Source organism: Marmota monax, unplaced genomic scaffold (assembly GCF_021218885.2).
Source record: "Marmota monax isolate L192 unplaced genomic scaffold, Marmota_monax_Labrador192_F-V1.1 WCK01_AAM20220418_F8-fsc00011, whole genome shotgun sequence".
In the NCBI taxonomy this organism is placed as follows: Eukaryota; Metazoa; Chordata; class Mammalia; order Rodentia; family Sciuridae; genus Marmota; species Marmota monax.
In genome coordinates, this window is record NW_026693082.1 from 11,300,062 (window position 1) to 11,544,137 (window position 244,076).

Consider the following 244,076-nt stretch of genomic DNA (forward strand, 5'->3'; position numbering starts at 1 on the left):
ATTTATATGTACCTAACAACATGGTCTCAAATATATAAAAGCTAAAATTACAAGATTTTCTACAAAAAAAAATGGTGGAGAGTTTTAAGACTTCCCTCTAAAAAAAATAGTTGAGGCACCAAATTCATGAGTATAGATTTAGTATGAAAATACATTTTAAAATTGATCTCATAGACATCTTACTAATGAAAATCACATTCTTCTTAAGTATCCGAGATGAAACATTTCCAGAATTAGTCAATTATTAGACCACAAAACAACACAACATATTCAAAGAAACAGGATCAGAAAGAACATTTCTCTCTTAACAAAGTGCAACTAATTTGGAAATAATAAAGTAACTTTTTAGGACCTATTTATCTGGAAATTTTTCAATTTTTCTTCTAAAATATTAGCCATTTTATTAAATATTTTAACAGTTGGAAGTATATGATAATAAGAATTAAATGGGGATAATATAGACTCCTGCTTCCAGGAGAGTGGAGGAGATGTGCTTTGCCTATTTCTCCTACTAAGCACAGTACAGTTAAGACTCCCTGGGCATCATACATAAAATGATAAATATAAGAAGAGAGAAGAAAGTAGACCAGCTCCTGAGCTCAGGACTCCAGGAAAGATTTTCTTTCACTTCATAAACCTAAAAATCCCAAACCAGGTATTAGAGATGTACTACCAGGAAATGCTAAGGGAACAGAAACAAATGGACACAGAGACAAGAAAAGTCTGTGTTATTTAACCACAGGACCAGGCAAAGAGGAAACCAACCAAGCAAGACAGAAAAGTTTTCAATGATTTCCATTCTACTCCACTCAAACACCATGAGAAAATCTTTCTGTCTGATCTCTGCAACTTTCTATGAATCTATAATCATTTCAAAATAAATACTTTCTTAAAAAGAGGAAAAGATGGTGATATAACAAGGAGTAACTGAGTAGCTAATTTATTTTAGAGGTCAAAGATGGACTTTCTGAGAAGATAACAGTTTGGTTGAGACCCACATAAGAAGCAGCTAGCCGTGCTGTGGAGATAAAGAACTAACAACCGAGGCTGAGGAAACATCTAGAGAAAAGCCCAAGGTGGAAATGATTTTGGTGTGTTCTCAGGAAAGAAGAAAGTTCAAGATGAAGGGTACAGGGACAGGTGGAAAGTAGCACAAGATGAGTAATGTTAAAAGAAAAAAGATAGACAAATTTTGCGGGGTTTAATAGAGCAAAAAAGAATTGATGAATCAGGCAACCCTCAAAAACAAAACAGGCTCCAAGAACTCCAGTTGGAACGTAGTCAGGCAACATTTATGGACAAGAAATGGAAGTGAGGAACAGAGAGAACTAGACAGGTTACAGCTCAGTGTTTGCTTAATTTGGACATGATCTGATTTCTGTCTGATCTCTGCAACTTTCTATGAATCTATAATCATTTCAGCCAACTGATTAGTTGGCTGCCAGCTATTAACTGATGGTTAGCTGCTGTCATTGGCTGACACTCAGCTATTTGTCATAAAAGTATACATATAAACTAGATTTTCAGTCAATTTACCTAGTTTTTTATTGGATAAAATATAAAGGTCTCCTTAAGTCAAATTTAGTTTAACCTAACAGTAGGAATATCAAGGGGACAGGATATAGGAATTTGTATGTGTAAGAATTGTAATGCAAAAGTAAATAAATAAATAAATAAGCAAATAAATGCTAAGAGATTCTAAATTTTAAAAAAAAATTAAGCAGCTGAATGAGATAGTCTCATTTATTAAAAGTTTTCTTTAATCACTCAAGTTTCTGAGTGGAAAAGGATTACTGTCCAAAGTGCAAGACCAACAACTCATTGTAGGATCTCATAAAGTGGTAAGAGATGGTAAAATTATCTTTTATATTTTCAAAGCTGCCACACACTGTGGGCAACTTTGAAAATATAAAAGATAATTTTTAATGTATTAAATGTGAGAATCAAGGGTAACTGCTTAGTTTTGGCTAAAAACTGGGTGGATATTCATGCCTTTAACTGGGACTATAAATACAAGACAAAATTGAGGTATGGGAACAGAAATCCAGAGTTCTATGATAAGCAAATGGATTAAAGATTGTATAGATATGAATGAGGATTCCAAGGAGGCCCTTCTGGGGAGAAGTCAAGTTTGGTATACAGATTAGAAAGTCAATACCATAATAAAAATGAAATTTCAACCCCAGGATAAAACCATCCAATGAAGGTATCTACTACTGGTAGAAAAGAGAAACTAAAACTAAGCCAGAGAGAACTCCAAATTTATAGGTCAAGTTGAATGGAAGAATGGTGCAGGGGATTGAGAAGGAACAGCCAGTGAGGTAGGAGGAAAACCAAGATATCATAATGCCACAGAGACCAAGATTTGCTTTTCTAGGAGCAGCTGAGCAAGTCCTGGCATATAGAGAATTATGAGTGATGATATAGGTGAAAGGGTATAAATAACGTCATGAAGCTGGGAGAGAATGGAACCCCCAGCACAAGAGGAAGCATTGGGCTCCCAGAGGAATGATGTCCACCCTGGTAAAGGGAGGGAAGGCAGAGTTTGGGAAGCGGTGCAGGCATGCTGAGAAAGTTCTTATTTTATTTCAACAGCTTTCTCAAGGAAGTATGAGGGTAGAGTTTTAAGCTGCAAGTTGAGATGTGGAAGAAGTAGTATAGGATTTTTGAGGAGAGAAAACAAGGTGTGAAATAGTTGTTTGGAGGTGAGAGCTTGAATTTGTCAGGGAGGACCGGAGGATTGCTAGGCAGCATGGCATGCCTTCTGCATGTTGTGATCATGGCTAGAACATGAAATCCATCAGTCTGGTGTCACTCCAGCAACCTTGAACTGCTGGGCGCAGGCATGGGGTCAGGGAATATTTTGATTTAACCAAGTTGGGTTGCTGAGTTGATTGTCTGATGAACACAAGGACAGGACAGAGGAACAAAAGACTTCAAGGTGTTTGGAAAGAAGTGACTACCATGTCTTCAAACTCTTTTGCTGGCATAGCCCCTAAAAATAGTTTTGAAAAACTGTGTGCCCTCCACACATTTTTAAGGTAACATCTACACTTTTCATTGTAAATTTAAATGTGGTAGACTTTTTGACATATAGTGTACTTTTATGTGTCACTTTGTAAGAAATGTAACCAATGAATTTAAATACCATATAATTTTGGTACCCACCATCATCCATTTAAAAATACATCTCAAAGAGCTTCTTAAATTGAAATTTTACATCTTTTTCTTTCTATTTGAGCCTGTACTTTCAGTCCACTCCCTTCACACCCACCCCCTCAACTGAATTTTATAATATATTTTTGTACTCATAAGATTTTTATTTATCACCCTCACACATTCCTCTGCAACAAAAATATGTATATAAACTAAAGTTGAATGTGATTTTTATATTTGCCATGAGCATAAGATTCTAAGTCCTAGAAATTTTCTTCTAGACCAAGTTACTATTACAATTATTATTAAGTGCTGATGACGTTGTTTACACATCTGAACCTTTTGTCAAAACATTAAAATAATAAATTTTAATAAGTAGCTGTCAAACATAAAAACTAAGATTTTATTTAAAGTTCTTTTAACAAGAACTAGGATAGTTAAGATTAGTGAGGATACTTTTTGCCAATTATTTCATCCATGGGTAATGCTACACTTTTTGGATTAAATTACAGAAAATATAAACTAGTAACAATATTTTTACATTGTATTTACACATATGTGCTGAGAAACCACTTTCTCATACCTAAGTGGATAGGAATGGAAGATGCTTCATAGTAATGCCACCTGCATATCAAAGCAAGAAGTGAAAATGTCATTATCACTGGGTCTACTTTTATTGCATCACTTCCCCAAACATTTTAATCACATGCACTTTGCACAGAAAGACCTCCTTGAACATTTCTAAGAACATTTTTAACATGTGAAAAATATAGTCCAATATGCAACCATAAATCTCTGAGGTATACAGCTCCCTCCTTCCCCTCCCCTGCAGTGTTTGTGAAAACGGCATGCTCTCTTATTCTGCACACACAATACACTGCTAATATTTACCGACTGAAAGAGCTAGTGTCCAATTCTGTTTTCTTCTTTCCTAGAGGTTGAGCACATTGGCTCAACATGCATATTTTCCCAGGCTACTGATAATTCATTCATTTTTACCTCTGCGTCCAGGAGGAGCTACCTGTACACCAGCTCTCCAGTTGAAAGTCAATGCCATTTAAATACGCACTTCTGGTGAGAATCCCTTCATGAAAAGCTACAAAATAAGGCAAAGAATAGAGCAGAGATGATGAACATTTTTTCATATATTTGTTGATTGATTTTATATCCTCTTCTGAGAAGTGTCTGTTCAGGTCCTTGGCCCATTTGTTGATTTGTTTTAGTGGTGCTTAGCTTTTTGAGTTCTTTATATAACCTAGAGATTAGTGCTCTATCTGATGTGTGAGGAATAAAAATTTGCTCCCAAGATGTAGGCTCTCTATTCACCTCACAGATTGTTTCTTTTGCTGAGAAGAAACTTTTTAGTTTGAGTCCATCCCATTTATTGATTCTTGGTTTTAATTCTTGCACTATAGGAGTCTTATTAAGGAAGTTGGGGCCTAATCCCACATGATGAAGATTAGGGCCTACTTTTCTTCTAATAGATACAGTGTCTCTGGTTTAATTCCTAGGTCCTTGATCTACTTTGAGTTGAGTTTTGTGCATGGTGAGAGATAGGGGTTTAATTTCATTTTGTTGCATATGGATTTCCAGTTTTCCCAGCACCATTTGTTGAAGAGGCTATCTTTTCTCCAATGCATGTTTTTGGCACCTTTGTCTAATATGATACTTGTAATTTTGTGGGTTAGTCTCTGTGTCCTCTAAGATATCATCTCACTCCAGTCAGAATGGCAGCTATCATGAAGACAAACAACAATAAGTGTTGGCGAGGATGTGGGGGAACAGGCACACTCATACATTACTGGTGGGACTGCAAATTAGTGCAGCCAATATGGAAAGCAGTATGGAGGTTCCTTGGAAAACTGGGAATGAAATCACCTTTGACACAGCTATCCCCACTCCTAGGTCTGTACTCAAAGGACTTACAAACAGCATACTACAGGGACACAACCACATCAATGTTTATAACAGCACAATTCACAATATCTAAACTGTGGAACCAACCTAGATGCCCTTCAGTAGATGAATGTATTAAAAAATGTGGCATATAAACACAATGGAATATTACTCAGCAATAAAAGAAAAATAAAACCATAGCATTTGCAGGTAAGCGGGTGGTGTTGGAGAAGATAATGCTAAGTGAAGTTAGCCAATCCCCTCAAAAAACAAATGCTGAATATTTTCTCTGATATAAGAAGTCTGACTTACAGTGGGGTATTAAGGGCGAGCATGGGAGGAATAGATGAACTCTGGATAGGGTAGAGGGGTGGGAGGGGAAGGGAATGGGCAAGGGTTTAGCAATGATGGTGGAATGTGACGGACATCATTATCCAAAGTACATGTATGAAGACATGAATTGGTGTGAACATACTTTATATACAAACAGAGATATAAAAAATTGTGCTCTATATGTGTAATAAGAATTGTAATGCATTTCACTGTCATGTATTTAAAAATAAAGTCAATTAAAAAAATAGAGCAGATGTGCTCAGCTCCTAACCATCTCACTGACACTCTTCCATTTTCATATAGATCAACTCTACTATCATTAAACTTTTGGGTTTTTAACATCTTTCCACAAGAGAATACATTTTTGTCACACTGAAGGCTCTAAGTACATTTCTCAGTAGTATTTGAGGGTTAAACGGAGGAATCCATAGCAAAGCTATTGTCAAACGATGGAAATTCTGAGTACACACATTTTGGAGAATTCAGCTTGAAGATCTCAACCCCTTTAGCTTTCACTTTTTCACTTGACCCCCATATTTCCTGCTAATTCTTTCAAAGTTGTTTTTTTCTATCCCAACACCCCAAGTTGCCCTTTTGCTTTATGAAATTGTAAACCACATCAAAGAAAACCTATCTTTGAGAAGTACCTAAGTGGCACATTATGAACTGCAAAGCTCCCACAGAGCAATTTAAAATGATGAATATCCTTTTCAAACATCCTTTTCAAAATTGCACATGGACTTCAGCCAGTCACAAGACAGTGATGTGGAGGATGCATTAAAGTCCCCATCTGCTCTTCACATTGCTCATCATTGATTTATAATCCACAGTAAGTCATCTGGCCACACAGGCATTGCGGAGACTGTTACCTTTGAGAAGATTTGTCCATGCCTTAGTAATTTTCTCCTACCTGCACCCTGATGTGACTCATTGCTATTCCAGGAGCAGTTCTTCCCACTATTCTCAAAGAAGAAGAAGAAGGGGGGAAAAAACCTGTGGTACATTTTAAACTTTGAGAAAGTAAATAAAGCTCTTTAGGGATAACTTCAGACTACTGCTTTCATTAAAGGAGCTTCGACTCATCTTCACTCCTTTCAAAAGCAGCAGTCCCTTCCTGCTTGAATTCTCATTAACAAAATCACCAATATTTTTCCTGGATCAGCTATCATTTGCTCACTGGGCGACATATATATATATTTCCTTTTTCACAAGCCACAAGAGAATACACTGTTGCAGGAGATAAAAATAAAGATTAGAGTTTCAAGTCAGTGACCCCAAGCCACAACTCCTGCTGTATAATTCCGAGCAGAATCTCAAAGTGGACAGATGTGATGTCCACAGGGACAGCTGTAAGAGCTGAAGGGTAAAGGGAATTCATGCAAGTTCATGCTCTGAAGCTGGTACAAGGCAGGTTGAAAGGTAAGACTGTCTGGCATCAGTGTCCATCATGTTACAGCCACCATCTTGGCCATGTGGACCCTAGCACTCTTCATACTGGGATGACCACCCATATACCTTACGGGAATATTCCATAAGATTCTCTTAGAATGTCCCAAAGACCTCTCATTGGCATTTTCTTTTATCTACTCTATACCCTCACCTGCCCTGTGCCCAATTTTCCTGCTTAGATGCTAATGATCGGTACAGAGAGAAATATCTTTGACTCTTCATCCCTTTCAGGAATGCACTTTAAATAGAGCTCTCTTACAAAACATTAACTTTTCAGCTTAGATGAGGGGTCCCTCCTGCTGGGAATTGGAAGAGAAGTAATATCTTGGGAAAGGCAGGCCAGTGATTCCCGAGTTACACTATTTGATGGTCATTTACTAGTTCCCAGTAATGACTGTAATCTTTGGGATCATATAGAATAAATCTTTGGGTCATATAGAATAAAGTTTTAGCTGGTTGCCTCAAAAAAAAAAAAAAAGAAAGCAGTATGAAAAAGACATATCCAAATAAGAGCCACGGGAATTTCCAAGGAACCTATGAATAGCTAAGATCACTTAACTTCATAGAAATGGAAATATGGTTTGGATATATGAAAACAGTTGAGTCTTCAAGGCAGAGCTAGTGAGTGTGTTGGCTTTGTGTTCCTGAAGAGCATGAATTCATTGCCTCTCCTGCCATGATGTTCCTCTTGGTTTCTATTTGCCTGATGTTATTGGCCAATCACCATGCCCTCTCTCTGCTCTGCATGGACTCTGATTTCTGCTTACTTATAATTTCAGCCTTTGCACAGCTCCCAAGGTCTCTGTTTTTAGCTTTTTGTTTTCAACATTTGTTCTGGATTCTAATTGTTCCACTCTAGTATTTCTAAAGCAAATGTCCCTAAAAGAGAAGTTACTTATCTGTTAATTAGCCATCTTCTTGTTGGGGAAGAAACATTTCCAGGCTTCAGCCAAAGTATTCTTCATTGCCAGCAACAGAAATCAATTTGGCTGGATTAAGCAAAAAATAAATTTATTGAAATGATTAGAGAGATACTCAGAAAATGAATGTAAACAAATGGAGGCAGAGAAGCCAAACCACACCACTAAATCGGCTGAGGGAGAACTCTTTGCCATCAGCCAACTGTAGGAGTTGTGACTTGTAACTTACACCTGAACACTGGAAACCAGTGTCACTGCTTGTCCCCCTGACCATGCTTAGCCCTGGAAATTGAACATTGCTGCAATTACCACCGCAAAGACCTCTCCCCATCTGAGCTTCCCTGTATCACCAATCACCTCCCAACTCCAGGGCCAGACTTGATTGCCAAGTCTGTATTACAAGCTAAGGTGAGAGGTAAAGAGTATATGGCCTTTGGAATTTCATCAGCAGGAAATAGACTCTGCCTGCCTCTGAGTTTTAAACGGTAGGGAATATGGTAAGAGGGCTAGTTGATAGAAAATCAAGAAGAAAATGCAGGAAATGATTGCACTAACTCATGATCAGCTGCCCTCCCATTACAAATCCATCTGAGCCAATACTCCCTGCTTAGGAAGTCAGGATGTGGCTGCTCACTTAGAAGGACCATGGGAAGGGTGGTGATCTTGACTGGCCAGTGCAAAACTACAACATAACCAAAAAAGTGTGGGAATTTCTTTCATGTGCACTATTGATTTCAAGGCTTAATTTTTCAAAATATGAATTTATGTATATGTCAGTTTTCTTTATTGGACTGTACATATTTTAGGGCAGGGACTTTGTCTTATTTGTTTTTATATCCCCAGTGCCTAAGACACTGCCCAGCATATAGCAGATACCTATTAAATAAGATTTGTGGCTGAGAAATTTTTCTGTACCATTGGATAACATAAATTTCTCCAAGCTTTTTGAAGGATCATAATTAAACAAACAAAAACTTATTATCAACACAGCAAGAAAGAGCTAAAGAAGCAAAAATGTTTTGATTTATACTCTTACAGAGTAATTTTCTTGGAGTTCCTCTTCAGAGCACAGATCTTTGAAATTGTGGCTGATAGAATGAGGGAATTGCTTGATATGAAGAAGAAGCGAGAAGGTAGATATTGAAAAGGGAACATCAAAAGGAGGACAGAGATGAAGGAATAAAGAAAATGAGAGAAGAGTTAGTCCAAGGAGTATTAGCAACAGAAGTTTCCTGATAATCTAGAAGAAAATTAATAAATGCAAAAAGGATTCTGAATACTGCTTTGAGAGCAGCGAAGTGACACTAATATTTTAAAGTATATACTACATGCAAACATTTACTAGAAACTGGATGGTGTGTGTGTGTGTGTTTAACATTTCTGGCAACCACTAATATATATGGTGGACAAAATCATTTATACTTTGTAAATGAGGAGAATGAGGCTCAGAAATATTACATGATGGGTTTCAGGAACACAGATATTAAGCATCAGAATTTATTGATTCTATATATGAATCCAAATTTCACACTTTTTTCAACAACCTATTTCTCCCTGAGTAAGACTGAAGGTGGGTGAGGAGGAATAATCCTGCTCAATAGAAACTCTGAATTCAAATTCCCCAGCCTTTAAATGGTGTCTGAGCTGCCTTTATACATTCTATAAAAGAAAATCTGACATTTAAAAATATTTAGATGTTTGGATATGAAATTTTTAAAGGTAACAGGAACTTTGTTTCTGATATCAGCCTAACTGACCTCAATTCCTCATTGTTCTTGGAAGCAATAAAGAAATTTTATATAGTCTCAAATAGAAGATGACATTATTATTCCACTCTTAAAAATAAGAGGAGTTTAATTTAATCTCTGAATTTACCAAGATCTCAAAACACATTTACATGCTTTCCCTATGCCACATCTGAGTGATCAATTTTTTAATTTTTTTAATAGTTGCAGAATGACACTGCTGACTTTGATACTACCCAAAAGCCTAATATCACTAAAGTTTATCAGTGGTCATGCTGGGGAGGTAGAATACCCTGACTCAAAAGCAGAAGGATTGCACAAATGCTAACACTACATCAGGTTGAATGGTCCAAAATGCATGTGAACGTAGAACCTATTAATGTGGACTTGGTGGGGAGAGAGGTCTTTGAAGATATAATTAAGAATCTCAAAATGAGATCATGTTGGATTAGGGTGCACCTTAACTCTATGAAAGTGTCCTTAAAAGAAAAGGGAAGAAGAAACACATCACGTGATGATTTGAAGACAGAGGAAGGACCTGGGCAATGCATCTATCTATAGCCAAAGGGCACCAATAACTGCTAAAATCTACGGAAAGGTATAAATGGAATCTCTCAGAGTCTCCAAAAGGAACCAAGTGATGTTTTGATTTCTGCTCTAAGTCACCTAGTAACGGTTTAAATGGTCATTTGTTAGAGAAGCCCTAGGAAACTAATACACTAACAGAGTTCAGGAAAATGTCAAGAAAATTCTTGCAGAACAGATATCAAAGACAAGGAAAAGAAAACTCACTTACCTTGTCTCCAAAGGTAAGACAAGGAAAATGAAACTGCTTTATATTAATCTGAATGAAAAGTCTTGCCAGGCAATGAATAGTTCTCTTTCCCTCTCTGAAACTTGCAAGACATCTGCAGGGTTTCTCTATAGACAAAATGCATTAGCATTACGTAGAGTGTGAATGAACCAGACCTTGGGGCTGCGGCTAGGAATTTTTTTTTTGGGGGGGGTACCAGGGAGGGATTGAACTCAGGGGCACTTAAACACGGAGCCACATACCCAAGCCCTTTTTGTATTTTATTTAAAGACAGGGTTTCATTGAGTTGCTTAGGGCCTCACTAAGTTCCTGAGGCTGGCTTTGAACTCTCGATCCTCCTGCCTCAGCCGCCTGAGCCACTGGGATTACAGGCATGTGCCACTGTGCCTGGCTTGAGGCTAGGAATCTTAAGCAAAAAAAAGTTTGAGGGGCTGAATTGTGGCTCAGTGGCAGAACATTGCCTTGCATGTGTGAGGCACTGGGTTTGATCCTTAGCACCACATGAAAGAATAAATAAATAAATTGAAGTTATATAAAAAAAGTTCCAATTCATTAAAAAATTAAAAAAGAAGTTTGAGGACCACTGTCTTCAAGGTCAACAGGTCTAACTGTCCTTTCATATTTCCCAGGGTTTCTCAGGCGAGGTGTGACAACAACCAGTACTCTACATGATTTGGGGTTGCATAGAGGACTTACGATTTTATTGTAGGTTGAAATACAACTGGTATCTAAAACACCAATGATTTCATGGGTATTGCTTACAAAGAGGATAAGTAAAAGTTCAAGGTAAATTTTATTAAGTATGTAACAGAGCAGGAGGTAGTTGGATGTAACAAACCTCATGGGAACAGCACAGGTGGGGCTTAGGGTGCAAATGCAAGGGTGTTGGGAGAGAAGCAGCTCTCTGAATCTAGACTTCTTGATGATATAGCTCATTCCACCCTCCTGCATTTTAGATCAGGCACAGAAAGTTACACATAGAAATGATACATACACACACACACACACACACACACACACACACATACACACACATGCCCGCCTGTCTCTACCAGGAAAACAATTGATGGGCCCAAGTAACAGGAGTGGATAATGGTGAATGGCAGTCTGTGTGCAAGTGTAAATGGTCACTGAGATTTGGGCAGCATGGGTCTATATTGATTTGCTTTCCTGCCACAGGTAGATAGGTCTTAGGATGAAGACAGCAGAGGAAGGTAAACCAGAGGATCAAGGAAAAGAAAACCACACTAATATTTCCCAGGGGCTCAGGTCACTTAGGCCACAGAACCAACAGGATTATGGAATTTCAGAGAGAAAGAGACTTCAGACATCAAATGAGCCAAAGAGACTTCAGACATCAAATGAGCCAAGACTTAACACTTAAGATTAAAAAAAAAAATAAACAGTAATAGAGAGACATAGAGTGTCGGGTGAAAGAGGTGATAGTCACCAAAGTGAGGCACAGTAGTTAAGGGCTTCTTTTCCAAAGGTTCCTTTATGATATGAGATTCTCTATGCCAGTTACTCATAGGGACTTTTATCACTGGCAGCCATAGAAACTGCAATCCTATTCATTCATTTGACGTTTTGGTCGAGGAATCAGAGGGTAGCAAGGAGGGGCACTGAATGAGGGAGGACTCAGATGAAGCTCATCATGGGATAAGGTGATGCCCCCACGCTGCACAGTCAGAGCTGGGCTTGTGATGATGCACTATCGTTGTTTGAGGGTGGGGGCTGCGCAGGACTCATAAAAGATGCAAGAGAAGAAACTTGGCAAGAAGTGAATGTTTTCGCCCGCAGAGAAGCCCCTGAATCCCCAAGAAGCTGCACCCCCACCCCATAAACCCCCACAAAAGTTCAGCGCAGCACACCTGTCCTCCCCAGATGGGGTTCCCTGCGCAAAAGCCTCCTCGCCCTCCGGGATTTTCCAGCCGTGGCGCGAGCTCCTCCCTCGCCAGAGCGGGGTGCTGTCCTAGCGCCAAGCGCCCGCCAGAGCAGCGGCTGGGGGGCGGCGGGAGTGGGCCTCGCTCACAGCCATTGGTCTAGGGGCCGGGAGGGGCGGAGGGACACGGTGAGGGCAGTGCAGAGCTAGCAGCCCCGGGCCCACTCGCGCTGCGCCCGCTGCCCGTGCGCTCCGGCCGCGCTGTGTGTCCCTGCGCTCAGCATTCCCGGGGACGGCTTTACGGGCGCGAATCTCTGAGACAGGGGCGCCGCCCCACCCGAAGCAACAAAGCCCGGCGCAGGTGGGCTCGCGTCGCGACCAGCAGGTCAGTGAGAGCCTCCCGACCCGGCCAGTGAGCTCAGGCAGAGTGGGGAATCCGAGACGCACTGGGTGCCAGAGCACGAGGGGCTCCGGACTCCTCACCTTAGGGCGGCCTTGAGTCCATTGGCCTCCGGAGACTCCTCCCAGACTCTCTCCAGGCTCCTTGAGATTTTGCACCTTTCTGGGAAACACCTCCCGAATCTGTCCTTTCCGTAGCAGACTGCGTTCTTAGGGTTCCGGAGCAGCCTCTGCAGCCCAACTCTACGGGTCTCTGGGAGACTCCTTACAGCCAGAGCCTCGAGGGGGGCCGGCACGCAGTGTCCTTGGCCCCGGGATGACCCACCTCCTTCTCAGACACAGGGATCAGGAAGGTCTGCTCTCGAGTCTGCCGCTACAAAAGGTTGATTTCTGTGTGCAAGTGTAGTTTTACACTTTGCGCAGTGTATTTCTAGCTGCATTTTGTTTGGCCTTTGTGATATGTGTGGTCATTATTTTTGTGTTTGTTTTACGCTTATATGAATTTTTAGGGTCTTCTGTCCCTTCCCTGAGAATCGCCACACTCACCACTGGCTGCTGACTTTGCGCTTTACGGGTTGGTGTAAGGATTTTCACCAGTCTTCCAAGTGGCTCCAGATTCAGAGAAGTTTTTCCCAGCTTTCGTTCCCCAGCTGTGGTTTCCCCGAGTTCCCGTGAAAACCCAGCAAGTAATTGCACCAGCTATCTATCCCCTTTTCCGGGTCTGATGAGACGCTGAAATCCTGCGTTTCCCCGCCAAGGTGCGCGGATTATGGGCAATTGTTAAATTCTTATTAAGACTGGGTATATTATGTGCTCTCCGCCAAGGAGCACAAAGACCCATTCATTCACAGAAACATCTTGTTGAGTACCAGGTTTGAGGACTGTGCCTGTGCGTTTTGCACAGCCAGATGCCCCAAGAGCTCGGGTTTGGTGTCAGATTCCAGATACGGGGTCTGTTTCTTAATGCCCTTCATTTCCTCTGCCGGTTAATTTTCCTTCGGAAAATTTTCTGCTAAAGTAAGTACTCCGTTGGTTCTTTGTGCTGGGTCATGAGATCCGATGGATAGAGGACATCTCAAAGCCTTCCTATTTTTTTTTATGGCCACACTACAGGTGAAGAGCATGGGGAAATGGGCAATGGTTACTGTCCCGCGACTGACCAGAGGACCACTCCCCAAGATGTTTCTCCTAGGGTGCTCTGCACTTCAGATTTCCCAGATTCATTGTTCAGACAACAGCCTGTCCACAGGAAAAGAAGCATGTTAAGAGATTGGCTTTTCGTAAAAGATTTGCCTCTTAATGCAGTTTTGCTGCTCAATGCATCCTCCTTAAAAAAAAAAAATTAAAAGATAATATTTTAAGTTGCTTAATTATGTAGCTAGTCTGGGTGTTTTGCATTATTTATGATCTGGCCCATAGTGGTTCTTAAATACCTTTTTGCGATTAAATATGCTTCATTTGGCTAAACAGAGTATCATCATGACCTGTATCCCCACCATATGCAGGGTAGGACAGCACCTTTTATAATCAGCAATTGTTGATCAGTAGTGCAAGTGACTTACTTTTTGTAAAGTGCGTGTGAATGAAGCTGCTTTGTCACAGGCAGCATTGACAGCACGCCCTCAGGGCATGCCCTAGTCACCTTCAAAGGGTGTACATGGTGGAGATAGCAACCCATCTGCCAACCAAAGAAATGATCTGGAAATCCTGAGTTCCAGAAAGTGGGTGGATTATTGTGTTTGTGTGTTTTAAGTATGGATATCTTACTTATTATTCCTCTAAATCAGACAAGTGCTTTAAGAAGCTCAATGCACATTCTTGGTTGTCATTAAAGAAACCTGATGTAAGGTGAGGTCCATTCTCTTCACCTTGCTTCTGGTTAGTTCAGTTCACCAGATTTTACTAGATGTTTATGATATGAACACGCATATCAGGAGTTGAGAGACAAATGATGTGTGAACGCGTGTGGCAGTAAATCCACCAGAGATTTATTTGCAGGTTTCTTGAATTTCTTTTTCTCTCTTTTTTTTTTCTTTTTTAATGAGGGCAGTTGAGGGATGGCAGAGATGATTGGTAAGAATGATTAAGCATACTCGTCATTAAGTAATCCTGGAGTTATACATTCATTATAACAATGAAAAATTAACCCATCACAGGCAAAATTCTCTGATTCAGCCTGTGTTCTAAGTCAAGTCTGAGCTCATTTAATGATAACTCTTCTCTCTGGGATTACTTTTCTCCCACACTTGTATTTTAATACTCTTTTTATTTAATGATTTTATGTTTAATTCATTATTAGGGAGAAGAGACAAATGTGGAATATATTGTATTATTATATTACTATATAAATATAAATTATCACAAGCCTGATTTTCATACACTTTTATTACTGTTCATAATGACAGCTAAAAGAAAAAAATAATAAAGCCTTTAATGGAATGGGCAATCCAACAAAGAATTAGCTCAAACCGTAAGTGCATGAGTTTGCAGGATTCCTTTTAGCCAATGTATGTACCTAGAAGATTGATTCAAGGCAGAGGTTTAAATGAAGAAGTCCTTGGTATGCATTTGTGGCTTAGCCTTTAATTTGGTTTCAGAAAATTTATCTGTGCATCCACTAGCCATTTCAGGTGTAGGATATAGGAGACTGAGCCAAATTCCATGATCCCTTCACCTCTGATTCTGATTTTTGAGATGTGTCTGCAGAATATAGTATTCTCAAAGGCTCAGTCTCCTGACACAGACTGCCTCATTCAGGAGTTTCTTAGGTATATGGCCACACTATGTTCACACTCAGAATCAGGATATAGCCATTATTTATCCTTTGCTAAGTTTGGAAATTAAAGGGAGAGAGAGAAATTCTGAGCATTCAAGTAGCCATATACACTTTAACACCAATCTCTGAGCATGAAATGGCACAATTCAGCCAAAACAGTGCCAATGTTTCAAAGCTGTCAGTTCATATCAGTAACGGTATATGTCATTAATATTTCCTGAGTTCCTAACTCTTAAATTCCCACCTATTAGTTTATATTTAGATAGAAAAGTAGTCAGTCCAGGTTTACTATTTGTCTTATGGGTTTGATTGTTGATGCTGATATCGTTATAGACAATAGTGAAAGGATCTGAAAAACGCAAGCCTGGAATAGTTGTTAAATGAGTCACTTAGGAAGGTAACAGACCTGAATCCAACCTCTGATGGGGAACAAAAAGAGGAGTGGTTGAAAGAACTGGCTCCAAATTCAGAAACATAGGAAGATGACTTACTTACCCATAGTTAAAACATTAACTCCTAAATATGATATGTCAAGAGCTTTATAATGTTTTGAACAACCAATAAAAAAAATTTAAAAAAAAAAAAAAAGCATTAACTCCTGTCATGCTGGGAGCTCCCAAGGGAAGCCAAATTAGCAGCTTTCCTGATTAATTTGCTACAGTAGTCAGTATGGATTAGAAGTGTCTGGTAATTTATCAACTGCTACCCATTAAACTGGTTTTGGTTCTTACTTACTTTCAGTTTACCAGAGATCAGGATTGTAGCACCCAGATATACTCTTCTTGTCTTTTAAATCGAATGTTCAAAGTCCCCTATAAAATGTAGCTTTAACTCAAAGCACAATAAGTTCTATTGGAAAAACTTTCTGGCCTTAGACTGAGAGTCTTCAACTTTGAAAGAAATGGTGCAAATGAGCCATTTCAAAGGTTTGTGTTAAGTATTGACAGTATAGAAGGAGAAGCAAGTGGAAGAGGAAGAGGAGGAGGAGGAGGATCACAGAGAAGGAGAGGAAAGAGTTCTGGGCTTAAAAAACAGGAGCATTTCACTGTGTATGCTATAATTAAATTTTATTTCTATTAATGAAAATACCTTTATTATTTTTCTGATTATAAAACAGTACATGTTCTTTGTATCAAAATATAAGTACAGAAACACACAAAACAGAATATTGACATATCCATAATACTAGCTTCCAACAAAAACATACGTTAATTAAAGTTTAGTGCATAGCCTCTTATTTTGTTTTTACATCCACAATTGTGCATGTATATGTAGTAGGAGCTATAGTAGTCTTACAAAAGTATAATTCTACTATGCAATATTCTAAAACTTACATTGTTTACCTAGCCACAAGACAACAATATGTGTTAGGCATCTTTCCATAATATAAAAATATAATCCTTTGATGCTAGTATCAGAATACTCCATTGTATGATTCTTCCAGCATTTATTTAACCAATTCACCTTCAGTATTTAGTTGCAAATATGTTGTATTTTTTACCTGTAAAAAACTTTTATTGCCGATTAACATTCATGTATAAAAGTATACAAATCATAAGGACATAAGCAGTGATTTTTATGTTCAATTTGAACACATCCAAGTCATTAGGATCCAGCTAAAAACAGAAAATATTTACCAATACCTCTGTCTTGCCCTTCATATGCCTTGGTCACCTGTCATTTCTAATAATCCTTTATGAGCTTTTTGACTTTGGTGTCCATGCTACAGGTGCTAAGTTAAGGGCACTAACTTAACATATTGACTTGGAAAGGGTTCTCAGACTTTGGGAAAAACTCCTTGCCAGCAAAGATGGTCTAGTACAACTAGTTGGTCAAAGTTGTTCTAGTCCAAGATATTTCATTTTTTCGCCCTTATTGCTTTATTATCCTTGTCAGATTTGATCTTAAATTAGTCCCTTGGGCCCTGATTTGCATATATTTTAATTGTACTAATCATCCAAATAGAGGAAAAATTCCTGGATAACAGAAGAAACTGAATAACTTGGTTTTCATCTACTTTCCTCTTGTTGGCTATCCAATTTGCCTATGAGTATAGAGTGGATTTGAGTTTGGAAAAGGGTTATTTGGCTTCCATTTTATAAGTTTCTGATCATCTGAAGTCTTCTGCAAATCTTTTTCAAAAGCAGACAAGGCATAAACAGTGATCTTCAAAATACACTAAACTTTTTTGGCCCCTATGTCCTGCTTTTGGGATGGATACTGGGGCTGAAAATCAGGGGATTCCACGTGCTAGACAAGCAGTGAGCTTCATTCTCAGCCTTTATTTTGACTCAGGGCCTCACCAAGTTGCCCAGGCTGTCCTTGAACTTGTGATCCTTCTGCCTTGGCCTCCTCAGTAACTGGGCTTACAGGTGTGTACCACCACATCCAGCTACAGTTTCCTGAATTTTAAGGATTTCTAGCTCTCTGATTTCATGAAAACTTTTTTCCTTTTGTTACTATTTTTGTTTAGTTTCCTTTTTGTTTTGTTTAAGTAGAGGAAAGTTAAGATTGAGAAAGACTATAAAGAAAAAAAGAGTAAATTAGATATACAACAAATGTTTGATGTTAGCAACACCATAAATGATAAGAGAAAAATACTTCTTTTGTACTCATCTGTCTTAATGTGTATTACTCTTTTTCTAAGAAGCTGAGATTTTTGTATGCATTCCCTAGCACAGAACTGCTAAGTATTCCTGTTTATACCACTGTGGCTATGATCTTCCTGTAGTGCTACTCAAAGCATGGTCAATACCCAGTGCTCATGATAAGATGCTGAATTTGTGTCAGAATTGAAATCAAATAAGTCAGTGAGCACACTTTAGTTAATTTTATTTTTGGTAGTGAGATTTTTAAAATTTTTATTGGTGTCTATCAATTACACAGAATAGTGGGTTTCATTGTGAGATATTCATACATATATAAAACATAATTGATTCTTTTTTTTAGAGAGAGAGAGAAAGAGAGAGAGAATTTTAATATTTATTTTTTTAGTTTTTGGCGGACACAACATCTTTTTTGTATGTGGTGCTGAGGGTCGAACCGGGCCGCACGCATGCCAGGCAAGTGTGCTACCGTTTGAGCCACATCCCCAGTCCATAATTGATTCTTGATGCAGGAAACAGTGTGTGCATTGCAAGTTACTGGACTCACAAGGACTTATGACCAACATGTCACTGAGGGAGCCAAGTGGCTACTTCTGGTGGCATTAATCTCTGAAGTGACAATTTGTAGTCAAATTGAAAAAATGTACAAAAATGCAAACATTTTTTTTTTCTGTGCTGAATTTCTGTTGAATATTTCAGTTGTTTCTGGTTGGGTTAGTCTTAAGATAGAGTGGCTGACAGTACTGTGGCTTATGATATTCCTCAGTGTAGTGAATTACAGTGAACCTCCCCTACAGTGATTGTGAAGTAGGTATTTTTTTTTATCTACACAGATAAGCATAGTGCCATGGGTTGTGATTATAAATGATTTGTAATTTTCAAAGGATGGGATTATAATAGAGCTTAACTTAAAGAATATTTTTCAATGCATTTCATTGCATACCCAGTCAGAGCTTCACTGATTCACTATGGTAAACTCTTAATATTTATTATGCTCTTCAAAATACATTTTTTACAATCCTCTAGCCATGTTCACAAGAATGTATTTCAAATTGACAGCTTACTCCTGCATGTCTTCCTCAAGTGTCCTGAATGCTTGTCCTAATAAAATCCCAGCTTTGTTATATTGTTAAAAGACACAACTGGTTGATAAGAAAGTATGAGCAGACCTTTCTCTGGAAGCTATTAATTTTATTTCTATAGATAAAATATTTAAAATTTATGGAAGGTCCATTAATATTTTCTTATTGAATATTTATCCTTATGATTAATTTCCATGATTTTATGCAAGATCATTCATTCATTCATTCACTCAATGAATATTCTTTTACTTATCAAAACAGACCAAATACGGGATTTCTCTCCAAGAAGCTTCAAGTTTCTTCATTCTTTTATTCTTTCACTCATGCAACCATCCAACAAATGCTCATTGCCCATCCTTATGCTGTACTCTGTTCCGGTTTATGGATAGAATCGTAAGTAAAATGTTAGTCCCCTTTTCTAGGAGTTCAGTCTATCGAAGTAGACAGACAGGTAAATACATATAATAAGTATAATGAAATGCAAGAAATGCTAATGTTGAAAGGTATGGAGTCCTGAGAATTCAGAAGAGGGAGCTAACAATTTGCATGGAGAAAATAGGTGAAGATTATAAGATTAAATGTAAGTATTTAAAAATGATTAGGATATTAAACTTTTAACAGCTTAATATGCCTGGAACATCATTCTTAAATGCAATGATAAAAATGAGATTGGAAAAGGAGTCTATAACCAGATAATAAAAGACACATAACAGAGGTCATATAGTGCAGGAGAAGTCTTCTAGATTTCTTACTCAATAATGGTAACTGTAAAACTTACATGTATAGACTTATGCATATAATGACAATATTTTACTCCTCTGGGTGGTACATAGTTAACAAGTATTTATTGAATGCATGAATGCATGCATCAAAGAACATAGCTTTTCTTAACCAAAGGCAATAGCATTGCCCCTTAATTTCAATGAGCTGTTTTTTCCACTGGGTTCATGAGGTAGTATCTTTATTGTTGGTAACCTATTTCCACTTGAAAGCATTATGTGCATGTTTAAGTGACATTTGGTCAAGATTATCCTTATACAGTAGCAGCTCATCATATTCCAGTTTATCAGGGAATATTTTTTGTTCCATCAGTAGCTTTATCTCTTTAACCTAATTCTCATATAAGTGAAAATTAACCAAACATTATTTCAAACCTTCTTTCTCACCAGTGTCATAAGACATTTTATATACAATTTATGCAGCTCTCAGCTTTTCAGAATTTGACTTCTTTACAAATACTTGAAGACTCAACAAAAATTCTGCTGTCTCAGTACAGTGATATTTTATGTTAGTCAGTAGAAGGTAGATTATGCTACAATAACAAATAAGCCAGAACATTGGTGGCTTAAAACAACAAAAATCTATTCAATGTTGACATTAAGTGTCAGTGGAGTCAGCAAGGGGTAAAGGCACTCACTGTGATCATTCAAGGATGCAAAAGAAGATGGGCAGGTAATTTCACAATTACTGCAGCAGAAGGAAGGGATATGCAAATCTCATATCAGCTCTTACATTTCCTATCTAGAGGTGATAAATGCCATTTTTCCTACATTTCATTAGCCACCCACCCTAAATTCAGAGAGAGTAGGAATATATGATCCTACAACATGTCTAGAAGGAGGACCCTCAGAAACATTTCATGAACTGCTTTAAGGACTACAAAGGCATCCTCTTCAATTCTAGACCCCCAGAGAGAAGAAATAAAATGAATATAGAATATGGAAATACATATTTAAATTTCATCCTTGTCTCTAAGTGGCTGAGTAACGTTGGGCAGGCCTTTGTATTTGCTGAACTTTAATTTTCCCATCTTTTAAAAAAGATTGAGAGGCTGAGGCAGGAGGATCACGAGTTCAAAGCAAGCCTCAGCAAAGTGAGGTATTAAGCAACTCAGTGAGACTTTGTCTCTAAATAAAATACAAAATATGGCTGTGGATGTGGCTCAGTGGTCCAGTGCCCCTGAGTTCAATCCCTGGTACAAAAAAAAAAAGTGGGAGATAAGAATAAATAAGAGTTGCAAAGTTTAGAAAGAATGTGCATGCACACACACACACACACACACACACATCCAGAACTGGAATATGCTTTCTATTTAATAAGTGTTGGCAGCTATCACTTATGTTGTGATTGTGGTGGTGATTGTGATTTTCTTAAACTGGTTTGTCTGGACATTTTTTCTCCTATAATGGCATCCTGTATTTGCTTTCTTCCTATCATGCCCTGAAGATAGAGTGCCATTCCACAATGACTTGGGGATGCCCACCCCCCCAACACACACCCACTTTTTTCTACTTCCCCCCAATTTTTTTGCCTGATGGGTCCTCACATCCCAGACCATACCATGGAAATCTACCAGTGAAGAGCAGATGTAAAAACAGTGAATGAAAAGTGAATGTGTTCTGAGCAAGGCTACTTCTACAATTGAAGAAAAATGACACACAACTTTGAGTGTTAAGGTGAAGAGCTCAACCTTGGTCAAAGAGAAAGTCAAAGTCAGTTATCTTGTATAAAAGATTGCTCATGATTTCCTGAGCAAAACCATACTTATCTACATTTTTAGGCAAATGTGTGACTGTTTTTCTATAGGTCACCAGTGCAGTAGTCTGTTTACTACAAATAATTCTAAACTATTTTTCAATTTCACTTACTTACATTTCTAAGTTGAAATACATCCTGGGAGAATTGAGCCCACACTTGCTTATTGCTTCCATATTGTCTTTGACAGAGTCTGGTCTTGAGTTGTTGTCTAAAATGACAACAGGCTGCCGGGGGTTTGCATTCCTCCCACACTCGATAGCCTGCCATAGTGTTTTGTTCTGTGTTAGGAGGAACATGCAGACATTTTCTTTGTTAGCCAGACTTTGGAGTTTGCTGCATCTCCTACGGGAGAAAGAGAGCATTTAGGCCAGCTATGCTGCTTTGCTCACAGCAAGAATTAGCAGGACCTCGAGAAACCCCACATGCGGGAACATGCTTTTCTGATGGACACAGCATCCTCTGTTTCCTGCCTTTCCTCATCTACCTAGAAACCCAGTACTTTTATCACCTAGAGAGAGCATTTTGTCTCCTAATAGAGATGGCATTTCCTAAAACTTCATTCTAAAGTCTGACTCATCTAGTACTCATCATTTCAGGGTACCTACCTTTAAACTCCATTGTATGATTGAGGAAAAACACTACTAAAATCAATGCTCCCGGTTTTTGTTTTTTTTTCAATAATATCTGCATTTTGCAGTGAATGGGTCCAATTTTGAAATGATTTGTTGTTTCTATTTCAAAATATTCTGACTCTGAACTGTGTATTCATGAGTTCGAGTTTAGCCTCTTGCCATGTCAGAGAACTCACCTAAACCAGGATGAACCAGGATGTGGTTGTTAGCTATGAGTTGTAAAAAGTGAGAGGTCTTCACTATTTGCAGACTCTTTACTTTGGTTGCCTAGATCAAGTCTCCTATTTGTATTTAATTTCAGTTGCTGTCATATCCTAGGTCTTTGCTTTGAACCTAGACCTTGTTGGCTATCGTGGGCTTTCCATGAATTTTACTCCTTAGTTCTCTCCTTAGTACTTAGTACTTAGTTCTCTCCTTAGTTTTACTCCTTAGTACTCTCTGGACTGACAGTACTGCCAAAGCCCCTACCTTTGGTTATTTAAGCTGCAAAGGGATAGCCTTGGATGCTTCTCAAGCTGATTAAGAGGAACATAACTGGGTCCCTGGGTCCAGGAGTCCAGTGGGAGGCGGCAGGATTGTAGTTATGAATAAGGATGACTGGTGAGTCACTGTGCCTGTCTTCAGACAGCATCTCTCATTGCCGTGGATCCAGTTTCCGGGTCATAGGAAACTTCTTCTAACTCATCCTGCAATGCTTTACCTGTGGGTTAGTGAGCATCCTGAGCTAATCAGCAAGTATTTGTACTTTTCTGGTATTACTGAAGAGTCCTGCTTTCATTCTTGTATTTCTTCAGAAGCTTCTTACATTTTGTCTGGCTTAGTGCACATTATCCAAGCATGTTTTCTTGAAATCTTTGGGGATAAATCATTTTCTCCACTTGTATGTTGAAAAATTTCAAACATACTGAAAGGTGGCAAGAATATGAACAGTGAACGCCTCTGTAGCCTTTGATTACATTACCAGCTGTTAACAATTCGACACTTTTGTTCTTTCCTTTTTCTTGCTGTGCCTGGATGAATGTGGATGTGTATATTTTTCGTTTTGTTTCATTAGACTGAACCATCGAGAGCTAGTTGCTTATTTTATGGCACTTTATAGTTAGCTATTTCAGTATATTTGATGTTCAAAAGCAAGAACATTTTCCTATATCACATTTAGGAAATTTAATACTGATTTAATACAGCTATCTAATGTGTAGTCTATTTTCAAATTTTGACCTTTATAACAAAACTGTTTTTTCTTTTAACCAATCCAAGATCCACAAAGACTTTTTGCATTGCATTTAGGGGATAAATCTTGAAATCTACATCTTACTTTTTTTCCCTCTGTGTATTCAGCTGACTACTAAATAATGTCCTGTGTCCAAAAGTGGATGTATCTGAAACTTAGCTTGCCTAAGCCAGCAATTACTAAGCATTATTCTTTTTAAATATCTATTTTGCTGTGAAAGTGTCATCATACTTTGAATGTCATCCATAGAAGACTAGAAGAATGAGAAAATATATTTGGCAAAATTCATATGTATATGTTATGCTAAACACTCAACTAATATTCATATGAGATGGGCAATTTACAGACCCTGTAATCAACTCGGATTCTATTTGTAGTTGCATTATGAGCGATAATGGTTCATTAATTCAAATAAACGGTATGCTAGATTTAAAATGTTACTAAGTGAAAGACTCTATAAGCTTGAGTCCCTGTTAGGAAATACAGAGATATATTTGTGATATTCCAGTCCATTTTTAGGGAATAGACTCTAAAGTACCCGACTTCAAGCAAACCCATGAGTATAGTTGTCAATGGATATAAACATAAATAGTGGCCTTCTTATTGGTGTGCTAATACTGAAGTTTTTTTCAGGCCACCAATATCATGACTTCTCTCTTCAAATTGTACCTATACACTTGATTTTATAGAGATGTAATAGTTTTTAGAATCTGGTGTATTCTTATGTACAAAGATAATAGACCATGAACTGAGGCATGTGTGTATTTATAGAAGGAGGAAGCAGTAGAAATAAAGAAGAAAGGAAAGAGTGATGTTGGTAGAGAGGAAGTAACACCATCTCCTATTTTCCCCTTGTTCTGAATGGCTCAATGAGTGGTGGCTGCTTAGATTTAGGGTGGACTTCATCAGTGGTTATAGCACAACCAAATTTCCAAGATATTCTTTGTTCCCTTAGAACAGTTTTGGAGGTACTCAAAGAAAGCCTAAGGATAGCTAGTAGTTTCCATGTAAAGGATTGGATTTTTTTTTTTTTTTTTTTTTTTTTTTGCTTTCAGGGATTTATGACAATCACAAGTAATTTGCAAGAACAAAACCTTTCCAAATATCACACTATATCAGGAAACTGTTACAAGCATATCTTGACTGGACAGAAATATTTGTAGCAGACAGATAATTTTAACTATAGAGACAAAATAAGATACAATAGAAAAGGAACAAACATCATTCCATTGTCCCACAACAACATGGTTTAATGTGAATTTTTAAAAACATACTTAGTATTGCCTAAAACCAAGCAAGTCTTTTTGAATGCTATGATTCTATATGAAAGTTATGAATTAACTAATTCAAGCTGCTCTGAGAATAAAAAAAATGTTTGGTGAATATACATCCCAAATATCAGCAATGATCAAAGCTGGGTGTAGGGAGAGAATGGAGCTTGAAATCCCTCATTAAATATGCCATAACATCTTGAAAGGCCAGTCTTGTTTTTTACCTTCTTTATTCCCACTGATTCATCACGACCTTCCCTGAGATTGTGAAATCATTATTTCTCTGGCTATTTGCTTTTCTGTAAATGAAGCATTTAGCCAATGACCTTTTCTTCTGCTCCCTAAAAATGACTTTTATCATTCCAATACTTTTTAACCAATTATATTCACGTCCCATTCAGAGCTTCCTTTCAACCTTGAAGATGCTGCTTTTCTCATTTTGATTTAGACTAATTATGTTAGCCAAGATGGGCCCAGTCTCTCCCAAAGTGCAGGAAGTCTCCTTCTTGGTCATTTCTAAATATCATAAAAGAAAATAAAAATGCAGACTGGTGGGTGTAGCTCCATGATAGAGTGCTTGCAACATGTTTAAGGCCCTGAGTTTGGTCCCCAGCACAAGAAAGAAAGAATTATAAATTGCTATGCCTGCAACTGGCTCTGTAATTGCTTTCTTTGTATCTGGGAAATAACCTGCTTAAATTACCTATCTTATTCTAAAATCTTATTAGTTTAAAATTCCAAGATCATATGTTTTAAAAATGATTATTCTTGCTAAGGTAGTGATTTGGACATGAAACCTTCTCATGGAATATAAGTATACTACAAATTTATTAAGAATAATAGTTTTGTGCTAAGATGTGGCTCAATGGTAGAGCACTTGCCGAGCATGTGTGAGGCACTGGGTTGGATCCTCAGCACTACATAAAAAATTAATAAAATAAAGGTATTGTGTCCATCTACAACTAAAAAAATATTTTTAAAAAAGGAATCATAGTTTGATTTCATTTCTGAAAAACAGCATTATAAATGCAAGTCCTCATACCTTTTGAGACTGAACAAGCAAAAGCCAAACCAGTTATATTCACATCCCCTTTCTCAATGATTTCTTGTGTTTTTTTAAACTATTCTCAATTTACTGTTTTATGTATTGAGCAAAGTATATCTGAACATTCTGTAAATTATACCTTAGTAGGTAATTAATCATTAAATAATTTGGACAAAATAAGTTGTCTGACATAAAAATATTGAGAATAAGTGGGTTTTTTTCCCTGTTATTGCTGTTTTGCTGAAAAATTATTTTGCAAAGCTTGAGGTTATACCAGGTCATCAGAAGTCATCACCAAGAGACAGAAGATTAGATTAAATCCAAAGCAACTTAATGACCTGCTTTTAAATTTATTTTGAAAATAAGTCACTGATACCAAGCTATTGCTTTGTCATCTCTCTAATTTTCACCAAAATACAATGAAAAAGTTTAGATAATATTTTCTGATCATTCATTTGAACTGTAGGTAAAGAGGAATGTTAATTTTAATTTTTCATGTTACATTATCTGTCCAGATCTATGAATTTCAATGAGCTAGTTACAACCTCCACTGCTAGGCATTTCTTCTTGTAAGATGACCTTCTAGCTCAATGTGTGATAGCAGAGAGATGCAATTTATTTCCCAAACTTTATTTTGGTTTTTACCGGACTCATAGAAGGAATCATAATGGGAGTTCACATGAAATTCTACTCTTCCAAAGCACTGAACTGATAAGTAAGGGCAGTTTTAAATAGGCGAATATGTAGAGGGCTGAATCAACTTAAGAGTTAGGATAACTTAGAAGACAATAAACTTTTTTTTTTTTTACTGTTTCAAGCCCAGGGGTAAATGTTTGTCATTCCCTGCGATGAAGATGTACTTTGAGAGAGGGTGGTAGGAAGCGTGTAATGTCAACACAGATTTTCTCCCATCCACCATGACCTAAAAGGCCAAAGCAGAGAAAAGGCATTAGAAGAAAAGATAATCCTGTGAAGGCTAAGGCAATGGCTTCAAGGTTTTATAGAAACCATGCTATTTCCTAATAAGCTAGAAACAGCTGGGCTTGGATGTTATAATTTCCCTTCTGGATTCTGGAAATGGTGGTCTCTATGTGTTCCTCAGAGAAAGAGATTCAATAAATCATCTAAAACCATTAATTACATTATTATATCTAATTTCACATTTGTGTACTATAAAAAGCATTTTGCCATGTCCTGTTAATTTTTTATTGCACCACTCCTCATGGTTTGGGGAGGATTACCTTTGGAGTGTGACACAGTAGGACTCATAGATGAAATGTTGATGTGACATTGTGGATCGTAACAGCTAGGTTCTTTAAAGAATGTTGCAAGGGGACAAAGCAGCTTTTCCCGGTTTTTTACAATAATAAAGAAAACAAACACCTTTACATGCTTGTTATTCACATAGAGATGTATTTGAATAAAGTTCTCATAGTCAAAATTGTTGTACCACATTTGAAGCAGACCAATGGGCTGAGTTTTATAAACCACTGTGCTATAGAAGTCAAGGCCATGGCACGAATGGGCTCTGCCCACATGCTGTCTCTCTGCCAGGGGTCTTGCAATGCTAATGAGAGAGGACTCTGAGAAGAGGGCCAGACAACTTCTGTTCCATTTAGAAGGAATGAAAGGATGAGGTACATGCTCTACAGTATGCCTCTGTTCTTGCCAAAAATTACAATCCTCATAACCACCCTGTAGGAAGGAAAATGTTATAGTCAACTTTGCATGTGGAGACAAAATGCCTGACAAGAACCACTTAGAGGACAGAACTTTATTTTGGGATTCCCAGATTCAGGGTCTCAGTCCATAGCCGGTCAAGTCCAATGCTCTAGGCCAAGGGGAGGCAGAACATCATGGTAGAAGGGTGGAGGAACACTGTTCCATTCATGGAAACCAGGAAGCAGAAAGAGGGAAGGAAGAAGGGACCACAGGGAAGATGAACTCCTCCAGAACCCGCAGTGACCCACCTCCTCTAGCCACACCCCACCTGCCTACAGTCACCACCAGTCAGTTCATTCAACTAGGATGAACTGATTAGGTTGCAGCTTTCATAATCTAATCACTTTACCTCTGAATATTCCTGCATTAACACAGGAGCTCTGGGGGGACACCTTGCATCCAAATCATATCAGAAGCTTCCATCTTCCAGGAAGGATGATAACTTAGTCCTATGACATGGAACAAGATTTGCCCTATCTATGCTGTCTCTCCAGGTCACCACTCACTGCTTTTTTGTAGATTTCTTCCTAACACACATTTTCATTCCAGAAACAAACAGAAAGCTGGCTGACCATGAGCTAAAACATTTCCACAGATATTCATTTATAATATTTGTGATCCAGATGTCTCATTTTCCTTTTTTCAAAAATCACTCTCTGAGGATGGCTCAGGAAAAAAAAAAAAGTCAAAATCCTTGTATGGCTTCCGGTTTCACCTGAAATGAGAGTTTGTTGGCGCTGCCCCAAGATGGGTCAAGGCTATGCATTTGAGATGAAGTCTTTCTTCTTCTTTTCTTTAAGCCTTATCTGGGAAAAAGAACCCAAGAAGCATCATCTTGAAACACTCATTTGATTTCATTTCCACAGTGCCACCTGTCACAATACCTAAACATGTAGAGTTTGGTTCATCCTGAGCATTATGCAGTCACTGTCGAATAAAACATTCACCAGACAGAAAGAAGATAGGCCAATTTTTTAAGCTTCAATAAGGAAATGAGAATTAATGTTGGCAAATTAAAATCATCTCTGACAATGCATATACTCTGTTGTTTCAGAATATAACAATGAAATGAAATTTGTGTTGCTGTCATTTTAAATTAAGAAGTCTGGAAATGATATGACATCTGGAACATTGAGAAGCGATATTTAAAGGAGAGGATATTTAATTGTGAAATTTCAAATAAAGACATAAGGTTTCTTTAGTTTATATTCTACCAGTCTTCCAAAGCCAAGGAGATCAAATCCTTTCTCCAAATCTTCTTCACCTTGTTTTCTGTGAACTAATTCATGTATGGTGAAGAATGTGACCCTCAGGAAGTGGAAAGTACTCTTGGATATTTACTCTGTAAAGAGATACATTTGTCATTGCAAACAGTCTTGGAGTCAGCTGATAGTTTTGTTACTGACTTACTGATGCCACAGTGATATTGTGCCTTCAGCCCCATCCCTAGAAAGCAACCTCTTAACACGGGCTTACCCGGAGAGGTAGGAAAGATGAGTATTAATTATTGTTGTGTAAATGGGAAAACTGAACTCTCAAGGCTGGCTGTGGACTTGCCTAAGGTAAATGGCAGATAGGAACCAATTACCCAACTCTGTGACTTCCCTCTTCCTCCCACAGTTGAGAAAACCAAGAACATGGTTCACATATGGGTTCTGATTACTTCTCTGTCACTGACTAGGTGTGCATCCTGAGTAAATGACAATATCATTACACCTCAGTTTTCTCATCTGAAATTGGCACTATGTTCAAGTCAGCTTTTCATTACTGTGACAAAATGCCTGACAAAAACAACTTAAAGGATAAAGGTTTATTCTGTTCAAGATTTCAGAACATAGTTAGCTGGCTCCATTGCTTTGGGCCTGAGAGTGGATCACAGCAGTACAGTGGAAGGGTGTGGCAGAGGAAAGCTACTCACCTCATATAGATAAGAAGCAGAAGAGGCTGGGGCAGTCAAAATAAACCCTTAAAAGGCACACCACCAAAGACCTGCTTATTCCAGCTAGGACCCATCTCCTAAAGTGTCCACCATCTCCTAATAGTGCCACCAGCTGGAGACCAAGCCTTCAACACATAATTTGGGGAGGAACATTCTAGATCAAAACTGTAACAGGCACAATTACCACCCTACCTGCCAGAGAAACAATGGATACATAGTGCTTACTTTCTTTCCCCATGTTAAAAAATAAAATTAAAAAGATGACATACAATTCTTACTACAAAACGATTTAAAAATTGAGACCAGATGGTATGAGGACTGAGGTGGCCAGAAGCCTAAATCCCTGGTTTATCTTCTAATTACAAATGTAATTCATATCAAATCAATTGGCATCTTTGTTTCTCTATCTCCTCCGCTACACTTTGGTTGTACCAGAACTTTTTTTTTTTCCTGATTTTTGGTTGTACCAGAACATTTTTTTTCTAACTCAGTCTATTAGGTTTCTATGCTACTTTTTTTTCCTGTACACCATGCTGCCTCTGAGACACTTTACCATGTTCACTAAAGATGAACAGCTAGAATGTTTGTGTGCAGTAAAAAGATTGGTATTGCCAAATCAGTGTAACACATTTGCAGTCCCACTGTGATTATTATTTTTTTAAAACTGGTTGTTAGAAGCTTGTAACAGCCTAATGGAATTAAAATCACCAGGCAAAGCATAATGAGGAGTAGGAGTCAAATTATTTTAGGAACTACTGAGACTTTGTCCCTGGCCTACTTCGAAGAGCTCACAAAGACTCTGTGTGACACCTGACAGGGACAGCCTTCTCTGAAGTGTCCTCCCTTCCAAGGGATCATTAGTGCTGCTCAGCTCTGGCCACAGTGGCAAATGTCAGCCACTCAAAGAATCAGCTGCTTAATTAGATTTGGAGAACAGAAGGAAAAGGCAAATGCCAGATATTGTGTAGCAAGGGAAAGCCAGGGGCAGAGTGGAGGTTTTCCATTAGCATTTCACCACTGCCTGAGGTGAGTTTTAGAATTTTACAGCAAAATGATCTAGTGCCAGGATCCAGGAAAATCATCTTTTCTGGACTTCAAGAGAGTTCTAGAGTTCTCTACCTGGAGGGTTGCTCTTCCCTCAGGCTGCTTAAATCACAGACTGAACACAGTGAAGAGCCTTATTTTTTTTTGCACCTGGCTAATAGGCATGGGCGCGCACGCGCACACACACACACACACATACACACACAATTGTGCACTTGCTTGCACACGTGCACACAGACACACACACACACTCTCTCTCTCTCTCTCTCTCTCTCTCTCTCTCTCTCTCTCACACACACACACACACACACACCTCATTTTGGTCCAATCTTTGCATTTCACAGACTCCTTCCATGTCCAATATCTTCATGAGGAGATGGGGCAGATGTTGAATCATTTTTCAAATGATAAAAGTAAAGCTCAGGAACTGCGGGAAAGTGTGCCCACCTGCTCAAAGATGATGGGGAATTCAGGCCTCAGACCTGTGTCTTGACACAAACCTGGTACTCTCTCTACCATTCAGAGGCAATTCAATTTGCTCTTCTTCCAGGCAGGTTAAAGTTTTGTTTTGTTTTTTCCTAATTCAATGCCTGAGGTATCTAAAACAAATTACATGAGTACATTTAAAGAAAATAAATAGAAATATTCGCTGATCTCGAGCAGACAAAATTTTTATAAAGAAATCAGCATATTGTGAACATCCACCAAAAGCACATGTGTGTTTTCAGGGTTCTTCAACATATGCTAGAGGGAAACACTGGTCAGCAGTTGTGCTCTGGACTGCAGGATGTACAGAATTAATTTTCTGGAGGAGGGAGATTTGGAGCTTCTTGGGTTCTTGTCTCAGAGCATTCATTTGAAGCATCTGTTGAAATCTCAGCAGATGGGGCACATCAGAAATATATTTTTCTTTATGTTTTATCTTTAGTTCCTTAAAGAAACCTGGCACCTACTGCACTGTGGGGGGAAATAAAAGTTCATTTTATATCATCACTTGTAATATAAAGACATAAGCATTACTTATTCCTAGGGGGGTTACTTCACTGTTTTCCTTTCCTGGTCAGTTTTATAATTAAGCTTCACTGAAATAAAAACTAAAACTTCGATTTAAATGTGGTATTTCTCCCCCACAAAATGCACTAAGTGGTTTTTGTTTGTTTTTATTTCTGCAGGTCTTGATGGACACCTGATCCCCTGCTGCTGCCTTTGTTTAAAAACCCAGAAGTTTTGTTGTGCTGATTTCCCAGTCTATAATTTCTGCTGTGGCCACTCCAAAAGCAATGCCAATTACTTCCTTCTTAACCCCTGTGTGAAAATTTGACTTTAATATACCTGTTCATTCCTTCACCTTCATAAAGATGTCTGAGCCTGACTCTTCATCTGGATTTGCAGGGAGTGTGGAGAATGGAACTTTCCTTGAGCTGTTTCCCACATCGCTGTCCACATCGGTGGACCCGTCCTCAGGCCACCTGTCCAATGTCTATATCTATGTGTCCATATTCCTCAGCCTTTTAGCATTTCTGCTTTTGCTTTTAATTATTGCCCTCCAGAGGCTCAAAAACATCATCTCCTCCAGCTCCTCCTACCCCGAGTACCCAAGTGATGCTGGAAGTTCTTTCACCAACTTAGAAGTCTGTAGCATTTCCTCCCAAAGGTCCACTTTTTCAAACCTTTCATCCTGAAGAAAGTGGAAGAATCCTTAAAGCAACAGCAGTTTCAGTTTTCCTTCATGGGGAGTGTTGAGTCATCAAAGAAAGGACCTCTTTGGGTTAGACCTGTTTTCCTCCTTCCTCTTTGATTTCTTTTCTGTTCCCTGATGCTTTTCATTTCTGAATGGAGACGCAGATGCTGACAGAAATGCGTGCAAACTCGGAGGTGCAGAATTTCACAGACCGTTTGACAGATCCGGAGCTGGCTTCTTGGAGGTTGACCAGCATTTTGTTGTATGTTCACTGGGAGGCTTTCTCAGGGAATGCTGGGTATGGGCTTTTGCACTTCATTTCTCTTACAAAACCACAAGATCAACTGAGCCAGCAGCACCTGGCAAAATTGAATTATTAAGAAGATATTCTCCAAACTTGAAAGATAAAGCAGAGACACCAAATTAAAAAAGAAAAAGAGAAAAAGTGAGTCAGTCTAGAATTAATGTGTAACATTTCTAAACCTGGGGTAAAGAATACACAAAATGTTTTCTTTAATTTCACTTTAACAAATGAAAGTCACATTTATGGATAGATATGACATTTGGAAAAGTTTTGGAAGAGTTTGACTTTCAATAGCAAGACAAATATGCGTCATGAAGCATTTTGTAATGTGTCTGTGCCTCCTGGGATTTTTCTTCTACTTACGTTGCAGTTATAATAGCCCTCAATTGTGGAATTCTTTATGACAATTGTTATTACTGTTACTAAGAGAAATAAAACCAGAAGAGACACCAAGGATTTTTTATTTTCTATCTATAATTTCTGTCAGTGGGAATTAAGCCTAGGGAAAATATTCATTTCGTTGTATTTTATACAGTCATAACTTCTGGCAGTCATGTATGTTCCTTTTATTCAGCTTCCCAGTCTTTATAATTTTAGTGCAGAATTATATTAAGGCTCCAAGGCATCAGATGTTTGTTCATTCACTTCAGGTTGCAAAACTTAGAGATTAAATTGCTGATATACATGTTTGTATATACCCTGTGAATGTTCTATGTCTCTGACAATTAGTCATTGTATGTTAATAGAATATTCTGCATTAGGATTCTAGGATGTGTGCTTATATTAAAATTCTAGACCCTCCAGTTGTCCCTGCTGAGAGCTTTAGTTATGCCAGCAGCTGCCACACTGTGATGAGTCAAGTACCTCTGAACTTGGAGGGGGGTCCTCAAAGTGAGATGCTCATGAGCATAGATGCTGAATGTGGAAGAAATCAAGCTGCCCCTAAAAGCAAAACAAAGCAAATGCTACAGCTTCTTAAGAACAAGAATCTTAATTTAATTTGAAAAATAAATGGCCCACAGCATAAACACTGAACTTGACCTGCGGAAGCCACTGCACCAACATGCCAGTCTTCCCGTGGCAACTGAATCAACCTTTGCTCACAACATTTAATGGTCTTAAGTGGTGGAGCTTCAACACGTCCTTAGGTTGGCCTGTGCAGTCAGCACTCTGCGGTCACAAGAATGAGAAGAAGGATCCACCATGTTCCAGGGTCTGTCTTTGTCACTCTGAAATGCTGAGAGATTGAGGACCGGTAAGGAGGATCAGAAGCCTTTAACTTCCTGTTCTTTTTTCAATCCATAAACTTCACTTAAATCTAACCCTGTTTAACTACTCATATACTCCAAACACCATACAACCTGCACAAAGTTGCTGCCCTTAAATGTATAATCAGTGAAAAATTTGCCTCTGCTGCCATTGAAAGCATTATGTAGTTTAAAATTTGGACTAGAGAAACTCTGCTGTTTTAGATCAGTATTAGCATTCTCTGAGTATATGTATGTATGTACATGGATGTGTATATATAAATATATATGTATTGTGTGTATTCACACACACATGCAGACACACACACACACAAACACACACTTTCATATGCTCCTAGTCGAAAGTTGTGTGAAAGCCACACAGGAGTACAGAGACACCTATGATGCCACTTTTTCTTTTCAATTATTCTTGTGTTATTTCGTTACTGAGAGGCAAAGGGACATGGGTGAAGTGACTTTAAAAAATGAAAGGACACATGTTCCACACAGAATAGTAAAATCTGATTGTGATCTGTCCTAAGGGGTAACTTTATAGCCTTTCCTTCTGGAAGAGATATAAAGCCTTCTGACAGCAAAACTCCTTTAAAAAACAAATCAAATCAGATCTGCAAGTACACTCCCACCCCTCTCCTGCCGCACGATTTCTTGCACTCCATGTTAAGTGGAGTAATTAGGAACAACATTCAAAATGGAAAATAGGATTTGTCATTACTAGCTTGCCAAGGTAACAGATTGTACAACTTGAGATGAATTTGTGTTGTTTAAGAAGTTCAGAAAGGTTGGAAGATGGGTTTATAAATAAAGAAGTGGAGTCCATTGAAAGCCTGATTTCTTCTCTGATTTTTTTTTTCCTTGTGCGATAATCTGCTCTCTTCTCTCCTAGAGAGGATGCTTTTCCTGGAAGTTTTAAGTGTAACTATGTCTACACAGTGTGTCTATATCTAAATGTCCATAATATCGTATACGTCTTTGTTATAATATTATATACATCGTTCCTTTTCAGTGTGTCCTCTCTGAAGTAGGGTCAATAATGTTTGACTCAAATGTTGGCCTCTCCCCACTCTGCAAGGGTCACTTCCTCTGGGACAGTGAGCTTCACATTTCCCTGATGAGAAGAATCATCTGGGGGCTTGTAAAATACACTGGTTCCCAGGCTATCCCCTGCCAGACCTCCAGGAGTAGAGCCAGGGAATGGGTATCTTTAAGAAGGACCCAAGTGGTGCTGCTCATGAGCAGGGCACACATGGTGGAAGCCTCAGGTTTATTGTTCATGCATACTTGCAGGGGGCGGGGCGTCTTCCCTCTCAGCCACTGTCCACGTAACTGCAGTTCTCCAAGGTGGGCATTCTTACTCCCAACCCCAGCTCACAGGCCTCACTGGGACCTCTTCTGCTGGAGACTGAACTCCAGGCCACCCTCCTGGAAATGGATAACTGCTGTGTTGTGATGGATTCGGTGGAAATGAGATATGAACAAGGTCCCATCTCTTCCCTGTTTCCCCTCTTAGATTCCCCCAGCTCCACTTTTACAAGATGATGTGCATTTAGCAGACTAGAAGAGTGAGAGAAACTGAAGGGATTTATAATGAGAGAAAAAAATATTACATTGTGCTTTGAGTAAGACTATCTACTAGTCCAAAGGAAAATAAGGCAGCTAGAGTATGGAACATTCAAGGAGCAGCATGTTTCTAGACTTGTTTCCCTGCCTTGAGGTCTGCCTCCCACTTCTAATTAATGCCATTTCCCACCCTCTGTTCTCCATTAGAAAGTCCCTTAGCACTTTATAGGACTTTTTGCCCATCTCTGCTCTATTTTTCACAAAGCCCCTAGAGTGAACTTTCTTAAACATAAATTCCCTGCTTGCGGTCCTTCGATGGATTCCCACTGCACTCAGAATAAAACTCAAGCTCTTTCTATAATTTCTTAGCAGAACCTCAGAATTCAGAAAGCCTGAGTTATCCAGGAGAGATCTCACCAGGCTGTGTGGGAGTATGAGTCTGGGAGGAGCGTGCGTTGGAGAGGAGGCCATAACAGAAGAGTCAGAGGGGAGCTCTGGGCTCCTGGTCCAGCTATTTTCAGCAGCTCTCCATCACTGAGAGGACAATGTGCTTCTTTTGCTTCCTAGTTAGCCAATGGGTGGATCTTAAGATCAAATATGTGTCTGTGTGCATGCACTTGCACACATGTACACTAACATACTAACATACACTTGCCTCCACAAACACACTTCCCAAGAACAGACAATTATTCTCAATGTGCAAAGACACCACCTGGATTGTTAAAGTCCTCTTTCTTCAATTTAACCTTGTCCTCAATAGCAATCAGAGAACCCTAACTTTCCCTTACTTATCCTTCTACTTCAAAATACAAAAAAGGGCTGGGGATATGGCTCAGTGGTTCAGTACCCCTGAGTTCAATCCCCAATAGCAAAAAAATAATAATAGGAGACATTATTATCAATAGGCATCTATTAAATAAATGAAGACATCCTTTGGCACTAGATAGAACAAACAGACTTAGCTCCTGCCTCATGAAGCATATAATCTGGTAAAGAAGATACTCAGAAAAACGAATGAACACCAACATGCAAAATTGCAATTTCAATTAGCTCTATGAAAAGAATATGATTTTGAGATGATAGACCAAGAGGGAAATTCACATAAGAAATGGTGGTCAGGAAGGGCCTTTCTGATGAGATCATATGGAAGTATTTGAAGGGTTTGGGGAAGAATAATCTCTACAAAAGAACATACAAGAACACCTCAGCTCATATGGACAAAAAAATTCAGAATGTTGGGGTGCAGAGCCTGAGGATGCACAGGTAGGCAGGGCCTGGTAATTATAGAAGGAGCCTGGATTTTATTCTAAGTGCAACTGGAATCCATTGAAGGACTTTGAGCAGAGAATTTAGGTTTAAGAAAGATTACTCTAGTTGCTTTGTGAAAAATAGACCAGAGATGGACAAAAAGTCCTATTCAGATCCACCCCTGGTAGGATATAGGAGTGGGTGGAGAGTTGTTCTCCCTGCTACAAATATCTGTTCATCTTCTAGCCATGGAAACGGTCTTAGCTAAGAATGAGTTACCACACAACCCCCTCCCTCCTCCACTGGTTTCTAACACGCACTCACCTCGCTCTTCTCTCTCTCTCTCTCTCCCTCCCCCTAATACACACACACACACACACATACACACATACACCTTCCCAAATTCTTCCTCTCCTCTATTCTCTTGTCCCTATTTGGCCCTTATTTAAAGTCTTTAATTGTCTGTAAAATTGTCTGTTAAATCCCTGTAACTCTTACTCCAGAATTTTTAACACGATATGTGACTAATGTTCCAATGAAGCTAATATGGCAGTAAATTTGAAGCTTTTAAAATCTTGCTTCTTTTAAAGTCCCATTTCTGAAAAAACTATCACTTTTAGGTACTATGTGATCCATTCTTTAAGATTCTAGTCCTTTTTTTTTAAGAGAGAGAATTTATATATATATATATATATATATATATATATATACATATACATATATTTATTTATTTATTTATTTATTTTAGTTTTCAGTGGACACAACATCTTTATTTGATTTTTATGTGGTGCTGAGGATCGAACCCAGCGTTCCGCGCATGCCAGGAGAGCACACTACCGCTTGAGCCACATCCCCAGCCCAAGATTCTAGTCCTTTTGATTCAGACAAAGCTTTGTTCAGATTCCTAAGTGTTACCTCTGTGATCTTAGGCAACCTCTCTGAGGCTTTATAAGTGTTGGTAATGAAGAGAATAATAACTCCTTGCAATGTTGTAAGGACTAAGCAGGAAATTTTGTGTAGACTGACAACACATTGTTTAATACACGATGAGTAATATTACACATGCAAATGTCAAGCAAACATCATTTAGAACTTCTGATTTTGGAAAGTTCAAAATTTCCTATTCCTACCACCACTTTCTCTGCTTTCCTGTATTTAATTCCTCCTCCATTCTTCCTTTCTTCACTTAACCTAATTGCTTATACAAGGAGCCCTTCTTGCTCCATTGGCATTTTCTTGCTTTGCCTATGTTCTAAGTCTCTACATGGCCTCAGCAAAGACATGCAGGACACATGGAGAACTCAGGGAAACTGTCTCTCCAAGTAGCTCCATTAGCCAAGCCAGCCTATCCCCTTCCCATGGACTGTGGGTGTTGGGGACAGAGTCATGCGTTACAATGCAAGCAATAACCATGGAGACACAGAGGAAGAACAAGGACTGCTGGTAAGCACCCTGTGGTTTCAGAAAGCATAGCAAATGCGTTGGAAGGACTTGAGGTTGCAATCAAACTTGAAATCATGCAAGGAAAGTCAGAGTAGGGGAGTGGTACCTACTACTTCAGAATCATACCTAAGCATCTATCACTGTGTAAGAGACAATTTTTATTAATGCTATGTTTTAAAACAACCGAGCCCACTAACTTCTGTGGTCACTTCTAACTGCCCAGAGGTCTCATCAAACCGTTTTGCAAGCATGGCTTCTCTTTATCTCTCTATTTGCTCAAATTGACCAGAGTTGACTCAATTAACTAGCACATGTGTTAGCCAGCTCAATTAAACTGCAAGCATATCACTAATTTCCAAACTAGCCTTATTGTCTTAAGAATATTTAAAGTAGTCATCATACTGCTTATTCCTAGCATTCAAAGATGTAAAATTCTTGAAGGATTTTTGCATATTGCTACTTATAGATTACCAAATTTCAAAAAAAAGAAGCTTACAATTTCTTTATAATAAAATCTACTCAACTCCAAAGCTATAGTAACTCAGTTTAGATGATTCAGAAGCAAATTCAAGATCTCTTGGTGCCTCAGTATTAGTATAAACATCATCTTTTCACTCTGTGTGAATAAATGCCAGTCCAGAGGGAATTCTGGTTAAGAATATGTCAAATTAGTTTACTAAGATGCCACTCATAAAAACATTTAAAGTATCTAAACACACTACTAGGAATAAAAACAGCCTGGTTTAGTTCAAGGTGATTCATCAAGCATAAGTAAAAATAGCAATTAATAATATTATTGCTAGAACTTATATAATCATAATTATATGTCAGGCCCACTTGTGAGCACTTTAGGTATATACTCATGACACTCCATGAGGTAGGTTTTATTAATATTCCCATTTTACATATTAGGAAACAGGAAATTCACAAAGGTAAAGGTGGCAGAATGAAGGCTTCAAGCCAAAAAGTCAGGTTCTAAGTTGTAAATATGCTTCACTTTTAAATTTTATTTATTTATTTATTTATTTATTTATTTATTTATATATGACAGCGGAATGCATTACAATTCTTATTACATATATAGAAAAAAATATGGCATATGTATACAACAGAAATAGACATTTCTAATAGATATGTTTGGGGAAATATCTACTCAAAAAGTTGGTGGAGGAATAAATGGGTAACCAAACGTTAAACTTTGTAATAGATCCCAGACCAGTATAAACATGTACTTGCTGCAAATGGAGAAAAGGACATCTGGTGTTGCTTTTTTTAAATCTAAATGTTGACACAGGTCCCACCCAACCTCATCACTCCTTACACACCAGAGGCCAAAGCTATGCAATCTTGAACAAGGGCTCTGCTTCTGGAGTGTGGATACTAAGGCATCTTTGCTCCATGGGCAGCCTGGGAAACATGGAGACACATACACACAAGATACAGTTGAGACCTTTCTGAGAAGATGTCATTTGAGTTGCAAAAGAATCTCCCCCAACGTCCCAAAATTATGGCACAAAGGATGATCTTTCAGAAGATTAGTGTGAAAATGGTTGTTGGACCCCCATTATTCAAATGCTTAGAATCAGCCAAGATAAAACTACAAATTAAAATACAGATTTCAGATTTACCTGAAAAGAGAGAGAGAGAGAGAAAGAAAGAGAGAAATTACATTGAATCGAACTCTAATTACTGTCTTTTACCCACTGAAGTGTTGTCTATGTGACCAATTGCAAGTTCAGAGGTTCTGAAGTTTTTTTGTTTATTTTTTTTTTTCACATAATTGAAAGGAATGCACACTTCAGTGTCCTGCCAACCTAGTCTCAGCTAAAATGGTTAGAAACTGGATTAGACTGTTATTAGAACTTGCTGGATGTAGATTATCTCTACTGGAAGGAAGTATAAGGTACAGCAGACAAGCAGAGGAAGCAACCTGTCCCCATGACGGACGAGGAGCCTTGAGTCAGCCTTTGCCCCATGGATGGAGCTGAAGAAGGCATTTTGGTAAAACAGCCAAATCCAAAGGCATGACGGGACGAGAAGGCTGAGTATATGGAAGGGGTTGCTGGACACACATAGTAGGAGATGGATCAGTAAATCAGCAAAGAACCACCTTCAGAGTGCCTCAACCCTTGACACCTGTTGCAGCATCTTAAATCCCAGTGTCCTTACATCTGAACATCTAGAGCTTAGCTAGATACTCCATGCAGCACTTTGACAGGATGGGATCTGAAACCCAAGATGGAGGACAAGTGGCTCCCTCTCTCTACCTCACCTCACCCATGTGCCTCCATTTGTGAGGATCTGAATGGACGCTTCCTGTTAATGATCCCAAGATGATAAAATGGCTAGAAAGCAGGGGTCTACACCAGCTAGGTCAGCCGGGTCTCCACCAGCAGGACTGCACAGGCAGACCTTGTATCTTGCATAGATTTAGGCATTATCCTGAGGCAGCTCTCATAAACAGGGGAATATCATGATCATAGACTTCACATGTGTATTTGAATGTAAAAGTAATAACAGAGAATAGTGTGTCATGAGCTTTAAAGACTTTTTTTTTTCAGTTCTTGGGCACACAAGATGGCTTAGTAATGTCTGTAGAATGAACAAAATACTAAAAGACAGGCCAACCATGCAGGAACAAATTCCCTCTGCTCCCAGAAGGACAGCATTGGAACTCACTGACTCACAATTTCAGTAGCGCCATCTAAAAAAATTAATGGAAACCATGTGAATCAGAGGCCCTCTGAGGATCTTTCCAACGTGCCTGCGTCATTGTGGCAGACGGAGAAATATTTATTTGCTTAGAAAAGTGAGTGGAAAGTCACACCGGAAGACACATCACCACAGGGATCACCGTTTGATAAAGCAAGGCATACCACGTGCCCTGAAAAGGTCCGCGAGGACACAAAGGAAGTGGTTATAAGCCAAAGAACCAAAAATTACTGAATAGGAAAAAGGATCTTATTTGGGTCATGAAACTTGGCCTCTCTGAGACTAAATCTCTGTACTCTGCTAGTGCAGCTCTCAATCTGCTGTTCATATAAATATCAAAGTATTTCAAGTTTATTTGGACTCTTTGCTTCAGTGATCCTGCAGACAATTTATCCTACACAGCTTACTAGGCCGAATGAAATCCACAGTTCTGCCTGAATTCTTTTTCCCCTTTAGAGATTTTTGCCACCTCCTGCTTTGGGCTTCCTCCAACTTGTAAGAATAAATTGTTCTACTTCCCTTTCCCCACTTCCCTCTGATACCTTCCTTCATTATCCCCAAATGTTCTTCTCCAGGATTTTTATCAGGCTTATCAACTTTACCCGGGAAAAGCAGACCTCTCACTTAAGGACATGTCCATATCAAAGTACCCTGTGCGCAGAGTCAGCCATCCCTTGACTTTTTCTTCTGTGTCCTTGGCTCCTGAAAACTATTTTACATGGTAATCCCAGCAAAGCTAAGATCCTAGAGACATTTGTACTCAGATCTATGAAACTTTCTCTATAGAATTTGTTTTTCAGTATACATTGCCATGAAAAAGTTCTGAAAGAGGATTTATGAAACAAATGTGCTTTGAAGCTGAATAAATAGCTGATAAATTTCTTTAGAATGCATTAGAATGATCATATTTGCTTTGGCAATGGTTTGGCATACTGCTATAGCACTACCTCTGCTCCAAAATATAAATAAACTATGTAGTGATGTTTTACTCTAATCCTGATACCACTCTTTTTTTTCCTACTTGAATGCTAAAATCACTATTTCAAATTTGTTTTGAGGTGCTAGGGATTGAATCCGGGACTTTGCCCATACCAGGTAAGTGTTCTGCCACTAACCGATAATGGCAACCCCAGTGTCTCAAATTTTACACAATTTAGTAAAAAACAAAAGACAACAACAACAAAAACAATGTCCCATATGAAGAGCTGCATATTTATTTATTTGGTGCCAGGGGTTGAACCTAGGGGCACTTTACTACTGAACCACATCCCCAGTCCCAATTTTTTTTTTTTTAAGACAAGTTAATTACTTAAGTCCTTACTCAGTTGCTGAGGCTGGCTTTGAACTTGCGATCCTCCTACCTTAGCCTCTGAAGCTGCTGGGATTACAGGCACGTGCTACCACACCAGGCTAGAGTTGCATTTTTAAATGTGTTTATTTCCTTATAATACGTGGCCGAACTTCCCTGGTCCTAAGTTATGTTTGGAGAGAGCAAGTGGCGAGGATGGCAAGACCTGGGGGAACATAGCTTAGAGTCACCAGGAGCAGGCAGAGTGATTACAGAGGAAAACTATCAAGTCCCCACAGGAGGGTTCTTAGGTGGACACTTGAGTGAGCCAACGTCAGTGCCCACAGCAGCACTAGGGGTCTGAGATATCACTCTCCTCTGAGCCTCCTCAGCTGGACTTTGTGAGAGTTGCCTGCTCTTCTCAGCCTCCAGCAGTCTGGTGTCTACACACATGCACCACATGCATATGGTGACAGAAATTGCCATGCTCTTTGTCTTTAAATCCAGTGTCCACATCTGTGTCCTTGCCCTGTCTGAACTCCCTGTGGTATTTGACAAACTGTTGAATATCCCTCCTCAAAACTCTCCCTTCCTCTTGTTAGAAGGCCCCTTATACTCACCTGGGATTGTTCTGGCCACTCCTTTCTGGTACCTTTCTCTGCATCTTTTTTTTTTTCCCAGCTTTTCTTTTAAATATAAGAACATCTGCATCACAGGTATTTGGGCTCAGTCTTCTTTTCTTTCCACTGCATACCATCACTCCTCTGGCCTCATTTCCGTCTACTTGCTATTTTCTCTCAACTGACCAAGAATCTGACTACCTTCTGCCCCAAATTTAGCATCCCCAAAACTATATTCCTCATCTTCCTGTCCTGTGGCCCCTAACCTGCTCCCCCTCTTGCTGGCTCCCCTTTACTTGACTCTACCTGCCACCCCACCTATGTTCAATCATCAAGTCTGGACCCTCTTAAATTTACTCACTTACACTAGTACCATATTTCAGGCCACTTAGCTAATATCCTTAACCAATCTTAGGGCTTCCATTTTCATTCCCCTCCAGTTCTTTTTTTTTTTTTTTTTAATTGTGTCTAGCTTTCTTTCTTTTTCTTTCTTTTTTTATTGGTTGTTCAAAACATTACAAAGCTCTTGACATATCATATTTCATACATTAGATTCAAGTGGGTTATGAACTCCCAATTTTACCCCAGATACAGATTGCAGAATCACATCGGTTACACATCCACATTCTTACATAATGCCCTATTAGTAACTGTTGTATTCTGCTGCCTTTCCTATCCTCTACTATCCCCCCTCTCCTCCCCTCCCATCTTCTCTCTCTACCCCATCTACTGTAATTCATTTCTCTCCTTGTTTATTTTCCCATTCCCCTCTTATATGTAATTTTGTATAACAATGAGGGTCTCCCTCCATTCAAAGTAATCTTTCTAAAATTAAAATCTGACCCACCATTTTACCACCCCCAGTGGCTTTCCATTGAGCCCAGAATAAAGATACGGTTTCTTTAGTGGTTATGAGGACTTTGGATACTCCCCCCCACCTCCTTTATCTCTTATCACAATTCCACCTTACTCTGTCTCCCCCACCTCTTGTTTGCATAGGCCTCTCCCTTTACCTGGGCCACCAGTTCCTCTCACATCCGAAGTACTTGGCTAGCCCAGGCCTATCCTTGCATTTCCTTAGATGTCAACTCCTCCCTGGTGTTTTCCATGACCATCCCAGGCAAGGCGTCTCCTGTGGGTTTCACCAGCCCTGGCAGGAAGAATGCTCACCACTCTGGTGGTTCATCTGTGTCCCCTCACACAGGATGCTCTGACCTTTTTGCAGGCAAGTCTGCAGATTATCCTCACAGGCCAGGCACAAAAGCCTCCCCCTATAAAGAGTCCACAAACTATTGACTGACAATTTAAGGAAACAGAAGTAAATTTCCCTTGTGCGTATCAATATACACAATTCATTTACAGTAACAAACCAAATAAAATTCACTTCTCTTGGAGGGGGGTATTGGGGATTGAACCCAGGGGCACTTTGCCAGCCCTTTTTTATTTTTTATTCTGAGATAGTATCTTGCTAAGTTGTTTATGACCTTACTAAGTTGCTGAGGCTGCCCTTGAATTTGTGATCCTCCTGCCTCAGGCTCCTGAGTTGCTAAGATTACAGGCATGCTCCATGGTGCCTGGCTAAAATTCACTTTCAAATGTTTGTTTGTGAGCTACACAATACCTCATAAAACAAATGAAATCAGAAGGAAAGTCTTAGTTTAAGTGGTTTTTCTAGGTTATTTAGCTGCAGAAAGCTCAGTGCCACCCCTTTTAGTGTTTGCATGTCCCGATCTAAGGATTTGGCCTGTTCTTTTTAGGTTTTTGTGAGGCAAGGGCAGCAGTATTCAACACCCCACCCTGCCCCTGCTGTGAACCGCATGTGCTCCCACTGTTAACTAATTCGTTCACAGACCCTCTCTCTCTCTCTCTTACTGTTGAAGGAAGCTCTCTGTGAGTCAGCAGCTTGCAGCCTTTCTCCTTCAACAACTTAGACCTTTGTATGCAAAGCAAACTTCCGCAGCTTCCCACTGTATACCACTAGGCAATTCAGTTAGAGAAACACTGAAGACTCTTCACACTCAGAAGGCACTTGCTTACAAGCGGCAGGTTTTTTCTTTTTTAAAGGTGAGATCGCAGTTCAGCTATGCTTGGCCACGTTGTCATAGTGAATGCTGAACTGCAGCAAACAAGTCCTCATAAAGGAACTGTGCAATCTGTATTTGGGGTAAAATTGGGAGTTCATAACCAACTTGAATCTAATGTATGAAATATGATATGTCAAGAGCTTTATAATGTTTTGAACAACCAATAAAAAAAAAGATAAAAAAAAAAAAGGAACTGTGCTGTTAGTACTCAGTGTTCTAATTTTCCTCCAATAGGATAAAGATGATATTTTCCTTAGAAATAGCCTAGATCTTGTCATTCAATATAATGCAAATGTAATAAAAATATAAGACTCTGTTAAAGATATGAAATCCTTTTTGTTCAACAAGATGCACATGGAAAACTGCTGAATTTGAGAATTTGGGGTTTCAGATTATGTTCTGAATGCATTAATAGGTTGTAGAGATGATCTGTCTCTAATGCATGTGAAGAGTCACCCTATATAAGACTGTGAATGAGTGTTTACTGAATCACTATACAGAGTCTATCCTGAATTTTTACTTCTTCATACTTCCTTACAGAATGAATACAGAAGATGACAAAATTGTCAGCCTCAAATAATTTTAAATCTGTATCTGGAGAGTTGACAAATTTTAGGTCTGCACTACAATAATATAAGTTCTGTGATTTACTGAACAATTACCCAGCATTGACTATTAGGAAAGTGCAGACCCTGACCTTGTGTTACTGCTAGTCTAATGAAGGTGAGGAGGAGGGAAAGCAAAAGAAAAAACAAACAACTGTGTGCTGGGTATCTTCTGGGTGTCAGATGCTACATGAAATGTTACATATCATTTCTTTAATCGTCACAATAATCTCATACGGTTCGTATTATCCTCTCTAACAAAGAAAGAAAGGTTCAGAGAGATCCGTTCTCCAAAATTACATAAGTGGTAACTTGCTACAAAGCAATGGGACAGAGCTGCCAAAGCCTGAGAAGGGGTCAGGTCCAAGTAATTGAGTGAAAAGAAATAGGAAGGTAGAAGGAGCTTGGTTGGCTGGACAGAATGAGTATGGCCATTCCAATTTTGATATCTCTGAAACTCATTCCTGAGAACACGTCTTACATGGCTAAAAATATGGGTCTGGGTGTCAGAAAGAGCTGGAGCTGAAAATATAAATAAGATCCTTTGGGATTATGCACAAACCCAGGTAAAAAGGCTGAGGATTGGATATGGGGGTTAAAATGAACCACTGAACCACCGAAACAAAAGCAATTCACGAGAGACACGTGAAAGAAGAGGAGTTTAACAAGACAAAGAAGGAGCAGGAAGACACAGTACCATGGGGTAAAAGCTGCAAGTAAGACTGGGTGTCAAAGGAAGGCTATGTTGAACTTTCCTGCTAATATGGGATGGCTTGGGTTGATTTGGGGCTGAAGAGAAACAGCCCAATGGAGTGGAGAGTAGTAGATGGGCCTGAAGGGGATAGTCTTCTCCCACAAGATGGCAGATCTGGATTTGTCTTCTCACCCTTTTACCCCAGATCTGGCGTAGCACTATACATAGAGCCTCAGAAATGACTGTTGAGTGACTGACTGAATAACTTCATTAATCAATGCTTAAAGGTGTGAGGTCCAAAACAAGAGGGAAAGAAATAAGTTCAAAAGATGCTCGGCTCTGGACAAGAGGAAGGGGATCACCTCTTCCTGAGACAACAGAATCCATGCCATGCACACTACTCAGAATAAAGAAGGCACTTGGATGTTGGTGGGTAAAATGAATGAATGTATTTAAAGCATTATCAAAATATAGCTCATTGGTTTTCCTCAATTTCACAGTTAGAAGGCTTTATTAAAAAAATAAGTGGAGCACACTAAATTGAACACGGGTTATCAACAATGATTTTATAGTAGATATGCTAAAATGGCCTTCTCCTGATTTTTAACTACAAATGGCATAAGCCTCTTGCTGTTAATAGTTTGATATTACATGCTTTATAAAGAAAATGGGTTTTTGAGCATTGTGGAAATCAGGTTTATTTAAAATATGACAAATATTCTCATGCTGCTTTAATATAGGATACATTCATGGATAAATAAAAGATGAGATGCATAAACTAAGAATGAAATGTGGAAATTTACCCTTCTAACTTGGTGTTAATCCAATGGGAGAGTATCCATAGGAAGAAAATGACAAAATGTTAAGAACCTCTTTTTAAAAACATAATCATACAGGACTTTAGTCCTACAGCTATGTTGAAAGAAATAGAAATGTGTAGAGAATTTAGAAATGGAACCCAAGGGCTTATCTTTTCCATTCATTTCTCCAAGTGCCATCAGAGGCAGTACTATGACCCTGGCACCAGATAAGAGTCTGCCCAGAGTGTATGACCTCTGTCACAGAAACGCTGCCTGTCTTATTTCCCTCTGGATCTGAGTTTTCCTTTCTGACTGGTAAGTCTGCATTTCCACACATACTGGTTTCCACATTCTAGATGAAAGATCATGGGCTCCCTGTCCAGACTTTCACTGATTAGAACATGAAACCAGCCACTTTCCAAGGCTGAGAAGGCTGAGATGACTATCAGGGAACACTGGAGAATTTTGTATCTTCCCAGATTGTTCAGTGGATAAACTTGTTCCATTTTTTTCCTAGATTGCTAATCAGGCAGAGTTCTCCAAGTTCCTCCCTCCTCAAATTTCTCAAGATTTGATGTTCAAATAAAAAGTGATGATTTTTTTTTCTTTTTCTCTCCATTCCCATTGTCTCTATTTGGTCAGCTAGAATCAAATAACTGAACAACTTGGAGAACAGCAGCTATCTCCCTATATCTCACCTATTCTGAACTATACGGCCAAATACGTTTCTGAATACAGTCATCATTTATCATTTTAAGGCCCTGTTGGGGAACATACAAAGGTACCTATTTCCTTCTACATCAAGTCTTAATTTATTCACACAGCTTTTTTAAAAAATATTTTTTTAGTTGTAGTTGGACACATTGCCTTTATTTTATTTATTTTTATGTGGTGCTGAGGATCGAATCCTTGCACATGCTAGACGAGCGCTCTACCACTGAGCCACAACCCCAGGCCCTATTCACACAGCTTTTAAGGTCTTCAGAATTGGGCTCCAGTTCTACCTCTTTATGCTTCTGCCCTCATGGATAGAACCATCTCTTTTCTGTACAAAGTCATTCTCATCTCTTCCCTACTGCCTGTCCTTGACATTTCCTAACTCCTCCAACAGTGGGAACACCTTCCTTCCACTTCCAGCCCCTTCCCAAATTCCTCCCCACTTCCAGAGAGTACTCTGAGTCTTCCTGCTGTTGCTGACTGCTCTCTTTATGACCATGGCAGAGTCAAAACCAGGTAACATAATAAATTGCTGTAGACTATAGTTTTCCTACTGTTAAACTAACTAGAAGAGTACAAAGATTCTCAATCCATAGAAAAGATAAATTCCCAACCCACAGAAAAGATAAATGTTTGAGATGGAAATTTCATTACCCTGATTTAATCCATGCATACTTTATACATGTATCAAATTATCACACTGTACCTCATAAATATGTACAAATAACATGTGTTAATTAAAGATAAAAGTTAAGCTGGGTACAGTGCCACATGTCTGTAACCCAGCTACTCAGCAGGCTCAGGCAGAAGTATTGGCAAGTTCAAGGCCAGTCTGGGCAACTTGGGGATCCTGTCTCAAAAAATAAAACAATTTTTCATGAGGGCTGGGGACATAGCTCAATGGTAGAGCACTTACCTGGCATGCATGAGGCCCTGGGCTCAACCTTCAATACTGCAAAATAAATAAATAAAAATAAACTAGGTAAATGGGGGTTGGGGATAAACTTAGTTGTTCTTACTGGGTCTTCCTTGGGAATTTGTCTTAAGAATCTCAATATTCCCTACCTTACCTAGGGAGGGAAAAAGCAAGTCATATACATAACTGCTGGATCTTATCCTAGAATAAGTCTCAATTGCAGAGGAAATAACTTTCCTTTTGCTCTGAGGCCCCAGTGTTTCTCAGGTTGAACATCAGCAACCTGAGAGTCATACTAACATTCTTTATACAAACCCAATCCTCACAAATATTCTTAACAAATGCAAATCTATATTGGTTGATTCAGAGAGAAGCTTCTATTAATTCATTCAGCGTTATCCAAAATGTAATGTTTGCCTCTGGCAGGTTTTTGCTGCTTTCTCAGGAATGTGCAGTTGGTTTGGAATCTGTGCCCTATTTGAAGTGTGATAAAAAGCTAAAGAGAATAATTGATGGGGAAATTTATGGCTGCATCAACATTAAGACTTGATCATCCTGATTACTTTATGTCAGCTGCTAGCCTGGACTAAACACACTGTGTTCGTCTGACCTGAAAGTATTTTCACAACTACAAAGGTACTTGTATTTAGTACCTGTTTTAATACTTTTGACTCTTTCAAGAGAGGTATGGCTGAGGAGAACAGAACTTGGGATTCTTGGCTTAGCTCTTCAAGACCTCAGGAGCTTCCAGAAGGTACAGGCCTTTCCTGGACTCTCCATAATCTTTCTTCGATCATTTCCAGTATTAGAATTAGCTTCTCCCTGGATTTTTATTCTAAATGTTAATTATACATTAACAGAAGAACCAGAAATAAATAGCATTTATATTTTTGGTTTTCTGTGATTATTTATGTCTCTGTCTTCAGAATGAAATCATTTCCTTCCTGCCTAATCAGGGATGAATTTGGGTTACAGAGTATAGCTGTGGACCTAAACTAGATTTCAAAAAGGAAAAATAATTTCACAGCTGACTATGCACGGCTCCATTGCTATTACCAGTTCATCTTAACTGAATATAGTTCCTGTGATTCTGGGTGAACCACACATTTATTCTTCAAGATCAAGTTCAGATGTATTTCTCTTCATGAAGCCGCTCCACTGGAGTTTAGCATTCCTACTTCATATTCCAACAGTATTTTTTTTTTAATTCTTGAAGTTACAGATGTTTATTGAGCACCTACTTCCCAGTCTCTCATGCCCTTTCCATAATGTACATTATGGATATTACCTGTTGACCTGTCTGTCCTCTCGTGCTCATCTTCCAAGAGGAAATGCTATGTTTTACTCCTTTGCATACCCGCCTCCTCAATGTCTGCCACACAGCAGAGATCCAGTGGAACAATTTACACCACAAACATAAGAAGGCTTGTGGCTCCTGAGTGGTGCTGATTAACTTCGCTAAAGATGGGCAGATTGATTCTTCTGGGCTGAGTTTTTGAAGTAGAAGGGTTTATTTGGACATCCAGCCATGGACAACTGCAGGAATGGAATGTACAGAGAAATCAGTTGGTGACCTAAAAATTTGAGCCTTCAACAGAAACCATCATCATAGTTCCCAAATTTGCCTTCTATTCCCTCTGTTACCAGTGCCTCCAAGTTTTCCAGGAATTCTTCATTTCTTGCCTAAATTTACTAATAACCTCTAAATTGGTCTTCTAACTCTATTTTAGGATTCGTTCCTTTCAGTCTACTGTCTTACATCTCTAGCATGGCCTCTGGCTTGATCTTTGTAAAAACAAATCCAATATTTGTTTATTTAAAACCCTTTAGGTACCTAAAATCTTTCAATGATCACTTACACCCACATGTGTGTGCACGTACACACATCACAGCAAGGATTTCAGAATAAAGTGGAATCTGTGCCCTATTTGAAGTGTGATAAAAAGCTAAAGAGAATAATTGATGGGGAAACTTATGGCTGAAATAACATTAAGACTTGATCATCCTGATTCCTAGATCATCCAAGGATCACACTCACACTTCATTCTGAAATCCTTGCTGTGATGTCCATCATCCATTCATGCTCTAGCCCTTCCTTTCCTGTCACCATCCCTCTCCACACACACCTTTCTCTCCTGTTGTATTCATTTACTGGAAGTTCTCTGAGTGTTCCAATCCATAAGAGTATTGAACCTTGTATTTGATGTTCCTTGTATTTGATGCTCCTTCCTTACTTTATATTTCTCTCCACAGCACATACCACCTCTGATATGCTATATAATTTACCTATTTTGTTTATCATCTGTCTCCTTCACTACATGTAACTGCATGAGGGAAAGAATATAAAAGCCTGAATTTTTCTGAACGATTTTGAATTTTCCTGGTCTCAGAAGTATTTTTCTGTTCTGCTCAACCAAAAGTTGAAGCTGACTTACTAAGAAACTTCCACTTGTACTATTCCCAGAGAAATTGCAGGAGTCCTTCCACTTTTATTCATATCTAGCAATATCACCAATACCCAGTTGTGCCAAAACTCTAACAGTGCGATGCTCAAAACTTTGCTCTGGTCTTTGTTATCAGAATGTCTGTTACCTGTCCAAACACTGCTACCTGTCCAAACATTTTCACTGCGTAATCATTTTGAGGCAGCTACTTCACAGGCTGTCTTCCTTGCTGTCCACCAAGTCAGTAAGAGAAAAGTTTTCCTCCTTTTTTTAATGTGTGCTTGCTTCAACATATTTTATAAGTTTTATTCAGTGCTAGCTTCTGAAAGTCTAGAATAGTGCCTGACACACTGCATGTGTCCGTTAAACATGTGCTGAATAAGTGAATTTGTATCCTCAATGTTCAGTATAATACTTGTGCATTAGAGAACCACAATACATCTTTTTTCAAATGTGTTTTAGTTGTAAATGGACACAATAACTTTATTTATTTTTTTATGTGGTGCTGAGGATTGAACTCAGAGCCTCACACGTGATAGGCAAGTGCTCTACCACTGAGCTACAACCCAGCCTTATAATACATGCTAACTGAATAAATTAATGGAGTGTTGAAAGGAGTTGAGATGCAGAATGACATAAAAGAACAAAGTATATAAAAGTGTCATTCTAGGTTCTACCTTCTTTCTCATGGTCTATGTCTAATCAATCACTGAGCTGCCAGTTCACATCTTAAAAACCTTTTTGGTATTTTCTTTTCCATTACTTCTACTATTCCATGCAGGACCTTGCTCTCCCTGTCCTGGACTATTATCGTCTTCTAGTTCCCATGCTTTCAGACTTAGTCTCCTCCAACTGATCCTTCTCTGATTAGTGATGCTTCTGAAATGCTTTTGATTGATGAATCCCATTCTCAGAGGGATGAAGTTTGGATTGCTTTGCAAGAACAAGTCCCTCCATGACCTGGCCTCTTTTCAGCCCCTTTTCTACTTGATGCTCCTCCTACCTTAACCCACCTGTGCTCAACACACTTGCCATTCAAACTGTAGGTGTTCTTCAAGCACATCTCTCTCAAGCTTCTGTATCTCTGTTCTTCCCTTGGAATAGACCTCATCTACTTTATATACATGACATCTTTTAATTGCCCTTCAGAATTTACCTTAAATATGACTTATTCCTTGAAATCCTCTTTAATTCCCAAGTAAACTTTGTTGTTTCTTCCCACACCTCCCAAAGCACTTATCAACCTATATATTATCATGTGTCTTCCTTCTGAGTTCTTTGAAGGCAGAGATGATGTCTTAATCACTTTTATATACCCACAGCTTAGCTCCATGGTTGCCATCCAATAGGGGCATAGTAAGCATAAAATATGTATATATGCACATATATATTGATATCTCAGTGTGCAAGTTCTTAATAAATATATGTATATAAAATAAACAAGTTATTAGTAGTAAATAACATATACATATACATGTGTATATAATTTTACATGTAAATGTATATGTGTGTTTACTACCAAGACCCTGCACATTAATCTGTACATATTGAAATCCTTAGTGGAAACTATTTAGCTTATTCGTGTTTACAAAGTCCATCTAGTATATTTCACATTTTAATGACAATTATGAAGTCTTAGTTGACCCTTTCTTTGTGGGTTTCCTGGCAAGGGGTCAAGTATTTTAATAGGTTAAACCTTGTGTTTTTATATTAAAATGCCCTTTTCTAGGCTGACCTTATTTTAACCCATGTTTTTTCCTTCTGCATTAAGCACAGTTTATGTAAATTGTAGGAAGCCAGGTTTTATAATGGATTCAAAATGATACATTAATGTTCATCATTTATTCATTCTATAAAGTAATATCAATGCTTCAGCAATTCTCTTTGAGTTGTCACTGCAACTGGGTTCATGGTTATCCTGAAAGGAAAGGTGAGATTCCAGTATGCTCTTTTTCTAAATTACAGAAGAGTAGGTTTAGGGATTTTTAAAAGCCCTTCAGTCTTTCTTCATAAGCTATTATTAGGATGAAGAGTAACACCTTCCTGGCACCATTTTTAGTAGTTCCTGCAACTATCACTATCCCTTCTTCCTGCTTAAAAAGTAAAATGGAAAATAAGATAATATAATGAAAAAAAAAAAAGAAAGAAAAAGCTGGGTGCGGTGGCGCATGCCTGTAATCCCAGCAGCTCAGGAGGCAGAGACAGGAGGATGGCAAGTTCAAAGTCAGCCTCAGCAAAAGCAAGGAGCTAAGAAACTCAGTGAGACCCTATCTCTAAATAAAATACATAATAGGGCTGGGATGTGCTCAGTGGTCAAGTACTCCTGAGTTCAATCCCAAGTACCAAAAAAAAAAGGAAACTGACTTGAGGATAATTTACCAAAAGGGAACTGATAATATTAAGCAATCTAGGTAGAATTACATTATGATCCTGAGAGTTATCTGTGAAAGCAGAGTCAAGAAAAAAGACAAAATTATATTCAGGAAGGAAACAAAGTTTGAAATGCAGAAGAGATGGTATAGGGCCTAGGTGACATAGCAAGGCAAGGGTTCTGATGGGCAGTGAAGATGGTTACTTTAAGCACCAAGAAAACAAAGCACTGGGTGGGGCAGGTGAGCCTTGGCTGTTCAGGAAATTGTCATTTACACTCCTTGTTCAGGGTCCTGCCTGGACACATTTCTTAAAGGTACCATACCACGTTCGTCACCATCTGTGCACTCAGGGTAGCATGACAGTCAGAACAAGGTCAACATTTCTCCAGGTTTCTTTAGTAGAACTTGTACAGCTTCTGCGGGTGCTTTAGAGATAAGACACATGCTCCTAGTTAGACCTCTTCCACAGTTTAAGTATGGCCAGACCTCTGCAGACCTGGATAGCCAGGTTCAGGTGGTTTACTACCACTCCACTTCCATAACTATTGCTCAGGTCCTAGGGGAACTCATGGCCCAGGAAAGGTTCCAGCTGTTCCAAGCCTTTGGAAGGCAGAACAAAATGCCAGATGGATAAATTTTCATAGAGATGGGAAACAGCCAATGGCAGCCCCTGGGATGAGACCAGGGAAGCCAGTTCTTCAGTGTCCAGCAGGGCCCCATGATATAAATTAGAGAGTGGAAACTCCCATGATTCATACATACCAAGGGATTCCTTGCAGGTACTCCTGTCCTGCAACTATCATCTGGTCTCTGCTGAACAAAAGTGAAACTTAGCCAGGCATGGTGTGCATACCTGTAATCCCAGCTACTTGGGAGGTGGAGGCAGGAGAACCCCAAGTTTGATGCCAGCCTCAGCAACTTTTGAGACCCTGCCTCAAAATTTAAAATTAAAAGAGCTTAGTGGTATAAGTCTTGCCTGATATGCAAGGCTCTGGGTTCAATTCCTATCCCCCCCCAACCCTGAAAAAACACAAGAGTGAGGCTCATTAAAGGGATTATAGAATGTGTGACATGGGGCAGAAATGTCTAATACCCTGTGCACCTGAAATGTGAGGGCCTAGATCCCATTAAAAAAGTTAAAACTTATTACAGTAAGCTTCACTGGCGGGAAACCTCAAGGTCAAGGCGTCCAGTGAAATGCCCCCAATCAAAGTGCCAAAGATTGAAGCCCTTGATTTCTAACTCTTCATTCATGCTTACCTTGGACACCAACAAAATTAATATCTTTGAATAAACATAGTCTAATCAAGATTGAAATAACTTCACTTAGTTAGCAGTATGCAAATTCATCATGTCCAATCTTCACTATAATTTTCCCTTCATGAACCCCCTACCACAATCCTGTCTCCATTCTAGCTCTTTTAGTTTAGTTCTTATAAGATCACTTTTTTTTCCTTTAGCTTCCTGAGACAAAAGTCAATAGAAAAGGACATGTATCTAGGAATGGAAAAGGTTAGCACTGATAAAAGTGGCCGTGGGTAATGAATATTTAAAAGCCAAAAGATAATTAATGAGGATTCCTGCTTTTGAAGCCTCATTTTCCAGTCCAAAGCAGGAAAGCAACAAACTTAAGTTAAAATTCTCTGTGTATCATCATTTTTAACACAGCCAGACATTGACAGTTGGCTAAGGCTATATATGTGGTGGTTCTTCATCTTCCCATAAGAAATAACTTCAGGGCTTCCTGATCTTGGGATCTCTGTAAAGGCAGATAAAGCCATGGCCATTTTAAGTTGCCACAGTGATATTCCTAGTCACCTTCAAATCACAGATGAGTGAGCCAATGAATAAGATCATCCCAAGGTCAAAATATGAATCTGGAGAAGTTTTTGCACCTTTTCAGTATGCTGATCCTCACCAAACTCTCCTTGGCTCCTGAGTCTGATCCTTTCACCAGCCTCTCATGGATCTTACCTGTCCTGCAGGTTTGTTCTTGCCAAGCTTTCCAAGGGGAGGAGCTAACTAATCTGGTAAATTGTCTTAATCTTCACTAGAAGATAAACAGAGGAAGCAATAATAACTCTCATAATACCATGATTTTTGGAGCTTATTTTGTAACAGTGGCCTCCCAGAGGCAATACCTCCAACAAGTAATTCTGGGTCAGAAAAATTTCCAGTTCTTCACAGGGACAAAGAACCAATACATGAACAACCAACAATAAAAATTAAAAAAAAAAAAAAAAAAAAAAAAAAGAACCACTACAGATGTGATAGACTAGATCCTTTCAGGCAGAAAGGTCCTTGCCAAGTTCCCCAGAGACATCTGATACTCTGTGTATATATGGAAATCCTACAGCAGCAAGGAATTGTGGACCACTCACTCCTTCACCCTGTCATTTGACAAATAGTAATGGGAAGCCTACCATGTGAGGACCTGTCCTACGTGACAGAAATGCAAAGGGAATCAAAATTGATATGTCTCTGCCCTCACCCTACCTGCCTACAGTTACTACCCAGTTAATTCCTATCAGAATTTAGCACATTTGACAAACAGAAACAGAGAGGCTGGAGCTTGCTATCAATGGAGAGAGGGCTTAAATATGTTAGCAAGAGAAGCAGGGAGACAGAACATGTCAATAGTAAATTGTATTAGAACGTAAGCCTTGGAGTTTATTCAAAGCAAAATGAAAAATTATCAAAAGAGTTGAATAAGAGATTAGACTAGCAGCTTTGGAAAATGGAGTGTAGGTGGATGTTTTAGTCAGCTTTTGCATCTCTGTGTCCAAAATACCTGACAAAAACAATGTAGAGAAGGACAAGTTTATTTTGGCTCATGATTTCAGAGGTTCAGACCATGGTCCATTGACTCCATATCTCTGGGCCCGTGGTAAGGCAGAACATCATGGCAGAACAGCATAGCATTAAAAAAAGCAGCTCAGGACATGACAATAAGGTAGCATAGAGAGCTGTGCTCACCAGGGAAAAATATAAACCCCAAAGGCATGCCCCCAGCCACACCCTACCTGCCTACAGTTGCCACCCAGTTAATCCCTATCAGAGGATTAATGCACTGATTAGGTTAAGGCTCCCATAACCCAATCATTTCACCTCTAAACTTTCTTGCATTGTCTCCCACATAGGCTTTTGGGGGATACCTCATATCTAAATCAAGACAGTGAACAAGAATGACCAGAAGAGCCAAGCTATTAAAACAGGTGAGGCAAGAGATGATGGTTGCCTGAAATTTGGTGGAAACACTGGATAGATGAGAGATGGGTTTTGGAGTTAGAAACAACAGGACTTGATGCATTGGAAGTGTGGGTTGAAGAAGGGAAAGGAATCACAGATGACTGACAGGGACTCTCCTGTGCTTATAACTCCTGATATTCTCTTGAGCTCTTCAGAACCCACAGGCCTTGGGAGCCTGTAGTTGGAAGTTCTTGCCTGGATCCATTAGAGGCTTCCTTCTCCATGAGTAAAACCACTGAAGAGTCTGATTTTAAATTTTCAACAGGGATTGGGAACTTCTTCTGAGAAGGCAGACAGAAATCAAAAAGCTCCTCCCTGTGCCAACTGCCTTGACATTGACATGAGAAACTGATGCATTGCTTTGCATTGCTTCAGTGGAAGATTCCTACTGAACAACCCATAGCAGTTATCAAAAGATTTAAGAAAGATGTCAAAGAAGTCCAATAAAATACTGGTGACTAAGAATTCTGATTGTACAGCTAGGCATAGTTTATTTTTCTCTGCAAACTTTGGTACTCCATGATTGTTTTTTGTCTTGAATGTGACATATGCCTATGAATGGGCTTAAATATAGTTACAAATAAACATAGTTATCATAATCACTATCTGGTAATCCCTGAAAGCAATCCCTGATATATTTCCCCCCATTCCCTCTTAAAACAATGCTATTGCCAAAGTTCCGTGAATTAAGAAATCATAACTTATTTGGAAACCATTTTTAATATTTTACTTCTCTGAAAACACTTAAATAAAATCTATTTATATACTGCAGATAGTATTTCAATATCATTACAATAAGGTAGTAACTACTACTGGTCAAGAGAGGGAGGGATGAGTGTAGAAAGATTGTCAAATGCCCTGCTGTCTTTGGACCTAAGACAAGGCAACATATCATGGTGGGGAATGCATGATGGAGAAAAGCTGCTCACCTAGTGGCCAGGGAGAAAAAAAGAGAAGAAGAAGAGTCTGGGGTCTCCATATCCCCTTTAAGAACACTCTCCTGATTACCTAACTTCTTCCCATAGGTCCCACTTCTCATAGGTTTCACCACCTCCCAACAAAGCCACATAGGGGACTAAAGCTTTAACACATAGGCCTTTGGGAGACTTTCCAGATTCAAACTATGGTAATAGCTTTCTCAGTCATATTATTTGGCAAATTCAAACCTATCTGATTCTCAGCTTCAACATCACTCTATCAGGACCTGGCGGTGAAGAAGGCATTTCCTGTCTTAACACCAAATTCCTCATTACACTTCCTTCTAACCCCCTGTGCATTCCTTCATTGTATCCACCCAAACTATTATCATGCAGATATTATTGGAGATTTAGGGGGTGGGCACTGATGTTAGTGATGTAGTGATCATCTCCCCAACTAGACTACAAATTGGAAGAGGGAAAATTATTTACCTCACACCCCGGCACTAACATAGTGTCTGGTATGCAACGTGGTTTAATAAATCTTTGTAGAGTGAATAACTTAAAATACAAATGCTAAAAAACACTTCAAGGTGGCTGAGGGTCAGACAGTAGCTGCCTTGTGAGATTAAAGGAGGGAAACATCAACCTGGATTTGGAATGGTTGCTATCAATGCCCTGAGGAGAAGAGCTGAGATGAAGGTGAACCTAGAAGGAAGAACAGGATTTGTTCCAGATGTCATGGGGGAAGAAAATATCCCTGGTGGGAGGAATTGGATAATGTGCATGGCAAATTGAGGAGACATAAGGACAATGGTGTGGTTGAAAGTGAGGATCGAAAGGGAACTAGTAGGATTAAGAAATTGGTCTAATTTAGGCAAAGAGCATAACATTTGTCTCTAGATCCCATTAAAGGTTTTTGAGCCAAGTAGGGTTATATATACAAACCTGAGTTTTTAGCATTCGAACTACAAAACAGATGAAATAAAGGATTTTATTCCCATAATGAAGATCTTTTGACTTTGCTCATTTAAAAAAAATCACTTTGGATAAGTTAAAATTTTTGTTTATAACTAAAATAGTTTGGTTACCACTTAACTAAAATGAATTTACTAAGAAGAAGCAAATAATAATAATAATAGACTAATACTAATTAAAGAGCAGAGAGAATAAGTTTTAGCCACTGCTAACCAAAGATCATTTAAAAGCTAAGATAAAATAGTACTTCAATCCCGAGGCATGAAAACTGACATCTGTGATTTGGTTTACAAATTTTTACTTTACACAAAACTTTTCAGGACCACATCTGCTGCTTTTGGTAAAATGTCTTTCAGATTCTAACAGCTCTGTAGAGGAATATTCCAGAATATCTTTATTTTCATCAATATAGTCAATCAGTAACTCTGCTAATGGAAAAATAGACATTTAGCTCAGTGTTCAGCTGAGGACCTGGCCCTTCAAATGAAATTGATGTGTGCCATCCAGCCCCCTCCCTATCTCCCCAGGCTCAATGGATTTAGCTTCTACTTGTTGATTTCTCTTCTGCATCTCTTACTGTCCTGCAGAGTTGTCTATTCTTCACACCACTACATTTACCCAATGTAAAACAGGCAGCAAATTTTATTTTAAGAGCTGGTGAATTGATAATATATGAGAAAGAAATTATTAACATCCATGAAATTTGACATTCCCATTGCTTAAGACAAAACCTTTGATGGTTCCCTATATAGGCACACTGACTCCTAAACATGCTCTTGAATCTCAGACCAATGCCCTCTTGAAGAGTAATTCTCCTTTCCAAACTCCATAAAATGCTGCTTCATCCCACTTTGGAGAAATCACATCTTTTGCCAAGAGCTCAGACCCACCTAGAAGTGCTCACTTCTACCATTTCCTCAAATTTAAGTTATTTAGGCTTAGTGGCAGCCCCACTAAGACCAACTAAATATGATCTTTCATGCTATGGAAATAATCATTAACCTACCACTTCTTCAAAATGCTTTGAACCATAAGGGTCTAGGATTTTGGAATTTTCTTCATATTTTTTTAACATTAACATATATATAAAGAGAAACTTCGGGGATGGAACCACAGTCCAAACCCAAAATTCCTTTATCTATACTAGTACTATCTATACTAGTCACTATAGTCACACTCAAATGGTCTTTAGTAAATTACATTAAAACATATGCCTTTCTTTGTAGATTAGCCTCTTGCAGATTTTAAAATATTATAAATTTCTGAAAATTCAATGCAAATTAATTTCAAACTAAAATTTTTAACCTACAAAAATGCATAACTTCTTGAAGTCCGTTAGAAAATGTTGAGAACTTTGCTAGAATCACAGCAACATGATTGACAGGTGTAGTAAGTACAGTTAACCAATGAAAATTGACAAGACGATGGACACAAGAGACAAATCCATAGAAAACATTCACATTCAACTACTTGGAGAGTCCTGAGCAAAAGCTGAAGACATTTTGCAAAAATGACCCTCTTTATGTTTATGCTTTGAAAGTCAAGCTTGAAGGGAAGCAAGTTATATTTACGGGCATGTGATGCTGTTAGAATATTCACATCTAAAAAAGTCAACAATTGGGATCTCCGGGTAAGATGACAAGCGCAGACACAGCTTTTTGCTGACTACATTCAGCCCATCTGGTAAACTTGTCCAGATTGAATATGCTTTGGCTGCTGTAGCTGGAGGAGCCTCTTCAGTGGGAATTAAAGCTGCAAATGGTGTGGTATTAGCAACTGAGAAGAAACCGAAACCCACTCTGTATGATGAGCAAAGTGTACACAAAGTGGAACCAATTACCAAACATACAGATTTGAACTAGTGGCATGGATTCCCACTGCTCAGCAGGTACAGAGGGTAGCTTCTATGATGCAAGAATACACCGAGGCAGGTATTGGTCATCCATTTGGAGTTTCTTATTTGTGGATGGAAGGAGGGAGACCATATTTATTTCAGTCAGATCCATCAGACTTTGCCTGGAAGGCCACAGCATGGGAAAAACTATGTGATTGGCAAAACATTCCTTGAAAAAAGATACCATGAAGATTTGGAACTTGAAGATGCCATTCATACAGACTTCTTAACCCTAAAGGAAAGTTTTGAAGGGCAAATGACAGAAGATAACATTGAAGTTGGAATCTACAATGAAGCTGGATTTAGGCAGTTTGCTCCAACTGAAGTTAAGAATTACTTGGCTGCCATAGCATAATAATGAAGTGATTGAGCAATCCAGAATTTCAGATAATCTATCTACTTAAACATGTTTAAAGAATATTTTAATTTGCAGACTTTGTGCATACTTATTTCTGCATTGTTTAATGGACTGATGTGTTTTTTTAAATGACACTTACAATCATAATAAACTCCTAAATTTTTAAAAAAACGTTAAAAATGATTCATTCTCTACCATCCTAAAAATTAGCATATAGTTCAAGGGTCCCTCTCAAAACTCACATTTTGAAGCCGAATCCCAATGTGACTATATTTGGAGATAGATCTTCATGGAGGTGATTGATGTTGAAGGAGGACATAAAGGTAGGGCCCTCATCCAATGGGACTGTTGTTCTTACCAGAGGAGGAAGAGACAGAAAGGTCACAGAGTGAAGGCCATGTAAGGACATGGCAAAAAGGCATCAAATGCAAACCAGAAAGAGTAGTCTCCCCAGAAAACCACCCTGCCAGCACCCAGATCTTAAAGTTCCAGCTTTCAGAGCTAGGTAGTGATATTCTGTTTTAGAAACCCAAGAAGACTAAAGAGGATACTATTGAATTATTTGACAAGGGCCATTCTTACCAGGTAGGAGTTATAGTGGAAAGTTACATTTTACTGAGGGTTTCCTGCCCCAGGAACTGATGAACATTTAAAAAATGTGATCTCATTTCATACCCATATGCTTCAGAGAGTAACATCACTTTCTCCATTTACAGGTTAGGAAACAGAGGCAAAGGAAGGTCACCATCAGTCACTTGCCCAAGAATGCCAAGTGTGCTAGTCAGCTTTCCATCATTCCATTAACATACCTAAGATAATAACATATGAAAAGAAAGGTTCCTTTGGGCTCACAATGTCAAAAATTGGTTGGTGCTTTTTTTTTTTTAAAGAGAGAGAGAGAGAGGGAGAGAGAGAGAGAATTTTTTAATATTTATTTTTTAGTCTTCGGCGGACACAACATCTTTGTTTGTATGTGGTGCTGAGGATCAAACCCGGGCCACACGCATTCCAGGCGAGAGCGCCACCGCTTGAGCCACATCCCCAGCCCTGGTTGGTGCTTTTGATTTGGACCTGTGGAAAGGCAGCACATCATGGCAGGAGCATGTGACAGAGCAAAACCCACTCACTTCATCATGAGCCAAAGCAAAAAGATTGAGGAGAGGGCTAGGGTACCTTAGGGGGCACACCTCCAATGACCAAAGGCCTCCAAAGGCCTCCCACTACTTCCTACCTCTTAAATTAAGATTCTATAACATCCTGATAAAGATCAGTAGTGTAGCACTTGCCTAGCATGTATATGGTCCCAGGATCAACTCCTAGCACTGCAAAAAAAAAAAAAAAAAAAAAAAAGAACAAAACAATCAAACAAATACCACCTATTTATTTTCTAATAGTATTTGTGGATCAGCAATCTAGGCACAGCATAACAGGATCCTTTGCACAAGAATGCGATTCAGGTGTCAGCTGGGGCTATGTGCTCATCAGGGACCACTCAACAGGAAAAGATTTTCATCTAAGCTCCTTCAGGAACTAAGGTCTCCATGTCCTTGTTGGCCAGACACCACTTGAACTCCTGGAAGCTGCCCAGCTCCTTTTCATGCGCCTCCTACAAGTGCTCTCAAAGTATGGCAGCTTGCTTCCTCAAGGTCAGCAGGGAGAATAGAATCTCTGTTGTAATCTGCTAAGATGGAGACTTATACAACATAATGTGACATAGGTGTGAGTCATCTCACTTTTCTGTAAAATCTAACCTAATCAAAGTAGTGACATCTTATTATCTTTTCCTTATTCCATGGGACCTGACTCATTGGGGTATGTTTGCCACTCAGGTGATTTTAATGGCAGCAAAGATTAAACCACTGCTCTAAAGCATTCTGCTCTATTTCTTTCGTGCTGCAAACACTACATATTTGAAATTCATAATTTTTACCTTTATTCCTTACCTCTCAATTTTAAATGGCATGGAAAATGAATAGAAAAGAAAAAGACTACCTCCTCTAGTTATGATTATATACCTGAAATTGCCAATATTCAACCATGTTTGGCCGACAAAAACAGTAGGTTCATAAGGTTCAACTTAACATTATCCTTCCCTGACAAACCATGTGCCTGAAAATGCCTAGATGAGATCAAAGATTCATTTAGAAAAAGTCTGAGGCGCTTCACAAATCATAACCTATTCTCAATGAATGGCACAACTATGGCGATTCCTTAACAAATCAAAACATATGACATTCCATCTATAAAGTATAATCACATTTTCAAAATGGATTTCAGTGAGACTGAAAACTTTACTATAACTATTCTGTCATGAATCTAAAACACTGTGCTGCAGAGGCAAATTTTAAATGATTTTCAACTTGAGATGTTTACAAAGATAATGTACCATGAGTTAAGGACTACTTGAGTAGAAATTATAATAATTGGCTAAAAGAAGCTTCAGTGTGGTCTGAACAAAAAACATGAATTTAGATTAAGCATTTTCATTAACGGAGTACTGAACCATATCTGCTATGGAAGTTGTCTGGGGTGGGTGGACATTCTCATTCCAGGCACTTCCTGAGTCTGAGCAGTGGAGGTCTCCATCTGGGGGAAGTTGAATTGGAAGATGGCGACTCTAACTTACTTATGTGGCAATTTGCCTTGAGATTTCTATTTAAAGTGGTCTTCCAGACTCTCTCCTGGGAAGAATTAAAAGTGGCTAATCCATCACTCGTAGGCTTGACTGGAATATCAGAATTAATGGATATGTTACAAGTTCAATTTCAAAAAATAAAAGCCTCATTTTGAAAATATGACTATATTGGAGCATAATTATATATATGTTTTAGCTTTTGTGTCACTGTGACCAAAAGACCTGATAAGGACAACTTAGGGGAGGAAAAATTTATTTTGGCTCACAGATTCAGAGGTTCAGTCCATGTTCTGCTGACTCCACAGGCTGGGCCCAAGGTGAGGCAGAACATCTTGGTGGAGGGGAATGGCAGAGTAAAACTGCTCCACTTGTGGCATCCAGGAAGCAGAGAGTGAGAATGAGCTATCAAGGGCAACATATAAACTCCCAAACCCCAGTCACCTACTTTCCCCAGCCACATCCAGTCTACCTACACTTATGCTCAGTTAATCCATACCAGTGGATCAATCCACTGATTAGGTTAAAGCTCTCATAACCTAATCATTTTACCTCCCAAAATTCTTGTGTTGTCTCACACATGAGCTATGGAGAGACACCTCATATCCAAACCATTAAAATGTCTAAGGATGTTTCCTTTGCCTGGTGAAAGGTACGACTTTCTATTAAAGTAGTCAGACTCAGACCTTCAATTTTCCTCACTGAAGGATCACTGGCCTTTTGAGAGGTTATGCTACCCTTGTGACAGAAGTGTCTGTAGCACAAAGAACCAATTCTCTCTAGGGAGCTTTTCACTCTGAGAATACACTGTGATTTTCTCTCACTTGTAAGTACTTTAAAACTGTATAATCTATCATAGTTACTTGCCCCTGGCCAACTGAATTGAAATGTGCTACAAATGTAAAATACACACCATTTTCTAAGACATAGTTGAAAAAATAATCAAAACATTTCATTAATAATTTTTATATCAGGCCTGGGGTTGTGGCTCAGTGGTAGAGCACTGGCCTAGCATGTATGAGGCACTGGGTTCAATTCTCAGGACCACATATAAATAACTAAGTAAAGGTCCATTGACAACTAAAAAAAAAAAATCTAAAAAAAAATTTTTATATCAATTACTTGTTGGTATAATAATACCCTGTCATATGATGATACTTTGAGTGTGTCAGCTTGTCATCACTGTGACCAATACTGGAGATAAACAACTTAAAGGAAGAAAACTTCATTTTGGTTCATAATTTCAGTTCAGAGTTGACTGGCTCCATTACCTTTGTCCTCAAATGAAGCAGAACATAATGACAGAAGGGTGTGGCAGAGCTTATGGGAGAGGATCGAAGTATTGGAAGGACAAGATATAGTCTTGTCCTTATAGCCAGAGAGGGACCGAAGTATTGGAAGGACAAGATATAGTCTCCAAAAGCATGCCTTCAGTGACCTATGTGGCGAGCCAGACATGGGCTGTGTGTGTGAGCTGTGAGCAACTTGAGCACACAAAGCAGACTGGACTGACAATGCTGCTCTATCTGGGCTGTGCCCATATGTGTCCCTTTCCCTTGCTCTGCCTTTGATCCCCACACAGCACATGAGATAAGCGTGGCCTTCCAAGATGTCAGTCAACCTGCTGACAGCAAGACATCACGAAGCTAGATTTAACCACCTAAAACCTGACCCCTTGTCTCATTTGAATGGCTTCTCCCCAATAAAACCCAGGTTCAAGGCATTCTCCTCTTTCTTGCCTGCCTTGCTCCCATTGTGGGAGCTGCGGCTGAGGAGCAGTCACTATACCCAAAAGAAAAGATACTTTCTGTGTCTGTGTCTTTATTTAGTTTCCAAATTTACTTGACCCTGTCTGTGTCTTTATTTAGTTTTCAAATTTACTTGACCCTGACCTGTTTAGGTTTAGTTGTGTGTCGCAACAGACCTACTTCCTCAAACCATGGCCCATCTACCTACAGCTTCCACCACCTCCCAGTAGTACATTCAGCTACCAATGAATTAATCCATCGATGACCAGAGCCCTCATGATCCAGTCACCTCCCAAAAGCTCCATCCACCATTGCATCTTTGGCCACCAAGTTTTCAATACATGAGATTTCAGAGATGCCGACTTTGAAGGTATGGACTGGAACTTTAGGTTCTGGGTGCTGAAATGAAGTACTGCCCAACAGAGCAATGGGAGGATTTACCAGAGTAGACAAGGTGCTAAGCAAAGACAGGCAAATGAACCACCAGGGCCAGGTGTCCACGAGTATTTCAGAAGGGAAGCTGTAATTTTCAAAGTGCGATCCTCAGACCAGGAGCATCAGCATCACCCTGAACTTGTTAGACGCGCAAACCATCTGGCTCCATCCTCCATCTGCTGAATCAGAAACATGGGGAGGGGGAGCTGATAATCTCTGTTTCAGGGAATTCCACTGGTGTTCAAATTTCAGAACCACTGTGACATCTCACTAAACATTCCACCTGCCTGTGGGTTGGAATTAGTCATCGTCCCACTTAATAGATGAGGTATGGGAGTCAGCTTTCCATCACCATGACAAAATACTTTAAGTGAATAACTTACAGAGAGACAAGGTTGGTTTAGGCTCATAGTTTTAGAGGTTCCAGTCCATGATCAGGTGGCTGCACTGCTTGTAGGTCTACAGTGGGTGTGCCTGGTGGGTGTGGAGCATGTGGTGGAGCAAAGTGGCTCACTTCACAGTGAGCAAAAAGAAAAAAGAGGAAGAGATCAGGGTCCCAGAATCCCCTTCTTTAAGGGCATGCCCCCACTCTGCCCCACCTCCTAAAGCCTCCACCACCTCCCAATAGCACCTCCTTGGGGACCTTTGGGGTTCACTTATCCAAACCATAGCATGAGGAAACTGTGTGATAAAGAAATTACATGCTATTAAGTGGCACCAGAAAAAATGAAGTTTTCAATCCCTGTTTTTCTAGTCCTAGAGAATATACACTCAATTACCTGTCAAATCAATGAGGAAAAAAGTCAGAGAAGAGAAACAGTTGCTCTGAATTAGTGGTTAAGTTTTGGGAGCCACCAAACTAGGAATCTGATGAAGCTCTGATATCTCTTTTATAAAAATCTACTTTTACACAACAGTTACACAATTTGGGGCATCTGCTTGATGAGTTGAGGGTTCTTAGTCCTCCAATTTTATACTCACTGCTCTAGATTCCAAATTAACATTCTTCACCATAACCTAGCAGCCCTACAAGAATAAGGTTTTGTACTTAAAATGCTTTCTACTAAAGATATACTGAAGGGGAAATTTGGTCTTAAATGTGAGATGATGGTACCTTATTCAGCTCAAGCTTCAATAATAAAATACCATATACAGGATGGCTTAATAAGAGAGATCTGTTTTCCCACAGATCTGGAGCCTGGAAGCCCAGGATTAAGGTGTTGTTGATATGCTAGGATTCTGGCAAGGGCTCTTTGCCTCATTGCTGAGGATCAGCTTGCTATTGTGTCCTCACAAGGCAGAGAGAAAGCCCAGGTGCCTCTTTCCTTTTCTTATAAGGGGATGAGTCCCATCATGACAGCCCACTCTCATTAACTCCTCCAAACCTAATTATCTTCCAAATGCCTCATCTCCAAATGCACTGGTGGTTAGGACTTTGCAGCAGTTTTGAAGAGACAAAATTCAGTCCCAGCAGATGGATGGGAACCATGTTTCATCTATTTGCTTAACAAGGAATGAAGCAAGTGACTTATAATCCAACTGCTTATTAGTGTAAGGAGTAGTAGCATTAAACTGATTTTGAAACTGTAAGGTGAAGGGTCTCAATGGGGAAAGAGGACCTTGGACACTGGTCATGTGTGGCACTAATGTTAGAGCACTGCTACAAAACGATTAAAGGACCTTGCTAAGAGTGTCTGTCTTTCTTATTTGAAGATGATGCTAATGACAGTCTTTCTACCTGTGATAGCTTTGGAAGTAAATTAGGCTGAAAAATTGAGGTACAATAAGCATGGCTTTCTGTTCACAGTACAGAAGGCATTTGCAGAGCCTGTAGCTGTTTGATAAGCACAGCACAGCTCACTTTTAACCTTACCTGGAACTTTTATAATTTGTTCCCAGACAATGGAGATCAAGTGCTTGGGGAGAGAGGCTGGTCTCTTTTTATCAACCTGCAAAAGTAAAGCTGAACATTTATTCCTTCATAAAGGGGGAAATAAGCTACCTCAAACTATATTGGTAAATCTTTATTGTTTCTTTAATAAGTAATTTCACTTTTAAGAATAGGAAAGTATTTAAAAGTGAATACATACCTCTATTCATTTGGCACTTATCAAATGCTTTGATGTAATAGGCAATTACTGATATAAATGGCTTGAATCCTGAAAGTTTGTGCTTGGGAACATTTTCCAAAAAATAATAAATTTAAAATTATCAATTATAAAATGATTTTATAATCATATGGCACACATGTCTGTACACACATATACATAAGTAGATTTATTTTCTTCTAACTCCATCAAGGACTAAGGACTAATTAAAATACATTTTAATTTCTTTCTTTTTTTTTTTTGCTTTTGACACCATCCTGCAAACCTAACCATTATTTACAGTACTATTTTAATAGGGGAAATGCAATTAATAGCAGAGACCTATATAAACCTTCCCCTGGGGGGGGGGGTCTATATTTACTAACTCTGTGACTCTTGGAAGCAGATCAGGGATTTTTCTCAGCTATAGAAAGGAGCAATTTTCTTTCCCGCTGGCAGCTAGTTTTGCTACTGAAAAGAAATTCGCCCCCTGGTGGTGATCATGTATAAACATGAACTACTTAAAAGCCCCATGTTTTCTTTAAAACAAACTGCTTTATGCATTCCTTCCAGGCCATCTTGAGATTTCTCTTGTACACCTTTCTATCCCCAAAGCTTCTAAGGTTTTAGCATGCATCTTGCAGACATTCTACAACTCTGCTGAATAATTATCAGGGACACCAGCTCTTTCCTAATAACTGGCCCAGAGTAATGATATTCTTGCAAGCTCCTAGCATATAGCTGTTCTTCCAGTATGAGTACACCATTTGCTTTAAGGTGATTCTCAATCGCATTACTGGATTACTGAATCTCAGTCGCAAAAAAACTAGTGACTACATTGAAATTCTGTCTGGAGTTTTTTCAAGCACACCCTCTCCTACCTAGGGCGATACACACACTCCCTTCCTACCTGTTATATTCCTCCCATCCAATTGCCTTCATTTGTTGAAGATTTTGCCACTTAATTCACGGGAGTCCTGACTTCCAGGATCTGTCATAATTGTAGACAGTATTAACATCCTGTGAACAATTCAGTCAAACTTCTGACCTCCTTGACTTTTAAAACTTTTGCTTCCATTCTGCATGAGCAATCCAAACTCAGTCTCACTCTGACCGGGAACTGATTCATTCTCTAGTTGGAAAGGTCAATATAAAAATAATCTGTGATCATAGCTTCTTAGTCTTTTCACTTTCACCCACGACCCCTCTGGGTCCTCTAGTCCCTCAAGTGCCCATTCCCTTCATTGTTTTCCCTTCCCTGGCTAAAAGCAAAGGGGCATCTCTCCAACCATTCTACTGGACCTCAGTTTCCCCCGGTGCTATCAGCTGCCAAGCTGTGACTTTGGCTAAATGTAATGGACCTTTTCTGTCCCTCTAGACAGGTATTGTGTGTTGCTGGAGGAAACCACAGGATATGGTGTTCTTTTAGTCCCCAATCTCAGTGAAACCCTCGAAGAACTATCAGAAAATTGAAGAGAATTTTCCTAGTAGGAAAGTTTAAATATTTTATAATTTGCTTCATTCTATGGAGATACTTATCTTTTCTATATAATAACTCAGAAAACATAAGTGTGGTTGATAAGGGCACCAAAAATATACAAATTCAGAAACACTTAGAAATGATATGATTTTATTCTGTTTTTTTTTAATGAGAAGTAATTTACCTGCCATGATGCAGTTCTTATCTTATTTAAAAATCACATATATTGACCAAAACCACTTTATTTCTGAACTTCCAGTATCATGTAGGAAATCTTCTTATGGGAATTATGCTTAATTCAATTCTGTTAATGAATGGATGTGAAAATGTTCTCTGTCTGTATCACTTCTCATTCAGGATGCAAAGTACAAATCTTATTGCAACATGACAAACCTCCTTGAGGGTTAGAATCTAGTTTCAAAACTGAGAAAGTGTCATACTAAATTTTTAAAATTTAAAAGGATGGAATGTGAATTCCAAGTGACAATGTTAAAGGCTAAATATTAGCAGGTCTTTATTTCTCCATCAAATACAAAAGGAAGTACAATCTATTCCTTAGAACTTCATTATCTCCATTTTGTGAGAGAGCCCGTGGAGGGGGCTACCACTTCCATCATTTGTGCCTCTTTATATGTTCAGGAATATCACTTGACTTACCTAGCTAATAATCAGATTGCTATTGAGACATGTCTGTCCCAGGCTAAGTAATGACTGGAAAATATCAAGGTATAGAGGTACAATTTCAAGAGCATAAAACACAAGAAGGATGTGATATTCCCCATACTGTTAAGGCATTTTGGTCAGGGATGGGAAGGTTTGGAGAATGAGACCAGCCAAGAAAGAACTGCAAATCACTAGGGTTGGATAGTGACCTGCTTCTTTTTGGTACTCTTAAGGTGTCCACAGGCCCATCCTTATATGAATTGAGCTTCTTGATAGCCCATTGAACTATGCAAAAACACAGAAGTTTTGCAGATCAGTCTTTCCAAAAGATAATCCTTACTCCTATGCCATAGCCACATGTCCAATTTTATACCTGCACCTCTGGGCAAACATTTTTTTTTCACTCACCACATGCCACTGAAGTTATTGTTGTGAATAACTTACTAAAACACATTAGTTTTGTCCTATGCATAGTAAATTAAAAATCTCTATTAGGCATTATCCTTTCTATAAATTAGGATCACTTCCTCTGCACTTCCTGCCCATCCCAACTTAATAGTTTCAATTTTTTGTGTGGTGCCAGCCACATCCATGAAACATCATGGTAAAGGTTGAAGCAAATGGATTTGGTAGTATTGGGTGTCTGGGCACCATACAAACTTTCAGTACTAGCAAAATGAACACTCTTGCCACCAATGACCTCTTCGCTGTTTTCAGCTACGTGATGAACATGTTTCTAGATGATTCCACCAATGAGTTCAATTCCCTTCCCGTTCTTTAAGGGTGGGAAGAGGGAGTTCATTGTCAATAGAAAGTTCATTTCTATCTCCTGAGAGAGATTCCACCAACATCAAATGATATGATGTTGGTGTGTGTGCCGGGGGGATTCCTTGATGTCTTCACTATCTTTGAAAAGTCTGGGGCTCATTTGATGATGAAGCCACTGCCCTTTCTGTTGATTCCCACATAGGTGCAATGGGAGTGGACAAGAGAACTCCCTCAAGATTGTCAACAATGCCATTTGAACCACACCCATATTACCCTTGTGTCCCAAATCATTCATGAAACTTTCACATCAGGGAGGAATTCATGATCACACATCATGCCACAGTGCGATCCAAAAATGTGGACAGACCCTCTGACAAACAATGGTATGATCATCAAGGTGTTGCCTAGAGTTTCATTTTTATAGAAAGGAAGATCAGATACCCACATTCCCACTCATAATTTCAAGGTTTGCTGCTGTGTGTGTCTGATCCCATTCCTTCCAGCTTGTTCTGGGACTTTGTTGCCTGAGTTCTTGCAACATCACATTTACTCCTTTCCTCTCACTAGGGTCTTCCAGTCTGTCAAAAGATTTGCACAGACACCCCAAATCTAAATCATTTGACCCTTGTGCCCTTTTATCTAGCATCCTCTTTTTAACCTTCCCCACCCAACAATTCCAGTGAATGCTATACTCCATGTTCCCTCCTTTTTGTTATGAAGACATTTCTCCATAGCCCCTTAGGCTTCCTTCTTCACTATTTTGTTACCCCAGCTCTCAAGATTACCTAACTTTTTAAAATATGAAGGTCTTACTTTTTGGTTCCCATTCAGTGTAGCCAACCTATCTTGGCACTAAATTCTCTCCTCCTAGGAGGATGCAATCCCTTTATTTTTTCTGCCATCTTTCCAAGCACAGCCTTTCAGATTCCTATGAGGATGACTCCTCTTCTCTCTCCTCTTAACCCTCTGTATGTCTTTGGTCCTCTTCTCTTTTATTGGATATCTGACTTTCACAGTTTTAACCATCATACCCATGTGGAGGATGAGTTCTATTTGTGAGTATTGACCTCTCTGCCAAACTCTGGCTCTGATTAAGGCCTATCTGTGCTTCCACCTACAGACACCACCAGCACAAGGGCATGTCTACAATGAATTTTCATATCTTCTCTCAGGACACCTTTGTGTCTATCACTTGCCTTCCCCTTCAAGCAGAACCACATTAAAACCACAAAAGAGAGATTTAAAAAAAAAAAAACTCCCCTCATTTTTAAGCCTTCCAAAAATGATAATTCCCTATATTCCTTTGACAAACAGACTTTATAAAGCAAACCATAGAGAACGAAAGAGAAAATGATGGGTTTTACATCTTAAGGTAGACATAGTTCTGTAATCTAAGGCTACAAATCAAAAGAATCTCATTATATGAAGAAAATAAATTCTAGAAAAGCAAATAAAGTGTATTATGTGGAGTCTTAAAATACAAGATGGGCTTAGGAGTGCTTACCTTAGAGGGATCATTTATTCAAGATATAAGGCAAAAAAGAGACTTGGAAAATAGATGCTGTATAAGTACAAAGATTGTTTCTATTCTGATTATGTTCATTTAATTCATTTACTCCATAGGGATCATGCTACTAAAGATTTCAAAAGATTTACTATTCTTTCTATGTTATACATTTATTTTTAATCTTTATTGGTTTTTTTTTCAACTTTTTACCTTTTGGACTAGAGCTTTTTTTGTGCAGAAAATCCCCACTGGAAAAAAATATTTCTGAAGAATTCTTTCAAATATGAACAAAATAACATCTATTCTGGATTTCTAGCTGCTTTTTGAATAATAAATTTCCCTACAGTTAAAAATGGATAATTAAAGTCTCTTTTAGAGACTTGATTTCAGAGAAGGGACGCTCCAAAATTAAAGAAGAAATGAAAAAAAGTGGAAATAGAAACTGGTCAGAAGTGAATAACAATTTCCCATTTCCATTTAAAAGAATCTCTCAGGCACTAAGTTTTATACAAATTACCTAGGAGGCTACTCTATTTGCTTTCTAAGTAGTCTCAGATTTTGAATAAAGGAAATGTAAGTTATTCTGTTTTGGTTCCATAACATAAATAGACTTGAAATGCAATTCAAAATTCATGGTGCAGTGGGGTTAAGAAAGAGGAGAAAAGCAAGGTTGTGTTGATTTGGAGCCACTGGCCAAACCTCTCCTCCCCCTCCCACCATGGTCTCATCCTGGGAGAATCCCAGACAAGCAAGGTCATGACTACATGCAGGTTTATGGTTTCTGTGCCTTCAAAGCCTCTCTGTCCCTCAACCCTGCCAAGCCAGCAAGGAACTGTCAGATCTTAAGGAGCTACTGCAGCTCTACAGGGGGAGCTTTTTCTCCCTGAGGGCCTCTGATAAAACAAACCTCAAAGAAAGATGCCCTTTACCCACACTCACAGTGTAGCAGTCAAATACGTTGAAGGTCATGGTACCTAAGCATAGAATACTGCAGGAAACACTGGGAAAGAACTCCCCAAAACCTTCCCCATCCTCTCCAACAAAATCTCGAAACCTCATGGAAACCTATAAAAGAGAATGACAAGAGGAAAATAAATGTCATTTCACTTTTCTATACTAATAATGTGTACATTTCCAACTATAGTCTACAACATTCACACCAAATGAAGACAATTTTATCACATGCTATCTTTATAAAATTTTAAGTTCTACTTGAGAGGTCTGCAGAGAAAGCAAAAATCCAAGGAAAAAATACCAAACCCACTAATCACCCATTTTTAGTAGATGTAACTTCGTTTTTTAATATAACCTCCATTCCCAAACTCAGTTTAATGAGGAAACTAAAGTATTAAGGATATCCATCTTCTTAGGCAAGATTTCAAACCTTATGAAAAGTTCAGACTTAATCAAGAAAGCCCATCATTAGAGGTTAGCTGGGGCTATGAGAGTTTGTTTGTGCACTCTGGGTAGGTTCCAAGTGGCATTTGGCTGGATGTCTGTTTGCTGACCTTGGACACTGCCTATATTAACAACCATACCTATAAGATATCAGTTTTCTTTTCCTTTCAGCGCCTCCATTGAAAAGGATAATGTGACAAGGAAAAAACATAACTCCCAATGTAGACAAAGTTTGATTTGGAAAACCAACTATAAGCAAAGCAAATAGGAGGCAACTATATATTAATTTATTGTATTTCATAAATCTAGACATAAACAAGTGCATGATGACTTAGTATGAATTAAATCATAGTCATATTTTGTTTGACTTTTCTAATTCTTCATATTTTATTTTATTTATTTATTTATTTGTTTGTTTGTTTATTTATTTATTTATTTATTTTACAGGGGACAGATACTAGGGACTGACCCAGGGTGTTTTACCCCTGAGCCACATTCCCAGCCCTTTTTATTTTTTGAGACAAGATCTTGCTATGTCACTGAGGATCTCACTAAGGTGCTAAGGCTGGCCTAGAACTTACATTCCTCCTGTCTCAGCCTCCCAAGTTGCTGGGATTACAGGGGTGCACCACCATGCCTATTTTTTGTTGTTATTTTAAATGACATGATTTCTTTTGCTACGTTTCCTAAATATCTGTCTCTTGTATATAGAATAAAATTAATTTTTATATTAAGTATGTATTTATTATGTATAATATGTGTCTAGTCAGCTTGCTGAAATTCTTTTTAATTATAATAAAGTCTTCATTTTCTTTTTAGCATAGTCTTTATCTATGAGTAATTGTAACTTTCTTCTTATTATTATCTTACATCCTTTATATTTTTTCCTACTGCCTAGGACCTCTAATTCAATGTTGGAAAGATGCTATTATAGCAGGCCTTCTTTCCTCACCTGATCTTAAAGAGGATTTTCTGATGATTTACCAATAGGGATGATATTTGCTGGAGGTTTTTGGTAGATACATTTTACCAGTTTAATGAAGTTATTCTTAGTTTGCTAAGAAATACAACTGGAAATATGTTAAACTTTAATGCATTTTTAAAATCTATTGTGGTAATTAATATATTTTCTTCATTTTTATTATGATGAATTAGAGTAATATGTTTTGTTATATAAAATCATCCTTGTGTTCCTGTAATAAACTTAATTATATAGATTGCATGATTCTATCTGATAATATTCTATATGGTATTTACACATTTATGCTCATAAGGTTGGTCTTCTCAATTTTTCAGTTGGGTACTAAGGTTATACTTGCTCCATAAAGTATTCAGGAAATTTCTATTTTTCTATACTATTGAGGACATATCTATTTCTTGAATTATCTTTTCTTTGAATCTGCAACACTCTCTGGATCTGGTATTTACATTGGTGGGTAAAATTTAACTATGACTATGCTTTAATGGTATAAACTTAGTCAAGGTTTCTATTTCTTCTTGAATTCATTTTAATAAATAAGGATTAACAATTATAGGAAGGTATCAATTTCACTTAAATTTTCAGTTTTGACTATGTGTTAACATTCATAATTGTTCCACATGTATTTAAGAAAAAAATATTCCTTTACTGTTGACTTCCTACCTTTTTATCAAGTCTAGTTTGTTAATTATACTGTTCAAATATTTTTTTACATTTATCTATTTTTTCTGATTTATCCATATATTTCTTGAGAAGTTTGTTAAGATCACCCAGTCTAAAGGCAAATCGATTAATTTCTGTTGGTAATTCTGTCAATTTTTTGTTTCATAAGGTTATACTATTGAATAAATTCCCATAAAGTGAGAGGGCCAAAGTATGAATGGACACTCTTTTGCTGAAGATCAAAGAGATCATTAAGCAAGTAACTCATCTCTCAGCAGAATCCAGGAATAGAAATGGAGTGATCCAGGAAAGATCTGTAGCCTCTTATCCATACCTCATCTCATACCTCTTATCCAATGGTCTGAGTCCCCATGACATATACCAGAGGACCACAAGATTTTTGAGAATGTTACACAAGCAAAACACTGCCACTTAAACTGAAAGGGATGGGAAGCTGGATGAAATGGGAAAAGATCATCAGACTCCCCAAATTCTATAAACAGGAAAGGGGTGTGAGTCTCCATGGGCCAGACAGTGGAACATGGAACCTAAAAAGATATTCTCTCAGGGCTTAAAACCTATGGAATTTGCACTCCTGGGTTTTGGACTTGCTTGGAGCCAGTGAAACTTTTATTTCTTCCAATTTCTCCATTTTTTAATGGGGATATCTTTTATATGCCTGTCTTGCCACTATAGTTTGGAAGCAAACAGCATGCTTTCTAATTCATAGGCCCACAGATAGAAATTTTAAGTCTGTATGGATCATGCCTATCATCTCATCCATACTTCAACTAGACAATTTACATGATGAGATTTGGGGCTTTTGGAGTCGATGGTATTTAGTTGAGGTTTTGAATTTAGTATTGATACTGGATTGAATGAAGACTTTGGGGGATATTGGAGTGGGATGAATGCATTTTTCAGATAGGACAAATTTTAGGTATCCAGAGAAGAGTCTGTTTGTTGTGGGTTGAATAGTGTCCGCTCTTTCCCAATGATATATGTTTATATACTAGTCCCTTATACTTGCTACTGTGACCTTGCTAAGAACTTGTTGTCTTAGACAACATAACTAAGTAAATGTTCTCAGTATGAGATCAATCTGGATTGAGGATAGGCCCTAAGTCCTATCACTGGTATTCTTATAACAGGAAAAAAAAAAAGAAATTTGACACAGAGACATGGCAGAAGGCAAAGTTAAAATGGAGGCAGAGATTAATTTGAACAATGTGTCTATAAGCCATGGAACACCAAGACTTGCACACGAGAGTCATCAAACTTATTCCTCCTTAGGTCCTCGGAAGGAAACAACCTGCCAAAGCTCCATTTTGGAATTATGGCCTCCAAAACTAATAGAATAAATTTCTCTTGTTTTATGCCAATTAGTTTGTAATAATTTGTTACAGCAAGTCACTCTAGGAAATTAACACCTTTGATGAATATGGGGTTTTTTTGTCTTCTGCTTTCTACTTTTAATTTGACATTCTGTTTCCCTAAGAGTGGCAGATTTAGTCCATTTGCATCTATTTTTATTGCTGATATATTTGAAAGTATTTCCATTGTCCTATTTTGTGTTTTCTATTTATCCTATCATATTTCTTTCTCCTTTTAGTTTTTTTATTCATTACATCCTAACTCTCATTTAATTTCCCTTTGAATAAAGGTTATTCACCCTGTTTTTATTTTATAGTGATAACCCTTAATAATAATATTGGTATATAACTGAAAATTGAAGTTAGTCAATATCCTTATCCTCCTCTAACAAGCAAAAGCTCTTAGAAAGCTTTACATAAAATCACTCAGCTCACTGGATATTCTTATCTTATTTCTAATTTCTAATTCTATCTTAATTATCTTCTTGTAAATTAATTGTTAGATTAAACATTTTTTTATTTACCCATATGTTAATCTCAGTTTATCAATCCTTCGGATATCTGAGATACACCCTTGGTTTGCTTTTTCTTCTTCCTAAAGTAAGACCTTTAGAAGTTCCTTTAGTGAGGGTCTAATGGTAATAAACCCTTAATATTTGTTTGTTTGAAAATGTCTTCATTTTACTCTCATTCTTGAATGAAATATTTAGCCAGATATCTATTACCAGACAAACAATTCTTTTCTTTCAGCATTTTGAAAATACTCCTCTTCATCTTAAGGCTTCTATGAAGATACTGAGAAGTCAGCTCTCACAATGAGTGCCACCCAAATGTGTGGTCCATAGTTAAAAATGTAGATCTCATACCCAACCCTGGATCAAGTGAATCAGCCTTGAATGGAAGGGCCCAGGCAGCTAGATGTGTTTCCTTACTAGCTTTATAGGAGTTTATTAGAAGTTAAAACCTAAGAGTATGCACAGGAAATTTTCTTTTATCTCTTCCTATTCTTAAGAACTTTAAGACACTACATATGTTAGTCAACTTTTTGTTGCTGTGGTTAAAGTCCTGAGAAAACAACTTGAAGGAGAAAAGATTTATTTTGGTTCACAGTATCAGACGTGTCAGTCCATGGTTGGCTCTCTCCTTTGTTTCTGGGCCTGTGATGAGGCAGAATATGGTGGTGAGAGGACATGGCATAGCAAAGCTGTGTCACCTCATGGGGGCAGGAAAGCAGAGAGAGAGAGAAAGCAAGGGGCTGGAGACAAGATACCCTTCAAGGACATGACCCTAGTGACCCACCTCCTCTGACTTAAGTTCCACCTTCTAGTAGCCCATTCAGCTCTGATTAGTCACTGATGGGGTTAGTGCCTTCAGGACCCAATCACCTGCCCAAAACCCCACTGAATATTGCTGCATTGAGGATCAAGCCTCAACACATGAGACTTTGGAGAACATTCCAGATCCAAACTACAACACTGCGATAGGTCTAGATATAGATTTATTTCACTTATTGTGCTTCAGGATTTTTATGATTTTTATATCTGAAAATTCACATCTTTTAATATTTCTGGGCATTTTTCAGGTATTATCTCATCAAATATTGCCTTTCCTGTGTTTTCTCCAGGAACTCCAATATCTGTTTTAAACATTTTCATTTCCTGCTTCCCATGATTTTTAATGTAGATCACACTGTACACTAATATTGCTAATGCTGTCTTTAGTAGGAAGAAAAATTTCTGAATGAGAACATATGTAAGAGACTGAACCTGTAGAAAATACAGACTGCACCTGTATCCAATAGATACTCAGTGGTTCACCCACACTTCTAATCCCAGACTTTAGAGAGAACTTTCCATTAAAATAATACAGCATTTTTACTGTTACAACAATACATGAAACCCTTACTTTAAGAACACCATCAAAGATATGCTGTAAAATGGAATGACTGAGCCCTTCCAGTATATTTGTTAGGTGAAAATATCTTGGACAGTGTTTAAGACTAGTTTATTCAATAATGTAGTTCAACACTATATTTTTTTAAATTTTCATACTGTCATGTGTTCTTTTACAGAAAGGTCCCTGGGAATCAGTGCCGCAGTCTGGCTGGGCACAAAATCACGAGCCACTGAAGCAGGAACAAACTTTATTTCTGAACTCCACCGAACCACGCCAGCCACGCAGCTCCTCCCTGGACACACTACTCCAACAGGAAATCCCTCCTCCGGAATTCCCTCCTACCGCACTTCCCCAACCAATGGGAACTCTCCTGGAGTCCAGAGCTCCAAAGTAGCAGGCCTAGGCAGACAGCGGGGCTCTAATCTCCAATTGAAAGCGCATCTTAACATAATCATTATCATCTCAATGGCTTGCTGGGGTCACCTTTCAACCAAAAATGCCATGTGTCATTCCTACTTGGCTATGACTCTCAGCATATCAGGCTTTCTGTCAGCATGCAACAAATTTATTTTTCAAATGCTTGTAAGTAAAGATGTAGCCAAGCTGAAAAGATTCCAAAAGATTTCCCCCTGACTTTAAAATCCTGTCATTTTGTTAATAGTTGTTCATAGCCCCCCCCCCCCCCCAAAAATCTGCTGCCTGGTATTTCTGGGAACTTTAATCAAATTTGGTGATTCAATTATCTTCACAGGGAAAAAAATATAGATCAGAAGGTTTAGCATGTGGAACAATAGGCCTATCAGGAAGTGCTGAAGGGAAGTCCCTCAGCACTTCTCCTCCTGGAAAATATGAAAAGCACCATCAGGGGGAGAAGCAATATGATTGGACCCAGAATCTAATAGGAGGGGAGTATTTTTTCTGAACATGCTGATGCATGAATGAGAAACTTAAAATGAGTGTCATAAATGCTGACATTTCTAAGACTAATTATCTGTAATGGCAATATGTCTGTGTTCTATGTAAATAAGAACCAGATTGAGACACATCTGTCATAATGAAGTGTGACACAGGAAAGATGAGACTTAAGCTTTCCTCACAGTGAGTTTTTGAATAAGCTTCTTCTCTGATTAATAAAGTGATCAAGGCTGGGGTTGTAGCTAAGTGGTAAAGCGTTTGCCTAGCACATGTGAGGCACTGGGTTGGATCCTCAGCACCACGTATAAATAATAATAATTATTATTAATAAAGGTATTGTGTCCTTCTACAACTAAAATTATTTTTTAAAAAATAACATGTTGATGCCTAGCATGCATGAGGCACTGGATTCGATTCTTAACACCACATACAAAAAAGTAAAAATAATAATTAAAAAATAAATAAATAAAATAAAGTGTTGAATTGTTTGAGACACTCCCACCAAGACGTGGATGGAAAGTCAGAATGTTGCAGAAAAATTTTATGGATGAGTTAGTCATGTGGATTCAGTCTGATTAGTTCAGAGCTGCTCAGCAGAGGCTATGGATGTTCCATCTGCATCCTCCATTGCCCGATATTTGTGTAGAGGCACAGAGTCCTGTGGGAGCTGACAGTGTCTTGGTTTACTTATATCAAAAAGGTAATGTAGAAGAAGTTTCTTGTTTTCCCCCCTCTTTCTTCATCTAGAAACTCTCACAAAACGAACAGAATGATCTGAACCTGATCTTTGCTTCCTTCTCTTCTCTCTCCTGTAACTTCCATGCTCTCATTCGGCTGGCTCTTTCTCTTTGCCATAAACATGGACTGTCTCTGCCACCTTCAATAAGTAATGAGCAGAAAACAAAGAAAGCCCCCTTTGAATCCTGCTTATCCCTTTGGCAATGAGTTCTTCAGTTTCTCACTCTCTCTTCACACTTGACTCATGAAAGGCAAACACATTCTTAATGGTTGGCTTCTCCTTCCTTCCTTCCTTCCTTCCTTCCTTCCTTCCTTCCTTCCTTCCTCTCTCTCTCTCTCTCTCTCTCTCTCTCTCTCTCTCTCTCTTTCTTTCTTTCTTTCTTTCTTTCTTTCTTTGAAAAAGGAAAAAGAAGGTTTATTGCTTTGCTAGCAAAGGAGAAACACAGGGACTCCTGTCCTGGAGGCTGTGATTCCGGCCATCAGCAAGAGCAGGGGCTTTTTAAAAAGTGATTCAAAGGCTACATTCCTTGTGTTCTCTGTTGGAGACGTAATTCACTTCTTAATTTGGGAGACAGTCATTTATGAGATCTTCTGGTACCATCCCCAAAATCTGGATTTACTTCATTCTTATGGTGAGTGCACACTCAGGGACAGATAAATCTGCCTAAAATGGGGAAGAAAGGTAATACTGTTTCCCCTGAGATTAGGGAGAGAGAGAAATTAGGGAGAAGCAGAGAGATGAAGAGAAAGAAACATGTCTATTTTAAAATAAGTTACAGGGCTGGGGTTGTGGCTCATTGGTAGAGCACTTGCCTTGCAGGCATGGGGCACAGGGTTCAATCCTCAGCACCATATAAATAAAATAAAGGTATTGTGTCCATGTACAACTAAAAATAAAAAATAATAAGTTGCAGGGGCTGGAGTTGTGGCTCAGCAGTAGAGTGCTCGCCTAGCACGTGAGAGGCCCTGGATTCGATCCTCAGCACCACATAAAAATAAATAAAATAAAGGTATTGTGTCCAACTACAACTAAAAAATAAATATTTTAATAATAATAATAATAATAATAATAATAATAATAAGTTGCAGTAGCAGAGCAGCAAGGGCTATATAAAGTGGACCACTGTTACATTTCCCTACTACCAATTTCTACATTCCATTTCTATGGGAAAATGGGTTATTACATCTCCAAGCTGCTTCCTGCTGAAAGAGGGTGAAGTTGAGAGAAGTAACCCAAAGTCTCTTCGTGTGTGTGTGTGTGTGTGTGTATTTGTAGTTGGACCCAATACCTTTATTTTATGAACAAACCCAGCGCCTCACACATGCTAGGCTAGTGCTCTACCACTGAGCCACAACCCCAGCCCCAAGAACCCTTCCTTTTTAGCCTCCAGCTTCATTTACTTTTGGTGGGGCTGACACAAGTGTACGTCTTAAGTTACATTTTAAAAAATTGTTTTTCCTTTTAAATGTCCATGTAGGACCATGCATATGCTGTACTCTCCTGCCAGGTGTTTAAAACCAAGTTGATCAAAACTGAACTTGTTCCTATCTATGCTTAAGAATCAGCTGAGATTCCTCAGAGATCACTCTTAGGGGCCTGTGGGAAGCCTCTAGTCTCCTTTATCGATGGGTCAGAGCTGACCTTAACCCATGTTAGAATGGCTCCAAAATAGGCTAGACTTCAACTCATTTAAAGTTATATTCAAAAGATTGATTTTTGTTGTAAAGATTATTGTGATCCCAAAATAAACAGGGAATATAATATACAACTAAGTAAAGGTTATATAAAGATTATAAAAATCATTTTTCTTGGTTCATAGCTACTATACAAATTGAATATTTTTTGCTCTGGTAATTTCATTTTGTATTTTCTTGTAAACTTTATACCTATTGCCTGTTAGTTTTTTGCAGAGGTACTGCTCTTAATAAAAGCAACCTGGGTTAATAAGACAGATAATATCTAATGTTGACTTCCAGTAAAAATACTAACTCCAATTAAATGTAAGGGGTAATTGTAAAAATATGGACATTTAAGTTATATCCTGTTACTCTCACTTTAAGACTGGTTAAACTGGCCTTCTGGGTGTTTAAAACCAAAAACTTGGAGTCCAAAGTCAAGGAAATAAAAAGGCCAAGGAAAGAGAAGCCAACATTTTGGCTCTTGCCCTCTAAGGTCATCCAGGACCCAGAGAATGTTGGGATTCTTCTGGGCTCTGCAACTCTGGTCATCTGATCTGCTGATCAGCGAGATCCAGAGGACCCTGGAGAACAGGAAGCTAACCAGTGCACATTCTGCAAACAAGAAGGTCATTGAAGAGGGAAATGTCCCTGATGTTTCCAAGAAAAGCCATGTATGCTCATGATTGTTTTCACTTTCATGCTATATTCACTCTTCAACCCATTATCATCTGGAGTCTACACAACCTGCCTATGAAATTCTCTTGTTAAGATCACAAGCAGCAACACTGAAGCTATATTTCAGTACTTACCCTGGTTGAACTCTTCCAACCTGACTCCATTGATAACTCCTTTCTTCTAGGTGTTCTTTACATCCTTGGCCCTGGGACTCAGTTCTGCTTGATCTCAGTTCCACTCTTTTCCTCTGTCTCCCCTTGTTTGTTCTCCCATTAAACATTGGTGAACCCCAGATTTCGGTCATGAGGCCACTCTTTCTTTATGCTCTTCCTGGGCAATTTTATCCTTGCTCACAGCTTCTCCTTATGGCTTAGAATTCCCAAATCTGTACCTGCTCCTAAATTCCTCCTAAGCTCCAGATTCGTGCCTCCCTTAGTTCCCAATGGGTGTTCCAATGATACCTCAAACACAACATAACCAGTAAAAGAAAAAAATTTCTTTTGTATTACTTATCCTCTCAGTTACTTCAAACGGTAACAAAGGAATCAGTTTTCTCCCCCAACCCTGCCCTGTCCCCAGTGTCCAACCTCAATACCACTAACTCCTATGGATTCTCCATATCATGTCTGTCCCCTTCTCTCTACTCTCAACATCAGTGCTTTAGTTCACCTACTCATTGACTCTTGCCTGGAATATTACTTTCTAATCCATCTCTCCATCATTATATTTGCTCCTTTTTAGCTCATTCATTTTATTTCTGCCAGAGCAATTTTCCTAAATTTGAAAACAAACTGTTATTGAAATCCTTCTATATTGAACATATTTTATGTACCTTCTCAGATTATTCCTGGCCCTGTCTCCTAGTCCTCTGCCACTTGCTCTACCTCACCCACACCCACCCCAAAGATGCTGGTACCTGCCTATGGAGCTTCTGGTCCACCACTTTCAGACTCAAAAAGCATCATGTATTAGTTCAGGCCCTCCAAGATGCAAATGTGAAGATGAGGCCAGACATCAGACAATGATGCAGATCTGATCCTGACTGAAGGACAGAAGAAAGGAAGGACATTAGGTGGAAACATCTTAGACTTAAGTGCCCAAAGTTTGGCAGGACCTTTGGGGAATCCTTGATTTAAAAGTCTCCCATGAGTACAGTCCCCTATTTATTATGTTAAAAAATACTTGAAGTGCAAGGAAATCAATATGGAGAAAAGTTGAAACACACTCATTTATCAGCAAATACAGCTGAAAGATTCTCAGCAAACATTACTGAAGGGTTACAGAAATAAGTATGAAAACAAATTAAACAATACAGGAGGTTCTTCTGTATAGATAGAAAAGAATAAAGATACTAGTAACAAGTCAGCTTATGGTAGTGCTAGTTGGGTTCAAAAAGGAATTACAAAGATGACTCACTTTTATGAACAACTGAAAGGAAACATGTACCAAAGAAAATATATTCTCAGAAGTAACTTTTTTAATTTAAAAAAATGATGAATTGGGCTGGGGATGTGGCTCAAGCAGTAGCGCGCCTGCCTGGCATGCGTTTGATCCTCGGCACCACATACAAATAAAATAAAGATGCTGTGTCCGCCGAAAACTAAAAAATAAATATTAAAAAAACTATGAGTTATGAAAAATCATGCTTATAATAATGGTTACTTTAGGTGAAATAATACATATTCTAGGGTAAAGTCACAAAGGAAGTTCCACCTATGAAATTCTGCACTGCATCATTCAGAGCCAAGATGTTACAGCAATGAAGGTGAAGCCAGAAATGTGCCAAGTGCTAGAAATGTTAAACATGTGGTTACTTTCCATGAAAACAAGACTTAAACTCTAACAGTACTTTGTAATGGAGTGGGAAATCACCCCATCTTTTGTATAATATAAAGTTCTTTTTAGCTATTTTTTGGCAAAAAAATACTTGTTGAACATAAAAGCATTCTATATCTTTATTATACAAAACATCATACTTCAGACTTTCTGTTTGTGCTCATGAGTGGCTGTCAGGACATGCTTTTGAAGATATCTTTAAAACATAAGCACCTTTAACTCACTTCCTTCAAGGTAATGCTGTAATTTTAATAATGAGTGAGAAAAGATGCTTTTTGAAAGAAGTATTCTATGGGGAGAATACTTTGAAAACTACATGCTTGAAATTAATTCCATTGTTATGTGATCATACAATTGAAAATAAAATATGCCTATAACAACTCTGTTATGTGTTCACTTTTTCAGATTAGAAAATAAATATTTCAAACCTATTTTCAAATCTTCCACATGTGTAATTTCAGTGAGTCTGGACCCATCTGTAAAAAATACATAAAATGCAGGACCTTTTGATGATTTAGCCCAAATAACTGATTGATGGATATCAGGGACAAGGGACATCTATAGGTGATTTCCATCTAAAACCTTTACAAAAGTCCATTGAGTAAAATTGAAAACCAACATTACCATCTTCAATTTGGACACATGCATCTTTGTAAGGCATCTTTTCTATTGTGCCCACCATTAGAGTAAATTATGAAAAGAACCAAATTTAGAACCAGAACTTAAAACAAAGATCTTCAAAATCAATGTGGCTTACTCAGTCACATATGTGCAAGGATAATAAATAAAATAATATAATTCCTAATTTAATATTTGTCTCATACTTTTTAAATTTGTTTCTGTTTAGTACATAACTCGATTATATAATTTATAATAAATAAATATACATCAATAAGAGTACTTTACTCTTTGGTGTCAATTTCTTGGATATGACATCAAAATTAAAAGCAACTGAAGAAAAATTGATAAATTGTACTTCATCAAAATTATAATACAAACTTTTATGTGTCAAGGGACACTATCAACTGAGTGAAAAGGCAACCTAGAAAATGGAATAAAATATTTTCAAATCATCTATCTGGTGAGAAAATAGATTCTCAAAACTCCCTGTAACTCAAAACACAACACAACAGAAAAAGAAAAAAAACAAACCTCAATTTAAAAATATGCAAAGGACATAGAACATTTCTCCAAAAAACATACAAATGTCAATCAGCACGTGTAAAGATTCTCAACATCACTAATCATTACACTCCAAATCAAAACCACACTTCATACAAATTAGGATAGCTGTTATCTAAAAGAAAAAAAAAAGCTGAAAAGAAGTTACTGAAGATAATTAGAACCCTTCCTTATACATTGCTAGTGGAAATGTCAAATTGTGCAGTCACTATGAAAACAATATGGTGCCAATATGGTACAAGACTAAAATGTATATACATCTGAATAATGGAGAGTAAGGACAGAGGATCTTCATTCTCAGCACAATACATGTTTAATTAATGCTTGTGGGAGGAAGGAAATTAAGTTTCTTTTAGAATTTAGACATAAAGCCATGTTTTTATCTGTGTATCTCTTTGAAAGATATTAGTACCCTAGAAGACATTAGCTAGATATTCTCCTAAAACATATTTTTTCAACATACATCCTGCCATTCTCCATATTCCCCACCTTGTCTTCAACTTTATAACAGCTACCAAATTTGCAAACATTACATGGGATTCCTAGTAACTGAGAAGCATGCTTCAGAGAAGGCAGTAGGAGAATCTTTGCCACTTCTTCTGAACATACAGAAGCAGCTACATTCATCAGTTTCTCTTGATACTTGCTCTAAGAGAAGGAAGATCTACCCCAGGTGTAATTCATTAACGTATGACAGTCAGACCAATGAAATGAGTGTTTTTGTGATTGATAAACCACCATCTAGAATCCACTTTGGAAGAATTACAATAAGCAAGCTTTTTTTTTCCCCTACTCATTTTTCTTCCCCAAGAATTTATGTGTAGAACTTGATTTTAATTGACATCTTTGGAATTAAATGTTATGAACAGAGATACACCCAGTATGGGGTAATGAAAGATAATAAAAGATATCTTCTAAAAGATAATGAAATGTAAATCTTGGTCATGCTTTCAATTTAAAATATCATTCTATTCCCTGGGCAAATGTCAAAGATAACAGTCTTCTATTGATTTGGTTTTTTTTTCAACAGTCTTCTTTTATTAAAGATCACCTTCAAGATAGATAATATTTAATATGTGTGAAGATAAGTCTACAAAGAAAAAGAAACATCAAAAGGCTGCTGTTAGAATCTGTGACATTCCAGTGTTTCAGCACAACCAAATGCTATTCATATTTAAAGCAAGAATGCCAATCTACAGATACAGAAGTCACAGGAATTCTCCCTTAAGGAAAAAAAAAAATCCAATAGTAAATTCTTATATTAATATTAATGCATTTTATTTTTTAAAAAATTGGTATCAGTATCTCTTCCTGCTAGGATACAAAAGTTTAAATTATAGAAAGAAAATAAAATGCAATGGAAGCATGTAGGAGAACCCTTGTTTTGCCAGTATTTTTGAGTCTCCTCTTTAGAAAGTTCATGGAGGTAGAGACTATATTGCTTTGCTCATTTCTATATTCCCCAAACTTTTCAATAATGCCTGGCACATAGTAAATATTTCATAAGCATTTATTAAATGGATAAGCAAAAGAACACAATTAAGCAACAATTAAATGTGCTTTGAAGAAAAAAAAACCACAACTGTCTAATTGATTAACTCAAACCCATTTCACTGACATGACTAACTTGGCATATGACTGATTAGTGGCAGAGTTTAAGCTGAGACTAGTCACTTCATTTATCTCCCCTAAAATGTGTGCTAAAACGACTTAAGCTTGCAAAGCAGAGTGGAGATCGTCCCCTATAAATTTCTACTGCTGAGCTCTTCTTCAGTTATTTCCCAGCAGCTGAGATAGAAAAGTGAAGGGTGGGCACCTGGCTTTCTTCAGCCCACCAAGAAGAAAGAAAGAGAGCAAAGCTTAAACAGAAGCAAAACAGGAATAAAGAAGAAGAGAGAGATACAGGAAGAATCATCCTCATGCGATCTGAAAATTTGCCATGGTTTTCACAGTTTTCTTTACTCCCTCTGAATTAATATTCTCTGGTGTCCTTAGTACCAATTTCCAATACCAAAGACCTGAATCTAATCCTAAATGTCAACAAAAACTATTTTTCTATATTAAATATATATATATATATATATCATAATATTGTGCCTTAAATAGATACACTGCTAAATGCAAAGCCAAAAAATAATATTCCATATACAGTCAGCAGATTCAGCTAATCTCATATATTCAGGGGGGAAAAAGGTATATCTGGTGGTTCAGGAGGCTGAGGCAGGAGGATTGCAAGTTCAAGGATAGCCTCAGCAATTTAGTGGGGCCCTACGTAACTTAGTGAGATCCTGTCTCAAAATAAAAAATAAAAAGGGCTAAGGATGTAGCTCATTTATAAAGTACCTATGGATTTCTTAATACAAAAATGAAACAAAACAAGTATAGACCTTTTTTTGTCATTATTCCCTAAATAATACTGTGTAACAACTATTCACATAGCATTTACATAGCATTAAGTATTATAAGTAATCTACAGATGACTTAAAATGTATGGACTGTATGCAAATAGAAGTCCATTTTATATAAGGGACTTGGGCATTTATTTGTTTTGGTATACTTGGGGATTCCTGGAATCAATTCCCCATAGATATCAAGGGACAACTGTAATTAGGATTTTGTTTTTTTAATTACATTGTTTCTGAGAAACATCCCAAGTCTTGAAAAAACTAAGTAATTTTTGCTTTACTGGAAAAAAACATTAAATGGAATTTCCTTTTTTTTTTTAACTTCCTCAGCTAAGGACATGCAGTACCTGTCTTTTTGTGTCTGACTTATTTCACTCAATATAAGGACTTCAAGCTCCATCCATTTTTGGATGTTTCCTGCCCTAACTGAAATAGAAGGTCCTTACTCTCTTTTTACAAATTCTATCTGTTAAGAATTACAAAGAATGCTAAGTGCTGGGGAGAATGTGGTGAAAGGAGCTGCATGCAGTGTTGTTGGAATGTAAATTTGTATTTACATTATGGAAAAGAGTATGGAGGCTTCTCAAAAAAACTAAAATTAGATCTACCATATGATAAACTTATCCTACTCAAAGCACATATTCAAAAGAAACAAAATAAACCTACCAAAGAATTAACTGCAAGCCCAATTTTATTACAGCCCTACTCACAATAGCTAAGATATTGAATCAACCTAAGTCCCATCCGTGGAAGGATGGATAAAGAAAATGTGATTTAGATGCACAATGGAATATTATTCAGCCACAATGGAGAGTAAAATCCTGCCATTTGTACAAAAGTGGGCAGAACTTGAGGTCCTTACATTAAACGAAATAAGTCAGACACAGGAAGACAAGTTCTGCATGTCCTCATGTGTGGAAGTTAAGGGGAAAAAAAAAGTTTATTATAAAATAGTGATTCCTAGAGTTTGGAAAGGAGAGCTGGGTGGTCTGAGGGAGGCTGGCTTTGATCAGTCTACACTGTATGCATGTGCTGAAATACTACACTGAACCACACTGTTCAACCCCACGGCTGCAAAAACTCCAGTGTATAGATTATCAACCCCAATGAGTTCTATGAGGACTCCACAGAGAGGGTTTGGACACTTTATTACTCACATGCTTCTTGGCAGTGGCCAGGACAAAATGGGAAGCCGCCCTGCACCTACAAGCAAAGAATCACCCACTGTGCAGATGTCTTCTTCAGATGGTTTATGAGAGCATTCTTTTACTTACAACCAAGGTCTCTCCGATTTGATCCTCACCTAAAGATGGGAGGCCAGGGAAGTGGGCGGTTTCCCTTCACTGTTTCCTTTATTATTACATTCCTTGGAGTCCTTCTTACCTCATCTCCAGGAACAACAAACCTTCCTAGGCACTGACTTAAGTTTATCCCCAAGCCCATCAATATGTACAGCTAGTACATGTTAATCAAAAGTGAAATACATTTAAAACAACTTATAAATTATGTTAACAGATGCTACTAGAAAACACGATTTGTAACTAAAAAGTTTGAAATTCCAAAAGAAAGGCTTAAAGAAAATTCAAAACTCTTTTTCTCAAAGCACCTTAGGGAGAAAGTGCTCTTTGTTGTTCCTGTGCCAGAAAACTCACCATAAGCCCTTTTTAGCACGATTCTAACTCCTTAGTGGAAATCGAATCTTTTATTACTTCCCTACTTAAAAACCTGTCAGCAGCTTAAAATACTTTGGGGTGCTATAAGGATCTAACACAAAATCCTGATTTTGGCTTATAAATCTAGCTCCTCCATGAATCTGCATGTTGCCCCCTTGGTCCTTCCATTTAAACCCCCAGGATGGCTGTGCCATCTCTCAGCTCTGTAAGACCCCTGGCCAGTCTGAGAATGGCTTCTCCAGGGACCATGGTTTGGCCCATGTCAATCCCTTCAAGAAGGCAGTCCCTCAGGTCTGTGCTTCCACCAGGGCACAGCTCATGGCTGTGCATTTCTGTCCCCCACAGTCTTGTAGAAATGGATAGATAAAGGCAGTTTCACCTAACAGAAGCAATGGGGCTAGGGAAGGAAGGAATTTAATGTCAACTGAATGTTAAAGAACAAACATTCCACTATCCAACTCTTGGTTTTCCATGTGCTTTATTATGCAGCCTGTTTAAGTCACTAAGGAACAGGCCCAAACCCTACCCATTTATGGTAAAGAGAAATTTTCACTTTTATTTTTAACTCTATTAGACATATCAACATCCTACAGCATAAAATCTAGACTCGTATATTCTTCCTCCCACTAGTGACTCATTCTTCTATGAATCTAATTTTCTGTTACTATTGAGTGCCCTTTCTTGACACTTGAGCATTCTAATTAGTGTGAAGCTGATTATATTTTTAGTATTACCAATATTTTTTAGAAAGAAGGGGAAAAAAGGATTCCAAGGAAATATCAAACCATGGTAGAGTGGTAGATTTATTCCTTATGGCCCAGGACGTGCAATTTGAATAGGTATTCTGGGTTCAGGATTCAGGAGCTGGGAACGTGCTCTATGCTAATGAACTAATAGAGTCTCTTTGCTTTCATGAAGCCTCATCATGTCACTCCATTGGGACCCACAGCTGACCTTCAAGGCCTCATGTTATAAGCACATGGGGCTGCAAACACCAGTACCCTGCAACCACTAATGGATTTTTCCTGCACTTCTACTCAAGTACAACTGAAAGACTGAGCTGAAACTTCCAATTAGTAAGAAGAAATTAAAAAGAATAATTATTCTGAAATCAGAAACTAGGGATTCTTCTTTTTATTTGTTCATCCAATTGCTTTCATGTCTCCCTTCAGTTTAGTATAATTTCAAAGCTGAATTTAAGACATGTCCTAATTTATTGCTTTTGTGGATCATAGTCATAAATGTCAGGGCTGCACTTACAGATGGACAAAGTAACCATCTGGTGTGACCACCTGTGAGATGTACTTCCTTTCTCAAAAAGAACATCACTCTCTGTAGCCTGAAAACGTGGGACCCTGAGTCTACAATATGACTTGCCTTCATGGAAAATGTTAACAGGCTTGGCCCCATGAGATATGATGCTTCATATTAAGATTTCACTTGACACCACTTCCCTATACATACACAGTCACACAAGAAAGGCACCAGGTACCTAGAATAGGATCAACCTATCCTAGAAAAAGAAGACTGCTCCAAGATTGCATCATCTATTCTGCAGTTTGGGTTAGAAACAGAACTGGTTTGAATAAGAGCTGCCAAGACAGCCTTGAAATTACCTCTACTTGTCTTATTACCAAGTACAAGCAATAAATAAATAAGTTTAAGAGCATCTGTATTCATTTCTCGTAGCTTCTACAACAAATTACCACTAACTTGGTGGCTTGAAACAGCATAAATTTATTATATCACAGTTTTGAAGCCTGGAAATCTGAAATCAAAATGGCAGGGGGGTCACACTCCCTCTGGAGGCTCCAGGGAGGAATTGGCCCTTGAATTCTCCATCTTCTGGTGGCAGCCCACATTCCTTGGTCTTGTGCTGCTTCATTCCAATCTCTGCCTCTAGCCTCACTTTCTGTTCTATATTTCTACATTTAAATTCCTTCTGCTTTTCTCTTAAAATAATATGTGTAACTGCATCTAGGACCCAGTTGGATAAAGGAAGATTATCTCTTCATCTTAAGATCTTTCACTTAATCACACCTTATAAAGACTTTTATTTCCAAATAAGGAGGCACTCACAGGTTCCAAAGGGAGATAAGGATGTAAGTATCTCTTGAGGGCCATTTCTCAGCCTATTGCACCATCACTGGATGTGTCTTTAAGAGCCATGAGTGATATTTTCAATGAGGGAAAATTTGGTTTGTTGTAGGATTGGCAACTGTTTTCAAAAGGTTTTTCACTGCTGTGACTAAAGAATCTGACCAGAACAATCATAGAGGAGAAAAAGTTTATTTGGGGATTCATGGTTTTAGAGGTCTCAGTCTGTAGACAGCTGACTCCATTCCTCAGGGCTCAAGGTGAGGAAGAACACCATGGCAGAAGAAAGCAGCTCATGTGATGATCAGAAAGTGGAGAGAGAGAGACTCCACTTGCCAAATATAAATATATACCCCAAAGCCATGCCCTCAGTGCCCCAACCACATTTCCTTCAACCACACCCAACCTGCCTTCAAATATCACTCAATCCCATTAGGTGACTAACTCACTGATTGCATTAAGTCTCTTATAACCCAAACATTTCTTCTCTGAACCTTCTTGCATTGTCTCACTTTTGAGCTTTTGGGAGACACCTCACATCCAAACCATTACAGCAACATGGAGAGAAAGAACAAGGGTTTTATCAACATAAACACAAGGCAAAGACTATACAATATCTAATTCAATACACTGTCCAGTAATCAGTGTAGAGATACAGTGCCTGACAAACCAGCCCTACACACTGTCAATATGTTCAGGATAGTATCAAACCCAAGCTATTTCTTTCATTGCAATTTGTCTGCATTATATAAGGGTCAGGAATTACTTATTCCATCTTTCCAAGACATGATTGTAAGGTCAGGCAGCAGGGACCAAAAGGAGGCAGATTTTAAAAGGCTGCTGAGCGCAAGGGGCTGGACCAAACTGGAAATTTTATTGGGCTTAGGACAAGAAGAGAGGGCTTCGGACAGGAAAGGAAGGTTTTTAGAGTCCCTTGTCCTACTGGAGTTGGTTGGGAACTTGCTAAGATCCACGATTGGTCAGGAGACCCTGCTGATTGACAGATAGTTTTGTTGGCACCTGATTGGTGGCTCTTTCACATGCATGAGGGTTGCTTAATCACGTCAAACTGACCTAACAATGATGAATCAAAAATGTTGACACATTTAACCCCAGTTAATTCTATTTTTCAGGGAGAAAAAGTTTTGTTATAATGTTAAGCAAATACAAATACTCTTCCACCAAAATTCCTATACAGTTGCCCCCAATCCCCTCCAGTGTATTCTGTGTGACATTTTATCATTTTTCTGTGTGTGCCAGGATATTAAAAAAAAAAAAGACTCAAAAGCACTGATATACCAAAACAAGTGGGCTAAAACTAAATCCTTGTGAAATATCTACATTGCAGAAGAGGTTCAGTAAGGAAGAGGCATGTTGGAATAATTTTCAGTTTACAGCTAGCAGCTAGTAGCTATGAGCAGCTCGGAGTGCTTGAAGAATCTACACTCGTTCAGGCCTGATATGAATGCCTGTTCCTGATAGGAACAGGATGGGATGCTCTGCTCTAGAGAGCCATTAGTGAAACCACATTCTTAGCACTTGTGGTTGGCATTGCCAAGCTGCCAGGCCAGGAAACTGATAGCCAGGAGCTTCCACATGGAACTTCTAACTTAGAAACACCCTCCCCTAGGGACAAAGACCCTTCCTGATGATAGCAATATTTAGAACATCCTAATAGTGTGGTTACATTAGGCAGAAGATGATTGGCTTATGGATACTATCTTGCTTGTGTATGAGTGACGGGCACGCCCCACTCGAACCCTATAACAATTGTATGCATTCCAAAAATAAACTGAGCTACTGGATGGCGACCTGAGGTGGGTCTTCAGCCAGTTCTCTCACCAGCTCCCGGAGTCTGTGTGTTGATTCCGCGTCTCTACCCCCTGTGACAAGGTAGTCGAGCAATTAATTGACCAGAACCACAGCAGAGGCAGACAGCAGGTGTCTGGTATTCTGGCTCCTTTGCATTCAGTGGAAATCCCCCAAAGAAAGTATGTTTAGAGCTGGACTTGCCAGAACAGATGATAACTGTCCACAACAGGACAATAATAACAGTGTCACTGAAAAGAGAGGTAGAGACTGAAATGTGTCCACTGAATTAGGTAGTTAGAAATCACTAGAAACGGCACAAAGAACAGTCCCAGTGTTACCGCCAGTTACTGGTGACAAGTTCTGCTCCCTCAAATGTTGAAGATTGAACATTAGAGAAACCCCAGAGGTAAGCATATAAAGCAGGGTTTATTTAAAAAGGGGTAACAGACTTCTCCCGGGAGAGAGAAGGGAGCCATAGCTGGTATCCTGGTATCCCCCCCAAGCGAGGAGTTCTGCCCTTTTTTATATGTCCTAGGCTTCCTCTGTTCTCCTGCCTTTTCCTGCCTTATCTTTCTCCGTGTAGGCCCAGGAATGCTTGGTGGGAAGGCCCAAAGGTGGAAAACAGGTGGGCTGAAGGGGAAGGGCAGGATGGAGTGGCCAAGGACACATTAGCAACCTTATAGCTCCCTATAGGGAGGGGCAATTCCTGCTGTTGTAGGGACAAACGAGGCAAGGCACAGAACATAGCAGGAAACGGTTTTATTTGGCTGCATCCAGGTTCAGAGGGCACAGCTTTTGCTGTAATCAATTAATCCCCTGAACCCCGAGTTCAGATAGTTTCAGAGTTTTATACCCAGCATGTAAGGGGAGGGGCTCAAAAGTTCACTGTCTGCAGAAGTTCACATAAAAGCAGCTTTTTCTTTCACTATTTTGGGCAGGTTAACTCTTCAAGGACAACACCTGAGAAGGAGAGAGCTTCTTCTCCCCTTTATTTCCTCACCCTGCCAGCTGTTAACATGGAGCCCATTTGTAACTTATCTTAAAAATGTAGACATCTCTGTGAAGCCCCAGCTCAAGGCCAGAGGCCTTGTTTGCACATTTCTTCAAAGTACTATACTGGATATGTTTGTGAAAAACTAGTAAGGGGGTGTCCAGCACCTGGAGTGATGGTATCTTCTTGTCCAGTGGCCAAGTAAACAGGGCGACACGAAAATAGGAAGTTTATCTACATTGGACTCTTTTGCAGAGACTCTTTTGCTGACAGTCCTAAAATCAGCCATGGTGAAGAGGGCTTTTCTGTGGGGAAAGAGGGTGCCACTTCACTGCAACAGTTTACCTTGGCAACAAGTTGGAGCAGGGGCAGGTTCTTGGTAAGGGTGGAGGAAGGGCTCTGAAGGAATTAACATTTCAATCCCTCAGGGGACAGTCTCCAACTTCCTGGACTCACTCAAAATTGGCCTCCTTGATCCAACCCGACTTAGTTTACCTATCTATACTGACTGCCTATCTAATTCTGGCTTCACTAGTGGACTTACAGGGAAAGGCCACAAAGCAGGGAGTTGAGACAGGAAGAGGAGAGTGGATGTTCACAGAACAAATAAACTGCTCTTTAAGAAGGTTATCATTGATGGTATTGAGAGAAATCAGTCAGGGGTGGAGGAAGGTCTTTTGTGAGGTTTAAGACTCTGTGTTCGGCCTTAAAGGCAAATAGTGACCCTGGAAGGAGAGTTCAGAGATGAGGATGTTGGTGACTACAGATGAACTCATACACTTGATAGTGTTATGTTTTGGTTTGATTTGGGGTGTTTGTTTGTTTTTTGTACCAGGGGCTGAACCCAGGGCTGCTTAACCACCGAACCACATCTCCATATGTTTTATTTTTTACTTTGAGGCAGAGTCTCACTAAGTTGCTAAGATGTTTAGGGCCTTGCTAAGTTGCTGAGGCTGGCTTTGAACTTGTGATCCTCCTGCCTCAGCCTCTCAAGCTGCTCTGCTGGAATTATAGGTAAGCACTTGATGGTTTTTTAAAGAAACTGGAAAGAGGTGAGATTGAGCCCAGGAGAAAAGATCGGTCTTGAATAGTTGACTGCTGGCTACAAAAAAAGGAGGAACGGGTGTGTCAAACAATTTTACCAATCAGAAATCTGAAAGTTGAAGTGGCTGAAGGTGGAGTTGAAGATAACTTGTGATATTTCTTTTCTGTTTCCCAGGGGTTTAAACTGATGCATCTTAAAAATGAGCAAAGTCATTGAATTTGGCAGTCATTTGTGACCTTTACAAGGTCAGTTTTAGTGTTTCATTAAGCCAGCAGTTATCTATCATCCTGGTGAATGGTACACTAGACAAGATAAGAGACCTAGAGTCTAGATTTAGCCCTTTACCACATTAGTTGTTTATAGGGAAGGCATATATTTAGGGCATATATTTTTCCAAAATGAAGGAATTGGGTGAAATGATGGCTCAAGTCATTTCAAGCCCTTACTCTCCTCCTCCTCCTCCTCCTCCTCCTCCTCCTCCTCCTCTGCTTCTTTCCTCCTCCTCCTCCTCCTCCTCCTCCTCCTCCTCCTCCTCCTCCTCCTCCTCCTCCTCCTTCTTCTTCTTCTTCTTCTTCTTCTTCTATCTACTGTGTCTAACACACAAGACTGGCCATGCTATGAAATACAAAAGTCCTGTAAGAGGCAGGGATTGGGCCCTCAGGGACACCATAGTGTTCAAAAGTAAACAATTCTTAGAGGGCTGGGGTTATAGCTCAGTGATAGAGTGGTTGCCTTGCATGTGTGAGGCACTGGGTTCAATCCTTAGCACTACTTAAAAATTTTAAAAAATAAAGGTATTGTACAACTTAAAAAAGAAAGTAAACAATTCCTCATAAAAAAAAATCATCCTGGAGTGCTCCTATCTGAGTCAAGGTCAGCTGTCAGGGGGAAAGCATCACAATGTATATTTCAAGGGAAATAATGTAATCAATATCTGCAATGATTTTTTTCTCCTAATTCCTCAATGTCAAACAGCCTGAAAATGTCAAGATCTTTGACCAGGGATGCAGTTATTCCTCGGTATGAGAAATGTGAGGAAAATAGAGCAAAAAATTTAGTGAATTTTAAATCCATTAATTTGAATACTATGAGTATATTGTGAGTCAGTCCTTGAGATATTTTGCAAGCCACACTAGCTGGAAAGCTGTGATTACACATGCTATCTTTTTTAAGATAGAATAGACTCTGCCAAGTCTTGAGCCAAAGGAATTGGCTCAAGCCAATTCACACATAATGGAGACTATAGAAATTTGATATTTAAAAATATATATTATTTTGTCTGATACATCTTCCTGTCAGCGTATTCATTATAATATGTTCCTTTGTTCTATTCAGAATTCCTAGCTGTCTGTTTGTACGTTGATTTTACACCTCCCACCACGAAGCTTAGAAACACTGACAAGCATCCTCAACTCTAAAACGATGCAGTGTGAGGAGGAGGACATTTCTATTGCATTCATCTCCATAAAATATGTGCCCATGGTTAATGTGTTCAGTTCCAAGTCTTTGGTATCTCATCCCTATTTTTGAAGAGACTGATTCCCAGGAGACGTTTTGCTCACATCAGAGTGAAGGTGCTGTCAAAACCACAAAAGGTTCTGTTAGAAGAAGTGTGGATTTATTCCAGAGATGTTTCAAAACCACTGCAATCATCCTTATCAAAACCAAAAACGTGATGATGGCATAATTAATTCCATTGTTATATATAATTATAATGCACCAATTAAAAATAGAAATATCACATGCTGGTAACTAATTATCTACCATGAAGAACTTGAGTGTGGTCACTTTCTTCTTCTCTCAATGCCCTTACTTCTCTAACATCTTTTTTATTTCTTGGTACCAGGGATTGAACCCAGGGGCAACTAACCACCTAACCATACATCCCCAGCTCTTTTTAATTTTTTATTTTAAGGCAGGATCTCACTAAGTTACTTAGGGCCTCACGAAGTTGTTGAAGCTGATCTTGAACTTGGGATCCTCCTGCTTCAGCCTTCTGAGCTGCTAGGATTACAGGCGTGTGCCACTGCACCCAGTTTTCCATTTAACATCTTGAACTTCCCTCTCAGGGACTGGAGTGTCTTCCTTCTTTCACTTTGCACACTTGACCATGTTCCCTAAGAGACTGATGGGCAGTCGACGGATTGTAGATTCTAGAGTTGCAGAGACCTGTCTGCTCACCTTTTTGCTGTCATTGTGCAGTGTTTTAGCAACCACTGAATCAGGAGCAGAATGTATTTCTCTGTAAAAGGAAGATTAATAAAACTTCCTGATCTACAAAGGATGTAGTGTGAGGAACAAAAAAGATCATTGATGGGGGGGATTCTGCAAACCAATCTATGACTTGCTGTAGAAAGGAAGGCAAAACTAAGTAGCCTCAGTGCTGTTCTCCCAAGCCACAGGACCTTCCTTCTGACCCAGAACTACCTGCCAAGCAGCCTTTACCATTGCCACTCTGCCTGGGTCTGTGAGAGAACATCCTTTTGAGGTGAAGGGCAGCAGGTGCCAGCCCTGCTCCCTATAAGCCTGCCTTATATCCAGGTGTCCAGGAAATCACAGGTGCTCAGGCTGGCTTTTTTGAGTGGTTTCAAATCACTAATCTTGTGCCTCATTTTTCTGAATTATAAAAGCCAAAATATTTTTCATATTAAGCAGATGATTCCTGTTTAACAAGGAATCATCAAATCAAACAAAGATCTGACATTTTATGTAATATGTGTGTATACATATATATGTATATTATGGAATATCTGAGATCACATGGATGGAACTGGGAATCCTTATGTTAAGTGAAATAAGCCAAGCATAAATAGACAAGTGTCATATGAACTCATTCATATTTGGAATCTAAAAAAGTCAATCTCATAGAAGTCAAAAGTAGAATGATAGTTACCAAAGGCTGAAGAAAAGTGGGGGGAGGGAGGAAGGGGAAGTGTTTGCCAATGGGTACTAGATTACAATAAGACAGGAGAAATAAGTTCTGATCTTCTAATGCACAAGAAGGTGACCACAGATGATGATAATGTATGGTGTATTTCCAAAAAAAGCTAGAAGAAAGGATTTTGAATATTTTCACCACAAAGAAATGATAAATGTTGAGGAGATTGATATGCTTACCCTGGTTTGAGCATTACATAGTACACACATATTTCAAAACATTCCACGGTATTCCATAAATATGTGCAGTTTTATGTACCAATTAAAAAATGAATGCTTAAATGGTAATAAGTCCCTAAATTATCAAAGGACTCCTATTTGCACCCAGTGCACTTATTAAGTCAGCACACAACTCCATTCTACTTTGGGGTCTGATATGAGGCCAAATGCAGTCCATGAGTAATGGAGCATGATAGAGTATGTTCTGAAAATTTTTTCTCCCGAAAGTTTATTGTTGCTATATCAATGTTACCTAATAAACTTTAATTTAAAAATTTAATTAAGTTTTCAAATAATCTATACCAAAACAGTTATCCTCTCAATCAAATTAAAATTCTAGAAATGAATATCCATTTCCTATATTATCCAAGACTTTTTAGTTTTGACTTCTTAGTTTTTTTACTCACAAAAAAGAAGCTGACACATCATAATGTTAAAAAACAGCACTCAGGGTCACCAGTGTGAATTGCACTGGTGCAATATGTTTAACTTCCAAAGAAGGAGTTATCACTTCAGAAATCAATGTTTCTTTTTTTTTTAAACTTTTTTCTGTACCAATCTTTTCTTGTAAATAAATGAGAGATCATTTTATGACACCACATTATAGCAATTGCTTCTTTTAAGAAGTATTCTTTTTTCTATCCATTTCATTTTAACCATAGGATACAAAATAAGTGGTGCTGAATTATAAACAGAGTTGTCCCTTTTATTGTATCAATTAAGAAGCCCCAGTTGCCTAATGGATAAGGCATTGGCCTCCTATTGTATCAATTAATTGTCAGATTACTATCCTTATATAAGGGAGGAGGAATCAGACTCAGCACAGTGCCTATGCAGAATACACACACACACACACACACACACACATACTGAATGAATGGATCAATCAGTGAATTGACTTTAAGTGACTTGTTTAAATTTGAATTGCTAAAAAGTTAAGATTTGAACCTACAACTGATCCACCATTATTTCCACTGCATCACACTTCCTCTATTGTAACACACACAAGAATAGTTTAAGTTAATTGTCAGGTCTAATTATAGATTTGCAAGTACCTGATTACACTTCCCCTCATGCACATATGGAAGTGTTAATTCTAAATTCTAGGAAATTGTACTGAAATGATGTTCATTATGATTAAGATCTTAAAATTCTCTTGTCTTTCTCTCTTCCTTGAGTGTGCTCCAAAGAAGGCTAAATTTTACATTTGAAAACAGATTGTTCCCTTGTTCCATTACTGGAATTTTTTCATTGTTGAGAATCCCAGAAATCATACATAGTTGTGCCATTGTGGGCTGAAGAGGAGTAGGGGAAAGTAATTTAACAACAATTGCTTTAGAAATCAACAAGATACATTTAAAGACTGCACATACTTTTCTTAGTTATATTTAGTGTAGGAGAAAAAACAGCAATAATGGTGTAAAGAGACCCCATCTCCTTACAGCAGAGGAAATTTTATCCAAACATACAAAGGCTCCAATTGAGAGACTAAGAACATTCCTTTGGGGGCTGCGATTGTGGCTCAGAGGTAGAGTACTTGCCTAGCATGTGTGAGGCACTGAGTTCGATCCTCATCACCACATAAAAATAAAATGAAGATATTGTGTCCACCTATAACTAAAAAATAAGTATTAAAAAGAAAACACTCCTTTGTCAGGCCTTTTGCTAGAGCTCAGGCTATATAAAACTGAACAGAGGTTAAAGAGGATAAAGCACACACCAAGTCCAGATTTCAGCCCTTTCCATAATATTTTGTGTACTCATGAAACAAGATATAGGTAAATAGCAAAGTGTAAGTGTAGTCTTATTCCTTCACAACCTGATAAGTTTGTTTTCTCCCATGTTGCAATCTGGAGAAGCCATATAGCATTGTATCATCTGATGAAATTACAGATGCTCTATGACTTAAAATGGTTGATGTTTAAAAATCCATCATTTATTAAAACAATTAGGTCATGGTTTTGAAATAACCATCTTGGAGTTACTGGCATTATTATAGAACCTAAACGATATTATGGAGAAACTTTAAAGAGAACATATAGGTCCTCCTTAACTTATGATGAAGTTACATGCCAATACATCAACAGTAAATTGAGATTTTCACATGTGAAAAATTATTTAATGCACCAAACCTAACAAACATCCCAGCCTAGCAACACAGCACGCTGTAGAGTATTGGCTCTTTTTCCTTGCAATCACGTGGCTGACTGGGAGCTGTGGCTCACTGCCACTGCCCAACATTATGAAAGAGAATTGTACTGTACCACATATTGCTGGTTGTGTAAAAGATCCAAATTTAAGATTTGATACAAAGTGGTATAAGAAGATACAAAGTGGTATAAGAAGAAAAGGGGGTTTTAAGAAGAAGAAATTCACAGTCAGTAGAGAGAATCAGTAAGCAAAAGATTGAATAATATCCTTTGAATTTGGTAATTAAAAAGTTGTTGAGGGGCTGGGGCTGTAGCTCTGTGGTAGAGCAATTTGCCTTGCATGTGTGTGGCACTGTGTTTGATCCTCAGCACCACATATAAATAAATGAATAAAAAAATTCATCATGACAAAGACAACAATTGAAAACTTACTGAAGGTGGTTTGATAGTGTGTGTGAAGTGTTGGAGTACAAGAAATTTGAAATGGAAAATTCAAATAATAGTATAATCCAGTGAGGAGAGGAGTGTGTCCAGGAAAAATGGCACCGAAATAAAAAGAAAGTAAAAATCAGTGGAGTTAAGATCAAAGAATATAAAACCAAGGTGCTGTTGAAACATCCCAAGGTGGCTGTTTGTGCAGGGAGTTGTGGGTAGATAAAGTATCAGAGTCTCCAATGGATGTTGTAGACCACAGGCCCATCTATTAAAACAGCAGTGAGGAAGGAATGAGAGTGGTGTGGTCACCTACTCTAAGCATTCAAAGTCACCAGGCAACAACAGACAGAGATGGGCAAAATAATGCAAATCAGCAAATGAGGAACCTGATTGATGCTGAACAACCTCACCCTCCACACAGTCAGTCAGCAGCCTGAAATATGTTAGGTTTGGCAGAATAAGTCCTCCCCAGTGCAGAAGACCAGAAGAGAAATGGACCTAGTCCATTTCCCACTAAAGTGGGAAAACCAGAAGTGTAAGATGTTCTGCTAAAGGGTAGAGGAAATGTCTAGAAGAGATGATGGCTGATGAGGATGGGGTGTGCAGGAACTTGACAAGAAGCCGGGATGTAACTGATGAGCCTCAAATGTCCCCACTCAGGCACTGGATGTATGGATGTCAGAATGGACCGGGTACCGCATGCATGTGGTATTGAACCTCAAGGGAATAGGGAAGAGAGATGGCTCTTCTAGTCTCCTGGCTAAGTTTCAGTGCTTCCTCAGAGGAAATGGTTAGAAGTAGGAGAGAGAGACATTGAGTGTTAATTTTCTCCTTAGGATGGTTAATCCAGGATCAGTTCCCTCACGCCAAAGTTTTCTTATTTTCTTTTTTAAGTTTGACTTTATTTTTGATTGACTTGTCACACAATTGTACATTTTGAATGGGATTCATCATGATATTTCAATACATGCCTATATTGTGTAATAATCAAGAATATTCATCACCTTAAACACTTTTCATTTCTTTGAGATAAATCTCTTCCAGCTATCTCATATATACATGTTTGTAAACTATGGTCACCCTACTGTGCATTGAACATTATAAGTTTTCTTATTTCAGTGAGTGCAACAAGGATCAAGAAGGGATTTCCCCCACCATTAGGGTCTCCTATTCTCTTTCTCATGAAGCTCCTTTCCTCCAGAATCTTCCAGTCTCCACCATTATCTCCCTTCCTTAACACATGCTTTGACAATTATATCAGGTGTAAGTTGATAGTACAGAAGTTATTGAAATGTCCCTAGTGTAAAGGGGAATGACAGCTGACAGGCAGTGGAGAAATAGGCAGACCCCTGAAAACAGAGTCGGGCAGCTGAGTGTGAGCCTTAGCTAACTCTACATACAGTCATGCACGCATGATGATATTTCTGACAATAACAGACCATGTATCGATGGTGGCCCCGTATGGTGTTATTACCTAGGAACTGCATAGTTGTTTTAGTTTGTCTTAGTTGTTCTAAGGACAGTCCATGAGGGTGATACACAGTGAAGAAATTGATGAATGATGCTTTTCTCAGAATGTTTCTTTGCCATTTATATCATGCATGACAGTACTAGTTTTATGGTTTGAGGCAAGTTCCCTCAACACATCTATCCAAAAAAAGATATTAATATCTATTCAGAAGGAATTTTGTTGGGATTAAAAGATGTTGGCCCAAACACTTTTGATAAATGATAAAGCCTATATTATATTAAAGATGTTAGGGAATATGGTAAGTAGGGTAAGAAATGCCCAAATGGAATGATTTGGATATTCATAGAGGAGAACATGCTCCCCACATGTTATAGCTGATTCTTTCCTGATGATTTTACTCTTTATATGGGCATAGAAGATAGGTGGTACAGAGCACACCTGTAATCTCAGCAAGACTGAAGCCTGAGACAATAGACACAGAAGATGTGAAAAATCACAATTCCCTGAAAATTGTCTCAGAATCTTTTCTCAGGTCAAACAGGTCCACAGTCTCCTCAGTAATATTTTGTAAGTTAAAACTGCAAGTCACAAATGTTTATTCTTTTTTTTAATTAAGTCACCAAATTTTCTTTCTTTTTAAAAAATATCTTTATTATATTTACTTATTCTTATGTGGTGCTAAGGATGGAACCTAGTGCCTCACGTGTGGGAGGCAAGTGCTCTGCCACTGAGCCACAACCTCAGCCCCCACAAATGCTTATTATTTATTTTCTTTATTCCTAGTAAAAGGCTTCAGTAAGGAAGGAGTCAAACAATTTTATTTTTTGAGCCACAGCCTGGGTAAAAAACTTCCTATACAGATAAGAAAATCTTGTAAATCTTTAGCCTCCAAGTGCTTTAGAACTCAAAAACAAAGAAACAATGAATGTCATTGTGAGAGTTGTTCTTGTTCATTTATGATGATCTTAAAACCCCTTGTACCATTATCAAATCACTTCCAAAGGCAGGGCATGGTGGTGCAGGCCTGAAATCCCAGTGGCTCAGGAGACTGAGGCAGGAGGATAAAGAGTTCAAAGCCAGCTTCAGCAAAAAGCAAGGCACTAAGCAAATCAATTAGACTCAGTCTCTAAATAAAATACAAAATAGGGCTGGGGGTGTGGCTCAGTGGTCCAGTGCCCCTGAGTTCAATCCCAGTACCAAAAAAAAAAAAAAAAATCCCTTCCAACTCCAAAATAAACTAAATACGTGAATATTTTTTGAATTGCAGCAAGTTTTTCACACTTGTGAATAAGTCAATTCTGTTACTATTTTATAACCTGAATAAAATTGCAAAGGAATGCTGATTTCAGTCCAAAAAAGGCATTTTATCAGAATTCTTAGAGCATTCCTTACCCATCCATACTTGCGAATCATGGGTGCAAAAACACAGACAGAAAATGTAAATGTCTTTAAAAACACCTCTATGTGAGAAATCATTAACATAAAATGGTGAGGCAAGTAAAAATGAATTGCATAGATAACAGCAAAACACATTACTCTTGAAGCAATTTAACTAGGATTTGCATTTATTTGAATGAGATAAATAATTGCTAACATGTATTGAATGTTTGCTTGCAATAGATATAGTTGTAGTCATTATACCCTTATTAATTCATTGAATCCTCACAACACTATGAATTATAATTACTTCCATTTTACAGAGGCACAGAAAGATTATCCCACCCAAGCTTCCAAAATGGAACTTAAAGCCAAGATTTACAGCTGGGGACTCTGGCTTGAGAAGTCATGTCCTTAGACACAAACTTTCAGACGCTCACTTGATGAGAAAAGAAGTATTTATTAAAGCTGTGGCAACCAAAGGACATTAAAACTATGGCTTTAGAACTCAAAAACAAAGAAACAATGAATGTCATTGTGAGAGTTGTACTTGTTCATTTATGATGATCTTAAAACCCCTTGTACCATTATTAAATCCCTTCCAAAGGCTGAGCACAGTGGCACACACCTGTAATCCCAGTAGCTAGGGAGGTTCAAGAAGAGAGATCCAGGAAGGAGGTGGATCTCATTCCTGAATGGGGGTTCTGAAGATGGCATGCCTAAATCTGTCACCTGTTAAATGATCCCTTCTCAGTTTCCCATAAGTGTCCGGATTGCCAAAAAAGAATTTCTGCATTTAATAAATTAAAATCTCTGAGGAAGATGGGAAAGTGAGAGATGATTTTCACTCCATAGGGAGTTAAATTCTAGAAAGTATTTAAACCTAGATATCAAGAACTTCTGTTGAATATAGGAAAAAAAGAGATAAAAAGAAAAGAAAGAATGTAACTATTTCTATAAGTAATTTGGTTATGTTTAAAAAAGAACTAGTGGACTTTCAGACAGACCACAGGTGACAAAGTACTGATACAGAGCCCTGTGATGATTCTGGTATGGTTAAAATAAGTAAATGATTAATCAAGGCAAAGAATACATTGTAAAAATAACATGACTGCTCTACAGAAACAAAAGGATGGTAGGAGAGAGAGAGAGAACACATTGGTAGCAGATTACCTTATAAATCAGACAATTAGAAGAAGACAAATATTAATTACTAAAAGGTTCCCAAGGCAATTGATGCTTCCAATCCAGACCATAGTTTATATATAGCAATGGTTCTCAAAAGTGTGGTCCCCAAACCTGATGACTTGTTAGAAATGCAACTTTTCTGGTCTTACCCCAGACCTCCTGAATTAGAAACTCTAAGCAGGAAATAACAATCTTTAACAAGATTTTTAGGGTTTTGATACACCCTAAAATTTGGAATCTTAGTTTACAGTTTCTTTTGACCTGGATGATCCTATTTAGATAGTCAACTTGTACTTAAAAAAAACAAAACAAACAAACAAACAAACAAAAAAACACAATAAAACCTCTATTGAACTAAATGTTCCTCTGAGAAGTATCTGAGAATTTCAACTTCAAAAGAAGTCTATAGCCTTCTGCTTATGGCCAAAGTGGAATAACAGAAACTGAGTGTATCATTCCAATGAAACAATAACAAAATACACACACACACACACACGTTATTTAAAAAAAAAAGGCAAAGTGAGTTTTTTAAAAATCCTAGACAGCAGGTAACACAAGACAGTAATTACTGAGAGATAGGAAGCAAACATGGTGAGCCTGCTAATTGCCCCAGCTTCCTTACCCCAGAGTTTCTAGGGTATGATGTAAGAAGAGGGAATAGTAGCAGATCATAGCATACCTATTTACAGGATAGATGAAAAACTAGCAAACCTGAAACCTACAACCCAATACAAAATGGAAAAAGGTTTGAACAGATACTTCACCAAAGAACTTTCACACAGGTGACAAAAAAATGCAGTAAAACATCATTAATCATTAGGGAAACTAAAAATCACAATGAGATAATGCAGTAGACCTATTCAAATACCTGAGATAAAAAAAAATTGACCATACCAAATGTTAACAAGCATTGAAGCAACTAGAATTCACATATTCTGCTGGTAAGAACATACAATGGTGTGCTTATTTTGGTACTGTCTTGAAAACAGATAAATACCAAGATATGATCAAGTAATTTCATTCCAAGATAATAGCCAAGAGATAAGAAAGCATGTGTCTATACAAAGACATATACAAATATTCTTTGCAGCTTTATTTGTAATAAACATAAAATTGGAAACAACGCAACAACCACTGAGTAAACAAATTTATTCTAGCAGAATGAACCTAACTATTGATGCACTCAATAACACAGATGAATCTCAAAATAATATTGCTGAGTGAAAGAAGCCAGTCCCAAAGTGTGTGTGGGGGGGGGGACTACACATTGTATAATTACATTTATATTTAATTCTGGAAAAATGAAAACTAAAGAAGTGACTCATAGGGGGTCAATAATTGGGTGGAGATGAAGGAGAAGACATCAGAGGAAGAAAGGAGAAAAGAGCATGAGGAAAACAGTGGAGGTTTGGGGTATGCTCATTATCTTAATTGTGGTGTCTATTCTGTGCCTCTTTTTGCCAAGACTTGTTTTCCAGAACTGGAAATCAACTAAAGAAAGGTAAACTCAATCCTGCATTGGCTGACAAAGGCTTCAGGCATATTTGTATTTTCATAGGAAACTTAAAATCTAAGGAAACTTCTAGAAAGAAAGAATCCTCTCTAGAGACAGACTCATATGCTGGGGCAGACACTGTTCAGTAGGAAAGCAACTTTCTGGAACTGCTCCAACTATGTTTCCCCCATGGGTTATGACTTTGCTCCCAGGGTAACCAAACCTAGGTAACACATCCATTAAAACTGGATTCTACACAGACGGACAACTACTGTGCCTGATTATAAAAAGCACCCTTTTCTGGTTACAATTAAAAAGTAATTAGTAGGGTGATATTTTCTATTTTTCAACAACTTTCCCCCCAATAGTTGTATCATATTGAACCCAGTCTTGAAAATCAGGATCAGGTCCTTGTTCCCCCAACCCAAGAAATGCCGAGGCAAACGCAAAAAGTAAATTTTATTTAAAAAACAGAATGAAGAAAGAAAGAAAGAGAGAGACTCCTCTGGAGTAGAGGGAGCCCAGAACTGTTGCTTGAAGGAGTGGAGGTGTCTAACCCCTTTACAGATTTTTGGTTTCCTTTCTTTTCATGCCCCCTCCTCTTATCTTTCCTATGTGACCAAAAGGCAAAGTGACCAAAGGGCTGGAAAGAACTGCCCACAGGGTACCTCTCCATATTTTATAAAACCACATTTTTCATCAGGCAGTGCCTTTCTAGACATTTTAATTTAATTTTAGTCTATCTTTCTCTGCCACAGGTTGACTGTATTCCAAAAGCATGAAAACCTGCTGGAAATGAGGATGGCTTGGCACAAAGTCCTGCAGCCTCTCGGGGGACAAATGCCTGCCATGACGAGGCACACTGTCCTCAAACAATGCCATCTTTTTATTCATGCTCACCATCAAACAGAACCAAATGCTCAAAGTTTCTTAGATTTTCTTGTGATCCTCTTCCTGGAAGAAGATTATTTTCATATCCAGTACCTGAACTTCTAAGCACATTTTCTCCTCTCTTCTCTACAGCAGGCTGCATTCCTGAGGCTTCTGTGCCTTGGATTAGTAGGAACAGTGTGTGGTTCCTTCCAGACATCCTCCCACACTTGCTCCCACCTGCCCAGACCTGGAGTTTCCATCAGAACCCCTGTATCTCCAGTCAGAGCCCCTGTAGCTCTCATGCACACAATTCAACACCCACCTGACTCAGGTGCCAACTATGCCCTTTGGTCCCAACTATGCCCTTTGGTCCTTGAGAGGATCATTTTATTCCTTCTCTAAGAAAAGTTTTGCTTGGAAGGTACCAGGAAAAATCAACAATTAACATAGGAAATGAGATGAAGTGTCAGGAAACTAGGATCATCTCTACATCTCAAGTAGTGATAATAATGACTATATACTACACACTTCTCATTTTAAAAATTATTTCATATTCTGAACACCTAGATGCCTGAAATTACAATAATGATTAGCTTCCAACAGTACCAATCTATTTTTTCAAAAAGATTTAATACTCTCAAAATGTGTCCATTAACTTTCTTTTAAGGATCTTTGAGATCTGGTTAAAATAGTACAGATAATTAGCATGGAGATCCAGTCAAAGTGTGGAATGGCCCTCCCCTTCTGGACCAAAATTGCCATCACACAGTTTGGGCTTAAAAAGTTGAGGAAACTTTGGGCTGGGGGTATAGTTCAGTGGTTAGAGCACTTGCCTACTGTGCAAGAGTTCCTAAATTCAATCCCCAGCACTGCAAAAGAAAATAGAAATTTAAGAAACTTGAGAAATTGCTAAAAGCCCCTGCCATCTATCTCCCTGATTCCTCTGTGAACACATCAAGTCTTTACTAAGACACAGGAAGGACTCCACTAGAAGTAAATGATGAAACCTAACTCATACTGGCTGAAACAAAAATGGACTTTATTAGCTCATCAAAATGAAATCAAGAGACACATTTGGCAGCTGAATTCAGGAGTACAGACAGTGTTCTCTAGCTCTCCATCTCCTGAAGCCTGCTTCCCTTCCTGTGTAGCTTCATCCTCAGAGAGACTTTCTCCATGGGCCCAGAAAGGTCACACCCACTCTTTGGCATGTCCAGTCCTCATAAGCAGACATTTCAGAGGAAAGAACAAATCTCTTCTTGCCTGCTGTCCACACTGTTGAAGTCCTTCCCAGTAACCTTTCTCTATAGCATCTCAGACAGTTGATCCGCTCTTTTTTCTGCAGATTCTTTCCTCCCTTAATTTCCATGTTATTACATTCTTTGTCTCCCTTCTCAGGTCTCTTCCCTTTCATGCCTCCTAAATTTTGGCATTTCCTGAAATTCTGTGCTTAGTTATTCTTTTTAATTAGAAGATGTGCGAAATAATATGTACATGCATACATATTTGAAATATTGATTTTTTAATTATACATGTGAACACATTTGTAAATAGTTCTACTGGATTTAGTTCACATAAAATAAAAGACATCTGTTTTCAGTGACTTTTGGCAAATGTAGTCATGTAATTACAACTACAACAAAAATATAGAATGTTTCCTCTTCCCCCCAAAATCTCTCATACCTCTTTGCCTTCAAATCCTTCCCCCACCTATAGCCCCAGACAGCTAATCTTCTTTTTTATTCCTAAGAAGTAAGAATAATTCTTGCTTATTCTAGAATAAAAATAGAATCACATAATATATAATTTGTATACAACCAGAATCATATTATATTATATATATATATATATATATATATATATATATATATATATATATATATATATATATATAATTTTTTTTTTGTAGTACTAGGGATTGAACCAAGGGATCTACCACTGAGCTATACCCCCAACCCTTTTATTATGTTTTATTTTGAGACAGGATCTTGCTAAGTTACCCAGGATGCCCTCCAATTTGCTATGTTCCTATCTCTGCCTCGCAAGTTTCTGGGATTACAGGCATAGGCCATCACACCCAGCAAACTTTTAGGGATAGTTTCTTTTACTTGCCTGCTATTTTGATATTTACTCATGTTGTTGCATGTATTTATAGTTCATTTTTTATTAATGTCTTATTCCTTTGTACAGATATACTAATTTATGTATCCATTTACCAACTGGTTAATGCTCAGTTTGTTATTAGTTTGCAACTAGAATAAATTATGTCACTATGAACATTCTTCTACAAGTGTTTATGTGGCTACATATTTTCATTTCTCTTATGTAAACATGCAGGAGTGAGATTGCTGGTTGTTGGTAAGAATGTGTTTAACTATATGAAAATAGTTCTACTATTTTTCAAAATAGTTCCAAATTCCTGCACCATTTTTCATCCCCATCACCAATGAGTGGATGTTCAAGTTACTTCATATCCTTGCCAATGTTGCTAATGTCCAGCTCTTTAACTCTTGATAGACACGTGGTTTTAATTTTCATTTCTCTGATGATATAGGTAACATTGAGCATCTTTTCATGTGCATAATGACCATTCATATATATTCCTTATGAAGTCTATTCAAATGTTTTACTCACCTTTAATTAGGTATTAGTCATATTATTCAGTTAGGAGACTTTTTTATATATTCTTCATATAAGTTATTTGTCAAATATATGCCTCGTCTTTTCTAAAATTTAAGCTCTCTAATGATATATTTGCCATTTATTGTTGTACTCTAAATGCCTCTCACAGTTCTTGGCATATGGTACTCAATAAACAATTGTTAATAAGCGAATGAACAAGTTTCTAAATGTGCCCAGTAAACTGCAATGGAGTGTTAAAGACAGATTTAAGAATTGCAAGATGTCTCCACCATCTTTCCTTAATTTCAGAATAAAGGGATTTTCTCATTTAAAAAGTACACCGAAGTGCCTATCATCTAGCCAGGCTCCAGCCCCAAATTCTAGCTCCCAAACCTGCTCTCTTTCTACTTGATGCTGGTGAAACCAGGGAGACAAGGACTAATTTGACTAATGACAGATGGCCTCAGAGTTCCCTCCTGTGTTTAGTGGCTTCCAGAAAAGTGATATAGGCTAGTAGCTATCAAACTTGAGCAGTCATAATAATTCCCTGGAGAACTGATTAAAATATAAACTGATGGGTTTCATTCCCAAAAGCCCATTCGCTAATTCTCCAAAGAATTCTCAATTATCAGTGGAGCTACTCTTGGTCCAGTAATCACACTTTGGGAACCAGTGTTGTAGGAAAATGTTTACCAACTAAACAGTCTAGAATGTTCTCCATCAGACACCCTCATACATAGCAAGTAGTATGGGAAAAGAACTCAATTTATTTCCTAACATCAATATAGATAAATGCATGCCAGGCACAAGGAGTTGTACACGTCAACCTGAATATAAGGTATAGATTTGATCAAGGAAATCTGTCAACATGTAAGTGAAAACAAAACAAAACATAAATAAAACTATAAACAAATAGGCCTATAAAAAATTCTAGGCCTAAAGGGAAAAGGATAAGTATACTGAAAAATTAAGGAAGGAGCACATCTCCAGACACAATTCTCTACAGGAAAAGATACAAACTTAGCTCAACATTTGCTTGGTATTCTTAATAAAGAAGCACACCATTTCTGAAAATGGAGCAAGAAAAACCATGGGAAAGATTAGAAGTTCTCCGGGAAAAGTCCCAACAGGCACAAGAAGGCTGAAATAAGAGAAAATAAAAAAAGTAGAGGGCAAAAACTAGATCCAGTTTCAGATAATATAGTTTGGCATTTACACTACAGAATATTAAATAAGTTATCTGAAAAAAAATTCAAGAAGGTCTTCCAGAATACAAAGAAAAAGCACAAGATAAAAATGAAAAGAGAGAAGCTGTTGGATATGGGCAAGATAAGTGAGAGAGTAGAGAGGAACTGAAGACTAGTAAGGCCCATGAAAGAAATCAGAAGTGACCAAACAGAAAGGAAAACATAAGGATATAACAGAGACTTCTGTTTTCAGCAATATGGTAGACTAGACTTCCTTTAAAAAAATTTCAGCACAAAATATCTAGATATGATAGATAAAACCAAATAACTATCCTTTTAAATTCATAACTGACCTTCCAAGAAAGTAGGAGAAATCCTCAAAGACTCCAAAAATGAAGCAGAATTTGGAGCTCTTTTGATTTATTGCAAGTATCACCAACCAAAAAGTTTAAATTTTTGTTAATGTAATGAAGCAGATAAGGTTTCAGGCCCATATTTTGAGTAATGTAGAAGTTAGAATTGAGACTTCATGGAAATCCTAGAGATATCAAAGATTCCTTCTCAGGAAAAGACTTCCTGTCAGCAATGGAAGAGGACATGAAAATTTGTATGTCTTATCCTAGGCTCTGAAAGAGTTGGAAATGCCTTTCCTTGAAATCATAATTTTAAACTTGACTTTGGGAGAACTTAGGGTCTAAATGCCCACTACTTACATGATCATGAATCCCCAGGACAAAAGCTTCAAATGGCCCTAAATGGGGACACCTCAGTGAAACACCTGGTCAAAGCAGGATAAAGTCTTCTTGAAAGATAACCAAAATTTCCAAAGATGAAGCCTGGCTCTTCAAACATGATTCATAATACAAAATATAAGGAAACTAGAATTCACAGTAGAATAAGACCCCCAAGAACTGTAGCCTAAGTAAATATCAGTTTTAGAATAGATGTTGAAGGAAATTAAAGATGAAACTGAAAACATGAGATAGGAACAAGATACTACAAAAAAGAAAAAAAATTTCAAAGAATCATATAGAATATCTAAAAATAAAAATATAACAATTAGCTGGGCGTGGTGGTGCACGTCTGTAATCCCAGCAGCTTGGGAGGCTGAGACAGGAGGATTGGGAGTTCAAAGCCAGCCTTAGCAAAAGCAAGGCACTAAGCAACTCAGTGAGACCCTCTCTCTAAATAAAATACAAAATAGGGATAGGGATGTGGCTCAGTGGGTGAGTGCTCCTGAGTTCAATCCCCAGTACTCAAAAAAAAAAAAAAAAATATATATATATATATATATATATATATATATATATATAAATATATAAAATATATATAAAACAATTAAATTTTAAAATTTAATGACTACAATAAAATACCAAAGTATGTAGAACTGAAAAGAGAATAACTGAACCAAAAGATGCAATTAAATAAATAATCCAGAAAGCAACACAGAAAAACAAAGAAATGGTAAATAAGAAAAGTTGATATAAACTTTTTTTTTTACACCAGAGTGTAAAGTTAATTTACATGTCATTGAAATTAGGAAATAGAAAAAATGGAAGAGAGGAACCCTTTTATTCCTCACTTAATTAAATTAATTTTTTACTCAAAATGCTGATATTAAATACAAAGTCATTAAGTGAAAAATATTTTATTCATTTTGACAAAGAAAATTTTGATACATTACACCCCAAACCCAAGATAGCCAAAGCAATTTTCATATAGTAAATTATATTGATCCTCCAGTGAAAACAAGTTTATGTAATAATATAAAAGTAAGCAAAAATACTTTTTTCACAAACTTTAATGTAATGGAAGTTTATTATACTTGCTTTGAGAGAAGGTAGTGTAGAGAGGTATAAGAAAGTCATACTTTGGGTGGTACATTTTTTCCCTTATCTTTGGGAGAAATCATGATTATCTTGCATTCAAAAGAACAGAGAAAAATAACCATAGGAAAAAAATTAAGGGGCTGGGGTAATAAGTCAGTGGTAGAGGGCTTGCCTAGCATGTGTGAGGCACTTGGTTAAATTTTCAACACCACATGTAAATAAATAAAATAAAGATCCATTGAAAACAAAAGAATATTTTTTAAAAAATCAAAGATAAACATAGTATTACTTCAAACTGGATATATACTGCACATGTAACTATAAAGTCATGGGAGATTCTACCACGTCAACTCCTTGACAGAGAACAGTTCTGGATTCACTGAAAGTGTTCAATTCAAACTTGTTTGTATGATATTCCCTGACAGTGAACTGTTGTGTTGAGTCAATTGATGAATACAATTTTGTCTGAAACAGAAATTTAAAATAAAACATCTTCTAATATATTTATTCTGTATGTTACTGGATTAAATAAAACCATTATGTTGGGAAAAAAGAAAGTAATTATCTAAAAAGTGGTAAGGTTTTTAGGAGAGTTATTAAGGCAGAAAGCTACTAACAGAACACTTACTACAGAAGATAATATATACTTGAAGGATTAATGACTAAGACATTTTAAAAGTTGAAGGAGAATACAAATCCTTAGGTTCAGGAAGCACAGTGATTCTCAGGAAAGAACAACTAAGGAAGTCTATACCCAGACATTTCATGGGCAAACTGCAGAACACCAAAGGCAAAGAGATAGCTTAACACCAGTCAAAGAGAAAAGACAAATTATTTACCAAAGAACAATAGGTAAGCTGACAACTTGATTTTCAATAGCAATAATAGAATAAAAAAATCAGTAGAATAATGTTCTCAAAGCTATGAAAGTAAATAATTGCTAACCTAAAATATGTGCCTAGGAGAGTATATGGTTAGCTCTCTGACAAAAGGTACTGATACCTCCTGGTTATACCCATCTTTTAAGAATGACAATGAAATAAAGACATTTTTAGACAATCAACAAACAAGAAAAGTCAGTTCTCTCTCTCTCTCTCTCTCTCTCTCTCTCTCTCTCTCTCTCTCTCTCTCACACACACACACACACACACACACACGCAAAAAAAAAAAAAAAAAAAAAAAACTTCTAAAGGATATACTTCAAAAAAAGAGAGTATTTGGTCTTTGTCCACAGGTGAGTACGGTCTCTTGGTCCACGTGGTGTCAAAGTGGGAGTATCTCTAAAGTAGATTGCTCCAAGTGGCACTGCCCAGTGGGTGACTTCCTTATACATCCCTGCAAACTACAGCTTCCTCCTTCAGAAGGCTGGAAGCCCCAGGGGTCATCCTGAGTTCTAGGATGCCACTTTGGCCCCAGCATGAACATTACAGTATTGTCATTTCCCCCTGAAGGCAGATTATAAGAGACCAAAATATGTGATCCTCCATTGAAGCAAGAAAATGAACTGGATAGTAGAGGAAACAAAGTGGAAAGAAAGTCTGTCAGAAGAAGCTTGAGAAGAGATGAGCAGATAGAGAGGCAACAAGACTTGGGAGGCAAGTTGCATCCATCTCCAATAAACTATAGAATGAGGGGGAAAGGATGTGACTGTAAGAGCAGTCATAGACTATAAAGAAATGATCTTGCCTGTGCTCCAACAGGCTTTCTCTACAGAATCAAATAGCAGGCTTTTTGACCACAAGGGGTCTTGTTTGTTGATCCCTGACCTAAAGTTTAACTGTAGCTGGAGTATCTGCTTCTAAAATTTGGTGCTATTGGCCAGAGACTGCAATATTCCTCATCTCCCAAGCATGAGTGTCCTCACTATATGATGGCTTGCTTGCTTCCCCAGAGTGGGTAATCCAAGATAGCAAGAAAGAAGTGGCAATAGCCTTTAGGACCTAGCCTCCAAAGTCACATATTAGCACTTCAACTGTTTTCCACTGGACACTCAAACCAAGACTGACACTTTGTGCATGGGGACTACACAGGGCTTGAATACCAGGAGGCAACCATCCTTATGGCTGTCTTAAAAAGTGGCTACCACTGTCAATTCCTTAAATAAAATCCCTGTGGGTTTTGTTTCTCTCATCATACCCATACAGAAGTAAGAATAATACAAACTTTTATACTCCAAAAAATAAAATTAAAAAAAAAACAATCATTTTAGAAAAATGCTTCATAATAGTCCAAGAATATTCTAAATTAATTCCAAATATTCATACTAGGCATGCTTTATTTAAAAAAATTAATCTCAAGAATATTTATAAACTTGCAAATATCCAAGTAGGGGAGAGAAAAAAAATTCTGTGAAAGAAACCAAAATTAAGCTGCTTCCTCAGACCCTCCAACCCTGAGGTCCTAAAGAGGATAGGAATATTTATAAAGACTCTGAGGGGGAAATATACTCAAAGTGACGACCATGTATCCATGAGGAAGACACAGTCTTAGAAAACTGCTCATGGATACCTGGCTGGATGAGGAAATACAAAATTAAGAACTAAAACAAGAAAACCAAAAATCAATTAAGTATACAGGCCTACACATAAACAGCTGCTGTAAATATAATTAAAATTCAACATAAAAACAAAAAGAAAATCTAACTATTAAAAATAAGGAACCAAGGGTAGAGAATAAATAATTATATGTAAATAAGATAGATCTGTTCCTCTGATTAACCATAAGAAGCTAAGAAGCCTGAGAAGAAAGAAATGGAAGTAAATGTGCTTTCTCCATAGGACTGGATAAAAATTATGACATCTAAGCTGAGGTTGGAAGAGCAGTGGGAGATGCTCAGGAAAATGATGGGGAGTGGGGGGCATTGGTAGCCAACAGCAAAAATCCACTCTGGATGAGACAAACAAAATTCAGTTTATGGGAAGGAGACAGAGTTCACAGATGCAGTTCAAGGGCAATAGTGCTGAACTCAGAAAGACAAACAGCAACACTGGAGACTAATCACCAAGGTCAGCCCTGTGAACTTGTCAGAGTACTTCCCCTGACATAATGAACCCTAAGCATGTTTCTGTATTATGTCATTCTTCCTAAGATTTGAAATCCCTGTAGGTCACATCAATGCAAGCCTGCTATTAGCCAGAGGCTGGCAGGACTGTCTTTGATGGCCCCACAGAACAGCTCATGGTCCAAAAAAAGTACAGGAAATTGAAACGCTGTTATCAACAGGAGGAAGGTGGATGCCAGGCAACTTCAAAACCAGAGGAATGAGAATAGGCTGATGAGTATAGCAGAAACCAGACCACAAAGAACCTTTTAAGTCATGCTAAGACAGGTGGATGTTTTTCCACATAAAAATGGGAATAAATAAAATTCTAGAGCAAGAGAGTAACAGATTCAGTTTCCATTTCACTAAAATGATTCTGGCTGCCAAGTGGAAAGAAAATGGGAGGAGAACTAATAAGACTGTTGCAGTAATCCAGATATAACAGGAGGTGGTCCAAATCAAAGGAGGCTCAATCCTCCTATTAGTGCTTATGCATTGGCCAGTTCAAACAACCATGGATGAAAAATATCTGGGAAAAAAATATGTGTCTTTACTGAGCACGTACAGATTTCTTTCTCTACTTATGGCTCCCTAAACAATGCAGTATAACAACTATTTAAAAGTATTTATAGTGTATTAGGTATTACAAGGAATCTAGAGATGATATAAAGCATATGGGAGGATGTGATCTGGCTGTATGTAAATACTATGCCATTTTATATAACCGACCTGAGCATTGATTCCAGAACCCCTCCCAGGATAGAGAGGGACAACAGTAATAACTATGGGTCATGGAAAAACACGTAGACCCTGAAAGAGTAAAGCAACAGTGCCCCAGAACCAACAGATTTGGATTGGGGCATGGTACAAGAAAGTTAAAGTATCAGAAAACACTGTGATATAGGAAAAGCTTAGTTCTCCACCCCTCCAACTAGTTGGCATGCTACATGCTATCCATATCAGAACTACATAACTTAACATTTGGCTCAGAGGCAAATTTGAATCTCATTCACATAAACAATGTGTACTGCTGTCATTTATGACCTTCTTTTCCTTGATTCTGACTTTTACTCTCTTTATTTGTTTTAGTTACACTATGTATATATCCTTTTTTGGTACCGTCACCTAATATACCTTGAAATTTTGAAAGACCTCATCATCTCCATTTCCTCAACTGAAATCCATTTTCCTGTCTACCTGAGTTCTTAATGGCTCCATCATGTTCCCTATAATCCAAGATTTGTAGCCTTTGTCAATTAACAGTATCTTCCCCCCCCTTGTCTTTCTTCTGTTGCTCACCTTGAAATTTTATGTATGTGAAGAAAGTTTTGAATATTGTCACATTTTTCATTCCTATGTACTACTACTTTAATCTCTCTTTTCCTCTTACTTATACATTCCATTAGTGTCCTAATTCTCCCCTCCATCCAACTGTGCATGTTTTAGTCAACTTTTTCACAGCTGTGACCAGAAGACCTGACAACAACAATTTTAGAGGAAAAGTTTAGGGTTCACAGTTTCAGAGATCACAGTTCACAGACAGCCAGCTCCATTGTTCTGGGCCCAAGTTGAGGTAGAACATAAAGAGTGGGATGGAAGAAAGCACCCCAGGACAAGGCAATCTGGAAGCAAAAAGTGTTCCTCACAGGAACAAAATATATGCCCCAAAGGCAAACCCCCAGTGACCTAACTCCTCCAGCCACACTCTGACTACAGTTACCACCAGGTTAATCCCTATCAGTGATTTAACACACGGATTAGGCTCTCATAACTCAAATAATTTCACCTCTCAATGTTATAGTATTGCCTCAAACATGAGTTTTAGGGAGACACCTCATATCTAAACCATAACAATGCACTATTGCCATATTAAATTCTAATTGTTTTACTTTTCTTCTTTTAAACACTCATGATTCGTCAGTGCTAATAAATTAGGTGCAAGCCCTTCCTTATGGCATTAAAGATTCCCTCTCAATATATTATAATATGACAACACTAGGAACACTTAAGACTCCCGTAAGTTGAAATCACATATTGGGGCAGTGGGACTACTTTTCTTTGCTTCACATTTGTTTCTCAGGTCCTAGAAATACCCACAACCTGTCACTCAAGGAAGAGGAGGAGTGAATAATACAATAGAAGATTTGGGAGATCCAGCTCATTCTCTTTCTGTCCCCTTCTTTGGGGACCTGCCTGCCTAGACCATGGGCTGTGAACCATTCTCAGCCTTGATATAAGCTTAGTGCAGAAGCTGTACTGGGGAAGGTTAGAAGGGCAAGGTAAGTACTGGGATTGTTCAGGATGGGCAGGTCTGTTTGGTTCTCTAGTTCAGTATCAGGAATTTCATTATTACCACACACTTGAATGAATCTGGAGGCATGTGAAGATTAAGGTTTTCTGGAACTGGTGGAATTGATTGGTATAACTTTTGTGGGAATTATGCCAAGTTCGGGTCATGCAGGATTTTTTTTTTTGGGGGGAAGGGGTACTGGGGATTGAACTCAGGGACACTCTACCACTGAGCCACATCCCTAGCCCTATTTTGTATTTTTTATTTAAACAGGGTCTCACTGAGTTGCTTAGTGTCTTGCTTTTGCTGAGGCTGGCTTTGAACTAACAATCCTCCTGTCAGCCTCCCGAGCTGCTGGGATTACAGGGGTGCGCCATTGCACTGGGTCATGTGGGATTTTAAGCCTTGACAGTTTTCCATAGCCAATATTGCTACCTAATGCCTGATGTTAGCTCTTTTTAAAAAATATCTTTATATTTTTTATTTATTTTTATGTGGTGCTGAGGATGGAACCCAGGGTCTCACACCTGTGAGGTGAGCACTCTACTGCTGAGCTACCACCCCAGCCCATGATGTTAGCTCTTTAAGCCTGGATGAGTTATCTCAGACCACCAAAAAATTTTGACTTGGTGGCTTTGAACATGGGCAAGAGGATCTTTCTATATTGCCTCAACTGCAAGCACTGACCACTTTCAGGTGATCTCAGCAGCCTCAGTCAACATTAGCCACAAAAGCCTTAATAAGAAGACTTAGGTTAAGATAGAAAAAAATCTTAGTCTGTGGACAGCTGTAGATAAATAAGTCACTTTTGTCCTTAATTCTATTTATGTGATGAATTACATGTAATGATTTGCATATGTTAAACCATCCTTGCATCCCTGGGATAAAACCAACTTGGTCATGATGTATAATTTTCTTAATATGTTGTGGAATACAACTTGCTAGTATCTTTTTTTAAAATATTTATTTTTTTATGTGTAGATGGACACAACACAATGCCTTTATTTTTATGTGGTGCTGAGGATCGAACCTGGGTCCTGCCCATGCTAGGTGTGCGCTCTACCACTGAGCCACAATCCCAGCCCTTGCTAGTATCTTTTTTAAAGAATTTTTTCATCTAGGTTATCACGGATGTTGGTCTATAATTTTCTCTCTTTGATGAGTGCTTATTTGGTTTAGTGATGAGGGTGATACTAGTTTCATAGAATGAATTAGGAAGTGTTCCATCCCTTTCCATTTCATGGAATAATTTGAGAAACATTGGCCTTAGTTCTTTAATATTGTAGAATTTGGCTGAGGATTTATTTGGTCCTGGCTTTTCTTTGTTGGAGGTATTTTTGTTACTGCTTCTACCTCATTGCTAGTTATTGGTCTGTTTAGGTTTGCTATATCCTCTTGATTCAAATTTGGCAATTCATATATACCTAGAAGTGTATCCATTTTTTCTTATTGAAATTTAAATTTTCAAAATAGTCCTTAATGATCCTCTGGATTTCTGTGATGATTTCTGCTTTTTCATCTCTGATTTTTATTAATTTGGGTTTCTTTTTTTTATTTTGATTATTTGGTTAAGGGCTTATCAATCTTGTTTATCTTTTCACAGAATTTTTTTATTTTTTTTATTTTTAATTTCATTGATTTTGGTTCCGATCTTCGTTATTTTCTTTCATTACTGGTTTTGGAATTGGTTTGTTCTCCTTTTTCAAAGACCTTTAGATGCATCATTAGGTTTTTTATTCACATCTTTCTGATTTTTTAATGTAGCCACTCCATAGATACACACATTTTTTTTAGAACCGCCTTCACAGTGTCCCAGAGGTTGGTACATTATATCACTATTCACATTTGATTCTCCCATCTCAGTTCTTTGCTTGCCAGTTGAGAAATACAGAGCACTTTTCAAATGGTACTTCACTGTGCAGCCTCTAGTCAGCTAAGTTCAGTCTTCTTTCTGATCTATGCCAAATTTGTCCCTTATGCTTTCTATCCCTGTGTTATCCTTCCCCCCTGCAGTTAACCAGCACAAGTGCCACTGCCACAATCAGCTGGGTTCCAATGTACTCAATGTTCTCGATTCAATGCACCCAAGTTTATGAGTCGGCTAAGACACTTTGTATGATATTAAATTTCAGTGAATTTCCTCTTTCCCCGACTGCTTGAATCCAACACCATGGAGAAACTAGGAATGCAGCCTTCCACTAGTCCACAATCTTGAATCTCGATTGATTTATTTCTAAGAAGAAAATCTGATTGTGCAGTCCCTTACTCAAAACTACACACACACACACACACACAAAAAAAAAAATAGATAAAAAATTTTGGCAAACAAGGCTGAGGCAGATTGAGGAGTACTCACCACATCATTATAGTGAGTCACATTCCAGATATAATACAATCCACTATCTGGGTGTCTATGGCCAATAGAAGTTCGATGATGCCATGGCTACATACCTGATACTCCAGCATCAGATAAGCCAGGAGGCAAGCTACAAATTCCAGCTGAAAGCTGTGCATGTAAGGCCAAGACCTAGCCCACAACTCTTGGATCCTTCCAATTTCCCTGGCCTCCCAAAGAGGAGTATCAGTGAACCTGCCCTTTACAACTCCTCTTGCCCTCCGAGCACCAGCTGCCTGAGGAGGCCAAACAGTTAGGGCTGAGAAGCATCAGAAGGTCCAGCCTGCCTGTCATATCTCTGCTTTCTGCCTACATGGACCCCCACTCCTGCCATAGCCTCCCAGCATGAATCTGTGTCCCACTTGCCCAGCTCCTTGAGTATTCTCAGTAGGTGGACTGCAGCAATAGACAGTAGCAGTTTCTTCCAAGACATCTCCACAGGGCAACCCCATGACAACAGAAGAGGCCGGAAGACAGTGGCTGGGAGGATCACCACCTGCTTTCAATGGCTGTGTTGTTGCATGCCATGTGTCAGCAAAAATGTGGCTCCCATGGAAAGAGGGCAGAAATCTCATAGGTACAGAAACACAGTGGCTCCAATGGGATGGACAGCTGAGACAGACCAAACCAATGGACAGCCAGAGGACCCTGTGCTCTCTGGATCCTGACATCACAGCGTGGGCATCAGTCACCTGGACTCAAACAGCTGCAGGAGGGAGGTGTGCTACCTCGCACGGGCTTCTCAACATGGGTTCCACTCAGGAGTACCTCTGGATCCACTTGGACATCAGGAGTCTCCTCTGCTTATACCTGCAAGAGACATCAGAGACTATTTTCCCTGGGACACTCCTCCTGCCCTGTCTTCTCTGTCCTTTGTCCCATGCTTCTGGGATGGGAGAGATGTTTCTCAATAAATTTGTTTCTCATGACTTGTATAATAAAATTGATGCTCCAAAGATTTTTTTTAAGGCTGATTAGACAAAAGGGAGGGAGGCCTGGGGGTGAGGGCAGGAGCCCACCAGCTATCCTCTTTAAGGATTGGACTACTGCGTTTCCCTCTCCTGTTCAGCGTAGATAGACTCACTCACCTTGAGCCGGTGTAGAGAGGACTCACTCGCCTTAGACTACATAACCAGGAATTTGCTCACCTTTGCCAGCATTCATGGAAACTCACGTGCCCTGAGCCAGTGTAGAGCTCTCACTTGGTTTGACCTAGTATGGATTGAGACTTACTGCCCTGGGCCAAGGGGAGATGGAGACTCTTCTCTTGAGCCAGAGTAGACACGATTTAATTTTAGCTGATGGCCTTTGCCACAAGGAAGTCCTCTCCCAGCCTTAAGACCCCTTGCTGAGGTGTATGGAGAGGGTGAGTAGTAGCTATTGGAGAAATCACATCTGAGAAGGCATTGGAGGGGCCAGAGTTCCTTGGCATCATTTCCATAATTCCATGTGCAGGGAATGAAGAAGTGGGCCAGAGGGTAGGGGAAGGTCAGCCTGCAACAGTGGCTAGGTGCTTCACCACTGCCATGCAGCCTCTCCACCCAAATCTCCTCAAGGACACTGCCACAGGCAGTAGAGAGGGAGCATATGAGATTCTTCCCAAATGTCACCTAGGGTTTACTGACTCTTATTGGGTTATTTAAAGAAGTAAACCTTTTTGTCCCAACCTCCCTTTGCTTTCTTGTGGTGGAAAAGTCTTCTTGGATTGAGTGCTGTTGAGAGCCACAGCCGAAGGGGCCCCAGCAAACTTCCAGCTGCCAGCTGATTGGCTCCTCTGCAGTGATGCTCTTTGGGCTGTTTCCCCGCCCTTTCAGACCATGGAGCTGCTCAATGGGGGACTCTTTTGGCTCCGCCCACACGACCCAGCAATCAGCCTCAAGAGCGGGAGGAGTGGGGGTTGAGAGGCTTGCTGAAAGCCGGTGGTGGCAGTTGGGCTCTGAGGGAATTCCTGAAGAGCTCCTGTGGTGCGTGGCTCTGAATTGTGCCCAGCCAGACTGCTGCAGAGTGCCTTTTGGCAAGTTCATGATTTATCTCTGTTGATCAGGTGGGGTGGAGGCCATTCTTCTCACCCATTTGCTAAGGGCTGTGAATTTTTACACTCTGGTGTTAACTGCTTCTAAATTGTCATTCTTTTCTTCCCTCCAGCTATGTTTCTTACATCCCAAGTTATTTTACATTTAAAACTAAATACTATATTCTGAAAATAGACCACTGTACTATCAAGTCTCCTCACAAAACTGATGTTCGAGAAGATGCAACAATTCAGAGGGGAAATGATTGAGATATGAGAGCCTAATCAGTGTGTTAATGCACTGATGGGGATTATCTGAGTGAAACTAGAGACAGGTGGGGTGTGGTTGGAGGAGGTGGGTCATTCCTTTGGAGTCTTGCCTTTGTGGTGTATATTTTGTCCCTTTCTGCTTCCTGGTGCAATGTCCTGAGCTGCTTTCTTCTGTCATGCCCTTCCACCAGGATGTTCTGCCTCACCTCAGACCCAGAGTAACACAGCCATCTATAGATGGAGACATCTGAACCTGTGAGCCCCAAATTAACTTTTACTCCACTCAAATTGTTTTTCTCAGGCATTTTGGACACACCAGTAGAAAAACAATTGACCAAACAGTTTCCAATTGTGAAATCATCAGGTGCTTGGAAAGTTTTTTGAAAGAAAAAGTCTTGGCATATTTTTTCTAAAGAGAAAAATTCCCAATGGTAGTAAATCCCCCTAAATGAAAGCCACTTCCTAGACTGGGGCATGAGCATGCTGTGTGCTGCCAGGAAATGGACATTTTCTGATCCAGTCTTGTCTAGGGAATGGATTGTTTAATTGCTGCCTGGAAGATTACTACAATGTGCAGAAGATTTGGGAGGCAAGAGGGGCATAATGAGGAGTGTGCCTGAGAGCAAGCTCAGTGCCAGCTGGACGACTCCATGTCTACAGGGGCGCAGTAATAGAGATGTGCAGAAATCCTGGAGGATGAGAGGGAAGCAGTGTGGAGAGAAATGGCTTTTGTGAATTTGTGTGGCTTTGTCTCGGGAGTACAAACACAGGGTGTCTTGGGCTTGTATTTTCCTTTAGGCCTGCCACTGGACTAGGTTGTAACTTGTCAGGCAGGTGTTCTGCTTGTGACTTCTAGAAACAGATGTTGGCCTTCCTCCTGTGGACAATGTAACTCCCCCTTTCTAGGTTAGAAGGAAGGGCTGTTTCACTCACTGACTTAATTAAATATGTGGATACTGAGCCCCTTTATGCTGAGGCCCTTCCAGCAAGTGGTACCCAAACTATGGGCTCCATCCCTACAGCCAGTGCTCAATTTTCCAGTGTGGGCCCTGTTCTCCTGGAGGCCTCCTTTGGTCCATAACTTCCTACAGCCTCTTATTGCATGCTGGTCAAAAGTGCAGTCAAGTGGGAACGGATGTTTGGATCAGTGTAAGTCCCCCACTCCAGGAGGTTATGGGCAGCAGTCCAGCAACCCAGATGTGATGCTTGTCTTCACAAACCCTGAGTAGAAGCAGGCCTCAGTTGCACAGGGAGAGCTAAATAGTTTCCTTTACAAAATATGAAGCCTCAGGAAACAGGAAATGGATTAGTACAACAGAATTACTTTCAACACACAAGCTTTACAATTTAAATGAAATAGATCAGTTGGTGAAAAAGCAAAAAACCAAAAGAACCATAAGAATGGGAACATTGAAGGAGACCCTCATCATTACACAGATTACAATAATGACGATGTGAGGGGAAAAAAAAAGAAGTGTGTCACATTAGATTGGGTAGAGAGAAGTGAGAGGAGGGGAGGGGAGGGGGGATAGGAAGGACAACAGAATAAAATAGACACTACTATTGCTGTACGTATATATGGAACTGTACGACCAATGTGATTCAGCAACCTGTACACTCAGAAAAAGGAGTAATTATACCCCATTTGATTCAAATGTATAATATGTCAAGATCATTGTATGCTCATGTGTAACTAATTAAAACAAATAATTAAAAAAAAAAAAAAGAATAGGAACATTGAGATCTGCCCACACCAGCCTGCGTGGGAACCAGGCTCACAGGTTCACTCATCCACCAGCAGGGCAGACACCCACTGGAGCCAAGCCTCTGGCACAGGACCACCCCTTCCCTCCAGCAGACTACTGCAGGAGCCCAGGCCTGGCCCAGATCCACCCACCAATTTGCGAAGGACCCAGGTCCAGAGTAGGTCCAAGTTCACACCCCCTCCCCCCAGAGACTAAGCCTAACCCACTTCCATCTTGGAACACTGCAGTCATCGCCATAGCCTTCCCCACGCAGTAGCCCCTAACTTTTTGACAGTAGAAAGGGCCTAGAAGCAGCTGCTTCTCAGGACAGGCTTCCCAAAGAGAGTGTGAGGCCTACCCTTTCATCTCTGTAGGACATGGTTTCCTTCTTGGGGCACCTTAATTATGATCTCAAGTTACATCAGCTATTGCTGCCACAACCTTTAGATGCAGTAACATATATTGAGGGACACTAGCAGGGTCTGGATGCCCAAAAATAAGGTGAGGTACAGACAATCTGCACGGGTTCTACAAGAATACAGGGTATAACTGTAATATCTCAGATCCACATTGCAAGAAAGGAAGACACATAGACAACATGAAAAAACAAGGGAGGAAAGTGCCCCAAATAAACCAGGGCAGTATAACAGAACTCATGGACAGTGAAGTTGAAGAAATATCAGAGAAGAAGTTCAGAACATTCATAATTAAAATGCTCTATGAATTAAAGAATGACCTAAATGAGAAAATACAGGGAAAAACCAATCACTTCAACAAAGAGATAAAAGCAAATACAGGTAGCCAAAGATTACTTCAAGAGAGAGAGACTCTGGGAAAAAAAAATCAGTCAGAAATCCTTGAAATGAAGGATACAATAAACCAAATTAAAAACTCAATAGAAAGAATAGCCAACAGACTAGATCACTTGGAAGAAAGAACGTCAGATAATGAAGACAAAGTACACAATCTGGAAAATAAAGTTGATCACACAGTGAAGATAGTAAGAAACCATGAACACAGAATTATGGGACAGCATCAAAAGACCAAATCTAAGAGTTATTGGGATAGAGGAAGGCACAGAGTTTCAAACCAAAGAAATCTACAATCTCTTCAACGAGATATCAGAAATTTTCCCAAGCATGAAGAACAAATTGGAAAACCAAATACAAGAGGCATATAGGACCTACATGGAGAGCAGGGCAAGCTCCTAATTCACTTTGACTTGCATCCTTGTATGATTACCTTTTCTCCTATCTAGTTGATTTTTGAAGTTAAATGTTTTTTCCCATCTCTTTAATTTTAGATATGTTCTACAGGCATTTCTGTGTGTTTTCAATGGGCTTTCCTTTTAAAATGAGAAAAAGAAACACCATAGTAATGTGAAACCATTCAAGTTACAACTTTAGTAATGTACAGAAGGCTACTCCTATACATCTCCACTCCCAACCCCCTCAGTTACTGATGTCACAATGTAACAAGTAGATGCATTGTGTGTGGAATCAAGGATGAAGTGGCCTTTGAGGGCCTGTGTTCCTCATCATGGTGAACAAATTTTTAGGCATCCCCTGGACCAGCAGAGGGTCCCATGATATCTAAAAAAATAAGCTATTCTGTTCCCTGGAGTCCTTGGTGGGGGAGGGGGGTCCTGCAAATTACTGAGATGCCCATAAGGTATCTTTCCTATTGTGTTTGTGCAAACTACTTAGCATCTCCTTAGAAGTTGTAATCTCTTCAAGAAGCACATCTTTCTTTTTTTTTCTTTAAATATTTATTTTTGTTTTCAGCGGTATAGAGAATCAGATGTAACTGCGTTACTATTACTGTCCTTGATGGAGTCTGCCTGCAAACGGGATATTCTGTCAAGGTATAGATAGGTAACAGCAGACATGCTTGAAAACGAGGTATCTGCTGTCCTTGGGAGGGCCTACTTGCAAACGAGAGGCTCCTTCAAGGTTTAGATAAGGTAACAGCAGACACGCTTGAAAACGAGGTGTCTGCTGTCCTTAGGAGGACTTGCCTGCAAACGGGATGTTCTGCCAAGTGGGCTAGGAGGGCGCTGAGAAAAATTTTATTATCTGTTCTTAACAAAGAGCAGAGTTCAACATACTCCCGGCCAAGAATAGATTAGCCATGAGAAGCCAGTCACTTCTGATTAGAAAGTAAAACTTCTGTATGCTATGTTTAATTAGCTGAAAGACCTGATTTATTGATGTTGGAAGGCTGCCTTCTTTGTTCACAATACTATAAAAAGATTGCTTGTACACAATAAAGGACTTTTTTTCTGCTGCTATTTAGCTTGCTCTGCTTCTTCTTTCTTTTCCCATGCTGACCTGCAAGTGGATTATTGCAACACAGCGGACACAACATCTTTGTTTGTATGTGGTGCTGAGGATCGAACCCAGGCCGCACGCATGCCAGGTGAGCGCACTACCACTTGAGCCACATCCTCAGCCCCAAGAAGCACATCTTTCTAATCCCCAGCTTTACATGTACTTTTCTGGCCAAACTACAAGTATTTAAAATTTGCTAGCTCTGTATTTTCCTCCCCATTCTCAGAGTAAACCAGGCTAAAGATTGCCATCAATAGCCATGTCATGATTCTATACCTAGCAGACCCAAAAGGGTCTACAAAGAAACTATTAGAGCTAATAAATGAATTCAGCAAAGTGGCAGGATATAAAATCAACACGCATAAATCAAAGGCATTCCTGTATATCAGCGACAAATCCTCTGAAGTGGAAATGAGGACAACCACTCCATTCACAATATCTTCAAAAAAAATAAAATACTTGGGAATCAACCTAACAAAAGAGGTGAAAGACTTATACAATGAAAACTACAGAACCCTAAAGAGAGAAATAGAAGAAGATCTTAGAAGATGGAAAAATATACCCTGTTCATGGATAGGCAGAACTAACATCATCAAAATGGCGATATTACCAAAAGTTCTCTATAGGTTTAATGCAATGCCAATCAAAATCCCAACGGCATTTCTTGTAGAAATAGAGAAAGCAATCATGAAATTCATATGGAAAAACAAAAGACCCAGAATAGCAAAAACAATGCTAAGCAGGAAGTGTGAATCAGGCGGTATAGCGATACCAGACTTCAAACTATACTACAGAGCAATAGTAACAAAAACAGCATGGTACTGGTACCAAAACAGGCGGGTGGACCCATGGTACAGAATAGAGGACACAGAAACCAATCCACAAAACTACAACTACCTTATATTTGATAAAGGGGCTAAAAGCATGCAATGGAGGAAGGATAGCATCTTCAACAAATGGTGCTGGGAAAACTGGAAATCCATATGCAACAAAATGAAACTGAATCCCTTTCTCTCGCCATGCACAAAAGTGAATTCAAAATGGATCAAGGAGCTTGATATCAAATCAGAGACACGCCGTCTGATAGAAGAAAAAGTTGGCTACGATCTACATACTGTGGGGTCGGGCTCCAAATTCCTCAATAGGACACCCATAGCACAAAAGTTAATAACTAGAATCAACAAATGGGACTTACTCAAACTAAAAAGTTTTTTCTCAGCAAAAGATACAATAAGAGAGGTAAATAGAGAGCCTACATCCTGGGAACAAATCTTTACTCCTCACACTTCAGATAGAGCCCTAATATCCAGAGTATACAAAGAACTCAAAAAATTAGACAATAAGAGAACAAACAACCCAATCAACAAATGGGCCAAGGACCTGAACAGACACTTCTCAGAGGAGGACATACAATCAATCAACAAGTACATGAAAAAATGCTCACCATCTCTAGCAGTCAGAGAAATGCAAATCAAAACCACCCTAAGATACCATCTCACTCCAGTTAGATTGGCAGCCATTATGAAGTCAAACAACAACAAGTGCTGGCGAGGATGTGGGGAAAAGGGTACACTTGTACATTGCTGGTGGGACTGCAAATTGGTGCAGCCAATTTGGAAAGCAGTATGGAGATTTCTTGGAAAGCTGGGAATGGAGCCACCATTTGACCCAGCTATTCCCCTTCTCGGTCTATTCCCTAAAGACCTAAAAAGAGCATGCTACAGGGACACTGCTACATCGATGTTCATAGCAGCACAATTCACAATAGCTAGACTGTGGAACCAACCTAGATGCCCTTCAATGGATGAATGGATAAAAAAAATGTGGCATTTATACACAATGGAGTATTACTCTGCATTAAAAAATGACAAAATCATAGAATTTACAGGGAAATGGATGGCATTAGAGCAGATTATGCTAAGTGAAGCTAGCCAATCCCTAAAAAACAAATGCCAAATGTCTTCTTTGATATAAGGAGAGTAACTAAGAACAGAGTAGGGTCGAAGAGCATGAGAAGAAGATTAACATTAAACAGGGATGAGAGGTGGAAGGGAAAGGGAGAGAGAAGGGAAAATGCATGGAAATGGAAGGAGACCCTCAGAGTTATACAAAAGTACATACAAGAGGAAGTGAGGGGAAGGGGAAAAATAATATAAGGGGGACAAACGAATGTCAGTAGAGGGAGCAGAGAGAGAAGAGGGGAGGGGAGGGGAGGGGAGGGGAGGGGAGGGGAGGGGAGGGGGGATAGTAGAGGATAGGAAAGACAGCAGAATACAACAGACACTAGTATGGCAATATGTAAATCATTGGATGTGTAACTGATGTGATTCTGCAATCTGTATATGGGGTAAAAATGGGAGCTCATAACCCACTTGAATCAAATTGTGAAATATGATATATCAAGAACTATGTAATGTTTTGAACAGCCAACAATAAAAAATTAAAAAAAAAAATAGCCATGTCAGTGACTGAACATTGTGCTATCCTGAAAGTTCCTCCACCAGATTAGTTAGTCCATCATTTTTACATTCAACCTCACACAGAGTCTCAAGACATGGCAAAGTATAATCAAGTTCTTGGTACCAATTTCTGTTTCAGTTAGCTTTCTTTGTCACTGTAATCAAAACTCCTGAGAAGAACAACTTAGAGGATCACAAGTTTATCCGTTTATCCACGGGTATGATTTCAGAGATCTCAGTCCATAGATGACCAACTCTATTGCTCTAGGCCCAAGGTGAGGCAGCACATCATGGGTCAAGGGCCCAGCAGAGAGAAGCTGCTCCCCTCATGCAAGCAAGGAAGTACAAAGAGGGGGAGAAGACACAGGAAAGAAGCACCCCTCCAGAGCATGTTCCCAGTGACCCACCTCTTCTAGTCATACCTCACCTGTTTATTCCATTGAAATTAGGAGCATCTGATTAGGTTACAACCTCACAATCCAACCATTTTACCTTTGAATATTCCTGTATTAACTTAGGAGCTTTGGGGGGACACCTCATATCCAAACTACAAAAGGCTATCAGCCTGTCTACTTGGGACTGAGGCAAGAGGATCATACATTCAAACCCAGCCTGAGCAACTTAGCGAGAGCTTGTCTCAAGTTAAAAGGCTGGGGATGTACCCCGGTGGTATAGCATTGCCTAAAATGTGTGAAGCTTTGGGTTCAACTGCCAGTATCTGCAGGCAGGTGGAATGGGGGGAGATGGTGCTTAGGGGAATGAGTTCAACCCTAATGCCCCTTTCCTCATGTGAGAATAAAGCAATGAAGTGCTTTGATCTTGAACTTGACAGTTTATAGAACTGAAAGAAGTTTATTTCTATTAATTACCCAGTCTTAGGTATTTTCTTACAGCAGCACAAAGGGACTCAGTCATCTGGGAATGCCTCCATTTCTTCCCCCTATGGGAAGAACAGTTTTGCTAGTTCTAGGTTTCTTGGCTTCCACATTTTTCCTTCATCACTTTGAATACATCAACCCCACTGCATTTTGCATTCCAGGGATTCCAATGAGAAATCTGAGAAGAGGAATTAGCTGGGTCAAATGGTGCTTCTATTCCCAGCTTTCCAAGGAATCTCCATACTATTTTCCAAATTGATTGTACCAATTTGCAGTCCCACCAGCAACATATGAGTGTACCTTCTCCCACCCCCCCCCCAACCTCGCCAACACTTGTTGTTTGACTTCATAATGGCTGCCATTCTTACTGGAGTGAGATGGTATCTTAGAGTAGTTTTAATTTGCATTTCTCTGATTGCTAGAGATGATGAGCATTTTTTCGTGTATTTGTTAATTGATTGTATATCATCTTCTGAGAAGTGTCTGTTCAGGTCCTTGGCCCATTTGTTGATTGGGTTATTTGTTTTTTTTCTTTTCGGTCTATACCCAAAAGACCTAAAAACAGCATACTACAGGGACACAGCCATATCAATGTTTATAGCAGCACAATTCACAATAGCTAGACTGTGGAGCCAGCCTAGATGTCCTTCAATGGATGAATGGATAAAAAAAAAATGTGGCATATATACACAATGGAATATTACTCATCACTAAAAAATAATAAGATCATGGCATTTGCAGGGAAATGGATGGCATTAGAGCAGATAATGCTAAGTGAAGTTAGCCAATCCCAGAAAAAACAAATGCCGAATGTCTTCTCTGATATTAGGGAGGTGACTCAAAATGGGGTAGGGAGAAAGAGCATGTGAAGAAGATTACCTCTAGATAGGGAAGAGAGGTGGGAGGGAAAGGGAGGGTGTAGGGGAATTGCATGGAAGGTGGAAGGAGACCCTCATTGTTATACAAAATACATGTATGAAGATGTGAGGAAAAAAAAGAATAGCGTCACCTTAAATTGGGTAGAGAGAAGTGATGGGAGGGGAGGGGAGGGGATGGGAAAAGGAAGGATAGTAGAATGAAATAGACATTATTATTACTGTGACTGCACGACAAATGTGATTCTGCAACCTGTACACTCAGAAAAAATGAGAAATTATATCCCATCTGATTCAAATGTATTATATGTCAAGGTCATTGTACTGTCATGTGTAACTAATTAAAACAAATAAATTTTTTAAAAAAAGAAATACAATGTCCATATAAAAGTAAAAAAAAAAAATCTGAGAAGACCTTATGAGGAAATCATGATTAACCCCTCCTCCCTCTCACCCTCATAGGTGTTAATACTTTACCGTGTCTTAAGGAACACAACATTTTGTTATAGTATCACAGTGAGTGAGGTGTTACCACCCTTTTGAAACTAATTATTCAAGAGTTGGAAGAAAAAGGAGTTGGATACCATGAGTATAGACATGCTGAGGTCTTTCAAAACCAAAAGTAATGATAGATTCTTAGACTTAAAATGAAAAATCCATTGAAGTTTTGTACAAATTTTAATTTCTAAACAAGTAATATCAGCTCAATAGCCCACTGAAGCCCAAAGCTCATGAAATACTTTTTGGTTTTTTACCTGTATGAAGTTTAATTAATGAGTCTTTTCCAGCAGTATTTAATACACCACTCAAAAGAATAAGTCTTCACTGAGAAATTCAGGATACCTCATTTTCATAGTAATTTTAAGTCCTAGTGATGAAAACTTAAGACAGCTTCCTCAAAGGAAGTTAAAACATTGATGAATCCAATGCAGCCAGTGTTTTGCACATCCAGCTTGACCGTCCTGTAATTTAGACTGAGTCTTTTGGAATAGTTATTCCTTTTTATTAATTGTATTGTTTCATGAAGCCATGGGAGGAAAAAGCTGAACATTGAAAATCATTGACAAAGTACCTAAAGAAGGAGCCAGCCAATATACTATAAAAAATTGAAGGAAAGTGCATCAAAACACATGAAATGAAGTAAAAGGGCCACTGCTGTTTTAAATAACTGCACATGTTAGATTTCCTCCTGCATAGGCTAAAGAATGATGCGTGGAACCAGCATGTGGATAGGAAGCTTGGTTCAGACCTTCTGGAAGTGCAGCAGAGCGCTGTGGAAGATAAGAGTAGATGGCCTCTGTGAGGATCGCTTAGGGTAAATTGGCAAGATGGGATTTGTAAGCCAAGCTCCACTCGCTGAAGTAATACTTGGCCAGACCCAGATTCCACAGGGTGCTTATGCAGTACTAACCAGCTGAGATAATAACCACAATGCACCTATCTCAGGGGACATTCCTCCCAGCATCATCTGTATCATCACACCACACAGGTTGCTAGAAGTGCCCACGGGAGTCGGGCCATGCACCAAGAGGAATAGATTAGCATCATTGTCCAGGTGCACTAAGCAATTGTAACTCGTGGGTGCGGCAGCGGAGCTGGAAGGGAGCTAGAAACTCCAAGAAGAAAGGATGGACCTGGGACCTGTGCAGCTGCCGGGGCAATCACGTGGCCCAGCCCCACCATGGACAATACCGGAGAAGTGCAGGTTTCCTAGACCTGGGGCCAGAGCCACTGCAGCGCGACGTGTCTCCCCTACAGTCGACTAGGGTGTCTGCCCCTGCGCAAGGGGAGGCGGTCTGGGGGCCTGAGTCGGAAGTCGGCAGCCCCGCCCCTTCTCACGCCTGTGGGGTGGACCGGCTCTAGGCCAGTGGGAGGCTGGGGAGGCCCAGGGTCATCATACCAGAGGGATCCTAACCCTTTCCCCGAATGGGAGTTAGGGGGTTGGAACCAGAGCCAGGGAGGAGGGGAGGTGAGGGGTGGCGAGGGAGCTGTGCTTGAGCGTTGGCTGAGGGGCCAACGGTCAGCCAAGCAGACATGCACAGCTCCGCCCCCTTCTGCTACTGGAAGCGGGTGTGTGGTGAGGGATGTAGGATCCTTTCTTAATCTTATTCAGAAAGTGGCAAAGGTCTGGGGACTCAAAATCACTGGGGGCTCTGCCCAGGCATGACTGGGCCATTACTGGCCCTGACTTCACTAGGAGTAAGTGAGGAAATTTCAAAGAGCAGGTATTATAAAAGATGCTGTGCCTGGGTTTTTGTCCATCATAACTATAGGAAGCTCTTGGTGGTGGCCTATAGCATGTTTCTTGGTTGTGGTCTTTAGATATTGGTTTTTTTGATTTGAGTTTGTTTTGGTTTCTTATTTTTGGTTTGTTGTTTTGATTTTTTTTTTTTGCTTTGTTTTGTTTTTAGCTAGCATTCTTAGTTGGTGTTCCTGCTTAGGATGAATTGTAAGACTAGTCAGACTAGTGCAGTGTTGCAGGAGCCCTGCTCCTGTGATGAGATTCCCTTCACAGACCATTATCAGCTCCTAAAGACCATTGGGCATGGTGGGTTTGGCCAGGTGAAACTAGCCCGCCATCTCCTCACTGGGGCAGAGGTGGCAGTAAAAATCCTGCCAAAGGAGGGGCAGGTGTTTCCAGTCCTCTCTGAACCAGATATCATGATGACTCTGAGCCACCCACATGTGATTCAGCTATTTCAGGTTATTGAAACTGTCCAAAATGCCTACCTCGTGATGGAGTACGCAAGTGGGGGACAGCTATCTCACCACATCCAGGCTGGTGGCATGCAGGAGGAGGAGGCACGGAGACTGTTCAGGCAGATCGCAAGGGCTGTGGACTACTGCCATAAGAAGGGTGTCGTGCACCGAGACCTGAAGGTGGAAAACATCATGCTGGATGCCAGAGGCAACATCAAACTCATCGACTTTGGCCTAAGTGTCAGGTTCATAGCTGGGCTGAAGTTGAACAGGTTCTGGGGCACTCTCGCATACCTTGCTCCTGAAATGGCCTTGCGGCAAGAGTATGAGGGCCCCCCAGTGGATATCTGGAGCCTGGGAGTCATTCTGTATTTTATGTTGACAGGGAAATGCCCATTTATGGGGATCACCACTAAGCACCTGCTGAAGCTGATCGTGTGCGGAAGGTACCAAATCCCCCACCACGTTCCTACCTATGCACAAAACCTCATCTGTAAACTACTGACTGTGAACCCCAAGCAGAGGCCCACAGTACAGAAAATCCTGCAGCACCCATGGCTGAGGCAGAGTGAATATTTACCATATCATTATCATGACCCACTCCCCAAACACCCAGATCCTGCAATAATGGCAATCCTGTTTGATATGAGCTGTGACCCATACAATACCTGGGTGTCTGTGGCCAATAGAAAGTTTGATGACGCCATGGCTACATACCTGATACTCCAGCATCAGATAAGCCAGGGGGCAAGCTACAAATTCCAGCTGAAAGCTGTGCATGTAAAGCCAAGACCTAGCCCACACCTCTTGGATCCTTCCAATTTCCCTGGCCTCCCAAAGAGGAGTATCAGTGAACCTGCCCTTTACAACTTCCTCTTGCCCTCTGAGCACCAGCTGCCTGAGGAGGCCAAGCAGTTAGGGCTGAGAAGCATCAGAAGGTCCAGCCTGCCTGCCATTAATCTCTGCTTTCTGCCTACATGGACCCCCACTCCTGCCATAGCCTCCCAGCATGAATCTGTGTCCCACTTGCCCAGCTCCTTGAGTATTCTCAGTAGGTGGACTGCAGCAACAGACAGTAGCAGTTTCTTCCAAGACATCTCCACAGGGCAACCCCATGACAACAGAAGAGGCCAGAAGACAGTGGCTGGGAGGATCACTACCTGCTTTCAATGGCTGTGTTGTTGCATGCCATGTGTCAGCAAAAATGTGGCCCCCATGGAAAGAGGGCAGAAATCTCATAGGTGCAGAAACAGAGTGGCTCCAGGGGGATGGACAGCTGAGACAGACCAAACCAATGGACAGCCAGAGGACCCTGTGCTCTCTGGATCCTGACATCACAGCATGGGCATCAGTCACCTGGACTCAAACAGCTGCAGGAGGGAGGTGTGCTACCTCGCACAGGCTTCTCCACACGGGTTCCACTCAGGAGTAGATCTGGACATCAGGAGTCTCCTGTGCTCCCACCTGCAAGAGACATCAGAGACTGTTTTCCCTGGGACACTCCCCCTGCCCTGTCTTCTCTGTCCTTTGTCCCATGCTTCTGGGATGGGAGAGATGTTTCTCAATAAATTTGTTTCTCATGACTTGTATAATAAAATTGATGCTCCAAAGATTTTTTTCTTTTTTAAGGCTGATTAGACAAAAGGGAGGGAGGCCTCAGGATGAAGGCAGGAGCCCATCAGCCATACTCTTCAAGGCATGGCCTACTGTGTCCCACTCTCCTGTTGAGTTTAGAAACTTGCTCACTTTGAGCCAGTGTTATTGGGGACAAAATTAGAAAAGTTACATTCACTTTTGCACCATCATAATGTTAAAAATCTTTATATGTTTGAGATAGTCTGTTTATATTTAAATTTCAGGTAAGAGCTTAGAGGTAATTTAGGTCAAATTCATCACTGTTGAAAGACACTAAAGGCCAAAGTCATGTTCCTGACTGGTTGATTGCACTGACATTTAGGAACAGAGCCAGCCTAGAACCAAGGGTTCTATGTCTACCCAGCCTCCTTCCTTTACCTTGACTCATTATTTTATTTATAGAGTCCTTCAGGATATACTTTTGAGGGCTTATTTTCTGATAAGCCCTAGATAGTAACACTTGTTGTTATTATTAATTATAGCCAAAATCATAAAATAATCCAAGTGTCTATAAAATAATAGCCAAATCCAATACAATAGTATGCGGCAACAAAAAGGAACAATTATACACAAACAACAAAATAGATTAATCTCAAAAATTATGCAATGTGAAATGAGCCCTATATAAATAACATGATCACTACATTGATATAAAATATTCACAAAGGAAAAATCTATAAAGTAGATTTGTGGTTTTGTAGGGCTGGAAGTAGCAAGGATTGACTGAGAAAGGACAAAAGGCTATTTTGAGGGGTGATGGACACGTTCTAGAACTTTTTAATAATGGTTGTTCAACTCTAGAAATTACTGAGTCTGCGTGTTTATAATTTGTGGACTTTTTGGTGTGTAACCTATAAATCTACTTGAAAGACAGTAGGTTTGCTTGGGAGGCTAAGGTAGGAGGATCACAAGCTCAAAGCCAGAAATTTAGCAAGGCTCTAAGCAACTTTGTGAGAACCTGTCTCAAACTAAAAAATAGAAAGGGATGGGGATGTGGCTCAGGAGTTAAGAGCTTCTGGGTTTAATCCCTGGTACCAGGAAATGAAATAAAATAAAAACAAAAACAGTAGGTTTAAACAAAATTGATAAAATCTTAGATTAAGAAAACAAAATTAAAATAAAACCAGAGATTAAAAAGGATACATTAGGGCTGGGATTGTGGCTCAGCGGTAGAGCGCTTGCCTCACACGTGCAAGACCCTGGGTTCAATCCTCAGCACCACATAAATAAGTGAAACTTAAATAAACAACTGAAACTTAAAAAATATTTTTTAAAAAGAATACATTTTGTATTAGTCACAGTGACAAAAAATACTAAAAAAGAATAACTTAAAGGAGGAAAAGTTAATTTTTCCTCAGAGCTTCAGAGGTTTAGTCCATGATGGGTGTCCCCACAGCTCTGGGCCCAAGGTAAAGCAGAACATCATCGAAGAAGGGTGTGGTAGAGGAAAGTTCCTTGGCTCATGGCAGGCAGGAAGAAAAATCAAGGTACCAGAGGCAAAATATAAACCCCAAAGGCAAACCCCCACTGACCTTTCTCCAACCACATATTACCTGCCTATAGTTACAACCCACTACAGTAGTCCATTTCAAATTATTAATCCACCAAATGGATTAATCCATTAAGTAAGTTACAGCTCTCATAACTTAATTTCACATCTGAGTATTGCTACCTTGTCTAATATGAGCTTTTTAGGAGGATACCTTATATCCAAATAACATAACACATTACAACTGATAATAGAAGTACTATTGTAATGAAGTAATTTTTGTTAAAATAGAAGTACAAAGTATTATTACAGATTGTTATAAACAACTCTATGACAAGAAAATTAATAACCTAGAAAAAAGGACACATTCTCTGTATTATAAATTCCATATACCTACACCCTGATGTGACTTGCTACACTGTTGGTTTTATAATTATTTCATCAACAATAGTGTCACAAATTCAAACTACAAAATAAGTTTGATTTCTGTCCAATTCAACACATGGAGTCACACAATTGATAAATGAGTGCACTTTTGACATAAATATCCGCTGATATTTTAATTAAGGAGTAAAAATAATGTATTTCAATGATGTCAACTACTTCTTTGCTGAATTGAATGATAGTTTTCAAATACTGAAAGAATGGTTTCTAGATTAGATTTTGGTTACTGTAAAAAAAATACAACTTAAAAGAAGAAAGGTTTATTTTGGCTTCAGAATTTTTAGTCCATGGTCATCTTGGTTTGGGCCTGTAACACCACATATATCATAGTGGGAGCATGTGGTAGAGGAGGTGAGCTCACCCAATAATAACCAGGAAATAAAAAGTCAAAAGAGAAAGGAAAGGACAGGGATCTCAATATTCCCCTCAGGGCACACCCACAATGAACTAACTTCCTTCACTAGGCCCTACCTATTAAAGCTTCTACAACCTCCCAATAAGTGACCAGTTGAGGATCAAGACTTCCACCTATTGTGGGTAACAGGAGGTATTCCAGATCCTAACTATAGCAGTTCCCCAGTTTGGAGGAACTCAGACATGACATATTTTAAGTTTACTCATCATCAATATTTTAATTCTCACTCTATTTTTTTCTCCCATCACTTTCTTAAGTTTAGAGATAATAAGCAATAAGTCAAAGCTTGCTTTGCACCATTTAAAAATTTCCATGGAGGGCTGGGATTGTGGCTCAGAGGTAGAACGTTTGCCTAGCATGCGTGAGGCACTAAGTTCAATCCTCAGCACCACATAAAAATAAAATAAAGATATTGTGTCCACCTACAACTAAAAAATAAATATTTAAAAAATTTTAAAAAATAAATAAATAAAAATTTCCATGGAGTAAACATCCCCATCATGGCTGATTTCAAAGGATCAATACGGCATCACTGAATGCAAACTTGGAAAGAGATGTGTAAACACATACAATAAATAATCTTAAGAGTATAAATAATGGTAAAATGGAGTAAAATAATTAAAAATAATTATAACTAAAAAGTGATCAATATTGAGTTTTTAATCATATTTGTCATACAATTTAAGTTCATGAGATTTTATTTTTTATTTTTTATTTTTTTATTTTTTTTTTGAGATTTGATTTTTTAATACTGATAGTATTTAACTCTCTGGCTCATTAAATTTCTGGAATTTTAACAACCCACCCTCATCAACTAACTCCAGTAGGCCACTGACTCCCCTGTTTTACCATTGAGAAAACTGAAATTCAAAGAGACTATTACTAACTTCCTATGGTCACACAGAACAGTGTCAACAAGTTGTCTAATTCCAAATCTCTCCCTTAACACTGTTACTGATGGTTTACCCACACCATACCCTAACATCTTCATGTGAATGGATTTATTATTATATAGTCATTGCCTTCTTCTACAATAGGTCAAATGATAAACCTAACCAGACCAAGAGTAATGAGTAAGTAGAAAAAGAACATTTATCTACGTATGCTTTGTTAAGAATACAGCAGGATCATTCCCTCCTAGGATTTGACTAAGAAAGAGATCAACATTTGCTCATGAACTGGTGAAAATGATAGATTGTTTTTTAAAAAACATTTGTCATCTGATGTTTCTTTTCAGATATTTTCACTGTATTTAATGAAAATGTTAAGACTTACCTTAAAGAACACAATTGAAGAACAATGTTCAATTGTGACCTGAATGATTCATGGACACTTATACATATTCAGACCTATTTTTGTTTGTTTAGTTTTGTCTTGCTTTGTTTGGGTTTTTGTTTTGTTTTTTGTTTTTCTCATTCCTAACATCTTTTTAAGGCAGTTATTTCTCTTTTTTATTTTATTTTTATTTTTTAGTTGTAGTTGGACACAACACCTTTATTTCACTTGATTATTTTTGTATGTGGTGCTGAGGATGGATCGAACCCAGGGTCTACTGCTGAGCCACAACCCCAGCCGCTAAGGCAGTTATTTCTTATAGATAAAAAGTTTGAGGACTAATATATTTCATTATACTACAGCAGTTTTGTTCTTGTACTATTTTACTTTTATTTTTACTATTAATTTTAAAATTTTTATTATATACACCTTTTCTCTCACCTGTTTCCCTTGAACCTCTTTATGTCTTTTCCTCTACTAATAGCCAACCTTAACTGATCTATCATTCCTCCTCTATTTTCTACTTCTATTTTCTCTCCCCCTCCCTCACAAGCATCATTTCCTACATTATTTCTTTTCTATCTCTGTTCACAACTTAAAAGTGTAAGTATGTACATAATCCTACTGTATTAACTGTGGACAATAACTAAACACATCATCTCTGTTTATTGTGACAATTAACATAATAGATATCTAAGCAGGAACTATTTGGTTGGATGCTATAAATGGTTTGTATTGGTTGATGTATTATCTGTCTCCCCCTAAATTGTAAGGTACTAGAAACCTTCAGAGTTCTTATAAGTCCACAGGGAAGAAACTCTACTGCCTCAAAATCATACTGTCAAATGAGTAGACACCCAAACAACATGAAAAAGCAAGGGGAAAAAATCATCTCAAACAAATAAATATAATTCAATAACACCACAGTGGAAGAAATGACAGAGAAGAAGTTTAGAATGTTCATAGCTAAATTGATCTGCAAAGGTAAAAATGATGTAAGGAAGAAAATACAGGAAGCAAAAGATCCCATAAAGAGAGGTTCTTAAAAAAGAAAAAAAAAACGAGCAGAAATTCTCAAAATGAAGAAATCAATAAACCATTAAAAATTCATAGGAAGGCATCACCAGCAGACCAGACCAATTGGAAAACAGAGTTTTAGGAAATAAAGACAAATTATATAATCTAGAAGATAAAGCTGACCATGGAGATAAGATATTAAAATAACATGAACAAAACTTTCAAGAAATATGGGATTGCATGAAAAGACCAAACTTAAAAGATTTATCAGGATGGATGAGGGCTTGCAGATACAAATCAAAGGAATGCACAATCTTTTCAATAAAATCATATCTGAAAATTTCCCACACCTTAAGGATGAAATGGAAAACCAAATACAGGAAGCTTACAGGACAACAAATATATAAAATAAAAACAACAGACCCACACCAAGTCACATTATTATGAAAATATCCAACATCCAGAATAAGGACAGAATTTTAAAGGCTGCCAGAGAAGAATGAGAGATTACTTTCAGAAGGAAAATCCAGATCTCAACTGATTTATTTCTCTGGGTTGATCCTTAAGGCCCAGCAGTTCATGGAATAACAATACATACCAAGTGCTGCACAAAAATGGATGCCAACCAAGAATACTATACACTGCAAAATTAAGCTTCAGATGTGAAGAGAAATAAAAACCTTCCATGACAAACAAAAGTTGAAAGAATTCACAACTAAAAAGCTTGAACTACAGAACATTCTCAATAAAATATTTCATGAAGAAGAAATAAAAAATAAAAGTGAAAAACAGCAAAAGGAGGAACTACACTAAAGGAATAGCCAATCAAAGGAGAAACTAATTAAAAAAAAAAAACCAGAAATAAAGCACACTGTCAGGGAATAAAAATCATTTTTCAATAATAACATTGAATGCCAATGGTCTAAACTCATCAATCAAAATACATAGACTGGCAGATTGAATTTAAAAATAAGATCCAATAATATGCTGCCTCCAAAAGACTTACCTCATAGGCAAAGACTGAAGGTAAAAGGATGGGAAAAAAACATATCATTCACATGGATCTCATAAATAAGCACGGATCTCTAACTTCATATCAGATAAAGTGGACTTCAAGCCAAAAGTTAATCAGAAAGGACAAAGAAGGCCATTTTATACTGCTTAAGGGAACAATATATTGATAAGACATAACAATTTAAATATTTATGCCCCAAACAATGGAGCACCTACATACATCAAACAAACCCTTCACAATTTCAAGAACCAAATAGACCACAACACAATTATACTAAGTGACCTTAATATACCTCTCACCACTCGATAGATCTTAAAAAAAGAAACTTAATAAAGAAACTACAGAAATAAAAAATACAATTAACAATTTATACTTAACAGACATATATAAAATATTTCATCTATCAATAACTGAATGCACTTTCTTCTCAGTGGTTCATGACTCCTTTGCTAAAATAGATGATATCTTGTGCCCCAAAGCAATTCTTAACAAATACCAAAAAAAAAAAAAATAGAAATAATACCTTGTATTTTATCAGATCATAATGGAATGAAATTAGAATGCAATAATAAAATAAAAAACAGAAGCTGGAGACTTAAATAATACACTGTTGAATGACCAATGGACAGCTGAAGAAATCAGGGATGAAATAAAAATATATATACTTAAATGAGAATAGCGAAACAGTTACCAAAATCTCTGAGACACTATGAAGGTGGTTCTAAGAGGAAAGTTCATTGCATTGAAGTATTCTTTAAAAGAATAGAAAGTCACCAATTAAATTGCCTAACTATACGCCTCAAAGCCCTAGAAAAAGAAGAGCAAATCAACACCAAAAACAGTAGAAGACAGGGAATAATTAAAATCAGAGCTGAAATTAATAAAATTGAAACCGAAAAACAAGTCAAAAAGCAACAAAAAATAAGTTGTTTTTTTGAAAAAAATACATAAAAAATTGACAAACCCTTAGCCAAACTAATGAAGAGAAAGAGAAATATCAAATTACTGAAATTCATGATGAAAAAGGAAATATCACCACAGACACTAGTGAAATACAGAAGACAATCAGAAACTACTTTGAAAATCTATACTCTAATAAAATAGAAAATATTAAGACACCAACAAATTTCTAGAGATATATGACCTACCCAAATTGAATCAGGAAGACATAAAAAATTTAAACAGATCAATTTCCAACAATGAAAGTGAAGACATCATCAAAAGCCTTCCAACAAAGAAAAGCCCAGGACCAGAGGGCTTCTCAGCCAAGTTCTATAAACATTCAAAGAAGTATTTACACCAATACTCCTCAAATTATTCCTTGAAATACAAAAGGAGGGAATCCTTCCAAACTTCTACGAAGCTAATATCACTTTGATACCAAAACGAGACAAAGACACATCAAGAAAAGAAAACTTCAGACCAATATCCCTGATGAACATAGATGCAAAAATTCTTAATACTGAAAAACTGCATACAAAAATATATTTAAAAGACAGTGCTAAGCTAGACCTATAGCTCAGTGGTAGAGCACTTGTCTACCATAGGTGAGGCACTGGGTTCGATCCTCAGCACCACATAAAAAGTAAATAAATAAAATAAAGTTATAAAAAAAGTTTTTAAAAAAAATATAGTGCACCATGATCAAGTGGGGTTCATTCCAGGGATGCAAGGTTGGTTCAACATACAGAAATCAATATATGTAATTCATCACATCAATAGATTTAAGGATCAGAATCACATGATTATCTCAATAGATACAGAAAAAGCATCTGACAAAGTTCAGCATACATTCATGCTAAAAATACTAGAAAAACTAGGGATAGTAGGAACATACCTTGGTAAGCTATATATGCTAACCAAGACCAACATGACTGTAAATGGAGAAAAATTGAAAGAATTCCCTCTAAAAACTGGAACAAAACAGGAGTGCCCTCTTTCACCACTCCTATTCAACATAGTCCTGGAAATCCTAGGCAGAGCAATTAGACAAAAGAAAGAAATTAAAAGGATTATAAATAGGAAAAAAAGAGCTCAAACTATCCCTATTTGCTGATGACATGATTCTATATTTAGAAGACCCAAAAAACTCCACCAGAAAGCTTTTAGAATTCATAAATGAGTTCAGCAAAGTAGCAGGATATAAAATTAACACCCATAAATCAGTTGTGTTTCTATACACCAAAGAAGAATCAGCTGAGTCTTCATTGGTGTATAGGAAAACTATACCATTCATAATAGCCTAAAAAAATAAAATAAAATATTTGGGAATCAATCTAACAAAAAATGAAATACTTCTACAATGAAAACTACAGAGAGAAATTAAAGAAGACCTTAGAAGATTTCCATGTTCTTCGATAGGCAGAATTAATATTGTCAAAATGGCTACACTACCAAAAGCACTATACAGATTTAATGCAATTCCTACTAAAATTCCAATGATGTTCTTAATATAACTAGCAAAAGCAGTCAGAAATTCATTTTGAAAAATAAGAGGCCCAGAATAGCCAAAGCAATACTTATCAAGAAAAATGACACAGAAGGCATCACAATATCAGACCTTAAATTATACTTCAGAGCTATAATAACAAAAACAGCATGAAATTGACACAAAAACAGATATTAAGACCAATGGAACAGATTAGAAGACACAAAGTCATACTCACATAAATATAGTTATCTCATACTAGACAAAGGCACTATAAATATACACTGGAGAAAAGATAGCCTCTTCAATAAATGGTGCTGGGAAAACTGGAAATGCATATGTACTAGGATGAAATTGAACCTCAATCTCTCATCCTGCACAAAACTCATCTCAAAATGGATCAAGCACTTAGGATTACACCAGAGACTCTGCACCTACTAGAAGATGTGGGCTTAGAAACGAACTTCCTTAATAAGACTCCTATAGCACAAGAAATTAAATTAAGAATTAATAAGTGGGATGGACTCAAACTAAAAAGCTTCTTCTCAACAAAAGAAACAGTCAATGAGGTGGAGAGACAGCCTACATTTTGGAAGCAAGTTTTTGCCACACACACTTCTGATAGAGCACTGAACTCAAAATACTTAACACCAGGGGCTGGGTTGTGGCTCAGTGGTAGAGTACTCACCTAGCATGCACTGGGTTCAATCCTCAGCACCATATAAATGTAAAATCAAGATATTGTGTCCACATAAAGCTAAAAAATAAATATTAAAAAATACTTAATACCAAAAAAAAAACCCAACCCAATCAATAAATGAGCTAAGGAGTTGAACAGACACTTCTCAGAAGAAGATATACATTTGATCACAAATACATGAAAAAATGTTCAACATCTCTAGTAATTAGAGAAATGCAAATCAAAACTACTCTAAGCTTTCATCTCATGCCAATCAGAATAGCAGTTATCAAGAATACCTACAACAGTAAATGTTGGCAAGGATGTGGGGGAAAAGGCACACTCACACATTACTGGTGGGACTGCAAATTGGTGCAACCAATCTGGAAAGTAGTATGGAGATTCCTTAGAAAACCTGGAATGGAACCACCATTGGACCCAGCTATCCCACTCCTCAGTCTATACCCAAGGATCTTAAAATCAGCATACTATAGTAACGCAGCCACATCAATGTTTACAGCAGGTCAATTTACAATAGCTAAACTATGGAAGCAATCTAGATATCCTTCAAAAGATGACTGGATAAAGAAACCGTGGTGTATATACACCATGGAGTATTACTCTGCAATAAAAGAGAAAAAAATTATGGCATTTTCAGGTAAATGGATGGAGTTGAAGAATATCATGCTAAGTGAATTAAGCGGATCAAAAAACCAAAGGCCGAATGTTCTCTCTGATAAGTGGATGCTGATCCATAATGGGGGGTGGGGGGAAATTGAGAAATTTTGATGGGGGAAAGGGGAGGGTAGAGAGGGAAGGGGAATGTGGGCAGGAAAGATGATGGAATGAGATGGTCATCATTACTGTAGGTACAAGTATGATGCAATATGACTTCTATGTACCACCATAGAAATGTAAAATTGTGCTGCAATTGTATACAATGAATCAAAATGCATTCTGGGGGCTGGGTTATAGCTCAGTGGTAGAGCACGTGCCTAGTATGTGTGAGGCACTGGGTTTGATCCTCAGCACCACATAAAAATAAATAAATAAAGGTGATATATATATATATATATATATATATATATATATATATATATATATATATATATATTCCTACATCTCAGGCAATTAGAGATATGTAAATCAAAACCACATTGAGATTCCATCTCACCCTAGTCACAATGGCAATTATGAAGTATCTAAGCATCAATAAATGTTGGCGAGGATGTGGGGGAAAAGGTTCACTTATACATTGCTGGTGGGACGGCAAATTGGTGCAATCACTCTAGAAAGCAGTATGGAGATTCTTTAGAAAACTTGGAATGGAACTACCATCTGACTCTGTTATCCCACTCCTTGGAATATACCCTAAAGACTTAAAATCAGCATCTATGATGATGCAGCTGTTCAATGTTTATAGCAGCTCAGATCACAGTATGGAACCAACCTAGATGCCCTCAGACAGATGAATGGATAAAGAAAATATGGTATATATATACACAATGGAATATTACTTAGCCATAAAGAAGAATGAAATTATGACATTTTCATTTCATCCAGTAAATGGATGAAACTGGAGAATATCATGCTAAGTGAAATAAGCCAGTCCCCAAAAGCCAAAGACAGAATGTTCTTTCTGACATGTGGATGCTAACCCACAACAAGGAAAGGGAAGATTAGACTTGATTTTGGTCTAGACAAAGGGTAATGAAGGGAAGGGAGGGGAGATGCAAATAGGAAAGACAGTAAAATTAATCAGACATATATTTCCTATCCTTTTATATGAATACACGACCAATGCAACTCCACATCATGTACAGCCACAACAATTGGAACAAGTTATATTTATTCTATATTTGTATGTCAAAAATACTCTACTGTCAAGTAAAAAAAACCCAAAAACTTAAAAGAGGGCTGCGAATATAGCTCAGTTGGTAGAGTGTTTGCCTTGCATGCACAAGGCCCTGGGTTCATTCCCCAGTACCACACACACACACACAAATATATATATATATATATATATATATATATATATATATATATACACACACACACATATACATATATATGAGAGAGAGAGAGAGATAAAATCTCTACTACTGGCTAGAAAACATGATAGGCTTATAGAGGGCAGCAGCAGAATAAACCTTTTAGGAAGAAGAGATAGAGACAAACTCACACTTCATCATTTTAATCCAACCATGAGATGCAGTAACTTCCAGCAGGATCAGAGTGACAAACGGACAATTCTTTAAGAAAAATAATCTGTTCAGTAATTATAATGTATAAAAATCAGTGTAATACTAAACCCATCTAAAAGGAATATGGTAGAGAATTCAGAGTTAGAAATAATTACAGCGTTTGCCCTAGAGGAGCTAGACATGAATAGTGAAAATTGAATAAATAGCTCTCGTTCCATAACAAAGATGTGTACAAAATGTAATGTGGGGCTGGGATTGTGGCTCAGCGGTAGAGCGCTCGCTTGGCACGGGCGGGACCCGGGTTCGATTCTCAGCATCACATAAAAAATAAGTAAGTAAATAAATAAAGGCCTCTCCCCGCCCCCCACCTCCCCTTTAAAAAAAAAAAATGTAATGTGGACCCTGGAAAGATTTGAAAATGGAATTAAAATCAATCCAACTATGAAACATACAAAAACATGTTCAGGAAGTGTCTTAATTTACATAGTGGAATTCCAATAGAAAAGCAGTTTGAGACGTTCTAAATAGAGTATAAGTTCAGCCAAAAAGCGTGGTCTTGCCATACTTGACCACGCTTCAACGGCGTCTGTTTCAGCGGCTCCCGCCAGAGAATTTGGGTTTAGCCGCACATGCGCAGTCAGTCAGGTCCCGCTGCCATTCGGCCCCGCCCTCAGAGACACCGAGCTCCGAGAGCCGCTGCCGTAAGGACGCTCTCGAGCGTAGTGCTGCGCAGACGCAGTCGGGGTCCGTTCGCGGACCTAGCTCCTTTTCCTGTGGCTTGGCTGTCTTCTGGTTTGTCAAGTGCCGTTGGCCTCCGTAGGTGCTGAAAATCTGGGGTCGTGGACCCCGGCCAAGACTCAGCAGCACGGAGGTGCCGGGTGTCGCCGAGGGCGCGGGGCCGGGCTCCGGAGGCGGCGTGCCCTGCCCCGGGGCCCCCGCCCCTGCTGCAGCCGCGGCCCTGGCTGCTGCCCCCATCGCGGCCCCGGCCTCTCAGTTCACTCTGCTGGTGATGCACCCATGTGGAGGGCAGGACGAGGCCTCCGCGGAGAGCGTCCTGCGGCAGGCCCCGCTCCCGTCGGGCAGCGTCGGAGTGGGACAGCGGGTTGGGTACCCGTGTGAAGTGTCAGGGGATGCTGAGGAGGACGCAGGGGAGGATGAAGCGGACCTGTTGGACACTTCGGACCCCCCAGGGGGAGGCGAGAGCACAGCCAGCTTGGAGGATCTGGAGGACGAGGAGACACACTCAGGGGGCGAGAGCTGCAGCGGGGGAACCCGGAGACGGGGCAGCGGCGGGGGCAACATGAGCAAGACTTGTACCTACGAGGGCTGCAATGAGACCACGAGCCAAGTGGCCAAACAGCGGAAGCCGTGGATGTGCAAGAAACACCGCAACAAGATGTACAAGGACAAGTACAAAAAGAAGAAAAGCGACCAGGCCCTGAATTGTGGTGGGGCCACCTCATCTGGCAGCGCGGGAAACGTCAAACTGGAGGTATTGCTGGGGTCCTGGGGAATGGGAGATGGAAGAAGAGACCCCACACTTGACGAAAACCCTATTGCCAGGACATGCCCACCTATTCCTGGATGGGTCGAGGTTGCAGTCACATCATTTTTTGTGTGGTGCCACCCTTTTGAATTATGGTTTTTGGAATTTTAACTTTTCAGAATTATTATTTTGGGGATTTTAGACATTAGAGAACTTAGGCTTAAGTGATTTTGATCTCTTGGAAGTTCAATACTTGGAATTATGGCATTTGGGATTGTATCTTTTGGAATTGTCCTCAGCACTTACTAGAGGTAAAAAGGAGTCCTTTGACAATCTAATAAAACCTAACGAAGACTGTTCCAGAAAAACAAACAAACAAACATATACAGATGTTTAATGTTGCATACAAATTCATACAGTTCAGGATCCCTGTAGATCCTAGACCCACCTCTATTCTTGTAAAATAATATATTTTACCAGATCTTGGATTAAACAATCATCTTACTTAGTACAGAATGGAAGTTAGTAAAAGGAATCAGGTTTGTCCCTTATATGTTCCACAGGTACCCATACACTTCAGAATTCTTTACAGAGAAAAGATAATACTCCTCTTCAAGGAAGTATTTTATCCTTGGCTGCTTTTGTTTACTTGTTTTTTGTTTTTGTTTTGAATTACCATCATTTACATCTATAGTGTGAGGGGAAATGTATAAAGGACAAATAGATAGTAAATTAGCATCTCCCAATCCATAACCCCTCCCCAAAAAGAACTTTAATAATTTCTCTGTTTTAAAATAATTTGCATGGGGCTGGGGATGTGGCTCAAGCAGTAGCGCGCTCACCTGGCATGCGTGCGGCCCGGGTTCGATCCTCAGCACCACATACAAACAAAGATGTTGTGTCTGCCAAAAACTAAAAATAAATATTAAAAATTCTCTCTCTCTCTCTCTCTCTTTAAAAAAAAATAAAATAATTTGCATGGGTTTTAGGGAGGAGAATTAATTACTGTAATACTAGGCCATTTGTCTTTTCTTGTGTGACACTTCCCCAGTTTTGAGGAGATTATAAAAGCTCTAAGTCTTGATCTTTGTTGAACCAAGTGTAAAGAAAATAGCCATTTAGAATATAATAAGGGCGCCATAGTACTGCTATAGTAGTTTAAGGTGGAATAGCTCATTGAAGGCTGAGATACTCTGGAAAGGCTTTGCAGAGGAAATGTGTATAGGCCAGAAAGGAGGCTGTTTCTTCTGTGCTAGGCTATAAGTGGAGTCTCACAACTCTTCATCAGTGAGGTAGGTTCTGTACTACATAGATGGAAACTGAATCACATGAAGGGTAAGTAATTTAGCCTAGGTCACACAGCCAGCAAGTGTTCAAACATAAGCAGTCTAATTGTAGAGCTTCACTTTTATTCCCATTCTGCTCCATAAAAGGAGAGTCAGAATGCTTCAGATAACTGGAACAGTATTTTGTTATGCCAGAGAAATTGTTAAGTACTTTAGATTTTCTAAGGTAACTAGAGGTATATATTTTTAGTAAGTATGCTGATTTTGTTTAGATTTTGATATCTGAGGGTAATGGCATCATTATAGGACTTACCGGTTTTATTTATATCAGTGGCAAGAAACTGTTTATGCCAGTGCTCTCTAATACTGTCAAACCAATTTATTTTTTTCCCTCTAGTGACTCCTACTGAATTCTGAAAGCTGTTTATCATTTGCTTGTTTAAGCAGTGTTTTACTGCCTCACCCTTATTTTGGTTATAAATTGGGCTAAAAACTATCTAGTGTCTCATTAGCAGTGTAAAATTGCCTCTGAGTTCATATATTTCATTCAAAGGCAGGCAGACTCTGTATCTTGGCCCAGATAGCTCCATATGAGGAGAATGTTCAATTCCGCTTGACATTTTTTATAACAATGAAGATAGCTCTGAAGTAACTCATCACCCTCCTACCCCAACTTTTCCCCCTTCAACATGCAGAAGAATCCAGGTTGAAATCCTGGAGGGGAAGAACTAAGGAGATATAGTTAACTTCCATAGCACCTCTCCTATGACAATGAGAGGCTTTCCCAAAGTTTCACAGGAACTGGGCAAAAGGAAGAGAAGCAAAGATCAGTTCATTACATCTCTGAAATGCTTACCATTGTGAGTTATTATGCTGTTAACTATTAATATTGTTTGTTTTTATCATATCCCAGGAAAGTCCAGACAATATACTCTCTATTGTCAAACAAAGAACAGGATCTTTTGGGGATCGTCCTGCAAGACCTACTCTTTTAGAACAAGTGTTAAATCAGAAAAGACTGGTAAGAATCAGCTTGTGTAGTAGCTGCAAATCTATTAATGAAAGTTGTTTGTTGTAAGTGGAACTGTTTTAGTGTTTGAGATTTTAAAACTTGTTAACCGGCTACCAAAATTGTATTTTGCCACTTGCCAGCACACATTGAATCTCATAGATGCCGTGAGGACTGTAAGAGCAGGAATACTTTTAATTCTGTTTCTTCAATGACTAAACTTTGACTATCTGAGAAAGATAAGAATTCTAAAAGAGACTTTCCTTGTTTTCTGAGGTTTATGGAATAATACTTTATTGTTGAAGTATGATTAAGCCAATATTTAATACAGATCTCTATTGCAAATTTGATAGAAGGAATCAGAAGTAAATAGTAAAGGATCGAGTGTTCACTAATTATTGGAATATTAGTAATTTGAGGTCATAAAAGAACATACCCACCCACTGTACACAAAATTCCTGAGTCTTAAAATTTTTAAAAAATAGAATTGGGATTTTATCTAAAAAATTTGGAATTAGGTGTTTCTAGCTTAAAAGACAAAATAACAAAAAAGATTATAAATTCGATCCATAAAAGTGAATGCTGTAGTCAAAAACAGTAAAAATCAAAATACAAAGTAACAATGGGAAAAAAATAATTGCCACAAATATAAAAGTCTGTGGTTAATATGGTTGAGATCTTTTCTTTTTCTTTTTTCTTTTTCTTTTTTTTTTTTTTTTTTTTTTGAGATAGCATTGTTGTTGTGTTACTCTGGCTGGTCTCAAACTCCTGAACTTAGGCTCAAGCAGTCCTTTTATCTCAGCCTCCCAAGTAGCTGGGATTGTAGGCATATCCCACCCTGCCTGGCAAAAACATTCACATAATTTGATGAGGAAAAACCTTTAGCCTCAATACACTGCAAAAGATAAAAAACAAAAGTATTACTATTAAATGGAATGGAAAGGTAGTCAATATCAATAAAATGAAACAGTAAACAGTAAGTGAAAATTATTTAATAATTGCACACAATAATGGTGAAGATTTCATGAAATGGGCACTGACATTCTGTTGTCCTATGTTGGTATAGGAGTTTTACAAAGCAGTCAAGCAGTATATATCAGGAGTCTAAAATGATCACCTCTTGACTCAAATCAAAACTAATATGAACATTTTTGCAAAAAGTAAATTCTAAATATGGATAAAGTTAAGTGTAAGGAGAATGCCGGAAATGTATTTATCACAAGTAGTAAAATAATAGTCAAAAAACAATTTAAATGTCCAGAAGTATCATAACAGCTTAGTAGATAATTGTACATTTACTTAATAAGATTTTGGACTATCTTTACAAATACTTTTAAAATCAAACTATTCAATAAAAAGTAATACAAAATAATTCATAAAATTTGAAAATATTTAATGATAATATTCCCACTTTATTTGGTTTTTCTTTTTTAACTTTTTGGGGCCAAAATCACATCAGATTTTATTATTAGTTTGCAGCTTGATTGCAGTCCATCAGCTATAACAATGAGTTTGATTAAGGCATGTTTAATTTTGTAAACATAGTGTATGTTGTGTAGGGACACATCAGAATAATTCTATAGCATGAATACAATCTGACCACATAAGAGTAACATTCTTAATAATTTTTTTTCTTTTTTTTCTTTAAGTCATTACTAAGAAGTCCAGAAGTAGTGCAGTTTTTGCAGAAGCAGCAGCAGCTATTAAATCAACAAGTTTTGGAGCAAAGACAGCAGCAGTTTCCAGGAGCATCTGTGTGAGGAAACTTATCAGGATCCTCAACATGTTTTTCTCTTACTGTAATAGATGAACATATTTTTATACTAAAGATAATTGGGTAAGATATGCCAGTAGAATATAAACATTTTCCTGTAAATGTATGTGTGCATTTGGGGATAAATAAGTACTGCACTTTTTGCATCCTTTCAGATGAACATGAGTTTGAAAATATCAGTTTATCTCCCCAGAGTAGCATTTAATCAAAAGTTTTTCTAAAAGTATGTTCCACTTCAGTCATTGTTACTGAAGATAATGAAGCCAGTTACTTTCTGTGCAAGTCATGAAGTTAACAGGTAATAATCTTGGAATATCTAACTCTGTGGTTCTCATCAAAAGGTAGTTGGACATATGTTTTTTAGGTTGTCATAGTGGACTTAAATTGCTGGTTTTTAGTGAGTGGGCCAAGAATGCTGAATGTTTTGCAGTGTCTGGATAGTCCCACACAACTAAAAATTATCTTACCAGCAATGCTAATGATGTTTCTCTTAAGAAACACTTAAGATAGCTAGTTGTAAAGATATGATGTAGTTAGAGCACCTAGAATTGGGTTCTGACAATAATCTTTCTTTGCAGTTAAGATTGGAGCTGACAGAGAGGTAAGCATGTTTTATACGTCTAAGGAAAGTTATCATTGATCATTATTTGTCTGTGCAATTAAGAGATATGCTGGTGGGCTGGGGTTGTGGCTCAGCGGTAGAACACTTGCCTAGCACGTGCAAGGCCCTGGGTTCGATCCTCAACACCACATAAAAATACATAAACAAAATAACGGTATTGTGTACAACTAAAAAATAAACATTTAAAAAAAAAAAAAAGAGATGTGCTGGTAAAACCTACATGAAAGATTCAAGTATGCCAGAATGAATGCATCTCCTAAAGTTCGCTTCTCACTTTTCTGTTACCTATTAGTGTTGCTCTCCCATTAGACAAGACCCTTTTATGAAATGGAAAGGTAGTACAGATACAGTAGGGGCTGGGGATGTGGCTCAAATGGTAGTGCACTCGCCTGGCACGCGTGAGGCACTGGGTTCAATCCTCAGCATCACATAAAAATAAAAGATATTGTCTCCACCCAAAACTAAAAAATAAATAAAAATTTAAAAAAATTGTTTTTAAAAAAGTGATACAGTACAAGTAAGTGAAAGTTATTTAATAACTTATGTGTTGAATTTATGCATAGTATAGATATATCTCAGCCCAATGCCGGGACAAACAAATCTTAATATTTATTTTTCATTAAGAAAATGAAAAAAGAGATTCTTTTCAAAAAGAAGAATCTAAAAATAACAGCACTTCAACATTTCATCAATGGTTTTTGATGTTTAGCTATTTTAAGACTGTGTTTTAAGACTGTGTTATTCCTAAGTACTATTAAAGAATGATGGGTAATCTGAACACTTTTTTTTTTTTTTGTATTTTCTCCTAGGAAAACTTTGAAAAGGCAAAGCTACCAATAAAAATAACAAATCAAATATCAAGAGATATTAGAATAATAAATATATGTGTCCCAAGATGAACTTGCAAAAATTTGTTAGTTTCTTGTTTTTTAACTCTGAGATATATATTATGTTAAAGTTAGTCATAGCTGTTCTAAGAAGCACTCATGGGGAGAAAGAATGTTTTTCTTCATTTTTATGTATGTTTTCTACTTAAATATCTGCAGAAACACTTTTGCCAAAATTATTAAAGTTCAGTTGTTGACTTTTTCAGTTGTCTTATTTATTTGTCTATTTTCTTTAATTGTTTCACATTGGTTTTTTATGCAGAGAAATATACTTCCTATTTGTTATTGTACTGACACTATTGGGAGCTCTATTGAATCCTTAGAGCTTAAGTTAATTTTTATGGTGGAACAAAAAAATCCGCTTTTGCTTCTTCAGATGGAATAAGAGGAACAGGAAAGGAGGAAAAGTAATAGACCAGTGAAAGCTGAGTGAAAAAGGATGAAATATATGTAGTGAGTAGAGCTTTGAGATGATTACTGTTGTTAAACCCTAATGAAGTTCATTGAATGGCTCGGAATCTTCATCCTAGGATATATTTTAGAATAAAGTAGCTGTCCCTTTACTATTTTGAATTAAGAGTAGGCAGTTTTTGGATACAATTTAGTTTTGTTGCCTACCACATTGAAAAATTTTTTCCTTTAAAACTATGAAAGTGATAAAGTTTTTTCTTCTTTGGGATAAATTTATTTAGTCCCCAGTTTTGTGTCCTTCTGTGTACTCATGACTTTGTAGCTCCTGCCACCAAGACTGAATTTATTTTCCTACCCCTTAAATCTAGAGGACTGACCTATGATTTGTTTTGACCAAGTTAATTCAGACTAAATAACAGTGAACCAGCCACAAGTAGACTTCTTAAGGTTTTAAACACTTCCACCTATTTTTTTAGACTTCTATCCAACAACTAGGGTAATAGCCTGACCCGCAAGACATCTTAACTGCAAATAAGTTTGATGCATCCAAGATCAGCCGAGCCTAGCTCAGATTTGCAGAATGATCCTATTGACCTGTAGATTATGAAGCAATAATAAATCCTAAAAATTGTAGGGGACATAATTCTAGGATGGTTTATTAACACAGCATTCATGTTACAGTTGGTAATCCATACACTTTATTGTTACAGTTATTGCTACATAGCAAGTCACTAAAAGATATGGTGGCTTAAAACAGTAACATTATTTCTAATAGATCTTAATATGATTACTATGATTTTAAGTGATTTTGCCCATGCTTTTGGGCTAGGAATGCCAGGTACAAGGCTCCCTCACATCTGCTCTTATTCAGTGTAACCCATTAAGAACTGTATTTTATTTTTTCACCTCCTTGAATCTGTGCATACCCTATGATGATTGTTAACAGAATGTGGCAGGAGTGATGCTGTGCCAGCTTCATATTAGATTAAAAGAAATTTTATAAGTATGGATGTGTATACTTGTAATAAAAACAAAAGAATAGGATGGAGTTGTAGCTTAGTGGTAGAGTGCTTGCCTAGTAGCATGTGTGAGGCGCTGAATTTGATTCTCAGCATGGCATATAAATAAGATTCATTGACAACTAAAAAAAAATAGTTAAAAAACATAAAGGAGTTCACAACTTCCATTTTCCAGCAAAGTTGGGAGAGAAATAATTTGTTAATATGGGCAACAGGAAATGGTAAAGGACTTTATAGAAAAAATGTTCAGTAGCTACATTAAAGCCAATGAGAAAGGTAACCAGCAGCTGGTAGCCTGCTTTAATGGTAGTGCACTTTTGGTTGGAAATGAAGCCCTGCAATAATAATATATAAAATACAATTCTCACATTAATATCATGCCAAAGAATCCAGACACAAATAATGTGTGCATGATTCCACTTAATAAAATAGAAATGCAGGTGCAACTGTGTTCTGAGATCACAGAACAGTGGTTCCACATGGCAGGAGGCTTCCAGCATTCTGGTGCTACTCTGTTGTTCAGCATTCTGGTTATGCATTCACATTCAATTAGTGAAAGTCCAGTCGTTTATGTATTTATGGTTTTTACCTTTGCAGTATATGTTTTGAACTTCAATTTTTTAAATAGTTGTTTGTTTAAAGATATTCTCAGTGGTCCTTGCAGCTGGATGTGGCATGAATAAATTCTGGCCAGTGGAATATTGAGTAATAGCCATGAGTACAACTTCTAGATAGTACCTTTAAAAAGAGAGAAAGCAACCAGTTTCCCCTCTTCCTCCATCCTGCTGCCTGGAATGTGGACAAAGCAGTAGATCATCCATGGGCCAAAATGGTCACTCACTGGGGAAAGTGAAATAAGATAAAAGGAAACTGTGTGCTTGGATGGCCTCAGGGAACAGAATCACAGCCCTAGCCTGGGATGTTTTGGGACTACTTACTTGAAAGAAAAATGGAATGTATTGTTCCTCCCACCCATGGTCATTTTTTTTTCCCTTTAATTTTTATTGTTGGTTGTTCAAAACATTACATAGTTCTTGACATATCATATTTCACACTTTGATTCAAGTGGGTTATGAACTTCCATTTTTACCCCGTATACAGATTGCAGCATCACATCGGTTACACATCCGCTGTTTTACATATTGCTATACTAGTGTCTGTTGTATTCTGCTGCCTTTCCTATCCTCTACTATCCCCCATCCCCTCCCCTCCCATCTTCTCTCTCTACCCCATCTACTGTAATTCATTTCTCCCCCTTGTTTTTTTTTTTCCCCTTTCCCCTCACTTCCTCTTGTATGAAATTTTGTATAACCATGAGGGTCTCCTTCCATTTCCATGCAATTTCCCTTCTCTTTCCTTTTCCCTCCCACCTCTCACCCCTGTTTAATGTTAATCTTCTTCTCATGCTCTTCCTCCCAACTCTGTTCTTAGTTACTCTCCTTATATCAAAGAAAACATTTGGCATTTGTTTTTTAGGGATTGGCTAGCTTCACTTAGCATAATCTGTTCTAATGCCATCCATTTCCCTGCAAATTCTATGATTTTGTCATTTTTTAATGCAGAGTAATACTCCATTGTGTATAAATGCCACATTTTTTTTTATCCATTCGTCTATTGAAGGGCATCTAGGTTGGTTCCACAGTCTTGCTATTGTGAATTGTGCTGCTATGAACATCGATGTAGCAGTGTCCCTGTAGCATGCTCTTTTCAGGTCTTTAGGGAATAGACCGAGAAGGGGAATAGCTGGGTCAAATGGTGGTTCCATTCCCAGCTTTCCAAGAAATCTCCATACTGCTTTCCAAATTGGCTGCACCAATTTGCAGTCCCACCAGCAATGTACAAGTGTACCCTTTTCCCCACATCCTCGCCAGCACTTGTTGTTTGACTTCATAATGGCTGCCAATCTTACTGGAGTGAGATGGTATCTTAGGGTGGTTTTGATTTGCGTTTCTCTGACTGCTAGAGATGGTGAGCATTTTTTCATGTACTTGTTGATTGATTGTATGTCCTCCTCTGAGAAGTGTCTGTTCAGGTCCTTGGCCCATTTGTTGATTGGGTTATTTGTTTTCTTATTGTTTAATTTTTTGAGTTCTTTGTATACTCTGGATATTAGGGCTCTATCTGAAGTGTGAGGAGTAAAGATTTGTTCCCAGGATGTAGGCTCCCTATTTACCTCTCTTATTGTTTCTTTTGCTGAGAAAAAAACTTTTTAGTTTGAGTAAGTCCCCTTTGTTGATTCTAGTTATTAACACCCATGGTCATTTTAATGTCTATCATAATTGTTGTTAGTATAGCCAGCCAAATTTGTACCCCAAATAATATTGTAGGTAAAAGAAGTGGCAAGTGGCATTAAAGACTTGGATTCCTGGGAGCCATAAATTTGTCATGGTAATATTATTTGACAAGGCTTACCCAGCCGTGATAGTAGAAAAGATAAATTATAGGTTTGATCTAGAGTTCAATTAGTTGACAGAGAGGATGAGGGCATTAGGGTGTTTTTAACAGTACTTAATAGGAGTTGAGAGTTCAGGCTGAGCAGAGAATGAATGAGACCCACAGGGACTAAAGGTTTCTGTGATGTTGCAGTGCAAGTGTAGGAAGAGAGAGGATAAAAGAGATTTTTAAGGAAACTATGGGCTTGAAGGTACAGTAAATAGTACTCATTACAATAAATTAATGGCTACCCCAATTTTTATTATACTTTATATCAATGTATATCAATTAAGTTGGCCCTTTGCTCAACTAAAGACCCTTCCTAGTCTGCTTCTGGAAGAATTTGACTTAGAGCATTGGATAAACAAAGCCAAAGGATTTAATGACAGAAGGGGAGTCAGGAAGGCTCACTTAGGAGGAAGCCCATGGCAATTTGTTACAGCTCATTAACCAGCAGTTCTAGAGTATGTAGAAATTTATTTTTTTTAAATGGCAAGAAAGAAAAAAACTATAAAATAGTAGTTTTGCTTCAGGAATAGTCAGCTCAAACTACTATGGAGAAAAAGAAGGCAATCAACCAGGTATCCTTCCAAAAAAGTGTGTCTCAATATTTGCCAAGAATGGTAAGTAGATGGTAATTAAACTCTTAGTTGCTATTCATAAATAGGCAAATTGTAGAGAGTTATGACTATTGTTACTAAAATTTGGATATGCATGCAGACATTCGTGTATATAGAATTGGAAGTTGCTTTCATAAAAGAATATTGGGGACACTGGTGGTTTGGATAGGAGGACAGGGCCACAGGGGTGGTCAGGAGACAATCTTGTTGAAATAACCTTTTATACTACTTAAATTTTTACCATGCACATAGAATCTTTTCAAAAATATTTTCATACTACAAACTAAAAACTGTGCCAGAAATTGAAGAGTAGACACCTTGTACTTAATAATTATTTCTCCTTTGCTTTCTGTTTGGGTTTATGGAAAAAAATAAGCTTTTACTAATGAATCTTCCTTTGCAAATATGTGCACATATTTGTAGTGAGATTCATACAACCCCCATTTCAGTCGGCTTTTTCATCATTGACAATTTTAGGGGAGGAAAGGATTATTTGGCACACACTGTTTCAGGGATCTCAGTCCATAGATGGCCAATTCCATTTCTCTGTGCCTGAGGTGAGGCAGAAAACATGGTGGAAGGGTGTGGAGGAGGAAATCAGCTCAGGACATGGTAATCAGGAAGCAAAGAAAGAAAGCTCTGCTCACTAGGGACAAAATACAAACCCAAAGGCCCAGTGACCTACCTTCTCCCACCACGCCCATTCAGTTATCAACCCATTAATCCATATCAGTAGATTAGTTCCCTGATTAGGTTACAACTATAATAAACTAATTTCACCTCTAAACATTTAAAAAATTGTTTTAGATGTTGATGGACCTTTATTTTATTCATTTATTTATGTGCAGTGCTCAGAATCAAACCCAGTGCCCTATAACATGCTGGGCAAGCACTTTACCACTGAGCCCCAACCCCAGCCCCTCACCTCTAAACATTCTTATACTGTCTCACACATGACCTTTTGGGGACATTACATATCCAAACTACAAACCTCTCCTCACTCAGAGTTTCTTACCATCCATCTTGAGGTCCCAAATGCATACTTCCCTACTGAAAGTGCACAAAGTTTAAGTTAAAGACAACATGAAAAAAAAAACCAGTTTCCTAGGACTTTTATAGTTTCCCAAACAATTCTACATACTTAGGTGCTCTTTGCAACAATCTATAATGCGTGCACAACTGTTATTATAGATAGAGAAGCAGGATTGCAGCGTTTAAATCAGTTGTTTAAGATAGCACAGATACTGGACTTAGATGCTCTCTCATCCCAGGTTACTTATTACATACTATTGTAATCATTGCAGTGAGGCCAGTGCAATATGAAAATGCACCTTGCATCCTGAGGATATATCCGTTATCACTGGACCGTAAGAAGAAAACTTTAAGTATATATATAATAAAGCTTTATATAGATAGACAGATAGATAGATAGATAGATAGATGGATAGATAGATAGTAGTTGGACACAATACCTTTATTTTTATGTGGTACTGAAGATCAAACCCAGTGCCTCACATGAACTAGGCAAGTGCTCTGCCACTGAGCTTAATCCCAGCCCCAGAATAAATCTTTTCTACAGATTAAGCCTTGATTTTTGCAATATGTTAGAAGTTGAATTTTATTTAAACTAACCCTAATTATATTACTTTAGAAAGTAATTTCTTATGTGCTAATTCATTTAAACCTCAAACTATGACAAGTATTATTGTCTGTTTTGGGATGAGGAAAGAAACTCAGAGAAGTTTACAGTAACTGTAAAACAGTTCTGTTAGAGGAGAGCCAAGATTTGAACATCAATCTACCTCCCAAAGTGGTGATCTTTCCATAATGATATGTTGTTGCTAAAGTAAACACTTACACTTTTAAATAAGTGCCTGGTTTCTAATATAATAGGCATTTCAATAGATGGTAAACAAAAACAAACAATAGATGTACTATGACATTAAATACAACACTAAATATACCAGTTATAATCATGTTCTGAGCTTCTTTCCAGATCCCCCATGTTGTTTTGTTTTGTTTTGTTTTTCTTTTTTTTTGGTTCACCCATCCTGCCTTCCACATATCACCCAACTTTAAGGTAATCTTTGTCACAACCCAGTATGTATTTTCCCATGCTCATTTAATTTTATATAAACACATATATACACATTTAGAATTGTCATTGTTTCATTAAAATATGGGCACATTATACATTCTGGTCCATGAATTGCTTTTTATGCACCAGTACCATGTGGCAGTCCCTTGTGTAGACAGATCTTAATCACTCTTCAGATGGTTGCAAAGCATCTCCTGATGTGCGTGTACCATTGTTCATTCGGTCCATTTCAATGGTGGTAGTCATTAACTGGTGTGGTTTTCTACACTGTAAACAATGCAGCAGCAAACATCTTTACATGTCCTTAAGTCCTGGTGTGTATTGGTGGTTTCATGGCCTTACAAAGGACACTCGGAAATGGGATTGCTGAATGAGGATTATATAAATTTCCTGCCAATAGATGTGGTTATAGTCCTTTTTTCCAAAAAAGAGTTTTAACACTTCATATCCTTGCCAGCAATGAGAGGGACAGTTCAGTTTCCTCATATCTTTACCTGAAGGAGTTAACTGTTCTTCTTAACTCTGGCCTTTCTAATGAATATGTACTGCTACTTATTATGTTTATTAGGATTTCCCAGAACAATTAGTAAATGAGAGCATCTTGTTGGCTGTTTAGATTTGCTCTTTTATGAATTGTCTTGTCATAGTTTATGCCCACTTTTCCATTAGGCTCTCTTTTCCTACTCAATGCACATAAAGTCTGATAAACATTTTGAAAATGAACCCTTTGCCATTTTTATCCCATTTCCCAAATCTAAAGTTTACTTTTGTGTATTGTGTTTTGCCATAACAGTTTCAAATTTTTATATTTCTCAATGTGTGCAACATTTCTTTTAGGGCTTCAGGGTTTCTAGTCTTGCTTTAAAAAGTCTCAATTTAGTATCTTTGAAATGATCCCTGACTTATAATTTCCCATTCCCTTTTCTAGAATTAGAAAATATAATTAATATGGATATTGACAAATAGTCCTAATTCCTTTAGTATATATAACTAATTAATATGGAAATTTTAGTACTCTTTATCACATTACTCCCTCATTTCTTTCTTTAGCCAAGAAAATGAATGTTATCCTTAACAACAACCAATGCTCTAGGTGGACAATGAGTATATGAGTATTATACTCGTAACAGCTGATACTGTGGTTACGTTAAATCCTGTGCTCACATAGCAATAGTATTGAAAATGGGCCAAACTATCATTTGTCTAACAGACTTGCCTCACATAGAAAAATGTCTGGGTTAAATGCTGCTGTTATGGAGTTTGAAGTCACCAAGTGTTTTCTTAAACATTCAATGAAAATATTTGACATATTTAATAATTAGGTAAGTTGATCTCACCTTTCAGTTAAGAGATGGGCTATTTACCCCTATTATCCTTATCATACAGTATTTCAAATAATCATTTGTATTATTCTAAAGTATTAGAAATGAGCTTTTCTTGTTATTGTCTACTACAGCAGTATAAATAGGTCTCTCCTCTTCATAACTTTACCCTAGTAACAAAAGCACATGGCTTTTCTTAGGATGTATTCAATAAGAACAGATGCTGGTTTTCATGAGCTATTTGTTAACTTGGGAATAAGAGGACTGAAGAGTATAAGCAGCATGAAAACAAAAACAGAAATCAGATGAAAACAACCAAATAAATTATGACTGGAAGGATTTTCTGTTTGTTTTCCTCCTGTAGTTGCACCTTAAATGATCTACTGTTCTCAAAGTGAAGATCACAGACATCACTAATAAAATTTTATACTGGTTGTCTTTGAAAAGCTAATAATATATGTTAATATTAGTATATCAGTTAATATAAAATATTTCCACAAAAATTTATTGCCATATATTAGGGTAATATGATTGTATTAAATTTTGCATGCAAACCTATACTTGCGCTGTCATATCGATTAGATATACATCTGCAGAAAACTCATGGGGACTAGTGAAAGTCATTGTCACAGCAGTATTTCCCTTCAGAAAATAAGGGAACCCCCAGGTATTAGATCCATGTTTCCCAAGATCAGCCAAGATTGTCTTAATATGGAAACTTCAGTTTGCTTTTAGTGGGGTCGTGTTCAGAGACCCTGTTTCCAAGCTCCTATTATGCTTCCAAAAGTGGCCTTTTCTAACTATCCCTCATGGTATGTACATCATACCTTTCTCTTGTCCTAATTAGTGGACCCTAGAGCCAGGAAAATGCCTGTCTAAGAAAAATCAATCTCTTACCTGAGTGTCCCCATACTTCTCTGATGAGAGATGATGTTACTGTGTTTCCCATGTCTGTTCTATTTCTTGTTTGCCTCTTTGTGCCAGCAATAAAGAATCAAGTTTGTTCTTGGCAAAATAAAGTTTGTTCTTTGCTTACTAGTGCCAGACATTGGCGTCATAAAGTTTATCCAATATCTCACTTCTCTGAATATTTCCTGCTTTGTTAGCAATTGGGCCCCTGCCCACACAAGCACTACCCATTCTGAAGGGCATCAAGAATTTTGAACTCATTCTTAGGGACTCACTTTGGAAGGGTAGTTGGGGGGCTTTCTGACTGTCAGAGCAGCTCAGACCAGCCCACTGAAGGTCAGATGCCAGGACCACCAATGCAATGACCATGAAAAGAACAGCAGCAGCAAGAATAGCAATGTCCTGAGCCAATGTCCTTCCTACATGGTGCCCTTGCTAGGAGATGCATTGTAATAGGAGACAGGAATGGATGAACTTATTTCTAGCAACCAAAATGGCAATTCTTCCTATATAATATGAACGAGAGTAATAGGTATTTTGAACAGGATTCTTTTAAATAGCTGCTATATAGGCAGAACAAATTGAATGAGGATACTGATCAAAAGTAGATATTGATCATAATGCATTGTAGAGTTTTATTTAAAAAATTTTTTTTAAGAGTTGGGGTTCTCACTATGTTGCCTAGACTGGCCCCGATCTTTTATGCTCAAGCAGTCCTCCTCCCTCGGCCTCCCAAATATCTGGGACTACAGGTACACAGTACCACACCTGGCTTGTGTAGATAGATATTTTCACATAGTCATGCCTATATTTTGTGATAAGCTGCTCTTACTGAGACCTCTTGATTAACAAAAAGCAAAGTTTCATCAATATTCCACATATCTGATAGAATCACGACTACTGTTTCAGTTTTCTAACACGCCCTCCAAAGCATAGTGGCCTAAAGTGACTTTTGTTTTTGTTTGCTTGTTCATAGTTTTTGGTTCACAATGATATATGTTTGCTGAGCCTAGCTAAGAAGTTCTTGTAATCTTTCTTGGAATGTCACGTGAGGGGGCACAATGTGGCTTGGGAATGTAGCTGTGACTGGAACATCCAAGGTGGCCTTTCAAACCTACATAGAACGATGTAGTAATCCAAAGGCCCCTAGGCAAATCCAAACAATAGTTTTTGTACTGCCATAAGCAGTAGTTTTTACATTTTTGGTATTTGGTAAAACTAGTTTTTACAATATTTAAATAGATACATTTTTAATATAAATCTCTTAAAAAGCTGATGTATAGGCATAGCAAATTGAACCAGAATACTAATCAAAACTAGAATAACAATCATAATGCACTGTAGGGTTTCTTGTTTCTTAAATGCTTTTATTTTGTTTATTCAGTTTGTTTTATGTGGTGCTGGAGATCACACATTCTAGGCAAGCACTCTACCACTGAGCCACAACCCCAGCCCTCTAATTTCTTTTTAATTTTTGTGATGTGCAAAAGTTACAGAAACTTAAATTTCTGCATTGATAAATTTTATTGAAACAAATCATACTTGTTTATTATTTATGTCTGCTTTGTACTACAGTGGCAAAATTGAGTGCTTGAGATAATCAAAGAGCCCACACAGGCTACAGAATCAAAAACATTTACTGTTGGGCCACTTAGGGTATCTTCTGGCCCCTGCTTTAGAGCCTCTGTTCATAGACATGTCTTCACTCAGTAGTCTAGCCAAGATTCTTATATGGGGACTTGTTCCTAAAAGGACAAGCCACAGTGCCAGCACTTACCAAACTTCTGCTTGGTATTTGCTAACATGCCATTGGCCAAATCAGGTCACATAACTAACCCAGAGTACTACTGTAAGCAGCCAAGAATACCAGGATGTGTGGTTCACTGGAGGTCACTAAAGTAAAATCTACCACAGTTCTGCAGTTAATAGTTCAGAAACCTAGGTTTATTGGACAGCTGACTATGAGAATGACCTAAGAGCAGAACAATGGACACAATCTAATAATTTTATCTTTAACACCAATAGTTAGTGGCTCTTATTGAGAAGCAAAGTAAACTAATGTGTCCTTGTGAATACCAGCACTCAAAGGTAGATATTTACTAATTCCTGTAATTGGTGGCTGTTACTTTATATGGCAAAAGGGACTTTGCAGAGGTGATTAAATTGAAGATCTTGAGATAGAGAGATTAGATTGAATATCTAGGTGAGTTCTAAACATAATCCCAAATGCCCTTGTAAGAGGCAGGCACAGAGCAGGGCATGGTGGTGCACACCTGTAATCCTAGCAGCTCAGGAGGCTGAGGCAGGAGAATCACAACTCAGTGAGACCCTGTCTCTAAATACAATACAAAATAGGGCTAGGGATGTGGCTTAGTGGTCAAATGCCCCTAAGTTTAATCCCTGGTCCCCTCCACCAAAAAAAAAAAAAAGAGGCATGAACAGGAATATTTGCCTAAAGAAGATGAAGTAGCTGTGGTGACAGAAGCAAGTTGAAGGGATTCAAGAAAAGCTTCACCAGCCAAGGAAATGCAGGCAGCTTACCAAATCCAAAAGCTAGAGAAAAGAAGAAAATGGATTCTCTCCCAGAGTCTCCAGAAAGAACCATCCATACCAACACCTTGACATTGGATCAGTGATACTGATTTCAGACTTATGCCCTCCAGAATTGAAAGAGAATGTTGTCTGAAGTCACTAAATTTGTGGTACCTCTTATACAGCAGGGAATAGGAAATTAATACAAGTTTTCAAGAGGTGGCGGCGAGAGGGGCTGGTACTCATCAGGTTCTAAGCAAGCACTGCTTAGAATCTCTTGCTTCTCTTATCTAAAAGAAAAATTTATCCAATGTAAAAAGCTGATGAACTGAATTCGATGCTATAATAATTATAATTGATGGGGCTGGGGTTGTGGCTCAGTGGCAGAGTGCTTGCCTTACAAGTGTGATGCACTGGGTTTGATCCCCAGCACCACATAAAAATATAAAGATATTGTATCCATGTATAACTAAAAAGTATTTTTAAAAAATTATAATTGAACATAAGAGGATTGATTGCATCCTTTTTTCAGTCAAAAGGCATTTCCTCTAATAATACAGAATATGTAGTATTTATGGTACACTTAGTATCCTTTTCTCTTCACCAAAGCTTTCTAAACCTCAACCAGCTCTTTCTAAACCTCAACCAGCTTTTAACTGTAAAACTTATAAGCAGCAGAACAATTTGGAGCCTCAAACTCCCAAATATGGAGAGCTATTTTCCAAAGCAATTTGTAGCTTTCCTGAGGTATGATCCCGAAGGGGATTTTATCATGCTTGGCAATACTCTTGCTTTTTAACTAAATAGTAGCACAACTTTGATTTGTCATTACAGATTTAAGAATGTGTTGTCCTGAAGTCTCGGTTTAGTATGCAGGAACTTTACCTCCAAACTCCTGCCTATTTCTACCTCTCCTTTATTTTAAGCCATTGTGAATTATTTATATGATATAATGCCAAAGGATCACTCTATTTCACCTAAGTTCTTTCTACTACTTTGAGTTATTTTCTACTCCTTCAATAATTGAAGAAGCCTCTGTAGTTCTTCAAAACCAAGCTTTATATTTCCTTTTTATGCCACACCAGGAGAAACAAATACCAGTTTTGCCAACTTTTGTTTCCAAACCTTTTTCATAGTATCTATAATGTAATAAACTCCCTCAGGAAAAAAAATCTAATAAATTTAACCTTTTTTCACAATGTACAAAAAATAAATGACACTATCAAGAGAGTACAAAGTTAACCTATAGAATGGGTGGAAACATTTGCAAATCATTGATCTGATAAGGAAATCATATTTAAAACCTGAAGAACTCTTATAATGCAATATGCACACACGCAAAAAATGATTTTAAGTGAGACATTTTCCTAAATATCAAAATCTTTTAAACATACATTATAATCATTTAAATGTGCAGATGCTCCTTGACCTACAATAGGGTTCCATCCTGATAAACCCATTGCAAGTTGAAAATATCTTAAGTAAAAAATGCATTTAATACCTCTAACCTATTGTTTTAGTCAGCTATTTCACTGCTATGACTAAAAGACCCAACCAGAACAACTGTAGAGGAAGAAAGGTTTATTTAGGAGCTCACGACTTTAGAGGTCTCAATCCATAGACAACAGGCTCCATTCCTTGGCATGCAAGGTGAGGCAGAACATTATGGTAGAAAAGTGTGGCAGAGGGAAGCAGCTTACATGGTGATCAGAAAGCAGAGAGAGAGAGATTCCATTCACCAGATACAAAATATATACCCCATAGCCACACCCCCAATGAACAACTTCCTCCAGCCACAACTCACCTGCCTCCAGTTACCACTCAGTTAATCCCACCAGGGATTAATTTGCTGATTAAGTTAAGGCTATAACCCAATCATTTCTCCTCCAAACCTTGCATTGTCTCAAACATGAGCTTTTAGGGGACACCTCATATCCAAACCATAACACATATGGAACATTATAGCTTAGAAACACAGTAATGTGTAGAGTGTCCATTGTTTTCCAATAATCATGTGACTGAGTTGGACCTGCATCTCTCTGCTGCTGCCCAGCATCACCAGAGAGCAGCAAGCTACATATTGCTAGTCTGCATATGCAAACTACTGCAAATCCAAGTTTTAGCTGAATGCTATGGCTTTCACACAATTGTAAAGCCAAAAGATCATAAGTTGAGCTATTGTACATTATATTGAGATAAAATTTACTTTTAACATTCACTTAGTGATGATTTACTTTTAACATTCACATAGTGATGAATTATATTTAACTCTTTTAAAAGTAATTTTGTCAAGAAAACCAAATTTGTTAACAAATGAATTGTAAGATGGTATCATGTTTAGTCTGAAAACTAAATATACATAAGAAAATACAGATTAAACTGTTTCATGGCATCAGAATTAACAAAATACCTTTATAACTTGATGTTTGGAATTCTTAAAATTGTTTTTGTACACATCAGTGGCTTATTCTGATAATTTGAGGTTTTTTTTTTTTCTTTCTAAATTATAAAGTTAGCCTGCCACTTGCAAGAATTATCTCTAAATAACACGTTGCAGGTCTGAATAGTTTCTTACTGAAAAGCCAAACTGAATATAATTTTCATTATATTTGCTCCATTTTAACACAACTTTTCATTTTATTACTAGTGTAATTCTGAGGTCACAGCTAACATTTTTATCAGATGCATGCAAATTATGGAGCCATTGGTGACCATGAGGAAGTAAATTTTAAAATCAACAAGATCTTTTTGTTAACTCAGCGATGCAACATCAGAGTTCCTGGTGCTTCTTGCTATCTTCAGATTCATATTTTGAGAATAAACACTTAGAATAAGCCAGTTTAGAGTTGTCAAAACTTCTGCTATTGATGTGTAGCTGAAGAACTATTTTCAAACTGAATCATAAGCAGACTTACCTGATGACCTGCTGTGCATAGTCAATTGACATATATTGGAGATTTGCAATTATTATTATTTTGAAGGTGAGAAATCCAATACTTTACCAATTTTTTTAAAAAGGGAATGGGAAACAAATACCATTTCTGCCTTTAGATGCCCCAAATATCTTTCTAACCAAAGTTGGAAAATGCTGAAAATGAGTAGATGCAAACCCAACCCTCAAAACCTCCCAGCTGCACACCTATAATCCAAGGGGCTCAGGAGGCTGAGGCAGGAGGGTCACAAGTTCAAAGCTAGCCTCAGCAGCAATTTAGTAAAGCTCGAAGCAACTTGGCAAAACCTTGTCTCAAAATAAAAACTAAAAATGTCTGGGAATGTGGCTCAGTGGTTAAGTGCCCTTCGTATCAAAAAAAAAAAAAAAATCTCCCAGCTGATAGAGAGATGTACAAATAAACAATGTGGCACAGGAACAGATAACTAACCATTAATGGGCTTAATTATTATGGGAGCACAGAGGCCAATCACCTACCCTGGCTTATGAATGTCTGGGGTGACTTGCTAAGGGAACTGATGGCAGGAAGAGAAGTTGAATCAGCCTAGGCCTGAAGAAGATGTCACTCCTCCGATCCCCCCAGCAGCCTATCATAGGTGATAGCAAACTGAATTTTAATGATTTACATATTTATCTTCCTTCACAAAGTGGTAAGCTCCTTAAAGGTAGAAAGTTTATTATCATTGTACCAGCTGCATAAAAGCAATCTGATGAATGAATATATGGAAGTTTCTAGGATGATGAAAATATTACTTCTGTAAGATGGGATATGTTTAAGGACAGTATTTTATGTCTACACCATGGTGTATTTTAAAAGATATGTTTGAGAAGGTGTGTTTGAAAGCCAAATATTAGTTGCAAGAACAGGGTCAGGAACTATGGAGATACAGGAACAGAGAAGCCATTCCTGCTCTCCAGAAACAGGTTTACCATTTTTTCTTTCTTCGTACTGAAGATTGAACCCAGAACCTGGCCCATGCTAATCCAGTGTTTTACCACTGAGCTATATCCCCCGTCCTCCAAAAACTTAAACCTAAAGTTTCATGATCCCCACCTGTTTCTGAACCTGCATGACTTGTCTTTCAACATTAATGTTTTAGGGTTTCACAAAATATTTCTTTTGAATAAAGGGTTCCAGTGCTTTAAAAAAAATTGAAAATTCCTGATCAAGTTAATAAGAAAGTTACTCTTTTAGAAATATCTACAAAATATTTAGATTTTTCCTCCTGTCTTTGAAGACTACATGGAAATTTATATGGAGGGATTTTAAAAATTATATTTTTAGATATGGATTTCATCTTAAGTTTTTCCTCATTATCCTTTCTTTAGCTTTTTTGTGGGATTGAACTCAGGGGCACTCAACCACTGAGCCACATCCTCAGCCCTATTTTCTATTTTATTTAGAGACAGGGTCCCTCTGAGTTGCTTAGCACCTCAATTTTGCTGAGGCTGGCTTTGAACTCTCGATCCTTTTGTCTCAGCCTCCTCCTGAGCCACTGGGATTACAGGTGTGTGCCACAGCGCCAGGTCTCCTTAGCATCTTTTTAATAGGCAATGTATAGCATTGTAAAGATGTTTATAATAGTAAAATTCATCATTCTTTCCTATACATTGTATATTGCTTAATATTTGCTACTAACCCGAAAAAAATCCTTCTATGTATAAATGGTCCCAGGTTTACAATGGTTTGAATTATTTTTCATGATTTTTCAACTTTAAAATGGTGTGAAAACAATATGTATTCTGAAAAAAAAAATCACACTTCAGATTTTGAAGTTAGCCCTTTTCCCTGGCCAGTTAGAGGCAGTATGAAACTCTTGCAATGCTAAGCAGCAGGAGCAAGCCACAACTCCCAGTCACATGATCTCTAGGGAACAAACAATACTCCACAGTGTGCTGTGCTGCTAAATGGAGGATTTTGGTTTTAGATTAGGTGTATTAAATGCATTTTTCACTTACAACACCTTAGGGGTTTTTTGGTATAACTCCATCATAAATTGAGCAACATCTGTATATCATCTATAAAATTTCTACAAAATATCTTCAAGAATCTTTTAAAAATTTTTTTGTAGTTGCAGATGGACAGAATGCCTTTATTTTGTTTATTTTTATATGGTGCTGAGGATCAAACCCAGTGCCTCATGCATGCTAGGCAAGCGCTCTGCCACTGAGCTATAGCCCCAGCCCCAAGATTCTATTCTCAATGCCAGTCATCCCAAGATGCTTAATTCAGAACCACCACCTAATTTCTAGACAGCATGGTGAATTTTTTAATATCCCACTTTCAAAATAGAACAGTTTGAGACGAATTGTTTTAGGAAGCTATAGGTCCATGTGCAGTGAATCCTTGTATGAGATTTGTAGGAAAAATGAGCGAAAAGACATATCGGGTACAGTATTCTTTATTATAAACAATCAGATGACAATATAAGTATGATTTGAAGGATAATCGAGGCCAAGGTTATTATAATCAAAAGTGTTGCTCCACTCAAGTAGAGATAGTTTCTTTTTTTGTTGGTGTGTCTTACATTCATTGGAACTTATCTTTAACATGTGCCAGGATCACCTAACCTTCTCATACAGTTCAGCTGTTAAATCATAATAGGAATGACAATTTGGAATGCATGTTATATTCTGATTATTTATTTATTGAATGTATATACCAAATATTTGGGACACAAAGTTAGGAGCTTAATGTCTACCAAGTATATTTATAAGATGCTTTGGTTACTGTTGTTGTTTGCTGTTATGGGAATATCCACATCCACAGGAGAGAATAAAAAAAGGATCCTAAATGCTAGCAGTTGGCCAACTTTTCCTGATTTATGCTGAGTATAAAAAAATAACATATCAAGTATATGTGTTAAAAAGTGACATCTTTTTGGTTCCAAAGCCCTGGTAGCTATTAACATATCATCTAGCTAAAACAAACTTTTCACATCTCCTTTTTAACAGACAATAAAAAATACTGGCTTTCTTGTGAGCAGGCCTAGATGTTACTGTTCTCTGTCTCATGATCTTTGTCTATTGCAACCTGAAACATGACGGTGGCGGTGATGTATTCAAAGGCCTACCCTGTCCACTTTGTTCACTATCCTATAAAAAAATTATATTCAATTTTTTGGCTTTTCTAACTCACAGAATGAATGCTAAATGACCACACCGAGAAGTCTAAAATTAAACACTAAATTACAATTTTTGGGAACTCTTAGCAGCAAAAGAAAAAAAAGTTGATTAAAATGTGACCATTACAATAAACAGAGGGTTTACTTATCAATTCTCAATTCTGAGTTTTACAAATATCCTAATAAAGGCTTTTGGTGTGACGTTTGGGTGATACGTGCCGATTTCATAATTTATTTTTCACTGAAAAAGTTCAGGTGCACTGCAATAAGTTGTCCTAGTTTCCTAAAACTGCATGGAAATGTTTATATTCTTGGTCTTGTAAATGTCATTTATAAGCCATTACTGCTGATTAATTCTGTAAAGGTATGGGTTACAAGAGGATGAGTTTGACAACTTGTGGGAAGATCAAGAAAACTGTGTTTGATATTAATAGCAAAAGCTATGTATTCTTAATGTTCCCCCATAGAATGGTACTAATATGAGACCCACCATAAGTATTGACCTCTCCAAGAAGGGAAAATGGGGGAATGATTAGAAAATGGGGAGGCAAGTGCCTATTTCAAAATAGAGATAATAAAAAATCAGTTACACTTTTTTAACCAAAAGGAAGTTCACGTTTTGTTCTAAAACAAAAAAAAAAACATGTTCTGAAACATGAAAATGCAAACGTCTATGCAAAGACTTTACTATTAGACTCTCTGCTCCACAAAGGTTGGGACTGTCTCGTCTGCCTTTAATTCCATAGTACCTGACATTGTACCTGGCACATATAGGTGAACAATACAGAGTTGATGAACCAATGAACTATGGGTTTTCTAAACACTAAATGGGCCATCTAGTTTTAATGTAAAATGGAATAATTACTTTCTATTATATATATGGAGTTTCTATTATATAATACTAGTCATTATAAGAGGTGAAAATAGCAGCTCACTCATATCTTTTTCACATGATCATTTCTATCTTGACTACAATTTAATGAGAAACAGCTACATGTGCACTAATGCTAGATAGAATGCCTAAATGAAACAATCTCCTGGATTACTGAAGTGCTGTCTGTTACGAGCATAACTTCCATGTTAACTTAAACATTTTTAAGAGGGTTTGAAATATTTTTCCAAGCAATGTGGTGTTTTGTGGGTGGCAAATATCTAAAAATTTCCCTTTATCATCCAAAGAAGAATATGTTTTTAATATTAGGTATATTTTAAAAGATGTCCTGTTATTCTGTACCACTGTTCTCACAAAATTATATGACCATATATGAAATTATCCTTACTTGTGAAGTTATTTCCAAGTAGGAAACTAGCTTTAGAAGAGGCTACCAGATGTAAACAGTCGATAATTTAGTCAATATAGGCACAAAGGTAATTAATTTATAAACTTCATCCAACATTGTGTCTAGATGTCTTCAGAGCTATTACTATTATTTCAATAATCTGTAAATAGTTAAATCTGCCAACCGGCAGGATAATGTAGCAGAAGGTTTCCCTGAAATAGAAGCTTTAATGTGGGAATGTGAGTAAATGTTATGATTCCCTGTTTAACCCTTTGATGTTGCTGCTTCTCTGCACGGGACTTAACACATGGCAGTGTCACACACAACAACAGACTCAGAAGTTGAATCACTAGGAAGACCAGAACCTGATTTCCAACATGGAAACCAGGGGTCTTGTTGGGTGGTTCTTGGACTAAATTCTGGACTACACAATTGGGATTATAGTGCATTCCGTGCAACTTTCTTATTTATTTTCCCTTACTGGACTCATTTGTTTTTGTTTTTTACAGTGGTAGGTTGAGGCAATATGATTCTTGGCTTCACAGTTTCTCTCTTTTCTAATCATGGTTTAAATTGATTTAAAATGTACCATTGAAATCAGCACAATAGTCCAGCAGAAATAAAATAGCTGTGGCTTACCTCACATAATTCCTTGTACAAACTTAAATCATTTTTCCCCTTGCCAATAGCACTAAAAGTGAGATCATTTAACCCATATGGTTTTAATTGCCTGGTTTTGGCTTTGTCTAAAAGTGTTGTTTGCTCTAGTACTACCAAAACCTGACTTTGGCCATATGAAGCTGTTCTGTTCGGCCATATGACATGCTGAGTTGCCTGGGTTCCATCAAAGGCCTCACATGTTGCTGATACTGTTACCTTTCATTTGTTTTCTCCCACAAAAGAAGTAGCATGGGACTGAAAACCCTGCTTTTCCAATCACACTGTACAGGCCCCAGGTTAACTAGGTAGCACAAAACAAATGGTGATAAAAAATATGTATAGTATATATTATATGTATTTACACATGTATTTAGAAACTTGGGTTAGTTGCAAATCTAAAATGATATAAGCCACTGCCTGCAATAGCATCTATTCTATAGCAATGAAGCTTAAGACATAACTGTTAAGACACTGAAGAAATGGGGTTATGCGGGGATCCCATCTGAGTCAGAACCTTGTCCAACCACTGCAGTGGTCCATGAAGGTGAATCTCAATCCAACAGGGGGTGCTCGTGACATCCTGGCGATGATACTCAGCTCCCCAACCCTGAAAAGCAAGAACAGAGCCAGAGTGATTGTATCAGCCTCCAATGGCCTCCAGGAAGAGCACAGGGTCCTTGGTAGAACTCACACACTGGGGAGGTCCTGACCACAGAGAGCCAGAGAGGACGCTACATCGTCCTGTAAGGACAGACCACTGCATCCACCAGACACCAGAGGAGTCTGAATCAGTGCACTTGCTCTGGGTTCACATGACTCTATGCCAACCTGGAGGTCTGGGGTTCCAGGCCCAACACCCAGGAAATGCTGGCAAGTCATCTCCCCTCCCATAAGGGAAGAAATGCCACCTTACATTCTTTTACCCTGTGCATTCTGCACAGAATGGTTACAGCTTATAGGCCAGTAATCTCTGTGAAGAAAACTAGAGGGCCCTCTTAACTTTCAGGGTTGATTACCAAAACTTGCTTACCTATAACTATATTTTACATATCAATAGAAAGTTATTTTTAAAAATAAAGGTAGATCACACCCAAATGTATTACTTTTGTTATTGGGAACAGTGAATCTATTCTTGGTAGAGTTATTTAAAAATTGGAATTGACCATGGATGGTCACATTTTATATTTGTGACTACGATTCTAAAGTGGCCCTCTACGGCCACCTGGCACCACATTCCCCAGTCTTGCTTGCCCTTCTAGCTGACTGCTTCACCCCCACTCCTATTCCCAAAAGCCCCTAGCACCTGCTCCCCTGTCTGCACTTGAAACTGATGATCTTTTTTTTCCTTATTTTCATAAGAAAAATGAAGCCATTGGAAATGAGACTCTCCACCCACTTAACGTGGCTTTTCTACCTCTTACCATAGATAAATCATCTGTGTTTCCAAATAAGCCCATCCATGTACCCATTAGTAGATTCACTAATCCATTTATGCATTATTAGAGTTTTGGTCCAACTGCTTTGCTGGTTGGGCTTTCTCAGTTTTCTTCACTGGCTATTTCTCCCTCACCTTCTAACACTGAAGTACCTGGGCTCAGTCGCAGACCTCCTGTGTTCTCAGTTTAAACTCAAATCTCATTCAGACTCAGGGAGTTAAATACCATCCATATGCAGACAATTCCACATTTACAAACAGACTCTTACCTCTAACTCTCCACTCAACATCTCTGCTTGAATGTATGACAGACATCTCAAAGCTGCTGTTACCAAAACTGAACTTTATCTATAAGCCTGACTTGCCTGCATCTTCTCCATCTGGGTCACAGACAACATTTCATCTTCCTAATTCTCTTTCCTCACACCCACCTCAAATCTGCCTTCGCAACTGGGAATCCTTCTCCTGGAGCTCTCCTGGCAGGAGCGCACCCATCATCTCTCACCTGAATATTGCAACAGCCTTCTCACCTCTCACATTTCCTGCATTCATACCTATTATCCACGCAGCAGCAGAGTGATCCTCAAAACTGTAAGTCAGACCATGAAACCCTTCTGTTTAAATCTCAGCAAAGCCTGGTCACCTCTTCAAAGGTAAATACCAAATTCCTTGTGGTGGCTTATGAAGGGTTGCTCTGATCTCCTCCCACCACACGCAGTTAACTGCAGTCACACTGGCCTGCCTGTTTCTCCAAATTTCCAGGCATACCCGTAGTGTTAGACTTTTTTGCTTGCTCATTCCCCAGAGAGTCCCATGACTAACTCCATCATCTTCAAGTCTCTGCTGAAATGTCTTCAGTGAAGCCTACATCATGTGACACCTTCCAACCACAGCAACCAATTCCCTTTACCTATCTCTACATTTTCTCATTATTATGGCTGTTATTTATTGCCTTTCTCTCCCTCCTACAATATTGGTTCCATAAGGGCAGAGATCCATGAGTAACCATCAGAATATTCCAATGCCTAAAACAGTGCTGGGCCTGGTACACGGCAGGTGCTCAGTAAGTATTTGTTGATTGAATGAATGAAGGAGTCCTTGGATCAATCAGTAAACATCAGAGCCAAAAAGATCTTAAGAGATGATCTGAACTATCACCCCCATAGTGTTTAGTGATCTATAATTTTTTAAAATATTATTTATATGATCTATAATTTTTTAAAATATTTTTTAGTTGTAGTTGGACACAATACCTTTATTTTACTTATTTATTTTTATGTGGTTCTGAGGATAGAACCCAGGGCCTTGCATGTGCTAGATGAATGCTCTACCACTGAGCCACAACCCCAGCCCCAAGTGATCTATAATTTTTAAACTAATCATATATAATTATATTTTCTAGATGTTTTTAAAAGTCATATAATACTAGCAACAGTTTGTTTTTTTAATAAATTGTCTAGTTTTACAAACTTAAAAGCTGAATACCTGAGACATATATCTAGTTGATCTTAGACAAATTCAGATTTCTATGAGATGTTGGCATTCCATCCTAATTTTAAAAATAGACCTGGATTAAAAAAAAAAAAAAAAAAAAAAAAGCCATAGGATTGGAATTGGAATGATGGTTCATTAGCAGCAATTCAATGCCCTCTGCTGGCTCTAAAGCAACAGAGCATTTGAAAAGATTTCTGAAATTTGTTAATTATGTTACATGCAAAAATGCTATTCAAACAGTGAATGTGAATAAAGCTGCTTTGTCATCATGAAAGAGAAATGGTTTCAATTAACCATTTTTTTAAATTTCAAACTATGTACTCTTAACATTTGCTTTTCATATAATTGCTAAAATTATTTTAAAAAACAGTAAGAATTTAATTTGAGTACAAAAAAAGAGAACAATCTTTTGTCTTGGTCACTTTAAAGGGCTATTAAAATCTACTCTGAGGGCTGATGAAGTAGCTCAGTGCTGGAGCATTTAGTCCTACAAAACAGTATTACTGTCACCTTATCTTCTTCATTTATAAAAATCAGCTCTTTTAACTTGTTTTTTTTTTTTCCAAAAATAACATGCTTAGGAACTTTCACAAAACTGCTAAACAAGACAATCCATACTCATAGAAGAGTTCTTCTTAAAAACTATTAACAGAATTAAAAAAAAAAAAGAGGATTGTTATCTACTTGAATTGGCTGTACAACTGCCACATCTACCAAAGAATGCTTCTGCAGTTTGTTCTGTTTTTTTATTTTCTGGTTTTATAATCCAAAAGCAATTACTCCTTACCTTAACAAAACTCATCCGAATAGTGCACATCTTGGTTAACTCATAAACGACTTCAAAGCCATGGTGAACCGACTGGGCAAGCAGCTGAGCAAAGAGTTGGTTGTTGAAGACCTTGAGGCTGCACCCGCTGGGGATCTTGCAGACGGTGGCTGGGTGGAAGCCGTGCTGATAGTTGCAGTTCCTGCTCTGCACAAAGATGCTGCTGTCGCTCACACACTCGGCATACACCTCTCCCCCAACGTAGTACAAGTGCACGCCTGTGGACACAAAAACACAGCACCCTGCAAACTCTGTTCACTTCCCAGTGACTCTTACCTGCTAGAAAGATGGGACTCTGCTGTCAGGTGCATTTTCCTATCACTAATCACAGATGTCTGAGTTAATCATGTGACCCCAATCTCCACTTGTTTTCATTGTCATTTCTGTCATTTCCACAAGTCCATTTAAAAATACAATCCATGGCTGGGTACGGTGAACATGTCTGTAACCCCAGAAACCCTGGAGGCTGAGGTAGAAGGATTGCAAGTTCAAGGCCAGCCTGGGCAACTTAGTGAGACACTGTCTCAGAATTTTTAAACAGTAATAAAAGGAGCTGGGGGTATAGCTTAATGGTAGAGCACCCTAGGTTCAATCTCCAGTACCTCTCCTCCAAAAAAGCAACCCATGTCAACAGTTACTCCCAAGGACCAACGAGCAGGCTTTCGTATATTATTGCTTCCGTCACTCTCAATCTCATGCTTATTTGTTCCAAAATAAGGTTTGATAATATTAGAAACAAAATAAATACATCATTCAAAAAAATAATCTTTCACATGCATATGCAAACAAAAAATTTAATTTAAATGATAATTAATATCACAAAAATGTTACTTAAGTACATGCAATAAACCCACTCCAGAGGAAACAATAAATGAAGTTTATTTTATTAACAGTTATAAATCTGTTTCCCTTAATAGATCCTTCAAAGCAATCTATTTCATTTAAAAGGTGAATCACCCACTATTATAAGTCAGTTCATACAATGTCTATATGACTTATGAACAATGACATTCCCAAAACTTACAGACACAGTCATATAAAAACTCACAAGTAAATACAGCTTATACCACCTTACCTAACATTACTGGAGAGATATGATTCTAAAGAGCACCCTAAGAATGTTGCTGCTCATGTGAATTTTTTTCCACATTAAATTTTAGCTGATTCTTTCTCACCCAGTGTCAGGGTTTGAGATTAAATAAAAAAATTACAGCAAGGGGCTGGGGTTAGAAAAAATGAAGACATTCTAGTCTAGTGAATATTAAATACAAGAATAATTTTTCTCCAATTTTAATGGAGGAAAAACTCTAACACTAGATGTCAGCACAACCACCACGCAGTTAAGAGGAATTTGTCAAAGGGATCCAGAATATACATGTCATAATGTTTTGGGTTTCCTCAAAATGAAAATACAAAACTTTTAATGAAAAGAGTTTATAGACCACCCCCCACGGCTTCTCAGACCCTAGTGTAGGAAACATTATGACAGAGATGCTCAGTGTGTCAGGTTATAAGAAGCACGGGAGGTGATTTTGCATGCTGTGTGACTGACTACCTCCCAGCATACTTATTTCTTTGCCCCTGTCTTCTTTCCCTTAATTTGATTTTGCCTGTATCTACAGAAGAGAGAGAAGCCTGAGCAGGTAGACAGTAGAGAAGAAGAAATTCCAGTATTATATACACCAGCCACATTGCTGAGAAGTGGGACCCAGAGTCCCACAGATAAAGCAGAGCTTTGGATTTTCAGGCCACTGTTACACTTCCTGTGTCAGACTGGCTCCCCTTTTTATTTCCCCAGCCTTCCTCTCCCTTTTCTTTCTCATCTCCATTATTCATTTTCCTGAATGGCCTGACACTCACGACCCAGGCACACTAGGTAGAGAGGAAGCAGGACAGAAGCAGGAAGTAGTGACTTGACTGGTCCATAGTGAGGAGGTGCCAGCACGGCCCCCTTGGCCACTCTGTGCTCTGGGGGAGGCCTTCCTCTTAGGCAAGGGTGGAGTTGGGGAGGGGGCCCTAAAAGAGGGAAAGCAGGTGGAGAAAGCCAGAGTGAGGCCCACTAAGCCTTTAGTATGCATTTGAACTGAATGACCTTCAAATATATAATCCTACTGGAAACTATTAAGTAGAATAGATAAGATTTGTGTTATCTGACCCTGATCTTTATTTAGGGGGTGGTTTTCAATCCTGTTAAAGGCTTATCTGCAACCACAGTACAAGTTGGCCAAGAGAGAGGAGCAGAGGAGAGCCTGGGCAGATGGATGGGTAGTGGCCCAGCATCCCGAGAGAGGAGAAGAGAGCCAAGGTGAAGAATGTGGAGACTACTGCAAACACCAGGCGAGGTCAGAAGCCAGGCCCACTGTGAGGAGGCCAGCTTTTGGCCAGAGACAGTGTCATCAACAGAAGAGTCCAGTAGATGTGTGATTTTATTTGCATCCATCTGAAAGGCCAAAATTGTGGCTTTCAACCATAGGTATCAAATTCAAGATGGCCACAAAGTGAAACAATTCTCAAGTGTTAGTCTGCACCCAGATCACCTGGAGGGCTCATTCTACAGATGCCTGGGCAGGAAGGTGGGGGGCGCATAGCTCAGCCTCAGCAGTAGAGCACTTGCCTCACATGTGCGAGACCCTAGATTCCATCCCCAGCACCACAACAAAATCAAAACGAAAAGCCAGATAGCTCACTGACTCAGTAAGCATGAAATCAGGCAGACAATTTGCATTTTAGTAAGTTCCCAGGTGAAGCAGACACTTCCTCACTTTGGGAACCACCGTTAAGCAACTCAGACTACCTTACAGATTAGTCTACAAAACTGGAAAGGCTGGATATTTAAGCATGGGATACTTGACAACTATTTTCAGACAGGAATATCATAGAATTCATTATTTCATTCTGATCATGAATACTAGCAGGTGGTCCCATAAAATTTCACATCTCTGTCAGAATTGAAACCTCATTGCAAAAGGTTATTATTTGTGAATTCCCTGATTTATGTGACATTTCTTGAAGCCAGTACAGGAAAAAAATGAACATGTGCAGATTTCATTACAGCTACATTTGTCAGTTGCTGATGAAATCATATCTATTCTTGTTGCAATAAAATATGCCTTTAAAGTTTTATTATCATGGAGAAGCTTTAGACAAAGCAATGTAAACAAAGCTATTGTTATAATCCTATAGCTTGTTCTAACTTCTAGCAATAGGGAATAAGAAAAAGCACTACTTGATATTGTTATATTGTGTGCCTGCACAAATATGTAATAAAGAACCCCTACTATTATATATAATTATAATGCACTAATAAAAAAATTCTGGAGGAAAAAGAGAGGTTACAAGAGAAACCAGGCAATGTGGTCCTATGGCAGGTTCTGCTCACACTTGGGCTGTGTCTTTCTGTATCTAAACTTTTCATTTGTCTGGGACTGCCACTCACTTTTTATGAGAACAGTGAGTCTTGTGTGGTGGCACTTTGGGTTTGATTTGGATCTGCAGGATCAGAATGCAAGCGTGTCCCTTTAATCCTGTTCTATTGTCTCAAAGTAGAGACACAAGGAGGGAAGAATGGAAGGAGAGCAATGCCACCATAGAGAGAGTACCCAATGCCCAGGGATCTACTCATAGTCAGGGGAGGAAGTCAGAAAGTGTAGGTATGCACATAGATCTTCTGACTGGGACGGAGGATAAATGCCCCCTCCTGCTCAAAGAACTCAGCCTCTCTACCCTGCTAAGAGCAAAACTTCAACTTACTGTTATGGATTTGATCTGGAATGCCCCCCAAAATGGGAATGCTGCAATGTTCACATGTGAAAATATTGGATTATGAGAGCTGTAACCTCAGTAGTGGATTAATCCATTTAGTGAAGTAATAATTTGAATGGACTAGCGGTGGTAACTATAGGCAGGTGGGGTACAGGGTTGGAGGAAGTTGGTTACTAGGGGCATACCCGCAGGGACTATATCTGTTCCTGCTCCCCCCTCTTTCTGGCTGTCATGAGCTCTGCAGCTTTCCTCTGCTGGGCCCTCCTCTATCATGTTCCCCATGACCTCAGGCCCACAGCAATGGAGTCAGCCCATCATAGACTGAACCTCTGAAACTTTGAGCCAAAAATAAACTTTCCTTTCTCTAAGTTGTTCTTGTCAGTCCTTGGATCACAGCAACAAAAAGCTGACTCACACAACTCAATGCCTCCCTGGAGGTTACTTGACCTTGCCTTTGTCTTTGCTGCCTTCTCTTCTGCACAGCTATTTTAAAGCCTAGCTGATTATAAGGATCATCTAGAGCTTTAAAAAGGTACGTATTTCTAGGTATGATAGTTATATTTTTAAAAAATTTCTTATAAAGTGAGATACATATTGAAATAGATGGACAAAAGGTTACAAAGTCTGAGATTTGCTTTAAAATACTCTAGCAAGGGCTGAGCATACAGCTCAGTAGTAGAGATCTTGCCTAGCATGTGTGAGGCCCTGAATTCAATTTCTAGCACCACAAAAATAAATAAATAGATACATAAAAATAATAAAATACTCTAGCCAAAACAGCTTGGAGGATAGATGAAAAAAAAAAAAGAGCACAGAATGTCAATCATTACTGGTGCTAGAGATGACACGAAGACTCATTACACCACTCTCTCTAATTTTGTGTATATTTGAAGTATTCTACAATGATGTATGATCAAGAAAATAAAAATACAGATTTCCAAACCCACACCAGAGCCTACATCAGAGGACAGGGCTGCGTCTTCCACAGGACTATTCCTAAAGCACAACTCCAGGGTTTGCCTCATTCTCTTCCAAACTTGGTATAATTATTACCAAGAGGACAGTGATTTCTCTTAAGGAAGGGGCACCTTTTCCTATTTTACATAATCACTTCTGGGCCATAGTAAGTCAGTACTTGAAGACTAAGTCTTTGTGGACACAGATGACCAAGCAGGTTTGGGTCCAAATGCACTATGCTGAATGTCCCATCACTGCCAGTCACACACGCAGCCACTCAGCCTGTGCTGGGTGAACTGGGCCATGATGCTTCTCTCTCACTACTGTGGTAGTGTTCCCAGTACACCCTTATACCTCCAGGACCCCCATCTACACATGAGCAAGAAACCCACTATAGAAAATCTAGACATGGAAAATTAAAGCCCACCATAATCCCACAGCCCTAAAACAATCACAGTTAACAACTGATATATATATTTGTCTTTTGTGAAGTATATTTTAGAAAAACAAAATTGGGGGGCTGGGATTGTGACTCAGTGGTAGAGTGCTTTTCTAGCATGTGCGAGGCCCTGGGTTCAATCTTCAGCACCACATAAAAATAAATAAATAAAATAAAGGTATTATGTCCAACTATTTTGAAAAAAAAGGTTTTAAAAAATTGGAATCATTCTCTACATGATGTTTTAAAACTCTCTTTTTCATTTAGTAATATATTATGAGGGTTTTTCCAGGATACCAGATATTCTGCAATGTCAAGTTTAATGACTGTAATAGTTATGACATTCTATGTTAAACTTTTTTAGGATTTGTTTTTCAAAGTTGAAGAAGCCATACCCATGCTCAAAAGCAGAATGGAAGGGTTATTTTGAGGGAGGGAAACTAAATCCTTGGGGAAAAAAATAATTCTAATAACACCTGGAAGGGCAAATCCTCCTTCCAATGAACTAACAAGGACCAGACTCTGGCATCAGGATGATTCCTTTCACGAACAGGAAGAATTTCTAGAATTCTATGGAACTTAAAACATGAAAGAAAATTAAGATTTGTAAAAAGTGAAAAATTTGTAAAAAAGTGAAAAACTAATTCCCAAAACAATGAAATGACTTGGGATACATGAGAAATTTTGACAGGGTGATCTTGATTTACCTCAGCAAACTCAATAGCTGGGGTTAATGCCTCAGTAATTATCATAATGATATATGTTTTCTCCCACAGAGAGAATAACAAATATCAGATAGGTCAAATGCCACACATCTACACCTGCAGAAGGGAAATGAGCCTGTCTCTTTCAAAGTGTCACCTAGGGAAGTGAGGAAATCAATAGGGATAGCCATCATCATTACCATCATTGTTTTACTCTTTAGCAAGTCACTGGAAAGCATTCAAGTGTGTTGCTTAGTTTTCAAAGAAGAATGTGGACAGATCCCAGATTAGAATTTAGTGTTCCAGACTCTCCGAGTGTCGAGAGCCATCCATGGGCTACGAGTGGGCTGCCATGCGTTGTAACCTATTAAATAGGAGAATCTGGTGTCTGAGAATGACAGGTGGACATTTCCTCTGGTTGACTGCCCTGACTCATTGTGAGCCCTATTCAAGCTCTGCCAAAGGTCCCACAGGGCACCAGAGATGGGGTAAACTGCTATAACCACACAGCATCTTTGAGATGGGTGTGTGACCTGCCAAGATGCCAATCAACCTGCTGACTGCAAGACATCACGAAGCAAGACTCCACCCTTGAAACTTTATCCCTGCTTTTGATGGACCCCCCTTCAATAAACCATGGGAGCCATTTTCTATTTGTCTAGTTCCAGCTCTTGTGTGGACTGGATATATTAAGGGCTCCGCTTTTGTAAACATATTTCTGGCTCTTTGTATTTTGTTCTTCACTAATTATTTTAAACTTTAAGTTTTCAGGTGGCTTATACCCTTCTCTGCAGGAAGAAGAAGAACCCCCCCCCAATGAGACACTGGCCATTGCCCCTGTTATTCAAGGTGTTGCTCTGCTGTTAAGAGGTGGCTCTGGTTGCTAGTGCTAGCTTGTTAGTAGCAACCTGAAACTTTTTTGCTGATGAGGTCAGAAGAACGGGTTCAATTCCCTTTGCACCAGATAACTGCTGCATGGCTGCAAATGCATGCTTCCTACCAACCCCACTGCCTCACGGTATGTCCCACTGGATGGAAAACGGAGTGAAAAGGCCTGGGCAGCCTAGCATAAACCATCCGCACCAGAGGGCACACAACCCGCAAGCCTGCACTGCCACCTGGGAAACAACACTAACTTCTTTTTGGAGGGCCTGCCAGCTTGGCTAAATTTAAGTAACAAAGAACACAAAATAAAATGGTTGCAAAGCTAACAGTAATTCTTTAGAGGAGAAATGGCTCATCACTAACTATAATAAAAAGAATTTTTTAAGCCATCTTCAACCTTTAGCCTCTCCCCCATCTAATCTCAAAAAAATTTTTTAAAATACATATATATATATATATATATATATATATATATATATATATATATATATACTTGCAGTGCTCAGATCAAACTTGAGGCCTTTTGCATGCTAGGCAAGCACTATACCACTGAGCTACACCCCCAGTCCACAGGATCCTTTTATATCCTATGAACTCTTGGCTTAAATCTATCTTCCCATTTCACATTCAGTCCTGCTCTACCCCTGCTCAGTTTTTCTCTATTTGACATACTGTATAGATTATCTCCTGCCTTTCTTTCCCTAGTTGCCCATAATCCAGGAAGGCAGGTGCTTTTGCTTTTTCTTCTGCCCTTACCCCTGGTGTCCAGTTTGGCTGAGTACAGGTGCTCAGTATATATTTGTGAGATGAATGCATACCTCTGAAATTTGCATCTCTATTAGTTAACTCTGCAGAGAAGTTCACTTTCTTGCTAACTTAGCAGTGCATTACAGACTTGGGCTAGTGCCCCAGGAAGCCATGCTGCTCAGAAGCAGATAATCACAACAGTACCTGAGAGCTATTCTTGTGATCTCATAGATCAATGGCCCTTGATTTAAAATAGCCCAAGCCAAAACTTTTTGCTGCCATGCTTTATGACATGCCTCATAGTGTCTCTTTAAAAAAAATCTCTTTTTTTCATATTAGAGTAATTCCTAAGCAGATTTCTGAGACTATTGTGACTTTGCCTTGGAGACCAAACAAAAGTGGAGAGCCTGTCCTTCCATTTAGGTGGCACCAACAGAGCCAGGTAGCCTGGGTTTTGGAGCAGGTTGCATCCTGGGTCTTGCTTTTATAGATTAGCTCTTAGTCAGCAACATAGGCACCTACTCTCTTTGTCCTCATCAATGACACCTTGAACAAGCTCTTTAATATTTTAATTCTCTTTGGAGTCACTAGCACCAGGAGAAGTCTACTAAGGAGATCAATCTGCAAGGCCTTCATCAAATAGCTCCACAGTGCTATGTGTTAATGTTTTGTCTTTAGATTTTACTGAAGAGTCTCATACAAAAATCATTTAAAAATAGAGCCACACCTGAGAAACTTGTTTAGGAATTCAGTCAAATAAAATTATTTCTTCCTTAGAGTAACAACTATTTTCCCCGTTGGGATAAGAACTACATGGAGACTGAGTTTCTTCTTTCTGCACTCCCTCTCAGGAAACCTACCACAAAAATCACAAGCACAGTCACAATGCTCTCTCTATGGATGACACACAGTCGTCCCTTGGTGTCTGGAAGGGTTTGGTTCCAGGACCCATGGCAGGTACCAATCTCTGAGGGTGCTAAGGTTCCTAATATAAAATGGTGTAGTGTTTGTATACAATTACACACATTCCTCCTGTATACCCTGGATGTCTAGGTGACTTAGAATACTGAATACAATGTAAATGATATGTCAATAATTGTTACATTGCTTTGTTTAAGGCACAATGAAAAGAGAAAAGTCTGTACATGTTCAGTACAGATGCAATTTATTTCTGAATGTTTCTGATCTGAGTTTGGTTGAATCCACAGATATAAAAAAACCATATACAGATAGTGACTGTACTTGAATTCTCTCCCTCCCCACCTTGGTTTCTGATTTTCTATTTTGTAGTTATTATTTCAAAGCAAAAGTTTTCTTGTAAGCCGCCTCAAAGGTGCTATGGAAGAATCAGAATGTAAATAAACATGAAGTAACTGTCTTCATTAAGCATCAACATCAATGAATGAATTCCACCTGTTTCTAATCAATGGCTGGTAGACTTAATACAACAGGGGACATTTGGGGAGTATGCAAGAAAGACTTAGGAAACATCACACAGTGAAATAATGAATCTCCCTAGAAATCTGAGAAAAAAACTTAAGACTACTTTTCCAGATGGGAAGAGAAAAGATCAACCAACTCTAAAGGTTCTTAGAGTATCAGGCAGACACCAACAATTCTAAAATAAAAGAAAGAATTTAAAGACCCTCATCCTGGCCTCAAACTCTGCTGGGATGTGCTACCCTTGCAAATATGGATGAGACAGGCCCCAAGGCTCACGGGTTAGAGACCAGTGAGGCCTGTGCCCACCCACGAGCTGTCACAAGAACAGCCAGACATGGGAGAGCCCCAGTCACCTATCAAAGGCTTTCAAGCATAATTCTTTCATATTTTCAACTCCCTCACTTCTAAGTGGATGCAGATCATTTTACCTCATGTCGATAACCATCCAGTCAGAATTCTTCTTCAGAAATCATCCTAGTTGGCATCGTTAGGCAATTCAAAAGTAACACATGATACCTCCATTGAATAATCTCATCCTTCTTTCAAAGGTGTCATCTTTCTTGGGTTTGCAACACACCACCCGCAAAGGTAGCCTGCTGACTGCAAAGGCAGAGAGAGCAGGACCCTGAAAGCCCATGAGCTCTCTCCTTTTGTGACGCAAGAACTCGCCCACGGTTTACCAGCCCTGGGTTCTTTCCACAAGGCCACATGGCCAGTTTGTGGCCACTCTTTCAGCTCAGAAGGCTACATCAAGGCATGACACATTTGCTCTTACCCTTTCCTATGTGTCTCCTGGTATTTTCTATTGTGGAGTTTCTGTTTACATTCGAAAGGAGTCCAAGACAGAACCTGTTCCTGTTGTTTGAAGGGTCGGTGAATCCATCTATGAGCACACTTCGGGAGGAAGCCTGGAATGTCTCCCCTACTCGGTTGTTCAGTTCATAGTAGGCGACCGAGCACCAGTGCTGGGGCTCCTCGTAACACACTGGACGGAAGTCTGAAAGAAAGGAAGCCAGACAGCACTTCATGACTGTCATACCTGGACCCCAAAGCCCGAGATCCACAGGGAAATGGAGATGAATGCTTTCAACCAGCAGGTTGGCTGTAAGACTAGTGAGGCTGCTTCACAATCTTTTAAACCTGCCTAATGGAAGCTGTTTTGGGGGTAGCTTGTGGAGCAGAGGCTTGTTAATCTTCCATGGTTATAGCATCTGTAAATATGCTTAATGGTCATGATGGGGACAGGGAAAAGGTGATATGAACAGACTGATGTAGAAAATCAACACCCTTGAAGTAAATAGCTCAAATGAAGCTATCAGGTAACTTCATCTTTACATATGAAAGATAGCATCTTACTCTTATTACGCCAAACGAAATCCCTAGGCCAAAAAGTATAATTTCTTAAAATTAAAAAAAAATCATTTGGGTATGATAAAACCCAAATCAAAACAGTGAACAGAATTTTATTTAAGAAAGAAATAAAAAAAATCTTAGAGGGGCTTACATTCTCCTGGGATATCTAGTTACAAATGGCATAAAAGTACTTTAAAGAAAGCTGGATATTTCATCTGCAAGCCCATGAATGTTATGTTTTCACCCCACACATTAATGTTACAGCAAGTGTTCCTGTAACTGTGTTTCCCAACCACAGTACAGAGTTCTTCCTTTTTTTTTCTATCCACACCCTTTCTCTTCCTATTGATATTTTTTCCTTGAATACATTAGTAATTCTCATATCTAGAATACATTCCTATATGCACTAAAATATAATTTTGTGAAACCAATAAATTAGGATTGCTATTTGATTTACAAAATGATCGCCACTTAATAAAGAGATCCTTTAAATAGTAAACTCCTTTAGACCCTTCCTACTCAAAATGTGGTTCATGGGACAGTTATGTCTCCATCACCTGAGATTCTGCAAGGAACGTTGATTCTTGAACCCCCATCCCAGATCTACAGAATCAAAAACTGCATCTATATTCAGATTGCTACTTGGTTTGTATGAACATTAAAGTTGAACAACTCCTCTACCTATAAACTTATGGTGCATATATATTTTTACAATGGAATAAAATCTCCAATTTTTTTAAGTCCCCAATTCCATACTAAATGTTAAGAACTACAAACTTCAACGCCAGGCAAGATGATGTGCGCCCAGCTACAGGGAGACAGGAGAATCACTTAAGCCTAGGAATTCCAGGCAAGCATGGGCAACATAGTGAGATCCCGCCTCAAAATAAACAAAAACAAGACTAAATAAAACAAAAACCATCATCACCACCACCAACAACAAAACCCTACAGACTTCTAAATGCTAGTTTAAAATTAAAAATTAACTTAACTTTTGTAAGAAAGGTGATAAAACATTCATTCTCAAGCACTGAAGAAAGCCAAATTTAAAATGCAAAGCCATGCTATCTGCCTCTTAAAACACATTTTGTTTTGTTTTTGGGTAATAGGAGACTCTCTTGGAGACATTTAGCTGTTTACCTGTGATTTACCACCGTGAGGTGCTGCTTGTACTAAAAGACTATCGGCAGTGGCATCTACAGTGCAGCCATTCTGGGTCCCTGGGGTTTATGTGGCATGATGAGGTGAGGGGGGTCAATGACAGGAAAGCAGTGAAACAAAGGCTTTGTCAGCTGATAAACTATGCATAGTCCAGTCTGTTCTGCTATTAAACTTGTGGGCTTGGGGGGCAGTGTTACTGCTAAAGAGAGACCATATTAACATAACAAAATGCTTCTAAAGTGACATTTTGAGTGTCTCACCAAAGAAATTGGTTGTTCTAAGGTTCCTTCTGGAAAGCTGCTTAGTTTTACCTCTGACTAATGAATTAGCATTGAGTCCAAATGACTTTAAGATCTTCAAATTGAGAAGCTATTCTCTGAGCTTTCATCAATAGAACAGTCTGTTACCTGGTTTGTAAAACACATAGAAAGCTGACTCTTCTTTGAAATTATTTATCTTCAGTTCCCAAGTTGCCATGGCTTGTACAAAGGCCACAGGAATGAATTAATTGTTCCTGAGGAGCCTCAAGATATGCCTCCAAAACAGAAGAGTTGAAAATCGATTATAACCTTGGGCCCAGGGCATACTGATCAGGGAGGGTCCTTCTCCTCTAGTATCAGTCCTGATCAGACAGTGACCTTAGCATTACATAGATGGCAGCTTATCAGGAAGTCATTCATAACACAATAAAAACTCTGAGGCAGTGGGAAAACTTCAGAGAGCAACTCAGAATAACTGATTCCTTCAGTTTCCATTCCTAATGCTAGTTCAGAAGAGTCTAGAAATGCTCATGGTGGAATCCAACAGTAGAGAAAAGCAGATCAGTACTACACAAGTAGTTCTCACACTGAGGAATGCACAAAAAAAAAAGCCAGTGGCACTTGCTAAAACTGCAGATTCCTGATCACACGTCCAGAAATTCTGATTGATCAGATCAGTAGGTGCATATAGCCATGTACATTTTAAGAGGCCCTGTTGCCAATTCTAATGCAGGAGCTTATGGGCCACACTAGGAAGCCATGGATAAAGTATTTCCTTACGACAAAATGTACTGTGACCCTAGTGAAAGAGTTATAAAGCAAAATGGCTCTTTTATAGGTCCTGGAGTAAATCGATCTAGAAAATTCAGATGCTGGATACAGAATTGTCATATGACTCAGCAGTCCTCTCCTAGGTCTACACCCAAAGGAATTGAAAGCAGTGACTCAAACAGATACTTGCCTGCGAGGGTTCGCAGCAGAATTCTTCACAAAAGCCAAATGGTGGAAACAAGCCAAATATCTAACAACTGATAATTGATTTAAAAAAAAAATTTGGTATGTCATACAATGAAATATTGTTCAATCACAAAAATAAAGTATTGATACATTCGACAACATGGATAAACCGTGAAAACACTTCATTAGGTGAAATAAGCCAGATACAAAAGTGCAAATATTGTATGTATCTACTTATAATCAGGTACCTGGAATAGGCAAATTTGTAGGGATAGAAAGTAGGATGGAGGTTACCAGAACTGGGGATGGTAGGAAATAGGAAGCTATTGCTTAATAAGTAAGGTGTTTCTCCTTAGAGTGATAAAAAAGTTTGCAAATAGATAGTAGTGATGGAAGCATGACATAGTGAATATACTTAATGCCACTGAATTGGGACTCTTAAAAATGGCTAAAATGACAATTTTTATAAAGGACATATTTTACCACAACTTAAAAAAAAATTAATCTTATATACCAAAAAAAATCACTGAATCGTACACTTGAAATAAATCAATCATACGGCATGTGAATTAGATCTTAATAAAGCTGTCTAAAAAATTAGGGGAAAACGAATTAATCTCAAAAGTTCCTTTTACTTATGTATGGGTCTGTTATTCAGGTTGGCATTTGTGGTTTTGTGGTTAATCATTCAGAGAAGAATTGTTTTCTCTGAAATGCACAGTGCTATGCCTTCCGTGAGAACCTAATCAGCTTCTGCATCCTGGTTGGGCTCTGCCCTTCACAGACAGAAAGAGGAGGGACAATATCACCTTGTTTATGTAACCAGAGTCAAAATGCAAAGTCCATACGGGAAATCATTATAGCAGAGATGTGTTATGTAAATATGTATTTTGCAACATATTTATCCTGTCCCTTAACCAGGGTTCTGCCCTCTCTGTAATGCCTCCCTCTCAGTGAACTTGGCCAGGTACAGAACTTCAACCACCTGCTCCCACACTCTGTGAGGACTTCTGAGATTTTGTCCAGGATCTCAGTCTGTCCCCCATATCAAGTCCCATTGATTCTGCCTCCTCTAATTCATTGCCTCTTTCCAATCCCACACCCATATTTTACTTCAAGTCCTTGTAGTCACTGCTGGTCACAGCCTCTATCGCCTGATTTACATGATGCTCTCCATATCACTGCCTCGTGAAGGTCAGAGGCCATGGTAATCATTATTGCACTTCTTGTCTTGGCGGGGTGCCGTGCACTTAACAGGTGCACAGTCATTACTACACTAAGTCAATGAAATGTCTTACCTATAGTTCTGAGCTTTACATGTTCGAAACACCTGTGTGGTAATTTCTTTACTCAATAAGCAACTAATGAACAGCTCTATGCTGGACATAGAAAAATAAGGAATCATAAAATATAAAGTGATAAATATGAAAGTATGTATATAAATAACTTGCTGAGGAGGCAAAAAGAACAAAGTACCTTGAAAGGGAAGAGGCAACTCCTATATCTTTCCCCATTTTACAAGGTCTTTGAGAACAGGAACAATTTTTGTTGAACATTTAATTCGTTTTCAGTAACCTAAGGCAATGTTTGCATTTAGAGTTTAATAAATATCTGTTTTTAAAAGTGAATTCATGGGCTGGGGATGTGGCTCAAGCGGTAGCGCGCTCGCCTGGCATGCATGCTCCCGGGGTTCGATCCTCAGCACCACATACAAACAAAGATGTTGTGTCCGCCGAAAACTGAAAAAAAAATAAATATTAAAATTCTCTCTTTTAAAAAAAATAAATAAATAGAAATAAAAGTGAATTCATGGGGCTGAGGTTGTGGCTCAGTGGTAGAGCACTTGCCTAGTATAAGTGAAGCACTGGGTTCGATACTCAGCACAACATAAAAATAAATAAATAAAGGTATTGTGTCCATCTACAAGTAAAAAATATTTTTTAAAAAAGTGAATTCATGAATAATAAATGAGTGCAGCAGATTGTAACCACCGCTGGCACCAAATGTATTCACGTTGGCCTTAAGGAAATTGTTAGTCCTGGATATTATTTATCTTACATTTATGAGTGTACTTAAATCTCTTCATATGTCAGCTTGGACCCACTTCACAGATGTGGCAGCACATGCAACTATGGCTGTGTGCTTGATTCTCCCTTTCTCTTTTTTATGCTTTTTCAATTCAGCAAATAGTTACCGAAGAGCTTTCTTTTCAAGCTGGTGCCCTGGCTTCACAGAGCAAAAAGTGAAAAGCATTGTCTGGAAGAAAATAATACACTTATCTTTTGTAGCCAGGGACTCCCTTTGATGGTTGAAAGAAGCCACCAAAGAAAAGGCCTAACCCTGACCCTCCACTTTGCCTGCCCTCAGGTCAAGTCTTTCTGCTTGGGCTAGAGATGTATTCTAAACTTATTTCTATTACTTAAAAAAAAATAATTCTTGGATATTCCCAGGAATGGTGTTCAAATCCTTTTATTTTCTGAGAGTGTTTAGAAGTGAGAATCAGAGCAAAAACACGTTGGCAAATAGGGCACAGTCCTGATCCTTTTTGGTTCATAGGCATATGATCACGCTGTTGTGTGAGCCTCCCGCTAAACATTGTTATGATGTCAGCACATTCCCCATATGGGTACAGTCCTGATCATCTTACAGAGAGGATCCAACACAGCCTATGGAGATTATCTTGTGACCTGTAGAACACTATACAAGTGTCAGTTACAGTGACTATGATTGTGGTTGTCCACTATAAATAATAGCTTCAGGTCCTAATTTCCCATAGTTTCCCACAGACCATGGCTCTTACTGACCTGAGTGTTGATATGGAGACTCTGGCTCAGAAGGACTTCCTGGGGAGTGGGGGTAGCTGGCTGAGCAGGGCGACTGTGAGAACACATGGCTTGGTGAGGGAGGGAGCGCAGGACACGGAGGCTGCTGGAAGGACTCGGGGTAGGTGGCATTGTGTGGCATGAGTGGCTCGCTATGCAGAGAGGCGCTTCGGAACTTGGCCAGGAGGCTGAGCTGGGGGTTGTATTCACTGTGTCTTGGCACGAGCACTGGAGGCAGCACTAGGAGCAGAAGGCAACAGGAGAGTGAGCGCTGAACGTTGCTCATCAGGAGAGAACAGGGGGGACACTTGCCTTTCTCATCTGTCCGCTTGTTGATGATGAAACCATTTTTCCTTTGGGAACTGCCCCTCTGCTATTCACTGTGCTCATCATACAACTATCCATGACGATCCCATCTCTACCCAAGAAATGAGTATGTGGGTCACACCAAACCAACAGCCTTCCTCCTTGCCACCTGCATCTTAAGCAGAATGTCACAACTGATGACAAAGTTCAAAGGAGGATCTTCCTAATGTCAGCACTCCAAAGAGACTGCCTATGCGCTCCTACCTTGGAAATGACTTAATACTTGGCTTTCTGGAGACCTGATTGTTTGCATCTTCTTTAATTCTGCCAATAAAGTCTTTTTTAAAAAGGCACAATTGGTTTCTATTGCTTGCAATAAAACCCTAAGTGATGCCCAGAATATTTTTCCTTCAGGGACCATGTTGAATTATTTAGATGATCAGCCTCAATTTCAGGTTCAGTAATGCTACTGGAATAAAAACATCCTATTTGTCCTTACAAAAAAAGATTTAAAGATTTAAAGGAAAGATTTAAAGGCAAGGAACTAAAAGTTATCAACTAAAATATCAGTGGTAAAAAATAATAAGGATAAACAAGTAAAAGATAAGCAACAATAAGAAAATCCATAAGTAAAATTTACTCATTTTAGTAGCTTCCTTTGGGGTTCCCTTCTTTAAAAATACATAGGTGCTCCCCAGCCCAGACCTGAGCTGATAAGAAACACAGGACTGAATTCAAATTCTCAAGGGTAAGCTTTGTCTGGGCACTCAAAGCTTCCAGGGACTAAAGCATCATATGCTGGCATAAAGGAGGTGCCATAAAGGTTGAAGTGTAGCCTGTGACCAATATGGGCCTGGAGAAACAGAGAAAATGGGGACATGATCAAAGAAGCAAAGAACTAAAAAACAATTTATTGAAAGAAAAGGTTTCTGGAGATGTATGGGGTAGGTTTAACTTCTAAGCATTCTACTGATTTATCACATGCAAGTATTGATTTTAAAAGATCTCATGAAATGTACATATTCTAACAGTGCTCTAAAAAATAAGGTATTATAAAAGTAAATATCAGACAATAACAACAGAGGTACAATAACATAAAACCTATCATTTGCTTTTTTTACAATACACTTATCTCTTTTAACAAGCAATAATTTTCAGTTTTATGAACAAAAAATAAACTCAAGCAGGTAAATGAAAGGTTGTAAACTAAAATCATTATAAGTAAGGGCAGCAGAGAATTAGAATATTTCTTCCCCCTTTACAAGCTAGTATTTATATATTCTGTCTTATGATATTAGAGACCAAACATTCAAGACCACCATGAAAAAGTGACATCGATGATAAACCATGAAGTTTCCTTTAATGTATTTTCTGTCTCTACAGATAAAAGATGACATAGCTCCTGAACAAAGGGGCTGACACAGTAAATGACAAATGGCTTCTTTTCAAGTGATATTTCTTCATCATAATGTTAACAGTGTTCAAATAAACACACATTTTTTTATGAAGAAGAATTTGAATAATCTCTGTGACTTCGTTTTTAATGTAAGATGTCTAAGTGTTACCTCCTAACACTGATGAACATGATGCCTCATGCCCTTTTGAATGCAGGGACTTCCATTTCTTCAATAGTAGATCTCAGGTACCCAAACAAACAACAACAACAACAACAACAAAAAGATAGTTTCCTCTAGGGTAAAACATATTTTGAGAGTATGCATTTTTACCATCCAGGTAAAACCAAGAATAATGAATGTTTGTAAAGAAAACTAATGGTCTTATTCTGGTTGTTTTGTTTGGGGCTTGTTTGGGCTTTAACTCAGTTAACCTTAGATTTGCAACTGATGGCAAATTCAAGGCCAGCCCCAGCAACTCAGTGAGGCCCTAAACAACTTAGAGAGATCCTGTCTCAAGATAAAAAATTTTTTAAAAAGAATGGGGATGTGGCTCAGTGGGTTAAATCCCCAGTACCCAGTACAAAAAAACAAAACAACAACAAAGAGAAAAGGCTCTGCAACTGGTCATAATTTTAAACACTTTCACTTAAAACAAAGCTATCCCTAATTAGCTCATGCCATTTCCACATCTCCACGACTGCTTACAAATGAGACCTGGATTACAGATTTTCATTTCTATTTTGAGCCACCTTTTAAAAACTATGCCATCTTCATATCTCGGTGCTACAAGGGGGAAGTAGCAGGAGTTACTGGGCACATGGAGTGCAGTGCAAAAAACAACTTTGGTCTCTTATTCAAAAGTTGTGTGGTTTTTGATGTAGTATGATTATTTAATATATAAAAAATCACACTCCTGAAATAACATCCAGCCACATGGAACAAAATCATCGTGAACGATGTAAACATTTTTGCACAGCTTTTACTAGATCTGAGCCAGGCAACCTGTGGCCTGAGGACAGGAGACCCTTCATCAACTGTTGGATACCAGTCTGAAAAAAATTGTATTGAAATTCAGAGTTAAGTGTTTAGAAACTTTCAATAGCAATTTGATGGAGTGATTTTTGTATCTATCTCAAATATTTTTCTTAAATTGACCTTGTATTTTGGAAGTCTTTTTTTAAATGTCATTTGCCCAGCAATTCATTTTATTGTATTAGAAATGTAAAAATCTACAACTGGTCTCTTACTACAGATAGCTTGAGAAGCACTGAAGACAACTATTTAAGTGATTATAGAATGAAAAGAAAATTAGAATGAAAAGAAAATTCAGTGTACCTAAAATACACAGTCAAAAAAATGAGATTTCAAAGACAAAACTTAAGGGTTTATAATAACTAGGTATTCAACAAACTTGTTAAGATTAACATTTTTGTTGTTCTCAAACAATTTATTCTGCACATGGCTTGATAGCTAGATGTAAAAGCTGATTCTTCTATTAAAAATTTCAGTTAGAAATGAAAAAAACTGTATACATTAAATATTACTATAAATTTATACCCTCCTAAGTCATCTTTCTGAAATTCAAACCTATGATATGAAATATATCTACAAATATAAAACATTCACATTATCATCCTAAAAGAAACTTCACCTGGTATGAAAATCAAAATAATCAAGTAATTCTTTAAAAGTATCTTTTTAAATATCCAAGAGGAAAACTTGATATATATTACAAAATACTTCTTACAAGCTGTTATGTTTTATAACTACATTACTTAGGAAGAGAAGTTATTTCTTTCTTTTTTTTTTTTAGAGACAGGGACAGCAAATGCAGTAGAGTAGAAGGCAAGAAATAATTAAAATCAGAGCTGAAATCAATGAAATCGAAATAAGAGAAACAATTGAAAAAATTGACAAAACTAGAGACAGGGTCTCTCACTGAGTTGCTTAGCACCTCACTTTTACTGAGGCTGGCTTTGAACTTGCAATCCTCCTACCTCAGCCTCCCAAGATGTTCTTTGGATATGCACTGTAGATGCCAAATATAACTGAAATCTTTGAAGCAAAAAAAAAAAAAAATCAAGCCATTTTTGTCATAAACTCAGACATTTTTTTTTTTTTTTGAGATGGGGTCTAACTCAAGCAATTTGATCTCAGATAAATTTTTTTTAACTTGTATTCTGGAAGGTTGTCTACATTGGCCTTGAATTCCTGGGCTCAAAGGATCCTCCCACCTCAACCTCCAGAGTAACTGGGACTAGAAGTGCAGACCACCCTACTCCACAATTTTAAAAATATGCAAAGAGTTCAAGAGAAGTAGGAAGAAGGGAAGAAAGCAAAAACCTCTGTGATCTAGGAGAAACGTATCAGATTTGCCAAGAACATAGGACCTTCTAATGGTCTTCCCAGGGTCTCTGTCTGCATGGTGGCCATAAGAAGCCACTTTGTCATGACATCCCTAACAACCACTTGGCAACATGATGGCAAGTTTGGGGAGCCTGAAATGATGCCTGCCTAAGACCGACATGAGCTGGACATGGAGACATTGCATTAAGGAGAACTGGATGTTCAAGCTGCTCCCTAGACAGTCCTGTCTCCTGATGGGACCGAGACAATCTCCTGGAGCTAATGTGACCCTTTGGTTTCCTGGAATGAGGCAGATGACCAATGAAAAAGAGAAGAAAAAAAAAAAAAGCATAGAAACTGTATTCCTGCCCAGAATTCCATAAGAACACTCAGTCCAAATAGAATTTCAATAAAACTATTGAAGTCTGCGCAAAGGAACAAAGAGATAAACACTAGACGTCTCCAAAATGGGGGTGAAATATACAGAGACACACACATACAGATATGTGAAGAGTATTAGAACAGTACTCTTCTTTAGTCAGAACCATATTTAAGGGCTGAGGGTATAGCCCAGTGGCAGAGCACTTGCCTAGCCTGTGAGAGGTACTAGGTTGAAACCCCAGCACTATAAAAAATGTCTTTAAAAACAACCACTGATCTCCCCCAACCCTGGCCCCTGGTGTTTTTAGTCCTGAAATAATTTTCAGCAACTCTTTCTGTAGCTGTTTTCAGATCCAGAGATGAGCTAACTTCCCTTTATCTAAACTTGAACAAAGTGGAAGCACAAACAAACAAACTTTGGTTCAGCTCAACACAAATCAAAGATCAATTCAGTTCATTCAGTTCAGTGTGTGTGTGTGTGTGTGTGTGTGTGTGCGCGCGCGCGCGCACGCGCCTGCGTGTCAAGGGGTAATCATTTTCCAGGATACTTTAAGCCCTTCCAAGGCCTTAAGAACTAGGAAAAGGTCATGATGATTTCTCCAAAGTTCATCAAAATAAACTGCATTTTTAAAAATCATATAAAGCTTCCATACACTTTGAAATTAAAATATATATTTTTTCTAAGTTTTCCTGACTACAAAATTTTGGATTCATTCCTAAAGTTTCAAACCTCCCTCTCTTCTCTCTATAGGTAAAAGTCCTGGTCTTGTGGGTACCCCACCATTCTCCACCAGTGGAACTTTAACTTTCACTTTGAAATAAACTGGGACATCATGAACAAAACCCACCTGGAGTCTCCACCCGGCGGTAGTGGTAAGGGTTAATGCACACCTCTTTCTGTTTGGAGCCAAAAGGGAACTCACAGCACTCCAATGGCTTCAACTCATGGTGGGACTGGAGATCTGGCCATCGCCACACCCGGCAGTAAATAACATGCGGCAAACCCTTGCGGTGGGACACCTGCAGGCGCCCATCCAGGGACCTGGGGATGGTGACACATTTGCTGGGTTGCCCAGGACAGCTGAGGGCCCTCTCCAGCTCATCCATGGCTCCTTTCTTCTTCTTTAGTTTCTTCACTAGAGAGTCTACGGCCTTCTCTGCCCACTTCTCCTCTTCATCTCCTTGCTTCCAGCCAAGCAGTCTCTTCACTGCGGGGCTGGTGAAGGAGAAGAGGGAGCTGATGGGGGTGCTGGAGTGCATAGGAGGTGGGCCACAGACGTCCCCCCACACAGAAACCGGACTCACGGCCCTTCACGGCTGGTCAGCAGCCAGGAACTCTCCAGGGAGGGCATAGGTACAAATTTGCCTTTTCTTCTGGAAGCAATTGTGACTGATTCCAGTTGGGAATTGTGCTGACTTCTTCCTAAGCCTGTGCATGGGTTGGCCAACCCTGAAAAACAAAGTGAGACTTGCGTGAGCTTCATCAGGGTGATTTTCAGAAAAGGAAACACTGTTCAAATGTTTTAACTTGAAAATTCAATCATCTTTTGGACACTGCCCTCCCTTATATCCCTTCATCCAAGTCTTGGTCACTGGCCTTAAAAACTTCTCTCAGAGTCTGTCTTTTCTCTCCATTTCCACAACACTTGGGGTCTGGACCTTGTGGTAAAAAGGACTCCCTCAGATCATGGTGGCAACTTCTGACTTCCCTTCTGCCCTCCTCCTCCATTTATTCCCAAACCTAATTTGGACCAAGTCATTTTCCTATTTAAGAAATGATGCGGGGCTGGGGATGTGGCTCAAGCGGTAGCGCGCTGGCCTGGCATGCGTGCGGCCCGGGTTCGATCCTCAGCACCACATACAAACAAAGATGTTGTGTCCACTGAAAACTAAAAAAATAAATAAATATAAAAAAAAAAAAAAAAAAAAAAAAAGAAATGATGCGGTTCATTGATTTCCCAAGTGTAAACTTCTCCACCTGGGTTTCTAAGCTCCTGTGCTCTTCCAGCAATATAGTCCTTCTTTCTTCATTTATAGGTTGCACAGGTAATCTACCTCTCCCCATTGTACGACATATATATACAAATGAAAAGGGAAAAACATAATTAGGATCACTGTAGTCTCCCCACTGGGAACAGCCACTCTTGAACCTATCTTCTTCCAAACTACCTGATAGGATGGCAGCTCTCAAACTATGTCCCAGGGATCCCCTTGGGAGTCCCTGAGACTCTTTCAGGGGGCTGTGAGTTCCAAATTACATATCTATGTGAGCTAAATCCACTTCCTGCTCTTCAATCAAAACAATAGATCACAATAGGTTGTGTGCGGAAGGGGATATGAGAATCTGGGTCTCCACCTGGCATTAAAGAGATCTGCAAAGAGAAAACAATGGCACTCTTCTCACTAAAGTCCTTTTGAAAACATAATTTCTAGTAGAATAATGTGCTTGTGTTCATATGTAATGGATTTATTTTTTTTAACATTTATTTCCTAGTCGTAGTTGGACACAATACCTTTATTTTATTTATTTATTTTTATGTGGTGCTGAGGATCAAACCCAGAGCCTTATATGTGCTCTACCGCTGAGCCACAACCCCAGCCCAGGTTTATTATGTTTAATGAATCAATAAGTAGTTCTAAAAATGTCTCAGTTTTAATTCCTAAAATGGAAAACACTGACAGACAAACCCACATACGGGTTATTGGAGTTCTCCATAATTTCTACAGTGAACAGAGGTCATAAGAACAAAACGGGTTGAAAAGTGCTTTTCTCCAAGTCCCACACAGTCACATACATAGATGTGAACACCAACAAGTGCTGTCCTTGCATTTGATACTCTGCTGAAGATCATCTGGATTCTTTACCCTTTCATCTGAAGGTGGCACTACTTCCTGAGTATTCAACAGACCCATTGAAGTTTCCTGGGGCAGAACTGCATTTCCTCCTCTGTGAAAGCACTGGCTTAAACAAAACCTCCTCTTTCTTCCAGATTTTAAAACCAGCCACCTCATTAATGTTCAGAGTGGCTGCTTCTGGACACAGTTTGAAGAAAACTGACTCATTTTAATCTCTGGGAATCAGTGTAGCTCACAATCTCCAACAATTGCTTGTTTAATATGCATTAAATATAATTTTCTCCTTTGCTTCCAAGGAGAGAAAAGCTGAACCCTTGCCAGTACTATAGTGTGCCTTTAAAAAACAACGACAACAACAAAAAAGTAGGTATTGAACACAAGGGTTCTCTATCATTCAGCCATATCTCTAGTTCTTCTTCTTCTTCTTCTTTTTTTTTTTTTAATTTCAAGACAGGGTCTCTCTAAGCTTCTGAGGCTGGCTTGAACTTGTAGACCTCCTGTCTCCCTTCCAAGTTTCTGGGACTACAGTGGGGATGTTGCTTATTGGTAGAGCACTTTTGTAGTATGCACAAGGCCCTGGGTTCAACTCCCAGCATTGGGGTGGGGGGAGAAAAGAAAAAAAATTGAGGCTGGATGTAGAGACAGAGGAAATTTCTCGATGGGAGAAAATCAATGAGATTTAATGAGTAGGATGCAATGCTTACATCACTGGATTCCTCATGTGGACCTTATTTAGGATTATATAAAAGTCAGCTGTGATGAAAGGAGAGTTAAGGACTCAAAAGTTGTTATTTTTCAGTTAGCAGTTTGACTTAGACCCAGTTTTATTTCGGAAGGTTGATTTTGTGGCTCAACAATTTGTGAATTTATAAAGTACAGTGCTCAAGTTATGTTTATCTAGACAGGTCGCTTCACAGCAGTGGTTGTAGGGTTGAGGGGCTTTCAGGAGATGTGGCATGACACAGAGGAACCCGAACCCTTACAGAGCTTTAGATGCTGCTTAGCATTACATCGGATTTGTTGTTCGTAAGTTGCAGCATCAATCTTTATGTTTAGGTCAGTGGTAGAGAAAAAAGCCTTTTATAAAAATGTTCACTAGAGTTCAACTAAATACACCTTCTTAAAAACTTCTGCTGTATAGAGCAAATGACAGTTTGCTAAAGTGGGCTGAGTTTGCTTTTTGTTTTTTTAAACTATGAGTTCCTCTCTATCTAATGGCCTGTGAAATCAATTTATCATCGGAACAAAATAGCTTTTGGAAAACCAACAAAACAAAACAGACTATGTTGCAGGACAGCTAACAAAGAAAGAGTAAGTGTAATAAAGTACGTGTGTATAAGCTCATTCCAACTTTTCATTCAGAGGCATATGCTCTGTGTACGTGTGGTGTTTGTGGTGTATGTGGAGTATGAGTCCAAAATGCAAAATTTATTTACTTTTCTTATTGCACCTTGCAATCAAAACTACTTAAAAAGCATTACTCCTCAACCATATATTTCCTCAAACTCTCTGAGGTTTACCTTGATTAGTGACATGCAGGGGGCCACTGAATTCCTTGGTGAATTCCCAGTTAATACTGAATCTATGATCTAAAAAGCTCTAAGCTAATATAGCTCTTAATTCTCCTGAATTTAGGCTCTCTGCTGTCTGAGGTCACTGCCCCTTTAAAATAATTAAAGTAGTCTCACAGTGGCTCCAAAACCAAGATTTTATAGTTGCAAGACAGCTCCTGTCCAATTAAACAGAGGCCTTTGCATTAAGGGAGACCCAAGAGTTAAATTTAGAATCTCAGAATGATAAACACCAAATTCATAACAATGACTTCCTGGTAACAGAATAGAAAACAGCAAAAAGTTAAACTTTGGGTACACCGAAGTTGAAAAGATGATTCTCTATACTTGTTTGTATGTTTTGTGTATTTTTTATAGAAGAAATAAGTATTAAAGTGAATCAAACTTAGAAACCCACAAACACTAAGGTTCTTGTTTGTGCTAATAGTTTCTATAAAATAAATAAAATTTGGACTCTCACAAAGATTTTTGTCTATGTAAATAACTTCTGTTTATCCAGGCAGAGATGTTTAAGCTTCATAAAGATAAATTCATTCTCATTCCTATATTTTAGCCATTAAAAGAACAAAGGGCCTCTTGTTTATCCCCAACTAGCCATAACATTAGCATCAACAGTGAGGTCTCCAACTGTCCCCATCTGCTCAGTACTGTCAACCTGGCTCCCAATAGCTTTGCCCATAGAGTTGAATGCCCATAGACTGCAGATGCTAGCCTACCATGGCCTCCTGAAGACACCACTGCCCAGGCTCACATAAACTAAAATAGAGCACTTCCACAGGAGCCAAAAAAAAAAAAAAAAAAAACTACTGTTGTAAAAATGAGAGGGTCAATTAATTCTGCTCTTACAGTTACACTGTTTTAATAAAGTACAAAGAAGAACAAAACAAACAAACAAGGCACCTTATAAAGATAAATGCACAGGAGGTATTTATATAGAAACATAGCCAGTTGATTCCGACATAAGATAGCAAGAGCTATGAAAGACAGGAGGAGATGGTGGTGTATGAACAATTCTTACTCAACCTGGAAGGCTCTAGAAGGATTCCTAATAGGATAAATGAACTGCACTTCAAATGATTAAAATCACAGTTAATAAAACTGACTTGGTAGACCAGGGAAATAGTCTAAGATTTCCTTGTGCAGTTCTAGTCTCACAAGAGAATGGTGCAACCCTGCCACAGACAAGCTGTGTGGTTTTAGACAAGTCACGTGGTCTCTCTGCAGCTCCTTATTTTCTCATTTGTGGATCTGGATGGGCTCAGCCTTTGCTTCAGCGTCTGCATGGGTGACAGTGGTTCCATGACTACATGCCTATTGGCTGGATGTGCCACATGGGAGCATATGACTCATTCAACTGCTGATGTTGCACCACTACCGCTGGTGTGAGATTTTCATGCATGATGCTCCGGCACAGAGCAGGGCAAAACAGCAACTTGTTTTCCACAAGCATAAAATTGACCCTTTGAATAACAAATGTCATCCATCAAGCAGCACAACACAGTTTCTACTTTGTATTCCAGTTGTTTCTTTCTGGAATTACTTTTTATGTGTGTGTATGGTGCTGGGGATTGAACCCACGGCCTAGTGTGTGTGAGGCAAGCATTCTACCAACAGAACTACATCCCCAGCCCTGGAATTACTTTTGTGACTGCAAAGGGATAAGAGCAAAAACATATGCTTGGTGTCACTGTGTTTGATGCTATTAGTTGGTGCGTCATCTGGCACTCATAACCCCAGATCTCTCAAATGCCTTCTGCTGACCATTGGAGCTTGCTGTCTTTGGGCAGAAAGAAAAAAGTACCATGGCTGTGCTTGCTCTGATTCACTTGTGGCTTGCTTCACATAATTGCAGCACAAAAACTGTACTTCTTTCTTTTCCTGGCATCCAAGTTTTACAATAAACTCCAACTGAGTGAGCAAAACAACTTCTCATTTTTTAAAAAATAAACAGGCCCACTTAAAATAAAAGCAGAATTGGCCACATGCACACACTACGACTTAACTGTACGTGATTCCATGAAAAAAAAACACAAAACAATTTACCAGCTACATTAAAGTTTGGGAGACATGGGTGATTTTGGTAATAAGTTGTCAGTTTAAATCCCAACTTCCCTTCGCATACTAAAGATTATTTTTCACTCATTGGGGCTCCTTGAAAGAGTCAATTAAGGATTTTTAATCCTGTGGGGAAAAAATTTCTAAAAAACTATTTAAGGTGAATATGTTGATAGGCTTCTCTGGAGCAGGGCTAAGCAATGAGCACATGGAACTTTTGAGATTCTTTCATGGGCACTGCTTTGTGGTCAATTTGGCCAAGGGAAGTGTCCATCATCTGCCAGACCACGCACTGCTGTCAGCCTGGGGATCAGGTGACATTCTGCTCTACAAGGACCTGAAGAAGAGACTACCACCACGTCAGAACATCTTTGTCTTTTAATTTTTTCAATTTTATCACTTTTGCCTCTCTAATCCTCCCTCAAAAAAATCCATGGCCAACATTAAGAATACCTTGGCCTCCCCTCTAGAAAAGTTTACTAAACAAACTTAGAATCTGAACACATTTTCCAAAGGAATATTTAACCCCATTCGGGAAATAGACTGTTTTCTTGATGGCTTCTGTAGCACTTTTTGTACATTAGTAATTTTAAGCAATAAGATGTGCATTTAAAAATGTTAAAAACATATCCAAAAGAACACCAACCTAGAAAACAGGTGGCTGCTATTATCAGCATTGGCATGTATATAGCATGTCTCATTACTGTACACATTTTTAAAGAAACTTGGTTTAAAACACACACATACAGAATTAAATGTCTGATTAAGTCAACTTTGTCCTCACTTAGTCTAGCCTGGCATCCCCATGTGTTTCCAAATGAGTAACAACCATAAGGTTGTACTGTAAAATGTAAACTACCTTGTGTGCATACCAATTTAATTTCATGCAATTGGATAAACACAAGAATGGTATCACAATGTCATATTCTGGACAAGAAAATTCCCACCTGTATTTGAAGGTTTCCTACAAATCTGTGAAAGGACAGTCCCAGTTCTCGGGTGTACCAATGAGCATCTCATTGCAGGCTGGAAGACCTTCAGTCCACAGCAACAAAGAAGAAGACAGAGATGCATTACTATAATAAGGACTCAGGGCACCTCTGGATCTCTGAATTATCTGCTTATTCTGTGTTTTTTAGTCAGATTTTTCATCACTGTGACTAAGAGACCCAACCAGAACAACTGTAGAGGAGGAAAGCATTATTTAGGAGCTCACAGTTTCAGAAGTCTCAATCCACAAAGAGCAGGCTCCATTCCTCAGGGCTCGAGGTGAGGCTGAACATCATGATGGAAGAGTTTGGCAAAGGAAGGCAGCTCACATGGTGATCAGGAAGCAGAGAGAGAGAGAGAGAGTCCACTCTCCAAGTACAACATATATACCCCATAGCCATGCCTCCAATAAATCACTTCCTCCAGCCACACCCCACCTGCCTCCAGTTACCACTCAGTTAATCCCATCAGGGATTAGTTGGGTTGAGACGCAGGAATGGTATCACATGATACTGATTGGGTTGAGATACTCACAACCCTATCATTTCTCCTCTGAAACTTCTTGCATTGTCTCACATGTGAGCTTTGGAGGACACCTCACATCCAAACCATAACACTGGGTGATAGTGTAAATATAGATTTTTCTGGGGAGACAGTCCAGGTACTTTTCTTCAAAATCTCCAAATAGCCTGTGTGACCTACCCCCAAAGATTTTTAAAACCTAATTAGAAGAAAAGGAGAAAGTGAGAGAAAGTGAACGAACTAAGGAACAAAAGAGAGGAGCTGATTAATCTCACTAACTGGTGCCAGGAGAGAGCCTCAAAAAGCCTACTTGCCTCAAAATAAAAAATAAAAAGAACTACAAACTCAGTAGTTAAGCACCTCTGGGTTTAATTCCCTGTACCACAAAAAAAAGAAAACAAAAAGAAAAGAAAGGCTTAAAGCCACTGAGTATTCTCATGGTAAATGCTTTATGTACACTTACATATTTAATCTCTGTCCTGGCGTATGAGGAAACAAAGGCACACAGAGATCTAGTAACTTGCCCAAGATCATACAACTATAGAGGGGCCCAACTCACCATAGTTTGACTTATGATTTTTTTGGACTATGTAACTGTGTGAAAATGACACGCATTCAATAGAAATTGTACTTCAAAGCTTGAATATTGATCTTCTCCCAGGCTAGCAATACACCATCCATGCCTACCTCAAGAGGCCAAGAGGCTGGGCACCAGCAGAATCCATAGCTCCCAGGCAGCCTCGCCATCACAACGGGAGAGGACTGGCAGTCTCCACATGCTATGCTGCCAGCACTTTGGGGATACTGTATCTTGTGTTTTTACATTTTTTTCCTTACGATATTATCAACTCACAATGGGTTTATCAGGACATGACCCCATTGTAGGTCAAGGCACACCTGAAGTAAGTGGTAGTGCTGAAATTCAGACCTGGGCAGCCTGGCTCAAACGCACATCCTCTCCCCTGTAACACCACCTTCCTCCTAAAAAAGATGGGACAAAAGCAGCATGGGGTGTCTCCTCAATAGGTATGGGTTGAGAGTGAAAGAGCCCAGCACCCAGGGCTGGGCCTGAGCTGGACTGAAAGGGAAGACAATGTTGGAAGGATCCTGGATGGCCGGAAGCCCCTCTCATTCTCCGGAACATGGCAATTCTAAGGGGGAAAGTGGAAGAACAGCAGGGCTGGCTCCATGTCCCAAAGGAAAGGATGAACCAGAGTTAAGCTGTGTCTGTCAATCACCATTGGTTCATTCATTTCTCTCAACATTTCTGCCTACTCTGAATACCTACTAAATGCAAAGCAGACACGGCCCTTGCCTTTCCAGAGCTTAGAAATTTGCATGGATATTTGACAAGGAAGGATTGACAAACCATGAAGTACTATGCAGGAGACTAACATGGTGTTAGGATGGATGGAGGGGCAAGGAACTCATGTGGACCTACGGCCGAAGATTGCACTGAGGAGGAAACAACTCAGCCAAGAGGATGACAAAGGACAGCCACTCCAGGAGAACTGCCGAAGAAAGAGGGAAGAGCACAGCATAGGGGTGAGGAGGACGGTGTGCATCAGGGTAAATAAAGGAAATGAAGCCTGAGTTCCAGGAGGAGTCAGCAGGCAGTGGCTGGAGGCAGCCCAGGCTGGGCCTGGAAGGCATCATACAGAAAACAGGTTTTCCTGTAAGTGCAAAGGAAGGAAGCCTTTGAATAGGTTTTGCAAGCAAAGGAATTAAATGATCTGACTGAATTTCTAAATGATTGCACTGGCTGCTTGTGGAGGGATGGATGGGAAGGGAGTGGAGGAGACAGGGCTTCTAGAGGCATCTTACAGATTGAGAGGAATTAATCAGTGAGAAGGAGAGATTCATGTTGCACAAGAGGGAGGAGGACAACAGAAGGGAAGAAAGGAGAACAGGAGCAGATGCAGGCGGGGGTCCATCAGGTCACAGCAAGACGTTTCCTCTGCAAGAGTCTCAGGGCGGAGGCTGATTTGAGTGAGACTGGGAGTGGGAGTGTGTTCTGGATGGGAAGCAAAAGGCTTGTTCCCACGGGGGCCAGCAGCCAGCACTGCTGACAACAAAGCCATTGTGAAGGTCACCCTCTGCCAAGGACCTTCAGAAAAAGTACTTCTGCCCTCGAAAACATGAGCCCTGACCTTTTAGGCTGCCCAGTCCAGTCCCAGAGTCCACTATGATCAGACTCACTTCCCCTTCATGACAAAAGGGGACATCCAGCTAGAGCTGGATGAAGATGCAAATATGTGGGGGAAAATGAGTTGGAAAAATATCTCTGCGATCAGGTAAATGGATGGAATTGGAGAAGTTAATGCTAAGTGAAGTTAGCCAATCCCCTCCAAAAAATGCCGAATATTTTCTCTGACTGACTGACTCATAGTGGGGTAGGGAGCGGGGAGCATGGGAGGAATAGACAAACTCTAGATAGGGTAGAGGGGTGGGAGGAGAAGGGAGGGGGCAGGGGGTTAGCAATGATGATGGAATGTGATGGACATCATTATCCAAAGTACATGTATGAAGACCCGAATTGGTGTGAATATAGTTTGTGTGCAACCAGAGATATGAAAAATTGTGCTCTATATGTGTAATATGAATTGTAATGTATTCTGCTGTCATTTATTTTTTAAAAAAAAATCAAAAAGAAAATACATATAAAAAAAATATCACTGCGATCAACTCTCAAGATACAAACTGGTCACATTCCTACAAATGTAGGTGGTGCCCTCAAGTGGGGAAAAAAATAACACTCCTGAGTATTTTTTGTGATGAGCTGATCACTCGGCACTGGCAAGTGAGGAAGCCAGAAGTTCTGAAATGGTAACCTAGGTGTTCACATTCCTTAGAGAAAGCAGTGAGTAACTTGTCTTCTGAATCCTTTTAATATAATGGCTTAGAACAAGGGACTAAAGATAAGTACTTTCACGTCCCTCCAAGGATGGACAAAAAACTGGTCACATTATTGACCCTGCAAAAGTCACAGGGGCCAGGGGAGAAGAAGCGTAGAAAACATTTCACTTTGCATTCTATATCAGCCGGAAAATGCCTCTACCAGAAAAATCACAATGGAAAACTGAGGAGAGGTCTGCAGAAAAGTGGGAAATATTTTGACTATTGTTTTGCCAAGCACTGATTCTGCTTCAGAAGAAAACTCATAGAGGAATTTCTTCTTAATAAGCTTTTTCTTTTATCTTTTATTGATTTTATTTTTTTAAAAAAATACATGACAGCAGTGGAATGCATTACAATTCTTATTACACATCGTGTCTCTTTATATAAAGTATGTTCACAACAATTTATGCTTTTATGCATGTACTTATTTCGCATTACAATTCTTAATACACACATATACCACAATTTTTCATACCTCTGTATATAAAGTATGTTGACATCCAATTCAAGTCTTCATACATGTACTTTGGATAATGATGTCTGTCACATTCCACCATCCTTGCTAATCCCCTGCCCCCTTCTTTTTCCTCCCATCCCTCTTCTCTATCTAGAATTCATCTAATCCTCCATGCTCTCCCTCCCTACGCCACTATGAGTCAACCTCGTTATATCAGAGAAAACATTCAGCATTTGTTTTGGGGGGATTGGTTAACTTCACTTAGCATTATCTTCTCCAACGCCATCCATTTACCTGCCAATGCCATGATTTTGTTGTTTTTTAATGCTGAGTAAAATTATATGCCACATTTTTTAGATATCCTTCAATAGAATAGATGAATGGATAAAAAAAAGGTGGCATATTAATAAGCTTTTTAACAAATCATGTTTCTATCTACCTCTTTCTCAACGTGTTTCAAAGCAGTACCATCTGATTAGTCTCTGGAGTGCCCAAATATCTTGGTCCAGCTCTTGCTAAGACTATAGAAAACTGAATTTCCCTTATCCATTCAGAAAATAATGTTCTCTTTGCTCTAAAATGTGGCTCTATACTTCTTTCACTCCCAAGATAAGTCCTGGGTTTCTGGATAGACAGTAAGTAGTGACCATCTTATACACACAGGAACAACCCATTTATCAGGAGTTTTTTTTTTTTTTTTTTTTTCTTCTCTCTTTCCTGGAACTGGAAGTTGAATTCAGGGTCATTTTATCACGGAGCTACATCTCCAGTCCTTTTATTTTTTATTTGAGACAGGATCTCACCAAGTTGACCAGGTTGGCCTCAGGAGTTGCTGGGATTAAAAGTGTGCAAACCGTTTACTGGGAGTTCTTACTTGTCCTAAAACGTTAAGATAGCCAGAACTAAGCAGAGAAACAATGTAAAAGGACCAAAATGGCCTTTAAGGAGCAGTAGAACCCAAACAACATTGCAACAAAATACTCTGTCATCCAGAGCCCTTTCTTAATATAGACCTCAGTCTTTATTTGTATTAAATTGCTTTGATTGAAATCTCATGTGTACACAAATTTATATCATCCCATTACTAACAATGCAGTTCTTTCTTTCTTGCACTGTATATTTGTAACTCTTCATGTGTTTATAAAACATCCCACATTCTCAAGGAGAATAGGAGACAAGGCCAAGCATTTCAGCATGAATGATTTATGAATTACAAATTGAAGATCCTTAGAAATCTATTTTTACTGAATTGTTTATAAACTTGTGAATAACTGTTTCCCTTTAAAAAAAATTTCTTAGCAACCTCGAAAAGAATAAACCAGATCTTAGGCAACACAAGATGACTTTCGTCCAAGCATGTCTGACCCATGAAAATCCGGATTTACCACAAATATAAACTTGGGAAAGATTATCTGTCTTACAAAATAAGTAAAAATACATGTAAAAGCATGGTTCCATTTACAAAAACCTGATTCACATTCAGCTTTTTCAGGAATAAATAGCCTTCCATTCAGTAAATATTTACCAAGCTCTTTTCATTGTAGTTCCTGGAGTTAACTTCTAAGCTTTAAAAAACTGACTCCTAAAGCTATATCGAATTCTGTAGTCAGAAACCATCTAGATCCTTTGGTAGAATTAAGAGATCTCACTTTACATTTCTACTTCCAAATATAATTTTAACCTTAAAATTATATCATGCCCATCTTACCATCTAAATATTTTTGTTGGGCACCAAAGAATACCATTGTCAGCAAACTGTAGAACAAATCAAATTAGTTTTGAGGACATTTTATCTTACAAACCCTTTGCCCATCAAAACACCAAACATCCTTAAAACTTTAAGAAAATTTTACAACCATTCCAGCTTTTGTGTAACCAATACAGTATTATTTTATTGCCATCATCAATGAACCCCCTTTTTAAAAATGTTCCCAGCATTTCCTTCAGAAAACAGATAAGCTGTATTATTCTAAATATCAGATGATATCCATGCAGAATAGCTTAGCTCCAATATGGCAAATGGATAGTTTTCTTTTTTTAATAAGTACTTAAAATTGGTTTTGGAGATAACTTGGTATTTTTTACTTTTTTCTGGTTGTTGTAAAGTCACCTTAAAACAACTTGGATCCCATTTTTTAACCCTGAAGAACACGTAGGAACAAGAGAAATGGGCTCCCCTCTAAGATATGCATTCCCCACTCCCTTCTCTCTTTCTCAAATGCAGTTCAGCCCAAATGGGGAATTTAAGCCACCTGCATGGAGAGAAGAGTACCACACAGCCCCTCCACACAGAGGACAAAGCATGTCTTTGAAAACATACCCTATGAGATGAAGGAAAGTGAGGGGAGTTGGCAAAAGGAATGGCAGTAGAATGAATTAGACATTATTACCCTATGTGCATATATGACTACACAACCAGTGTATCTCCACATCATGTACAACCAGAAGAATGGGAAGTTGTACTCTATGTATGTATTAATATGTCAAAATACATTCGATTGTCGTGTATAACTAAAAAGAACAACAATAACAAAAAATATCCCTTATATTTTATTCAGGATCTCTTCTTTGCCAACACACAAATCACATTTATGGAACTTATGAAAAAAATGTATTAACTTCCTGAACTCCAGCCTGCAGTTCACAGTTGCAAACAACAACCATCATCTTTCCCTTCTCCTCTCTCCCACATGGGTCCTCTGAGAAATACACACCTCAGGAAGGATAAATGGACATTTTGCCTGTACTACCAAGAACATTTTACTGCTTAGGAGTAGAGGTTATTTGTAAAAAGTCCTTTAAAATATCCTCTCAGAAGCCTTTCTGAACTATTTCTCAAGGCTCTTGTTCATTATCTGAGTCCTTCAAAGGCACTTATTGAGGCTCTGCCATGTGCTGGATGCTGTGCCACACGCTACAAAATGCACATGGTTTCCCAGAGTCCCCATCCTGAGCAATAGTAGCTCCAAGTCAGAATATAGTGCAATGGACCTGCTTCAAATACGGAGAGTCTTTAGAATGTCATAAAAGATATCTGAGGGCTATTTCTGCCCTTCCTAAAAGGTTTACTGGGGAAAAGAAGATATTTTACATTTTATTTTTTAAAAATTTTTATCTATAGGTAGAAATGAAATGATATCTGTAGAACTCTGAGAGCAGTCCAGAAACAACGTTTATTTCTTACAATAAAGGCCTGGTGAGGGAGGTTGGAGTTGTGGCTCAGCGGTAGAGCACTTGCCTAGCACGTGCGAGGCGCTGGGTTCAATCCTCAGCACCACATAGCAATAAATAAAATAAAGATATTGTGTCCAACTACAACTAAAAAAAATTTTTAAAAAAAAGGCCTGGTGAGACCCACTAGCTAACTGGTACCCACAGGACAGCTTCCCTGGCTCCCTGGATGTGAGCTGGGTCAACTCCAGGACCTGCACCAGAACTGCTCCAGGTCACCACCATTTTCTTCAGGTGGAACTCCCTGAAAACACAGGTTTGATATAACTAAGGAAACGACATCAACTGGAGTCCTAATGTTTCTGCACTGCAGATTCATCCACTCCTTTTATTGTTACAGACTACCACATAAGCAAGTGCCTCTTTGGACCTACAGTGTGGATTGTCAATGTTGGGAAAGAATTTTAGAAATTAAAAACAAAACAAAACTCTGAAATAGCACTGGGATAAGTGAGCTCCTTTAAGTGAGCAATGAGCTCTGTACTTTATCAAGCTGGACAAACGTAGAAGAGAACAGAATGCCACACTATGTGGGAAATAGTTTTGTTGACAATGATGATAGAGTTGTTGAAATATATATAATATGGCATAATTGGGGGATGAGGCTTGATTGTACCACTGACTCAAAAGATTACACTGCAGGGGAGTATAACTTCTAATAGAATCACCCAGCTCAGAAACATGTTAAGCAAAGTGCCTGACACAGTCGTGGCTGACCTCACTATGGAAATCAGCATGGAGGCTCTTCAAAAGACTAGGAATGGAACCACCATATGACCCACCTACACCACTCCCCAGTATTTATCCTAAAGAATTAAAGTCATCACACTACAATGATACGTGCCTGCCCATGTTTATAGCAGCACAATTCACAATAGCCAAACTATAGAACCAGCCTAGGTGTCTGTCAATGGATGAATGGATAAAGAAAATGTGATACATACACACAAAGGAGTTTTATTAGGGCATAAAGAAGAAGGAAATTATGTCATCTGCAGGAAAATGCATAGAATTTGAGAACATTATATTATGTAAAATAAGCCAAACTCAAAATGTTAAGGGCAGAATGTTTTCTCTCATACATGGAAACTAGAGAGGAAGAAGGAAAAGAAAGATTGAGGGAGGGGAGGACAGTCCCATGAAAATCCAAGGGACATCAGTAGAGGAGCAAAAAGGGACCGGGGGAAGAGAGAAGGGGAAGGAAAGGGGGAATACTGGGAAATGGTATTGGCCAAATTATATTGTTAAATTGTGTGCATGTATGAATATGTAACAAAATCCCATCATTATGTATAATTATAGTGCACCAATAAAAATATGAAAAAGAATAGAAGAGGGAAATGAAGTGTTCAGATTAAGTCACTGCATCTAGATGAACAAGTAGTTGTTATATACTGAAGAATCATGAAATACAGCAGAAGCCAAGAGGGGATAGACCAGCTTACAGAAATAGTACCCTAAAAGGATTAAAGAAAATATCAAGAAGGACATTCTCAGTCTTCCAAAAGATGATAAGTCCCATAAACTCACTAAACTAAGCCGTTTCCAAGTTTTAGAGACAAAAGTGCATGTGTTGACAAAATCAACACAAACATTTCATCCAACAACCTACTTATTTAAATGTAACCAAACATTTGAACTTTAAAACTAATCTCACTAAATGTCCATAAAATTCTTAGTCCTTTTAGAAATGAATTGTGTCATACCACAGCAGAACAATATGTTTTCTCAGTAGGTTTGAGTTTTACTTAGCAGATAATTTTCAGAGACACTTAACTTTAAAATAATCAAGCCCCAAACCACAACTGAATTATACCAATAGATGCACCCTTGATCAGCAAAGCAAAGAGAATAATAAACAAGATGCACTTTTAAGCAAAGAAAATGTGAGGACATTCCTATGCATGAGCTCAAATCAAATATAGGACAACTCAAGCTTGTGCAGTCTTCTAAAAACACTGGCACTTTACTGGGCTAGAAATTTTTAGTTGTCAAATTAGAATATAAGAAAAAATCATTAATACGTGCTCATATCATTTGCCAAATTAAGACTTCTTATTGAAAACCTATCTTTGTCTGAAATGCCAAGTGTTGATAAGGATACGATTAAGAAGAATTTGTAGGAATGCTTGGATACTGCATTTTGGGAATCATCTGCCATCATCTTATAAAGTTAAAATTTGCATATCATAATAAGACCTAGAGATTCCACAACCTGGAATATAATCTCAGGTAGAAATAATAAATGAAATCAATGTATCAGGTCTCTACCAGCATTTTAAAATATAGACTGGATTTTATCAGTCATTTCTCATAGCAGAGGAAAACAGTGGGGTTTTTTTGTTTTTTGTTTGTTTGCTTGCTTTGTTATTTATTTATTTATTTTTTAATTTATTTCTGAAGACAGAGATTTGTGTGTATGTCCTGTTGGGTTTTAGTTATTAAAAAGTTTGGAAGGAAATTCTTTAAGTAAACTATTTCACACAGTATAACATTCATAGCAGAATTCTTTAAAATAGAAAGAATGTAGAAATCATCTAATCATTCCTCATCTGGAATAATGAATAGACAGAATGATGAAATAATGTCATAATGGATATTATACAGTATAAAAATACATTAACTAAACCCACAAAGATTAATCTGAGGAACAAAATGTTAACTGTAAAAGGCAGAGCCTAGAAGTAATGAATATGAAATCAATTTTATAAAGTGCAAAATCAATTTTATAAAGTGCAAAAACAAACACTAAGTACCATGGGGATACATACATATGTAATTGAGTTATATTTTAAAAGTCAAGACAAAGAAAATATAAAATTCAGGACAATAATACTTCTGGGTAAGAGGCAGAGATGTGGCATTAGTTATATTATAAAGTATTATTATTATATTACATTGTTATATTATGTTATAATAATATTCCATTATAACTTTTATAAATGCTGCACATATTCTTTTGAATGCATCCAACATTACAAAATAAAACAATTAATTAAAACAGAATCTTAGAGGACATGTACATCATGGTTCCTTTCATAAAATTAAGGATATTTCTTAGCAGATTTTGGTTTAACTATCAAAGATTAACAAAAAAATAAGAATTCTAATCTATAACCAGAATAGTCTTAGAAGAATGACCAAGAAGGTTAAAAACAAGTATTTATTGAGCATCCACTATCCACCAGTTATAAAGTTTTACAAAACTAATGTGGAACCATTAGTCCAAGAGCTAAATTATTCATTATGGACTACGAACCTTCCTGGCTCCGAGTCTTCCTTAATGCCTTTCTGCTTTCTTATCTCTTCCTCTCCCCTCTTCAAAGCCCATCACTTATAGAGTTGCTCTGATCTATTTATTCTGTTACCTCCCTGCCTGACACTCTGTAATTCTCATTCTCACTTATCCAGTGTTGTGGCACACTGATTGGGACCCAGTGGAGATCCCTCCTCACCTGAGGCTGGGGTCCCTTGAACCTCCACTCAGAATCCTGAGCAAACCCATTAAAAAGATGGCAGAGGAGAAAAACCCTTATTGATATACCATTCATATTTATTATGTCATATTTATTATGTCACTTCCTCTTAGTTTCCATGGGAAAGATGATTATCAGGTTTTCTGAATAGCCTGGTGATGAGGGGGCTCCAAACTGCCTACCTTCTACCACTTAACCTCCATCTGCTGCAGTCAGTTCCTGCCAGCACCGGTTAGCTTTAGGTCAGTTAACTCCTCAAACCTATATCTTCCTCTGTATCCTCAGCTCATCTCTCTTTCTTCTTTTTCTTTTCTTTTCTTTTCTTTTTTTTTTTGGTACCAGGGAGTGAACTCAGGGGCACTCGACCACTGAGCCACATCCCCAACTCTATTTTGTATCATTTAGAGATGGGGTCTCACTGAGTTGCTTAGTGCCTCGCTGGCTTTGAACTCCTAATCCTCCTGTCTCAGCCTCCTGAGCCACTGGGATTACAGACATACGCCACAGGCCCTGCTCATCTCTTTTTAATGAGCCTCAGCTCTCCACACCCATATGCACAGATTGCCCATAGACAAGGCACTGGTCTGGAACCATATCCCTTACTGCAATCTGAGCCGCCATGCAAACTATATCCATCAAAGGGTCTAACACAGGTTTCTCAATCTCACCACTCCTGACATTTAGACTTGGTCTCTCACCTGGGGAACTGTTCTGTGCACTGCTGAAAGTTTAAAGCATCCCTGGTCGATACCTACTTGATACCAGTAGAGCCCAACCCAACAAATTATGACAACTTAAAATTATCTCCAGACATTGTAAAATATCTTCTGTCACCCTCTGCAGATAGCCACTGATTTAACATAAATCATGATTCTGCACAATTACTACAAAGTCTAATTTTAGATTTGGATCACTGTTGAGTACAAATGAAACAGAACTGCAGGGGGGAAAAAGATATGTGTTTAGTGTAGATGTAAATATTCAGAGAGAACTTGTTCAGCTAATGACTGCACATGAAGTAAGTTTTAATTCTAGGCATAGAAACTTTAGTACTTTTTTAAAAAGTTATCCTATGGAATGTTACCTATTACAGTAATTTAAGCTAAAGACACTAGAAGGAATTGGATCATGGTTTTATATTCATATATTAATACATGTGAAAGAAATTCCATTTTCCTGGCCTGTTTGAAAGTTAGTGGTTCTGTGTTATTTTGAACCATCTTAGCAAAAGTCAAAGGATTCAGACTTCAGTCACTATCACAGAAAGAGAAGAATTGCAGTTTCCTATTTTATGTTACCTAAATCAAAGAGTAATTTGCAATTACAAAATAGATTTGAAATTACTTCATTTTAAATTGACAAACATAAAGGGAAGAAAACTAACCTCTTCTTCATTCTCTCATTCCACCCCCACCTACCTGTTTCTGATTTTGTTCAGTTTTTTCTTTCTAAACATCATCCAAACCCATCTCTTCTTCATAATCCCCTTGATCTCCCACCACCCTTCCCAAATCTCATCTATAAATTGTCAGATTTCTAAAACACATTTCTAATCCTACCATCATTTAAAAATGTTTCCATACTCCCTGTACTACTGTAGCATGTTTGGAATTGCTAAGAATTTAACATTCCCTTTCCTCATTTTGCTTCCCTGAAATTCATGTTCATTACAAAAAAAAAAAAAGCCTAGAAAAGATTAAAAAGTTCCAGAAAAGAAGGCTCAAATAACCATTGTTTATCCAACCAGAGAAAATAATCACTATTAACATTTTTACATTTTTCTTTATTTTTTCTACATCAACATTTTAAAATAGGAATTCATGTATTGCTATGCCTTCAACTCTGCCTGTTTCAATCAATAGCATTTTCATGTTATTAAACATTTTGCTTTTAATATTTCATGGTAGCCAGAGTAATATCCAACTTCTAATTTTAATTCTAAATTACATTTAACTTCACTATCTTTGTGCCATAATTTAAAAAAAATACAGGTTGGTTTACAACAATTTCACAATAATTGCTAACAAAAAGAAAAACTTAGAAGCATGTCCCCTGTAGTCATAAATAAATCTATCAAAGCTATTTACAGTTCTAAAAACACAAGTTCTACAGTAAGTTATTGTATCACAAAAATTTAAACATTACAGAAAAAGTTAAATCTCAACTAACCATGAACCACAATTCCTAAATCACCATTCACTCTTCCATTTAACTATTACTAGTTTGTGCTTACTTCTAAATATTTTATTCTGCATATTCATAACATATCAAGATCCTCAATATTCATTTGAATATTCATTTGAATATTATAAATATTCATTTGAAATTTTTAAAATATTTAATCATTCTGCAACTGGATTGAGGATATTTTCTTTTAGTATTATATAAATCTGTCATTCTTTGTGAGTGCTTCATAGTAGTCTATATATGACAAAGCCCTTTCTACTTAAGCCAACCCTGCTATTCAAAATAGTCTACCACAGGCCTGGGGATATAGCTCAGTTGGTAGAGTGCTTGCCTTGTATGCCCAAGGCCCTGTGTTCAATCCCTAGCACCACACACACATACATACACACACACACAAAAAAAAAGATAAAAGAAAAGAAAGAAAGAAAAATAGTCTACCACAGGGTGGAAATCTAAAATATATCCATGCCCATCTGTTTGAAAACTGTCACTAACTGAAGGAATATGGGGTATCTTGAGAGGAAATCCTAAGGTTAACATTTTCCTAAACAACAAAAAATAATGCAGAATTTTGATAACTTGTCTTTTATAAAAATAAAGCAGAAAAACTTCTATTTTGATATATATTAATGAAATTAAACTACCACATGACTATAATAAAGAATATTGCATTTACATTTTCAGATATAATTGCCTAGTTCATGTAGTTCTCAACTTATGGGGGTTCTTTATCCAAAGTTCACTAGGAAAAACACTCGAGGGTAATGAAAATATCTGATAGACTAATAAGAGGATAGATTACCCTTATTAATGGTAATCTCCATCATAAAAAGAAGACTAGTCTATTGGAGAAAAAGAGGCATGAGGAGAATCAAGACCAATAAGCCCCAGCCAGCTGCCAATCATGTGACTGAGGCCATTCTAGACCACCCAGCCCAGGATCCTATCCCATGCTCTCTAAAGTAACATTCTACCCCTTAGTACTTTTGAACTTTCCTATGGCTTAAACTATAAACCATCTGCTGAATGTCAAATCTAATTCTACCTCTGAAATCACCTATTCTCCAGATCCATATACCCAAATATCTTTTGAATAGTATCATTTTCATGTCCATAGGTACTGAATATCAAATTCTACTAGTCTCAAATGCAACAAATTATCTTCTCTCCAAAACTCATGCTTCTCTTCTTACAACTCTATCTTGATAAGTGACATCCTCAATCACCCAGTTATAAGAACCAAAACCTTTAACACCATTCTGATCCTTCCTGCATATCCAATAGGTCATAATTACTATTGGCTCTACTTCTTTAGTATCTGACTGGAACTACCCCATAATAATTTCTTACTTTAAATGACTACCAGATCCTTACCACTGGTTGCCCTGACTCAAGACCCGTTCTTTCCTTTACACTAAAAACACATCAAAAACTTAAAGCTTGATTCATGTCTCTCACTCTCACAGCTTCAAGAAAAATCTGAACTTAGAATGGCATATGAAATTCTTTCTTTGTATTGCCTTAAATGTGACAATTTAATGGTTGATTTTTTATCTACACAGAAAGAAGCTTAAAATTTGAACTACCTTATATCTACCAAAAAAAAAAAAAAAAACCCTGAATTTTTACTTAATAGCTTGGGAGAAATCACCAGGCCCAAATGGGTTCACTGACAAATTTTATCAAGCATGTAGAAAAGAAATAATACACAAATTTTTTTAGAATATGGAGAAAGGAACACTTTCAAAGGTTCCAGTACAACCCTGATACAAAAATCTAAAAAGGATATTATGAGAAAAAAGAAAATATACACAAATATTACTCAAAAATAGAGATGTAAATATCCTTAGCATAACACTAACAAATCACATTCAGCAGTATAAACAGAGTTAATGAATCATGACCAACTGAGTTTTATCACCAAGATGCATATGAAGATAAACAGCATGTTTCACCATATTAACAGAATATAGCAAAAATGTCACATTAGTATCTTAAAAGAGACAAAGAAAACATTTAACAAAATTTAGTATCTATTCATGAGTTTTTTTTAAATTGCTAACTTTTAGCAAACTAAAAATAGAAGAAAATTTCTAACATTCTACCCCTTAGTTGAACAAGGCAACTGCAAAAACCTATAATAATATACTACTGAAATACTAAATGTTTTCCCATAATACAGGAAATAAAACTAGGAAACCATACTCTCCCAACTGCCATCATGATTGTATGGATGTCCTGCCAGTGCAAGAATGCAAGAAAAGAAACAGGTCAAAAACTAGAAATCAGGATGAAAAGCTGTCTGCATTCACAGGCAACAAAAACAACAAAGGTGGGAAATCCTACAGAATCTAACCAAAAACAAACAAACAAACAAACAAAAAACCCACAACAATAAAACTCTTGAAACTAGTGAATTTAGAAAGTTGCTGGAAACAAGGTAAATGTACAAAACCAATTGCATTCCTAATTAAATAAAACATTTAAAATAGCATCAAAAACCACAAAACATTTTGGAATATAAACATTTTTTAACCAAAAAAAAAAAAAAAAAAGCGGGGGGGGGGGACTCTATAGTGACAACTGCAAAATACTGCAGAAAGACATTAAGCGGAGAGAAGTGCCTCATTCATGTATTTTGTCTCAATATTGTTAGGATTTCAGTTCTCCCCAAGTCAATCTATACATTATATATCATTTTGACCAAATTCCTGGCAGTGTTTTTTGTATAAGTTGACAGAGAATTTTGAACTTTGTATGAGAAAACCATAGGATTTAAAATATCCCAACATCTTGACTATAAGGATCAAGAGGTTATGAGAAGTTCAGATTTCTTGGGCACCTGAATGATGGTTGGTAATGATCAAAATCCCAAAAGACATAATTCTAAAAACCATAATCATGAATATTGAAGTCCTCAAAATCAAAATATTTATAAAGTTTAAAAATCTTAAAACCATACTTATGAAAAATTAAAGTTCCATATGTAAAATCTGGAAAATCAAATTTTCTTTTTGGCTTTTTGTTTGTTTTCTCTTTAGTTTTTTTTTCCCTGAACTATTTTAAATTGTCATTTTTTAAAAATTTACTATGCTATTTAATCTTTGTATAATATCCCACAGTGGAGATATATACTGTGAAATGATTTTATGAGGTTCTAATTTGTTTTTGTGAATTTTTTTTTTTTTGGCAAATTTGACTCCACAAAAGGTGCATTATTGGGGCTGGGGCTCAGCGGTAGAGCACTTGCCTGGCATGTGTGAGGCACTGGGTTCAATTCTCAGCACTACATATAAATAAATAAAATAAAAGTCTATCAGATGGACATCATTATCCTAGGTACATGTATTACTGCACATATGGTGCAGCACTACATAGTGTACAACCAGAGAAATGAAAAGTTGTGTTGCAATTGTGTACAATGAATCAAAATGTATTCTGCTGTCATATATACCTAATTAGAATAAATAAATTAATTTTATTAAAAAATAAATGTTTATAATAACTAAAAAAAAATTTAGAGTGTGTTACCATAACATTGACTTTGTGTGTAAACACTATACATACAGCTGTTAAAATTTGTTCAACAGATGAAGTGATGTCTATTCGGACGTCTCTATGTATTAAAGATAAAATTTTTCAGAATTTTGACTGGACAATTGCATATGCAATGGTAACTCATCTCTCTCTCTTTTCTAACTGATCTCAAAGACTTACATTGTACATCATAGTATTGCAGATGACTGCAGTTATAAAGTGAAGAACATGCAACTACCAACCACAGTGATATGCAATTACTCATTTTGCTTTTTGATCTATTTCTTTATGATTATGGTTCATCTGCTCTTAGCCGTTAGACTCTTGCGTCTGCAGTAAGCCTAAGCAACTCTGCTTGGAAAAATCATTTTTTTTTGCCATAATTTTACATCTTAGAATTTTAGACAAAGAATTTTAGACTTTACAGAATGTTATTTTAGAATTTCAATACTCAGGATTATGACTTTAGGAGTAATGGCCCAAACTTGGTGATAGGATTTCATTCATTAAAATGGCAAATTCATGAAAAACTGAAGTTGCAGGTGATGTAGATGTGATGAAATCCATTTTGAACTTGCTGAGTCTGAGGTGGTGAGGTAGGTAGAGGGTTGGAGGGGGAGTAAAATATCACAGCAGAATTCAATCAGCAGTTCAGTTCAATATCTGGAGCTCAGAGAATGAGGTGGAAGAGGAGGGAAGGAGTCTCTAATTTTTAATCAGCATATAAAAACAGAAAACTATAGTTTGAATGAGACTGTATCATTCTTAAAAAGCAGAAGCAAAACAAATTTTATTGAATCATTCAAGTGGCCTTCTGATTGGTATTCCTGTTTCCCAGTTACCCCTCTGGGTTTATTTTTAACACCAACAGCCATGTCAACCCTATTAAAACAAATAGGTCAGTTCAAACCCCTCCAATGGTTTGATTCACTCCAAGTAAAATCAAAGTCCTTTCAATGGCCCTCCCAATTCTATACCAATATTTTTCTCCCCTGGTGGTATATTAGAATGACCCTATTTGAGCATGGATCTGTTACAGACTCTGACCTCCTTTCTTTCTACTCTCTCCCTACTCCTCCCACAAATGCCTCCTTACTTTCTCTTGAGCCTGCCAGGCATGTAACTACCTCAGAGCATTTACTGTTTTCCCAATACTCTTCCTGCTGGTATATACATACAGGCCATCCGCATGCCCTTCACGACTTTGCACAAATATCTCAGAGAAGCTTTCCTTAGCCATTTTATTTTAAGTTGCAGAATACCACCACTACACCACCAGCCCTTCCTTATTTATTTCCCCCCAGGGGCCTTCTCAGTAATATACTATGTGTCTTACTAACTTTTAAAAAATTTGTTAAAGTGAAATCACCCATTTTATAGAAAACAATTCAGTGGAATTCGGTACATTCATTATAATGTGCAAACACCACTTTTATCTAGTTGCAAAATATTTCCATCAAAAAAAAACAGTAAAATCACATATACATTCAGCAGTTTCCTCCTATATCTCCCTCCCTACCATGCCCTGGTAATGACCAGTATGTATTTGCCTATTCTGGATATTCAATTAAATCCTATAATAAGTGATCTTTTATATCTGGCTTCTTTAACTGGGCATGTTTTCAAGGCTTATTGACACTGTACTATGCAAAAGTATTTCCTTCCTTTTTCTGACCAAATATGCACCCACAATAAATAGATAAATTACACACACACACACACACACACACACACACCCTAATATGTTCCTCCATTCAGCCATTGATAGACATTTGGTTGGTTCCATCTTCAGGCTATTGTGAATAGAGTTGCTATAAACATTTGTGCACAAATATTTGTTTGAGCATCTGGCAGGGGGCATAAACCTAGTAGTGGAGTTGCTGGCTCATGTGATAATTCTGTTTCACTTTTTGAGAAACTTGTGAAACTACTTTCTATAGCAGCTGAACCATTTTGCACTCCCAGAAAAAGCAAAGTTCCAATTTCTCCACATCTTCACCAACATTTATTTTCTGTATTTGGGGGGTTGTTTGTCATTATAGCCATTGTAGAAGATGTAAAGTAGTGACCCTTGGGAGTTTGATTTGCATTTTCCTGAGACTAATGATACTGAACATCTTTTCATGAGTTTGACGGCCATTTATATATCTTCTTTATAAATCTGCAAGTCCTTTGCCTATTTTAAAATTGGGCTGTGTGGTGTTTTTTGTTGTTACATTGTACGAGTTCCTTAAATATTCTGCATACACAGACCATGAGATAACTGATCCACAAATATCTTTCTGTGTATTGTCTTTTAACTTTCATGATAATGTTCTTTGATGCACAAAGGGTTTTAATTTCAATTATTTTCTGTTCTTTTCCTTTTGTTACTAATGATTCAGTGTCATATTTTTAAATCCACCACCAAACCCAAGATCATCAAGTTTTATCCCTATATTTCCTCCTAAAAGTTTTATGGTCTTAGCTTATATATTTAGGTCATTTATCATTTCCAGATAATATTTGTATATGGCAAAAGAAAGGGGTCCAACTTTGTTTGTTTGGGGGTTGTTTTATTTTGTTTTATACATGGCTGTCTAATTGTCCCATGTTATTTTTTAAAGATGCTATTCTTTGCCCATTGGATGGTCTTGATACAATTGACAAAAACCAACTAGCTACAGATATTTGAGTTTATAGAATTTCAATTCTATTCCATTGATCCCTGCCAATCCTTATGCCAACACTATACTCTTTTGATTAATGTGAATTTGTAGTAAGTTTTGAAACTAGGAAGCATGAGTCTTCTAACATTCTTCTTCTTTTTCAAGATTGTGTTATATTTTACTTTTTTGGTTTTTTAAAGTGTTAGTTATCTATCTTTCTCCAAAAAGGGGAAACTTAGGAGGTGGATTTTTGACCATTTTGTTCACTGTTGTACATAGCACCTAATGGGCTCTGGCATATATTAGGTGTGTAACATTTTATATATATATATATATATATATATATATATATATATATTCTTATTTTATTTATTTGTTTTTATGTGGTGCTGCTGAGGATCAAACCCAGTGCTCTACCACTGAGCTACAGTCTCAGCCCCTAGGTCTGTAACATTTGTTAATGAAATAAATGAGCTCCTGAGATGACTTCATCTCTAGCTGAGATGAGTGTGAGGGCTGGAGATGTAGGAAGAATGGAAGAGAAAACCATGGCTGAGGGATTCCTGCTAGAGAAGAGTCCCGGGGGCAGGAAGGAGGAGTACTAAACCTTGACAGGAAAAGCAAGCAGCAGCCATTAGTCTTGTGTACAACTCTGTCTTTACTAATTCCCTTGCACTAAAACTAAAAATCTGTCACACTGAGTGAACACAGGATAAGGTAAAGTAGAATAAATAACAACGTATTGTTTTCTCTGAACTGAGAGAGAAATTAGCTTTTGCATCTTATCTCAAGACTCTCCAAAGCCTTTAGTGCATATAAATAATTCCTTTTGAAGAGTTAATAAAATTTTACAATCATATCAGAAAATATACACTGCAATGCAAAAAGTGCCACAGTGACCTTTGTAAGAAATTCTGAACAAAATCTTAAATAAACACTTTAATCATGTTTAGTCAAATTAAATAACTGCGCAGTGACATCAGCAAGTCTGAACACTGTTGTTGCTAATGGGACAGAAGCCAGTGAAGAAAAAGCAGAGCTCCAGGGAACATTTCATGCAGTTTAAGAAATTCAGCAGCATTTTTCTCTAATGCATATTATTTTGTTTCTTAATGTTAAAATATTTAAAATGTAAATAACTATGGAAGTCTGGAAAGCACCATTACTGTTAATATATATTATGTAAACTGCCACTGAATAATTGTATTTATCTTACATAACAGCGAATACTGCTGCTATGACAGCAAGCAATATATTGCCACTCTACAAATTAAGCCCATATGGTCCCATCTGTTTCTAGGTTCCATTACAGTATAGCAACTGTTGATTAATAAAGGAATTGATAATAAAGGACTGTTAACCAAATGATGCAATTGTGCCTCTTACTATTTAACTTTTTCAAAATCAACAATGGGTTGTCAAAACTTGGCAGGGAGTCTGACTTTTGAAGGAAGGAAGCTACCTACCTCCTGATACTCTTGCACCAATGAAGATATAAAACAGTACATGAAGTATATAAACCATCACTAAAATTGCAAAGCTCTGGGATTTCCAGGTGTTAAGCACTCTACTCAAGCCTCAAAGAAATGCACAATTGCTCCAGGCAATCATCTCAGCCTTAATTATGTTCCAGGCCTTTTACTCCTGGGACAGACATGACAGCCTAAAAGATCTTGTTCTCAAGCTGGATCTTCAACTTAACAACCAATACGCATGGGTGATTCATTGCCTCACTGGTTTCACTGCAAAACCCAGTTCAAGGGGTAACACATCTATTCATCTTTCAAACCCAGCTCAGATCACAGGTCTCTGTGACTTCCCCAGGCGGAATTCTTCTCAGTAGTGCCTCATATACGTTTCCAGCTTCACTTTTTTTTTTTTTTTTTTTTTGGTGGTGGTGCTGGGGATTGAACCCAGGACCCTACCACATGCTAGCCAAGCGACTGTCATTCATATCTGTACCTCCTCACATAAAATGGGTATTCAACTACCCATGTCATGACTATGACACTGAGGTCCAGTGCCTAGAATAGAATAGATGCTTGTATGTGTTAATTACTGGTAATTTCCTTTCTTCTCTCTACTTGGGATTTCTCTTGTTCTCATTCTTTCTTCACCATTCTGCTATGAGAACTCAGCTCAGGGTTTTAATACACTGGATCTCAGTTCTCAGTTAAGGAAGAGGGGTGTGATTTTGCATCCCAGAGGACATTTGGCAATGTCTGAATACAGACTTGGGTGTCACAACTTGGGGAGGGAGGTGCCACTGGGAGGAAGCAAGAGACGCTAATGCCACAGAGTTGTACACTTAAAAATGTTTAAAATTGTAACTTTAATGTATATTTTATCACAATAAAGACAGATTCCATTCCAAATGTTGTAATAATGTGCTTCATCACCTCTTCAAGGACTTTACAAATGAAATCTCCTTTTGCCAATTAGAGGAGTTTTTTGATAAACTTGAATTTTCCGAAGGAAAATAATGTGCCACTGGTGCATGGAAATCAGAAACCCTGTAAAGTAAATGCTGGAAGATCTTCATATCCCACAGGCCCAATTATACAGGTGACCCTCCTTCCACAAGCCTGCACTCTCTGAAGGACAGCACAGTCTGTGAGGTCCCTATGCTCTGTCTGCCTTTCGGGTCTTTCCTGTACTAAATGCCAATTCATGTAAACATATCAATTTTCTACGATGGCAGTGGTTTGGGGGAAAGAGGGAAGTGCTGTTTTAAAAATAGCATTTGCTTCAACACTGAGAAAACAGGGAAAGTATGGAATGATCTCTACAGAGATTGTTTTTCAAATAAGATTATCTATTTTCTATCTCAGCCAAACAACAATAAATTTATAGACCATTAATCAATATTATTCTACTTTCTTTTCTCAGAATCAGCTAATCTTATAAAGCAAATTATTAACCTTCTCCAGTCAAAACAAAATTAAATTCAACAGATATTCCTAGGTTCAACAACTATGAGCAATCTGAAAGAAAGCAAAAATATAAATTTCGTTTTCTGTACTAACACATCTGATATTAAAATTTGTGTTTAAACTTACTAAGACACCAGGATCTCCATGACTTCAAATAATTTGAAGCTCATTCATTTATAAAATTGGCTTTATGATCCCTCCTGGAATAGGAATATAATAGAACATACTATATGAGGACTATCATTGGGTTAACCAGATTTAAGTACACTATTTAACACAAGAATATTTGGAACTCATTTTAAAAATATATTTTTTATCATCACTCCTGGATGTGGGTACATTGTAATTCAGATGAAGTGACATAATGATTTTTTGAGTCTCATCTAATAAAAGACCACAAAATAGGCAACAAAAATAAGAAAAACAAAATTAAAGTTAATAAGTAAGTAAATTTAATTGGGTGGAGGAAAAAGCCAATAATACATACATAGTTTCACTTTGAAATTAGAAACACTACAACAACTACTTGATTTCTTATATTAATACTGCATTTCACATAAAACTGAAGGCCCTAACTAAAAGTGATTTATTGGCCCAAAGATGACTTGGTTATACCAGGCATCCTTGTGCTTGTTCTATGAAGTATTAAGGTAGACTGGTGTCTTTGGAACTTACACTTAATAAGTCATTTAGGAATAAGTCATTTAATCCCTGAGGTACAGTTCTCTTGGCCACTCATACAGTTGGATTTTTCAGCCAGATCATTGAAGTGGATTAGACATCATTGCGTTTTTTTTAATGATTCTTTTTTTTAAATCATTTTTCAGGCTCTCTTATTTTGTTTATTTGTATGTGGTGCTAAAGATCAAACCCAGCTCCTCAGATGTGCTAGGTAAGCACTATATCACAGAGCTATAGCCCCAGCAATGTAACTTAACATCTTTAAGTTTCAATGGAAATTTTAAATTATTTTATTATTATTATTATTATTATTATTATTATTATTATTATTTTGTGTGTGTGGTGCTGGGGATCAAAGTCAGAGCACTGCTCATGTTAATCAAGCACTCAACCACTGAGCTACATTCTCTGCCTTAAAATTATTATTTTTTAATTAAAGAGACAAAGGGGAATAAAGGGAAGGCAATGAGGATGGGAATAAGAAAGACAGTAGTAGAATGAATCAAACATAATTTTCCTATGTTCATATGTGAACACACGACCAGTGTAACTCCACATCATGTACAACCACAAGAATGAGAAGTTAGACTCCATGTGTGTATAATGTCAAAGTACACTCTACTGTAATATATAACTAAAAAGAACAGATAAAAAAATTTTTAAAGGACAAAAAAAAGAGGCTAGATAATGTTGTGGCTTGCAACCACTTCTTTTGAAGACAAAATAACTCTCCATTCCTGTTTGCTATTTTATTAATGCCAATATACAGCAAAGGCAAAATAGAAAGGGCATGAAAGCAGCGAGGAAGAAATCTAAAGGACATGCTTAATAGTTTGGGTCACTTTTAAGGTAGAATTAGAATGCTGTATTTTTTTCAGGCAATATTTTTAGTATTGAGCACATAATTGAACATTGTAATGGTAAGCAACACTCAAGAAAACGCCCACGTAATGGTAGTGAATTGCTTATCATTTCAATGTTCAATTATGTGCTCAATACTAAAAATATTGCCTGAAAAAAATACAGCATTCTAATTCTACCTTAAAAGTGACCCAAACTATTAAACTTGTCAGCATTCCAACCTATATTCTTTCTGGTATATGTTTGGAAATACTTATTATTAAGTTTGGAAGGGCCCATGATTTAGTGTTTCCATGAACAAGAGGCAACATGAGTTAATACATAAAACACAGGATTTAGAGAAAGAAGACTGAGTCTGCATGCTAGCTCCCTTACTAACTGTGATCTTCAAGTAATTAATTACTTTGATGTGGTTTCCCCCTCTGTACAATGGAAACAATAATCTAGACCTTTCATACAGAGATGCTGAGAGGAATGTGTGACAAAGCAGTTTAAAACTGTAAACTATTGCAATATTATTTTTCATTACTAACAGATAGTTATACTTTGGTTTATTTCTCCTGCATGCCTCATTGTAAGAGTAAAAACATGCCCCCTAAATGAAAAACAATCTCAAAAATAGATCAGAGATGAAAAGGGAAAAAAAGATAAACACTTGTATTGCTACTGCATTTATTTTAGACTTGGTTTAAATAAATGTATTTATATAATTTCCAAGCTTACTGCAAATTTGAGCATCAAACTGGGAGACAGGGATTAAGTTGATCGGATTTCCGATGCAGTAACAAAGTACCTGAGAAAAGCAACTTAAAGGAGGAAAGGTTTATTTTGGCTGACAGTTTTGGAGATTTCAGTCTATGGTCAGCTGCTTCCATTTCTTTTAGGCCTGTGATGAGCATCATGGTGGAGAGAGTGAGGGGAAGGAAAGCTGCTCAGCTCATGGCAGCTGGGAAGGTAGGATGGGGAGATGACATGGGGGGGATACCCTTTCTGAGCACACTCCAGGGACCTACTTCCTCCAACCTGGCCCCACCTCCTACAGTTTCCACTATCTGCTAACAATGCCATCAGATTATGAATCTATCAATGGGTTAATCCACTGGTGGTTTCAGAGAACTGGTGAACCAATTACCTTCCCACAGGCTCTACCTCTGAACACTGCTACATTTGGGACCAAGATTTCAACACAAGCCTTCAGGTGACACTCCAGCTCCAAACCAGAAGAGCGAAGCTCCCAGCAGGTGGTGCAACAACTGCAAAGTGACTTCAAAGCCAGGAGCCTGACCACTCTCCAACCACTTAGTCAAGCCAGAAACATGAAGCCACCCTAGACAAGGCCACTCATGTGCAAATTACCCTGATTTCTTTTCCTCAATCCCATATTCAGTAGGTCACCAAAACCTGATGACGGGCCCTGCCACATTTTGCTAGACATGTCCCACCCCAGACTTCCCTAGTGAACCTGTTCCACCTCAGGTAACTGCTCCTGCCCTCATCAGCCACCTCCCCAAGAGCCTCTACCTGTTAGGGCCCCTCACAGGATTTCATTCCAAGCCCAAAGAGGATCCCACCACACTCCTGCAAGACACCTTGCTATGACCTGCAGCACTATTCCTGTAAATTGAGATTACAGGTGCCAATATGTGTGCTTTAAAATGTTTTCCCCAAACCTCTACAAGTATGTATTTATACATGTCACATTTATAAAACAAGCACGATGGGGTGAGGGTGTGTACCTATGATCCTAATATCAACTTCAAGCAAAGCTCTTCAAAAGGGTAGCCTCTCCAGCCCACATTCCGCCTCATCTCCCCTCGCTCCCTGGATAATCACCTGCTCCTCCTGAACCCAGGGCTTCTGTGCAGCTATATGCTGCTCCTCCTTCAGGACAAAGTTAGAAGCCAGCTTCCTGGAAATCTTCCCATGTGCCTCCCAGGCAGTGGTGGCCATGGCTGTCCTCTGCCCTGGCTTCCTTAGCACCAAGCATATGCCTTTATAATTGCACTTGTCACACTTGACTCCTTCTATGTTATGTGCTTTCCCCAAAGATGCCGAGCATCTTTTAAAGTCCACAGGCCATGCCATATCATGATCCATACCACCAGGTCTAGCATGCAGAAGGCCAGTATTAACTGTTGAGTGAATGAAGGTAAAATCCAGTTTTATTGATAACATTAAGCTGTAAGTGATCAGTCTAACTTCTGCACTGCTTTGTTATCATGATACCATTATGCTGCATGTGATCAGTCTAACTTCTGCGCTGCTTTGTTAATGTGATACTGTTAGGTAGCGAGTCAGCCATGGAATGGGTGAGCAGGATAAGAACAAGGAAGGGCAAGTGAAAATCACAGGGAGCCTTATCTGACAGGCAAGCACCTAGAAGATGGGACTTGGTATGTCAAAACCTCCCCCTGCCTAAATTACATCCCCTTAAGAAAACCTATTGTGTCAAGATCATGTCATACCTGACCAGGTAGCCTGGACCCTCCCTGATCACCTAAACTATCACAACCTCCATCACCTTGGCAATTAAAACATCAAGACCCTCACAAGGAAAGCTTGCAGAAGGTCACTTAAAGGGCAGCAAACTGATTAAGGGGGCAGTAAATTGAGGCAAAAACACAGCGACTCCGTTTCCTTAAATTCCAGCTATGTGAGCACCACACCATCCTCTCTCAGAGGCAGTTCGTGCAGTTCCTATGCTGTCAGTCAAAAGTCAAGAGGTGGACCTGGATAAATCTCTGGAAACTTCCCTAGGACCCCCAATAAATTTGGAAGGCAGGAGAGGCATGCCAGCCTTCTTTTCTCTGAGAGGATCCACTCTCTACTTTGAGAATGACCCCTTTTCCATTTTCCTATCTTTTCCAATAGACTCATGCCTATTACTTTTAGTAAGGTCTGAAATCTATCTGGCATGATCACAAGAAGTGGGGTCAAGAAGGGGCCTCTGAGCTGTCTCAGTTTTGTGGCAAAATACAATTAATTGTGTAAAAAATTGTGTGTGAATTGTGTAAAAAATACACAATTTATAAACTATGTAAAAATACAATGAATTTCTTTGAAATTAAAGTGATCTTATATAAAACACCACTGGAGCACAAAAACCTGCAAAGTGTTAAGTGCCTATAAATAACATCCTAAATGTTATTTATGGCGTGTGGGCAATTTTAAAAGTTTTATTGATGTGTATATTGAGGGCAGTTTCCTGGCCAAAGGCTGCCTGAGGGGTGGGTTTACAAGCCAACAGAGAAGACTCACTAATAAGCTGTTACAGATTGCTGTTTTTGGAGCTCAGATTTATAACTGTGACAGACATCCATGAAGCAGTAGCAATGGAGTGTCAAGTTCCAGCGCACCTGCTTTGCTAGGTGTTAATGTAGCCCTTAAAATGAAGTATGCACACCACTGCAGTTTGTCTTCCCTCTCCCCCAGATGGCCCTTTGATCATGTCATTCTCCTATTCATGCCCTTCAAAGGTTCTCTTGGCTACAGGTTAAAGTTGAATAGTTATTGTCTGCAGATTAAAATCCAAATTGAATCTCCCCTTCCACCTTACTTACAAAAAAAACCCCAAACTATTCAGGAAAGAGAAAGGAAGGTATCAAGGATGCTAATATGAGGATGCTAATATGCTGGGGCTGAGTAGTTCAAGGTCAGATAGAGTCCCTTTCCTCCATGACATTACAGTGCACAGAAGAAACCAGAAATCGAAACGTGTGATTGGCACATAGGTAAAAGTGCACTATTTTAACTGTAATTAGAAGAGTACCCAACCAGCTGAAAGAGTTGGGGGAGGTTTCCTAGAGGGGGTTCAAACTCATGCTAGGCCCATAGCATGGCAGGAGGAGAAAGAGAGGATTAACTTCCTGACAGACAAGGCCCATAGCCTAGTCATATCCTCAGTGTCCTGACACTCTCACAAAACTCTATATCAAGAACCTCTGTCCCTCTTATGCCTTTTATTTTGCCTCTGTTTATATTCTCAAACCTCAAATGAGATCATCTTTCTTATCCTTGTCAAAAATGACTTAAAATTCACACACAGTAAAAATGGAATTCTAACCAGAAAAACAAGGAGAAATATATCCAGATATGATAAAGGATATTGGGAGCCTGGGGAAGTATTCTGATGTCTGCTTTCCTGATCTCCCTCATACTCTGCAACTAGGTGATAAAACCCTGGAGACGAGGATTTTATTTTTGTTTTGGTGACTTCATTTTGTGGATGTAGTCCCCCAAGACCTGGTTTGGAACCTTGTATACAATTAAAATCAACAGGCACAGAGTAAATAAAGATTGCATGAATAGCCTATAAAGCTCCATAAATGTACAAGGCCCACATTTGTGTGTGTGTGTGTGTGTGTGTGTGTGTGTGTGTGGTATGTGCTGGGGATTGAACCCAGGGCCTTGTGCATGCAAGGCAAGCACTCCACCAGCTATATCCCCAGCCTCCAAGGACCACATTCTAAAGCAATTTCTACATCCACAACATCCTGATATTTTAAAACCCTGAAATGAAATCCACACAACATCCTGGGGGGAAAAAACACACAAAAAATATGTACTTAGAATATCTTGCAATGAATTTAGGCGAAATGACAACAGAAAGAAATAGAACAGTATAATGTGTACATTCCACTCCTTTAAAATAATATCTAGGCACCAACTTCTCATTGTTTGCAAACACAGCCAACACCTAATGATGGCTTTGCACAAACACATAATTAGTCAATGAGCTGTAAGGAAGCATTTCTGTATACAAAATTTTTGCATTCAGCAAAAACAACTCCTGTTCCTGAAAATGAAATTCTATCACCACTAGAAAACAAGGCAAGAATGATAAAAATCCATCAAGAGAAAGAAAACCTCATGGGACCTTAGACCTTTTTAACCTAAAACATTTTCTTACTTTCCACATTCCTGAGCACTATTTTTGGCTTTAGTGGTCACTCATATCATTAACAAGAATCACTCCTACTGTTGATCAGTGGTGGTTTCATTTCATGAAGAAGCTGTACTCTATTTCTAGGTTATCACTTAGAAATCAGAATTCATTTTCCCACAGACACAATGTTGTGAGTGCTGATGGACTTCCCTGGCCAGCCCACAAAGACCTTCTTCCTTCCTAAAGCAGGCGGCCTTGAATACTACTAACCCCAGGCCAAATGTGATGCTTACCCTTGGCATCTGCCCACCTGCTTTCTACAGCACTCTCCCCTTACTCCTGAGTAACTCACACCTTCACAACTGCACTAATTTCAAGGTTATAAATTACTTACTCTTCCTCCCTCCCTAGCCAATCAAACACCAACTCTCTCCTATGCGATTCTCAGCAAACAAAAAGGCAAGATGAATTCATGGATTTATAATGAAGTATAAGTAATGGGAGAAGTCAAATATGCTACCACATGGACGAAGACAGAATCTTCTAATCCTTTTCTGAGTTCTCACTATTTTCTGAAACGTGATCACTGCCAAGTCGGTTTAGATACAAAAGTTCACAACACAACTGCTCACACTTGTATCCAACTCTCCTTAAAAAACAGATCTGTAAGGGCTGGGGCTGGGGCTCAGTGGTAGAGTGCTTTTCCTAGCATGTGTGAGGCACTGGGTTCAATTCTCAGCACCACATATAAGTAAATAAATAAAATAAAGATCCATCAACAGCTAAAACAAAAACAAAAACAGATCTTCAAGTCTGCTCCACACCTTCTACAGCCCACAAGACCTTAGGACAAAATCCTTCAAGGACTACATTAACCATTTAACATTTACTGCATTTCGTCAAAACAAATCCAAAGATATGCATGCACACACTAAGCAAAGACGGGCTTCTGAACAATTTGACAGATTTAAAATGAGAAACATTAGGCTGCATGGAAGAAGATATTTGATGGATTAAAGTAGGGTTTAGAAGGGGAAAGGTCTGCATTATCTAGTGATGGGCTACTGGGATCTGTGAGTTTAAGTTCTATTCCCTGACAGTGTTTGCACTTTCCTGCTTTCAAGCCTTCTCAACTCAGAATCCTAGATGTCACCAATGTAGTAGAGTGACCCCACAGCATATGTGTACATTCCAGATTCCTCTGTCCAGTGGTAAAAAACTTGGAACTGGAGTGCTGGAGTAAAAGGTTATTTCTGGCAATCCTTACGTTTGTAAACCAAAGACTGCTTTTCACTACTACTGCCCTAAACCATTCCATAATGGAGGGATGCACGTTTCCTATTTATAGTCCCCCTCAAACTTAAACTTCAAAAAGAAGAAAAAGGAAGATATTAAATATTAAAGATATTAAATATTAAATTTCCCCAATGGGAAGTTCATGTAAAGATAATTCTATCAGTGATGTAAGCTAATGAGAACACCAGAGTCCATAGGGAGAGTGAGAGAAAGACGGGGAGAAAGGGGAAGAAAAAGAAAAAAAGAGAACAGAATTTGATTTTTGGTATTTTTAAAAAGAAATTGAAATTGTCATTACAGGAAAAATCAGAACCATGTAGGTCTACTTTATATTTATTTTATGGGTTCAACCCTTTTTCTTTAAATTAAACATAGACTGTGAAATAAGGCCAAAGAACCATAACCTTTCCAATGCTTATGCCTTCTGAAGAGCTACCGCCCTGCGCTGACACATTCGTAATCTATTTCTTAACAATTCTGCATTTCATTTTAAGTCAAATAGAATTTAAATTGTAGAATGTATTCTCCTTGATTCTTGGAAAATTGATTTCAAGTTGATTAGAGCCTCCCGATTAAAACTGTACAATCACATATGTTAACCAGGCATGATACTTACACACAGATTCTATTTTTTTACATTACTGTGTATTAACACTATTAATACCGAATCAATGAACACAACATGATGAATGTTCAGATGGGATTTAGTATGGTTTGGTAATGCACAAGCAAGGGAGAAGGGAGACACAGTTCTCTGACAAAGCTGATAAGACCCTTTATACATTCAACCCCAACAAAGCTTAAGCTCATCTCAGGGACCCTCTGCTTTCTTTCTGTGAGGGGAGTTTGAAACACATACACTAAAACAGTATCAATTTTTATGTGGCTATTGGTGGGAGGGGGAGTCAGCATATCGTGTTAGCAATGTTCTATGGAATCACATTAGAGTTTCGTGGTGGTGGCCGTATCACGTTAAAATCTGCCTTTTCTTTTTTCTAAATGGCTTCCATTGTGTATTTAGTGAATCTGATATGGAAATTGCTAATGCAATAAGGGTATCATAGAACCTTTCCTGACTGTAATGCTCAGCCACAATATTCCAGAGGAGGCCCAACTGGGCAGGGGGATCCCAGGCTTTTTGTCACAGTCTCTTGACAGGTCCTTAGCTCCAGGTCAACACTGGCTTCTTAAAAGATGGACCTTTCAGACCTATTCTACCGGTGAAATACTTTTACAGATTTTTATTTCAGAAGGGACCACGGGTTCAGTGAAAATATTTGCCATTTAATTACTATTTATTGACTGACTACTCTATAGGGCTCTGTGGTCAGCATTATGGGAATTAAAAAAAAAATAGATGAAACACAACCCCCCTCCCTGCATGGATCTTGTAAGGATCATACCAGAGGAAGAAATAAATTAGTGTATGAGTAAATAATTCAAGACACAACAAAAGTGGAAAAGAAAAAGAGCCACAGAAGTTGGAAGGAGGTCACACCTGGCACAAGAGCCACCTACAGAAGGCAGCATCTGAAGGCCATACACACCAAGGAAATTGCTGAGGATCTGGTGGGAGGTGAGGAAGCAAGGGAGGACTATTCTATGCCTTAGTGTGAGTAAAGTTACAGAGAAAAGAAAAGGGTATGCATGGAAAGCTATAATTAACTCTTTTAACTGCAGTATAAAAGATGGAAGGACTGGGAAGAAGAGCCCAAAAAGTGGTTTGGGGGCTAACACCTAAGGAGTCCAGTGAATGAGGCAGACGAGTGTGACAGTGGTGATCAGCAAGGTTTTGGGGTGAGAAGTACCAGGATGAAGAGCACTAGGAAAAGCAAGCAAGCATCCCTTAAGTTTCTTAAAAGATAATTTACAGGATTTTAAAAGTTAGTTTATTGCCAGAGAATATTTGTTTATATTTTGCTATGTCATTACTCTTCACATATTCAGTTGATAGTATAACACAAAATTTTACTGAAAAAATTATTATTATAACAAGTACTTATAAATTTATTGTTCATTTTCTTTATTTTTGCTTTACAATAACTTCTCAACTCACTAGCAACAGTAACCAAGGAAATATAAATCCAACAGGCTAGAATTACAACAATTTGAGGAGATTTGTGTTTTCAACATACTGCTATAGTTATTGTTTTATTGGGACACTTCCCCATTTCTGAATTTTTCTCTACTTGTTCAAAACAATAAACAGAAAGTCTGCACTAAACTTCAAAAAAAAAAAACTTTAACATTTAATGTAGTATACAAAATAAAACCAAAACCAGCTATTTGTCATTACCTTTACCTATCCTTAAATCGGAGAATCTAGAGAATTTTCTGACATATTAAAGTGTCACACTGAACACACTGAAACTACTACTTTATTTATCACTGAGTAAATGTCAGATATAAACTGATCTGTTGCCTTCATGCTATAGTGACCACTTACTAAACATCAGCCCTCCAACTAAGCAAAGCCTATTGCACTCTTTAATCAGAATTAAACTATTTGCAAAATTAAAATTGACTATTTTTATTCTTAGGAAAGAATTTCTTGATAATTTTCTCCTCCAACTGACCACATGACTGAAAAGGATAAACAAATCTACCATTTATTTATTAATTACAGATACCCTTAGTAATGTTTCATTAAGAACAATCCAAAACTTTTCTTTCTCATACCATGTCCTTGTCAATCAGAGATGCAGTAGTTGAGATCTATGGATATTTTCTGATTACTTGTAATTTGGGTATATACAAGTAAGAAGAAAAGACTGTAAAAGGAAAAAAAGTCCAAATAGCTTATGTTGACTTTAAAACGGCTGATGTCAAAGATGTGAGAATTGAAAGTAATTAGTGGGTTAACCTAAATTTTATCTTTGATTTTTCAGTAAACATGGTACTGATAAAAACAAGCCTGCACAGATCAAGAACATGTTGGCATTCTCTTAAGCATAGCTTGAAACCACAGAGTTCCAGCATAAAACAGCTCTGACAAAGATAGCCAATCAAGCATAAAAATGGGAGTTGGTTGTGTCAGAATACATGGAGGCCTAAAGGCTGTCTCCTGGAGAGTTGTCCTGCCATCAAGGAAGGTGATTCTGGCCACTAAAAGTTGTTTTTCTGATATATTATTTAAAACTTCTGTCATCTTATCATATTTAAAATGTTCCTTATTTATAAATGACCACATGGGTTTCTTATCTGCAGTGTCCTTGGATAACCACAAACTTGAAACAGGTCCCAAATCATGTTCGTGGTTTCCTACAAAGAAAGGGGAAACTTATTTATTCCATCTTTGTCTATTTGGAGTGGGGAAAGTGTTTGTGTTTTATTTTTACTTCCTTTTTAAATATAGATAGATCACTAGTTTTTAAATGTAAACATCCAATGGCATTCCCTCACCCTGACAGCCATCCTAAGGCAGAAAGCAGTCTGGAGTACTCACATTTCACTCACCCAGAAGATGCTGCGAATACTCCACTGTTACTGCCTAGGAGGTAGCCCTATTAAATGTCTTTACGACTTTACAACTATCCTCCATTATCCTTGCTAAACCACATTTCCAAAAAAATCATCCGAGAAATCCAGCAAGCCACTGAAATGTACTTGTAAATTGGATCCATCGAAAGCAATCCAAAGCGTCTGTGGGTGTGTAGCCCACTGAATTACTGGGTAAAGAACTTACATACAATTTTGTTCCAAAACCAGATCTACATCATTTGTAGCTTATTTTTTATTTCTCCAGCCCAGAAATAAGTCAACAGAGTATTTCCAAACTATCATTTCGAATTTCCACGGTCAAGGGTGGGAGGAGGAAGAAGAGAAGACTTGTTAGCGATTAACCATCCATAAAAATGTTTCCCCCGCGCTCCTCCTTCCGATCACAAAGCTGGCGTCAGTCAGTCTCCTGTATCTGTCCCCCACCTCGCCCCCCTCCCCTCTGCGGAGAGCTGGCACCGAATGGCAGGCGAAGGAAAAGACAAACATCCCGGCTCCGAAAGCGATCCCAGCGTTAGCCCAGCGACACTTGAACAACATTCCTAACTTTCTCCCGTCACTTCGCGTGCCCCAAAGGTAAGCAAAGTTAAAAAAAAAAAAAAAAAGTATAAAATAGAAGGCCAGCGAGCCAAAGGGTTTCCGGGAAGTTTAAAACATTTCCTCCAAAGAGCTACAACCTAATCTAACACACACACACACACACCCATTTATCCACTGTCCCAGCTCTCCAGCTACAGCAAACGGTTACTCAGCTCCAGTCTGGGATCCAGAGCGTCTGTTCTCGGGGTGCTGCCCAGGCGCAGTGCTCCGGCCACCCGAGGACCGCCAGGGCGCATCTCTGCTTACGCCCTAGGCCACGGCCCCGCCCGACCGCCGCCCCCCGCTGCGGGACAGGCATCCTCTGACAGGTCCCAGGTGCTCCAGACGCCTGGGTGGCAGCAGGCGCGAAAAACGCGCGCGTCTCCCGGGCGTCGGCGATCGGCGCGGCCAAGTCCTCGGAACAGTGCCCCTCTTACCCCTCGCCCATCACACCCTCCCCACGCCAGACAGGCTCTCCCGAGCAACACAGGGATGAAGAGTACCAAGAGCCAAACCACTCAGCAGAGGACCTCAAACACTTGCCCTGTGCAGAAGGGAAAAAAAAAAAAAAAAAACTCAGCTACACACACACACACACACACAGCGCGCCGCCGAGGAGGCTATCTCTTACCTGTCCCCACGATGTCACTCATCCCGCCCCCCACCCCAGGTCTGACTGTCCCCCGCCCCCTGCCGTGGGTCCCCTAGGCTCCCGCTTCGAGCACCGCGCACTCACTGCCTGGCTGCGCGTGCCCACAGGCTGCAGGGCCCGGCGGCGGCGGGGACCGAGACAGCGGCTGCAGCGGCGGCGGCGACGGCGGCCCCAGCCGGCGTCAGTCAGACTGGAGCCGCGAAGCCTCATCGCCCGTATTAGTGCGCCGACCTGGAAAGCCGCCAGCGAGCCCTACTCGCCGGCCCGCCCCGCCCGCCGCCGCGCGCGCTGGCCGCTCGGGGAGCCGGCGAGGAGGGGACAGCGCGGCCGCGGGCAAGAGGCGGGGGTGCAGCCGGCCCCACAGCCACGTGCGCGGAAACTGGCGGCGGCGGCCCCCGGGGGTGTGCCTTGCAGCCGCGCGCCGCGCAGTGGACCCCATCCCTGAGCGTACTCCGTGTTCCTGAGAGACCCTAGGCTCGCCCCCTGCCTGAGATCACACCCTGCAGGGGGCGGCTCCAGCCCACGGGGTCACATCAGGTCTCCTTCTTACCCCCCGCACCCCGTCATCCCCAAGACTTCTCGCCTGAACCTTGAGCTCCCGATGATGGATTGTTTTCAGAACGAGAATACAGGACCACCAACAAATCAGTCTGAAAAGGCCTCCTGAGCCGCTGTTTCTGGGCCCTGTTGGGCGCTGTTATTAGCTATTTGTTCCTTGTTTGCTTTTCAAAGTAAAGGAGATCCCTACACCCATCAAAAGTGCCAGAGCGATAGGCTTGTCCTGGCCCAGGCAGAAGAAAATCTAAACACTCTGAGTGGTGAGCAGTGGCTCAAACTAGTCATGTAATTATGTGGATTGTAATTTCCTTACACAAGTACATAATATATAATATTATCTAATCTAATAAAGATACAACCTTGTGGGTACACAATGATGTTAATGTACAACCTTCTTGCCTCATGGCCTGGCTGCCCCTAAGTAGCATGCGTCTTAAAGTCTCAGTGGACTCCCAGAACTCGCTCCAAAATGCCACTTGGAAAATACCACCAATGTCCTGATGGCCTTTGATTCCCCATCAGCCCTGAACTCATCACAGAAAAGGAATTTGGTGCAAAGGCAAAAGTAAAATAAAGCCTCAGCTCAGCTCCATTTGTGTGTGTGCAAAAACCAGCCTTTCAGGAGGCCCTGATCCTCTTGAGGTGTAAATGGAAGGCCTTGAGTTTGCTTTTTCTAGTTCTAAAAGCTCTGCACTTTGGGGCAGATGCAGTTTTTGCATTATCATTCTGCTGTGGTTGAACAATGACCTTGTTTAAAACACACGGAAGTGAAACCTTAAATACCATGCTTAAACCTCAAATTTTAATCATATTTCTACACCTGGCCTATATAGGCTCCAGACTAGGTATTAGGCTTGAGATGGCCCTGGAAAAACCCCAGGAAGCATGTATCTTAAGTCTTGTGGTGAATAGTCACTTTATTGGCAGTAAACTAATTTGGTACTCAGAATTGATACCTTGTGGCTCAGGGGTTTTTCCTGTTTTTCTTTTTTTAAATAATATTAAGAATATAAATTATCTGATGCTCAGTTTCCTTCTCTTATATGAGTGCAATGCAGGGAATGTAATGCAGAGAAAGAAATTGTACCCTCTGCAGTGCTGGCTCATGCTTCTGGCATAGTCTTTTTAAATTCACAGAATTCTCTTGGCTCTAGGCAGGAATTTGATTTACAGGCTCCATGCTTGTGTGTACTCTGGTTTTTCTGTACATCCTCGTTGACATACCAGGCAATGTTTGCACACTGGTGATTTTTTTCTCCCTAAGTTTAGCCTGTCACCAATAGAATTCTCATGTATTCCTCAAAACTAGTATAGAAAGTTAATCCTTTACTCTGGAGTACAGTAAGTGCTGGTGGAATGATACCGATGAAATTATATTGTTGTGTGCATGTATGAATATATAACAATAAATCCCACCATTATGTACAACTATAATAAGCCAATAAAATACATTTAAAAGCATTAAATATATTGGGCTGGGGATGTGGCTCAAGCGGTAGCGCGCTCGCCTGGCATGCGTGCGGCCCAGGTTCGATCCTCAGCACCACATACAAACAAAGATGTTGTGTCTGCCGAAAACTAAAAAATAAAAATAAATAAATAAACACCACAGTTTCTTTAAAAAAAATAAATAAAAGCATTATATTTTTTTTTAATTTTTTTTTTTACTTTAGTGCTCCATGAAAAAAAAAAAATAAGCAAAGAAAAAACTCTGGTGAGTTCCAAGAGAAAATGCTGGCACTAGGAAAGAAGACTCAGTGCTGCTTCCATAATTCAGAAGCTGCTTACTAGCTTCTAACATACACTTGTAGTTATTGGGGGAAAAAAAAAAAAAACTAGTCTTTGTCTTTTCCCATGATTTCTTGAGTTAAATTTTAGTGCTTAATAGAATTTCCTCGAAAACATTATATTATAGGAATCATATGAGAGGTGAGACTTACCAGTTGTGATTTGGTGGGAACTTCAGTAAAATTTTGAGTCTCAAAATCATAGTAAAACTAAAATCTCCCTCTTCTGAAAGATTATAAGGACTTGGCTCCCTCAGTCTATGAAACAGTAATGGGAAGGGCACCTTTCCTGACAATGGAAGGTCTGGTTCTTCAGACTTGCCACATGCCCAGGGCTATAATTTGGATCAAAGTGTCTTCCAAAGGCCCATGTGCTAAAGGTTTGTTCCTCAGCCCTTGGCACTTTTAGGATATAATAGAATATAGGACATAACTGTCAAACTATTTAGACACATAAGAAAAGGGGTTAAGAGAAGGGGTTAGAGAAAGTTAAGTCTTTGAGGATGTGCCCTTGAAAGGGAGACTGGGACCTTGGCTGCTTTCCTGTCTCTCTGTTTCCCAATTGCCACTAGGGAAACCCTCCTCCACGATATGTTCCTGACATGATGTACCATGCACCATAGGCCCCAAAACAACAGGGCCAAGTCAAACTTCTGAAACCATGAGCCAAAATAAATCTTTGTTAATATTGATTATCTTAAATATTTGTCACAGGGATGGAAAACTCACACTTAGCGTAAAAGGGAAGAAATAGGTGCTATAAAGCAAGAAACCACTTCGGAAAAAAAAATACAAAATTCCCCTGTCCCACCCACAATTGTCCTCAAACATTATTTGCTTTTTTTCTCTTATTTGGTAGCAACATGAAATTCCATAGTGTATTTATTTGTTTTGATCTTGTCAGTTACTACTGTGTCAGCACAGCCTGAAACAATTCTTGACAAATAATAGGTGCTCAATAAATATTTGTTGAGTGAATGACATGCTTGGGATGTGGTTTAAAATAGAGGAGAGGGCTGGAGTTGTAGCTCAGTGGTAGAGTGCTTGCCTAGCACATGGGAGGCACTGGGTTCAAATGTCAGCACCACATAAAATAAATAAATAAGTAAAATAAAGGTATTGTGTCCATCTACAACTAAAAATATATTTTTAAAGCATAGAGGAGGGGTTGGGGCTGTAGCTCAGTGGCAGAGAGCTTGCCTATCATGTGTGAGGCACTGGGTTTGATCCTTAGTATCACATAAAAATAAACAAGTAAAATAAGGCATTCTGTTCATCCACAACTACAAAAAAGTTTTTTTAAAAAAATAGAGGAGAGATGAAGTTTTTGGAATGTATCTGTAGAGGTGATGGCAGAAACCTCTAGAATGAATGAGATCCCTGACAAAAAGACTATGAGATTGAGAAGAAAAAGTAGAGACTTCACAAAAGAGTATTAGTAAACCCCAAAAGCTCATGTGTGAGGCAATATTGGGTTATGAGAGCCTTAAACTAATCAGTGGATAAATTGATCCACTGATGGGTATTAACCCAGTGGTATCTATAGGCAGGTAAAGAGTGGCTGGACGAGGGAGGTCACTGCAGATGTGTTCTTTGGGGTATATATTTTGTTCCTCATGAGCAGAGCTTTCTCTGCTTTCTGGTTGCCATGTCCTTTCCTCTGCCACACCCTTCTGCCATGGTGTCCTGCCTCAGCACCAGCCCAGAGCAATGGAGTCAGTTATGTACGGACCAAGACTGCTGAAACCCTGAGCCCAAATCAGATTTTCCTCCTCTAGTTATTCTTTTTTTAATTTTTTTTTATTTTTTAGTTGTAGTTGGACACAATACCTTTATTTTATTTATTTATTTTTATGTGGTGCTGAGGATCGAACCCAGGGCCTCGCATGTGCTAGGCGAGCATTCTACCGCTGAGCCACAATCCCAGCCCTCTAGTTATTCTTGTCAGGTATTTTAGTCACAGGGACCACAACAGTGAGGAGTCCCTCCAGAGGTAAAAAGATGATAACTCACAGTTAGTTGTATTGCTCATCTTTCTACTCCAAATCTCTTCCATCATTCCTCACAACTGCCTCAATCCCTTCCTCTGTAAAACCAGGACCTCAACAATGATGGCCAAGACCAGGCAGGGAATGTCAATACCTGAAGTCAGTCACCTGAGACTTCAGGGCGGGGACTGAAGCAATCATGTCCCTTCCCAGGGAACCACTGGACACGTAGCTCAATCCTGCTGTTGCCCTGTGAGAATGGGGACATAGTTTCTAAACAGACATCCAGAGTTTTATGGAAAATCTTACAATTTACAAAATGTTGCCAGCTAACCCAGATTCTCTTTTAAGATACAGGCCAAAGAAAACATTTGTGAGCCAAATTTGACTAGCAGTGTACACCCTCTGAGTTTTACCCTCTCTCTAGTTCCTTCATCATCTCTCCATTTCTTTCTTTCTTTCTTTCTTTTTTTTAACATGAGAAAAACAAGACCTAAGATCTCTACATGCTGCGGTGCTCACACTCAGGGGTCACTCCAGGGGAACTGGGCTGCGCGAAATAACCACACAAGAGACAGAAATACTTTTTTCTTTGGGGGTGCTATGATGGCTCCTCTGACCATAAGGGTCCACAGAGAGAGAGAAAGAGAGAGCGAGGGCAAGTGCTGACCCCTTTTATTGAGGAGAAGCCATTCAAATGAAGCAAGGAGTCAAGTTTCAAGGAGCTGAGTCTAGCTTCAAGATGTCTACTGTCAGCAGGTTGACTGACATCTAGGAAGGCCACATTCAAGGGCACAGTATGAGAAGGGGATACACAAAGGGCATTTCCATGGAACATTATATCCCAAACAGGGCAATGGGTAATATCACAAAGGAACAGGTGAGCATAGCTCAACCCATGGGGCTGCAGGAAGGCACACCTATACCTGAAGACACATTTGGTTGCATTATTTCTACCCTCAAGACCTTCAGCAACTGAAGAGTAGCCAGATCATTGGGGGGATGGTCATCAGTGCCTCAAACTATCAGGAGAGGAAAAACGCTGGTGACATGATGTGATGGTCTCCCACATCTACATCAAGTTTTCTGACCTTGGAGTTGGGGACAAAGACTCTCTCTAAACTTGTATCCTTCCCTCCAATGTTAAA

General features: G+C 38.5%; 4 protein-coding genes, 1 non-coding gene and 2 pseudogenes across 10 annotated transcripts; 5 read left to right on the forward strand and 2 right to left on the reverse strand.

The window, feature by feature from the left end:
• Positions 1-12,419: 12,419 nt before the first annotated feature.
• Positions 12,420-34,555, forward strand: Sertm1 (serine rich and transmembrane domain containing 1). Of its 3 annotated transcripts, none has more exons than XM_046454217.2 (2): positions 12,420-12,580; positions 31,653-34,555. In XM_046454217.2, exon 2 carries the CDS (start codon positions 31,839-31,841, stop codon positions 32,160-32,162), a length of 324 nt encoding a protein of 107 aa, XP_046310173.1. In that variant the 5' UTR covers positions 12,420-12,580; positions 31,653-31,838; the 3' UTR covers positions 32,163-34,555. The 3 variants fall into 3 exon arrangements, with proteins under 3 accessions (XP_046310173.1, XP_058438525.1, XP_058438524.1); XM_058582542.1 differs by having other exon boundaries at positions 12,425-12,556; XM_058582541.1 differs by lacking the exon at positions 12,420-12,580 and adding an exon at positions 12,631-12,976.
• Positions 34,556-58,059: 23,504 nt separating this feature from the next.
• LOC124098998 (proteasome subunit alpha type-2-like) lies at positions 58,060-60,631 on the forward strand (annotated as a pseudogene).
• Positions 60,632-132,251: 71,620 nt separating this feature from the next.
• Positions 132,252-133,066, reverse strand: LOC124098999 (aquaporin-11-like; annotated as a pseudogene).
• Positions 133,067-133,825: 759 nt separating this feature from the next.
• LOC124099000 (sperm motility kinase Z-like) lies at positions 133,826-135,415 on the forward strand. The gene has a single exon (XM_046453958.1). It carries the CDS (start codon positions 133,826-133,828, stop codon positions 135,413-135,415), a length of 1,590 nt encoding a protein of 529 aa, XP_046309914.1.
• Positions 135,416-146,399: 10,984 nt separating this feature from the next.
• Positions 146,400-146,473, forward strand: Trnaa-ugc (transfer RNA alanine (anticodon UGC)). The gene has a single exon. It is a non-coding gene; the product is annotated as a tRNA-Ala (tRNA).
• Positions 146,474-147,313: 840 nt separating this feature from the next.
• Rfxap (regulatory factor X associated protein) lies at positions 147,314-153,953 on the forward strand. The gene is made up of 4 exons (XM_046453959.2): positions 147,314-147,385; positions 147,505-148,176; positions 150,370-150,477; positions 152,115-153,953. The coding sequence occupies exons 1-4, from the start codon at positions 147,314-147,316 to the stop codon at positions 152,223-152,225; spliced, it is 963 nt and encodes a 320-aa protein (XP_046309915.1). The 3' UTR covers positions 152,226-153,953.
• A 16,475-nt stretch (positions 153,954-170,428) lies between these two features.
• Positions 170,429-238,798, reverse strand: Smad9 (SMAD family member 9). 4 transcript variants are annotated; one of them, XM_046454213.2, is made up of 7 exons: positions 238,680-238,798; positions 198,088-198,232; positions 197,631-197,998; positions 192,335-192,592; positions 186,575-186,796; positions 176,824-177,080; positions 170,429-173,714 (listed from the first exon to the last, which is right to left on the reverse strand). In XM_046454213.2, exons 2-7 carry the CDS (start codon positions 198,132-198,134, stop codon positions 173,571-173,573), a joined length of 1,296 nt encoding a protein of 431 aa, XP_046310169.1. In that variant the 5' UTR covers positions 198,135-198,232; positions 238,680-238,798; the 3' UTR covers positions 170,429-173,570. The 4 variants fall into 4 exon arrangements, with proteins under 4 accessions (XP_046310169.1, XP_046310168.1, XP_046310170.1 ...); XM_046454212.2 differs by lacking the exon at positions 238,680-238,798 and adding an exon at positions 238,068-238,276; XM_046454214.2 differs by lacking the exon at positions 238,680-238,798 and adding an exon at positions 204,481-205,036.
• Positions 238,799-244,076: the final 5,278 nt, after the last annotated feature.

What these genes read in the sequence shown, in the direction of transcription:
- Rfxap (XM_046453959.2), top strand. Translation starts at nt 147,314, where the DNA reads ATGCGCAGTCAGTCAGGTCCCGCTGCCATTCGGCCCCGCCCTCAGAGA. An exon ending in GAGCTCCGAGAGCCGCTGCC is followed by an intron (nt 147,386 to 147,504) that starts GTAAGGACGCTC and finishes TGGCCTCCGTAG; the next exon opens with GTGCTGAAAATCTGGGGTCG. An exon ending in CGGGAAACGTCAAACTGGAG is followed by an intron (nt 148,177 to 150,369) that starts GTATTGCTGGGG and finishes ATCATATCCCAG; the next exon opens with GAAAGTCCAGACAATATACT.
- LOC124099000 (XM_046453958.1), top strand. Translation starts at nt 133,826, where the DNA reads ATGAATTGTAAGACTAGTCAGACTAGTGCAGTGTTGCAGGAGCCCTGC.
- Smad9 (XM_046454212.2), bottom strand. An exon ending in CAGGAGACACATAGGAAAGG is followed by an intron (nt 177,081 to 186,574) that starts GTAAGAGCAAAT and finishes TTGTGTCCACAG; the next exon opens with GCGTGCACTTGTACTACGTT. An exon ending in TTCGGATGAGTTTTGTTAAG is followed by an intron (nt 173,715 to 176,823) that starts GTAAGGAGTAAT and finishes CTTGCTTTTCAG; the next exon opens with GGTTGGGGAGCTGAGTATCA.
- Sertm1 (XM_046454217.2), top strand. Translation starts at nt 31,839, where the DNA reads ATGTCTGAGCCTGACTCTTCATCTGGATTTGCAGGGAGTGTGGAGAAT.